This window comes from Myotis nattereri (assembly GCF_964212035.1).
Source record: "Myotis nattereri genome assembly, chromosome: 16".
Classification (NCBI taxonomy): Eukaryota; Metazoa; Chordata; class Mammalia; order Chiroptera; family Vespertilionidae; genus Myotis; species Myotis nattereri.
In genome coordinates, this window is record NC_138091.1 from 38463575 (window position 1) to 38719845 (window position 256271).

The following is a 256271-nucleotide window of genomic DNA, read 5'->3' on the forward strand; positions in this document are numbered from 1 at the left end:
AAAGAGAGTAGATTTGGCAGAAAAGTAAGGAAGGAAGGTAATAGAGTCTAAGGAAATAACACTGTCAAAAACTTGGAGACAGCCTGGCCGGTGTGGCTCAGTGGTTGAGCATCAGCCTGTGAATCAGGAGGTCACAGTTCAATTCCCGGCAGGGCACATGCCTGGGTTGCAGGCTTGATCCCCAGGGTGGGTTGTGCAGGAGGCAGTCAATCAATGATTCTCTGTCATCACTGATTTTTCTCTCCCTCTCCCTTCCTCTCTGAAATCAATAAAAATATATTTTAATTAAAAAAAAAACAACCTTGGAGACATGAGAGAATGTGAAAAGAATAAGAAAAGGTGAGTTCAGAGTGGTGTAACATAGGAGTATGATGGGAACACAGATATAATGAGAAACAATGTTAGAATCAAATTATAAAGTTTTTAGATTAAGGTATTTAATAGACCTGGTTTCTGTAATAAATAAATTCAAAGAAAATTCAAAGAAAAAAGGGGGGAGGCTATAGTTTAAAAGAGATTTGAGACATACCAACCAAACAGACCTTTTCTGTATTCTGATTGGAACAAACCAATTATTCAAATATGGGAAGGGGGAGAGGAGGAAACGAATTTAAAATGCATCTCTTCATGAGATGGATAAGGCTTTCTTATTTTCCATTAGTTCATGTATCTATGAGTAAATATTGTTTATTGTAAATACTCTATTCCTATTCTACTCCTATTTTTCATTATTATAAATATAACTGCTAAGAAAACTAATTCACATAAATAAGCAGGAGAGTTTTATTATAGCAATGTCAAATTTTTTTAATTCTTTAATTTATATGCCAATAATGTATCATGATTTTTTTAACTTTCTGGAAAGTAATAGCATTTACTTGACTTCTCTTTTATTAAAATACTAGAGGCCTGGTGCACGGGATTAATGCACTGGTGGAGGGCATCACTTGCGGAGATCAGCCCACTGTGGAAGCGCCACTCATCCTGGTCAGCCAAGAAGCTATGGACCTGCCCTCTGAGAAGCTGCTCCCTGGTCCGGCATCTTCTGTGGAGCCAGAGCACTCGCCTCTCCAGGGGACCCAGTCAGAGTCTGGCCCAAGGACAATAGCACTGAGAGGCAGCAGAGTAGGCCTCAGTCCTGCGGCAGCCATGAACCCGCCTCCCAGCCTCCAGGGTCAGCTCTACAAGCCTGGCCGCCAGGCTGAACAGCCTGTGGGTATCTGGAGGAGATGGCAGGGAGCAAGGCGGAGGAGCCTAGGGCGAGGAGGCCATGATCGCCCGTCGGCCAGGGGCTTGCAGTGGGAGCAGCTGCTCATCGCGGTCAGCGGAGCAGCACTCCCACTGTGGTAGCACACTGACCATCGGGGGCAGCTCCTACATTGAACGTCTGCTCCCTGGTGGTCAGTGCACATCATAGCAACTGATCAACCAGTTGTTCTGGTCATTCCACCATTCAGTCGCTGGTCTTTTATTATATAGGCTATCTTTATTGAATTCAGAGAGAAGAGGAGAGGTAGAGAGCAACAGAAACATCAACAATGAGAGAGAACCATTGATCAGCTGTCTCCTGCAAGCCCCTACTGTGAATCAAGCCAGCAACCCGGGCATGTGCCCTGACCGAAAATCAAACCATGACTTCCTGGTTCATAGGTCGATGCTCAACCACTGAACCACTCCAGCTGGGCAAGAAAGTTATATTTAAAGCCTAATGACATAAAAATATAATAAAAACTATATGTAGCATATAGTTTATATAAGAAAGTTTATCCTAAAGTATGAATTTGTATTAGAAGCCAGCATCACCTTTGGTAGTTTCAATTCTCCAACTCCATTTATTTGAAGTGCGTACCCTCATTTAGATAGTCCCAGTTTTACAGGTCTTTACTCACTCTTGACACCTACCTGTACAGAAATAATCCCATCTACTGGGAAGAGGTGAAACTACAGGCTATTTTTTTTTTATTTAAATTCTTTATTGTTTAAATAATTACGTAAGTCTCCTTTTTCCCCCATTGACTTCTCCCCAGCCACTCCCACCCCCCAGCACATGCCCTCACCTCCCACTTACTGTCTGTGTCCATTGGTTATGCTCATATGCATGCATGCATACAAGTCCTTTGGTTGATCTCTTACCTTCCCACCTCCCCCACTTTCACTTTGAGGTCTGTTCGATACTTCTATGACTCTGGCTCTATTTTTGTTCATCAGTTTACTATTTTTGAAAGTGCCAACAAGCTACAGGGAAATGTATTTAAGACTTGGGTCCAAACAGTTCCCCCACCTCCAAAATCCTAAGCCATTCAAACTGTTCTTTCTTTCAAAAAAAAAGAGAGGGGAAAATACAGTTAATTTTCTAAGCATTGTCTATATTATTTAAAGATAAAAATTATCACAATAGCTAATTTAATTATATAAATTCTTTATGATACACTAATACCCCAAAGTGGGTAAGACATTTATACCTCTGTTATAAGACTTGATATCATCTAAATCAATACCTACATCAATGTTGTACTTGCTCCTATAAAACACAGCATATAATTAGTTACGACTAAATTATTTAAAACACAGTCTTTGGTAAAAAATGACAAAACACATTAACATGATACCTTACAGCTTAAACAATATTTTTCATATACATTATATCTTGCCCATTAGAATTCTAAAATAAATATACCATAATTTAAAGAATGCATTTATAACTAAAAGCAGAGGCACCAAGAAAGTAAGTGATTTGCTTGACAGCACAAAACTCATCAGTGGCATAACTAGTATCTGAATCCAAATTTTCTGCCTCCAAGTTCTACATTCTTTCTACAACATCCCAACTGCCTCCCACAAAATTACCACCTATATCTTTCACAGTAAATAAGATCTACATTATGATGTCTGCTTTGACAGTTCCGAGAAATGCGAAGTGGTCAAATAAAAGCCTACTTGGATTTTAATAAAATTAAGTTTCTTCCTTTCTTTTGTCATATAGGAAAACATACATGATCATAATATAAAATACAAATTTGAAAACTAGAATCCAATTCACATTTAATAAAACAATTATATCCTTTCTTTTCTACTGCCACATTTTAGAGATGTTTATTCTTTTATCTCACCTTTTCCAAATATGAATTGAGGAGGATGGATAACAGGTAAATAGGCAAATCCTATTAAGTCATGCTTGTTGCAATTCATTTTTTTTTGAATTAAATCTTTATTGTTCAGATTATTACAGTTGTTCCTTTTTCCCCCCATAGCTCCCCTCCACCCGGTTCCCACACCACCCTCTGCCCTTACCCCACCCCACCGTCCTTGTCCATAGGTGTACGATTTTTGTCCAGTCTCTTCCCGCATCCCCCTACACCCCTTTCCCCCTGAGAACTGTTAGTCTACTCCCTTTCTATGCCCCTGATTCTATTATATTCACCAGTTTATTCTGTTCATCAGATTTTTTATTCACTTGATTTTTAGATTCACTTGTTGATATGTACTTGTTCATAATTTTTATCTTTACCTTTTTCTTCTTCTTCCTCTTCTTAAAGAATACCTTTCAGCATTCATATAATACTGGTTTGGTGGTGATGAACTCCTTTAGCTTTTTCTTATCTGTGAAACTCTTTTATCTGACCTTCATATAGCTTTGCTGGGTAAAGTAAATTTGGTTGTAGGTTCTTTTTCTTTTTTTTTTCTTTTTTTAAAATATATTTTTCTGATTTTTTACAGAGAGGAAGGGAGAGGGATAGGGAGTTAGAAACATCAATGAGAGAGAAACATCGATCAGCTGCCTCCTGCACACACCCCACTGGGGATGTGCCTGCAACCAAGGTACATGCCCTTGACTGGAATCGAACCCAGGACCCTTGAGTCCACAGGCCGACGCTCTATCCACTGAGCCAAACCGGTCAGGGCTGGTTGTAGGTTCTTGCTATTCATCACTTTGAATATTTCTTGCCACTCCCTTCTGGCCTGCATAGTTTCTGTTGAGAAATCAGCTGATAATCGTATGGGTACTCCCTTGTAGGTAACTGTTTTTCTCTTGCTGTTTTTAAGATTCTCTCTTTGTCTTTTGCTCTTGGCATTTTAATTATGATGTGTCTTGGTGTGGTCCTCTTTGGATTCCTTTTGTTTGGGGTTCTCTGCGCTTCCTGGACTTGTAAGTCTATTTCTTTCACCAGGTAGGGGAAGTTTTCTGTCATTATTTCTTCAAATACGTTTTCAATATCTTGCTCTCTCTCTTCTTCTGGAACCCCCATAATTCGGATGTTGGTACACTTGAAGTTGTCCCAGAGGCTCCTTACACTATCTTCATATTTTTGGATTCTTTTTGCTCTTTGCTTTTCCAGTTGGGTGTTTTTTGCTTCTTTGTATTTCAAATCTTTCGCTTGATTCTTGCGGTTCTCTAGTCTGCTTTTGGGTCTCTGTATAATATTCTTTATTTCAGTCAGTGTATGCTTAAGTTCTAGTTGGTCCTTTTTCATATCCTCGAGGGTCTCACTAAATTTTGTCGGCGGTTTCTAGAAAATTCTTGAAAAACCTTATAACCGTGGTTTTGAACTCTATATCCAGTAGTTTGCTTTCCTCCATTTCTGTCATTTGTGACCTGTTTCTTTGTCTCCGCATTTTATCTGCTTCCCTGTGTTGATAAGAGTGGCTTTCTGTGCTAGGTGTCCTATAGGGCCCAGTGACTCAGACTTCCCAATTACCTGAAGTGGACACTCTTGGTGCATCCCTTTGTGGGCTTTGTGCACCGTCTTGTTGTAGTTAAGCCTTGATTGTGTTGGTATCAGTGGGAGGAATTGACCTCCAGGCCAACTGGCTGTGAGATTCAGCTGTGTCTACAGAGGGAGAACGTCTGTGCTGGAGACACCCTTATGGGGCAAGACTTGCTTCAGTGGGGCTTTGGTGCTCTCTGCGTCTGCCCCCGAGTGTGTCCCTTATGGTTCTGAGGAGTTGTAATCTGGATGGTCCCACTCTGACCACTGGGTACACTGGCTCTTGGATCTCTAAGGAGGTGCTAATTTAGCCTCTGCCTGAGGCTATCCAGCAGGAGCTACGGAGAGATCTGCAGATTCCTCTTCTTTGTTTGGGGTTTGGAGGTGCCCAGATGAGGCCCAGCTCTGCACTTCTGCATCTCCTCTGAGTCTCAGTGTGCTTTTCTCTTTCCTTCTAGTTGTAGAATTTCCACTCAGCCAGCCTTCCTGTGGTTCTGGATGATGTCCGTTTTGTCTTTTAGTTGTATTTTTGAAGTGGTTGTGCGAGGCAGCAATTTCAGGTGTTTACCTATGCTGCCATCTTGGTTTCTCCTCCACTGCAATTCATTTTCAGCCAGCAAGAGAAAAAAATTAATAAATTTTTTAAAGATCCTTAATAGAAATTTTGAAAAGAAAAAGAGAATCCAATCTAGGTATATTCTGATTTCTTATATCATGTCTGACACATGTCAAGAAACTGGTACACTTGCTAAGTGAAATAAGCCAGTCAGAGAAAGATAAATACCACATGATCTCACTCATTTGTGGATTATAGAGAACAACATAGACTGATAAACAGGGACAGATCCAAAGGCAGAGAAACAGTGATCAGACTATCACTCCCCAGAGGGAAAGTAGGGGAGGGAGCGGGTAAGTGGAAGAGATCAACCAAAGGACTTGTATGCATGCATATAAGCCAAACCAATGGACACGGACAACAGGGGGATGAGAACATGAGTGGGAGGGTGGGGGGTTAAGGACACATTTGTAATACCTTAACTAATAAAGAATTTTAAAAAAAAGAAACTGGTAAACATTTGTTGGCTGATTAAACAAAATAAAGGCTCTAGAACAGCCGTGGGCAAACTACGGCCCGCGGGCCGGATCCGGCCCATTTGAAATGAATAAAACTAAAAAAAAAAAAGACCGAACCCTTTTATGTAATGATGTTTACTTTGAATTTATATTAGTTCACACAAACACTCCATCCATGCTTTTGTTCCGGCCCTCCAGTCCAGTTTAAGAACCCATTGTGGCCCTCAAGTCAAAAAGTTTGCCCACCCCTGCTCTAGAACATTACAAGATTTTAAATCATTATAAGATTCTAAATTTAAAAGATGCAATTATGCTATTAATCTAGTCTTATAAAAATGTTTATGAAAAGCTTCTACATCAATGTTCGAAATCAGAAGACTTATGTGAAAGCTACAAAAATAAAGTGTGGATTATAAATGATAAACTTATAAATAGTAGAATTATAGATAAAAGGAACAGAAGAGAGTCCAGAAATAAAACTACATGTATATTATCAATTGATGTTTCAGCCAAAGTGCCAAGATAATTCAATAGAGGAAATAAAAATATTTTTTTAAAAATATATTTTATTGACTTTTTACAGAGAACGGAGAGGGACAGAGAGTTAGAAACATTGATGAGAGAGAAACATCGATCAGCTGCCTCCCGCACACCACCCACTGGGGATGTGCCCGCAACCAAGGTACATGCCCTTGACCGGAATCAAACCTGGGACCCTTCAGTCCGCAGGCCGACACTCCATCCACTGAGCCAAACTGGTTAGGGCGGAAATAAAAATATTTTTAACAAATAGTGCTATATATATAAAGAACTGTGATTCCTACCTCTCACATCATATTAAAAAATTAACTTTAGAAGAGTCATAGATCTAAATATAATAACTAATATTCTAAATAATGCAGAAGAAAATATAAAAGAAAATCTTTAGCACTGAGAATTAGGAAAAAATTTCTTAGCTATGACATAAAAAGCTAAACCATAAAAGAAAAAAATGACAAACAGGGTTTAGTCAAAACCAAAACTTCTGCTCTTCAAGATACTACTGAGGGAGGAAAAGTCACAATATAAAAGAAAATACCTGTAAAACACACATCTGATAAAGGACTTATATCTGGAATACAAAAAGAATTCTCAAATCTCAGTAAGAACACAGCCCAATTTTAAAACTATGAGCAAAAGCCCAGCGGATATGGCTCAGTGGTTAAGCATCAACCTATAAACAAGAGGACATGGGTCCATTCCCCGTCAGGGCACATGCCTGGGTTTTAGGCTTGTTCACCAGTAAGGGGCGTGCAAATGGCAGCCGATCAATGATTCTATCATTGAGGTTTCCATTTCTCTATCCCTCTTCTTCTCTCTGAAATAAATTTTTAAAAAGCACATTAAACTATGAGCAAAAGATTTGAATAGCTATTAACAAGGATAACAAGTCCATGAAAAAGATGCTTAACACTGTAGGTCAATAAGAAAATTACAATTAAGGCTATATTAAAATATCTCTACATACCAATTAGAATAGCTATAATCAAAGACTGACAACAGCAAGTGCTAAGTTTGGGAGCAATAGGAACTCTCATACATTTTTTTAAAAATTCTTTATTGTTTAAAGTATTACATACGCAGCGGTTCTCAACCTGTGGGTCGCGACCCCTTTGGCGGTCGAACAACCCTTTCACAGGGGTCGCCTAAGACTATCCTGCATATCAGATATTTACATTACGATTCATAACAGTAGCAACATTACAGTTATGAAGTATCAACGAAAATAATTTTATGGTTTGGTCACATGATGAACTGTATTTAAAGGGCCAGAAGACTGAGAACCATTGACATATAGCATTATTACATGTCTCCTTTTCCCCCCATTGACCTCTCCCCGACCACTCCCACCCCCCAGCACATGCCCTCACCCCCTTACTGTCTGTGTCCAATGGTTATGCTTATATGCATGCATGTAAGTCCTTTGGTTGATCTCTTACCCCCCCCCCCCCAACCCTCACCCTCCCCTACCTTCCCTCTGAAGTCTGATGGTCTGTTTGATGCTTCTGTCTCTGGATCTATTTTTGTTCATCAGCTTATGTTGTTCATTATATTCCACAGATGAGTGAGATCATGCGATATTTATCTTTCTCCAACTGGCTTATTTCACTTAGCATAACACTCTCCATGTCCATCCATGCTGTTGCGAATGGTGATAAGAGTTCTTTCTTTTTTACAGCAACATAGTATTCCATTGTGTAGATGTATCACAGTTTTTTAATCCACTCATCTGCAGATGGGCCCTTAGGCTGTTCCCAAATCTTAGCTATTGTAAATTGTGCTGTTATGAACATAGGGATGCATATATCCTTTCTGATTGGTGTTTCTGATCTCTTGGGATATATTCCTAGAAGTGGGATTACTGGGTCAAATGGGAGTTCCATTTTTAATTTTTTGAGGAAACTACATACTGTTTTCCACAGTGACTGCACCAGTCTTGCATTCCCACATCCTCGCCAGCACTTGTCATTTGTCGATTTGTTGATGACAGCCATTCTGACAGGTGTGAGATGGTACCTCATTGTCATTTTGATTTGCATCTCTCAGATGATTAGCAACTTTGAGCATGTTTTCATATGTCTCTTGGCCTTCCATATGTCCACTTCCAAAAAGTGTCTATTTGTCCTTTGCCCATTTTTTTATTGGATTGCTTATCTTCCTTTTGTTAATATGTATGAGTTCCCTATAAATTTTGGAGATTAGGCCCTTATCTCATATAACACTGACAAGTATGTTTTCCCATGCTCTCATATACTTCTGATAAAAATGCAAAACTGTACGTCTATGAAAAATAGTTTAGCAATTTTTTTAATATATTTTTATTGATTTTAGAGAGGAAGGGAGAGAGATAGAGAGATAGAAACATCAGTGATGAGAATCATTGATCAGCTGCCTCCTGCATGCCCCCTACTGGGGATCAAGCCGGCAACCCAGGCATATGCCCTTGGCCAGAATCGAACCTGGAACCCTTCAGTCCGCAGGCCAACGCTCTATCCACTGAGCCAAACCGGCTAGGGCTTTAGCAAATTTTCTTAAAGTTAAATACATATTTACCATACAACCCAACAATCCTAATCATTGGAAATAAAAACATTCATAAAGAGAGGTGTACTCAAAAGGTCATAGTGACTTTTCATGTCTAAAGTCCCAAAACAACAAATGTCTGTGAATATATGTGAACGAATAAACAAAATGGGATATATGTATACAATGCAACATTTCTCAGGAATAAATAGGAACAACTGATACACATGAATGGACCTCAAAAGCACTATGCTAAGTGAAAGAAGCCCGATTCCATTTACATAAAATTTTAGAGAAAGCAAAACTCTAGTGACAGAAAGTAAACTAGTGGTTGCCAAGGACTAGAGATGGGAGAAGGAGACTGGCTATGCGAGGGCACAAGGACAGGACACTCTGTGGGAAGAAAGAAATACCCTTTGTGCAATCATCTATGTAGTAATTCCTACTAGAATGAATGCAAGATTTATTTTAAAACTGAAGTTTTATGTCTGCTGTCAATTTTTAGTAAGAAACTAAACTGCCAAACTTGAGATACATGTTGATACTTAAAGCCTTGTTCAATGTAGTTTTTTTTTTTTAAAGCATTCAATACTTTCAGAAGTTCCTCTAAAACAAATTAACATAAAATTCCTCTTTTTATACTAATTATACATTAGTAGGAAAACCTAAAAGAGAAGAAAAATGTTAACATTCAACTGCAAAAACTGCCAGATACTGATACCCAGACAATTGGCATCAAGTGAAAAATTAAGAGGCTTCATGTTCTGCAAAACTCTAATGAAGCAGAAATATGCATGATGGCATTCCCACATATAAACCATAATGAAGACCAGAAAATACAATGAAATGCCACAAATATAAATTAGCTGGAATTACATTAAAACATAGGAAGAGCCCTAGTCAGTTTGGCTCAGTGGCTACAGTGTTGTTGGCCTGTGGACTGAATGGTATCAGGTTCAATTCCAGTCAAGGACACATGCCTGGGTTGAGGGCTTGATCCTCAGTAGGGGGCGTGCAGGAGGCAGCCAGTCAATGATTCTCTCTCATCATTGATGTTTGTCTCTCTCTCTCCCTCTCCCTTCCTCTCTGAAATCAATAAAAATATATTTTAAAAAAACATAGGAAGAAAACTATTAAACTATTCTGAGCAATACAGACAAATGCTTAAGTAAGTATAAAAACATAAAATGCTCCTAGGTGAGAAAACTAAAATCAGCACTTAAATACCTCCTTCTCCCAAAGTAATGCAATTCTAATTACAATCCCAATGAAATTTCTTTATAAATTTAACAAGTTTAATATTCATATAGAAAAGCAAATACATAAAATACCAAAAAATATTGAACTAAATTATAAAACTACTATAATGAAAAAATATGGCACAGAACAAGAGATAATCTGATTCTACCATAACTAATTTAACGTGACTAAAAAGATATCATATCACTGTGGAAAGGAAGAACTGGTTAATAAATAATGATGAGGTGACTAAATAGCAATTTGGGAGGAAAGAGCCTCCTAAACCATTTTTTTAAGACACTAAAATAAAATGTACTTAAATATTTACTAAGCCTCTTGAAGAAAAAGGCCTTCCTAAGTATAGAAATAATAGGAAAAACAAAAGAAAAGTTGGACAGATTTGACTCCTAAAAATAACAAATTTCTGCGTGTCCAAAAATGGTCAAAATTAAAAGACAAATAACAGACTGGGGAACATGTTTGTAGCAAATATGACAACAGACTAATATCTTTATAATTCTCAGGCAAATCAATAAGAAAAAACTAAAACCCTAACAGATAACTAGGACAAAGCCAAACAAGTCAACAAAGAGAAATATAATTAGGAAACAGAAAGGAAAATATTCAACTTCACAAATGTTTAAAACTATATGCTAACTCCTGACCAGGTGGCACAGTTGGTTGGAGCATCATCCATACCAACAACAACAAAGGTTGTGGATTCGATTCCCAATCAAGGCATATACCTAAGTTGAGGGTTCCATCCCCAGTTGGGCACATATGGGAGGCAACTGATCTATGTTTCTTTCTCTTTCTCTTTCTCTCTTTCTCTCTCCTTTCCTTCCTCCCTCCCTCTCTCTAAAAATCAATAAAAAATTGTCCTCAAGTGACAGAAAGGGTGAGGATTTTTTTAATTTTTTAAATAAGAGTTAATGCTTGTAATAGAATAATAAAAAGAGAGATTTACTTATCCACTGCTGCTCTAAAATAGGCACAATTCTTTCAGGAAGCAGACTGAGAAAAATTAATCAAGAACCTTAAAAGCATCCATACCCTTTAACACAATTGCACTCTTTCTATAAAATATCCTAAGAAAATAATCCTTAAAACAAAAAGTTATCTACATCAAGATGTTTACAGCAATTATCTGTAATAACAACATTGGGAAATAAAAGTGAAAAGAAGAAAATCTCATGAAGAATGGTTTTTGTGGCATCCTCTTAACTGGTTATCCTAAAAAATCAGTCTTCACGATTCCCATCCCAGTCCATCCTCCCTATTGCCCCAAGATTAATGTTACTAAACATCAAATATGCCAAAGCTTATAATCCTCACCACCTTAAAAAACAAATCAAACTTCTTGGCAAAATATAACAGGGTCTTAAATGGGTTTGTCCCTATCTGTTGCTTCATGTCTTGCCACTCACATTCAATGCATTAGTCACAAAGAACACATAGAAAATTACATAGAACCACTTCTGTGTCTCCATCATCCTATCTAATAAAAGAGAAACATGGTAATTAGCATACAACCGCTACCCTTCCCATTGGCTAATCAGCGAGATATGCAAATTAACTGCCAGCCAAGAGGGCTGCGGGCAGCCAGGCAGCTTGAAACTAACATGAGGCTTGCTTGCTTCAGTGACGGAGGAAACCAACGTTCCCCGCCTGCCTTGCCGGCCTCTGAGCCTGCAGTTTGAAACATTGTAACAAATATAGAAGCTAAACAAAACCCCAGAAACCTGCTTTCAGCGAGCCAGGATCTCAGAGCTGGAGTTATACACTGTTTCGATTATAGAACCCAAACAAACCAGATACCTGCTTTCAGCAGCAGAGGCCTCAGAGCTGGAGCCAGAGCTAAAGCTGGCCCAGAATAAAAAAAAAAAAGAAAAAAAGGAGCAGTTGGGAGCTTCAGTCACCCGCCAGCCTGAAAACAGCCCTCAGCCCCTCACCCAGACTGGCCAGGCACCCCAGTGGGAACCCCCACCCTGAAGGGTGTGTGACCAGCTGAAAACAGCCACCATCCCCTCACCCAGGCTGGCCAGGCACCCCAGTGGGGACCCCTACCCTGATCCAGGACACCCTTCAGGGCAAACCAGCCAGCCCCACCCATGCACCAGGCCTCTATCCTATATAGTAAAAGGGTAACATGCCTCCCAGCACTGGGATCAGCGGAAGTGCGAGGCCTCCCAGCACCAGGATCAGCAGAGCCGAGAGGCCTCCCGGCACCGGGATCAGTGTGACAGGGGGCAGCACCCAAACTCCCTGATTGTCCTGCGGCTCTGTGTGTGACAGGGGGCGGGGCCACAACCTACCTATCTGCCCTGCTCTGTTCGTGACAGGGGAAGGTGCCCCAACCTCCTGATCAGCCCTGCTCTGTGCCTGATACGGGGGGAGCGCCCCAACCCCCTGATAGCCCTGCAGCTCTGTGTGTGACAGGGTGCGGCGCCCCAAACCTCCCCCCCACACGGGCCCTGCTCTGTGTGTGACGGGGTAGAGCCATAACCTCCCCATCGGCCCTGCCCTGAGTGTGAGAGTGGCGGTGCCCCAACCCCGATCGGCCCTGCTCTGTGGGTGATGGGGTAGAGCCATAACCTCCCCTTCAGCCCTGCCGTGAGTGTGACAGTGGCGGCGCCCCAACCCCTTGATCGGCCCTGCTCTGTGGGTGATAGAGGGCGGCAGCCCAACCCCCTGATCCGCCCTGCTGTGTGTGACAGGGGGCGGTGCCGCAACTCCCCTATCGGCCCTACTCTGTGACAGGGGGGAGCTCCTCAACCCCCTGATCGGCCCTGCTCTGTGCATGACAGCGGGGAGCTCCCCAACCCCCTGATGGGCCCTGCTCTGTGCGTGACAGGGGGTGGCGCCGCAACCTCCCCATCGACCCTGCCTTGAGTGTGACAGGGGGCGGTGGCCCAACCCCCAATCGGCCCTACCCTGAGCGTGACTGAGGGTGGCATCGCAACCTCCCAATCCGCCCTGCTCTGTGCATGACAGGGGGCGGCGCCCCAACTCCCCAATCGGCCCTGCTCTGAGCCCGACCAGGGGCTGCACCTAGGGATTGGGCCTGCCCTCTGCCACCCGGGAGCAGGCCTAAGCCAGCAGGTCATTATCTCCCGAGGGGTCCCAGATTGCGAGAGGGCACAGGCCAGGCTGAGGGACCCCCTCTTCCCCCCCAAGTGCACAAATTTTTGTGCACCGGGCCTCTAGTCCTATATAATAAAAGCCCAATATGCTAAGTGCCTGGTTGGCCATTCAACCAATCAAAGCATAATATGCTAATGATATGCTAAGGTCACTCAGCCGCTCCATATGATTTGCACTGACCACCGGGGGGGTGGGGCAGGGAGACAGTCGACCAGTCGCTATGACATGCACTGACCACCAGGGGACAGACACTCCGACCGGTAGGTGAGCTTGCTGCTGGGGTCTGGCCAATCGGGACCGAGCAAGATGGACCGAACACGCCCTGGATCCCTCCACAGTCCCTTCCTGGCTGGCCAACCTCCCACGTCCCTCCCTGGCCCCATGCAGGAGCTGCGCACACTGTGGTCAGTGTGCTCCCAGAGAGGGAGCACCACTTAGCAAGATGCCGGGTTCACAGCTGGCCAGCCCAGAGGCAGTGGCGGGACCCTCTCCTGCCTCGGCTGCAGGCGGGCAGTAAGGAGTGGGGGGTCCGGACTTCGAGAGCCCCGGAGTACAAGAGGAATGAATGTCTGACTGCGGACAGGTGGATATCCCCTAAAGCAGTGGTTCTCAACCTTCTGGCCCTTTACATACAGTTTCTCATGTTGTGACCCAACCATAAAATTATTGTCGTTGCTACTTCTGTAATGTTGCTACTGTTATGAATTGTAATGTAAATATCTGATATGCAGGATGGTCTTAGGCAACCCCTGTGAAAGGGTCGTTTGACCGCCAAAGGGGTCGCGACCCACAGGTTGAGAACTGCTGCCCTAAAGAGTCCCAACTGTGAGAGGGTGCAGGCTGGGCTGAGGGGTGTTTCTCCCCTCGCCCCCCTAACCCCCACAGTGAACGATTTTCATGCGTCGGGCCGCTAGTTGGTTCAATAAAATGCCAAAATGCTCTTAATCCATGTTGAAACAGGATTCTGCCTTCATGGATTTTACAGACAGAAACAACAAATGCCCCTCTGTGAGTTACAGAGGAAAGGTCAACTCAGGTCAAGAAAAGTTATAAGGATAAGGGTAATCTTGAACTTGAATCTTAAAAGACTGGCAAGGCCAGAACCGGTTTGGCTCAGTGGATAAAGCTTCGGCCTGCGGACTCAAGGGTCCTGGGTTCGATTCTGGTCAAGGGCATGTACTTGGTTGCGGGCACATCCCCAGTGGGGGGCGTGCAGGAGGCAGCTGATCGATGTTTCTCTCTCATCGATGTTTCTGGCTCTCTATCCCTCTCCCTTCCTCTCTGTAAGAAATCAATAAAATATATTTTAAAAATAAATAAAATAAAAGACTGGCAAGGATGGCAAGTGTAATTCCAAATAAATGGAAAGTATTTGTGTTTCCACACAAAATCTTGTAAGTTTGTAACAGACTTTCTATATAGACAATTCCAAGTTAACCTCTCCAATTTTCTATCTCTTGGAGCTATTGTGAGAATTAAAGCTGATAACAGTATCTGGCACTTAATAAGCATTCAATACATGTCAGTCATATGGAAACATAACAATGCTGATTACAAAAGTATATTTCAAGGGTCCAGCACTCTTAGAACAAAGAAGTAACAGTAAACAAGACCAGGGTAGCCCTGATAAATAATTTATACTCATGAATCATAAATAAAACACTAAGTTCTGATAAGTATGGTCTATTTTAAGGAGTAGGACATATTACATCTTTAAAAGCCTTCAAAATCTTTAAGACATCAAAAATAGCTAAAATAAGCCCTGACCGGTTTGGCTCAGTGGATAGAGCGTGAGCCTGTGGACTCAAGGGTCCCAAGTTCGATTCCAGTCAAGGGCATGTACCTTGGTTGTGGGCACATCCCCAGTAGGGAGTGTGTAGGAGGCAGCTGATCAATGTTTCTCTCTCGTTGATGTTTCTAACTCTCTATCCCTCTCCCTTCCTCTCTGTAAAAAAATTAAATATATATTTTTTAAAAAATAGCAAAAATAAAAATCTTGTTGCCTAAAGTATAGTCCTTCATTTACATTGAAAATTTAGTGATATGAGAAATACACTAAATTATATGCTAAATAAATGACACGTTAGTATGCTGTGATAGTTAAAATTCAACCAAGAGGAAAAAAGTAGAATCCATGATTAAAACACACACACACACACTTCACATGCCAATGAAAACCAAACTACATGTAGCACCTAGGCCTGTCTAAAGGTTAGAGGAGACGAAATAACTTAAAGAGAAAAGGAAGGAGGTAAACTAGATTGGCTTCCTCCTCAGAAACCAAGAAAATAAAATGAATTGGGGATATTCAAATCACTAATACCACTAGAATAATTCATTATGGTATATAGGCATTTTCCTACTCAGAAACCTGTGAGATATAATCAGGATGTCATTTTTAAAGCCTTGAATCAATAAAATATGCAGGAAAACAATACTAAAATACCAGCATATCTAAACTGAGGTTTTTAAAGTTAATTTTTCATTTTTTTTAAACATTTTTATTGATTTCAGAGAGGAAGGGAGAGGGAGAGAGAGATAGAAACATCAATGGAAAGAGAGAACCATTGATTGGCTGCCTCCTGCATGCCCCCCACTGGAGATCAAGCCCGCAACCCAGGCATGCGCCCTGACCAGAATCGAACCTGGGACCCTTCAGTCCACAGGCCGACACTCTATCCACTGAGCCACACCAGCTAGGGCTAAAGTTAATTTTTTATTAGCAAGACAAGGTTAACCTCATTACTGCCAAGGGTTTTATAAATTAATAATATGAGGAGCAGCATACAAAAACATTTAAATTACAAAAAGGTCTGGAAAGGTCATCTATTACTTCTCCATATCTAAGAATTTTAAATATTACAATTATATTAAACTGCTTTTTCCAAATAGCTAGGGTCAAACAGTTCATTGGTTCTCAAAAACAATGAATGGAAAAAAAAAAACAAATATCAAAAAAGTACCCCCAACATTTTACTATAACCAAATACAAAGAATATGTAAGAAAAGCCTGTTATCAGATATTCGTAAGTGTACTGTATATAAATTTTATAATCAATTTGCCCTAGAAGTATTTGTTAAAATTGATATCTTTACCACAGAATTCATTGTAATGAACAAATATTAATTCGTCATAAAGATCATCAGAAGTAGCTTAATGGACTCAATCTGATTTTAACCGCTAATGGACTGAGGAATCTCAAATTTGGGTTTAAATTAGCCCTACCTTCTTAGCATCAACAAGTACCAAACTGTTCACTAGTTGATGTGGTCTTCAGAATAGGTGGAAAAATCTAATATCTGTTGCGGGCAGAGATCTCATACTTCAAATATTTCTTCTCCTTCAGTTTGTGTGTATGTGTACTAGTAAGTGAGTGAGGGTGTGTGTCACCACGTAAGAATTGTTTACACCTTTCAATAAAGGGGCATCTCTACATTAACAATATAATTGAGTAACTACAGTTCATAAAGCACCTTGAAATCAAAGACACTGTACATTTAAAATGCTGGTATTGTATTAACATAAAGCAAAGAACAATAATCTAAAGCATCTAACAGATCCAGTGTATTGTAAAACGTATAAAAACTCACTGTGTGATCTGCCTTTTTTTTTTTTTTTTTTTTTTTAGCGATTTTCCTCTATTATGGAATTCGGATCTAAATGAACGGTTAAACACTTAGTCTAAAGGTATGCCAAACATTTCTTAAGGTCTTAACAAAGAACCAACTTTTTTTTTTTTTTCCAGAAAACAAAATGAGGCCTAGGTTAAATATTTTATTTGGCTTCTCAAGATGGACTGAAAAGTTGGGCACCAGCTCCAGACCAATTCCTGGACGCACATCAAACACAGCCCTGTCATTTATCCAGTCAGTCAAAACAATCTTTTCCATCTAACCCTTTAATGTTTATGTCCTAAAAAGCTGCTAATTGAATCCAGCTCTTGAGATCTATTTGTTAAAATATATACCATCTAATTTGTAAATGAACAAAAAAGAAAAAAATATATGTTAACTTTCCTGGCAAAACAGAAGAAAATCCATCACATGTAACCAAAAGGGAAAGAGCAGTGTTTTTTTAATATTTGAATATTTTTCTCTTAAAATACGACAGAGACAAATTCCCAATGGTTTTATGAAATTCAGAGTACCTTAACTGTTTTTACAATTACTAGTAAGGGGACACAGTATATTTAAAATTCCTCAGAAAAATCTAAAAATACAAAATCATTCTATAAATTTAGTCCAGTGTTCCTGTCCTTCCCTCCTCCCCCCAAAAAATAATAATAAGTAATCTTTTCTCCTAACTTTGTGATGAATTTTTATAATATATCATATGCAGTCAAGAAACCACAGATAAATACTTTGAGATCTAATGAGTCACACAAAAAAACCTCAAACTTATTTTATCTGCAGAAAATCAAAATCCCTGTTTTCTCCCTCTTTTTTTCATCATGTATATAGACTAGAAGGAAGTAAATGGCCAACAGCCTATTTCTGATGCTTTCTGCACACCTGGAATCACAGGTTCTTTTCATAATCACTGACTCAGGACTGACTTGGAGAGGAACAGCAGTAGATAAAAAAGCAACAAAGATCCCTTATAAAGGTTTCCATTGATTCATAAGAAAATAAGGAAACTGAATGGGGGAAACAGGGGAGACAGATAGGCATTCCCCCAGTCCAGGTTTTCCATTAAGAACCACTCAGTTAATGATTCTTTGCAATTTTCCCTAGGGAAAGTAAAACTGTCATTAAAGTAATATATTTTTTAAACTGCAGCCAAGAGAGGCTAACTTCTCAAATACCAAATTCACTGCAAGTTTGTATCTCGAAAGTTCAGCCAGTGGACTGGGATGTGACACACAAGCATACAATTACAAAAATTAGTCCATATAAATCTCAAAGTCTAGTGTAGGCAAACATAATTACAGTTTACTCTTACACACACACACACACACACACACACACACACACACACACACAGATTAAGGAAAAACCATCTTTCTCACCACACATCCGAAAATCAACGTGGGGAATGTATGCATAAGTGAATGGTAAATCGCGGATAACGACGCTGATTTCAGCTACACTTTTCAAACCAAGAATTAATGTTCCCTTAAAACGTGTAACACGGCTGTGTAAGCATGCCAACAGTGGCATGGTGAGCAAAATGGATCTGTGATGTTAAAGATTCAATGGCCCTGGACGCATGGACACTTTGCAAGGGAAGCCTTCCATCTAGCAACCCCTCCGGACATTCTTTTCCATCTAGAGGAGGGAAGGGGGGGAGGTTGAGGAGAGAAAGGAAACTTCGGTTGAAAGTGTGTATGAGCAAATACTTAGACATGCACACAAAAAAGAAAGAAAGAAAGAAAGAAAGAAAGAGTGTTTGTAAAGCCGGCCTGGAGTTCGCAGGGAGACAGTTGTGCGGCCTACAGGAGCGGCCCGAGCACGCCGCCCTGCAATCAAACGCTCCCAAAACACAGAGCGCAGGAGCCGGAGCGGCGGGCGGCGGGCACGCCGGACGGTGCCCCGCGGTGTCCTCCCTCCCCGGGACGTGCGGCCAGGTGTGTGGACGGGCTCCCGGGCTGGCAGCAGCGCGCGGGGTCTGCACGGAGCCACGAGTGGGCGAACAAGCGAGCCGCCGGGGACACACACCCCCTCCCGTTAAGCGCTCCATCTTTAAGGAGTGCTGACGGCGCGCAGCCCGCCGCCGGGTTCAGGAGTCCCCGCGCCGACCCCACCTGGGCCGCCTCCCAGGGCCGCTCCCCGAGGCCCGGGGGAGCGTCGTGTTGCTCGGCCATGGCTCTCCGCCCTCAGATCCGCCTGGAATGCCAACCGGGTCCCCTCCCCTCAACAAAAGACCCCGAGTCACCTTTAGCTTTCTCAGGAATTTCCCAACAAGGGCGAGTGGTGTGGCGCTCACTCTCCCTGAGCTAGGCCTTCCCACGTCCCCGACCCCCCAACTCACCACTGATCGCGACCCCGGCCCTTCCCAAGGCCACAGGCACCCCCCGCCGGCTCGCCCACCCGCGGCTGCCCAGCCGGGCCCGCCCTGCCCCCTCACCTGTCAGGCGCAGCTTGACGGGCCCGTTCCTCCGGCCCCCGGGGTTAGACATGTCCCCGGCGGCGGGGGCGGCGGAGCTGCGGCCGCGGCGCGGGGCCCGGGCCGGCGGGCGGCGGGCGGGGGCGACGGCGAGGCGCGGCGGAGTCACCACAGCGGCCGGGGCTGGGGCCCGAGCAGCCGGCGCCGCGGCCGCCACGGCCGGAGGGTCCCGGATGTGCCGAGCGTCGTCGCCATGAGCCGCGGAGGGAGCGGGACGCCGAGCTCCCCCCTCCTCCCACTTCTCCTTCCTCTGCCCGGGCCGCACAACAAAGCGGCAGCCGCGGCCGGCCGCGCCGCCTCGGCCCGCGCCCGCGCCCCCGCCGCCTCCACGCAGCCGCCTCCGCCTGTCCCTCCTCTCGGCGTGGCGGGGCCCGGAGCCGATGGGGCTGGTCGGCTGCGGCGGGCGGTGCTCGGCGGCGCCGGAGCAGACTCGGGAATCGGCCGCTTCCTCCTCCACCCGCCCTCTTGTCTGAGCGAACCGGGTCCTGCGGCCGCCGCGGCCACTCGTCGGCTGCGGGGGGCAGGGAGCAGACGCGGGGGGGGGGGGGGGAGGAAGGGGAGGGGGCGGGGTCAGGAGTGATGGGCGGGGAGTGGGCGGGGCATGGGCGGGCGCGCGCGGGGGCTCGGGGCGCGAGGCTGGGCTCTGCCGGGGCGGGCGCCCGCGGTCCGCCGGGTCCCAGGCCGAACTTGAGGGGGCCCCGCAGAGAAAGTGGCGGCGCACAGCTCTCCGGCACCAGGAGCGGCGTCGTGCCCGGGCCACGTCAGGGAGCGCTTTTGTCCGCGCGACGCGGACTGCATTCACCAGGCGCCCACTGCGTGCAGCGCGCCGAGAGGTGGGGCGAACAGAGTTAGCAGCGCTGAGCTCTGGGGGCGTAGCGTCGCGGAGGGAAGGGACACAATTTCCATACCGCGGATTCCAGCAAATGCCCCCAGGTGTTTTGCTCCTGGTATCGCAGCTGCCACCTCCATCCAGGACTCACCTGGTGAGAGAGATCAGGATACCTGCCTGCTCGGGCTCTTTCCAGCTGTAGCGCAAGGATAGGAGGATAATGACACTGCCTTCCTTACCGGATTATTAACAAGACAAACCTTGGAGAGAAATGTGTGAAACGCTTGGCATACAGTAGTACTGTGTGTCGTCATCTCAGGAGGGCAACACAAAAATAAGTGTACCTTATCTTTTGTCTCTGACATTGCACTCTTAGAAACTTACTCTTGACGAATAATAATACAGAAGATGTTCTTTGCAGAGTTTGGTTCATAACAAAAGGTGGATTGGAGCAAACAGCCTGGTGATTATATTGCATCATCCGCATGGGGGTTTGTGCAGCCATTCACATGGCAGTTGTAAAGATCATATATTATGGAAGAGTTTACAAATAATCAGAGTTTAAAAGCACAATAAAAAGTTGTGTGTATGCATGCAAAAGTGTCCAGCACAGTGAAAAGTAAGGATTACAGCATGGAGGGGTTTTTTTTTTTTTTTTTTGTATGCTTTGTTTAAGGCTGGTATAACATTAATGCAATGTTAAATGTTTAATAAAGTCTAAGATCTTTTCATCTTAAATTAGTGTCAGTTGTTATTTCGAACTCATCAGTGATGTCACTTCATGATGCAGATGAAGTTACCTCCAAGAGCATCTCATCAGTCTGAGTACAACCTGCAATTAAAGTGATCCAAAAATCATATCAAGCTCTAGAAATACTAGGCAAATACTAAATGCCTACTATGTGCCAAAGAGTGAACAAGACCCTTTTTAAGTGCTTCTTTTACTACAGAAGCTCTGAAAATACACTAATCAATTCGAACAATAGCCGCTATCACAATTTAAGAGACTAGATGGATAACGGAAGTAAAAGTTAGCAAACTGATACACACATACACTTTTGCCTTATTCTTATGGCAAACACTTGGTTCCCAACCGCCCACTAAAGTAATTTGCAGATTTGTATTAGGTAGAAGTTGGGATTTCAGAACGTGATGGGAGAGCTGGGGAGACAGTCTGTTGTGAAATTCAAAGCAGTGCATTCAAGCTATAAGAGACACTGCAGAAAAACGCACACATGCTTCATATGCAGGGAAGACTCTGTTTAGGCTTGCCTATGTGTAAGTGTAAATCTTACTGCTTAAAACAAAAGATTCCAATAAGAATAATACTTTAAAACCATTCATACGTTAAGGAGAGCTAACCTTTCATTGAATTAAGTTTTAGCATTAGATGTGTAGCATTGGCATCATCATAATTTTAGTCATATTTTTGAAGGAAAAAAGGGAAGAATAACAATTCTTAGGAAATTCACCTTTTTCTTTCTTCCTGAAATAGAAACCCACTACCTATACATGTCACTAATGGGTATGGGAATTACAGAAAATATTTCAAAGCCTTTTTATTCCCTTATTCTAATTTGCTCTAGGTTGAATTGTGCCCCTTTATCAAACCATTAGTTTAGGCATCTGTCTCAATTACACAAGCTCCACCTAATTCATACTGATAAAATGTCTTTTTCCATGGATGTCACTACATAGAACCTTCCAGTAAAAATGCTGTAACAACTCATTAAATAGCATTTTTGAGCAAAAGTTTTCAACTTTTTTATTATTGATCGCTTAATGTTGCACTCTTTATGATGTATCCTAAACCAGAGGTAAAAATCGATACCAGGTTATAAGAATATTTAAAACCTTTTGTTTAAAACATGCCTATTTTCCAAGGCTAATGTTAAATTTGATGTAACTTTGCAAACAAATGCTTACCATCTGTAGTTGGTATTTTTCTTCTGCTCCAGCCATTAATATATTTTTTACATAAAAGAGTTGTCTCCAGTAATAAAAAATCTGTCTGAGGTAAGGTTATGTTAATAACGGTACTCCTGTGAAGCTATTTTTATAGTATAAATTTCAAATTTAATGCCATTTATGTGCCATGGAAAAAGCAAACATCAGGCACGCAGCAATTTCTACCCCTGCTGAAAAATTCATCTTTCTTTAATGTTTAAAATGTCATGAATTGAATTTAATATTTAGTTCTAGCTTCCTCCAAATCAGCTTATAACTGATGAAGCAGCCAAGCATAGCCCCCAAGTACTTGCAGTTGTCAATCGGGCCCTTCCTCCCCATTTCCACTGATTTCCTTTGTCTTCCCAGGCCCTCAAAGTTAGGATCACCAAAAACCCTCATGTGCAGTCCCTGTCCCGACATGGTTTAGGATTAGGTCACATTCCAGGCCATTTTCTGTGACCCTTTCCCTGTCCCCTTCCCTGCAGATCTGGTCCCCAGTGATGGAAACTGAGGTCACATCCAAGACCTGTGTCCTCCAGACCTGTGTCTGGGCTCCCCCATGCCACTCTCCTTGGCTCTTGCTTCTCAGCCTCTACCTTGGTGTAACAAGATGGTAGTCCTTACCCACATCCTCTTCTAAAGAGGTCCCCATCTATTGCTCTAACATAGTGTCCTAGGCTCCATCCCTACAGATACTGATTCAACAGGTTGCGGTGGGGCCCATGAATTTGCATTTCTAATGCTGCTGGTGGGGAAACCCTACTTTGAGAACCACTGCCTTACACCGGGGATGAACTCCGACTGCTCTATTTGTAATAGCTCAGCTTGGCCTCAACTAACTGAGCCAAAGGTGGATGGCTCACCAAGAGGCCAATAACATGTTCTCTCCTTGGAACTTGAAATGGGGACGCTGGGACACGGCGTTAGTGGTGGGCAGCTGGGTTGAGAGGTCACAGAGTTAGCAGCTGAGAAAGCCATTTTAAGTTCAAGTAGATAAACCAAAGAGGAAATGAGTGTGTAGAAAATACTAAAAACTAGACAGAGAAAAGTGGAGACAAAAGACTTCATAACCCCAAAGAGGGAGACAAAGAGAGTGATTGTCTGACAGATTTCCTGCCCATACTCCTCGCCCAGGTGTGCCTTCTTACAATTTATTTCCAAGGGATCTCACGGTGCAGAATGACCACCTAACTCCCCCTTCCCCTGACTTTGACAAGCTTCAGTGGATCCCTGTCCCTTGCATTCACTTTGTCTCTAGTTGGAACACTGGGCCTGTTTCACCTTCAGGCCTGTTCTAAGCTCTTCCCCAAAAACCCTCAATCACTTGCCTTGCTTCTGCTTGTGTTCTTCCCCAGAGCTGAGCCTTACCTGCAACCCAGCTGGTGACTTGGATCCTCCCACCGAGGGGCCGCACTTCTAGAACCTAGAGCAGTCTAATACATATGGCTCTCGTGCTCTTGAAATATGCCTAGTGATGTGCTGCAAGTATAAAATGCATATTGGATTTTGAAGATTTAGTATGGGGAAAAAGAAAGCAAAATATTTTAATTTTTTTATACTGATGACATTGAAATGATAATATATGGGATATATTGGGTTAGATAAAATATAATATTAAAGTTAATTTCCCCATTTCTTTTTACTTTTTCAAATATGACTCCTGGAAATTTTGAAACTACAACTGTGACTCACTTAGACTTCAATCGTACAGTGGTGATCTAGAGGATGATGACCATCCCACCCATCTACCTCCTTAATGTTTGCCACCAGCTGGATTCCCCCATCAGTGGGCTCTGTGCTCTGCCCAGCACCAGACTTTCCCTGCATCACTCTTTAGACCTTATGTTCCCCACCCAGCCCTCCAACCAATTTCTATAGCTAGGTCAGTTCAACAGCAACTATCTCACCCCAGTGAGAATGGGAAGATATTCTTCAAAGGTTAAGTTTAAATTCTAAACTGCATCCTCTGTAACAGTAAATGTGGCCTTACTTAAAAAATAAGTCTTTGAAAATGTAACCAAGTTAAGATCAGGCCAGTAGGGTGGGTCCTAATTCAATGTGACTGGTATCTCTATAATAAGAGGAAAACACCATGTGAAGACAGAGACACACAGGAAGAATGTCATGTGACAACAGGGACAGAGATTGGAGTGTGTAGCTGCAAGCCAAGGAACGCCAAGGGTTGCTGGCAACCACCAGAAGCTGGGAAGACGCAAGGAAGGAATCTACCCAGTGTCAGAGAAAGCATGGTCTTGCCAACACCCTAATTTTGAAATTTAGACCTTCAGAACTATGAGTAAAAACTTCTGTTGTTTTCAGCCATCCTGTTTGTTATACTTTGTCACAGGAGCCCTCGGCAACTAATACAACTTCTAAGTCCCTTCCACGCTGTATTATATTATACACAATACAAGTGAAAAAGCACACAGCATCGTTGATTTTCATTATTTGCTGCATTTACAATACTGTGCTTCTTAAAAAAATAGAAAACCCTGTAAACCTGGGCCATTTTTATGCACCCATTTTCAAATGTCTTAAGTATGCCAACTGCCCTGTTACATTGTGAATTCTGAGTTAAAAGAGAATATAATTTGAAGAGCTTGCATATTTTCCAAAGCCAATTTGGTGATTTAAGCATGGAAGTATTACAATTAAATGTTTGAAAAGTTATCTGTGCATGGTTTGCTGTAAGCTGATATCATGAAACAACACATCTTTTCAGGATGAGGTAGCAGCCCCAGCCCCCGGGGGAAAGGGAGCGGGCGCATCACTCAACTGCAACTACTTTGGACAACTGAGCAACATGAGCAGGCACAAAAAAATAGTCATATCCAATCATCTTCAAAGTAAAAACTGTAGTAGCTACAACACGATTCTCTAAGGGCAGGATGGGAGGAGATGTGGAAATACTTGTATGATGCAGTCTTCATGGGTAATGCAGAGAATATGGGCCAAAATGAGATCAACATGGCTCATAAGCCAATGGGTCAATGTCAACCATTGCTTAAAAACTTTCAATGGCTGCTCATTGCCTTTAGCAGCCAATCCAAACAGCTTTAATGACATAAAGGAATGTTCATGATTTAAATATATAAACTTTCAAAAAGCAGAAAACAAAAATATATGTGAAGAATGATCCCAACTTTTAAATAAATATACTTATGCATTCATTCAAAATGATGTTTACTAAGCATATGTTAGCTGTTGAGCACAGCTAACTAGTGGAGGAAGACAACCAACAAGAAAACAATACATAAAATACAAAGGGTAAAACAGTATTATCTGTTGCTTTCTAGAGTGCATTTTCAATGTTTAAGTCAAATCAATCCCAGTGATTCTCCAAAGTTTAACTGAAATGTTAAGAAAGATTTTACCTCGCCCAGCTGGTTTGGCTCAGTGAATAGAGCAAATTGAACCCTGCGGACTGAAGGGTCCTGGGTTCAATTCTGGGTTGCAGGCTCGATCCCCAGTAGGGGGCATACAGGAGGCAGCCAATCAATGATTCTCTCATCATTGATGTTTCTATCTCTCTTTCCCTCTCCCTTCCTCTCTGAAATCAATTAAAAAATATTTTTTTAGGAAAGATTTTACTTCTTCACATTAGACACGAGCTAGAAAGGACAGAAATTGCTATGCCATATTGTGGCCCTCCATGGCAGATAATGTCTAAGATTGAAATCAATACAGAAGAAGAGGGGCCAAGAGATGGAGAATGCAATTTGATTCTGATGATCCCATCTAAGTCCCTGTATCCAGCCATTCCTAAAGCTACCATGTAGTTGGGTCAAATTTTCAGTCACTTGCCCACAAAGAGTTCTAACTAACACATCCAATGAAGCAGAATCTTGGGTGGAAGCTGCAATCTGCATTGTTAGCTAGGTCCCCGTGTGAATAATCATTGAGGAGGTGAAGACTTGGCTGGAGAACACAGGCTGGCAAACTTTTTCTATAAGGGACCAGAGTAAATATTTTAGGCTTTACCAGCCCCTCAACTACTCAACTGTTGTAATGCAAAAGCATCCATATATGAATGTGCATAGTTTTATAAGCTTTATTTGTAAAAGCCAGCAGTGGGCTAGTTTTGGACAGCTGGCCATCATGCCAACCCCTGCTCTAGATCTAGAGCCATAAGTAAAAAGACCAGTACCATTCCTGGAAGAAAGGGCCAGTAGAATTCAGTGTTTTTCCAAGATCTGTGAACTCTGAAACCATTTAATAATTTAGGAAAAGAAGCCAATACAATTATAAAAAGAACTAATATTTATTGAGGGCTCACTGTGTGCTAGATGCTGTGCTAATGAACGTATCATTTAGAATGCTTTGGTTAGCAAGGGACAGAAAAGCTGGCTCAGATAAACTTAAATAATAGAGAAGACTTGTTATTTCATATAACAAGTAGTTCTGAGATAGATTGATTCCATCATTGGAGTTTCAGTGGTTTAGTGATATGTTCAGGACCCAGGTTCTTTCCATCTCATGCCTCTGCCTTCCTCTGGGCTTGGCTTTGCCTTCAGGTAACTCCCTCCATGACCACTGGCTACTGCAGTCCCAGACCTCTCATCCCAACAAAACAATATTCAGCAGAAACAGACCATCTCTTCCTCTCTCTGCTTCTTACAAGTGAAGACATCTTTTTCAGAAGCCCCTTCCACATCAGCATCTTTCCCTCTCACCTCTCATTGGTCAGCATTTGATCATATGCCCACTCTCAAACTAATCACTGGAAAGAGCAATGGACTTTCCAACATTAGCTGAGACGAATGAGGAATCCCCTCCTGACCTAGGTTATTTATGTAGAGTACAGAGGAGGATGTGGATGATATATGAATGCCTGAGTGAAATCAGGGTTCTGTTAAAAACCAGGAATGGATATTGCATAAGCAACCACAACTGATATTACTTAGTGATATTCTTTTTCATTATTATAGATGAGAAAATAAAGTTCAGAGAGAGGAAAGTGACTTGCCCAAGGTCATACAACTAATAAGTAAAAAGGGCTGGATTCAGTTCCAGGTCTGAGACTACAGTGTGCACTTCCTCCACCAGCACACTAAAGGGCTATTGTAGAGCTGAAGATGTTAGGGAAGAGCATGATAGCTCCAAAGGTTGCCTCATAATCAAGTAAAATTGAGCCAGTTATTAAACCTGTGATGTGACCAGACCTCCCTAACAGGTCTGAGCCTTTGCTGTACAACAAACAACCTCGTAAGACAGTGTGTAAAACCACAGTAATTTACTCAGTTCACAATTATATGGGTCATCAATGTGAACTGGGCTATGGGCTCAGATGGATTCACCCACACATCTTTGGTTAGTTGCCAGTTACCTAGCAGATCAACTGGGGACTGGCTGGTCTAAGAAGGCCTCAGGTAGGTGGCTTCCCTTAGCTCCACGTGGTCTCTCATCCTCCAGCAGAGTGCCAAGAAGGAGAGTGAAAATATGTAACAACTCCTGAGAACTAGCTCAGATCTAGGAAGAGTAACTTTTTGACTAGGGACTGAGGTGAAAAAGGATTTTCTTTCCTCATTCCACAAAAAGATTGATGCTGTAACACTTGGACATTATGCCCCATTCCCATATTTGTAGTTTAAATAGGTTGGCCTATTTTATGACCAACACATTATCTAGACTCCCAGATGACAAAAACTCTTAACTAGATGTGGCAGATAACATCAAAAGGTGGGACATGGATTTAGTATAGAGTGTTAGAAAAGCAGCACTGTGGTCAATGGATTGAGGCTGGGATAAGAAAACATGAGGAGAGCATCTGCAAACCAAATATTTAAACCCAAAGACAAAATTGCACCATCAATTTGTGTCACCCTCCCCCAAAAAACATTCCATATGATAATAAAGAGACCAGAGCCATATTTTCTACTATCCTGGTAAATATAAGCTATACATTCATCCACAAATATTTTTTGTACCAAACTCTGTCAAATGTGAAATGAATAAATTCTTACTTATCAAGTTACTGTCTTTAAAAATATCCTTCAGAAGGACTTGTGTTATCTTTTTAGGAACCAAGAAAGTTTTCCCTAATATCAGAATTTCTTTATGTGCAAAATTATTAAAACATGTGGTCTAATCTATCTGAAAATATTGATATCTTTTTTCTGAATTCATTCACTGCTATCATTAGCAGTTTAAATCTATGGTTGTATGTAGGCATTTAAAACATTTCCTTAATTTCTAAGGAAAGGCAGTGCACACAAGCAAGTTGAATTTCATCTTATGAACCCATTCAGAAATTTACAGTATAGGTATGAACTTACACAGCATGAAGCTTGGCCCACAGCATTTCTGAAAGTGGAATTTGGCTCATGCGAATTCTCATAACAAAAGAGGAATTGCCAAAACAAGCAACTTTCTCTACATACAGGTGAAATAATATTCTTACAGAGTAAATCCTCACAATGTGAAAACATACAAAGTTCACTAAATGGTCTCTAAAATAGTTTTCCGTAGAACCGAAGCCATGAAAAGTGATTGAGTCACTACTATAGAGGGAATTCCTCTCCTGCTTCATTATGAGGGAGATTCATGAAAGAACTCAAGCAAACCAAGGTCAAATCACCTAGCCCTCAGGTAGAGGAGCCTGAAAGGAGAGGTTCTATTGGCTTGAATTATCTCTACTTCTGCAGTTTGAGAAGAGGCACAGATATAGAAAATGTTCATGAATATGAATATAGAAAATATATAGAATATAGAAAATAAAAACAAGACATTTACTGTATTATTTAATGTTCATTGTGAACTTTCTTGTTGAAAAGAGCAATTTCTAATGTGCCATTCATGCTTACGTTACAGCTAAGCAATTTATGATATATTCAACTAATAGATGGCCATATGGGCCATTAAAAGATGGCCATATGGGCCATTAAACTACATTAATACACTGAAATGTATATTTGTAATAAAGTTATAAAAATGTTTAAGAACATTGAGTTAGGCATCATTGAGTTAGGTTTTACACACTGACTTATGAGGTTGTTTGTAACTTCTTTGTTAATAGTAAGTATTAACAAAGAAGTTAAAAACATATGACCTAGTGGAGTGATTCTGTTGAGAATAAAAAGGTTGTATTCCAGCAAGAAAGTTTAAACTATCTGAATATCTAATCATATAGGATCAGTTAAATAAATTATGGCACATTCATATTATAGAATACCCACACCCATTAAAATATTATAAAAATATATTTTAAGTATAAGATACATAGCATATATAATATATAATATATAAATACATTAGTCATATGTCTATTTCTTCACTTGATTGTAGCCAAAAGACTGAGAAGTGATTATATGTCTACTTCTTGACATGGGAAAATACTTTAAGCATGCTGTCAAATGAAAAAAGCTTTATAATATTACTGTATAAATTCATTTCTTAAAAGAAAAACAAAATAAATGCATATTTAAACATTTTAAAAGAAACACATCAAAATGTAACTAGAGGTTTTTTCTAGATAATGGGGATTTCTATTTCTTCTTCTTTCATATATTTGTGTTTTCCACTTTCTATAATAAGCCTCTATTACATGTAATAACACAGTAAAAATATTGGGTTTTAGCAAGCTAAAATTATACAAATAAAAAAAAATGAAAAAAAAATGAACCAAATGTCAACAATGGTTGCCACTAGATGATGGCATCATATGGGATTTTAATTTTCCTCTTTAACTTTGATGTTTTCTTAATTTTCCACAAAGGGCATATGTTAAAATCATACTATATATTACTGATGTATATAATCTCATCACATATTGAATGAATGGGCAGGAGAAAAAAAATGGTTACATAGTGAGGAGAAGTTCCTTTCAATAAACTAAAAATAAAAACTTCTGCATTATCATCAATTGCTATAGATTCTTTCTTCAGAAATGTCTGATTTTCAGTAGCAGGATTCCTAAATAAGCCAATAAAGGTATAATTTGCAAATACCAGTGACACCTTTATATTGGTCCAAATGGTGGTGGGATTCTCTGACTCAACACTGCCCCCTTCCTGTAGTCATAGCATCTTTCTCTGAGACAAGAACAGCCCATGTCAAATTCAATAGAGTAACTGGAGCTTAAGAGGGGTTTCTTGGGTAACTTGGGTCCAAAGAATCAATTGCTCAAGTACAACTTGAGGGAGATGTGAATCAACAGCAGCTCCTGTGGAAATAACTTCAGGATCTTAATTGACAATGGGCTCAGCATGAGTCATTCCTGAGACATGGAGTTTTAGCTGAATTCAGAGCAGCATTCTACTGGGAATGAGGGCCATTATAGTCCCCGCTACTTGTAGCCCACCAGTCTACACGATAGCAATACTTTGGGTGCTGTATGAGACAACGGAGAAGGGGCAATGGGATAAAAAATGCTCAGGGGGGCCTGGCTGGTTTTCTAAGTGGTTGGAGCATGAGCCCTCAGACCAAAGGGTCTTGGTTTCAATTCCCAGTCAAGGGCACATGCCTCAGTTGCGGGCATACGGGGGGCAACCAGTCAATGTATCTCTCTCACATCGATGTTTCTCTCTGTCTCTCTCCTTCCTCCTTTCCCTCCACTCTCTCAAAAAAAAAAAAAAAAATCAATGCAGAAATCAGGTGAGGATAAAAAAATTAAAATGCTAAGGAGCTTCAAGTCATGTCCCATGCAGAATGCTTGGAAAAGCTGAGAAAGAAACCCAGAGGAACACATCAGCTGCCTTAAGATAATACATTCAGGAGAATTAAACGTGTCCATGCGGTTTTACAGGACGAACTATGACCAGTGTGCTGAAACTAGGATTGGAATTCTATTAAGAACAGACCTTGAGATAAAAGGAAGGCTTTTTTAGTAGTTTGAATGAGCAGAAGATATACTGGCGCTGAACCTGCTCCTCAAAGTGTGGGCCATGGAACCACAGCATGGAGTAATTGGGAAACCCATTAGAAAAGTGCTGGATCTCAGGACCAGTCTAGACCTACTAAACCAAAATGTGCAGTTTAAAAAGATGGCCAGGCAACTCAAATGCATATTATTACATAGACACGATTGATTTTTTTTAAATGTATTTTTATTGATTTTAGAGAGGGAGAGACAGAAACATCAATGATGAGAAAGAATCATTAATCGGCTGCCTCCTGCATGCCCCACACTAGGGAATGAGCCTGCAAACCGGGTATGTGACCTCCTGGTTGGGAATCAAACTGTGACCTCCTGGTTCATAGGTCAATGCTCATCAGCCAAGTCAGACATGATTGATTAAATAATTGACCAATGGTAATTGAACTCAATCTCCAGCCCCTTTTCTCTCCTGGAAGGTCTGGAGGTCAAACTATACCAGGTAAATTCTAATCTCAAATCATATGATTGAGTCTCCTATACCAACTAGGCCTCACCCTTAGGTATAGGGCAAAAGTAATCTTATTAACATATCAAAAGACACATTTTGCTATCATCACTTAGGGAATTCTAAGGGATTTTTAGCAGCCCTGTATCACAAACAGGGAAAAGACCCAATATATTTTCTATGTTATAAATCACCATATCACAAAAGCATCATTGCTCATGATAAATTAATGAATTAAATGCTCAATTAAAGGGTATATATACTTTAAATTGGGGTAGACATCACCAATTTGCTCTCCACAGAAGTTTAATAACTCACCTAGCCTGGAGGTAGCGAACCTTGAATTCAAACTCAGGTCCTCCACGCCACAAGCCAGGCTTCTAACCACTAGGTGAAATGGCCTAGCTGGCCTTTGCCATTCTGAGAAATAATACTAATATGTCTGCATAGTTTTCATGTGAATTTCCCTTAGTGAAAGAAAGTGAACACTTTTTTTATATATTTAAAATGATTTGTGTTTCCTTTTCTGTGAATTGCCTGTACATAGTCTTTGCCCATTTTTCCACTGTTATTGGTTTGTTTCCTTACCAGCTTGTAGGAACTCTTTTTTTAAAAAAGATTTTTTTCCCTTTTAAATATATTTTTATTGATTTCAGAGAGAGAGAGAGAGAGAGAAACATCAATGATGAGAGAAAGTCATTGATCAGCTGCCTTCTGCAGGCCCCCTACTGGGGATTAAGCCCGCAAGGCAGGCATATGCCCTTGACTGGAATTGAACCTGGAACCCTTTAGTCCACAGGCTGACATTCTATCCACTGAGCCAAACCAGCTAGGGCAGGAATGCTTTGTATATTAGAGAAATTAGTCCTTTCTGTGTTTGGAATTAAAAATTTTTTTCCAGTTTGTCATTTGTCTTTTGATTGCGTGTATAGTAATTTCTGCCATGAAGAAATTAGACTTTTATGTAATCACTAGAGGCCGGGTACATGGGTGGGGTCTGGCCAGCCCACCCCATTGGGTGGAGGGCAGTGTCTGGCCAGCCCCACCCCCTGGTCAAACTCCTGGTTGAGGGGACAATTTGCATATTAGCCTTTTATTAGGTAAGATATTTTTTAATATATATTTTTATTGATTTCAGAGAGGAAGAAAGAGGGAGAAAGATAGAAACATTGATCGGCTGCCTTCTGCATGCCCCATAGTGGGGAACGAGCCTGCAACCCCCATGCATGTACCCTGACTTGGAATTGAACCATGACCTCCTGGTTCATAGGTTGACACTCAACCACTGAGCCACCCCAGTAGGGCTATGTAATCATACTTATCCATTTTTATTTTATGGATTCTGAACTTAGTATCATACTTGGACAACATTTCCACTTATAAAATAAAACAATATTCTTCAATGGATTTTCAAGTACTTTTATAGTCCTTTTCTGTGGGTGTTTTTGTTTTGTTTTATTTTGTGGTGTTTTGTTTTGGTTTGGTTTTGGACATCTAAATATTTGGTGCATTTGAAATTTACCCCAGTAAAAGATATGGTTTTAAGTATTTTCCCCCAGATGGCTATTTAGTTGTCCTCAACACTATTTTTTTAAAATTATCTATATTTTCCCATTAATTTATACACCATTATCCTATATTAAATTTCACTGGCAACATTAAAATGATAGTTTCTTTACTTGAGTGTTAAAAAATACTGGGTGTAGGCACTTCATTTCATCCCCCTTCTCCATTACATTGTTAAATCAATATCAGGAACACCTTAAAGATTATGTCAAAACACAGGGGAAATGCTTCTGATGCAAATGACAAGTGGAAACGGAAAGAGAAAAACTTTATGCAAACTGAGAATGACCACACTGAGAAAGCATGTGCAGCAAAGAGTCACATGAGCAATACACCAGAAGGATAATAATGGTTTTGTTGGGATGAGAGACAAGAGATTCCCCCCATATTTTTCTTCTGAATTTTCTGTAAAGTGGTGGTATCAGCATAATTTTTAAATATATTTTTTAATAATGGCAGATTGTCCACATGGTTTTTTTCCCCTCTGAAGAACTCACTAATATGATAGTAAAGAAATAAAAATATTATAAACCTACAGAGAGAGAGAGAGAGAGAGAGAGAGAGAGAGCGAGAGAGAGAAGAGAAAGATCTCATGGTTGAAAAATTCCAACACGTTTTGGGAGAGGGCAAGCTCATGGAGGAGTGGTCACAGACACCACAGAACTGTGAAGGAACCAGAAGACGCTGGGTGGGGTGGTGATTAAAATAAAACATGTCACTTGTGGACAGGACTCCAGACTCCCCTCCTGGGAGACATCTCTGACTCACTGTGTGTGCCCTTGAGCCAAGACACTTAGGAGTGCTCTTGCCTCTTCTCCCAACTGAACAAGGAACACTTGTATTTAACATCTCTAGCTTCCACTTGGGGCTGCGGGGAGGTTAATTACTGTTTGAGAATGTATGTGAGCTGGTGGAATAAAAGATCCAATAGGCAGGCGGAGGGTTACTACCAGTCAAGTAACCCTTTAAATCCTGTGATCCTCTCATGCACCCAGAAGGTCAGCACTCGGGTTTCTAGCTGGGTAGCTGCAGGTGCAGCCTAAAGCAGGCTTGGTCAAATGCTTGCATCTCTGTAAGAACAGGGCAGGTGTGGTCAACTGTGCAGATATGAATGGGTGTAAGACTCCTAGCCGGGACACCAGCCCAGGCACATCCTTGGGCAGCTACTCGCTATAGAGCCAGTCACATGTTTTCCTTGGTCTCCCACTCAGTACCCTTATTCATCCCCAGATCTGGAGCCCTGTCTTAAACTCTCATCTAGAACCCCTCACTGCCCTGCCTTGCTCCTACTTATCAAAACAAGTTCAGACCTAGCCGGTTTGGCTCAGTGGAAGGAGCGTTGGCCTGTGGACCAAGGGGTCCCGGATTCGATTCTGGTCAAGGGCACATACTTTATTTTTTTTATTTTTTTTAAATATATATTTTATTGAGTTTTTACAGAGAGGAAGGGAGAGGGATAGAGAGTTAGAAACATCGATGAGAGAGAAACATCGATCAGCTGCCTCCTGCACACCCCCCACTAGGGATGAGCCCGCAACCCAGGTACATGCCCTTGACCGGAATCGAACCCGGGACCCTTCAGTCTGCAGGCCGATGCTCTATCTACCGAGCCAAACCGGTTAGGGCAAGGGCACATACTTTAGTTGCAGGCTCCTCCCCAGCCCAGGCCTTGGTTGGGGCACGTGCAGGAGGCAACCAATCAATCTGTGTCTCTCGCATCGATGTTTCCCTCTGTCTTTCCCTCATCCACTCTCCCTAAAAAACAATGGAAAAATATCCTCGGGTGAGGATTAACAACAACAACAAAAAAGACAAGTCCAGTCTCCATGTATTGGGAGCTCTGATGCCCTAGAGTTGCTGCTCAGAATGCAATGGTCTTTTCAAGATATAGAAATGTGGTACAATTTCATTATCTCCAATAAATTGATGATGTTGGCAGTTGCATCTACTCAGGAGTGCAACATGCATGCATACACACACACACACACACACACACACACACACACACACACCTGATTTCAAGAAACTGCTGGTGGGCCGAAACCGGTTTGGCTCAGTGGATGGAGCATCTGCCTGCGGACTGAAAGGTCCCAGGTTCGATTCCGGTCAGGGGCATGTACCTGGATTGCGGGCACATCCCCAGTGGGGAGTGTGCAGGAGGCAGCTGATGGATGTTTCTCTCTCATCGATGTTTCTAATTCTCTATCTCTCCCTCTTCCTCTCTGTAAAAAATCAATAAAATATATTAAAAAAAAAAAAGAAACTGCTGGTGGGTTTAGATCCAGTCTCTTTTCTATGGCTTGAGAACCAAATAGAGCTAAAACCATTCATTCATTCATTCATTCTATCAGTTGTCTTTATTCTTTCTTTGAAAGAATAAATTTCTTAGCCCAGAAACATAGCTTTAAAGACCACAATAATCATTCACTGAAATTCCATTCTATGGGTCAGTCCCTGTCCTAGACCCTATGGGAAAAAAAACAAAGAAAGAAAAAAGAAATACAACTCCCATCTCAGAGTCAGCTAGACTATTCATAGATCTTTTAAAGATCTAAGCATTCTTTTCTTGAGAAAAGCAGGAACCACGTCTGTCTTATTTGCTGCTGCATATTATGTTCATTCATCAAGTAAATATTTACTGAGCACCTGTGTGTGCCAGATCCTAATTCAAGCACTGGAGATTCAACAATGAACAAAGTATCTATCTTCATAGAGCTCAGACTCTAGTAAGAGAAACAGGCAATAAATAAATGAACAAATAAACCCATAATATGTGAAACAGTGAAAAATGCTTAAGAGGAATAAAGAGTGCCCTGGCTGGTTTGGCTCAGTGGATAGAGCGTCGGCCTGCGAACTGAAGGGTCCCAGGTTCGATTCCGGTCAAGGGCATGTACCTGGGTTGCGGGCACATCCCCAGTGAGAGGTGTGCAGGAGCCGGCTGATCGATGTTTCTCTCTCATCGATGTTTCTAACTCTCTATCCCTCTCCTTTCCTCTCTGTAAAAAATCAATAAAATATATTTTTTTTAAAAAAGAAGAATAAAGAGGGTAAGGGACAAGAGTGGCAGGGGATGTTATTTCACATAGGTTCATCAGGAGAAATAGCTCTGATAAAGAGAAGTTCAGGCAGAGACTTGAATTAGGCGAGAGAGTGGGCTACAGGGATATCTGGGAATAGATGGAGCTGTCAGTGCAAAATCCTCAAGGAACAACCAACATTGATATGTTGGAGAACAGCAATGAGAAAATTGTCATAAGAGTGGAGTGAGCCCAGCGGGAGTTGCTCGGTGGGTTGAGTGTCCTACTGTGAACCAAAAGGTTGCCGGTTCCCCCGGTCAGGGCACATACCTAGGTTGTGGGTTTGATCCCGAGTCAGGGCATATAGAGAAGACAATCAATCTCTTCCCTTCCCTTCCCTTCCCTTCCCTTCCCTTCCCTCCCCTTCCCTTCCCTTCCCTTCCCTTCCCTTCCCTCCTCTCTCTCTCTCTCAGCATGTTCTTGGATGAGGATTAAAAAAAAAAGAATGGAGTGAGCAAAGTTGGGGTTCAGCTGGAAATGGCGTTGGGGAGAGGGAGTGGCATTATCATGCGGGACAAGGACTTTGTGTAAGCTTCTAAAGGAAATATAACACATGTAGAGAAAAGCACACACATCATAAATGTACAACTCAATGAATTTTCACCCACTGGACCACCTACTTAAATATCCATCCCAACTGAGCCATAGAACAATGCCAGCGGCCCTGAAGCCTCTCTCCTGCCTCCTCTGTCATTATCCCCCAAGGATAACTGTTATTTTAATGCTTATTACCACAAATTAATCTTACCTGTTTTTGAACTTCATGTAAATGAAATCGTACAATATTACCCTTTGGTGTTTGGCTTTATTTGCTTAATGTTTTGTTTGTGAGATTACTTTATGTCTTCGGGTATAGTCATTGCTCTTTTTTTTTCTTCATTATAGTGTAGTATTGCACCGTATAAAAAACCACAATTTATCTCTCCATTCTACCACTGATCAACATTTGGATTGCTTTCAATTCAGGGGCTATTTCTTTTTGTTTGTTTGTTTTTATATTTTTATTGATTTCAGAGAGGAAGGAAGAGGGAAAGGAATATAGAAACATCAATGATGAGAATCATTGATCAGCTGCCTCCTGCATGCCCCACACTGGGGATGGAGCACGCAACCCGGGTATATGCCCTTGACTGGAATCGAACCTAGAACCCTTCAGTCTGCAGGCTGACGCTCTATCCACTGAGCCAAACTGGCTAAGACTCAGGGGCTATTTCTTCTTGTTGTTGTTTGTTTATTTGTTTTTATTTATTTATTTTCTTTTTAAAATTGTTTTATTGCTTAAAGTATTACAAAGAGTATTACATATGTCTCCTTTTTTTTCGCCCTTGACAATCCCCGGGCCTCCCCTAGCCCCCATGTGTCTTGTGTCTATTTGTTATGCTTATATGCCTGCATACAAGTCTTTCGGTTGATCTCTTACCCCCACCCCCCCGCCCCCCATCAGGGGCTATTTCAAATAATATTGCTATGAGTATTCTTATCTGTGTCTTTGGAGCACCTGAGTGTGCGTCTCAGTTGAGTAGATATTCAGGGTGGTATCACTGGGCTTCAGAAGATGCTGCTAAACTATCTTGGGACATTGCATTTTATTTTATTTATTTATTTGTTTGTTTGTTTATTATATCTTCACCTGAGGACATTTTTCCATTGATTTTTAGAGAGTGGAAGAAAGAGGGGAAGGGACAAGAGTGGTAGGGGATGTTATTTGATGTGAGAGAAACACATCGATTGGTTGCCTCCTGCATGTGCCCTGACCAGGGCCCAGGACGGGGAGGAGCCTGCAATCGAGATACATGCCCTTGACCGGAATCAAACCCAAGGCCCTTCCGTCCATAGGCCGACCCTCCTCGGTTTTAGTCTGAGGAGAAAGGGAAGTCGTTTGAAGGTTTAAAGTAGAGAAATCACATAACTTAGCCTACCTCTTTACAGGAGGATCACCTTAGACCTTTGTTAAGATTACATTTTTTAAAATGCTCATATGAAATGAAACCCAAGCTCGTCAGTGCCAGCATGAAAAGCATGACTCCAAACTGGTATCTGTAGCCAGGACCACTACTCTGAACCACAGATTCATGACTCCAGAGCCCACCTGACAACTCCATGAGGATGTCTAATAGGCACCTCAAACTCTCTATGACCAAAGCCAAGTCCTCCGACAGGGTTCCCATCTTAACTGATGGCAGCACTGTCCTTCCATTTACTTGGGCTGAAAACGTTGGTGCAATTGGTGTTATCTTTATTTCCTTGTATTTTTTCACACCTCATATCCTATCTATCAGCAGACCCTGTGAGCTCTACCTTCAGAATATTCTAGAATCACTGCTCATCACACCCCTGCCACTACCTTTCTGGGCCACCATTATCTGGCTTTCACAGCCTGCCTCCACCTCTTCAGGCTACTATCTGTGCAGTTTGTCAAGAGATCCTGTTGAAACATAAATTAGATCCTGACCCTTCTCTATTTAAAATCTCCTGTGGCTTTCCATAACGCTGGGTGAACATACTACCCTCAGAGCATGATATGGCTCCTTCACTCTTCTGCCTGCCCCTCTCTTCTTTAGCCACACTGGCCTGTCTCCTGTTCACCAGACAGTCCCACCTCAGGGCCTTTGCACTTGCTGTTCCCTCTGCCTAGAATGTCCCTGCTCCCACTGCTTGCTCCCTTGCTTCCTTCAGATCTTTACTCAAAATATCCTATCCTGCCCGGCCATCATGGCTCAGTGGTTAAGCGCCGACCTATTAACCAGGAGGTCACAGTTTGATTCCTGGTCAGGGCAGATGCCCGGATTGTGGGCTTAATCCCTGGTGGGAGGGCATGCAGGAGGCAGCTGATCAATGATCCTCTCTCATCATTGATGTTTCTCTCTCCTTCTCTCTCTCCCTCTCCCTTCCTCTCTGAAATCAATAAAAATATATTTAAAGCAAATATATCCTTTCCCAGCAAGGATGTCTCCAGCCACCTTGTTTAGCGTTCCATGCTTCCTCCCATCCTCAACATTTTGTATTTGTTTCCCCAGCTTTGTTTTCTCAGCTTAGCATTTATCACTATCTTACATGCCATAATGTTTTATATTTTTTATCTTACTTATCAGCTGTCCTTCCCAGTGAACGTAATGGCGATGAGGGCATTGATTTTTATGTTTTGTTGTTTACCTCCATAGCCCAGCATTTAGAATAGGGTTTGGCACGTAGTAGGTACAATAAATATTTATTGTATGAATGAATGAACGGATGGATGGATCCTTGCCCTAGATCTTTGACTCATTACCTGTGCCCGAGAAGCAGTGGTTTCTCAGCACCTCCAGTGAGTTCAAGTTGCCAATAGAAACATGCTCCTTTTATACTCTCCCTTCCTGGCGTGCAGGGACTTGGGAAAAGCGGAGATGCTGATTGGTATCTCTGACTGGGGAGGAAGATGGGATTAGGAACTAGAAATGAGAGGAAGGATGTCTCCGCCCGCCCGTCTGCTCCCAGCAGCAGAGGCTGCGATCTGCCTGGCAAGTCGCCTGCTCCCAGAAACAGGATGTGTCCAGAGAGGAAGTGACTGCAGACACGGTTCGGGGTGGGGGAAAATACGCTGTGCCTGAGACAGAACACTTGAGGCCAGTCATTCTGGAGCCTTCCAAGGGTCCATTCCTGGGGGATGAGTAAATTCCGCTGCACGGTCCCGGGGTGACTCAGTCTGTATCTCGGGGAATTCGCAGCCCATCCCTAAGACAGAGTGGACAGGTGTTTCCTCCTTTGGGGTTCCCAGCTTGGGTGACTGGAAGCTGACAGGGAGAGGATGCCCATGCCAAGCCCACAGCCAGCTCAGGTGGGCTGAGAGAATAACCTGCTTCTGTGCCAGCATCTTCCCGGGGTGATGTGGATGAGAAAATGAGCACTTGACATGGTAGCAGGTCTTTTTTCTTTTTCTTTTTCTTGATTTCAGAGAGGAAGGGAGAGAAACATCAATGATGAGAGAGAATCATTGATTGGCTGCCTCCTGCACGCCCCACAGTGGGGACTGAGCTTGCAACCCAGGCATGTACCCTGACTGGGAATCAAACTGTGACCCCTTGGTTCATAGGTCGATGCTCAACCACTGAGCCACACTGGCTGGGCAAGGCAGCAGGTCTTAATGCCGTGCCTACTGCTGCAGAGAGGAATACTCAGGGCCAGGGAGAGGAAAGAGCGCCTGTGTTTAAGGCTCTGCAGGAACTGTCAGAGGGAGTGGCTTTCTGGCAGGTTCTCTGACCAGTCTTGTCTTCCTTGATTTGAGGTCAGAGGTTAGATGGTTTAGAAAGCTATTGCCTGGGGTTCTCTAGCTTTCAGTACCTTCCCCAGGAGTGGGCAAAGAAGCGAGCTTGGCCTGCCCATCCCTGGGCCCTCACGCTCAGGCACCCCGGCAGTGGGCTCTCCCAGCTTCATGGAGGTTCTCCAGCCTCAGCACCACAGAGGCCATGGCCTGACGTCCTTTTTCGCAGCAGAAGCGAGAGAAACAGCGCCTACAGACTCTCCACAGCAGCTCTGCCCTGGTGGGCGCTCAGATGTGGACTCTGCGTTCTGGCCAATAGGCATTAATGTCATAAAACCCATAGCAGGAAACTTGATGAAAAACAACGTGGCTGTTTAAGAAAAAAACCACAAACCCAGGGCTCAGCATGGAAATGGCAGATGCATCAATTTAAGTTCCCAGAAGAACAGAAAAAGAAAAAAAAACCTCCCCACACGCCGTGTGACCACAGAAATCTCCAGATGAGCTCTGGGCCTTCTGTTTATGGTGAAATGCAGTGAGCAGCTCAAAGCTGGGAAGGTGACTTATGAGCACTACAATTACTGTCATAAAAGCTGCAGCATTTTTGTTCTTCCTCTCTGAAAACCAAAACAAGCATCTTTAAGCTTGTTTATGATAAGAGATTAGAGCTAGCAGGAGCTGTCATCCTGCAGGCTGCTTTTTTATTTACAGAAAAGTGTTCAGATAGCACAAACCATCCTGCAACCTGGTTTTTTTGCTTAAGCAATGCCTGGTGAGCTCATATATATATTGGTGGTATATGTGTTGTATATACATCTACACCCTTCTATGTGCTTCCTATAAACTAAGAAACTAGTCATCTTGGGGTGGCCTGAAGGGGGCCCCCAAGCAGACATCCACTCTGCTAAATGACCTGTTCACATCCCCATACAAGGGGCTCACCACCCCAGCACTTTCTCATATGAAGCAGAAACTGGCCCATCTTTGTCTGAACCCCCTCTTTCATGTGACAGTCAAAAAGGTGGGGAGGGCTGAAACCGGTTTGGCTCAGTGGATAGAGCGTCAGCCTGCGGACTGAAGGGTCCCAGGTTCGATACCGGTCAAGGGCATGTACCTGGGTTGCGGGCACATCCCCAGTGGGAGATGTGCAGGAGGTAGCTGATCGATGTTTCTCTCTCATCGATGTTTCTAACTCTCTATCTCTCTCCCTTCCTCTCTGTAAAAAATCAATAAAATATATTAAAAAAAAAAAAAGGTGGGGAGGGTGCCCCTCTCAGCTGTCTATTGCTCCCCCTCTCGCAACTTCCCCTCACCTTGCTCCCACCTCACTTGTTCCTTTTAGAAACTGGAGATGGAAGGCAAAGCAATCATCTCCCTGGCAGAGGGAACCACCCTCCTGGTTGGCCTGAAAGTGAGAGGGTTTTCCTGGGACACGTGATTGGGTTTTAAAACCAGGACAGTCTCAGTGAAACCAGGAAGGTTGGTCCCCTATTCCCAGAATTATGGGGTTGGGAGGGTTTGGTCAATCCTGACTAAGCTGCTGGAGATCCCCTTTTCACAGATCCACCAAGGTCAGGCTGGAAGTTTCTGGAAGGCACGCTCAGAGATTCTCATTGACTAAGCCTGCTTAAACCCACCCCGGAAACAACCGCCAGGACCAGGACGGGAGATGGATGCCTGGGAGGCTGAGAGCCATCCACCAGGAAGGGGGTCAGCTCAGGTCGCTCTGCAAAGCCTGCACGTGTCTGAGCCAGTCACAGCTTCTCCCCAGATTCTCCAATGTGTCACCAAATGAAGTGGCTCCCAGACCCTCCCCTAACCCAGTCTGTGGGATCAGGAAAACGATCCGCCTGGGAGAAGACCTGCAGCTTTTCCTCCCACCTGAGTGTTGGTATCCTCCAAGGGGAACCAGACAGACCCCAGGAGAGGAGGAGCCACGGACAGGGAGGACGGACTCCACTCCTTCCCCGTGGAGACACGCTCAGGGCCTGCACAGTCAGAGACCAGGATAAACGTACGTTTAAGGAGTATAATCAGGGACACTTTCAAATAACATGCTCCACATGTTTGAATAACTCTATGTTTAAACCAATGGGGAAATACATAATACACAAATTTCCCTGTGTTTTCAGACTTTCTGGATATTCTGTGGTACACATATTGTACTTTTTTTGGCTTAACGATTAAACCCAATAATTTCAATTTAAAGGTACTTTTGCCCAGCTAGTGTGGCTCACAGTTTTATTCCCGATCAGGGCACATGCCCGGGTTGCGGGCTCGATCCCCAGTAGGGGATGTGCAGGAGGCAGCCGATCAATGATTCTCTCTCATCATTGATGTTTCTATCTCTCTCTCCCTCTACCTTCTTCTCTCAAATCAATTTTTAAAAAATTGCAGACACTTTAAAAAATAAATTATTGCATAAATAAATGAATGGAAAACAAAAGATAAACTTCCCATACAGAGGAATTCCAAATAATTGATGTAGTTACTCCACACCCAGGCAGAGGAGCGGAACTCCCCGGTTCCTGACTGTGCATCGTGACTTCCTTACAAAGGGCACAGTCTGGAAAGGGCGTAAAAAGTAACTTTACATGGAGAAACCTGACAACACGACCTCAGCCAGGTGATTCCAGAAGAAAGAGCATGTCTTGTGTTCCTGATTTCGCTGGACACCACAAACCTGAGGGGAGGCGGTCTGCTGAGGCCCAACAACCTTGAATCTGAGTTCCAGTCCTCCCTCTGTGTGTCCTGGGGGCAGTCACCTCACCTAATTGAGCCCTAGTTCCTCATCTGTAAGTGGGAAGAGGAATGGAATGTGGTGACATATGTCTGCTCTGAGGTGCCAGAGAGGAGTGCAGGGGCTGGCTCGGCAGAGGGGCATGCTGTCCCCACCCCCTAGCCCAGGCAATTTCCCTGGCCTCTTGATCCATGCGGCTGCTCACTCATTCTCCCCCAATGTCAGCAAGGTCAAGGGCCTTTCAGACCCTCTTAGTCAGTTTGGTTAGGGCAAGGGGGGGTGCGGGGCGGGCGTTGCACAAAGCTGTGCTTGTTAACTTGAAGGACCCAGAGGGCACGCTTTATAGAACACAATGTTCATGCCAGCATCTCAGACCACAAACCCCAGGAGTCTGCATGCTGAGACACTCAGGAAGTCGAGAGGGTTCTCTCATCTTCAGAGGCCCAGCCCAACTCACGGGAATGGCATGCATCAAAGGCAGGAAGTCCCTGCAAGTCTGTCCCGTCAAGCCACCAGACACTGGTTACCTTTATGTGGCTGCACAAGAGGTTGCATTCTCAGGGAGGGGTGAGGTGATCTGGGACCTTCAGAGCTGGGGAGGAACTCGCGTCTGAGAAGGGAGGCCACCACAGGAAGCCGGGCTCCCCGCTGCCGAAAGAGGGACTCAGAGTTGGGGGCCTCAGCTCCCTTCCAGGAGAAGGGCCATTTGGCTCCTGTGTCCTCCCCTCTCTGTTTTTCTTTTATTCCCTCATGCATTCTCCAAGAAAGTCTTAACCATGGACTGCAACCCCCAGGAACAAGCTCCCCAGAGTAACACGAAGAGTGGGTGGCCTTCCGTCAAGATTTGATGTACCAAAAGCCAGGGACAGCCCTGGCTGTCACTCTCCCCTGCTGGCTGTGCCTCACCACTGGCTCACCAGGGCACCAGCTCCCTGTCCTGGGCTGCCCGGGGGAAAGAGAGAAAGAGAAGGCAGATGGCCACACTGAAGGGACGGCCTGACGGGTCACGACGTCGGACTTAGTCACAACTGTCTGTGGGAATTTCTCTGCAGTCAGTGGCCCCATGATGAGAGAATCTCTTAAAGAAGCATTTTTGTAGGAGGGAGAAGCATTTTTGGCCAGGGACCCCAGTCTGCCTCCTGAAGGCAGCCTTAGGGAAAACTCACCAGTGGTCACTTGAGTCCTGCTTAAGACAGGAGCAACCCAGAAAGTGAAAGGAAAGGAGGAGGAACAGCACAGCAAGAACAGGAGGAGGAGGAAAGGCAGGCAGAGAGGGAGACGGAGAGCAGCATGCAGCCTCTGTGTGCCAAAGCCCTCCTCTGGGCCACGGAACGCCCTAGATCTAATTATCATTGCTCCTTGCATCCTCACCATTTACAGATAAGAAAACTGAGACCAGTGAAGTTCAAGTCTTCACCCTGGGGCCACAGGATCGTGAATCTGATTTGAACCCAAGACTGTGTGACTCCAACAACCTCTAGGCTCATCAGTAATTGCCTTGGAGCTGCAGGCTGCCTGCTTGGGGTCACACGTGACCCATGGGTGCCTTTCATTGCTTGTAATTTTTTTTTAAATATATTTTATTGATTTTTTACAGAGAGGAAGGGAGAGGGATAGAGAGTTAGAAACATCGATGAAAGAGAACATCGATCAGCTGCCTCCTGCACACCTCCCACTGGGGATGTGCCCGCAACCCAGGTACATGCCCTTGACCGGAATCAAACCCAGGACCTTTCAGTCCGCAGGCCGATGCTCTATCCACTGAGCTAAACCAGCCACGGCTGCTTGTAATTTTCAAAATAATCATGTAAAAGAAAGGGGACAGCCGGGGAGTTTGAGCACATTATTTCTCCTCACGTTGTATAGACAAGTCAAAAGAGCCACATCTAGGGGTAAACGAATGACAGGTGAGCCAAAAAGGTGACCCCCCTCTGTTCTTTGCGCAGCCAGGGGAGGCCTGGCCTGGTGGGTGTCTCCCACCATAAGCAGCCTGGTTTATTAACCCAGCATCCCACCTGGCCTCTACCCTCCTGGAATTTGGTTATTCTCATTGAGATCAAGGACTCTGATTTCTTCATAGCATTTCTGACCTCATCTCCAGCCCACAGTGGCATCACAGCACTCCCAAAGGATGTAAAGGAAATATGCTCAGGCCTTGGGGTGGGGGAAGGGAGGTATGGTCAGGGATGGCTGAGAGGTCGCATAGAATTAATGCACTTAGACATTCCTATTTCTTTGAGCTTTCAGACTCCTTCCTCTGCACACAGCATGCCAGGGAATTTTCAGCATGTCAACCTCATTAACTTTAGGTCACTACTGAATCTAGTCTGAATTAGAATTAGTGTTCTTCATTGCAGGAGATTATTTATGCCAAACTCCAATGCCCAAACCTGGATGAGTATATCCATGTCAGCGAATTCAGCCCAATCAAGCCTTGAATTTACCTTCCTCGAGCTATAATGCATGGAGTTCGTTCCCAGACATGTTCTCAAGACTCTGGATTTAAATTGGCTAGGTCCTGCAACTCGTTCCACATATAAGGTGTCCCAAAAAATGTATACACACTTTAATAGCTGGCAGCTCAATTTGAAAATGAAATGTATTTTAATAAACACTGCCTGTATAATTATTCCAAGTGTGTGTGTACCTTTTTGGAGGCACCCTAAATATAGTCCATCTCTTCTTGGAGCAGGGCTTGTACTTCCCCATCTGGGCTACGTTGGAATCAAACTCTCCTTTTGGGCTTGGAGGTTTGAGGAGGAGGTTTGACATCCCTTTTGTGAAGCAACTGTGCTGAATGCAGTCATGGAAGGCTCTTAGGCAGGACCAGTTGGTTCCCTGGATGATAAGGGACGTTCAGGGGGATTTGAGACTTCAAACCTCTCAGCCTTGTCTGTGACTTTCTAGGTGCTCCCATTGTAAGTCTTGGGGTCCCACTACTTCCCTGCTGGGTCCTCCCCTGAGCATTTAATTTCCGCTACATGTACAGTGAAGCCATGGGCCCAGTCTTCAGCCATATACACTCTGTAAGGGCAAAGGATTGGGTTCCTTCACAGCTGCCACCAAGCCTCTCTCACTGTCCACTGCATTCTCAGTTCAAAATCCACCACTATCAGTTTTTCCTTTTCCCTACGTATTCTCTCTCGTTATGTCAGTAGACACAAGAGGCTCCACAAGCTGTATAATGGCCATTATTGACGTAGTATCTAAGTGCCTGAGTCACTCCAAGTCCTAGAGCCTTATCTTCCACCTTCCCTTCATCCCATGCCACTCCTGATAAGTTGAATGACTATAATGCCACCAAATCCCATTGATGACACCTGACCCATTCCATGCCCACTGCTTCCTTCAAGGAGGCTTGGCTTAGTGGATGGAGAGCCGGCCCGTGGACTGAAGGGTCTTGGGTTTGATTCTGGTCAAAGGCACGTACCTCAGTTGCAGGCTTGATCTCCACCCTGGTCAGGATGCATGTGGGAGGCAACCAATTGATGTGTTGCTCTCACATCAATGTTTCTCTCTCTCTCTCTGTCTCTCCCCCTTCCTTCCTTCCTTCCTCTCTCTCTAAAAATCAATGGGAAAATATCCTCTGGTGATGATTAACAACAACAACAACAACAAAAAAAAGAAAGTGGAAAGAAGTGACAGCAGCAGGAATCCAGGTGACAAAGGAGCAGGGTGGGTGTGAAAGGACAACCCACAGAATGGGAGAAAATATTTGCAAATCCTATATTTGATAAGGGCCTAGTATCCAAAATATATAAATAACTATTACAACTCAACAATACAATGACAAATAATCCATTTAGAAAATGGACAAAGAATCTGAATAGACATTTCTCCAAAGAAGATATACCAGTGGCCAATAAGCACTTGGAAAACACTAACAACATCAATAGTCATTAGGGAAATGCAAATCAAAAACATGAGATACAAAAAAAAAAAAAAAACATGAGATACACCTCACACCCATTAGATGGCTATACTCAGCTAGATGGATAATAAGATGTATTGGTGAGGATGTGGAAAAAGCGGAACCCTCATACATTGCTAGTGGGAATGTAAGTAGTGCAGCTACTTTGGAAAGCATTTGACAGTTCCTCAAAATCTTAAGCATAGAGTTGCCCTGCAACTCAACAATTCCACTTCTAGTTATATACCCAAGAAAACTGAAAACATATGTTCACATAAACACATGTACACAAATATTCATAGCAGCATTATTCATAATAGCCAAAAAGTGGAAATAATCCAAATGTCCATCGACTGATAAATGGATAAACAAAATGTGATATAGCCATTCTATATAATAAAAGGGTAATATTCAAATTGACCCTAACAGCAGAACAACCAGGAACAACCAGTCGCTATGACGCGCACTGACCACCAGAGGACAGACGCTCAATGCAGGAGCTTCCCCGTGGTGGTCAGTGCTCTCCCACAGGGGGAGCGCCACTCAGCCACAAGCCAGGCTGATGGCTGCAAGTGCAGCACCTCCTCAGCAGCACTAAGGATGTCCGATTGCAGCTTAGGCCTGCCTAAGCCACAGTTGGACATCTCCCGAGGGCTTCCGGGCTGCCAGAGGGATTCTGACTTCCAGCTTAGGCCCGATCCCCGGGAAGTGGGCCTAAGCTGGCAGGTGGACATCCCTCGAGGAGTCCCGGACTGCAAGCGGGTAAGGCCGGGCTGAGGGACCCACCAAGTGCATGAATTTTTGTGCACCGGGCTTCTAGTCTATATATATATATATAGCTAACATGCAAAGTGTCCCCTCGGGAGTTCGACTGGGAGACCGGGAGTTCAATCACTTGCTATGATGTGCACTAAGCACCAGAGGGCAGCGTGGAGAAAAGGAAGGCCCCTGTGGGCAGCCAGAAGGCCCAAATCGGCCCTGATCTCCAGCCAGGCCTAGCACCCTACCTGTGCACAAATTTCATGCATGAATTTCATGCACCAGGCCTCTAGTACAATAGAATATTATTTGGCAATAAAGATAAATGAAGAATTGCCCTAGCTCAGTGGATAGAGTATCAGCCTGTGGACTGAAGGGTCCCGGGATCGATTCTGGTCAAGGGAACATATCTCGGTTGAAGGTTCGATCCCAAGCTCTAGTTGGGGCCATGTGGGAGGTAACCAATTGATGTCTCTCTCTCACATTAATGTTTCTCTCTCTCTCCCCCCATCCTTTCCACTTTCTCTAAAAGTCAATGGAAAAACAGCCTCAGGTGAGGATTAACAAAAAAATAAAAATAAAAATAAATAAATGAAGAACAGACAAATGCTACAACATGGATGAACCTAGAAAGAATTATGCTAAGTGAAAGAAGCCAACACAAAATTCCACACACTGTCTGATCCCATTTGTATGAAATGTGCAGAATAGGCAGATCCATAGACATGGCTGGAGGGGAGGGTAAGTGGGGAGTGACTGCTAATTGGGCACTGAGTTTCTTTTTGGAGTGACGAAATGTTCCAAAATTAGATAGTGGTGATAGCTGCATAAATGTAAATATACAAAAAGTACTGAATCATACATTTTAAAAGGGTCAATTTTATGGTACATGAATATACTTCAATTTAAGAAAACACATTAAAGATCCTGCGTTGGAGTCTGTGGCCTGCTCTGCTCCTCCCCGTCTCCCTGGAGGGGGTCAGGACAGCATATGGGCGCATGACTTGGCGGTTGCTCAGAGGCTTGTCCTCCCACAAAGACCATGAGGAAATGAAGTTGGAACCCTGTGTCAGAATCCAGTTTTACAGGCTACAGTGTGGCATCAAGAGTGTTTGCCTCTTTATCCTATAGCCAAGCAAAACACGTGCTGATTACAGGAAACAAATGATCTCTGGAGGGAATGTGATGATTTAAAAAGTCTCTGCATATTTTTGACCTGTGTAATTGCCCTGAATCCTCCTATATAATAAAACCCTAATATGCAAATCAACCGACCAGCAGAACAACAAGCGAAATGACCAGTTACAATGATGCACACTGACCACCAGGGGCAGACACTCAACACAGGAGATGCCTCCAACTGGGGGAACTTAATACAAAGGAGAACTTATGGCTTCCCTCCCTGGAAACTTTTCAGGGAGTGTTTGAGTGTTTGCCCCCTGAGAGGGAGGCTACTGGCGGCAGTGATCAGGGGAGGCAGTGCCAGGCCACCAGCCAAGGTGGGTGCCAGCGGGGGGCCCCCTGATAGCCCCGCCTGCCAGTCACCCCACAGATGGCCCTGATTGTTAGCAGGCCTAGGGACCCTACCCTATATATTGGGAACATTCTCTTAGATTTAAAAATTAAAACCTGGCAAGACTACTCTAACACTGAAAAAACAGGATGATGCGGCAATGACATGCATGGACTCTGGCTTGCACATTTTGTGGTCAGCCCTGATTCTGATACTTATAATTGTGTGACAAAACCAATTACTTAACTTCTCTCTGCTTCAGTTTTTCCACCCATAAAATGGGGGAAATGGTACTACTACTTCAGAAGGATCATGTTATGTACTATTTTTTATAATCAGGGCAAAAAAAGTAGCTGCCCATACAACAGTAAGATGCCTTTCACCTGTACGAAAAGTATGGTCACTGGTACATGCAGCGTCCCAGATTGCGAGAGGGATGTCCGACTGCCTGTTTAGACCTAACACCCCTGAGGGGTCCTGGATTGCAAGAAGACGCAGGCCAGGTTGAGGGACCTTCTCCCCACCCCACCCCCACTGCCCCGTGCATGAATTTCATGCACCGGGCCTCTAGCTTACTTATAAAACTGCTATAGTCATGTCACAACGATCAGTGATAGTCTGTTGATATGCAATCATTTTCACTTGTTTTGCAAGCAGATATGAGTACAGTACAGTTTTATTTCAAATATCTAAAACACTTGTAAGTAAAAATGTGCATATTACACATGTGTGCATTCATTCATTTATCCATCCCTCTAACAAATAGATGCACCTAACAAATGAGTACGTACTATGTGCCAGGCACTGTTCTGGGCACTGGGAGGGCAAGATGAACAACACAGAAACAAACCCTACTTTGATCAGGGAGACTGAAAATGAACATATATCACATGAGGCAGGTGATCATAAATGCTATACTGGCAAAAAGAGCAGGGTGAGGGAATCAAATATCAGATAGCAGATGGGACATTCAGGGTCCACTTCTCTGAGAGGATGACACTGAGCAGAGAACCAATGACAGGAGTGGGAGCTATAATAATCTCTGCAGCCATCAACAAGCACAAACATCCAGAGGTGGGAACAAGCTTGGTGCATTTGAACCATAGCAAGGAGGTTAATGTGGCTGAAACAGAGTGAAGGGGGGAGATGCAGTTGGGAAAGATGACTGTTGCCACTCATGGAAGTTTCCAGGCAGGTGCTAGGAGCCAGCCATGGTAGGTGCTGGATGCTAAGTGCTAGGTGCTAGGTGCTAGATGCTAGGGGCTAGGTGCCAGTCATGAAAGTTTCCAGGGAAGGAAGCCATAAGTTCCCCTTTGTATTAAGAGGCCGACCGTGACTTTGTGCACAGGATACAGTGTAAGGGGACAGGAATGGAGGCAGGGAGAGTGACACAGCCTTCTATGGGGAAGCCCAGATAAAGCTCAGATGGAAACAGAGCCAACACTCAGTGAAGTGACCACCAAGTAACGCTTACCTTTTTATAATTCTATACAGTTTAGACCTGTTATAATGGGGATGCATTAATTTGGAACTTAGAATAAAGATGCTTTGAAAGATAATCACTCATTTGGAAGCCTCATGCCTTCCTGGTGGGAATACAAAATGATGCAGTCACTGTGGAAAACAGTAATGATGGTCCCCCAAAAATAAAGCACAGAATTACCATATGATCCAGCAATTGCACTGCTAGTTATAAACCCCAAAGAACTGAAAACAGGGACTCAAACAGACACTTGCACACTGATGTGCATGGCATCAGCATCTAATCTAATAAAAGAGAAACATGCAAATTGACCATACCTCTGCTGCACCCACAAGCCAATCAGGAGCGAATATGCAAATTAACCCAACTAAGATGACGGCAGCCATGGAGCTGGAGTGAGCAGGAGGCTTGGGTTGCCCCCAGCAATGGAGGAAGCCAAGCTTCCCGCCTGCCATGCTGGCCCTGAGCTCCGATCAAGGCTACAAAGTTTCAATTATAGAAGATAAATAAATCCCAGATACCTGCTTCCAGCCCGCGGCCATTGCCAGCCTGAAAACGGCCATCGGCCCCTCACCCAGGCTGGCCAGGCACCCAGCAGGAACCTCCACCCTGAAAAAGGTGTGGCCAGCCTGAAACCTGCCCTCAGCCCCTCGCCCAGGCTTGCCACACCCCCATGGGGTGAGGGTCCCTGCTGGGGGGCTTGGCCAGCCTGAAAACAGCCATCAGCCCCTCACACAGGCTGGACTGGCACCCTAGCGGAACCCCCACCCTGATCCAGGACACCCTTCAGGGCAAACAAGCCGGCCCCCACCCATGCACCAGGCCTCTATCCTATATAATAAATGGGTAATATGCAAATTGACCCTAACAGCAGAACCACTGGGAATGACTAGTCACTATGACACACACTGACCACCAGGGGGCAGATGCTCAATGCAGGAACTGTCCCCTGGTGGTCAGTGCGCTACCACAGGGGGAGCTCTGTTCAGCCACAAGCCAGGCTGCCAGCTGCCAGCACAGCGGTGGTGGCAGGAGCCTCTCCCGCCTCCTCAGCAGCACTAAGGACGTCCGACTGCCAGCCTAGGCTTGATCCCCTGGGGAGCAGGCCTAAGTCAGCAAGTAGACATCCCCTGATGGGTCCCAGACTACGAGAGGCCACAGGCCAGGCTGAGGGACACACACACCCCCCTGCCGAGTGCACAATTTTTGTGCACCGGGTGTCTAGTATGTAATAAAAGGGTGATATGCAAATTGTCTCCTTGACTGGGAGTTTGACCAGAGTTCAGGGGCACCCCCCCTCACCAGCCCCACCCTCTATTGGCTCCCCACACCCCAATCAGGGCCAGGGCCAGCCCCCCAACCACCCAGGGCCCCTCCCCCTGGCCGGCCCAGCCTGATCAGCCCCAATCAGGGTGGGCCGGCCAGACCCCACCTATGCATGAATTCGTGCACTGGGCCTCTAGTTATTCATAATAGCCCAAAGATGGAAACAACTCAAATGTCCATCAACAGATGAATGGATAAATAAATGTGGTTCATGTGTGTGTATATGTATATATAATAGAATATTATTCAGCCTTTAAAAGGAATGAAATTCTAATACATGCTACAACATAGATAAAACTAAAAAGCATTATGCTAAGTAAAACAAGCCAGATACAAAAGTACAATTATTATATGATTTCACTTACATGAAGTAACTAGAATAGGCAAATTAATAGAGACAGAAAACATAATGGAGATTGACAGGTGCTGGGAAAAGAGGAGTGGGCAGTTACTGTTTAATGAGTAAAGAGTTTCCATTTGGGATGATGAAAAGTTCTGGGAATGGACAGGTTGATGGTTGCATAGTATTAAGAATGTACTTAATGCACATAAAAATGCTTAAAATAAATTATACAATAAAAAACTTTTAAAAAAAAAAGAAGGTAACCACTCAGAACAGCCAGGAAACAAGTTCCCATCCCCCACATTTATCAGAGAGGGTGACATTTAAAGATGGTGGGGAGCCCTAACCGGTTTGGCTCAGTGGATAGAGCGTAGGCCTGCGGACTGAAGGGTCCCAGGTTCAATTCTGGTCAAGGGCATGTACCTTGGTTGTTGGCATATCCCCAGTAGAGGGCATGCAGGAGGCAGCTGATGGATGTTTCTCTCTCATCGATGTTTCTAACTCGCTATCCCTCTCCCTTCCTCTCTGTAAAAAATCAGTAAAGTATATAAAAAAATAAATAAATAAAGATGGTGGGGAGAAATCTGCACAAATGCCATCCGAGAGCAGACACTGGGGATGAACATGCTTTTACAAGATAATGAGATCATATGTCTAAAACGCTCCTCTATGAAAAAGACTGCCTGTGATGTGGTCTAAAGCAGCACTGTCCAATTGAAATACAACATGGGACATGTATAATTTTACATTTCTAGTTGTCACATTAAAAAAAAAAACAGGTGGTATTCATTCTTGCAAGATATTTTTTTAACCCAACATATCTAAAACATCATATCAGCTTGTAAACAGTATTAAAAAGTCATTAATGAGAGTCTACATTCATTATTTTTTTCATACAAAGCCTTCAAAAGCCAATGTGAGTTTTGCACTAACAGCATAGCTCAATTAGGACTCACCACATTAAAAGGCTCAATGGCGGCCCTGGCTGGTGTGGCTCAGTTGGTTGGGTGTGGTCAGCACGGAACCGGTTCAATTACCAATCAGGGCATACATGCAGGTTGCAGGCTCCCTCCCAGTAGGCGGCATGCAGCAAGAGCTGATTGATATTTCACTCTCACAGCAATGTTTCTTTCTCCCTTCCTCTCTCTCTAAAAAGTCAATTAAAAAAAAAAAAAAAAGGCTTAAGGACCACACGCAATCCGTGGCTTCCATACTGGACAGCTTCAGGTTAGGAGGAGGAGGAGTGAGGCTCTGAACCAGCATTGGTCCCCTGGCTTCCGGCCCCAGCTCCCCCACTTAAAACCATAGAACCTGTGGAAAGTGCCTTAATAGTTGTAAATCTTGATCCTCATCCTGGGAAATTCCTAATAAAATGGAGTTAGCAGTTCACCTGCACATATTAGTTATTGGGAGACTCCAGCGAGATGACATCAAACTAGAAAGGTTCACACAGTTGTGATTTCTGATGGAATCTATGAATCAACCTCCCAATGCAATGTGCTAAAATTCTAGTGTTAGGCAATAATAGATATAGGCAAGACAAATACTTCTGTCCATGTGAAGTTGGGGGAGGCATGCAGAAAGGGTAGAAGGGAGAAGGCCACGCATTAACAGCAAATAACGCCACAGCAGGCTTATCCAAGAAAAGAGGCCCCAGAGCTACTTGTCACTGACTTATGGGTATGTTGAGTCCAAGGAACACACGGTCATAATTGCTTTGTAAGTCAATTTTCTTTAAGGTTTTAAGATGCTATTTCTTAAAGGAAGGAGCTCAGAGGTTCCTTGTTTGTAAATTTATTTTTCGGGGGTGGGGTGATTTAAAGAGCCCGGGCCATTTCCTGACGGTGCACAGCGAGCTGGCCTGCAAGCCTCAGGCCCCAACAGGGCTGACCACGAGCCAGACCCAGAGTAAGCTTCATCCCACGCTTCCTGTCGGGTCCGGCAGCCTGAGTTTCCTGGTGACCCTTCCGTGCACCCAGCTGATTCAAAGGCCTGGCAAGACCTGGTGCCAGCCAAGAAAATCTGAGGCAGCCAGGTTTGTTATTTCAAGTCTTTAACCCTGCAGACCTCTGTGTTTGGCTAATAAATATGAAAGTTAAAACAAGGATGCATGTGATAGCCATGATTATAGAACACGTGAGCAAAAATGCCTGTATGACCAGCCTTCTAAATGCCAGCCCATTTCAAAGTTAACTAATTTAACTACTATAGGAAAATAATAAAAGCAATGGGGAATGTAAAATGGTACAGCCATTCTAGAAAGTAGTTTGTCAGTTTCTTATAAAGTTAAACATACATTTACTATAAGATCCAGAAATTATACTCCTGGGTATTTATCCCAGAAAAATGAAAATTGATATTCATACAAAATCCTACACATCAATGTTTATAGCACCTTTACTTATAACAGTCATGTGTAAATATGTAAAGAGATTTATAATAAAGAATTGGCTCACGTGAATATAGAGGCTGACAAGTCCCAAGATCTGCAGTCGATAAACTGAAGAGAGCCAATGTGTAGTTCCAGTCTGAGTCCAAAGACCTGAAACCCAGAAAGAGCTGATGTTTCAGTTGCAGTTTGAAGGCAGGAAAAACAAACAAACAAAAAAACAGTGTCCCAGCTCAAGATAGTTAGGACGAATTTTCTTATTTGGAAGAAGGTCAGCCGTTTTGTTCTAGTCAAGCCTTCAACTGATTAGATGAGGCCCATCTACATTAGGGAGAGCAATCTGCTTTACTTAGCTATTGATTTAAAGGTTAAATTCATCCAGAAACACCCTCACAGAATAAGATTTGCCCAAATATCTAGTCACCTCCTATGGCCCAGTCAAGATGACACATGATAGTAATCATCACAAGTCAAAAACTGGAAACAAGTCAAATGTCCTTCAACAGGTGAATGGACAAACAGTGTACATCCACCCAATGGAATATTACTCAGCATTAAAAAAGAAAGAGCCATTGATACATGAAACAACTTAAGAGGATTTCAGGGCTTTATGCTGAGTGAAAAAAAAACAATCTCAAAAGGTTACATACTGAAGATGCTAGCTATGTAAACTAGCTTGATTGCAGTAATTACTTTGCAATGCATACATATCAAATCATTACATACACCTTAAATATATACAATTTTTATTTTTTAATCATACTTCAACAAAACTAGAAAAAAAAAGAAAGAATAAATTAACCCTAGCCGGTTTGGCTCAATGGATAGAGCATTGGCCTGTGGACTAAAGGGTCCCGAGTTCAATTCCGGTCAAGGGCACATGCCCAGGTTGCGGGCTCGATCCCCAATAGGGGTGTGCAGGAGGCAGCCAATAAATGATTCTCTCTCATCATTGATGTTACTACCTCTCCCTCTCTGAAATATATATATATATATATATATATATATATATATATATATATATACACACTAGGGGCCCGGTGCACGAAATTCGTGCACTGGGTGTGTGGGGGGGGAGTGTCCCTCAGCCCAGCCTGCCCCCTCTCACATACTGGGAGCCCTCAGGCGTTGACCCCCATCACCCTCCAATCGCAGGATCGGCTCCTTGCCCAGGCCTGACGCCTCTGACAGAGGTGTCAGGCCTGGGCAGGGGACCCTCATTTCCCCCCATCACTGCTTCTGCCCCCAGCCCAGGCCTGATGCCTCTGGCCCAGGCATCAGGCCTGGGCAGGGGACCCCCAGACCCCTCCGATTGCTGGCTCTGCCCCTTGCCCAGGCCTGATGCCTCGGCCAGAGGCGTAGACCCCCATCACCCTCTGATCACCTGATCGGCCCCTTGCCCAGGCCTGACGCCTCCGCCAGAGGTGTCAGGCTTGGACAGGGGACCCCCATGTCCCCCCGATCACTGGCTCTGGCCCCCGCCCAGGCCTGAGGCCTCTGGCCCAGGAATCATGCCTGGGCAGGGGACCCCCATCTCCCTCTGATCGCTTGCTCCACCCCCCGCCCAAGCCTGACGCCTCTGACCCAGGCTTCAGGCCTGGGCAAGGGGACCATCATATCCCCCCAATCCCCGGCTCAGCCCCCCGCCCAGGCCTGATGCCTCGGCCAGAGGAGTTGACCCTCATCACCCTCCGATCACCAATCACCGGATCGGCCCCTTGACCAGGCCTGAGGCCTCCGGCAGAAGTGTCAGGCCTGGGCAGGGGACCCCCAGCTCCCCGCGGTTGCAGGCTCCGCCCCTGCCCAGGCCTAACGCCTCTGGCCTAGGCATCCGGCCCAGGCAGCGGGGACCCGCAGCTGCAGCGGCCCCGCGATCGTGGGCTCCACTTTAGGCCCAGGCAAGGGACCCCTAGCTCCCAGGACTGCCAGCTTCGACCGTGTCCAGCTCCCATCGCTGGCTCCATCCCTACTTCCTGCTATCACTGGCCAGAGCGGCAAAGGTGCCTGATTCTCCAATCATGGCTGGGGGGCAGGGCAAAGGCGCCCCTGCCCCCCAGCTCTTACCTCCCCCCTGGGTTTCCGATCACTGTCAGTGGCAGGGGGCTTCTTCCTGCTTTCCCTTTCGCCTCCCTGCATTGTGCCTACATATGCAAATTAACCGCCATCTTGTTGGCAGTTAACTGCCAATCTTAGTTGGCAGTTAACTGCCAATCTTAGTTGGCAGTTAACTGCCAATCATAGTTGGTAGTTAATTTGCATATAGCCCTGATTAGCCAATGAAAAGGGTATTGTCGTACGCCAATTACCATTTTTCTCTTTTATTAGTGTAGATATATATGCAAATAGACCAAAAGGCAGAACAACCGAACAACCGGTCGCTATGACATGTGCTGACCACCAGGGGGCATGCGCAGAACATGGTGGGCGGCAGCCGTGGCGGGATGGTGGAGCAGGTGAGCAGGGGTGCCAGACCAAGGCGGGGTACCGGTCACTGTCATCGGGGCGAGCCTCTGGTGGTGACTGAAAATTCTTTGCTCCCTGCATGCTGCGGTCCCGCCTGGCACTCAGCCCGGTGCTCACACCTGCTGCCGTAGCCGCCACTCGCACCCACTGCCGGTGCCCAGCGCCAGCCCCAATCGCTCAGCACCATCAGCAGGTGCGAATGGCGGCTGCCAGCCCCAATTGCCCTTGAGAGCTTCTCCACCTCCCCTCCCCCTACTCCTGAAGGGCGATCAGGGCAGCAGCTGTCACTTGCACCCACTGACGCTGCTGGCCCCACTTGACCTGCTGCTGGCGCTGGCCCAATTGCTCCGCACCTTCAGTGGGTGTGAGCAGCAGCAGTGGGAGCAGGGCTGCCGGCAGACAGGGGACCAGCGGCCACGGCGGGAGGGACCGGGAGGGGGGGGGCATGGAGGATGGGCCGAGACCCACCCCTGTGTCCACTGCAGCCTTGCAGCCCACAGTTCCTTTCAAGGTGCATGAATTCGTGCACTGGGCCTAGTGTGTATGTGTGAGTATATATATTTTTTTATTATTATTATTAAACCCTGACCTTAAGCTATTTTGCTCCTTTTTGCCTGGTATAGATACTCATGTTTTAATTTTAATAAAACTAATATATGTTCATTGCAAAAAAAAAATACATATTGTTTGATTTTTTAAGTGACAAAATTATAGTGATAGAGACTAGATCAGTGGTTGCCAGGGGTTAGGGTTAGAGGGAGAATGCAACTATGAAGGGGTAACTAACACAGGTTTTCTTAGTAGTGATGGACCAGTTCTGTATCCAGATTGTGGGGATAGTTACTTGAGTCTGCACATGTGATAAAATTTCATAGAACTACACACCAAAAAAATTATAATAATAAAAGGAGCATGCCCCAGCCGGGTAGATCAGTTGCTTAGAGTGTCCTTCCAATATGCCAAGGTTGCAGGTTCAACCCTGGGTCAGGGCACATACAAGAATAAACCAATGAATGCATAAATAAGTGAAACAAGAAATGTCTCTCTCTTTCCCTTCCTCTCTCTAAAATCAATACATTTTTTTTAAAAGGAGTACATGTTATTTTTAAATGATGATAAATGTCTATTTGGTGGTGAGTACCACATTCCCCACACTACTCTTGGAACTTTACATACATTACACGATACTGACAGTAACCTTGTGATTAAACACTATTGTTCCCATTTTAAAGAGGCGGAAACAGACACCCAGTGAATGTCAATAACCCTACATGATCACATAGCAGGTAAGTGGCAAAACCAGGACTTCAACCAAACCTGTCTGACTCCAAGTCTTCTGCCTTATGGAGCCTCCATCACTCACATAATAGGTCATTCCAGCCCTGATGTCAACTCGTGCCACAGCTAAGCAACCTGCACTTATCCTTCTCACATTCCCTGGAACCTCAGGTCCTGAGATAAACACAGGACAGGGGTTCCCAAAGTATAGGGAGCAGCTTTCCCCTCTAAACCTCACTTGAATTTAGAAGGTGAACAACTTTTCAAGGTCCCTCTTCAATGCTCACACATCAATAGACTTATCAGAGACTTACCATGCAGTTCTAGAATCCCCAGTGTATGTGCCATTGATCTTGGAGCCCAGCAGAAAACTTGATTTGAGTGGGGGGCTCTGTGTTTGTTGAGTGAATGAACTGCAAAAATCTAACACGGGGGTTGTGGACTTAAATGCCATCAGAGGCCAGCCAGACAGTACAAATGAAGGAGGTTGAGGGTGGAAACAGTAGGGAGCAGTGAGGACGAGAGTGAAATGGGTCACGTGTGCCACACCTCAAGGGGCAGACACTGCTCAGTTCTGGCCATGCGCTGCCATGTGGGAATGTGGACCATCTATTCCCACATCTGATTTTTCAAGAGAAGCCAAAATGCAGACTTTTATGATGAGCTCCTGATTTGTTCACGTTGTAAACAAATTTTTAATTTTATTAAGTGAGGGCCAAACGAAACACATATGCTAGGTGACCACTGCTCAGAGGACATGTTTGGAACATCTACTCTGAAACTCCCAGATGTTTCTGATGTAGCGACAGTGAGTTTGCTGAGAACTGCTGGGCAAAGGGGTCAACAGCAGGCAAAGGAAAGCTAGTGTCACCAACACCCTTAAGCCAGGCCCATGTGGATGGATGGCTTCTTCCTCAGGCATGCCACTGAGAGAAACCCAAAGAGCAGGCAGGAGCTCTGAGGCTGGGGTGGGGGTACCGGATGGCCTGAAGACTGCTATGGGATTCCCCTATAACTCCACGCTCCTGAAAAATACATCTCTTCTGAATTACCTGATTATTTTCATCCTGGCACCACAGGCACAAAGACCAGGCAATCTCATCTAATGGACAAAAGACGGTCTTGCCAGGTCTACTTGAAGAGGAGTTACTTGCTGCAGACAAAGGGAATTTAAGACAAGACTGGACAGGGCACTGGGAAGAGGCCACAGAGGTGAATCAGCTCTGGCTGAAGGACCGAATATGGATGTAAAGTCTCCCACCTCCCACCTCCTACCCTCCACGTCAATACCAGGGGCCTTGAGTCATCTCCATCAGACAGCTCTTCCTCTCAAACTAAGGAAATGGCACAAAGCTCAGAATGGCTCAGTTTCAAATCCTCCTTCTACCATTTGCTTGCTGTGGGACTCTAGGCAGGTGACAGCTTTGGAATCCCAATGTATACCCCTTTATTTATTTTATTAATTTATATTTTAGAGAGAGAAGGGGGAACGAAAGAAGAGAGAGAGAGAGAGAGATATCAATTTGTTCTTCCACTTATTTATGCATATCATTGGTTTGATTCTTGTATGTGCCCTGACCAGGGGATCAAACCCGCAACCTTGGCATATCAGGACAACCCTCTAAGCAACTGAACTACCCGCCAGGGCCCCAGTGTCTACACCTTTAAGATGTAACCAATACACATTGATATCACACATCCCGTTACATGATAGAATAAAGCTTCATCTCTTTGGTATTCTTTCCAAAAATGTACATCCCCAGTCTAATTGTGAGAAAACATCAATGAGCTCAAATTAGGGAACATTATGCAAAATATCTGTGTTGTACTCTTTTTTTTTTTTTTTTTCTAGGAAATCACAGGATTTATTTTAGTCAGTTGCATATATTTATCTAGCACAATTTTCATCATTAACAGAAGTGTCCGCACACCAGTCAAGTCCTGATAATACAAAAATGGCAGCACAATGGCATGCCATTTGTATCAGAACCTAAGACTAACATGCAGGTATATTTATCTCACATGCCAATGACTCAAGCACCTTTGACTGTACAACCAAAAAGTTGCTGGATGTTTCTTGACTGGAACTACAAGCTGTGTTGTACTCTTTAAAAGTGTCAAGATAAAGAAAAACAAGGAGGGCTGGGAAAATGTCCCATAGTGAAGGAGATGAAGATACAACTCGATGCAACATGGTATCCTGGATTGGGTCTTGGGATGAATGAGGCCATTGGTAGAACAACTGGTGAGATATGCGTCAATTCTGTAAGTTTCATTTAAAGATCATGAGACTAATAGCTCTTCTTCATATCCCTTTCCCCTTCCTGAAGAAGACAGCCCTAAAATGTAGGTGGGACAAAGCAAGGTAGGCAACCAAGGTAGGAGGTAGGGAGCTGTGGCAATCCAGGGTGGGTGCCCACACAGGGAGGAAGTGAGGCAGAGCCCAACAAGATGAGAAGAGTGTCCACATAGGACATGGCCATGGAGGGTAAAGCATCGCTGTCAGAGAAGGGAGTTACAAATACATAAAGGAAGAGGCTGGAATGAGCCCTGTGGTGTTGGATAGATACTGGACATAGCAGTGTGAACTCAGGCTTTCGTATATACAGATAGATTTAAAAACAAACCTAGAGATGAATGCTTAATAGGTATTGAGTTTCCGCTTTACAAGATGAAAAACATTCTGGAGATGAATGGTGGCGATGATTGTACAAAAACATAAACGTATTTAATGCCACCAAACTGTACACTTAAGAATGGTTAAGATGGTAAATTTCATGTTTTGTGTATTTTACCTCAATTTTTAAAAATAACAAACAGCCATATCTGGTTTGGCTCAGTGAATAGAGCGTTGACCTGCAGACTGAAGGGTCCTGGGTTTGATTCCAGTCAAGGGTACCTAACTGAATCCTCAGTAAGGGGCATGCAGGAGTCAGCCAATGATTCTCTCATCATTGATGTTTCTCTCTCTCTCTCTCTCTCAATCTCTCTCTCTCCCTCTTCCTTCCTCTCTGAAATCAATAAAAATATTTTTAAAAATCATAATAATAAACAGCCCAGCTGGTGTGGCTCGTGGTTGAGTGTAGAACCATGAACCAGGAGGTCACAGTTTGATTCCCGGTCAGGGCACATGCCCGGGTTTTGGGTACAATACCACGCAGGGGGCATGCAGGAGGTAGCCAATCAATGATTCTCTCTCATCATTGATGTTTCTGTCTCTCTCTCCCTCTCCCTTCCTGTCTATTTTAAATCAATAAAAACCTATTTTTTTTAAATAGCATTAAACATAGATGTAAATGATTGTGTGTCAAGTGTGTCATTTTGTGTGTGCTTGTGTACACATAGCCACATTCCCATGCCCTGCCCACTGAGAGGGACTGGGAGGCCTCCCTCTAATAGCAGTGAGCACACCAGCATCCAGATCTTGACTTCTAAATACCATTTTAACTAAAACCAAACCAGGTTCCTTGGAGAAACGACTTATTCCAGGGCTGGGCCAGGAAAAATACAAGATGAGCCTAGAACAGCTTGTGCTAGAAAGCTCAAAGAATGACGGATTATAGCCAAAGGACACTGCAACCAGCCAAATGGAAATAATTTCATTAACAAAATAAGTAATGAGGGTAATGGATGGTAACCGATTGACTCCAGGAGTCCATGCAGACATAAAAATATTATTTGCCCAACATCACAAGGGGGTAAGAACACTCACTCTTTTTTCTTTTTTCTTTTTTTTAATGCCGTGAGTGGAAAGGATATGACACATAGAACAAACTGGAAGCCAAAAAAATTCCTAGAGAGACTGTCCAGGACATATGGACTTTTGAGATCTGTCCAGTGTCATTTCCTGTTGGTGGGAAGGGAAGATGCAAGGTGCCCATGAGGAATGGGATATGGAGGTGAGGGTAGCAGGGGAGGGGGGGCTGGGCCCCAGGCACTGAGGAGCTGGGAGGTGGTGAGAGGCGTCCTGGAGTGGCCTCTGTCCTGCAGAATGAGGTGCCCACATCTGGTTCATATCGCTGGGTAAAGGCCAACGGGTTTCTTAGTTGGAAGAAGCCCAGCATCACCTCTTCCGAGGGTCACCAGGCCTGGCCAGCTCCCATGGGCCCATAGAGGGGATGCCTTTGGAATGAGGCCATCTTCTCTGCTTAGAACCACGTTCTCTGGGCCCAGCTCTGCCTAATATATAAAACAGCCTCATCGTGTGTCTAGAGGGGCTGGCTCTGTGACTTGCAGATGACTAATTTCAGGTCTGGAATGACGCTAGAGCTGCACACACACCACATGTAACCATCTCCACCCATAGGGCTTGTCTGTGCTTCTCTGGATGCCTCCCTTGGCTGGGAAGGGACAACTGTTTGCTCTGGAAACTTGAGCAACTTTCTTAGCTTTTCTGAGCCCCGGTTTCTCCATCTGTAAAATGGGAACAATTCTTTCCTCACAGAACCATGGTTAGCCTATTAGAGCTACTAAACATGAGGCAGTTACAGTTCCAGAAAGCTCTCAATTAATGTCCACCATTCCTACTGGTTATTTGGATATCAGTCTTACCCTTCAAGAGGATGATAAAATCTTGGGGGGAACAGAATTTTTTCTTCCAGGCTTGTAGCCCAACAATTAGTACCATCTGTGGCAGCCTGAGGCAAGAACAGATAGCCAACAGTTCACTCTCCACTGTTACTCTTTGGTGGCTGTGTGACTCTAGGAAGCTTCCTTAATCTGAGTCTCCATTGCTTTCTCTGTAGAAGCGGAATTCTTGCCCCTGCGTCCCAGGTGTTTGTGAGAATTGAGGGAGGTAATGCATGTCAGGGGACGGTTTGTGTTGTAAACAATTTTCTTCCCAGACTCATTTTCAAAGCCCAGAGAACTCGAAGCTGTTGGGTTAAAGGGATGCACATCAGGGAAGCTTCTCTTAAAACCATCAGCTTTGGCCCTGTCTCTGCCCAGCATTAATTCTTTCCTCTTCAAAAACTGGCAGCAGCCAGAAGAGAGCTGATTCATCCTGGGGAGAGCTCTGAGGCCCAGCATCCTGGCCAGTGCCTCTTGGAAGCTTCAGCTTCCTTCCCTGCTCTTGCCTGTTGCTGTGTCCTCAAACTTATAAAAGGACGTTGCCCCTTTGCCAGATGCAACCAGCTTGCTCTTCCCCAGTGCCCTCTTGGGTGGTCTCAGGGAGCCAAGCAGCTTCAGTAGGGGTTCTTGTCCATTGCAAAGAGCCCTGGCCAGGAGCCAGGTCTGCAGAGCAGAGCCTAGGTTCCAAACACCACCTCCTTTTGTCCTTTGGAGAAGATGAAACCAGAGAAGCTAGCTACACTGTGGCAAATCATTTGACCTCATTATGCCTCTGTTTTCTCATCTGTACAAAGGGCTTATAGACACTATCCACCTTATAGAGTGTGATGAGGCTTTCCTGAGAGGTTCCAGTAAGGGGTGTACTTAGTACAGTGCCTGGGACATAAGTGCTCAGCAAAGGGTCACTCTTATGATTATTGCCTCTCATTTGGAATCTCTCTGGCTCTAAATAATTCCTGCTGAGCAGCTCAGAAGTTGCCAGGGTTCAAGCTCAATTCTAACATAGCAGAGCTACTGGAGGAGAGAAACAATCTCTTACTTCTATTCACTAGTGAAGAATCTGATATTCCATCAACATCTAATTCACTCCTATAAAACCAGCCAGACAAGCTAATCTGCAGATGGATCCATAACACAATCTGGTGATGAAAACTAAATTCCTCCCTTGCCCTGGCTAGTGTGGCTCAGTTGGTTAGGCGTCATCCCATGCACAAAGAGGTTGCTGTCCATTGCAAGTCAGGACACATGCCCAGTTGTGGGCTAGGCCCCCAGTAGGGGGTGTGCAGGAGGCAGTTGATCTGTTTCTTTCTCATATCAATGTTTCTCCCTCTCTCCTTTCCTCTCTCTAAAAATCAAATCTTAAAAATCTTTAAAAAAACAAAACTAAACTCCTCTCATCTGATGACCTAGATCTCAACACACCCAATTAACCCCTCTCCTCTCCAAAACTTTTTATCACCCATTGAAATACCAGCCATAATATAACTACCCACCCCAAACTTGAACACTGTTCAGTGTAATCAACACCCAAATTGAAAGCTTTTGCTTAAAGTTCTGTCTTTGAAACCTTGAATAAGAAAAAGAGAAAAAAAAAAAAAAAAAGCAGCCTTCCCCACCTCTATGGAATCCTAACTGAAAAGCCCAGAATAAAAAAAGATAAATTAAATACAAAATTATAATATATAACATTACATGATTATATTACATGTTAATAAAATACCTACATAACAGATCATTTCCATGTGTGTTTGTATACACGCTACCAAAGGCTAAAAGAAAGCTTGTCACCCTTAAGAGTGAAATGGAATGAATTACGCATTTTTTTGCATGACAAGGAAAAGCTAGAAGAGTAACATTGCGGAGGCCACTGTTTCTCTGAAGCAGCTGTTGGAATCTGCTTCATGACCAAGACTGCAATGTGAAGACTGGGGATAGGCTCACTGAGTAACTGTTTAGAGAGGTTGTTCTCAAAAAAGTTCTATCTAGCTATCATCTAGCTATCAGAAATGTGTTGCCCTCAACAAAATAGAAACAGACTGATAGAGAGAACAGACTGACTGCTGTCAGAGAAAGGAGGGTTAGGTGGCCAAGTGAAAAAGTTGAAAGAATTAAGAAAAAGTTCTCATAGACACAGACAACCACATGGTGATTACCAGAGACAAAGCAGGGTGGGAGAGGAAGAAGGGGTGAAAGGGGGATAAATGGTGATGGAAGGAGACTTGACTTGGAGTGGTGAGCACACAATACAATATACAGATGATGTATTATAGAATTGTACACCTGAACCCTATATAATTTTATTAACCAATGTCACCTCAATAAATTCAATAAAAACAAATAAAAAAAATCCACCTTACAACTTATATTTTACATTCCACCGCTCAGCTTGAGACTAAGTCCCATTACAGCACAGTAACAAAATGTAATCAATTTGTCTAAAAATAAATACATAAATAAGTTAATTAAATTTAATTTTTAAAAATTTGTTGCCATCCTGGCTAGGTGGCTCAGTTGGTTGGAGCATTGTCCATACACCAAAAGGTTGCAGTTCAATCCCCAGTCAAGGTGCATATAAGAGGCAGCTGATTGATGTTTCTCTTTCACATTGATGTTTCTTCCTCTCTCTCTTTTCCTCTCTAAGAAATCAATATAAACATACCTCAGGTGAGAATTTAAAAAAAAATTGTTGCCCTCACCCTAAACTTCTACTTTTCAAAAATGGAGGTATAATTGTCATACAACATTATATTAGTTTTGGTTGTACAAGGTAATTTTTGTTACCTCCACAGTAAGTCTAGCTGATACACAGTCATCACGATACACAGTTACCAAAATGCTTTTCTTCTGATGTAAACACTTTTCAGACCTACCATCTTTACATCTTCCAAATATGCAATACAGTATCCTGCTTTTTAAACTACCACCAATTGAGAACTTACTCACGGAGCTAATCTCGTTCACCCTGAAAATATCCCTGAGTTGGATACCACTTTTATCCCCCTTTTTGCTGTATTGGAATGAGAGCCGTTAAGTAACTTTCTGGAGGTCACACAGCTTTTCAGTGCCAGATTCCATTCAAACTCAAATCTGATTCTGGAGCCCATGCTGTTAACCACTGGGCTCTACTGCCTCCCTGTGGCAGATTTTCCCGTTGGGAGGAAGCTACTATTTTCACAAATCTGGACCCTCCTCCCACCACTTAAGACAAAGAGCTCAGTATCCCCCAGGGCGCTTTTCATAGCAAATCCACACCCTGTCTTCACAGTTTCAACATGCATTAAGTATTAACCCACTGTGAGAAAAAAAAGAATGCATTGGTTTGGTTTTCTTTTCACCAATAACTTCTACTCTCTCTCTCAACCATTCTAAGGAAAGCATTGTTTTTCACCTTCAGCGTAAATCCAAAAGAATGAACTCACTGTGGGCTCACAGCACATTGTGGAAGCCATTTGGGAATCTGCTGCTGCCTGGCCTCCGTTCCAGAGAATTCACCCAAATTTGTAAACTCAGAGATAGGTTGTGTCTCCCAAGTTTTAGAAGCATCTTCGTTCTTCGTATCAGTGTTTCAGACTCCTCAGGTGGCAGGAAGGCAGGTTTATTTTTCTCCTGTTAACACTCAATGTTCAAAGCAAAAGCTTTTGTCCTGGAAGGTTAGTTTCATTGTGTGGTGGGTGGTGTAGGTTTGATTTAATTGATGGAATTGGAAGCAAATGTAGTCCCATTAACTAGATTAGAGCAGAGCTGATGGGATCTGGGTGGGATGGATTGAATTAAGGTTTGATTGGGCATTTAGTTCCTTACTCTTTACCCAGTAATGTGGAGGCAACAAAAAACAGCCAAGGAAAGGGCAAAGGAGTGAGTAGGAGGGGATGACCCACTGGTGGGATTCTGAGGCCCAGAGTTAAGTGTTAGGTGAGCTTGCAAATAGGTAAAATAAAATCATTAAACAGACGAAAATACTGTTTCCTTTATCTTTCTCAGCTCTGTCTCTGAATCAAAGCTTTCTGTGTGAGTTTGCTGAGAACTTGTGGAGGTTGTGGAAGGCAAAGACTATGCCACCCTGCCAACAGCTGTTACTGAGCGCTTGCTGTGTGCCCCACACTGCCCTAACCATTTCATCTGCACGAAGCCATTTAACCTTCACAACAACCCCATAAAATGGACAGAGGCCTCCCTGATGGCTGGGCCTTGAGAAATGCAGAAATAAGTAGCTTCTCACTGAATAGCCCATCAGAGAAATGAAAATACCTCACCCTACCCACTGCAGGACAACAGGACCTCGAAGCTCTGGGGCAACTGGGAGCTATGCAAAAAGTGGTTCCCTTTCCAGAAAAACCACTCACAAGATGCACAATGCATGTGACTCCCAGGGAACATATGGTGCAAAGAGAGGTAGGAGTGTCTCCCATATCCCACAGCTTAGGGGAATGTCGTCACCTGCAGATGCATCCAGGGCATGGCAGGGCGGGGCCAGGAACCCAGGATGGCTCCAGGAGCTTAGAGTCTAGATCTGAATGGGCTCAAATGTCATCAACATAAGATCTGCGGCTGAGAGAGAGGACACAAGCCAACACTGAATCTTTGAACCTTTAGACAACAGGCTTTGTCTGCCTTGGCACTATTGAAATTTCGGACCAGATAACTGTTATTGTGGAGGGCTGTTCATGCATTACAGGATATTTAGCATCCCTGACCTCTGCCCACTTAGAAGCCAGTAGCATCCCTCTTCCCAAGATTTGACAACCAAGAATGTCTCTAGACCAGGGGTGGGCAAACTTTTTGACTCGAGGACCACAATGGGTTCTTAAACTGGACCAGAGGGCTGAAACAAAAGCATGGATGGAGTGTTTGTGTGAACTAATATAAATTCAAAGTAAACATCATTACATAAAAGGGTACGGTCTTTTTTTTCAATAGTTTTATTCATTTCAAACTGGCCGGATCGGGCCCGCGGGCCGTAGTTTGCCCACGGCTGCTCTAGACGCTCAGATTTTTCCTTTGGAGGTTAAAATTGCCCTCAATTGAGAACCACTGTTTTAGATGAAAATTAATCTTAAATGGTTCTTTTTTTAAAAATTATCTGACATCTTGCTCAAAAGCCTAAATGACCCAATTTAAACACCAGTATCTGAGCTCCGCAGAATGTAGCAAAAAGCCAAAGAGGCAATTAATTACATGGTGCCTCACTTGCTGCTTCTTTGCAGTTTCAATAGCATGAGGCAGTTGGTTTCCTTTCCACTGTTTGAATTGTTGCTGAGGGTAAAGAAGGCAGCTGGTTCACCTCAGAGCTGGCACATTTCAATAGCAGCTAGGAGGACTCCCATGGGGCTTTCCAAGCTTAATTAGTTTTTATTTGTAAAGTTCCTTAAGAAGCTCAGGCCAGGATGCTATGGGAAGTCCAAGTTACTAGGATTCTTGCCACACTCTAAAAAGAACATTTCTGCAAGAAAAGGCTGGGAGAGTCAGAAAAGAGCTCCTAGGAGTGTGTGTGTGAATAGTGGAGTCCTTGTGAAGCACATTTGAGAGCAAAAGGAGAAATACTTTCCAACTTTCTGGCTCTCCTCCTATTCTCTAGAGCAGGGAATTATTTCAAGTATTTCCTGAACAGCTGAAGTATGTTAGAAACCTGCTAGCATTCTCTACAGGAAATAGACGCTGAAGAATTTCTTCCCAACAAGAAACTGAGCTCTACTGCTATTGCCACCTGAACATGTATGTGTGTACTGTCACTCTGGAAACTGGAGACTACAATCATCTTAGATTATTTTGATGTCATACTCAGTGTCCCAAAGAACATACCCTGGAGAACTCTTCTAGCATTGTGTGTGTGTGTGTGTGTGTGTGTGTGTGTACATGTATATATGTATGGAGGGAGGGAGGGAAAACTCTTCTAGCATTGTGTGTGTGTGTGTGTGTGTGTGTGTACATGTATATATGTATGGAGGGAGGGAGGGAAAACTCTTCTAGCATTGTGTGTGTGTGTGTGTGTACACATGTATATATGTATGGAGAGAGAGAGAGAGAGGAGAGGGAGGAAGGAAGGGAGGGAGGGATTTTCTTCATCAGGTAATTTAGCAATGTAATGGTTTGCTAGTTATCAAGTTATCCTCAGTCTTTGGTGGAGGGTAAGAATGAGGTCAATTTCTTCTGTTTTAGGCCAAACTCCAAAATGTTCAGCAAAAAGAAACTGATGGAGAGAACCAAGATGGCGGCATAGGTAAACACCGGAGATTGCTGCCTCGAACAACCACTTCAAAAATACAACTAAAAGACGGAACGGACATCACCCAGAACCACAGGAAGGCTGGCTGAGGGGAAATTCTTCAACTAGAAGGAAAGAGAACAGCATACCGAGACTCAGAGGAGGCGCAGTGTGGAAAATACAAAGGTGCGGAGGTGCACGCGGAGCGGGCTGGCGGCGGAGGGCGCGGTTGTCTGTTTCAATCGGGAGGGAGTCTCAGGCTCTGGGCTCCAGTTCTGGGCGAGTCCCTAGGGACCCAGACTCAAACGGGAGAAGCAGGACTTTCTGGCATCGGTCGGAGGTCGGAACTCGAGGGCAGCTTTCTCTCCAAGGTTTGCAGCGGTTGCTGGGACTCTGAGAGGCAGAGCCTCTGGGGACGGGACTGAGAGCAGCCATAAGTGCTCGCTCCACCCACCCTGTTGATCCTATGGGACCCGCCCCGCCCAAGCCCTGCACAAAGGCATTTGCCAGATAGCCTCAGGCAAAGGCTAGATTAGCACCTGCAGACACAGCTGATTCTCACAGCCAGTTGGTCTGGAGGTCAAATCCCCTCAAGTATTACCTACAACAATCAAGGCTTAACTACAACAAGACTGCACACAAAGACCACTAGGGGGTGCACCAAGAAAGCATAAAAAAATGCGGAGACAAAGAAACAGGACAAAATTGTCAATGGAGGATATAGAGTTCAGAACCACACTTTTAAGGTCTTTCAATAATTTTCTGGAAACTGCCAATAAACTTAATGAGATCTACAAGAAATCTAATGAGACCCTCGATGTTGTGATAAAGAACCAACTAGAAATTAAGCATACACTGACTGAAATAAAGAATATTATACAGACTGCCAACAGCAGACCAGAGGAGCGCAAGAATAAAGTCAAAGATTTGAAATGCGAAGAAGCAAAAAACACCCAACCGGAAAAGCAAAATGAAAAAAGAATCCGAAAATACAAAGATAGTGTAAGGAGCCTCTGGGACAGCTTCAAGCGTACCAACATCAGAATTATAGGGGTGCCAGAAGATAAGAGAGAGCAAGATATTGAAAACCTATTTGAAGAAATAATGACAGAAAACTTCCCCCACCTGGTGAAAGAAATGGACTTACAGATCCAGGAAGCGCAGAGAACCCCAAACAAAAGGAATCCAAAGAGGACCACACCAAGACACATCATAATTAAAATGCCAAGAGCAAAAGACAAAGAGAGAATCTTAAAAGCAGCAAGAGAAAGAAACTCAGTTACCTACAAGGGAATACCCATACGACTGTCAGCTGATTTCTCAACAGAAACTTTGCAGGCCAGAAGAGAGTGGCAAGAAATATTCAAAGTGATGAATACCAAGAACCTACAACCAAGCTTACTTTAGCCAGCAAAGCTATCATTCAGAATTGAAGGTCAGATAAAGAGCTTCACAAATAAGGAAAAGCTAAAGGAGTTCATCACCACGAAACCAGTATTATATGAAATGCTGAAAGGTATCCTTTAAGAGGAAGAAGAAAAAGGTAAAGATACAAATTATGAACAACAAATATGCATCTATCAACAAGTGAATCTAAGAATCAAGTGAATAAATAATCTGATGAACAGAATGAACTGGTGATTATAATAGAATCAGGGACATAGAAAGGGAATGGACTGACTATTCTTGGGGGGGAAAGGGGTCAGGGGGATTCGGGAAGAGACTGGACAAAAATCGTGCACCTATGGATGAGGACAGTGGGTGGGGAGTGAGGGCAGAGGGTGGGGTGGGAACTGGGAGGAGGGGAGTTATGGGGGGGGGGAAAAGAGGAACAAATGTAATAATCTGAACAATAAAGATTTAATAAAAAAATAAAAAAAAGAAAGAAGAAAAAAAAAGAAACTGATTATATCCATCCCACCTCTAGAGAGTTTAACCCTTCCAAGCAAATCAATGTTGGGATGCTGGGGTTGGGGAGGAGGAACATGGGACTGACAGCCATCTGTGAGCCAGCTGACTGGCCAGCAAATTCCTCAGTTCTATGAAAAAGGCAAGCATGCTCAGCACAGCAGAAATACCAGAGGAAAATGGCAGTCATTACCTCCAAAGCAAAGGACAAGGCCCAGAAAGAAAGCCAGTTCATGAAGACAATGACAGATCTGATTATGCTGAAGGCCAGGGGAGTTCCCTGCTGTCTAACAGTTAGTAGCCATTCATTCCCCCAGATCAGCAGGGATTGAGATCCAACACTGGGAAGTGTGTGATTGGCCTCTCAGAGACTTGGCTGTCAGCAGGAGGATGAGGAGTCAAACATGTCCTGTAGGAAAGCCCAACTGAGGCCAAGAGAAGAACCACAAGCCCCTGCCATCTTCTGTGGACAAATACACCATTCTTATGGAATGAATGTCAACCAAATGCTAACATTTAGGGACAGCAGTTACGACTCCTGTTCAACTAGAGTTCTTTAGTCAAATTACAGCTATATTCATTGGTCTGATTTCTTAAACTAGTGTCTCAAAGCAAGCTCAGAGGGTGAATTTTTAAAAAGCACACTACACATGCGAAGAAAATAAATTGGAAAGATCTACACCTAAAGTTTGTAATATTCTCAAGGTGGCTCCACCTTTGAGAACCTAATTTTCATCAGGCCATGAGCCCATCTCAGAAAAGCTCACATGCATGTATTTCACAGTAAACTTTGCATCGTTTCAGGGGTTCATGGGCCCCCTGAAGGCCTGTCCTGAAATCTCAGGTTACTCAGATTCAGAATTCCTACCTATGGCCCTAACCGGTTTGGCTCAGTGGATAGAGCATCAATCAGCCTGCGGACTCAAGGGTCCCAGGTTCAATTCCGGTGAAGGGCATGTACCTTGGTTGTGGGCACAACCCCAGTAGGGAGTGTGCAGGAGGCAGCTGATCGACGTTTCTAACTCGCTATCTCTCTCCCTTCCTCTCTGTAAAAAAATCAATAAAATTCATTAAAAAAAAATAATTCCTACCTATGAAAAAATGTACAATTCAATGGAGAAATTTTAGACTACTTTTAAATGTTTTTAATTTTAGAGGGTGAGAGGGAGAAACATTGATGGGTTGCCTCCTGCATACCCCCTACTGTGGATTGTGCCCCAGTAGCCTGCAACCTGTGCTCTGACGGGGAATCAAACATGGGGATCGAATGTGACCTACTGGTTCATGGGACAATGTTCACCCAACTGAACCACACTGGCCAGGGTAGCTATTATTTTAACCGTTGTGGCATTCTGTGTTTTAAAAATTTTCTAAAATAAGTACTACTTCTGTAACTAGGAAGTTACTTCCCAAAGTTACCAAAAAAACACAAACATTGGCTGAGATAGTTATCTGCCACCTAAAATTTTGGTGTAAGTCAGAATTATGAAAAGTCTTATTTTATGTTTTCCCAAGTATTTTTCCTGTAATCCAAGTTTTGCTAAAAATGTAATTTTTGTAGCTACATTCAGAAACTGCCATCTGTTTATCATACCTTGACTTTTCATTCCTTTTGAATTTTCTTATCCAATTTTTCCTCATCCTCCCTTGTTTTTATGAAGGAGCTTCCAATATTTCTGCCTGAACCTGTTCAAGCTCTAAACAGCAAACCTTTTCCAGAGTAAAAAATACAGCTTTGCTTTGCTATTTCAGTCAAGCTTCGTATCACTACTGAGCAAAGGCCTATCTGTTGTTTATACTGACAAGCTTCCAAGAAAACCATCAACACATTGGAGTTGGGTGACTCAGGTGGCTGTTCTCAGGGCCAGTGAAGAGTTGGATGAGGAGGTGCTCCAAAAATTTTGTCCAGTAGAATTAAGAGAAAGGTTAATAGTGGACACAAAAAACTCAGAGTTCTCACCGGATAGGTGCAAAGGCTAAAAGCTGGTGGGCCTTGGGCCAGTTCTGCTGTTCAACAATCTATGTCAAGCCTGTAAAGAGCTGATGGCTAACAAAACATCCAACTTTTGGATAGAATCCTATCCTGAATAAAGAAACAAACCATGTGGTGAGCTCATGTTGATTTATATCTGTGATTAATAAGAAAAAAAAAAGTAATAATAAATAGCCTAGAAGGTAAAATATATAAAAATAGAAATATGTAGAATAAAAGAGAACTTTTGCTGTTAAATGCTTGGGAAAAGCTGTTCTATATAATATTTACCTGGGATATTAACATAATAATGAATATCTAAAGAGTACTTATTTTACACGAGGGATTGTGCTATCTTTTAACAGCCCAATTGTCACCAACTTGGGCAGATATGGCTCCTAACATGAGTCCATTCCACTACACCCCATCCCAGGAACAGGATGGGAAAGACATTTGTGATTGTGAAAAGCCTGGGAGGAATGCATAAACTAATCAATTTAAAAGGGTTTGGTGGATACAACTCCTACATAGTGTTATGAAACTGTCGCAATTATTTAGGAGGAACTGGGTGTTTATATAGACACCAGAATTATGCTTTCAAACTATGCCAACAACATGCCATTTAACATACAAATGTTCAAAATTAAATTGTTCTGCCTTCAAAAAAAGCCCTACTTGATAGCTTGAGTGTTTCTTATCTTTATTAGCTGGGGCTATGACACATACATCAGTGATGTCGCTAAAACATTTTCACTTACACTTTCCTTTGGGGAATGGAGACACTGCATGATTTTAGGCAAGTTTTGTTAATCATAAATGAGGTCAACAGCCCAATCGCAAAAGAAAGCACCATTAGTGATATTTTCATGGCTTTCCAAAATCAGCCAGCTGAGTTTTGGCAAGCTTCAACAGGGTGGAGGGAGGAAAGGAGTAGCCAGCTACACTTCCACTAATGGCCTTCTGAACTTGGGATCCTGTGTCTCACAAGTTTTCCAACTGCCCATACAAACAAAACAAGATTTTGCTTTTACCACTATTGATAGGATGGAAAGGAACATATCACTTTGGTGAACACAATTTTGGTTCTGGGAAAAATAGGCGGGGGGGGGGGGGGGGGCAATTTAAGAAGCCAAATGCTGAAGTAAAATCCTATTTAACAATGAGGATTTACTGTTACAAGAAATTATCCAGAGTTTGACGCAGCCACGGAAAGATTTGAAATTGGAGGGGGGGGTGGGGGTGGGGGAATCAAACCACCTTAGGAATGTTTACTTCCTACTTTAAAAATAGTCAGTAGCTTGCTTAGATTTAAAGCCAAGATACAATGTAGCAACTTAAAGAATTAATATTTATGCCCAGTCGGTGTGGCTCAGTGGTTGAGCACTGATCCATGATCCAGCAGGTCACTGGTCAGGGCACATGCCTGAGTTGCAGGCTCAATCCCCAGTATGGGAGGTGCAGAAGGCACTGATTGATGATTCTTTCCCATCATTGATGCTTTCCTCTCTCTCCCTCTCCCTTCCTCGCTCTGAAATCAATAAAAAACTTTAATATTTTGTGAAATGTTTATCCCTCTCCCTTCCTCGCTCTGAAATCAATTAAAAATTTTAATATTTTGTGAAATGTTTAATACTAAAAGTCATTCTTTTAATGATACTTTAAAGATTTTTTAAATCTTTAACAAGCAGAATATGCATCAGCAATTTTTGCTTGGTATTTGCCTCATTAAAATTTGTGTTATCTTCCCATCCTTACTTTCTTACCTACAATACAAAAATGAAAGTTATAGGCAAAGATTTATCATTTATTAAAGTCTTAAATGGGATTTAAAACTGCTAGGAGCTAAAAAAAATTTAGTGCATCAACAAAAGCAATTAGATATTAACACATGAAAGAAGAAAAATTTGGCAACTATATAGTATTCTTTTCAGATTTTTAAACATCAAGCTGAATATGAAAACTCATTCTCAAAGTCAAAAATTTTATCCAGTTAAGTTCAATGAAAACAAATGCCTCTAAGAATTTCAACTCCAAGGAAACCCTAACAATTTTATCTAAAATGTGAAAATGTATTTTTGGAAATCAGCTGTCTCCTGTCATTACTTCATATTGAATCACGCTTTTACTTTAACAAACCCAGACCTTATATACTGTTTACACTAGTCCCTCCGAAGCCATTGAAGCTCCACTTATCTTTAGGGCAAAAGTCTAGAGCAGCGGTTCTCAACCTGTGGGTCGCGACCCCTTTGGGGGTCGAACGACCCTTTCACATGGGTCGCCTAAGACCATCAGAAAACACATATATAATTACATATTGTTTTTGTGATTAATCACTATGCTTTAATTATGCTCAATTTGTAACAATGAAAATACATTCTTTATATCAGATATTTACATTACGATTCATAACAGTAGCAAAATTACAGTTATGAAGTAGCAACGAAAATAATTTTATGGTTGGGGGTCACCACAACATGAAGAACTGTATTAAAGAGTCGTGGCATTAGAAAGGTTGAGAACCACTGGTCTAGAGAGTCCAGATTTATTTTCACATTACTTTTTCTCAAGTTAAAAGACTTTTGGATCCAGCATCCAAGAAGGGACTTACATTTTAGAAAGAGTAGAAATAAAAAGGAGGGAGCAAGAAGTAGCTGGGAGAGCGCGGGCAGTCTACAGAGCTGCAGTTTTACTTCTTTTTCCTCCCCCCCACTTCCTGGGAAAGCCTTTGAACAGAGAAAGCAAGAAAAGGACTACAAAATGTCCTAAACTTAGGGGAAACTACATGTAACATGGTTAGTGTTCCAGGTTAGAAACTTGCGTTCTTTTTCTGCACCCAAACAGGATAAGCACTACATTCTATTTCATGTAGGAAACTTTAAAATCCCATTACCTGCCCTGGCTGGTGTGGCTTGGTTGGTTGAGCATCATTCCATGCATTGAAAGGTCACCAGTTCAATTCCTGATGAATGTTTTCTCTCTCTCTCCCTTCCTCTCCAAAATCAATAAAAACGTATTTAAAAATAATAAAAGCCCATTACCTGCAAAAGGTAAAATGTATTTGTGACATAGTTGACATTTCTCAGTGGTTCCCAGGACATGCCTTCAGTGGCATCTGTCTTTGAATTTTGCAAATTATACTGTAATAACTTTTCAAAATGAAAAGTAGCAAATTAAAGTGATTTTATTGTTTCCTAAAAAAAAAATAAAGTATTTACACGTATGTTGAATTGGGGGAATACCCTTACTGCTCAGAGGAGGTAAACAGAAATTTGTTACATTACTGCTAACTTGAAAGACTACCTTGCCCTAGCCAGTTTTCTCAGTGGTTAGAGCATCAGCTTGCAGACTGAAGGGTCTCAGGTTCACTTCTGGTCTAGGGCACATGCCTTGACTGCAGGCTCGATCCAGCCCCGTGTGGGGGGAACCAGTTGATGTGTCTCTCACATCGATGTTTCTCTCTGAGTACAGTGCCCTTAAAGGTCATAAATCACTTGTGATTTTTTTTGCAGTTTTATAATTTTACTCAGCATTCAGCAGTTAATTCTCATCTACATTAACTGTAGATTTTTGAAAGTGGTGACACTTATGTCGATGACCAATGCATAGACCTTGTTTGGTCAATCTTCACCCTCGTTACATTTTCTGAACAATGGCACCCAGATACGGTATGGCACATTCCTTATTCCTTTGGCCCAGTTTATCTGGAGTTCTCATCTCCTTCTTGGCAAATTTCCAGATCTGAGTGCCTGAGGGGCACAATTCTTGAAACCCACCCCATGCACATGCTTGTGAATGTTGACAGCATATTCTCTGGTCACTACCCACAGTGACAGAACGACCCTTCTCCCACCCTTCTGTGCGGGAGCCATTTTGCCATGCCCACAATGGAAAGTATAAATCACTTTTAACTTGAGTCTCAACCCAAATCCCCACTTCTACCATCATGGCTTTTATTTTCTATGGGGGAAACGGCAGGCAAGGCTGTCAGAGGTCAGCACTGGAGGCTTAACTCATCACTTTTCTAACTCATCCAAAAAGCACAAACAAGACTACTTTTTAAATCATTTCATTTTCCTCAGACTTATGGATACTGTAGTTAACACTCCCACCACAACCACAACCACCTCAATCCATTTCCTATCCTGCTAACAGTGTAACTATTTCTTAAGAGTAGTGGCTTTCAACCCAGACTATATGGAAGAAGCACCTGGGGATTAAATTTTAAAGAGATTAATAGTTGGACCAACCCCTTACCAAATAAACATAAATGTGGGTAAACTTTGCAAGGTGTCAGGTGCAGCCTTGAAACTACTTTCAGCCTTGAAAGTTGGAAGAAATGAATGTCGCTTGAAACTCCCAGAGACTCATGATTAAATTTAAGTTTTTCCCTCTCCCTGGCCACTGAGGCTAGAGGAGACTGGCTGAGGGCTCATTCCTTTGTGAAAACTCTTGAAAAATATCTTTCTGGCTGGTGCCATTATTACTTACCAAGAGGAGAAGCAGCCTAGAGCAAAGCCAGAACTCAGAAGCAGGCAGGAAAAGCTATCACCCATGTATCCTTACATCAAATGATGTCTGTAAACAGAACTACACCTCTAATTAGTCACATCATTTTGGTTCATTGGCAATGTAAGAGCTCCAAATTGGAAAATAATACATAGGCATGGTAAAGTAAATGGTGGAATTTAATCTTTATTTACAGGAGACTGCAAGATATGAAATTCCACATAGAAGAAACTCACTGAGAGTAGAAGCTTCATACAGTATGTACAGTTTGGAACTGTTCAAGTATAGATTCGTTGTAAAAAGTGCTACAATAACAAACCACATTTAAAAAGAGTTCTTAGTAGAGAAACAGTAAGACGTACTTATACCAAACATAGTACACAACAAACAACTTTATGCCTCAGTTGTACAATCTAAAAGTTAAAGGTCCCAGGAGTGCCATCCTGAACTTGGAATGTATAACCTTCAGAGGTAGTTTCTGGCACAACATTTTGATCTTCCTCTTCCTGGAAACATTAAAATAAATAATTCCCATAAATACAGCATAATAAATAAGTAAATATTCCCATAAATATGGCATTTCTCTAAGTAGTAGCCTGCCTAGAAGTTTGTATTTACTCTTAAGGTCTTCATCTGCATATTTCACCTTTAACCATATACACATTTGAAATAATGGAGGGAGGGTGGGTTGCTGAAACTTGCCAGTTTATTAGTATCTGGGAGGGGAAGGTTCTGAATAGGTTCAGAAATGCTGCTGTGATAACAGAAAAAGAGAGATTTCTTCTCTACCTATCACTTTAATAGGCAAGGGAAAAACTGCTTATTATGCCCAGAGTATAGCTATGGGGTTGGTTGACTTCTCTACTGACTCCTACACAAGCTTACTCTCAAGATAGTTCTAAGACTCCCAAGGCCATTCATTTGAAAGTAAATTGGTGATTTTTTTAAAATCTCAAGTTAAAAAGATATCATGATAGGCCCGGCCAGTGTGGCTCAGTGGTTGTGCATCAACCCATAAACCAAGAGGTCACTGGTTCACTTCCTGGTCAGGGTACATGGTGCGTTGGGGGCTCAATCCCCAGTAAGAGGTGTGCAGGAGGCAGATCATAAATGTTCCTATCTCTCTATCCCTCCCCCTTCTTCTCTATAATCAATAAAAATAATTTTTTTAAAAAACATAGCATCATGCCAAACATTTGAAGAGCAAATATATACATTATGTCCCACTTACACTGATATTTTGTTATATTTAATAAGGATACAGGGTTTATTGAAAAAGTATGACAAAAAAAAAGTCCATGGGCTTGACCTTAAATGTCCCTTTTCCAAGTTCTTAATGGTAACAGGTTACTCACCTCTACAGAAAAATATTTCTCAATCAAGTTTAGTGACGCTTTGTACACCGACTCATTTTCATGGTTTTGTAGAGCTTCAATTTTGTCCAAACCTCCACATTCTTCAATCATTATACTTAGTTTCTCAGTTTCACCTAGTTTCTCAGCAGCCTAAAAAAATTCCAATCTATGTTTGAGTACTAATATATTATCAGACAGAAATAAACACTTGACACTTCCTTCAACAACCCTACAAGACAAACACTATCTCCATTGTACATTTTTTAAAAATTTAAGGTGATCAGATCTGTACTTGCTCTCAGCAACTACTTCTATAGCGTTGAGCTACAAAGAGTTTTGAATAATTCTCAACCTTTTCTGTTCATCACCACCTGGGCAACTTTAAAAATGACACTACATCCAGGTTCAACTGGTCTATAATGGAAACAGGAAATTTCTGTTTTGTAAGAGCACCCCAGATAATCCCATAATGCAGTCGAAGTGGAGAACCAGCCCGGCCCGTGTAGCTCAGTGGTTGAGCACTGACCCATAAACCAGAAAGTCATGGTTCCCTTCCTGGTCAGGGAACATTCACAGGTTGCAGGCTTGATCCCCAGTGGGGTGGGGGGTGGGGGGTGGGAGGCGTGCAGGAGGCAACAAATGAATGAGTCTCTCTCCTCATTGATGTTTTTCTCTCCTCCCTTCTTCTCTCTAAAATCAATAAAAATATCATTTACATAAATAGCCCTAGCTGGTTTGGCTCAGTGGATGGAGCATCGGCCTGCAGATTGAGGGGTCTTGGACTCAATTCTAGTCAAGGGCATGTACCACAGTTGCAGGCTTGATCCCTGGCCTGGTCTGGGTGTGTGTGAGAGGCAACCTAGTCAATGTGCCTCTTTCACATCAATGTTTCTCTGTCTCTCCCCCTCCCTTCCACTCTCTAAAAATCATGGAAAAATATCCTCAGGTGAAGATTAACAAAAAAATTAAAATAAACAGTAAGCCAATTATCATCAAACCCAAACACAAATGGTTTCTTGATAAGACTTACCTGAAATATATTTGAAATGGCATCCAGAATAACCAGAATAATTTTGGTATCTTTCGCAGTTAAGAGGTTCATCAGTGGTTCTATTATGCCACAATGAACGAGGTATACAATTTGTTCAACTGTTCCACCACTTGTATAGTTGGTCACAGCCCATACAGCTTCCTTTTGTGTCTTAAAGTCTGCCTAATAAACATAAGGAAACAAGTTTATTTCAGAATGGTTGTAAAAAGAAGATTCTAAAAGTACTGTTTTAGAAAAAGTGACTATTGAACCTTAAATGAAAGAGATTACTGGCCATTTTAGCAAAGGACTGTAAGTAGAAGCTAACATTAGTACATTAAGAATCCTATCAAGCACAGCTTTTCCAACTGCCTGTCCATAAACACTAATAATCCTTTGATTAAGGCCTAAGACTCCATTACCTTAGAAAGAACAACAATGAGGAATGGGACTAATCCATGATTCACAACTTGCTGTATCTGGTCCTGGCGGCCAGCTGTGATGTTTGACATTGTCCATGTAGCTTCCTTCTGAATATTAGTTTTGGAGTTCATTAGTAGGCTGGGAAAGATGGCAAGTGCTCCTGCATCTATTACAACCTGTGTCTGTTCATCTGTCCCAGTGACAATATTTCCTATGGCTCTTAGCGCAGGAGTCTAAAATGGGGGGGGAAAAGTTATGCTGACAGTTATCTTTTATTTTTTCCAATATTGCTCAAAAACACTATACCCCAAAAGTTTTTTAATTTTTTAAAATATATTTTATTAATTTTTTACAGACAGGAAGGGAAAGGAATAGAGTTAGAAACATCGATGAGAGAGAAACATCGATCAGCTGCCTCCTGCACACAGTAGGGACTGGGGATGTGCCCACAACCAAGGTACATGCCCTTGACCGGAATCGAACCTGGGACCCTTCAGTCCACAGGCTGACGCTCTATCCACTGAGCCAAACCAGTCAGGGCTACCCCAAGTTTTGACAATAGGCTTATCATGGCCTAAAAAGGCAATGTCAACATTAGTATCAACTGATTATGTTCCTTATATTTTATGTTCTCATCTGAAAGTTAGTAACTTACCACAATTGGCAATTCAGTAGCTCCTAGGAGCTTCACAAGTTGGGGCACAACTCCTGTTTTCACAACCATTTCAATCCGTTCATTTGGACCATCAGTAAGGTAGGAAATGGCCCAGCAGCTATCTGCTAATACTTCTGGATCATCATGATGCAGGAGACGAACTAAAGTAGGAAGAATCTGCTCAACAGCATCTAATGGGGGTACAGGATTCTTGTTGCGACAAAGGTTTGAAAGTGTCCAGGTCAGATTACGTAAGTAACCACACTGCAGGAAAAGAAAAATGCAATGAAAAGTCCTGTTTTCTGAGGTGGTGGGAAAATTAGAATCAACAAGTGAGTAACTTACTGCTAAAGATGACATATCAGGAACTGCAAGAAGAGTCAACAGTGGGTCAACTGCACCATACTTGATAACCAAGTCTCGGAAAGCTGAACCATCACCTGAAAAAAGGGCAAAGTTAATCCTATCTACTTTTCTAGTACCATCAATGGTCAGTGAGTGACTCTGCACCAATGTCTTAACATAAAGACAATACTCTCAGAAATTCCCTAACTTACTTAGATGCCACTTTCACACCTAATAACTACTGAAAGAAAGCAAGTTCAAAACACAAAGGTCACTTACTTATACCAAGCACTTACCCCAACCTCAGCATGATTAGAGACATTCTGTCAAAAGAACTTAAAATGCCAAGTACCTGCAATATTTCCTAGAGCCCATACGGCTTGTTCACTGATGTGAGCGTGGGGAGATGCCAACAGAGAAATGAATGCCGGAATAGCACCTCCATCTACTACAGCCTTGGTCTGTTCCGAAGTCCCGGAAGCAATGTTAGTGAGGGCCCAAGCAGATTCAAACTGGATGGGACTACAATCAGTTCTGCCCAAGAAGGACACAAATTTTGGGATCAAACCAGCCCGGATTATGTTGTCTATGGGTGGCTGTTTTTCCCTAGAAAGCAGTTTCCTAAGGGTGAACAAAAAGATAAACAAAAGTTGAAGGTGATTAACAAATGACTTTTGTGTAAAAAGCGATTAAAAATGCAATTCAAGGATTTAGAACTTTAGACAGCCTTTTACAGTGAAGCACTAAATGCTCAGATATCCTGGATTGTAAAAGGAGCTAAACAGATTGGCTGCATGGTACTGCCACATGTGGTGTCTTTACTACCTTTTTTCCAAAATAAAAATATTACCAGTAGTGTAGGTTACCCTCCTCTACATCCCTGCAGAAATCTACTTTAGATCTTGTCAGTTTTTTTTAATCTCTCATTGTTCTTTTAATTTGTATTTCTCTGACCAAGTAAGGTTAAACATCTTTTCCATGCTTGTCATTTAGATTTCTGCAGTCAAGCTCCAGAAATTAATCCTTTCTGTGATGGATGTCACAAATGTCTGTGTATGAGAGATAAGTCTAAGTATACGAATTTTCTAAATGGATGTGCCAATCAAAAACTTTGTAATTTTCTTTAAAAGTACACCAAAAGTTGCCCTAGCTGGTTTGGCTCAGTGGATAGTGTGTCAGCTTCCCTGCAGACTGAAGGGTCCCAGGTTCGATTCCGGTCAAGGGCATATGCCCGGGTTTCGGGCTCCATCCCCAGTTGGGGGCATGCAGGAGACAGCCAATCAATGATTCTCTCTCATCATAGATGTTTCTATCTCTCTCTCTCTCTCTCTCTCTCTCTCTCTCTCTCTCTCTCTCCCTTCCTCTTTTAAATCAATAAAAAATACATATTTTTTAATTTAAATTCTTTATTGTTTAAAGTATTATGTCTCCTTTTCCCCCCAGTGACCTCTCCCCAGCCACTCCCACCCCCCAGCACATGCCCTCAACCCCCTACTGTCTGTCCATTGGTAATGCTTATATGCATGCTTAACCATTCATCACCCACACCATCTATCTGTCTTTTTCCCACCAAAAACAAACAAAAATCTAAAAAAGCTAATTTCTAGGGTTACCCATGCTACAACAGACAACACTTACCTTGCAGCCTGAGTAGCTTGGAGCTGGCTTTCCAAATTGTTGCTATTTATGCCTTTGACAATGTCCTCAACAGACCAATTTACAGTGCCCTACAAAAGCAGTGGAATTTTGCAAATTATCATTTTTCAGATTAAATAAAAATAAAATCCCTTATTTGCCATTTTTTGGTTTATAATCAGTTACTAAGTGTTCATTAGCCCTACATTTGTTTGCCTGTTAATTAAATATCAATTATATAGAAGAGTCTCAAACAAGTACAAAAAATAGAGACTAAAAAAAAAAAAAAAGGTAGGAATAGGCCAGAAAGTGGCCCTGGACACACTTTCAGTTGGTACTGGAATGAGCCAAGTTATGTTACTGAGCTGGCAGCTGTAAATGCAGGGAAACTTACTAGTAAAAGAGATGGGAGCTAAAGACCTTGCAATCAACTTGAGTAGATTATGGAGAGTGGGTAGGAAAGAACGAATTTAGAGCAGGGGGGAAAAAAAATCTTCAGATTTTATAGTTAAAACCGTAACACTAGCAATGTTTTTAAAGACTGAAGTTCCATATTGGCTTTCTGGCTTTACCATAATTCATAAGCTAAAATATATTTTTACCTGGTTGTTGCGGTTTTCCTGCAGTGGAGACGTAGCATCATCGGGAAAGGAGCTCACATTTCTCCTTTTCAGCATCTGGTCATCCTTCTTAGCTTTCCTCAGCTCCACATTAACTTCTATTCGGCGCCGCCTCATTTCCTTGGAAAAAGAGAACATGTCATTTCACCCACCATTTCGGGTTTTGTTGCAAAATGAGGGCTTTCTTATTATTTCCAAATTCCCTCAGAGTTTTGATCCCTTCCCAATCATCTTCCCATTTTAAAAATACCATGTGATGGGGGGGATGAGGAGACAATGGGGGGGAAAAAGACACATTTGTAATGCCTCAATAAAAATTTTTTTAAAAAATACCACGTGAAGGCAACAGAAGGTACTCACTGTACTGTCTTTCCCCTTGTTCTTGAATCTGTTAAGGCGGGCAGCTGGCGAATTAGCATTCTCGTTGGTGGACATGGTTATGAGACAAAGGGAGAAGCTCTAAGACGGGGGGAGAGAAAAAGAATTTCCCTTTTTTTATCATCTTGCTTTGTCAGGAAGAAGAGTGTTGATGGCTATTTCACATTCTTTTTTTCATACCAATTCTTCGAAATCTTGCGTGTCCCGTAAGCTTACAGCACAGCTCAAGGCTCGGACTTGCCACAGGCATTTGGTAACTACCCCACGGGACAGTGCAGCTCTACACTCTGCCACATGCAGTCCCCAGATAGATAACTGAAGACAAAAAACGGCGCCTACAGTTAAAATCTATGTCCGAGGCGCAATATCCAGAACCCCTGGTCTCTTAATGGCCAAAATAGGCACATTCTTCACTTTGAGAAATGAAAGAGAAAGTTGGTTCATTTTTTGCATTGTCTCCCATAACTCCTGTCAACCCTGAAATTCCGCGGGCAGTTCTGCATCTTCAACATCCCGCTAACATTTCCCTCTCTAGGAATTTCGAGGGAATGCCCTCCATTAGGCTCCTATTAGCTGACATCATTCAGACGCGGATACTTACGAGCGCTCTCCACACGATGACAAAATTTACTTCAGTCTTTCCGACGTATTTTTATTCCATTACGTTAGTTCACAAAACTGACACAGCCAACCCAAAGCCTACGTTTTGAGAGAGAGTTCCAATGGCCACCTCCACCTCCAGTCCCTTCCCCTGCCCCCCCCCCAACAGCCCCACACCCCCCCAACACACACACCCCGGAATATGCGGCGGTCCCCGGCTCCCTCCGGGACTTTGGCCCGTAGGCCTCGCTCTGATTCTGCGAGTCGCGAACCGCAAAGGCTCCCGATGAGGTTGTCCGGGCCCAAAGCCCGCGGACTCGCCTCGCACTAACAGCCTCCTCGTCAACGAACGACGCCTAGGAGGCCTGGTCATCGAAGGAGGCCGAAGCCAGGCCAGGCGTGTCCCCGGGGCCTCCCCTCCCGCCACCCGTCAGCAGAGCGCGGCCCGCGGTCCCGCCGGTACCGTTCCGGCGGGGCTGGGGCCTGAGTTCTTACCCACACGGCCGCTCAGGCTTTCACAGGAGACCGTGAGCGGAGGACCGGCTGCGGTTCGGTTGCTCCGAGAACGTCGACAGCGGCTCAGCTCTCAGACGGTGTGGCTCGCGCAGCCGGCCGGCGCGATTTAAATTTCCCGGCGGCTCCGCATTTTGATTGGCTGGTTCGAGCCGATGATGAGCGTCTATTGGTGGATTTGAAAAACACGTTGGGGGCGGGGAGTTATCGGGCCTAGCCGCAGAGAGCACAGCATCGCGAGATGAGGGGGTGGACGGGCGATCCCAGAATACCTCGCAGCTCGGAGGGTAGAGACTCCAACGCCGGGCAAGGAGCGCCGGGAGGGCAGGTTCTAAGCCCGGTCTGCGCCTGGACCCCGGCCTTTGGCAAAGGAATTGCGGGTTCTTGTGAAGTCGATGGTCCTTCCCCCCCAAGGCTGCCTTAAGTAATACAAATGATTCCCAAAAGTCATTCTCTTTAAACTTATTGATATAGAAATATATTGCTGCCCCAACCGGTTTGGCTCAGCGGATAGAGCATTGGCCTGCGGACTGAAGGGTCCCAGGTTCCATTCCGGTCAGGGGCATGTACCTTGGCTTGTGGGCACGGCCCCGGTGGGGGGTGTGCAGGAGGCAGCTGATCGATGTGATGTTTCTCGCTCATTGATGTTTCTGGCTCTCTATCCTTCTCCCTTCCTCTCTGTAAAAAATTAATAAAATATATTTTAAAAAAAATATATATATATATAGCTATGCACAATTCACCAGAGGAACTCGGCAGGCGTTTCTGGCCATTCTGGAGTGGAGGGACAAGGCAGATAGGTGCGGCAGGTTTCCTTTTAACTTGCATCATACTGTTACAGGCACCTTTCACCGACACCAAATCGGATCCAGTAATATAGTCAAAAGATCATACACCATGACTAAGTGGGATTTATTCCAGGGTGTGGATGTGTTCCCCCACGTCCTGTGTGGCTCAGGGTTCAGGATCTGGAAGAGGACCCGCACACAAACGAAAGAGAAGAGACAATAGATAATTTGGAAATATTGGGGGGCCAGGCAGGCAAGTCCAACTCAAAGGTAAGGACTTCCACCGGTGCCCAGGCCTTGCCAGCCTTTTATGCAACTTTGGTTACACATAAAGCCCTTAGGCAGGCAATTGTGGTAGCAGACAGACTATCTTAAAGGTCAGTAAATATTAGGATTTACTCAGACTATTTGATCAGGAAATAGCTTGAGCCCCCATTGTCAGGACTAGACAATTGGTGCATAACTCAGGCCCTTGCCATGGGTTCAATGTTCACCAGCGTTCCAGGATCCTTGTTTGCACTTCTCTGCTGGTGAAGACAATGGGCAGCCTCCTGCACAGGGATGCAAGGCTGGTACAATATTCGCAAATCAATAAACGTGATACATCACATAAACAAACTGAAAGACAAAAATCACATGATCATATCCAGAGACCCAGAAAAAGCATTTGACAGAATCCAGCACCCCTTTTTGATAAGAAAGTCTCAACAAAGTGGGAATAGAGGGATCATACCTCAACATAATCAGGACTATATATGACAAATCTACAGCCAACATCATACTGAATGGGCAAAAACTAAAACCATTTCCCGCAAGAACAAAAAAAAGATAGGGACATCTGCTTTCACCACTCTTACTCAACATAGTACTGGAAGTCCTAGCCACAGTGATCAGACAAGAAGCAATGAGAGGTATCCAAATTGGAAAGGAAGAAGTAAAACTCTCATTATTCACAGATGACATAATATTGTACATAGAAACCCCTAAAGACTCCATCAAAAACTACTAGATTTAGTAAATGAATTTGGCAATATAGCAGGATACAAAACCAACACCCCAAAATCTATGGCTTTTTTATACACCAATAATGAATTCTCAGAAAGACAAACTAAACAAACAATTCCATTAATCATTGCAACAAAAAAATTAAGATAGTTAGGAATAAACTTAACCAAGGAGGTAAAAAACTTATACTTGGAAAACTACAGGATGTTGCAAAAAGAAATAGAAGAAGATATAAACAAATGGAAGAATATACCGTGTTCATGGGACTGGTAGAATTAACATCATTAAAATGTCCATACTTACCCAAGGCAATCTACAGATTCAATGCAATCCCTACTAAAATACCAACAGCATATTTCACAGATCTAGAACAAATACTCCAAAAATTTATACAGAATCAAAAAAGACCCCGAACTGCTGCAGCAATCTTGAGAAAGAAGAATAAAGTTGGAGGAATCACAATACCAAATATCAAGTTATGCTACAAAGCCACCATAACCAGCCTGGTACTGGCACAACAGGCATATAGATCAATGAAACAAAACTGAGACCTCAGAAATTGAACCAAGCCTTGATGCTCAGTTAATATTTGGCAAAGGAGGCAAGAACATACAATGGAGTCAAGACAGTCTCTTCAATAAATGGTTTTAGGAAAATTGAACAGATACATGCAAAAAAATGAAGCTACACCACCATACACAAGAATAAAAATCAACATGGATGAAAGACTTAAATATATGTCATGAAACCATAAAGCTACTAGAAGAAACCACAGGCAGCAAAATCTCAGACATCTCTTGTAGCAATATGTTTACAGATACATCTAGGGCAAAGGAAACGAAGGAGAAAATAAATAGGACTACATCAAAATAAAAAGCTTCTGCACAGCAAAAGAAACCATCAACAAAACAAAAAGGGAAGCCCACTGTATGGGAGAACATATTTGGCAATGATACATCTAATAAAGGGTTAATATCCAAAATATATAAGGAACTCATACAACTTAACAAAAGGAAGACAAATCCAATTAAAAATGGGCAAAGGACCTAAATAGACACTTCTCCAAAGTGGACATACAGATGGCCAAGAAATTTATGAAAAAATGCTCAAAGTCACTGATCATCAGAGAGATGCAAATTAAAATGACAATGAGGTAACACCTCACACCTGTCAAAATGGCTACTATCAACAAATCAACAGACAAGTGCTGGCCAGGATGTGGAGAAAAGGGAACCCTAGTACACTGCTGGTGGGAATGCAGACTGGTGCAGCCATATGGAAAACAGTATGGAGTTTCCTCAAAAAATTAAATATGGAACTGCCATTTCACCCAGTGACCCCACTTCTAGGAATATATCCTAAGAAACAGGAAACACCAATCAGAAAGAATGTATGTACCACTATGTTCATAGCAGCACAATTTACAATAGCTAAGATCTGAAAACAGCTCAAGTGCCCCTCAGGAGATGAGTGGATAAAAAAGCTGTGGTACATTTACACCACGGAATATTATGCAGCAGTAAAAAAGAAGTATCTCTTACCCTTTGAGACAGCATGGAAGGACCTGGAGAGTATTATGCTAAGCGAAATAAACGAGTTAGAGAAAAAGTATCACATGATCTCACATATATGGAATCTAATGAACAAAATAAACTGTTGAACAAAATAAATCCAGAGACAGAAGCATGGAACAGACTGTCGAATCTCAGTGGGAAGGGGAGGATGAGTGGGTGGGCGGGAAGAAATCAACCAAAGAATCTGTATGCATATATGCAGAACCCAGGGACACTGACAATAGGGTGGTGGAGGCCTGAGGTGGGGGCAGGGGTGGGCTATAAGGGGGTCAATGAGAGAAAAAAAGGGGACATTTGTAATACTTTGAACAGTAAAGATTCACAAAAAATAAAAATAAAAACGTGTACTCAAGGGTGGAGATTTAATTCAATTAATAAATTCTTAAAGCATTATCAAGGACATTCTTAAGTGAAGCTGACTCCCCCCAAACACACACTTCCAGTGCATGAAAGTGAAAATACCATTTGGTGCCACTGTCTTAATTCATAAGGTGACAGTTTTACCCACCATCACTTCTGCACCATCAGTGCTGGATGATTCGTTCATTATTATTCACTAATAGCGTCTTAATTTCCATGAAAAGCATTTCCTGGATGGCTCATGACCCACAGATCAAACAGTGACACACCGACAAGATTTGAACTCACCAAAACTTTAAATAGTGCTGAACTCTGAATGGTAGGATTAGAGTCATTTTCCTTTTTTTTTTTTCTTTCGTTTGGCTTATCCATTTTTTATAGTTTTACAATGTTTTATGTGTCCAAGAAGAAAATGAAGTTGTGTTGTTCTGTAGTTTGGTAGTAATTTTGATGTGGCTGTGGGAGGATGCGAGCACATTTACCTACCCTGCCGTCTGGACTAGAAGCCTCTCCCTTTTCCCTTTAATCCGGAAGGAAAGAGGAGAAAAATAAATGTAGATAAGTGGGGTACAAGGGCAGATTTAAAGGAAAGCCTGCTTGCCCTGGAATCCCCCAACAAGTCCACAGCACAAAGTAGTTTATTAAGTTAATGTTCCTTGAATAAACGCAGGAAAGGAGAAAGAAGGGCCTGCGAGGGATGGGAAGGTTGCGGTGGGGTGCGCGTTCTTCACACCAAGTGGCAGAGAAAGGTCCAGGGGAACTTTGTAAAATGCAGGCGCCAGGTCCTGCCCAAGTAAACAGAATTAAAGTTGGGGGAGGGAGGCGAGGCACAGCCGGTGGAATTTTGCTTAAAGTTCCCCAAGTGCGAGTAATGTGCAACCAGGGAAAAGAACCTCCCCAAAACCAGCAGACAGGGAGGGGCCCGGGCGTGGAGAGCCACGCGCAGGCGCTCCAGGATTGGCCCCAAGTCTAGGCCAAGGGCGCAGAAGGGCGCAGGCGCGCGCGCTGCCGCTGTTGGGGCGGCTTCTAACACTCAGTCCGCCCGACGCAAGGCCGCGGAGCGCAGGGGCGGGGCGTGATGATGGCATCGCGTAAGAGGGCGTTGTGAGAGAGCTGTTCGTGTGGTGACCCAGTGGCCTAATGGATAAGGCATCAGCCTCCGGAGCTGGGGATTGTGGGTTCGAGTCCCATCTGGGTCGTACGGAACTTTATTTTGGCGGAAGAAAAAAGGCGGTGCTGTACTGAAATCTGTAAAAATAGAGTCTGAAATGTGGTTACCAGTATTTCGGTCTCTGCAGCGATCTCTGGGAGGATTGTCTTGACAAATCAGGAAACGCATCTCCGTGTTTTAAAGACATTGCAATTGAGGGTTTGTAAGTGAAAGCCAAGGAGTGATCCAAAAGTGGGGTTTTTCATCTTGCTTAACTTTTTTAAAAGAAAAAAGCCGTCTGGACAGGTGGCTCCACTCCTTTTTCTGTCTGCCTTTTCAAGGTGAGCTTCACCATGAACAGCCACACATGCAAAACTTTCTCCTCATCCTTGTCCCAAGGGGTATGTGAGCAGATCCAACTGTGCTGGCTCCAAACATTTATTTCAAGTGCTAAGTTGAGTTCATAGAAAAGCAATTGTGCTGTTACACACACAAATATCATAGGCGTAATTTATGGTTTCTGTCTCTAAACTATTATGAACAATAAATTGTAGTTAAAACGTGTGAGTTTGGGATTGAGGGATGTCTCTGTGTCTATGTTTTATTTGCAAATTTGTGTGATGAAAGAAAATCAGAATTTAAGCTTTTCAGGCCGGGTCAGTTGACTAGCTTGAAAACGTTTAAACTCTTCTTGCAGAACTTGTACAGGAAGACTATCACTGAGTTAACTCCTACTCTTGAAAAACTACTAAACACTAAATGCAATGTAGTATCCGGAATTTGAGCCTGAAACAGAAAAAGGACATTAATGGAAAAACCAGTGGAATCAGAACACAGTCTGGAGTTTGGTTACCAGTAATGTACTAGAGTTGATGTCTTAGTTGTGACAGATGTGCCTGGTACATTTCAGCCGTTTGCTGTTTTATTTCAGTTGTACTTCCTTCCTTTGTAATGTTGACTGGAGTAAAGGTGACCACCATGCCAAGTGAGAACACCAGTCTCCACTTGGCCACAGGGACAGTAGCAACACCACCAATTTTGCAGACAGACATCCTGGAGGGGCAGACCCAAGGTCTTATCCAGTTGGATGAGTTGCTGGCAGGATGCAATCAGAGCTTCAAGCAACGTGGTTCTGCTGGCATTGACATCTTTACAGGTGACTTTCCATGCCTGGAACCAAGGCATGTTAGCACTTGACTCCAGCATGTGGTCACCATCCCAACCAGAAACTGGCGTAAATGTCATTGTGTCAGGGGAGCCAGTTTTCTTTATGTGGGTGCTGGCTTCCTTAACACTTTTCTTATATCTCTTCTGGCTGTAGGGCAGCTCAGTGGAATCCATTTTGTTGACACCAATGAGAAGAGTAGGTCCAAGATGCTTTCAAACATAATTCTGGGGATGCTCAAGGTAAGCAGGGATCCTTGCTGAGTTTAGGGCCCAATCCTGAAAGCCCAACATCACCAAGGGAGCAGGCTGGCACATGAGGAGACAAACGATGGCAGGGCCCCAAAACGTTGGAGTTCACGCTATACTATATAGGCTAGTGTTTGTCCCCAGTAGCAATATATGACTACAGCCCCAATTATTTGGAGAAACTCATTTTCCCCACAGAAAGATATATTATGCCTATAATCAAAGATAGAATCCTTGATAAGTGAAAGAATATGGCAAAATTCAGATATTTGAAGTTTTTGCATAAATTTCTCCTTCCCATTTTGACTGACCCAGATAAATATCATGTGTTTACTAGAATCGTGCTTTGTTTTTAATTATAGGCTATTCTACTTTTCGGTTAAAAAATGACTATCAACGTGTAATATACATGCAAAAAAGTCACATTTCATGTGTGCAGTTCAGTTATGTTCACAAACTCAGCACACTTGGAGAGCCAGCACCCAGGTCAAGAAATGGGGCATTAATCACTGCAGAATCCCCCCTTGAGTTCCCTCCAATCACTACCTCCTCCCAGGGTCACCAGGAGCCTTATTTCTATTGTTTAATTTTGCTGGTTTTTATACTGGATCACTTTGGAATGTTTAAATCTTGGATACATACAAATATTTATTAGTAGTTACTTAGTTCAAATTTTCAAAACTCATTTTAGAATTTCAGAAAATACACCAGAATTAATATTAAAATGCAATCTATTGTGTTAACATTCAGAATTGTCATACTTCACATTTTACCGGGTTGCAGTATTAAACATACAGTAAAGTTGCCATTTTTCTCCATTCTTCTTGGAAATCCCATAAAAGCAACAAGGGGGATGAGAAGCAGAACCACAAGCACCATCCATGAAACCAGGAGATACCTGAAACTTCTTAAATAAAAGGGGAAGGCTACTGAAAGCAATGAGGAAGAATGGAGGAAGAAGATGCTCTAGCCTCGGATCTTAGGAAAGGCCAGCAGAGGGCGCTTCTCCAAAGCAAAGGTCAGACTCCTAGAGGTAACAATAATCCCTTGTCTGCAAGGACAAGACTGCGTGTGTGGACAGCGCCTCCGCCTCACAGGGGCAGACCCGTGTTCTGGCTATGGATTTGCTTTCCTTGCTTGCAGGGCTTCTGCTAGCATCACCACTCCTGGATTGAGCCATTGCCAGATTGCACGTCGAGCCTGGCCCCTCCCACTATGTCCTTAATGATTCACTGGGAGAATGTTTTACTTTCCTTACCAGTGATCCGGGACTCAGTCGTTCCAGAGGTCCTAGAGCCCAAGGGAGAAATATTTAAACTAGGACACACTATCATGGTTCCATTCATGGGAAGCTGAGGCTGCCCGTTGACCATGGTACTCTTCATGGTGCTGAATCAATAGACAGAGAAGGGGTCATGGTTTATATCACCCCAAAATCTATATGTTGAAGCCCCAACCCAAATTTTTTAAAATGTATTTTTATTGATTTCAGAGAGCAAGGGAGAAGGAGAGATTGAAACATCAATGATGAGAGAGAATCATTGATTGGCTGACCCCTGCACACACACCCTAGCTACCCCCCCCCCCTGCATGTGCCCTTGACTGGAATTGAACCCGAGACCCTTCCGTCTGAGGCTCTATCCACTGAGCCAAACCAGCTAGGGCCTCAACCCAAATCTTATAGTGTTAGGAGGTGAGCCTTTGGGACTAATTGGGTTTAGATGGGGTCATGATGATAGAGGCCCCAATTTGGGATCACTGTTCTTATATTTCTTACTAGAGGCCCAGTGCACGAATTCGTACACTGGTGAGGTCCCTCAGCCTGGCCTGTACCCTCTCGCAATCCAGACCCCTCAGGGGATGTTGGATAGCTGGTTTCAGTCCACTCCCCATGGGCCCAATCCAGACGGGAGGGAGCCCATTCCCCACAGGTCCAATCCAGACAGGAGGGAGCACAATCCTGTGCATTGTGTCTGTCCCCTGGTGGTCAGTGCCTGTCATAGTGACTGGTTGACTGGTGGTCGCTTAGGCTTTTATATATAAAGATATTAAGGGGAAGAGTCCCATTTTCTCTTCCTCCCTTCCCCTCTCTGCCATGTGAGGACAGAGCAAGGAGGCAGCCATCTGTGAGCCAGGAAGGGCATACTGGCACCCTGGCACCCTGATCTCAGACGTCCAGGCTGGGGAATAAAGATCTGTTGTTTAAGCCACCCAGCCTATGGTACGTTGTTACAGGAGCCCCAGCCCCAGCCCCAGCCAAGATGGCGTGGTCAATGTGATTACCAAGGGGAAAATGGCTCTGCTACTCAATGGAGGAAGGAGGCAAAGTCTGGAACCCAAGGATTCATGGGGGTCACATCTTAATGTGCCCTAGTCCCAAAGACCTGATTAATAGGAATCCAGCACAGCAACCCAACAAAGACAAAAACACCAGGAACGCAGGTCCTGCAGGAGTAAACGTGTGGGTCTTCCTACCAGGCAGAGAGCACTGGATCACAGCTGTGTAACCTCGGGCAAGTTACTTAACCTTTCTGTGCCTCAGTTACTCATCTGTAAAATAATATATTGAGCTATGAGTACATACTGCATTTATATTGAATGTTTACAAATTTGGAATTAGAATTTTCTTTAAAACCCTCAAAATTAATTCATAATATTACTTTCCAATAGTAGTTGGTTTAGTCACAATAGGAAAAAACATCCAAGAGAATGGTAGAAACCTCAAGTTGAGCATAATGATAACCTCTGGGAAGAATAGGAAAATGCATTAGGAAGGGGCATAAGGGGCCTTCAACTGTGTATTAGTTACTTATTGCTGCAAACAACAAATTACACTAAAATTTAGCAGCTTAAAACAATAAACATTTAATAATCACACTTTCTGTGTGGCCCAGGAATCTGAGAGTAGCTAAGCTGGGTGGTTCTGCTCAGGTCTCTTCGGAAGTTTCAGTCAAGCTGTGGGCGAGGGCTGCAGTCTTATTTGAAAGCTCAACTGGAAAGGATCTGCTTTCAAGCTCACTTACTGGTTGTTGGAGGTCTCAATTTTTTAAAAAAGTTAAAGTTTGGCAAAAACTGGGTCATACTTAAACAAGTATTCATTATATTATTCTCAATAATTTTCTGAATGTATGTAATCTTTTGTAATAAAAATATCTTCCCTGATTGCCAGATGGGAGGGGCGTTGGGAGGCTTAGTGAAAAAGGTGAAGGAATTAACAAGTACACATTGGCAGTTACAAAATAGTCATAGGGATGTAAAATACAGCATAGGGAATATAGTCAATAATATTGTGGTAATTTTGTATGGAGCCAGGTGGGTACTAGACTTATTGGGGTGATCACTTCATGTTATATAAATGCCTAACACTGTTGTACACCTGAAACTAATATAATATTGAATGTCAACTGTAATTGAAAAATAACAAATGTTAAAAATAAAAATACCTTCCCCTTAAAAATGCTTGGAGGAAGAGTTTACCTCAAATTACGATGACAAAGAATTGTGAAGACAGTATCAAGAAACAGTTAGGCATTCTCACAAAAGTACAAAAGAAAGGTCCTGTGAATCAGGAAACTTCAGAAGTGAGTAGACTCAGATGAAAGAACAATAGGAAGAATCAAAATAGGAGTTAACTAATAAAAATTCCTTAGCGTTAAGTCCTTATTGGAAGGAACCCAGGCAGAGTTGATACTACTGCGAATGAAATCAGTGACATAATGTACAAATTCAAGAACCTCTCCTAGAATGAAAAGGAAAAAGAGATAAAAATGATTAGAGAAAAGATACAATATATAAAAGACACAATCTGATAATCAATATTAAGAAAGTCACAGAATAGAAATATTTCTCAGATTCCTAAGGTAAAAATGATGTGGGTGTACAGATAAATATAGCTCAATGTACTTGAAGCAAATCAAGTCTTCAGTCACTTTGAAAATGGAACATTTGAGGTGTTTTCTACTAATGAGGAATACCACTAAAACAAAGATGATGACTAGGACATTATTCAACAAAGTTTGGAAAGTTCTCATCGATGCAATAAAAAGTTAAATAAATATTTCAGAGGAAGAGGCAAAATATCATTATTTATAGAGCATATGGTTTTTTACTGGGAAAACCCAAGGGAATCAATTGAAAATAGCTTGGACTATTTTTGGATATTCACAAATTGGGGTATAAACAGTAAGTACAGATATACACACAAATCCATCCTTTTTCTATATACCTAGAAAAACCAGTTAGAAAATATAAAGGAAAAAAAAAGATCTTCCTAAATTGCATTAAAAATATAGAATACCCAGGAAATACATTTAACAAGACAAGTGTAGAGCTTAGATGAAGAAAATGATAATATTCTGACAGAGGGAAAAGAAGACTCGAAGAAATGTAGATATTCTATCTTCATGGACAGAAAGACAATACAGAAAAGCTGTCAAATCCTTTACAAGTTAATCCATACATGTAATGCAAATTCAATAAAACCAACAGGATTCTTACATTTTTTAAAAAAATATATTTTTGCCGAAACCGGTTTGGCTCAGTGGATAGAGCGTCGGCCTGCGGACTGGAAGGTCCCAGGTTTGATTCCGGTCAAGGGCATGTACCTGGGTTGCGGGCACATCCCCAGTAGGAGATGTGCAGGAGGCAGCTGATCGATGTTTCTCTCTCATCGATTTTATTGATTTTTTACAGAGAGGAAGGGAGAGAGATAGAGAGTTAGAAACATCGATCAGCTTTCTCCTGCACACTCCCTACTGGGGATGTGCCGGTAACCAAGGTACGTGCCCTTGACTGGAATCGAATCTTAGACCCTTCAGTCCGCAGGCTGATGCTCTATCCCAGTGGTTCTCAACCTTCCTAATGCTGAGACCCTTTAATACAGTTCCTCATGTTGTGGTGACCCCCAATTTCATTGTTACAAATTGAACATAATTAAAGCATAGTGATTAATCACAAAAACAATATGTAATTATATATGTGTTTTCCGATGGTCTTAGGCGACCCCTGTGAAAGGGTCGTTTGACCCCCAAAAGGGTTGCGACCCACAGGTTGAGAACCGCTGCTCTATCCACTGAGCCAAACCGGTTAGGGCCAGGATTCTTAAATTTAGCAGAATAATTCTAAAGTTAACTTGAAAGAAAAGCAAACACTATCATATAGAAAACAAATTTTTCAAAGAAATATCTATAATAATAAAAGCATAATATGCTAATGAGGCCAGTTAGCCAGACGACCTTCCAGATGACCTTCTGGACGAAGCTGGGGCTTAGAGGGCCAAGGCAAGCCTCCGCAGCTGCTAGGGCCGAGCCCCTTGCATGAATTTTGTGCACTGGGCCTGTAGTATGTTATAACAACATGATAACTATAACCATGCCCCACTGTGGACATATATGTCAGTGACTTTCAATCTATTTCATCTCATGGCACACATAAACTAATTACTAACATTCTGCGGCACATCAAAAAATATGTTTTTTGCCGATCTGACAAAAAAAAGGTATAATTTTGATTCATTCACATTGGACGGCTATTGTTGTGTTGGCTGTTGTCATTTTTTTATTTGACAATCTGAGGGAAGACAGGCCAACGCCTGTAATTAAGTAGTCAGGTATGCATGTTTTAAAAATTCTTGTGGCACGCTGGTTGAAAATCGCTGCTTTAAGTTAAGGGTGACATCTCAATGTTGGGAAAGGATGAATTTATTTGGCAATTGGATTAGACAACTTCCTAGTTATTTGAGAAAAAATTAAAATTAGATTCTTACCTCATACTACATACCAAAATAAATTCCAGATGGAATCGTGATTTTACCACAAGCACTAGAAAAATATAGGTTTATATATATTTTGAGATGGAGAAAGACTTTCTAAGCATGACAAAGACACCAGGGACATTGTTAAACAAGAGATTGATGGATTTTACTATGTGAAATGTAAACATTCTCCGGACAAAAAAATTGCTAAGAAGTTACAAGTCAAATGAAATTCTGTGAGGAAATATTTGCAATATACACAGGGTGGGGCAAAAGTAGGTCTTGTGAGTTCTTGATAGAGTTTATTCTTGTGTTATTATTTAGTAATTAATGTATTATTTTCTGTATAAACAACTGTAAACCTACTTTTGCCCCATGCTGTATAATGGACAAAGAGTTAAAAATCTTAGGCTATAAATAGTTCTTAAGCTCATAAAGGACAATATGAACATCCTAATAAATAGACAAGGAATATGAACAGGAAATTAAAAGAAATCTAAATGGCCAATAAATCTATAAAAAAAAAGTGTACAATATCACCCGCAATAAAAAAAGGGGGAGGGGGGTGCGGGGAATTAAAGAGAAACCTTTTAAAAAAACCTCTTCAGGGTGAAAAAGGTGGAAGGAGTAAGAAGCACAAATTGGCCGTTACAAAATAGTCACGGGGCTGTAGAGTACAGCACAGGGAATACAGTCAATAACATCGTAATAATGACATATGGTGCCAGGTGGGGACTGGACTTATCCCGGGGAATCACTGTGCCAATTATGGAAATGTCTAACCACTATGCTATACACCTGAAACCAATATAACACAATATTGAGTGGCAACTGTAATTGAAAAAATATTTTTAAAAAGAATTTACATGGAAATTAAAAAAAAACACCTCTTCAGAACAGCAAGGATCTCAAACACCGCTGTTCCCACCCCGACGTGGAGAGAGGCCTCGGCGCTGCCTGTGCCGAATGCCGCTCCGTGTGCACTGACACAGCACGTCTGGGGACCGCTCAGCAGCACGCAGCAAAAACACTGAAGTATCCTATCCTTTGACTCAGCAATTCAACGTTGAGGAATTGAGTTCATAAAAATGATTATGGAATCCTGTGTTTATTGAAATGGAAAGATGCTGACAAATCATTAAAATTAAAAACAAACAAACAAAAAAACCCAAACATGTTGCCCTGGCCAGTTAGAACATTGGCCTGCACACCAAAGGGTCAAGAGTTTGATTTCCAGTCACGGGCATGTAACTGCAGGTTCTATCCCCAGCCCAGGCCAGGCGGGGGCAGGAGGCAACCGACCACCGTGTCTCTTACACATCAATGTTTCTTGCTGTCTCTGTCTTTGTGTCTCTCTCTCTTTCAGTCTCTCCCTTTCTCTCTCTCAAATCAATAATAAATATGTGTACACCACGATCCCACTTTTACAGAAAGAAATTATGTAACATATTTACATGTACATATATGTGTAGAAAAAGTCTGAAAATGGGCACACCAGAATATTTATAATAGTTTTTTTTCTAGACAATAGAATTACATTTAATTTTTTATTTTTTCTTATCTGTAATATCTAATTCTGGAATGAATATGTATTACTTGTATAAATTTAAGCTTTTATAAAGGGATGAAAGATGTCATAAACTTTATGACATCTTTTTAAAAAAATATATTTCTTTATTGGTTTCAGAGAGGAAGGGAGAAGGAGAGAGAGATAGAAACATCAATGATGAGAGAGAATCATTGATCGGCTGCCTCCTCCAAGCCCCCCACTGGGGATTGAGCCCGCAACCCAGGCATGTGCCCTTGGCCGGAATCGAACCTGGGACCCTTCAGTCTGCAGGCTGACGCTCTATCCACTGAGCCAAGCCGGCTAGGGCAACATCTTTTCTTTTCTTTTTTCTTTTTTTAATATATATTTATTGGTTTCAGAGAGGAAGGGAGAGGAAGGGAGAGGGAGAGAGAGAGAAACATCAATGATGAGAGAGAACCACTGATTGGCTGTCTCCTGCACGCCCTCTACTGAAGATCGAATCCTGCAAGGTGGGCATATGCCCTTGACTGGACCCTTCAGCCCACAGGCCAATGCTCTATCCACTGAGCCAAATCGACTAGGGCATATATGACATCTTTGACTATATAAACTAATTTTACATCTTATTTAACATCAAAAATTAGTAAGTCAAACTCTAGAAAACTTCAGCACCAGAGACTCCCCTCCTCCAGTATTCTTTCGAGTCAAGACCCACTCCCAAGAATAACCATTATCCTGACTTGTAACTCCATAGATTAGTTTTGCCTATTTGTGAACCCTATACAAAGGAAATTGGACTTTTTGTTACTTGACTTCATCTTTATGAGATTCATCTCTATTTTGCTTTTGTAATTGTGGCTCATTTATTTTCACTGCTGTATTAGCAATGAATATGGTTGGTGATTTTGCCCCCAGGAGACATTTGGAGACAGTGTGGGTTGTCACAGCTGGAGGCAGGGTGCTATTGGTATGCGGTGGATAAGGCCGGGCATGCTGGTCAAAGTCCTACAACACACAACAAAGAACTATCTGCCCCAAATGTCAATAGTACCTGCTCTACAGTATTCCACTACGTCACGCGACAGCCGGCCATTTCTCTGTTGATGGAGACACAGGAAGTTTTACAATGGCAAAAACTGAAACATTCCAAATTATGGTTTGTCTGAAAGAGAACGTGTTATGCAGTTATGAGATTTCTTGTTCACAAAGAGTTTGTAATAATACTTTAACAATTTTAATTAAATAAAAACTGGCAACAAACCTGGGGGTTCTCACGACCCCCCCTCAGATATGATGGTTCTCTACCATGGCTCACGGGATTCAGGAAGATGCTATACTTAACCGACCAGTTTTATTGTAAAGGGTACAGATCTGGGGCAGCCAAATGAAGAGACAGATATGGCGAGATCTGGGAGGGCCCAATTGCAACGCTGCCTTGTTCTCTCTCCATGGATCAGGGTGCAGCACCTTCCCAACACATTAATGTGTTCACCCAGCGCCACTGACTTTTCACTGGGGTTTGCTGGTAGGCAGGATGGGTTAAATCACTGCCCACCCGAGTGAACCCAATCTCCAGCCTCTCTCCCCTCCTTGGAGGTCCCGTTGGCTCAAAGTCTTGACCATCTAATTGCATGGTTGTTCTTTCTGGTCCCAGCTCCCATCCTGAAGCTATCAAAGGGATCTCTCCAAGAGTCCCCTCATTAGCATAAACTCCGGTGTGATCCAGGAAGCTCATGAATAACAAAGACCCTTCTATCACTTGGGAAATTCCAAGGGTTTTAGGAGCTCCATGCCAGGAAGCTGGCACAAATTCTTTCGTATACAACACATAGTAGACACTCAACAAATATTTGCTAAGCACAAAGATGCACTGGAAACACGAGGAAGGCTCTTGGATTCTGCCACCGGACACACATACACACACACACACACACACACACACACACACCTATTATGGAGATGGACACATTAGGCTATGAGAAACCAATACCGTTAAACATTCCAATCATATGACAAACTCCTCGTGCTCTGGTTTATATTACCAAGCATCGTGATGATAATTTGGCTTCCCACGTGGCTTGCGTATAGGAAGAGAATGTCAGCCAGGCTGACATGAGCATGCACACTTGCCTGGGCTGATCTCTTGTCAATTAGTAAGTGGCATTCTGGCTTACATAGATCCGTCTCTGAGCTCTTTGTGCCTCCCACCGTTTGTGTGGTTCGGAAGTTGCAAGACAGCTGCTGCTCAGCCCGGGACCCTGCAAGTTCTCCCAGGCTGGTGCCACCTGGGAGCCCGGAGGCGAGGAGGGCGCCGTGCAGCTGGTCTCTGCCTGACATTGCAGGGTGTGGGCTTTGGGGCATTCACAACATTCCTGCAACAGAAGAGTTTCTGGAGCACCAACACCCCAAATTGGATCTGCGTGGTTTGAATATAATCTCCAGCAGGTATGTCTGAGAGGTGGTTGTAACTGAGAAAGCTGAAGCCTAATTAATTCTATTTGACTTGACTTAAAGAAAGAACATGTGAAAGAAGGGGAGCTCAGGACATCGATAAACTGGGCCCCCAAAAGCACGAATTTCACCGAGTTTATGTGGTCCTGCCGGAGGTTGGAGACACTGACCGGTGTACTCAAGCCTTGCAGTGACTGGGGAGGTGTAGTCCTCCTCTCAAACCTGAATGAGAAAGATTAGCCTACCTTCAGCTGTAATTCAATTTAGTGCTCAAAACACAACCTTCTGATTAATCATTAGACCTCGGAATCACCTTTACTATAGCCCCTCCATTGCCTATTAATAAATAACATTCTGGTTTATACATCTGCTTTTGACGAGTTTGGTTAACATGAGTCAATCCCATGAATCTGATCCATTGACATCCTCTGGGTTACAAGCTGAGGAAAGTTGAGAACCAGACTACGGAACATAGGGGCCCCCGCCAATATACTGCCAGCCTGTGGCTAGACAAACAGCTCCTCTCCAGGGGACACTGACCTCACTGTATCCCTCAAACCACAGTGCACCTCATGCAGGACACTCTCTACAGCATCCCGGAACGATGCTCTCTCTGAGCGCCCCCAACGGCCAGGAGCTCATTGTCACCACCCTCCCGTCTGCTCTCTTGGAGATCTCGGTCGTTACAATATTTTCATCGATGGAAGTTAAACTTGTCCCTTAATCACTTTAACCTATGGGTTCTTTCACAAAACACAACAAATGTTCTTGTGCATCTAGGCTGCCAATCCGGCGTTCCTCCAAAAGAACGTAAACACGATGGAGTCCAGCCCTCTCACCACGCCATTGTTCTCCTTCTAGCTGTCCAGTGTCTTTCTGGAAAACTCGACCCCCCCGCCCCCCAATCTGGTCAGTCCACGCGCACTATTATTTCTGAGACGTGAGATGTTAGTGCAGCAGAAGTTGGCTGTTTCTTCCAGCCGCTGCATCTCACAGGCTTCTGAGAAAACGCCTTCATCTCAATGCACGCCCCCTTCCTTTTGGGTTTGAAGCCATTGAAAGGAGATGCACACGGGGCCGGCTGTGGGTTTACGAGGCTGAGCCTGCTTCTGCCCTCGGTGAATATTGTTTCGGTGCAATCTGAGGAGGAGGTTCCTTAGCCCAGGACGGTTTCAGAATTCAGCGCTCAGCAGCGACTCACCTTTCTGCAGGAGATGAGCCATCACTAGAGACCTGGGAAGGTGTTTGTTCACCTTTGTACCCGAGCACCTGGCGGGGGGGGGGGGGGGGGGGGGAAAGGCTTGATGAATCCTGCCAACTACATACCAGTTTCAACGGGGGTACGGAAAGGAAGAGGAAAAGCTATTTTGCGGACGGCTTTTGTTCCTTCTGGTTCTAGAATATGAAAGTTGTATACATAGTAAAATCGTTTAACCAAACCTAGGTCGTGGTGACTTGTTTCTCTTGGAATCCCTGACACATTCTGCGAGGAACTTTGTCATCTGAGATCTCCCTGCCACCAGCCCAAGCTGTCTGAAGCGCTAGTGAGCTTATTTGTTGCAGACTTCATCGAGAACAAACTCCCTCTCACTGGTTCTCCCCCGCCCTGTCCCTCACCCCTGAACACCCTATTCTCTCCACTTGCCAACCCACCCTCTCCTCCCCCCAGCCCAGCCCGCCAACCCCCCGGGGTTTAAAGTTTAGGATTTGATGTTATCGCTGCTCAGAGGCCGCAGGACACACATTCGCAGGGACGACTTTGGGAGGCCACGTGCTGTCCCCCTCAGGACGGGGGAGAAATCCCTGCGGCTCCCTGTTGTTCCGATGGTCTGTCCAGTGAGTGATTCCCGTTTCCCCAAAGGCTGCCTGCCTCTCATTAGCATGAAGGGGGGTGGGGGTGTGGAGAAGGGGTGGGGGGAGAGAAACAGCAGAAAGCCCTGGCTCGGTGTTAGAGCCTGGGAACCGTGTCTGCAAAAATGACAGCTAGAGCTTTCTGGCTCCTCTGCTTGGTCATTGGATCATCTCCCGAAGCCCCAGGGGCGGAGGGAAAAGGTAAGAGCGATCAACTGCTGAGCCCTGGGAGAGGGACTGGGATGGGGGGGGGGGGGGAGGGGGCTGGGGAGGGGGTCTGATGAAGGGAGAGACGAGAAAGGGGTCAGAGTTTGCAAGAGACGAGACTCCGGGTCCGTGTAGCGTGTTCGTAGGGAGCAAAATGGGTCCCGAAGATGTTGTGTGTCTCGGCAGCCTTTTCGGAAAGAAGCCAGTTCAGCTACTGAAATGATCACGAGCGAGCCGGGCGGGCTGCAGGAAACTTTGCATGTTAAGTAGCTGCTCCTTCACGGAGCAGGGGACGTGCCAGGAGGGGTCGCGGCGCGCCCGCCCGTGGGGAACCTCGCCGCCCCGCTTGCAGGACGCGGCGGCAGCAGGCGCCCCGGAGAGCGCGGGGTCTGACCTGCGCCCGAGCCCCGCGGGCGGTCATCGCGGCGCTGGGTGAGCCCCCCGGGGGCCGAGGGCGCAGAGAGCAAAAGCCCGACCTTCCTCCCCTCTCCCTGTGGCCCCAACGAACGGCCCTGTCACACCTGAGTCTTTAAGACACACAATTCCGTGCACGGCATGACAATGAGTGACGGAGGGAATGCAGAAATGAGGATTTTCTGTGTCGAGGTGTTTTTGTTTTGCTTGGGGGCGGGGTGTGTGTGTGTGTGTGTGTGTGTGTGTGTTTTGTTCGATTCACTATCTCTGGGAAAAGAGCTTCCGCACCTCACACGGCAATTTACTCTGGGCTATTTTTCCACATTGAATGACTTCAGTGGCATTTAACCCAAATATCAGACCATCTTTCCCATGACAACAGATGGTGATATCAATGGGGAAGCAGTTGGGAGGGCAACAGTTGACAGTCAGGAATTGGACAGCCACCAGGACTTTACTCAGCTGTGTGTGGGACAACGCTGGCCACGATGAGTCAGAATCAACCTCTTTGCAAAAACATGAACCATAACCAGCTATTATTGCTGGGTGAAAGCTGATGTTAAAGGAGATAATCGATTTGGCAAGATAAGTCACTTTAAATGAAGTGTTGCAAGAGCTGCAAACCAAGGGCAGACCAAGCTCCTCCATGCAAGAGGAGAGAAATGCTGAAAACCAGCCGGTTAGGACGACAGAGAAAAAGAGAGACGGGTCCTCGAGCCTGTCTGGAGGGCACTGGGACCCAGGCAAACGGGGAGCTGATCTTGTGTAACTGGGCATGGAAAGCTGCCCAGCTTCCAAGTTGGCTGAAGTTTGCTCACCAATCTGTCTGGAGCCCTGGGGAATATCATTAATAATTTTTTTAAAAAATTTGTTTACATGCCATACCATGTAGGAGTTTTTTTCTCCACCACCAGAGGAGGGGAAATTAATTGCAAGCCATGTGCGTGCTTTTATCCTTCACCAGGGGCCTCTGCCTCCCAGCCGGGCTTCAGAAATCTCTCCTAGCTGTAGTTCGCCAGTAAGTGGTGTCCAAGAAGCCAGATAAAAATCCACTCCCAAACGCTCGATTCTGGAGACCAAGAGGACAGTGTAAACACGGATGGGAAAACCAAACAGTTCTGTTGTCAGGGGCGCTTAAACAATTGGGAGAACCTGTAATATGAGACCTCGCCCCCTGGGGTTTGCTCTCGGCACTTTCTCTGCAAGCCGCACACAGCAAAAAGGCGGATGTTTATAGATACCTTACAGAAGGGGCAGCAAGAGCTTGTTCCTCGGCCAGAATTGTCCATCATGTTTAGTCCTAGGACAAATAGGGGGTTGTCATTTTAAAAGCTATCGACTTGGAAAGGTTCCTTAAAAACAATGAAATGTTCCCACGTGGTGAGAAAGTCTTCTTAGCTGGCCTCATTCTTAAAGGGCAAGACCCTCATCTCCGCCTTCCTCTGGGGCCCAGGAAACGGACCAGAAGCGGAGGCTTCCCTCCCCCCCCCCCCCCCCCGACCACCGGGGCGCCTTCCTCTCGCCCTCCCTTCTCTGTTCTTCACTCCCAGGTCTCCTGGCCTCCCCAGCCTCCTCCCGCAGGTGCCTGCTAAGTTTGCATTGACCCCCACCTCCTCTCCCCTCCCAGGGCCCTGTCCTCTTTCTCCCCATCGGTCTCTCCTCCCCCCCGCGGCCTCACCTCCTCTGCCAGCCTCCCTCCCTCAGCCTCCCGGCCTCTCCTCTGTTCTCCCCACAGCCTCGCCGCCCCACGACAGGAACCCCGATCCCGGCGGCGGCCCGAGCGCGGAGGAGCCGCCGGGGCCGCGGGAACAGCCAGTCCCCGAGGCCGCTCCTCCCGCCTGGTCGGACCCGCGACGCCGGAAGCCTCCGCCGCCCGCCGAGAACCGGACAGGCTTCCGGGAGGCCGCGCGCGCGCCCGCCGGCCCGCCGAGCCCGCGCCTCCCGCAGGCGGAGAACCGCGCGTCGCCGCGCCGCGCCCCCGCGCGGGAGGATTCCCCGCCCCGTGCGCGCGCCCTAGCCCTGCGCTTCCCCGCCGCGCGCCCGCCTGCGCGCGCCCCCGACGGCCTCGCTCACCCCAACCGGCCGCGCGCCGCCGCGCCGCCCGCGCCTCCGCCGCCGCCGCCGCCGCCGCGCCTGGATCGGCCGCGGGGGGACGCGGAGCCCGGCGCCGAGTCCTGCGCGAACGCCTGTCGGGTGGATCTGGACGAGCGCGAGTCCTACTGCGCCAGCGAGTTCGGTGAGCCCCGCCCCGCAGCTCCGCCCGGGCCCGGGCTGCGTCGCCCCGGCCGCCCGGCGAGCCCTTCCGAGCCGAGAGCGCTCGGCGGTGCGCGCGGACACCCCACCGAGCCCTAGAGAAACCCACCGAGTCGGTCCTGCAGGCCCCAGACCCGTGTGCGCTATGTCTTGCTTTGTCATAAACGCACTGACTGGGGAAAGAAAGGGGAAGCGAGCGTTATGCACGTGCCCAAACTCTCTGTTTTTTGAAGCAGCAGTGAACGGAATCGTGCATGATGTGGACGTGGTCGGCCCAGGGATCCAGCTGGTGACTCTGCTGGTGGCCCGGGACGGGCTGTACAAGATGAACCGCCTGTACCTCACTCCGGACGGCTTTTTCTTCCGAGTCCACATCCTAGCCCTAGACTCCTCCAGCTGCAATAAGACATGTCCAGAGTTGAAGCCTGGTATTGAAGCTCATCTGACCACTTTTTATGTCCTTTATTTACATCACCATTTGTAACGTGGGTGCCACAGCTCGGTCGCCCCAGCACCTTTGGGGGGGAAGGGGTGTTCCCAGACGAATAGAATTTGGACGAGTGGTACTGTTTTTGTCCACTGTTAAGCTCCAACACCCCCCCCCCCCCCCCCCCCGCTTAAAGGTGGGAACAGCACGGATTGGCACAAAGCAGGCATTCAGTAAATATTCGTTGACCAATTGAGTGCATGATTGGAAACACCCTTGCCAGAAGGGGTCCATAAGGGGCTCTGTTTAAACGGCGTTTAGAAAAATCCTTGAGGGTTGGGATGCCGATACCCTCTCTCCCGTCTCTCTCTCGAGATGTGCTCTGGCAAAATCCTGTTGGCACATTGTGATTAGGACCCTCGTTCTCTAATGTGGAGTGTTTACAGGTGCATTATCTGGTTATCTTCTAAAGGTCATTATTACACTGTTTCCACCAGTTGTCTGAGGTTCAAAATAAATAGAGCAAGATAATAGATTCAAGCTTAGTCGTTTCTTAAAGATCTTACATTTTCTTATTGTTTCATGGCATTTAAAAGACACTATGAATTTATACCTTTTTTCCCCCCCAGGCAGCAGGTATATTGTGATGGGCCACATCTACCATAAGAGACGGCAGCTCCCTACAGCTCTGCTCCAGGTCCTAAGAGGGCGCCTCCGACCAGGAGATGGACTGCTCCGGAGCAGCAGCAGCTACGTGAAAAGGTTTAACCGAAAAAGGGATGTGCAGGTTCAAGGTGCGGTTCACACCCAATGCACTTGAATTTACCATCCCAGCATTTCTGGATCATAAGAGACTTGGAATTGATCAACACAGGAAAGGTCTATCTTCATGGAATGGGACCTTCCTTTATAATAGGGCACATGGCTCCTTTATATGAACTAGTTGCATAGTTCCAACTCAAATCGTGAAGTTGTCACCTTATTTACAAGATGCTTCCTAAATGTATGCTTCTGAGCTCGGTGGCAAAGTTATTCTTAGTGCTAGTAATGCACATAGCTACTGACCTGTCCCATTAACAGATCACTTCTTCATGCTGTTTATTTTTAATTATTTTAATTTAAATACATTCTCAGTAGAAATAGTTCACAAAAAACATTTCCTTGATTTTATATACAACTTTGAATAGTTTATATCACGTATCAAACCAAATGTTATACCGACAGCATCACATTTTAAGTTCTGTACATAACAGTAAGTGCACTAGTCAAAGACATGTATGATGTCATATAGATCAAACAGATGGGTCAGAGCCCAAGACACGATATGAAGTTTTACACTTAAAGAATATTGAAGGGCTTAATTCAAGCAAAATATTGCTCAAACAAGTGTTTCTGATTTACCAAAGTGTAAGATAGTTTATTTTCATGCCTCCCTGCTCCTAAAAGCCTATCTTTTGTGCGGAACTGCCAGCTATCCCAATGCTAAACATATTCAGGGTGTATCTGATGTCATTTTTCTATTAAGACCAAGTATCATGTTTGTGTTTGTCAAGCAGTAAACCTTGCCTTGAAATCAGATCTTTGGATGCACTTTTTTCCCCCCACCTCACTGAGCCCCCCAAATTAGGGAGGAAGCATTTCTCAAACTTACTCCACAAACCCTGGAACGAATATTCAATGATAGCTGGCAAGCATGTACATTTTAAACGTTTTCCAATTGGGTTAAAAAAAAGTGTAACCGTTAGCTGAATTTAATACTGATTTTTACTTGAATCCACAAAAATATTAACAATTTTCCCCCCCAGAAGACCAAGCTGTACTTCAGTTCATTTAAAATGCTGTATTTCAGTTCCTTTGAAACACTGACTAGACCGGCCGTGGGCAAACTACGGCCTGCGGGCCAGATCCGGCCCGTTTGAAATAAAACTATTGAAAAAAAAGACCGTACCCTTTTATGTAATGATGTTTACTTTGAATTTTTATTAGTTCACACAAACACTCCATCCATGCTTTTGTTCCGGCCCTCCGGTCCAGTTTAAGAACCCACTGTGGCCCTTGAGTCAGAAAGTTTGCCCACCCCTGGCCTAGACACTGGTAACCCATGGTAAGATTTCTGCCTCAAGAAAGATCAAAAGGAGCTGCACTAGAGAGGAGACAGCCTATTTGGTGTGAAAGGACATGCACTCAGGGAGCTCAAGAAGCGTCTGGCTGTCGTGGCACACAGGCTCCGTGGCGAGACAGCACTGCAGGACACCAGGACAGGACACCTGAGGGGAGCAAGTAGCAATAGCCTGAGACATAACATCTGAGTGCGATGGGAGATATGGCTACCATATTTGTCCCAAGCATGGGCAGAGAGGTAAAATAAAGGCTGAGAGGTTCCGTTATTCTGTGGTTAAAGCATTACTGAAAAAAAAAAAAAATTTAGAGAATTTTCCCAAAAGTGAGTCTTGCCCAAACATCTTAAAAATCATACTAGAGCCCTAACTGGTTTGGCTCAGTGGAAGCGCGTCAGCCTGCAGACTAAAAGGTCCCCGGTTCGATTCCGGTCAAGGGCATGTACCTTGGTTGTGGGCACATCCCTAGTGGGAGGTGTGCAGGAGGCAGCTGATCGATGTTTCTCTCTCATCGATGTTTCTAACTATCCCTCTCCCTTCCTCTCTGTAAAAAATTAAAATATTTTTAAAAAATCATACTAGAAAGGCTTGAGAATCAACTGCGTTCTGACATGACCTATTAGCAGTAGAGTATGCAGTGAATGAGGAGCTTCTGGGTTAGTTATAGGATAAAAATGAACCCAGACGTAAGTAGCAGCAGTCGCAAAAAACAAAGCTGAATTTTTAAATGTCAAGGCTAAGTGGGGAAAAACAATGGCCAGATAGGGAAATGATTGGTTGGATGGTCAGATGTTAGAGCATAAAGTTATGATTATGATCTGGTTTAAAAGAGAAAAAAAAATACCACTTTTAGAGAGCCTGAAGGTTAGTGTTTGCATAGCCTGATTTGATAGTACTACTCTGAGTTTTGGAAACACAAAATGTCCCAGCACTGTGATCTGCGTGATGCTAGAAGGCCATACAGTTAGTATGTACACTGCGGCAAACACAAGCAGGCCAGATTCTTAGGAACTTCCTCTTAAAATTAAGGCCATCATTTAAGGTTTGCAATGACAGTAATGAGGCTCAAAGGAGTTAGAGCAGTGGTGGGCATGGGGATGGGCACAGGAGACAGTGAGTTGAAGGAGAAAAAAAGACTTGTTTTTCTTTTGGTAACAGATACACTTTTTTTGGTACTAGCTTTTTACCTTTGTTTACCTAAAAACTGACCCTTAATACACCAATTCAATTTCAGGAACAGGACTTTATAATTTAAAAAACAGCCTATTTCTTCAGCTGAATTTGGTCCCAACTGGATCAACTGGGAAGTGATTTAAAAGCCTTTTTTGGTATTTTATTCTAAGTAAATAGAAGGATCTCAGAATATTTCAAATTATTACAGCCCTGGCTAGGTGGCTGTTGGTTGGAGTGTCACTCCTACACCAAAAAGTTGCAGGTTCGATTCCCAGTCAGGGCACATTATCTAGGTTGTGGGTTCAAATCCCCCTTGGGTGCATATGGGAGGTAACCAATTGATGTTTCTCTCTTTCTCCCTCTCTCTCTAAAATCAAAACATATCCTTGGGTGAGGATTACAAAAATTATTTAAAAGACTTCTCAGCTGGCTCTAAGTACGTGTAAGATATTACTTTGCCCATGAGATACCATTCTCACTTTAAGGGCTCCAAATCTGAGGCTTACAGGGACGGCCTCAATCACAAGAGTGAGTTCTGCAGTAACCACAGTGTTGTGTAGCTCAGTCAGTAAGTGCATATTTGAAAGGTCACCAGGTTGGCTCTTTAATAATATCAGAAACACACAAAGATGCAGGGAGTCTGCATAATAGAAGTGAACAGGGACAGGGAAAGAACTTTTATTTGCAGATTCTGGGAAGGTAAATTACAAACCACAGCAACTGTCAGTGTCTCTAAAAAACACTCTAGGCCACTTGACATATAAAATGGTAACTGTTTCACTTTAGAAAATATCTCTAAAAGTTCACAACTTTAAAAACCTACCTATTGCAGGACATTAACTAAAATCAAATCCTGCAGAATTTGGATAGGAGCAAAAAAAGCGTTACCAATATTATGAAAATACATTTCCTGAACTAGTTTCAAGGATTGTGAATTTGGCAGATGAAACATAACAAGCATTGAAAATACCCTTAGCCAAGGAAATCTATTGATGTAAAATAAATATATTTACAAGTTCAAAGACTGGGTAGAAAAATCCTAACCACCACAAATGAGCATTTTACTACTTGGATTATTGAGAAGAAAAAAAAATAGCTGTAATACCAAATAGCAGAAGCTTGTCAATACTCATAAAAAAGCTTTTGAACTCCTCATGTGTTATAAGAATGTATGCTTTTCAAAAATTACCTTTGGAAGGCTAAACTCTGTAGTTGATAAAAACCATAAAATGTCTATGTATTTATATGGTGATAGAAATTGCAAAAGGCTTTATAATATTAAATACACATATGAAATTAACGTCTCCCTGGTCAGAGGATTCCCATAAAATTTGCCTTTTTTGCACAATTTGGCAATGCCAACAGCTACAGAAAATATATCAACCAACCAACCAACCACTGTTTCATTAGAAACTGCACCAAATCCAATGTGAAAAACATTACTTTATTTTTCTAGGATGAAATGTCCTATTACGTACAAAAAGAATTGCTGTTTAGAATTTACCACAATCTGTTAAAAACATAGCAATCTATTGCCTACAGGTAGGAAAGTTCTTGCCGCAACAAGTTTTAAATGGTTAAGCCCATATATATCTATATCTCTCTCTATATGAATAAATAGTACAGAAATACTGTGATGTGATGAGATGCAGAATAATTTTATAATTCATTAAAATGTAGGATTCTTGCATCAACATAGTGCATACAATATGTAACATTTTTCAAAAGTAAAAGGACAAAATAACCTATATTTGATTACTTCCATGTTAATATTTTAACAAAAACGACTTCCATGTTTCATATTGAGCATTAGTCTCTTTAGTTTTAAGCATAGGTTTAAGTGACATTTTTATGTACAAAAAGCAATGGGCTTCATTAGACAAAATGAACCCAGAATAACCTGTACACCTGAGCCGGGAATAAGAAAGAGCTGGGAACTGTAGCAACATCTTTCAAGAAACAAAGGTCTGGGAAAGGTTTTGCATAGCAGGGCGATATTAAACAGTAAACTTTTAAAAAACATTAATTCCAGAACGTGGTGGGACAAAGCTAATATGAGTTAGTGCAAAATCTAGTAAAATGTTTGCAAAGCTGCATAAGCCAACCATGGCAGGTCGTCTAGAAGCTGTTATTCCAATGCCGTGGTACAGCTGTACAGTTAGAACACAGGAAGGAGAAACATGCAAATGTGCCTCCTCCACGGCTTCCATTCCCCACCCTACTGCTTACCCTACTTTTTCTTATGTGGAAAGAAAGAAAAAATCCAAACAACTCAACCAAGCAACCAAAAAAAAGTACAAAAACAGAGGATGTCATCTAAAAAAATGCCCTTCATCAACTAAGTAGCTGTCTGTGACTAATAATTTGCCTCGTATCAAAATGTACAGATGAAGGCAATGTGTGTTTGTCACATTACCTTTTTTATTAGTACAATCAACTGATGCAACAGGACTAGCACACCCCTGAAGATTTTTCTCTGATGTGATGACAATGGGCTGGGAACTATAAAAGGAAGGGCTATTACTATCCTGGACAAACCCAGGTACGATGGGATGGTTCTGCCTTTTATTTACCTTGCAGCCCACCCTTTCCCCTTAAAGGCTTACAGATAATCATTAGCGCACATTCAAAGACACCATCTGTGGGAGAAAAATGATCTCCATTTATTTTGTTTCATATACATCCATAGTTGAATTTTAATACAAAAAGAAAAAAATTAGAATCTGACAAATGTTTACAAACAAGATACCTTCAAATAGAGTTTACTCATTTTAGCCTGGTGCAGAGTAAATGACAAATTGTACTGTTATATTCAAGGCAACAGAGTCTGTAGTCCAGGACCACTTAGCTCAACCTTTATGCAAGCTTAATTTTTATCTACCATGAACAATAAACTCATTGTTGATTCCCAGTTGTGTGTGTGTGCACATGTGTACATAGCAGCTCCTTTCATAGAAAGAAAAGACATCTAGAGGTCGTCTTGTACTTTTACCTATAGGAATCATGATAAGATACAGAATGGATTACATGTAACCAGGGCTGGATTTTATAAGAAAAAATAATTAGCTGACAAATGAGGGCAGCAATAAAAAAGCGTCTTTTTTTTTTGCAACAATAAATAAATACAGTCAAAAGTTTTCTGTGAGACTCTAAACCAGCTTCTTCACTGAAGAGCAGACGTGGCATTTCCATGGAGTTACACTTGACCCCATATTATCATTTTTTCTTGCTTTCCTTTTTCTTTTTTTTTTCAATAAACAAAGTTTTCCCGCTTCTGCCACAATAGTAAAACCATTTGATCTTGACAAGATAATGGTGTCGTTGACTTCGCTTTTCCCTTGTCCGTTGGACAAAATTGGTCAAGAATAAAATTGGACTGTTATGACCAATAAAAACGAAGTTTAGGTCAAGTCTTGTCAGGATAACCTGACTAAAAACATCTGGCTCCTTAATTTAAAATAGTTCAGACAACCAGATTCTTGCTGTTTTATGTTTAGGTTAACACGCTGAACTTTAAGAAGCTGTAGACTGCAGCTTGTTGTTATGAGACCTACAGAATACAGAAAAAAGGGAACAATTAAGCACCCTTCATTTTTGAAAACAATGATGCTTCATGTGGATGCCAAGGTCAATCTGTCTAGGGAAGCAGCCATGCTCTTTCATTTACCCTTGGTGAGCAAATGTATTGAGAACAAGTAAGAAACGTTTAGGCTTAAAATTAAAAAATTTCACTGTACACAAAATATGAAAATTCACAGAAAAAAGCCAATATTAAAATATATATATATATATTTGCCTAATAAAAATTACATTTTTAGCCAAAGGAACAAATAGGGACATTTACAGAAGAATTACCCTTGTGGTAAACGACGTGTATGCGTTTGTGCGTCTGTGCGTGTGCACGTGTATGCATGCGTGTGCTTATTTACACTGATTTGGGGAATGTGAAGGGAAAAAATTATGTTAAAAGAGAAGTAAAAATATTAAAATCACATTTTTCTATTAAATTCCAGAAAGTCTTCTTTCTAGTTTCACAGTTTTATTCACAACTTTTGTTAGTAAACCAAATTACTGTACAGTTACTAGGACTAAGTCAAAGTATGTCCTACTGCAATAGAGTATATAAATACAGCAATTCAGGAGTTTACAATCTTAAATACATTGTTCAACATGGCTGCTAGAATAAATCGTTTATTACTATACATCTTTATTTAACATTAAAAATTAAATTAACTAATCTGAACTTTGGGGTGGCAACTTTGAGTTAGGTAATCACGTGGTTTAGTAAAAGTGTGACCCCCACATCCAGTTCTGATTCCAGTTAAAAATTCAGACTAAAGATATCACAATCTGTAAGAAAAGAAAGAACATGGATGGTATAAATGATGAATGGTAACAAAGTACAGTAATGAAAATAATTTGCAAACAATGCTGGTGATCATCCTATATAATAAAACCCTAATATGCTAAGTGTCTGGTCATCCAGTTGTCCATTCAACCAATCAAAGTGTAATATGCTAATGATACACTAACACCGCTCAACCACTGGCTATGACGTGCACTGACCAGCAGGGAACAGACAGTTGAGGGGTCGACCAGTCACTATGATGTGCATTGACCACCAGGGGGCCAGATGCTCTGACTGGTAGGTTAGCTCACTGCTGGGGTCTGCCAATTGCGACTGAGTGAGATGGGCCAACACACCCTTGAGCCCTCCTGCAGTCCCTCCTGGGCTGGCCAACCTTCTGCATCCCTCCCCGGCCCTGATCATGCACTGGTGGGGTCCCATGGCCTGGCTTGCACCTTCTCACAATCCAGGACCCTTTGGGGGATGTCAGAGAACCAGTTTCAGCCTGATTCCACAGGCCAGGCCAAGGGACCCCACTGGTGCAAAAATTTGTGCACCGGGCCTCTAGTAAATTAAAAATGGGGGAAATATGGCAAAGGAAAAACTGGGAACCATAAATAAATCAAATTTCAGTGATTGGCTATATATGTGTTTCATTCTGCCTTAAATCGGCAAATAAAAAATTCCCTAACATCTCTTCAATTATATTTTGTTTATTTAAGCAGAATTGAGCAAGCTCCTCAATGGGCTGCCATGTTCTTATTAAAACTATATAAACTCAAATATAATAAAAAGCTACATAAGATAACCTGGTGGCAAGCTCTCCCAAGTGGTCATTCTTGTGCTGATTCAGCCCCCCTCCTCCCCCCATTCCTTTGTTTCCACAGGCCTAGCAGCAGTAGCTGCTACCTCTCCCACTCAGGGTTCTGCCTGCAGACTCCCAGCTTCCCCCTCACAGTTCCCACCAAAGGCTATATATATAGCCTTTTCAATTAAAAAAAATGTTTTTAGGAATTTATTCAGAGGATAATTGTTGGCGGTATAACCCAAAAAGTATGGAGAGGCCTGTGAATAAGCTGCAGCCCCCCCGTCCTGCCTTTTTTTTTTTTTTAATATATATTTCTTTATTGGTTTCAGAGAGGAAGGGAGAAGGAGAGATAGAAACATCAATGATGAGAGAGAATCATTGATGGGCTGCCTCCTGCACGCACCCCACTGGAGACTGAGCCTGCAACCCATGCATGTGCCCTTGGCCGGAATCGAACCTGGGACCCTTCAGTCTGCAGGCTGATGCTCTATCCATTGAGCCAAGCCAGCTAGGGCTCCCCCATCCTGTCTTTACTGAATGGGAACCTGGGCTCCCTAGGATCAATCACTTTGGACTTTCAGTTCTCAGATAGTTAGATTTGTTATACTGCTATTCTCCATTTTATCAATTTTATATTGTTTAAAATCCTGTTATGGCAAACAGAAGTGAGCTCATGTAACCATTTTCCCCTCCCTTCTTGAGTCCAAGTTTTACTTCCCTATAAACACAATCTTTCTATGCTGTCTAGAGGCCGATTCTCAAAGCTGAAAATCAATGTGGCACTTACATTACTATGACTATGTAAATCTTTTTCTCTGCAGCATCTACGCCTGTGCTAAGAGGGCATTCTCACTATTCCTATGCATTTCGTTTTTCAAGGAGTTTCTAATTTTTTCCCTTCCTTCCTTCCTTCCAATATATTTTTATTGATTTCAGAGAGGAAGGGAGAAGAGATAGAAACATCAATGATGAGAGAGAATCATTGATCAGCTGCTTCCTGCATGTCCCCTACTGGGGATGGAGCCTGTAACCCCAGGCATGTGCCCTTGACAGGGATTGAACCCAGGACCTTTTAGTCCGCAGGCCAATGCTCTATCCACTAAGCCAAACCGGCTAGGGCTCTAATTGCCTTTCATTTTCTCCCAGACACCTCCCTCATGGGAGTGCTCCACTCTCCAGCTCCAGTTTGGGCTGCTAGCTGTGTAGGCCTGCCATACAAATGTCACCCTGGGACACAGTAATTCCCATTGATTTCTTGAACCTCTTGTTTCCTGGATTCAAGGTCTTGTTTGCTTGATTTGCTTATTTAGCTACTGAACATCTTAAAATAACTTGCTGAGAAAGATGTATGGGAAGGAGCCCTTTATGACTAACATGTATTCTTTCTCTTGGATTGTTTGGCTGGACAAAGACTTCTAGGCTGAAAATCATTTTTCCTCAAACTTTTTGATTTCTCCTTAATACTCTAGCATTCTAGTTGCTAGAGAAAAGTCTGATACCAGTCTAATTCTTGTTGATTTGTAGATTGTCTGTTTTAAAGAGTTTCTTTTAATCTGGCATCTGGAATTTTACATGATGTGTGGGGTGGAGCTTTTTCCATGTGTACAGCGGGCTCATTATGTTTATCAATGTCCTCAGCATTCCACACCACCCGCCCTGTTTTCCTACCACACAAACAAGCAAGCTCCAAGGGAGCAAGAGCTTTACTTATTCATTGCTGTATCCAATCTCCAGCATAAGCAAGGTCTCAACAATATGTTGAATGAATGAATGTATTTGCTTGGATTTGAAGTCTTGTGCCTCTCATTAGCTCAGGAAACTTTTCTTATATTAGTCTTTTGATCATTTCCTCTCTTTCTGTATTTTCTTTCTGGAATTTTGGGTACTCTAAAACATCTTTTTTCTTTCACATTTTTCATCTCCTTGTCTTTCTGTTCTTTATACTTGGAGAGTGTCTTGATCTTAACTTTCACTGCTTGAAATTAATTAAAAATTTTTCCAATCACTCACTCCTTTTCCTCAGATTGTTCTTTATTCCTAATATCCTGTTCACCATTTACATTATCTTCTAAAATTTCTCTCAGGCCATGATTTAGGAGTGGTTCTCAACCTTCCTAATGCCGTGACCCTTTAATACAGTTCCTCATGTTGTGGTGACCCCCAACCATAAAATTATTTTCGTTGCTACTTAATAACTGTAATTTTGCTACTGTTATGAATCGTCATGTAAATATCTGATATGCAGGATGTACTTTCATTGTTACAAATTGAGCATAATTAAAGCATAGTGATTAATCACAAAAACAATATGTAATTATATATGTGTTTCCCGGTGGTCTTAGGAGACCCCTGTGAAAGGGTCGATCGACCGCCAAAGGGATCGCGACCCACAGGTTGAGAACCGCTGATTCAGAGGTTTTTTTTTTTTATTTTATTATTTATTTATTTATTAAAACAAAATTTTTTTGAGGCTCTTTTTAAAGTTCTCTCTTGGATATATTTTACGGCTACACCATGACCTTCCTCTTTCAGACTGCAGGCTTTCCTTACGTAGCTGGCTGCCCCTGGCTGTAGGTTCACAGATTTAAAAAAAGCTAATGGAGTAGACAGGTACCTGGAGAGCCCTGTGTATGTGTGTAGGGCTGGCTGGCAGGATTTTTTGCTTTAGATCATGGTTTCTCAATCTCACTACTGACATTTTGGAGCTGGATAATTCTGTTTGTGAGGGTGTCTTGTGCATTGTAGGATGTTTAGCAGCATCCCTGGCCTCTACTTATAGATGCCAATACCACTTCCCTCCTCTAAGTGTAACAACAACAAAAATGTCTCCAGGAATTGCTAACTATCCCCTGGGAGCTGGGGATTGGACAAATTATCCCTGTTGAGAGCCAGAACTTTAGAATGAGGGTCTGGGGACCAGGCCTTTCAGAGGCCAGGGTACTTTACTCTGGGTCCCATTCTCTTCTGTCTACTCTAATCCCCTGAAGTTTAGTCCATTTCTTTAAAGAAGAAGCCTGTGCTCTTCCAGCTTCTTGGGCTTCTCCTACACATAGGGGTTAGGGAAGGTAACTAGCTCACATACAGATGGTCCTGGCTTACGATGATTGGACTCAATGATGTTTTGACTTTACAAAGGTGCACAAGGGTTGTACGTTCAGTAGAAACAGGTGAAGCTAAGCTATGATGTTCAGTAGGTTAGGTGTATTAATAAATGCATTTCGACTTAGGATACTTTGGATTTATGACAGATTTACTGGGACGAAACCCCATTGTTAAATTGTGGAGCATCTGTGTGAATCTTCAGTTATTCCCTCCCTTTCCCTTCTCTCTTGCCTTCCATGTGATTTCAGAACCTCCGTGTTGGAGGCCCTCTGGGGTTCTACTGAGCAGTAAGCTGTCATCTCTGCTGAAGAGCCCTCCCGGAGGGGTCTGGGCAGAGGCTTGCCTGGCTTCAATCGATCCTCTTCCATCTGCAGCCTGTCTTCCAGAATCTGTTGAAATCTCATTAGCTAACTAACGACTACCATATTCTTTTCACTATTCTGAGTCTATCCCTTTTTATTCCTTTATTGTTAGTTTCCTGGGGATTCTGTCATCCTATCTAATAAAAGAGAAACATGGTAATTGACGTATGACTGCTACCCTTCCCATTGGCTAATCAGCGACATATGCAAATTAACTGCCAGCCAAGATGGCGGCCGGCAGCCAGGCAGCTTGAAACTAACATGAGGCTTGCTTGCTTCAGTGACGGAGGAAACCAACGTTCCCCGCCTGCCGCTGCAGGCCTCTGAGCCTGTAGTTTGAAACATTGTAACAAATATATAGAAGCTAAACAAAACCCCAGAAATACAATGTTTCGATTATAGAACCCAAACAAACCAGATACCTGCTTTCAGCAGCAGAGGCCTCAGAGCTGGAGCCAGAGCTAAAGCTGGCCCAGAATAAAAATTAAAATAAAAAAAGGAGCAGTTGGGAGCTTCAGCCCTCAGCCCCTCACCCAGACTGGCCAGGCACCCCAGTGGGGACCCCCACCCTGAAGGGTGTGTGACCAGCTGAAAACAGCCATCATCCCCTCACCCAGGCTGGCCAGGCACCCCAGTGGGGACCCCCACCCTGATCCAGGACACCCTTCAGGGCAAACCAGCCAGCCTCACCCATGCACCAGGCCTCTATCCTATATGGTAAAAGGGTAATATGCCTCCCAGCACCAGGATCAGTGTGACAGGGGGCAGCGCCCAAACCCCCTGATCGCCCTGCGGCTCTGTGTGTGACAGGGGGCGGGGCCACAACCTCCTGATCAGCCCTGCTCTGTTCGTGACAGGGGAAGGCGCCCCAACCTCCTGATCAGCCCTGCTCTGTGCCTGATACGGGGGAGCTCCCCAACCCCTGATCGCCCTGCGGTTCTGTGTGTGACAGGGTGCGGCGCCCCCCCCCCTTCACCCCCCCCCCCCCACGGGCCCTGCTCTGTGTGTGACACGGTAGAGCCATAACCTCCCCATCGGCCCTGCCCTGAGTGTGACAGTGGCGGCGCCCCAACCCCCTGATTTGCCCTGCTCTGTGTGTGACAGGGGGTGGTGCCCCAACTCCCCTATCGGCCCTACTCTGTGAGTGACAGAGGGGAGCTCCCCAACCCCCTGATCGACCCTGCTCTGTGCGTGACAGGGTAAGGAGCCTCAACCCCCCTGATGGGCCCTGCTCTGTGCATTACAGGGGGCAGCGCCCCAACCCCTGGATTGGCCCTGCTCTGTGCATGACAGGGCGTGGCGCCGCAACCTCCCCATCGACCCTGCCTTGAGTGTGACAGGGGGCGGTGCCCCAACCCCTCAATCGGCCCTACCCTGAGCGTGACTGAGGGTGGCATCGCAACCTCCTGATCCGCCCTGCTCTGTGCATGACAGGGGGCGGCACCCCAACTCCCCAATCAGCCCTGCTGTGAGCCCGACCAGGGGCTGCACCTAGGGATTGGGCCTGCCCTCTGCCACTCGGGAGCAGGCCTAAGCCAGCAGGGTGTTATCTCCCGAGGGGTCCCAGACTGCGAGAGGGCACAGGCCAGGCTGAGGGACTCCCCCTTCCCCCCGAGTGCACAAATTTTTGTGCACCGGGCCTCTAGTATATATAATAAAAACCTAGGAGACCTTTATGGCATAACTACCGGTCGCTATGATGCACACTGACCACCAGGGGGCAGACGTTCAATGCAGGAACTGACCCCTGGTGGTCAGTGCACTCCCACAGGGGGAGCGCCTCAAAGCCAGAAGCCAGAAGCCAGGCTCACGACTGGTGAGCACAGTGGTGGTGGCGGGAACCTCTCCCACCTCCGCAATAGCACTAAGGAGCAGCGAGCAGGTGGGTGGTAAGGAGCGAGGGGTCCTGGACTGTGAGAGGGCAAAGGCTTGGCTGAGGGACCCCCACCAGTGCAGAAATTTCATGCACCGTGCCTCTAGTATTGAATAAATCCTCTTCCATTTTAAGTTTTACCGCAAATGGGTTAACATACAGGGGATGATAAAAGGGCAAGTTTTAGAGATTTTGTCAAGTCTCTTGGTTTCTTGTCTACAGCCTGGCTGCTTACATACCTGCTTTCCTCCCTTCCTTGCCTACAGTTTTTGATTCCTTTGCTGAGAAGATAACTGGAGACTTCAGCTGGGCTGTCCATTTATTTTATGTAAACTGACTCTAAAATGCAGTTCTTGATATAACTTGCTACAGGAAAAGGAGAGATTCAAAAAGCACCCTACAGATTTTCCTCCAGGGAAAATTACTAAGTAGAGTGCTGATTCTTACCCTCTGGTATGAGGAGCCCCTTGGGAGTCCATTAGATAATACAGGTGCTCAGGCCCCTACCCAGCCAAGATCCAGTCAAGTGAATATCTAGGGACAACGAGGATAGTGGGGTGGTGCATGGGAGAGAGTGAATAATGAAATCTCGGGCTGGAAAGTGGTGGCAGCTACCATGAGAATGAAAGCTGGGCTTCCGTTGGAAGGAAGGACGTCATGGGCTCCAGAGGAGGGCTGAGGTTTAGAAACAGGTAACGAAAGTCACAGCACATGAACATGATGAAAAGTTGCTCAATGCTTTTATGTTACTAGAGGTTCAAAGAAAAGGTCTGTGGATTTAAAAGTCTAGTTTTGTCCATAGAAAAAATACCCAGAAAAAGAAACATTTTATGCTTTCAAAGATATAGCAAATGTCAATTAAGGAGAAAATACTTACATTCCCCTTTCATTGTCTCCCCTCCTGCACCCTACAGAAGTCACTTTTATACTCTGTGAGATGGACCAAGAGCTCTGACTTTCTACTACTATTTTTGTACATGTAGTGCATTTAAGAGAACATCTTGCTTTCTGGAAGCATTTGATAAATGCTTTTTTAATTTTAAAAAATGACATTAATTCTAAGTAGATCACAAACTCATCAATCTCTCATTATGAGTCTGTTCTCTTGTCCTTGGCAGTATATCATAATGCTAGTCTTACTTTTTTATTTATTTATTTTTTTAAGGATTCTTAATGTTAAGGTTAAAATTTACCATAAACTTCATTGGCTGATTCCTTTGACAGAATAGTATAAAGAGTTTGAGGAGCTGAATTAATTCAGAACAATGAACACATCTGCTTACCTGCTAGCCTTGAATCCTTTCAATTTCTGTACAAAGAATGATTCAAGAACTTCTGCACACTGGTAAAAAGGGGAGTCACTTGGATTGTAGTAACGACAGTTATCAAAAATTTTGGTCATATCTGCCACAAATTCTGTCAGCTTTTCATAATATCGTCTTTGTATTCTTTCTTCCATGGTGGCAAGGTCTTAAAAACACAAAATGTAAAACATTTCAAAGCTTTAAGGTTATTCCAATGTGAATACTGCTCACAGTTCTGACTCACAAGGATATATATTTCATACCCAAACTGACTCACCATTAAGGCTTTGAGCAGTTCTTGAAGAAAATAGGAGCACTTTTTGTGTTTGCCTGGGGGCCTGATATAAAAGTCTTGGCTGCTGCTAAGAAGGCTCTCTTATTTTCAGTTAAGTACAGAGAACAGCTCTTTATTCAATTAGTTTTAAATAACATGATCAATACATATTTAAGTATGCATTTTTCACAGGCACACAAGTAAGTATAACTATCATATGTACAAAGAGAAGGGGGAAATCCAGAATTAAGAACAAAATCTCTGTAGTTTTGTAATGCTGGTATGAGTAAAAGGCCAATGATTAAAATTAATCTAGAATTGACTGAAAGAGACAATTCTAAACTAAATCTCAATGATTATTTTTGAATTTGAAAAACAAAAGCAATGAAAAAATTTAATCTATCAGACATTAAAAAATATTATAAAGCTGTAATAATGAAAAGTGTGGCACGTTGCAGGATGACACAAACATTAACAGAAGTGAATTCAAAATAGGAACAGACTTAACTGTATTAAGCATAAGAATTTCATGTATGTTGAGGATGTCATTTCAAATAAGTAGAAGGAAGAATTCATTAAAAAATTGGGTTGGGGCAACTGACTACATATGTGAAGAGAAAAATCCCACCTCACATTATAAGCCAAAATAATTCTAGGTGGGTCAAAATTTTAGGGCAAAAATTGAAACCATAAAAATTACTAAAAGACAACATTGCAAATGTAATCAATCACTAAATTGTGTATATAAAAATAGTTAAAATGGAAAATTTTATGTTACATGTTTTAACACACACACATATAAGTCTTTGATTGTTTCCATTTATATCGGCAGGGAAAATGTGCAAACAAGGACAACTGCAAAGGTGCACCTAATAGCCCGACGAAACTCCAAGCACGATCTGGGCACATCTATTCTGTGCAGGTTATGAAAAGTAAAATACTTCACACATCATGCCAGGATATTATCATTTTTTAAGTTCTGGGTACTTAACAGCCTGCCTAGCTTTTTTTTTTTTTTTTTAACTTTATGATTGGTTTTGAGACAAAAGATATACACTGATTTCTTTTTTAAATATATTTTATTGATCTTTTACAGAGAGGAAGGGAGAGGGATAGAGAGTTAGAAACATCGATGGGAGAGAAACATCGATCAGCTGCCTCCTGCACACCTCCTACTGGGGATGTGCCCGCAACCAAGGTACATGCCCTTGACCGGATCCGAACCTGGGACCCTTCAGTCCATAGGCCCACGCTCTATCCGCTGAACCAAACCGGTCAGGGCTACACTGATTTCTTGAATCTCTTTATTTATGCATTCCTGGTTGTTTTTTGTATGTGGCCTGACTGGGAATTGAACCTGCAACCTTGGTACATTGGGATGATGCTCTAACCAACTGATTTCAGGGAGAGGAAGGGAGAGGAATAGAGAGATAGAAACATCAATGGGAGAGAAACATCATCAATCAGATGCTTCTGCATGTACCCTACTGGGGATCGAAGCACAACCCGGGCATGTGCCCTGATTGGGAATTGAGCCTGTGACCTCTTGGTTGATGCTCAACCACTGAGCCATGACGGCCAGGTTATACTTCTGCCACCTGCCCTAGGTATTTCTAAAGACATTTATGTACCCTTAGAATACATATAATTGTTTACTGCATAAAACCTAGGTATTGTTCTTTTTTTTTTAATTGTAGACACTATTACAAATGTCCCTATACCCAACCCCCTTTGCACCCCTCGATACAGTATTGTTTTGTAACTTCCATTTTACTTTCAACAGTATGTCTTGGAGATGTATATTGTCTCTATGTACTTACTTACATAAGATGAGGTTTATCTGGGCGGTAATAATAAAGAAAAAAGATAGCAAAATAGTCTAACTCTTCAAGAAAATAATTTTGGTTAAGTAACTTAAGGTATATTCAACTTACAGACTATATAAAGCCATTAAAAATTATGTTGTTGAAGATTAATGACATAGGAAGATGTGTACCAGACAGATCATTATATAATCTCAATTTTAACACACACAAACACACACAAACACACACACGCAAACACACGCAAACACACACCAAAATGTAGTGGAATTCAGTGAGGAAAAGATGAAAGGTGTACTTAATCTTTTCTTATTTTTTCTTTATTTTCTAAATTTTCTACAATTAACCCGTGTTAATTTTAAAAGTAGAATTATTTACCTACCTACCTATCTAAAGAAGATTATACAAATCTGAAACACATACAAGAATTCAAGGATTAACTTCTACCTTCAACTTCAGGGGAAGTGAGGTAACAATTATTTATGTTGTTTTCTTAAAAAATACTTTTAACTAAGCCCTCACTTATTTCTCCCTCACTTATTTCTCCTCTTTAAAAAGTTGTCATCAGCCCGGCTGGTGGCTCATGGTTAAGTGTCAACCCATGAACCAAGGAGGTCACTGGTTCGATTTCCAGTGGGGGGCAACTGATGTTTCTCTCTCTCTTTCCCTTCCTCTCCCTCTAAAATCAATAAAAATATATTTAAAAAGAAAGAGTTGTCACCAAACACAAATCCTTCTAATTAAAAAAGTATTTTTTTAAGCTAAGATATAGTTGACATATAACACTGTATTAGTTTTAAGTGTACAGCATAATGATTTGGTATACGTATATACTGCACAATGATCACCGCAATCAGTTTAGTTAACATCCACCATCACACAGCTACAGATTTCTTTTTTTCTGTGATGACAGCTTTTAAGATGTATAAAATGCTTAGCTGGCTTTGGAATACTTTTTTCATCAGCTGGATGAAGCTACTAATCCTTTGGCAGTTTTGTAAGCTTTTATGAATTTTTAATTTTTATAATATTTCTGTAGATACTCTATCTATATATATAAAAGCCCAAGAGACCATTACGACCGAACTACCGGTCAACCAGTCACTATGACGTGCACTGACCACAGGGGGCAGATGCTCAACGCAGGAGCTATACCCCCTGGTGGTCAGTGTGCTCCCACAGCCAACCTCCCATGGCCCCTCCCCCGCACAAATTTGTGCACCAGACCCCCTGGCAATGGGCAAGGAGACACCTGATTGGTGGTGTTGCTCTTATATCAATCAGGGGCAAAGCAGATGTACAGTCCTTAGTTCATCCTAGCTTGATGCCTGTGTTGGGGGCCAGAGTTGTTTCATGCCTGAGGCACATAAAATGATAATTGCTAGGTCTTGGAGGGGAAAAGATCAGAAACACTGGTCTCATATTAAGTAAATTATTAATATTAACTGAGGCTTAGGAGGGGTGTTTTAAAGTTTGTGGAGCTGTGATTGCTCTAGTAACTTCTAGATAACAGTAAGCAGGTAGTTCTAACACAACTCCATTAAGAGTGAACATGCCACCTTGTGGCATGGACATATGTTATTCTGCACATAAAACTGGGTGCTATGAGAATAATAAGTGGGTCACTATTTGCTTTCAGAAAATTGGGTGGGGGTCTAGTATGGTAATATTGGAATTATTTCAGAGGGCAGTTACTGTGAATCATGTATTCTCAGGAGCCAGAATGTTCAATCCTGAGTCTCTGCCATTTAACTGTCAGTGATCTTAGATGCATTTAACCTGCCTGTTTCTCGCCTGAAAAGTGAGTTTTAATAATAGTGTATATAAGTTGGAAAAAAATAAAACATGAGAAGCACTTAAAATGGAGCCTGGCACAGTTGTAGCTAATAATAATATATGAGCATCTGTCTTTTTCTGGGTTCAGAATTTAAAAAAAAATTGTGCACCAGGCCTCTAGTTTTTAATATAATCACTGGAGCTTTCCATCTTAATATAATCACTTGTAGCTGTAACTTATTAACCCCTCCCACCAGAAATAAGGCTGTTTTCTCTTTGATCTCCACTGTGCGTTCATCAAATGGTTCTCCTTCAGGAAAAGATAAGGAAGAGGAGACAGGATGAGAGGCTCAGATAGACCCAACCCATTCATTCTTTTCTATAGCTGAATAATACTCATATGTTATTTGATTTGGCTACTCCTCTCCTAAGGGCTATTTACCTCATTTCCAGTATTTTTGCAATTATAAACACTGTGTGATAAACATCATACTTGTACACATGCAAATCCTAAGAAATCAAACTGCTGGCTCCAAAGGTATGCACACTTAAACATTAATACACACCACTAACTTACCCTCCAAGTTGCCACACCAATTTATACTCTCATTAAGCTATGATATATTAATTTTATGGGTAACAAATGAAATATCTACTGAGACTTGAAAAAAAATCCATATTCCACTCAAGTACTTACCCATAGGCTCCTTAATGACACCATAATAATCTGGTGCATCATTAGGATCCACTGGTTCCAGGAAGGGCCAGGCCATCTTATGGGCCTACAAGGAAATAAAAGGGCCATTCTTATTGTCAGGTGGAAATACTACTCCATTTAAATTTCCCATTGGAATTACTGCATCAATCAACGCTTAAACTCCAAGAGTCTTAAACTGGATAGATAATATTGTTTACTAGAGGCCCGATGCATGAAATTCGTGCAAGGGGCTCGGCCCTCGCAGCCCCGGCTTCGTCAGGAAGGTTGTCCAGACGGTTGTTTTGCTGTTTGGTTTAATTAGCATATTAGCTCTTTATTATATATAGGATAATACTGCTCTAGTCACCAATTATCTCAGATGGGCATACTCTATTACAATGGCTTTCAAAGAGTGGTCTGAGGACCTTGGCATGAGGGGGCAGGGTTTGAAGCACTAGTTTAGGAGGAAAGAAAGTTGGCATGATGACCTGCCAACTGAATGATGCCGGCACTGTAATCACACCCATAAAACGGGATGGGGTGGGTTCAATGTGTGGAATGGAAGCCTTGGCTGGGTAGCTCAGTTGGTTAGAGCGTTGACCTGATACACCGTGGTTGAGGGTGCAATCCCAGGAAGGGCACATGCAATTATCAACCAATGGCCTGGCTAGTGTTGCATGAACCAAGAGGTTGATGGTTTGATTCCCAGCCAGGGCACAAGCCTGGGGTTTGCGGGCTCGATCCCCAGTGGGGGGCATGCAGGAGGCAGCTGATCAATGATGTTTCTCTCATTGATGTTTCTATCCTTCTCCATCCTCTCTCTCTAAAAATCAATAAAAATATATTTAAAAGAACCAACCAATGAATTATCAATAAGTGGAACAACAAATCTGTCTCTCCCTTTCTCTTCTTTCCCTGCTCTAAAACCAATTCATTTAATTTCTAAAAAGGCAAAGTGTGGAATGGTCAGCACTGCTGGCTAATGTGGCGGCAGAAATGTGATGGTAAATAACACCTGAGCCTGTGCTGAGACTGTTGTTCTCCTTTCAGTTCTTCCCATTCTCCAGCCCGTGGTTACAACAGAGAGAGTGTCAGTCTAACACTGATGTCTTGAATACATCTCTAGCATTTGCTAACCTTGTAAGCCTTCCCCACCTCCTTTGATTTTTAATAAGGGGAGGGAAGGCTTTGGCTCAAAGCCTTACATAAGCATTTGTATCTCCCTAGGATTTACTCAGACTGTTTTTCAATCTATGATGGTGGGATAAAATTTTCTTTAAAAATAAAATTTAGGTTAAAAAGTGAGTCATCTTAGCCCTAGCCAGTTTTACTCAGTGGATAGAGTGTCAGCCTGCGGACTGAAGGGTCCTGGGTTCGATACCTCGGTTGCAGGCTCGTGCAGGAGGCAACCAAATGATGCATTTTTCTCAAATCAATATTTCTCTCTGTCTTTCCCTCACTCTCTAAAAAAGCAATGGGAAAATATCCTCGGGTGAGGATTAAAAATAAAAATAAAAGTATTTCATTAAAAAAAAAAGTGACTCATTTTAAATACAAGTGTTAGGTTAAGAGCAGCTGAGCTATTGTGTGGCTATGGAAACCTCATGACATTGGCATGTGAAGGACTGAAGTCTGTGGACCACTTGACTAGATTGGCTGCGAGTCAGTAAATAGGTAGTCTAAGATTGGAAAGTTCAAACTCTAGGAGTGTTTCCAAAGGCACACTGGTAGATTTCATCTTCAAATGTAGCACACAGAGTGGTTTCTCACCTGTAAAGAACGCAGCACCCTCTTCAAACCCTCATAATCCTTCTCTGTTAGTGGCGTGAGCACTGTCATGGCATCCTCTGTCGACTGGCACTGTGGACAGACATACTCGTCAATGAGCTCTGCCTCACTCTGCAAGATGCCAACACAGCGCCCATGGTACCAATTCTGACACCGATCACAGCCAATATAAAATCTGCAAGATCCGAAATGGAAATGTGAGTTCAAAACAGATGGGATCATATTACTTAAAATTTATTTTAAAAAGTAATAATGCATGCATCTGAAAATACTCTAACCCTTGGATATAAAACAGATTTAGTATTATAATTGTCTTAATAATTTTGAAGATTGACATTCCTATGTGTTAATTTAGTATCTGATGTTAAAAACAAGCATTAAAAATTTATTAAGAACAATGTATAATATTAGAGAACCAATATGAAGAAAAATGTAAAACATTTTAATTGTCTTTAAAGTTCAAAACAAAGCCAAAAATCTTTCAACAAATACCATATCAAATGGGAAGCTGATATTGGCCACCCAACTGGGAGTTCAAAATCCTGGAAGCTAAAAACAGAGTCTCAGAGCTTGTATCCAAATTAGTATTTTTCTAACCCACAAAAAAGCGCCATTTCAAACACTGATGAAGTCCAAACAAGGCAGGCTATTTTAATCTCATTAATTTCGATGTTACATATTGAAAAATCAAGTCTACCATTAAGCCATATTTTTCCCAATGAATCTCAAACATTCACTAAGAAGCAACATAAATTTTGAAGGGGAGGTAAAGAGGGAAGAAGAGAAAAAAAAATGGAAAGGAATTTGTAATGTAAGTGTATAATATATGCAGAAAATACCTTGCTTTTCATTTTAAAATAAATAACCAGACAGAGCAATTTGGCTTCCTAAATTATTAAATATGATGCTCTTATCAGAACTCACTGTGACTCATCATAAGGTGTTCTGCAGATACAGTACAATTCCTCACTGCTGCCCTCTTGTGCCCGTTTACAATCATTACAGATGTACACATCCATTTTCTTAGCCTCCTTTTCTGTGATGCCAACACATTCTCCATGATACCAGTTAGTACAAAGATCACAGCCAATATAGAACCTAAAAGTATTCACAATGAAAATGACAATGTGATTGTCATTTTGAGCTGCATGGTACTTAAATCTGTCTTCCCTGCCTTGAATCACTTTCTTACAGGATAACTTTCTGCAATGAGTCAGCTAAACATCCTGAATCCGACCATTCTAGCCCTGGCAAACTACAGCATCTGACTGTATCAAGTGTGAAAACATAAAGTCACTCACATCAATTTCAACAAATACACTGTTTAGTGAAATGAGTCTTTAAAAACATACTGGAATTTGAAAAAATAAAGAACACACTGATGGTAATGTCTGCCTCTTAATGAATGTGTGTAAAACTGTAACAGGCACAAAAACCAAAGCCAAAGAATCAAAGACTTACATCTGTCAAACCTATGCCACAGAAGCCATTTCAAAATCAGGGCTATTTCTTAGATAGGTTTGAAAATGTATCTCACAATTTAAATTTGAAAACAAAGCAAAGCGCAAACACCAAATAGAAGTTACACTACAAGGAACATGCAGGTCAGCCAGGTGTAGAAGATAAATGGTCAAAATATGATATGAAGAAGAAAAGTAAGAAAGGTACATGTAGTAATTCAATTTCTACCAAATAAATGTTGAAATTTAATCTAATTGTGACAGATTATGACACGGGCCAGTTTTTCAGTCAATATAATGTGTAATGTGGCGTGGCCAGGTTAATTAACTGTAAGAAATTGCTTCAATTAAAATCCTGGTACACGGTGCAGAGTGTACGGACAGTTATCCAAAACAGCGAGAGATTCTACAGTATTTGGCAAGGTGGGGCTGTATGGGTGTATAACGGCTGTGTGAGGGCTAATCACTACAGGGTTATCAAGGCTTTTGAAAATAAGATCCCTAATGACAATGAAAAGTGTCTCTAGGACAAACACGTGTAAATATACAAGTGTTGACAGGCACTGGGTAGGAAACATCATATCAAAGTCATAGGAAGAATTAGTATGGATCACAAGGAACCAGACTGCCTTGCTGATACCATTGGTTCTAGCAAGGGATTTCTTGGTCGATTCACCTAGAGAAATAGTAGATGTACTCAAGCTTCAAACTTTATGAAAGTTAAGGAATAATACATGGTTGTGTGGTTTATCCTATTACCACTAACTTTCTTCTTTTGGAATTATGACTTTCGCAGGATTTTCACAGCCACAGGAGGGGGCCACCAAGGTGTTTTTGTGTTGTCTTCACCAGATGGTGGGCTGTATGTTCTGGAAATAAGTTCAGGACTTGTATTTCAGGTTTTAGTCACTCTCACTAGATTTCCAAACCAAGCTAGTTTGGTACGAAAGATTACAAAATACTCCTTAAAAAACACTAACTCATCCAAACTCAAACAGGGAGTGAATGAACCTGGTATACTGAAATGTTAATAATGACAAACTGAAAAATATGAAATATACACAAAATAATGAGGCAATCTCAATACAATGAGCACATGTACACGTGTGCCTCATTTTATGCAACTTAGATATTACATAAAATACATTTCTGTGATCTTAATATTTTAAGTAGGCCAAAGAAGACTGTTATTTAAAGAAATTCCATAAGCAGATCTTTTTGTAAATCATATTGTTTTATTCTACAAATCATTCAGTATATTTTGCTTAAAGGGAGGCACACTTGTATTAGACTAAGGGAAAAATCAGTTAATAGGGCTCCACTTTTTACATTATGTATAATTTCCAATAAAGTAAGACAATGAAAAGTGAAGATGCCTAAACTGATCTGTGTTTAATTCAACACACAGCTAAGTTTACCAACATAAACTTTTGATCTAGCACTTGCAGATTATAATTTAAATAGCACCACCAAAGCAGCTTCAAGGTTGCAATTTAAACATCATTAAAGAGAGAACTTTATTTAGAAATTAGGCATCCACTTAAAGTAGACATTAAGCATTCCTAATTCTAAATGATCATATTTTTTAGCACAATCAAACTTTTCAGTACTATAAAATAATACTGTGGTTAATTTTGGCTTTTAAAAGCTGGCCTACATTTAAATGTTCAAAATGGAAGCTAAATACTTAGTTAAAAGACAATGATAAAAAAATAAAATTACATTAATAGATCAGCATCTCTAAAATCTTGTATATATTACCAAATATAAGTCACAACTGTCAAAAACAGCTTCCAGCTGCCATTCTTATTAAATTTTTGAGTGTCTTAATTGAGGAATGGGTAAAAGGAACACTTTTTTTTTTTTATTTCTCAGATTTTTCCCCCAATAAGAAAGTGGGAACTTTGACAAAAATAATATTGTTATACCATTCCAATATAAAAAAACAGATAACTGCTTAAAATTAAACAACAAAAAAACCAAAGGCACTCAAACTTGAAACCCCCTGCACCATTCAGATTCACAGTCTCTAGAATTTGACGTATAGGATTGTGAACAGATTCCAGAAAGCATACTCTGAACTCTGGCGGCAATAATCATACCCCTCCTCCTCCAGACAGCACTACTGACTGACTTGGAGTTAATCCAGAGAGAAGAGGAGAAAGCCAAGGAGCAACAGAAAGCTTGTTTTTGACAGAAAAGAATATGAAGGACAAACACGAATCATGAACACGGGAAATAAACTTTTATTTGCTAGTGTCAAAGTTAAGAATATCAGATGCAAGATCAGAGATGAAACTATTACCCTTGCTTTTAACTATTTTCCTTTATGTTGCTACCAGTATATTCATTTCCTTCAAAACTGGAAGATTAATGGCTAACCTTTAAGAAAATAAACTAGAGCTCAAAAGGATCTACTCACTTAGATTCATCGTAAGGCGTTTTACAGATACAATAAAGCTTTGTGTCCTTCTTAGTTTCCTTTGAGGTAGTAGAAATCATTTTCTTCTTCTTGGACTTTGAGCTTGAGTCTCTTTCCTCTTCTCGCTTCCTCTTCTGAGAAGCTGCAGACAGCATGGCCGTGGCTGTGGCTGTGGCTGTGGCCTGGGGCCCCGAGTGCTGCAGGGGAGGTGGAGGTGGAGGTGGAGGCGAAGGCGGAGGGGCTGGCGGCGCAGGAGGTGCTGCAGGGGGAGTGGTAGCTGCTGCAGTGGCCTGCACCATTTCTTTTTCTTTCTTAATTTTCAGGTCTCTCTTGAGCTCTTCCTATTGTCAATTAAAGACAATACAAGACTATCATTTGACTTATGTAAATGCACAAACTGGCCAGAGGATGTTACATTACCCCCCTTGCCGAAATAGCTCCACAGTTCAGCCTAACGTGAGGGAGTTGCAATAATTCCAAACACCCATGTTCTTACTATACCTTAAACCCAATTAAAACAACTAGAAATGGAAGATGAAGTAACTAGAGAGCTGCTAGTTATCCTCCAAGGCGCTCTGACAGAACGATGCCGTGTCTGACAAGAACACCCTCTCCCCTGGCCCACATGCCCTGGTTATTTTAGTCATGTGTGATTTCCAGTGTCCTCACCCACTGGCTGCTTTCGTCTGGCCACTCTCCTTCTGTGTCCTTAGAGTGAGAATGAACATGGATTGATATTCAAATTCAAAAAGGATGAGAGACGGATTTGCCTTGTTTCTCATGCAGCTATGTCTAGAATTTAAGGCTGCAGAGAGAGCATTTTCTTATTACAGATTTTCCCATAAATTAAAATCCTTTTTTTTTTTCATGTGAAATACTTTACAGGCACACCTCTGCTACCCAGTGTAACAACCTACTCTTAGAAAAACCACTGGAACTGGTATCAATGAACAAACTTGGTGTAAATAAAACATAGTTATGACTGAGCTTTTAAGCATCACCAATATTCTAACAAATAAACCTGAATGGTCTTCATTTAATACATCTATTTTCTCCATGTATCTAGATAGTCTTGTAAATGAGAAGATAAGCTCTGTGGCTATTCAACAGCCCTTCTCTATTTAAAAAGAAAGTCTGAACTTTTCCCTAGGGATGAAAGTAAGTCTTGAGTTTCAATTTAATAACATGGTTTATGAAATGTAACGAGATGACTGCAGGAAAATCAAGATCGTTAAGACGGTGTAGTGGGTACACACCTTGATTCCTCTGTCAAGAACATACCAATGAGCCCTGGCCAGTTTGGCTTAGTGGATAGAGCATCGGCCTGCATTCTGAGGGGTCATGGGTTCAATTCTGGTCAAGGGCACAGGCCCAGGTTGCAGGCTCAATCCCCGGTGGGAGGCATGCAGGAGGTAGCATATCAGTGATTCTCTCTTATCATTGATGTTTCTCTCTCTCCCCCCCCTTCTCCCTTCCTCTCTGAAACCAATAAAATATATTTTTTAAAAAAGAACATACCAATGGTAGTAAAGTATAAAAAAGAGAAAACTGAAAAGACATAGCTATCCTTGAATACAATATAAATGTCTCCATGGAACGGAAACACAAAACTATGAACAGGGAGGGCTAGAACTGCAGGCCTATTGAGCTCCAGATTTGGAAGTAGGAAGTGGTAACCCACAACAGGAACAGGAAGAAGGGGACTCGAGCTTCGTGTGAGGTGGGTAATGGGCAGGCTCCCTGTTTGATATTAAGTGTTGGCTCGGCTACAATGGACTTCAAGAGAGGAAACCAAACCAAACCCTTATCACTTAAAATACCAAATGCCAAACCAAATGAAAACATGTAATGTGAAAGAAGACTACCAACAAAATCAATAACCAAATCTGCATTCACTCCCTATGAAATTAATTTTATAGGACAATTTGACAAAAAGTTTATAATACATGTGTTTGAGAATTGCAGAGGCAAATGAAGATATAAAGTTCTATTCCAAAATTAGTAAATTACTTTACCAAAAAGACAAGCAGATGGGGATGAAGGAGGGATGAAAAGGTGGAACACAGGACATTTTTAAGGCAGAGAAACTATTCTGTACGATGCTGTAACGAGATGCTTCTATATTTTGTAAGATGTCCTTCAAAGCAAATTATCTTAGCAATAAATTCTACTTAAAATAATGCTGATTTTTCTTAAAGTATAATTTTTCTTCCTCATTAGATAATACACTGTCAAAAAGAACACCATTAATTGTACAAAAGAATATTTACAACAGTAATAACATTTTTAAATGGCTGCATAGTATAGTGAATGTAGAAAAATGTTCAACATATGTTGTGTCCAGTGTGACTGTTTTATATATAATGTGTTTATATGAATACAAATATTATAAACAAGGTATATTCTAATATTACTTTAAAATGGCAATCTTTGGCCCTAGCCGGTTTGGCTCAGTGGGTAGAGCATCGGCCTGCGGACTGAAGGGTTCCAGGTTCAGTTCTGGTCAAGGGCACATGCCTGGGTTGTCTGCTCCATCCCCAGTTGGGGGCGTGCAGGAGGTAGTTGGTCAATGATTCTTTCTCATCAATGATGTCCCCCACCCCCCCTGAAATCAATAAAAATATATTTAAAATTCATTAAAATAAGTAAATAAACAATAAAAATGGTAATCTTTGCTTAGTCGGTGTTACTCAGTGGTCCTATGAACCAGGAGGTCACAGTTTGATTCCGGTCAAGGCACCTGCCAGGGTTGTGGGCTCGATCCCCAGTAGGAGGCGTGCAGGAGGCATCGATCAATGATTCTTATCATTAATGTTTCTCTGCCTCTCTCCCTCTCCCTTCCTCTGAAATCAATAAAAACACATTAAAAGCCAAAACCGGTTTGGCTCAGTGGATAGAGCGTCGGCCTGCGGACTGAAAGGTCCCGGGTTCGATTCCGGTCAAGGGCATGTGCCTGGGTTGCGGGCATATCCCCAGTGGGAGATGTGCAGGAGGCAGCTGATTGATGTTTCTCTCTCATCGATGTTTCTAACTCTCTATCTCTCTCCCTTCCTCTCTGTAAAAAATCAATAAAATATATTTTAAAAAAAACACATTAAAAATAAATAAATAAAATGGTAATCTTTGGACAGTATGGACTTACATATAATTTTTACTTGTTGGATAAAGGTAATTGCTTTGAAAGACATTTAGATGTATGTATGTTCGTTCATTAATTCATTTATAAAGGATATATATATTTTAAGTTTTTCCTTACATTCCATCATTTATAAAGGACACAGATTATAAATATTTCCCTACCTTGTGCAGAATAGGGAGCAGGAGCAGTATGTGAAACACCCAAATGTTAAATATTTGTTGAATGAACTGAATGGACACATCACACTATAAATACTATTCTGCAACCTACATTTTCATTCAAATATTTATGAGGATTTCCCCAAAGAATTAAAAAACCAAAAAGCACTGATCCTACACTGACCATTGTGAGGACACTCCGAAACACATTTGATCCAGTGGTTCTCAACTGAAGGTGGTAAGGGTACCCTGGAGGTGTTTGAGTATGTATGGAGAGGGGACAAGGTCACTCTTTTGCTGGTTACAATGAAGGGAAAGCTACTAGCATTTGGAACCCAGTGCTAAAGATCCTACAGAGTGTAAAAAACTGGCCTGTTGCCGAAACCGGTTTGGTTCAGTGGATAGAGCATCGGCCTGTGGACTGAAAGGTCCCAGGTTCGATTCCGGTCAAGGGCATGTACCTGTGTTGCAGGCACATCCCCGGTGGGGGATGTGCAGGAGGCGGCTGATCGATGTTTCTCTCTCATCGATGTTTCTGACTTTCTATCTCTCTCCCTTCCTCTCTGTAAAAAAATCAATAAAATATATTAAGAAAAAAAAAGAAAGAACACTAAAGAAGTTAAAAAACAAACAAACAAAAAAACTGGCCTGTTGAAAGGGCCCAAAGTGCTCCTGTTGAGAAACACTGATAACCAATCTCTTCTTTGTGGACTCTGGGCTGATTCCAGATTGTTGTTATGGTTAATATTCATTATGTCCTTGCTCGTGTATCCTGCCTAGTTGTTTCTCAGATGGTTCTACAAGTAAAATTATGGATCAAAGAGTATTCACATTTTAGTCTTTTTATACATACCAATGAAATGTTCTCTAGAAATACATGGTATTTTCTCTAGAAAAATAGTATTTTTATTATTAGGTTGAATATAATTTTGTTTATTGATATCTGACATTGTTAGATTTGAAAACTGCTTATTTATGTGTCTTAAAAATCTTCTACTAGAGTGTTTTTAAATTTCAGCTTTATTAAGGTATAACTTACAAAATTATAAAACATTTAAAGTGTACATTGTAGTATTTCGATTTATATGCATATTGTGAAAGAATTCCCCTCATACAGTTAATTAGTGTTATATTTTTCTTATTGACTTAAGAGCTCTTTAAATTTTAGGAATACTAATTCTGGCATAAATGTCACAAATTTCTATCCTGTTATCTGTTTTACAATGCTGTTTATGTTATTTCCCTGCCCAAATAAAATTTTTCTATGTCATCAAATCTATCTTTCTCCTTTGTGGTATTTGAAATCTGAAATGTTTAGGAGTGATTTTTCCTACACTGAGATTACAAAAAATGACAATCATGTTTTATTCAGTTACTTTTGTGATTTCCATTTTTACACTAAAAATTAGATCTATAAAATAGATCTTAAAGTGGGAGGTAGTATATTATATATTCTGTTGCTTCTGTGAGTTGGCTCTTTTGCTTATTACATCTCAACAATGGTTGTAATCTTGATATTTATTGAGTACCTTACTGAATTCTCTCATAAATTTTAATTCTTTTTCTTTTGGGGGGTTTTGAGATAATAGTCATACAAAATAACTTTATCTTTTTTCTTTTCTTGGTTTAACATCTTAACTAGAATTTCCAGAAATGCTAAAATAATAATGTTGATTTTTGGCACTGTCATCTGGTTTCTGACATTAGTGGGAAGAGCTCTAATGTCTCAGAGTTATGTTGATTTTTTGGCTGATCAATATTTTAATATTTCTCACCTTAAAATATAAAGGCACTTTTGATGCTTTATATAGCCTACTTTTCTTTTAAAAAGCTGCTTAGATATGTATGAATATATGTTTTCTTTCATTTTTCAATAAATTCCCCAAGTAAGCAGAGAATTTGCAATGCCTGCTGGATCGGTTTACAAATCAAGGAAGAAATATGGTCTTATTTAATGGGCACACTTTATTTTTCATTCTTTCAACATTATTTCACAGTTTTTCTGTTTACCTCTCTCATGAAACTTGGCTCCTGATAACTTCTGGCAAGACAATGTCATAGAGAATAAAAACTATTCCCAAGAGACTTCTCAAATGTTTTAGTCAACAGACTAACCTCTTAGAGCGCCTAGTTTAGAGATTACAATATACATGTAGATATAAAAATCTCTAAGACATGCTTCACAGCTTTTTATTAAATATACAAAACTGTAAATTCTAGAAAACAAGGTAAAATTTTAAGCTTAACCAAAATTTGAAGAAAGAATAAAAGTAGATGCTAAAAACTGGACAGAGGAGGAAAGGAAATACCTTCTTACCTGCACTTCAATTTGTAGGTCTTTGTCCAAGAGAGCTCTCTTTTTCAGTATTTCTGCTTTGAGCTGCTCTTTGTGTTTGAAGAGCAGTGCAGAGAGCTTGGTAGCATTCTGCTTGCTACGTTTCTGTTCCACACTCTCTTCACGCTTCCGTTTTTTCGCTGCTTGTTTTTCTTCTTTATCTATCTTATCCAAAATATACTTCATCACCTGGTTACAGACAATCATTCTAGAGAGAAATACACAACCTATGTAATGCTGGGCATTTTATTCTGAAAGGATTAAGACAAGATTTTTGATGTCTCTACAGGTGATACACAAACTGAGTAAATGGAAAGCTCCAAAGAGTGATTCAAACTAGCACTGAGAACCTATTAGTGCCAGGGCTTCTTTTTCAGTAGTTCAGTAAACTCCAGTCAAGATTAAAAACTATAAACTCAGCCCTAGCCATTTTGGCTCAGTGGATAGAGCATCGGCCTGAGAATTAAAGGGTTGTCGGTTCAATTCCAGTCAAGGGCACATGCCTTGGTTGCAGCCTTGATCCCCAGCCCTGGTGGGGGCGAGTGCGGGAGGCAACCAATCGATGTGTCTCTCTCACACTGATGCTTCTTTCTCTCTGTCTCTGCCCCTCCCTTCCACTCTCTCTAAAATATTTTCAGGTGAAGATTAACAAAAACACATACAAAACAAACAAACAAAAAACCTGTAAATTCAGAACCTGTGTGTCCAGATACAAAAGGGAAGAAACTGACATACAATGAGACCCTGTTACCATCTCTCCCTACCTTTGATTCTCCTCTCTTTCAGCTGGAGTCATGGTCTTTTTCTGTTTTAAATGTTCTATTACAGCATTATGCTTCATCACCACCTTCAGAACAGAAAAAAAATCCAAAAGTGCATATTTTATAATGACTACAAGTTGGTTCATAAATAGTAGAAATCTGAGCGCAACTATGTGTTTCCCAAAGAAACTAAGAACTTTCTATCATAATACTACAAATAAAATCAGAGCTATATGGTCTGGATGCTTACCACGTATCAGGCCCTGTGCTAAGGTAGGCACTTGACATTGCCTCATTTATTCCTCATAACATGGAAAGGTAGGAATAATTTTACAAAGAGATCCTGAGACAAAATAAGGAATATGGCTGTAATTCTAGCCCAGCAATCATTTTCCAAAGGCCATGTTTTCAACATTATGCTCTTTCCAGGCATTAATTGTAAAGAATCCTCCCACCCCCATCCCACAGATGGGCTAAAGAGATTAAGGTAAAGGCAGATATTGTGATACATAATTCTCAATTTATAAACTATACAGTACTAAGAGCTGGGTGATAATGCATTTAAACATATTACATATGATGTCAATTTTATAATTCTATTACCATAGATCTTTAAAATCTGTTGTTTAGAAAGTGCTTCTCTTTTAATAATATCATATTATAATCATCAAAGTTGCTAAGAGACTAGATATTAATTATTCCAACCACTAAAACAAAGCAATTACGTGACATGATAGAGGTGCTTATGTTACAACAGCAATATTACAATATGTAAATGTTATCAAATCAATAGGTTATACACCTTAAACTTGCACAATGCTATATGTCAAATATATTTCAATGAAAAAATAAAAGTGCTTCTACATACATGACCTCAGTTAACCATTACAACGACCTTGGGTGGCTGGAAAGAGGGAATTTTAGTAAGGATATAGCTCAGAGGAGGTAAGTGAGTTTCAGGGGCTGTGAATGGGAGACCCAGGAACAGAATGTAAGTCTCATGACATGGAAACACTTGAAATCCACACTAGTACCAGGCAGCGCATGCTGTAGATGTAAAGAAACATTTCCCGGTAATGCTACAAGATGTTACAATGTGATTTCATTTTAAGTAGAATAATTCTTACTCATCTAAGTTGCCTTAGTTCACTAAGATGCTACTGCATAATGCCACTTTATATGTAAGCTATGGAATAATAGTAGTTAAAATTTACAAAGGTGTGGCTAGAAATGCAAATGAGTGAATCAGTCTATAATTTGCTTGGTCTACATGAACATGCAAACTAAGGGATGACAACTGTAAACAACTTCAAACAATTGCTATGATGCCTAAAGTGGTTTTAAAATTTCAGTCACATCTTCCAGTTCTGTATTAATGATACTTCAACTCCTAACTCCATTCTTCCCATCTTAGTTCTCCCAAAATGCTGGTCGTTTTTCTAATAAGCACTGACTACTGCCAACAAAAAAGTTCCAAACCATAGTAGTAATTCAAGATTTTGGTCACACCAGTATTGCTTCTAAATTGAAACAGTGCATTTGTCTCATTTAGGAAACCTAACACAACCAAACACTAAGTCTAATGCACAGCACAATAATTCAAACTACTGAACATGCTGCTTTTACTTAATAACTTTACCTGTTTCTGAATGATTTCACTTTGATTAGATGCTTGGAGGGTGTGTTCCCGCTTAATCTCTATCTGTTGCTGTTTCTTCTTTTGCTGCTGATCCCTGAGTTGCTGAACCCTTTGCAACTGCTCTTGCACACTGGCTGCCTGCACTGTAACCACATTCTGAATCTGGTGAGTCTGCACAGGGCTGCTTTGCTGAATTTGAATAGGTAACTGGAGTTTGATTTGCTGGGGCACAACACCTTGCTGAGCCTGTATCTGAGCCACAACCTGCGACTGGATCTGAGAAAGAACCTGGACTTGTTGTTGCAGCTGAGGCACAGCAATGACTTGGGGCTGTGGCTGCTGTATTTGTAGCTGAGGACAGGATGGGGATGAAACAGTAACTTGACTTAACGTTTGTCCCGATGAAAGAGTTTGAGGTGAAGACTGTACCTGGGGTTGTGATTGTGGCTGGCCCTGGGAAGGTATCTGAAGAGATGTATGTGGCTGAATTGGAATCGGTTGTGAAGTTGTAGTCTGAACCTGGGATTGCTGTCCAGGAGACACCTGGGATGGAGTTGATGGACGTATTCGAGTCTGTGGTGGACTTTGGACGCGAGCAGGCGGCTGTCCTTGGACAATACTTTGAGGCTGACACTGTACTGCAACTTGGGGTTTGGATGACTGAGCTTGGGTGGGTTGTGCTTCCAAAGGGACATGGGATGCAATAGTTGTTTGGGTCTGAACTTCAGGCTGAGTCTGAACTTCAGGCTGAGCTGGGGACTGGGGCTGAGTTTGGGGCTGAGGCTGAGCTGAAGGCTGAGCTGTCTGTGGCTGGGACTCTGGAGGACTCACACTTGATGACTGAGCTGGTGGCAGGGATTTGGCTTGTTGCACCTGTGTTGAGGGTGACAACTTACTCTGTCTTTGTTCACCTGTACCTGTGAATAAGAAAGACCAAATAATTATATTACTCTAGAACAGTGGTCGCCAACCTTTCAGACCTCGCAGACCACCAGCTGGCGACAGCTGCTCTAGAATATAAGAGCAAGGTAAAGAAGAATTTGAAGGATTTTCTAAAGGTGAGAATTCTGAATTTCAGTATAGAAGAACAATGCCTTAGAAAGGCTCATTGAGACACACTTGGGTTAGAGCTCTTTTAAAATGGGGAGCATGGGCCCTATCTGATGGCCACCCTCTGCAAATTTTGCTGACTCCCCACGAAGCTCACTTCCAAAGTGAGGTGCAGTCTTTGGAAACCAGCCAGGTCTTTTGGCCCAGGCGAATGCTAACCCTCATTTTCCTCCTAAGCGTGGTGGCAGTTAATGACGGCTACTTGCAGAAGACAAAGGGGCTTTGGACCTGCAGCTCTCACTTGTAGGTTATGAGCTGGATATATCCACCTGCTCTGAGATTAACTCCATTATTAATCAGTGCCCTTAAGGATGGGAAAGGAATGTGGGCATAGTTAACATGCTATCCAGACCCTCACCTCCCTTTCTATATATTTTGAGGGGTGAAGGTGACAGGAGTCTGTAATAAGAGATCTTGTTGAGATCTTGTGAGGCTGACCAGTCAACTGTTACGCTACTGGCTTGTGTTTTATTCTCCCAAAGATAAGCGCTGGTCTCTTGCCCCGTTTGTTAGCCCAGCAACTTGTGGTAATAACACACAGTACGTCTGATAACCCCCAAGTTCTACCTGCTGCTGTGGTGGAAACAGTGGTGGTGGTGGTGGTGCTGGCTGCTGTGGCTGTTGTTGCCAATGGGGTAAAGAGGAACCGCTGAACAGTACCATTCGGCATTGCAGCTTGCATCAGCTGCTGTCCTGGACCTGGAAGTATAGTCACCCCTTGAGGTATCAACTGCAACTGCCCAGTAGTTTGACCTTGTCCTTGAATTACTACTGTCAAACCTTGATTGCCACCCTATGGAAAAAACACACAATATGCAAATAGTATTTAAAGCATCAATCTGTAAGTTTTCCATTTTAATGTTAAAAAGATACTATCCTATAATGAAAATATGTCTTTGAATGTCTACTGAATGGCAGCAGAAGGAATTCAGATAAGCTAAAATAAAAATATTTATTTAAAAAGACAGATGCTGCCCGGACAGAGTGGCTCACTTGGTTAAGTAGTTCCTGTGCAACGAAAGATTCAATTCCCAGTCAGGCAACATGCCTGGGATGTGGTTCGATCCCTGGTTGGGGCACATACAGAAGGCAACCAATCGCTATTTCTTTCTCTCTCTCTCTCTCTCTCTCTCTCTCTCTCTCTCTCTCTGCCTCCCTCCCTCCCTCCCTCCCTCCAAGCAGACCAATCAGACAAAAACACTGATGCTGTTTATTGGAAAAACCATGAATTAACAATCTGAGTTTCCAATGGATAGCCAGAAGATTCTGGTCAAGGGCATGCATCTCAGTTGAAGGCTCGATCCCCAACCCCAGTCGGGGCGCGTGCCAGAGGCAACCAATCAATGTGTCTCTCTCACATCGATGTTTCTCATTCTCCTTCTCTCTCTTTCCCTCCTTCCTCCCTCCTACTCTCTTTAATAAACAATGGAAAAAACATCCTTGGGTGAGGATTAACCACAACAAAAATGGCAAGCTACTATTTCTTAAAATAAGTACATTTTTTAGTTACTGAAAGAAAGTACATTCTTTTAAACTTACAGGGATAAATATGATCATCTCTAAAGTTAAAATGAAGTCGCGTTACTTACGTGGCCCTGTGTTAACTGAGTGAGCTGAGCCATGGTAAGCTTCACCTGTCCTTGTTGAGGGCGAGGGGATGGTGAGGTTGAAGACTGCAGATTTGCACTGGATGTTCCTGAAGTTAACGCTTTCTGCCCAGGTGTTGAGGAAACTGCATTAGGGGCAGAGATTGCAGTGGAAACAGGCTGCCCTCTGATGATCTGAGTCACCACTTGTTGAGGAGTACCTAGGCAAATAGCAAAACATCACGAATACTTATATGTCCTTACCAGCACTTTTAATTGAAATAGTTCAACACTTCAGATGAATGTATTCTTTTCAGTTTCCCAAAAAGACTTATGGGATGCTGACAGCTCAAGCATGCATTCAGACATATACCCAAGTCCAAAGGATACAACTTGTCAGTGAGCATGTTTTCAATCACATCACTGACAACCATTCTTCAGTTTCTGCTATCTATAGTGAAAAAAACAATGAATATTCTTCCTGCATATCCAAAGCCAAAATGATAATAGGGAGGACAGAGAAAAATACGTAAAATATGCCATTTATAAGACTGTCTTTCCTTAGGAATATAACATTAAAATAATTGAATATAAAAATAATTCATATGAATTTTAAACAAAAACATACAGAATCTAGAACATTATGGGTCAATTATTAATAAGCTTTTCTTACAGTTATGTGCCAGGTAAGAAAAGCAGGAGGGGAAGGATCACTATATCCTTACTAACCCATACCTTGTTTTTTTAAAAAATATATTTTATTGATTTTTTACAGAGATGAAAGGAGAAGGATAGAGAGTTAGAAACAACGATGAGAGAGAGAAACATCGATCAGCTGCCTCCTGCACACTCTGGGTATGTGCCCGCAACCAAGGTACATACCCTTGGCCGGAATTGAATCTGGGACCCTTCAGTCCGCAGGCCGACGCTCTATCCACTGAGCCAAACCGGTCAGGGCCCATACCTTGTTTTATTGGGCTTCGCTTTAATGCACTTTACAGATGCTACCTTTTTTAAAAAAAGCAAACAGAAGGCAAGACCCTCCACCAGCAAAAAGATTACAACTTGCTTTATTGCAGTATTTGTTTTATTGTGATGTCCTGGGACCAAACCCATAGTATCTCTGAGGTATGTAGTCAGACAAAGTACTCAGAAAATGCTACCATAGTTATTGTTCAGTAAAAAAATCTAAGCATGAATAAAGTTCAATTGGAATGGCTCTTCCAATCTTCTAACAACGTCCATTTCTTATTTAACTTGCTAAAACTGGAAGAAAAGGCAGGTGGGATTTTTCGACACAGTGGAATAGTTGCTGAAAGTAATTATTTGGGAGCTAATTTTACATTTAGTGAATAATATCACGTTTTTGAAGTTTTATATTCACTTCCTTTCTTCCTTCTGAGAATGCATTATTTCTGTGTATTTTTCTTTTAAAGGCTAAATAAATCCATGGTGAAATTCTTGCTTATCAATTTTAATGTGCTTCTAATTATTGCCTTAGAATAAACTCCCCCCCCCAAAAAAAAAAATTACTAGGTTCATAATAAGGACATAGTGGTAAATTAAATTTTAGAAAGGTTATATCAATCATACTCTCACCACAACTGAGTGCCCATTTTATTGAACAATGAAACTCCAGGATACCTGTATATAATTCTCTTTTAACTTTAAGTCTTGTTTTAATAATATTTGCATTTTCTGCTTTCTAATTATATTAGTACTTTTATTTTACTTCCTCCACCCTGTTTTCATTTAAGATTTGTTTTAAGTACTTTTCTAAGATTTAAGAATATGGGGGTTTTTTTGTCTGTTTTGTTCACCAATATAATTCAATTACCTAGAGCAGTGGTTGGCAAATTGCGGCTTGAGAGCCACATGCGGCTCTTTGGCCCCTTGAAGTGTGGCTCTTTCACAAAATACCACGCGCGGGCGCGCACGCCCAGTGTGATTGAAACTTCGTGGCCCATGCGCAGAAGTCGGTTTTCGGACTGGGCAAGTCTATTTTGAAGTGTGGATGGGAGAGTTGGAAGGGGTCGACCTCATCAAACGTACTTCAATCAGATTGAGGACATTTTTAGCAAAGGCCAGCTTAAGAGTACCCTAATTAAGTTAATAACAATGTACCTACCTATATAGTTTAAGTTTAAAAAAATTTGGCTCTCAAAAGAAATTTCAATCATTGTACTGTTGATATTTGGCTCTGTTGACTAATGAGTTTACCGACCAATGACGTAGAGTAAGTGCTCAAGCATTTGTTAAAGAATAAATTTGCCTCTGATTTCAGCTTTGGCAGCATAGCTTAGTTGATACTTGATAGTCTGTTTGAAATTACAAATCTGATGTTTCTTTAACTTAAAAGTTACTTACGAGAACACATATTTTTACATTTACAAGCAAGTAAAGGTTATAATACTTAAATAGTAATTTTGAGTTTTATTACAAACAATGTGGCCTATAAACATTCTACTTTTTAGAATTCATCAAGGTTTGACCCATGACACATTATATGGCCATTTTTATAGAAATTGTCCATAAATATTTAAAACCAATGTGTATTCCTGAAAGTACAAAAGTTGATACACAATCTGTTTCTGGTCTCCTATGCTTCTGCTAATCCCTCCTTGATTTAAAAAAAATTTTTTTAAAACATTTCAGTGATAATCTTATTTAGTTCATAAAGATCCAAGATTACACCTTCATTGCAACCTTTATACTTAAGCCAATAGGAAATGACCGTCTTTTCCCTATGTAGAGTCTTTTAAAAAACAGTGAATTCTACTCTGTCCAATATTAGTTAGACTACCCTTGTCTTCCTCACTGGTCCTCTATTTCTTTGTCCATCTTTAACATTTTGTGTGTAACTTAATATTACTCATGTTTCTCAAAAATGTAGTTGGATTTTTTTTCACTCAGTCTTTATTTTTTTAAATATATTTTTATTGGTTTTAGAGAGAAAGGGAGAGGGAGAGAGAGAGAGAGAAACATGAATGATGAGAGAGAATCATTGATTGGCTACCTCTTGTGTGTCCCACACTGGGGATCGAGCTTGCAACCTGGGCATGTGCCCTGACCAAGAATCAAACCATGACCTCCTGGTTCATAGGTCGACGCTCAACCACTGAGCCATGCCAGTCAGGCGTCACTCAGTCTTTAAATTCTTCAAATTTTAATATGGGAGCTTAAGCCTGTTCACATTAATGACGTGCTGGCACTACCTTTATAATCTTGCTTTACGCTTTCCATTTAAATGCTTCTTAGCTATTTTATTTTTCTTTTGTTTGTTAATCTTCACTCACCTGAGGATATTTTTCCATTGATTTTTAGGGAGAGTGGAAGAGAGGGAAAGACAGAGAAAAACATCGATGTGGGAGAGTCAGGGCCCAGGCCGGGGAGAAGCCTGCAAGCAAGGTATGTGTTCTTGACCGGAATCAAACCTGGGACCCTTTGGTCCGCAGACCAATGATATATCCCAGGGGTGCTCAAACTACGGCCTGTGGGCCACATGCAAATACAAATATTGTATTTGTTCCCGTTTTGTTGTTTTACTTCAAAATAAGATATGTGCAGTGTGCATAGGAATTTGTTCATAGTTTTTTTTAAACTATAGTCCGGCCCTCCAACGGTCTGAGGGACAGTGAACTGGCCCCCTGTTTAAAAAGTTTGAGGACCCATGATATATCCACTGAGCCAAACTGGCTAGGGCTGTGGTTGGCAAAATGCGGCTTGAGAGCCACATGCGGCTTTTTGGCCCCTTGAGTGTAGGCTCTTCCTAAGCCTTTGCCCTGCCCCCCAGCCATTATCGGAGAATCAGGCACCTTTGCCACCCTGGCCAGTGATAGCAGGAAGTAGGGGTGGAGCCAGCGATGGGAGCTGGGCAAGGTCGAAGCTGGCAGTCCCAGGAGCTAGGGGTCCCTTGCCTGGGCCTAAAGCGAAGCCCACGATTGCGGCGCCCCCTGCTGCCACTGCAGGTCCCCGGTGCCTGGGCCGGGCGCCTAGGCCAGAGGCGTTAGGCCTGGGCAGGGGCGGAGCCTGCAACCGCGGGGAGCTGGGGGTCCCCTGCCCAGGCCTAACACCTCTGCCAGAGGCCTCAGGCCTGGTCAAGGGGCCGATCCGGTGATTGGTGATCGGAGGGTGATGAGGGTCAACTCCTCTGGCCAAGGCATCAGGCCTGGGCGGGGGACGGAGCCAGGGATTGGGGGGATATGATGGTCCCCTTGCCCAGGCCTGAAGCCTAGGTCAGAGGCGTCAGGCTTGGGCGGGGGGTGGAGCAAGTGATCAGAGGGAGATGGGGGTCCCCTGCCCAGGCATGATTCCTGGGCCAGAGGCCTCAGGCCTGGGCGGGGGCCAGAGCCAGTGATCGGGGGAAGACGGGGGTCTCCTGTCCAAGCCTGACACCTCTGGCGGAGGCGTCAGGCCTGGGCAAGGGGCCGATCAGGCGATCGGAGGGTGATGGGGGTCAACGCCTGAGGGCTCCCAGTATGTGAGAGGGGGAAGGCTGGGCTGAGGGACACTCCCCCCCCCCTCCACACACACCCAGTGCACGAATTTCGTGCACCGGGCCCCTAGTTAAGTTAATAACAATGTACCTACCTATATAGTTTAAGTTTAAAAAATTTAGCTCTCAAAAGAAATTTCAATCGTTGTGCTGTTGATATTTGGCTCTGTTGACTACTGAGTTTGCCGACCACTGGGCTAGGGCATTAGCTGTTTTCTTGATTTTATCTCCATCTTTTGACATACAGACAGTGTTTTCTGTGCTCATTCTCTGCTCCAATATTTTAATGTATATAAGATGTCCCCCAAAATGTATACACACACTTTGAGTAATTATAAAGGCAGTGTTTATTAAAATACATTTCATTTTCAAAATTGAGTTAGCAATTGCTAAAGTGTGTATACATTTTTTGGGATACCCTATATATTCTATTTATTAGAAATTTAAAAATATTTTTAATAAGCATATTTGGGTCTATTTTGCAATGCCAAAAATGAAATAATATCTATAAATGCATACTAGGATATATTAGAAATTTAGTATGCTTTGAAGTCTTAATTCAAATTTGTATTTTCTAATATAAAGAGTACCAAATACAGATTATTAGAGATTTAATGGACTGGTTGTTTAGAAGTAAAATGGTAATACTGCAAGGATGAGTACCTGGCTGTACCACAACAGGTGTTCGAATAATTGTCTTTCCTAGTGTTGACTGTTGGAGTGGTGTTCTAATCACCGTCATACCAGGGCGGATCTGAGGCCCTGTGATTACCTATAAATGACACAAAAGACAATAAGTTAAAATGTCCTTAAAGACAAAAGCATGATGGACTTAGAACACAGATCTTTAAATACTGTCTATTAATAAACAAATCTATAGAAATGACAGAGGCTCTTGGATACCACATTTTAAATTATACTAAGCATCAGAATAAAGATGGAATTTTGAGGGCAGAAAACTGAATTCAAATGAGATCAGATGAAATTCCTTGTCATTAATATCAAGAACAGGCCAATGGCTTAAAGGACGGAACAAGAAGACCCAGGGAAGTTCTAATCTATAACCACCATAGTTGCTCACAGAAAAAATTTGCATTCTATTTTCCCTGAGCTCCAATCCCTATCTGTAATCTAGGGAATATAAGAGTAAAATCACAAACCAAATGTTCTTTTATAGTTTTAAAGGAGAGAGCACAGAGCATGTTATTTTCAGTTTTATAGCTAGAATCAGAACATTTTCAAGTCCGCAAAAATTCAAACCTTTTCCATGTTACTAGTGCCAAAGAAATGATGTCTCTAACACGTGTGCATAACAGCTGATTACAAACTAGTTAGTGTGCTGTAGACTGTATTTTTCATTCTGTTTCCTAGCTGCATAGCAAGTTTCCTTTGGTCTGGCCCACTACTGACGAATATTTTATATATGGTCTAGGACAGCCGTGGGCAAACTACGGCCCACGGGCCAGATCCGGCCCGTTTGAAATGAATAAAACTATTGAAAAAAAAGACCGTACCCTTTTATGTAATGATGTTTATTTTGAATTTATATTAGTTCACACAAACACTCCATCCATGCTTTTGTTCCGGCCCTCCGGTCCAGTTTAAGAACCCATTGTGGCCCTCGAGTCAAAAAGTTTGCCCACCCCTGGTCTAGTATTTCTTTATAAAATCCTAGAAAGCAATTCTTATGATTCATAAACAATTCTAACATACTATTAGGTATATGTTAAATATAAAGCTTGTCATGTATCATTTTTACTTAGAAAGATAACCAATTTTTTTAAAATCAGTATTTTGTCACAGGTTAAATAAAAGGTAGAGAAAAATTAGAAGCTGGATTAATTGTGGAAAAGTCCATTCTAAAAACCTGATGTCAGTAATATTTCAAAGCAAGATAGAGAATTCTTACTTGTGAAGTGCTTGTGGTTCCTCCAGAGGCTGTGGTATTGGGCCTAATTGTGACTGTTGCTGTCCTGGGCTGGAATGAAGTAAAGGTTTGCTGACTTGTACCTGTACTTGATGGAATGATACCCAGGACTTTTTGCTGTACTTGAACAACGCCTTAAAAAAAGATAAAGTAATTAAAAAGTGCCCCTTTAACAAAAAGCATCAGCTGTTGCTCAGTTTCTGGGGAGAAACTATGTGTGGTAGGATTTTACAGTGGGCTACACAGAATGTGAGATCCGAGGACTGAAATCAGTGAAAAGGAAATGAAAAATGATGGCAACGGTATGATCTGGCAAATGTGAATTAAAACTCTTCACATTTCCCTTACCTCCTTGTGTTGCTGGCACATTTACAGCGACAATCTTGCTGTTTGCAGGAAGTGGCAGTTTGGTAATTACTTTTCCTGCCATAGTGACTGGATTGCCTGTAATTTGGAACGTCTGACCTGTGCTGGCAATGGTTGTAGCAGATGTGGCAGCTGTACTGGTGGCTAATAGGGTATAAGACATTTAATAAGCTTTACATTTAAAATAACCAGCAACGTAGTGACTTCTAGGAAGGGCACCAATGCATGAACTGTGGTTCATTTTGTATTTAAAAAAAAAAAAAAATATTCCTCTCCACTCAGAGTGAACTATGTAAATGTTGAAAGTGAAATAATGTAAGAGAGGAGTTTTGCTAATGTAATATTATGGATATTATCTGTATCAAACTAACGGCTACAGCTTGTTTGCTCAATCTGCTGCAGAAGAAAAATAATTTCTAAAGAAATGTTTTATTTCAGTAGGTAATTGATTGCAATTCTTTTTCTTGAATGAAAGCAATCTTTTATTTAATCGCAGTTGTGTACCTGAATTTGACTGGCCTTGCTTAACCCATGTAGCAAAGGTCTGATGGAAGTTCTTGTTCTGCTGGAATGTTACTGTAGCTGGAGATCCAACTTTAGTGGTTAGTACCATTTTAGTTCCAGATGTAACTGAACCACTTAAGGGGGCCACCATTACTTTCTGTGCTGGAGAGATGGTACTAGTCGTATTGTTTGTTGGGGAAGTTGTGGAAGCTGAAATTACTGTAGGCTTCTGCTGTTCCAACCGTTTCTAGAAAAGTCAGGGAGAGAAAACATGAACCAAAATAGTTCTAAGTAAAAACAATACTATTCTGCAAGAGTCCACCTATAATTTCTCCCAATCTAAGAAACTGTACCATATTTCAAAAATATTTTAGTTTTGAAAATATGCCCATATAAATTTACCTGGAATTTAATTCCTTGATGAAAATATTTTTATGACTCTAAGTCACAAATATTTTATTAAAAGTAGTTTTTCATAACAAAAAATTAAACACTATCAAGTTTTTTCAGCTTATACAAATATCCAAGCTTTCAGAGTGAAGATAATAGAGACATGAGTAATTTTACCAGACATAGAAATGCTGCTCAGCAGTGCTTATTTAGAGAGGATAACAAATAATACTAAGTGTAAAAGGTTTCTGGTTTACCATAATGTTAATTTATCCAATCATAAAAAAACATGTCAATGTTCAAACATCACTATTCACAAGGACAAACCTGCAATTAAGTAAGCTAAAAATTATAAAACAATTTGTCTAGATTATTTTTTAATTCAAATACTTTTACAGAAAAATACTTTAGACTATTCTATATAGAGTGGTATAATCTGATCTTTCAGATATTAGTCATTAAAGACAATTTGTGTACATTTTATCACAGATTGATGACATTTCCTGACAGCTTACAAACTTGATGGTGGTAAGCTTACACATATAAAATAACTAGCCCTAATTGGTTTGACTCAGTGGATAGAGCGTTGGCCTGCGGACTGAAAGGTCCCAGGTTCGATTCCAGCTAATGGCATGTACCTTGGTTGCGGGCACATCCCCAGTAGGAGGTGTGCAGGAGGCAGCTGATTGATGTTTCTCTCTCATCAATGTTTCTAACTCTCTATCCCTCTGCCTTCCTCTCTGTGAAAAATCAGTAAAATATATATTAAAAATAAAACAAACAAACAAAAACACCAGTGGCCCGGTGCACGGATTCATGCACTGGTGGGGTCCCTTGGCCTGGCCTACAGGGATCGGGTTGAAACTGGCTCTCCCACATCCCCCAAGGGGTCCCGGATTGCGAGAGTGCGCAGGCCAGGCTGAGGGAACTCACCGATACATGATCGGGGTGGGGAGGGACTGCAGGAGGGCTCCAAGGCATGTCCGGCCTATCTCGCCCAGACCTAATCGGCTGGACCCCAGCAGCAAGCTAACCTACTGGTCAGAGCATCTGCCTCCTGATGGTCAGTGTGCATCATAGTGACTGGTCGAATGAACAGCCAGACACTTAGCATATTAGGCTTTTATTATATAGAATAGGTGCATGGATTACAAACCTGGCGGCGGATACTTTACCTTCATTAAATGCTCAGATCAACTCAATAACGTTGCTGGTATTGTGATTTAAAGATGAGGAAACTGAGGCTCAGAGAGGTTGTGAAACTGGCTCAAGGCCAGAGCTAGTTAATGGTAGTGCTGAGATCCAATTCTCAACTATCTCCTGCCATTGGAAACCACTCACCAATGACATCACACGCACTCTCCTTAGGACTACATCCTCTATGCCTGAATATAATGTATTTCACATAATTTCATCAGAAGAAAAGGAGTTTTAGTTTTGGATATTTAGACATATCATCTGATTGAATCAATAAAAAAAGGAGGCAAAAAAGACTAAACACATATCTAGAAATTACTTCCTGAGGCTAAATCTTCAAAATTAACTAAGTTCACTATCTTTATAAATAAGGATGTTAAAGAAATTTTAAGCCGAAACCGGTTTGGCTCAGTGGATAGAGCGTCGGCCTGTGGACTGAAGGGTCCTGGGTTCGATTCCGGTCAAGGGCATGTACCTGGGTTGTGGGCATATCCCCAGTGGGGGATGTGCAGGAGGCAGCTGATCGATGTTTCTCTCTATCTTTCTCCCTTCCTCTCTGTAAAAAAATCAATAAAATATATTTAAAAAAAAAAAAAGAAATTTTAAGAATAAATCATTAAGGTTACATTGTGGAGATGACAAGACATACATAAAATGAAAAAAAACACACAAAAAAACGCACAAACAAAACAAAACAACCAGCCAATTTTTCTATGAATGAACAGACTCCAAAAGTGCTGTTATCTCAAACTTTGATGTAAGTGAAGATAATGACCTACACTAAACTGATATAAAAGATACCGAAGAATTTGAAAAAATGTTTTATAAAATGTGAGAGGGAAAAGGTAGTTTGGAATAAAGAGCTAGTTTATATAAAATATAATTATTTTAAGTTATATGTAACTTAAGTTAATGATATTATAAATAGATATGTATCTATTTCATTTGCATCTTTAAAGCTTATATATTCAAGTTTACTAAAAACAAACAAACAAACAAAAACACTAGTGGCCCGGTGCACGGATTCATGCACTGGTGGGGTCCCTTGGTTTTATAGTATCTCCTTAATAGAAAAAAGAGGCAATGATTTTTATTTTGGTCCCTAATATTCAGACAATGGTTTCTTACCATTTCCATAGTTTTATGGTCATCAATTACAACAAACTCAGAATTTTAGTACAATTTGTTTTTCATAGAATAAAGAGATGTTATGGATTGGAATTCTGTTGGAAAAAAATTCCTTTAGAAATTATCCACTAAATTATAAAGATAATAAATAAATCTTATTTCAAACATTGTACTCCAAATATGTATACTTTTTGCAAAACTACTGCTTGATGTAGCCACAGAGCTACTTTAAAGTAATGAAATTAAGATACATTTGAGATATCCTTAAAAAAATAAAGCTATATAAATATATCATTACTGTGCTTTCAGTATGCATGAAATTGGCTAAAAATGTCAATTCATTGCCAGGTGGGACTGGTACCAACTCCCCCACCTGCTGGGCAGCCAATCGCTGCTGTTTGAGGTGAGCCTCCATTTGGGCCTTGAAGTCCTGTGCCTTCTTCTGTTCACTAACCTTAGCTTGTTGCTCAACTGCTTGTGCCTTTTCTTTCTCCACTCTGCAGGAAAAAAGAGAACTTATCAGGAGCTACCTCATTAGGCACCTGGCATCTAACAGTAAGTGAAATCTGGTTGCCTTTTACATCATAAAGAGGTATCAAATTATTTTGATTTAAAAATAACACACTTAAATTAAGATAATTGGAAACTCACAAGTAAATAAAATTAAAACCAGGACCTTAATAAATTATATACTGCTAGTACTTGAAATCAAAAGGTAGAGTAACATCAGGACACATTGAATAAACTATTAAGGGGGTAATTCTTTAATCCTGAAGTGATAAAATCTTCAAATATCTGATACCATATTAGCCGTTTCCTTACCTCTCAGCAAACGCCCTGATCTCCCATAATTCCAGCTCTTCCTCTGCTACCCAAGTTTCAATAATAACAGGGCCAGTTTGCTTGGGCGTTTCTGGTCTCTTCGGCCGTAATGCACTTGATCGAAGGCCTTTCCTCTGGGGTGTAGGTGTTTCTTTGGAAAAGAAATCAGAGTATTTTAAGCAATATAGCTCCTAAAATTATAGTACTTCTGGCATCTCCTCTTATACATCATGAAAAGCAGGGATTGGCAAACTTTTTCTTAAAAAGCCAGATGGTAAGTACTATGTGGACCAGATGGTCTCTGCTACAACTTCTTAACTCTGCCTTTGTATCACAAAAGGAGCCAAAGATAATACGTAAGTAAGTAAGTATGGCTGTGTTCCAATCAAACCTTATTAACAGCAGCAGGTGTTAAGGCTCACGGGCTATGGTTTGCTGGCCCCAGATACAAAGGCGTATGAACCTTTCCACAGCTTGTTCCCTCTGCCTGGAACACTATTCTAGGCAGAGGGAACCCACCCCACCCTGGACCAATGCATATTTATCCTTCAGAACCCAACATGGATACAACTTCCTTCAAGAAGCACAGCTCATTCTTCCCACAGTTGGGCTGGGTGTCCTTACCATGTACAACTCTGGTAATCTGTATTTCCCTATTCAGGCACTGAAAAGGGGGACTTGAGAGTTATCAACATAACAAAGAGATCTGAAAACAATTAAGAATAAGCCAAATATCCTAATAAAATTTTTAAAATAAAAAGTAGGGAGAGATAAGCATTGAACCTTCCCATGTTTAGGAAATAAGAAGCAGTAGAATCAAAGGAAAGGAGCATAAGGAAACTGAAACAGCAGTAGGGCCTGGGCTGTACTAAGTGATATAAGCCAAAGAAAAGTGAGTTAAGGAGATTGCAGTGGTTTGCATCGAAGGCTGTGGGGTAAAGACTAAAGACTGGTCAGGAATACCTTCTTCTATCTGTGTCTCTGCCTATCATTTGCACTGTCCCAGGACAACATTTTTAATTATACTAATATTTCATATCTAGTAGGACAGGGACCCCCTCATCAGTGTTGTTTTCAAAAGGCTCATTTTTTTCAGTCATTTATTCTCCAGGATGAACTTCTGAGTTAATTCAATTAATATTAAAAAATTAAATTTATACATTTGGGGAAAACTAACTTATAAAACAGTATGTTTCTAAGAACAGCATTTTCCTTTTATTAATATTTTAGTAAGTTTTTTCAAATATTTTATGCACATATAAGATAAAATTATTGATTTTTGTCTATATATTTTGAATCTGGACACTTTACTGAGCTCTTTTTAGTGTTCATAGTATTGGTCCTCAAGTATATTATGACACTAATATAACTTTTCTTTGCTTCCTTGAGAATAGGAGCTGGATCTCATTCTTCTATGTATTTACCATCCAGTGCCTATCATGTGGGCTCTCTATAAATGTTCCCTGAGTACTCCTTAGCCTCTCAGATGATTTCTATCCTGAACAAGGAAGTATTTTATAGTATCTTTAATCCTTGAGTCAACAAATCTTCAATGACCACTTACAGGTCAGTTGCTGCAGCAGGTACTGGGACTACCGCAAACCAGGTAGACTTGGTGGTTACCCTCTTGGAGCATGTAATCCGGTGTCAATCACTGTTCCACATTTTAATTATAAGAGGTATTATTATAGCTCTTTGTACTCTTCCTAATCTTGGCACATTACCTATGGGCATCAACATGTGCCTAGTGGAATTTTACTGTGTTTACTACTTAAAACCAATTTTTAAAATTTAATAGTTTATAATAAAAAATAGTATCTTTCAAAAGTTGAATAAAGAGTTAAAGAAACAATTATAATGATACTTCAATTCATAAAAAATGTGGCTAACAGGTCAATAATGAAAGAACAGAATTATTTCTATTCCTTACCTTTTGGTGCTTCCGGAACTCCGATGGGACAAATAATTTTCCTGATACAGTATTCAGACCGAATGCCGTAAGGACCAACATCTCGTCTCTTAATTATTTCTGTTGTTGTGATTTCAGTTTCGGATGTTTCTACGGTGATTTAATTCACAAGTATTAATAAGCAACTAAAATATTCAGGTACAGCATCTGCTGCTTTAAAAGAAACACACGAAACAAACTTTTGGAAGCATTTTATTAACGATCAAAAGAAATATTTGAAAATTTCTAAACTGAGCAAAATGCTGTTTGGGGCAGCTTAGTTCCTGGTGGCCAAACTCATCCAAAATAATAATAACACTAGGAGAGAAGCAGCAAGCATAGAGTTTGAGCTGTCCCAGTTTAAATGATTTCTACTCTATAACAGCAATTTTTAATTTCTTTTATCTCATGGTACATAAACTTGTTACTAAAATTCTGCAGCACACCAAAAAAATATATTACGTTTTTTTTTACCAATCTAACAACAAACATAGGTATAATTTGATTCATTCACACTGATGGCTTTTGCTGTGTTTTCTGTTCATTGTTTAATTTGACAATCTAAGGGAAAGGAGTCGGTCCCCCTGACTACATAGTCAGGTACTGCATGTTTTAAAAATTCCTGTGGCTCACCAGTATGCCTCAGCACACTGGCTGAAAACCACTGGCTTATAATAATAAATCTCTTTTAAAAATTCAGACTGGTTCATATATAAGTGGCTCACCTTATAATTTGAAACCTCCTTCCCTGCCCCCAGGATTTTCTAGCATGTGCTGACAAACTTTAGCAAAGCTATATTTTTAAAACATAAGCATTGTATTTTAATAAGTATCAGATATACTTAAAATTAAGCAAACTGTCAAGTGATTTTCTCTTTAAGCTTAATCTAGAAAATCAAAAAACCTTACCTGTGCGTGTGGTCCCTCCTCCTGGAGGAGCCTTGGCTGCCATGTCATCCCATCTCAGACTTGCCCACAGTAAGCGTAACATGAGGCTCACTCCAGCTAAGGACTTTACAGTCTGGAGTCTATACCTGAAAGAGAAACCCAAGAAGTACCATATATATGTTCACACACACACTCTCTATTAAACTGAAGGACTATTTCTTGTTCTCATTCAATATTTATAATATGGCTTTTTAAGCACTTTGGCCATTATATATCCCTTAATAAGAAACGTTTTTGTTCCTCGGTATAACATGCATCTAACGACTTAAAAAGGGTTGGCAGTCACTTCAAATGACATAAATCTGTGCAAAAAGCATGCTTCACTGTATGATAGATACAGCAACAATTTATGAATATCTTATCAATTTAGTCTAATCTCAAAATAAGTTTTAGAAAATTATGAAGGAGAGCAAATACAGAGAATTAAATTTTGAACTCACAAAATTTTCCAAATAAGACAGAAAATTTTGTGTTCAAGTGGTGGCTCTGCAAAACATGAACTCCTGGATGATGAATACTGTTAACACTAATAACACTTTAACATTAGTAGTTTGGAATCTTAATATAATGAAGAATAAAAAAGGACAATATTGTATTAGTTACTAATCAGGAGATAATTTGTTGTTTTTTTCCTTTAAAAAACAAAACAAAAAAGACCACACATTTCAAAACAAATTTACAATTGTAATGAATATCATATTTTAAAATGGAATTAACCATAAAACATTTTAAAGCAGGCCTAGGCTGTCAATTCTCTATTAGTAATCTTTGAGTAATTAAATACTTTGTTGACATTTCTACACACTAAATGAATACACTGGTTGATTGCAGTGTAGAGAAAACTTACACAATTTAAATAACTTCCTCCTCTTACAGAGGTAGACAGTAAATCTTAGACAGTTCGGAAGGCAATGCTTTCTATTCATAATGTTAAATTGGAAAAGTGAACGATGTGAGAAAGGGAAAGCTCGAGCCAAAAAGTTGCTACAACTTAATTTCCTATCTCCACCTGTGACACCATTATTTTATTCGTTGTGTTATCACCCTGTGAATCCTCTGACCTGCACAAAAGAATTATTTAATTAGTGAGCAAATGTTAACTAGCGCAGAGATATCCTAGGAGGGAGGAAGTGTGTGTCACTTTTAGAACACATCCTATAGGAACTCTGGACTCACTATTTGAAAAGAGAAGTGTTTTCTCATGCTCTTTCTCCTGCCTCTAATCCAGTAGTTCTCAACCTTCTGGCCCTTTAAATACAGTTCCTCATGTTGTGACCCAACCATAAAATTATTTTCGTTGCTACTTCATAACTGTAATGTTGCTACTGTTATGAGTCATAATGTAAATATCTGATATGCAGGATGGTCTTAGGCAACCCCTGTGAAAGGGTCGTTCGACCTCCAAAGGGGTCGCAACCCACAGGTTAAGAACCGCTGCTCTAATCACTCTCTACAAACAACTTTAAAGCATCTCTATTTTACAATGGAAATGACATCAGGTGGGGAAAATATCTCATGCATTATCAGCCTGTTCATTCATTTATTCATTCAAAAAAATAAATCTGAGTGCCTTCTATGTGTAAGTGAAAGGAGCTGGGGACACATTAATGAATTATAATCTGTTGATGTGTCCCCAGGAGCTGTAACAAAGCAAAGCACAGGTGGTGGAGGGGGCGCGGGGAGCATCCGATTTGGCTCAGGGTTGTGGATCAGAGCTTTGTTTGTGACTCTGAAATGAAAAGGATATGGCAGGCAAGGGGCACACATATGCATGGGGGGAAATGTAAAAAAGCACACACTTCTTCCCCAAAACCATATCTGGTGTGCTATGGCTGGCAGGAAGAGGTGCAGATGTGCATCACGAGATGACGCCGGCATGAGACAGAAAGGCAGAGCCAGAATGTGCTGCACCAAGTGGAAAGATTAAGGCAGAGACTCAAAGGCAATCTGTATTAAGGCCTCTGAAATTTATCCAGTATTGGGTGGGTTGCAAAGGAAAGTACTTCTCATAGATGAGATGGACAGGGGACAAATACTTTCTCCTCTCAGCCCTGTAGCAGTTAACCAGTCCCCTATATATGTTTGCTAAGTTCAATCAGAATATTCACAGGATAGACCTGCATTTTAGAGGGTCCATCTGGCAGCACTGTGGAGACAACTACTGGTTCAAAGTGATAATAAAACCTGGAATCAGGGCCTGGGGAAAATAGAGGAAGGAATGGACAGTGGAGGGAAAAAGAAGCCCTAATGAGTAGATGAGACAAATTTCACTTATTCAATATGGCTCAGCCTTAACATTAATCAAGATTGAACATGCACCTTTGGCATTCTCATCTCCTACTCTAAACATCAGAAATATTTTATTCAAGTGTGAGTATAAAAATGCATTTCACATGCATGTTTTTTATAGCTATATGTTTTCAAAAAAAACCCCTGCATTCTAAAGTAATAAATAATTTACATATTCACCCATGCCTGTTAGACAGAAGGGATTATGTTTCTTTCAACTTTAGCAAATTAAGATGTTAGCATATATTTTGAAGGCAGTATCTGTTTAAAATGTACAGGAAGGTATTTCCTTCCATTTAAAAATGAGGAATTAACTAAACAGATACAAACTGTGCCCAGAGTGCATATTAAAACATAACAATACAACGCTCCTGAAACCCAGCCGTGCAAAAAAGGGCCCTGGGCAATAACACTCGAGCAGAACTGGTCCAAAGAAAATGCTTCCCAGTTGAGCCTACCTTCCATTTCATAATAGAAAAAGGCAGAAAGATCAGCCTCCACCACTGCCAGGTCATTGTAATTAAAGTATTTGTACACAGTAACTTTTCCAGTGGGAAAGAAGTTACCTGCAGGACAGTCAAGGATACACTTTGGGACCGCTCTCAATGAAGAAAGCAGAAAAGTGCAGAGTAATCCTACAAATCCATGAACTGTAATGAAGAGTTCCTTGATTCCCTGCAGGATTCTGCAAATCCTTCATTGCAGGCCCTGCAGAGAAATTGTACTTTTCAGCTGTCTCTATTGAATGTGTAATGGAGTGATATTTTAATTCAAATCAAAAGATGAGTTATAAAAACTTGGTCAAACCAACTATGTCTGATCATATTAATAAGTTAATTCCTTTATAGAGGGTATTCATTTACACTCTTTTTTTTTTGGTCTTTTATAGCTACTGTCATATAGAGGAAACTAAAAAAAAACACATGATTTTTAACTTTAAGAAACTGGGACCTATTAAAGATACACAGAAATGAAGCCTGCTCAGTAACTTGCAGAAGTAATCAATTTCAGGATCCTAACAAAAGGTAACTGCAAATCTGAGATCCTTCCTAATTTCTGAGTATGTCCCATAGAACTCTTTTTGTTTATGTTCCATCCTTTTCCACTGTAAGGGTATACAGGAAAAAAGACAAGGACATGAAAAAGGACAAAGCAAGGATAAATATGTGAAATGCGATATAGCAGATAAAGTACTGGGCTAGGACTTAGGAAAATGAGGCACTATTTCTAATTTGGTCCCTCTGTGGGCAGAGGCAAATTATGATCTATAATAATAAAAGTGTAATATGCTAATTAGCTGGGACGAAACCTCGGCTGCAAGGGAGGGATCCAGGCAGCCTCCGGCAGCTGCGAGGGAGGATCGAGGCAGCTACAGCTGCGAAGGCCTCCTCTTGCACGAATTTCGTGCATCGGGCCTCTAGTACACACATAAAAGTAAGATCCTTTTCGAAAATAAAACTTTATGATCTCACACTACATACTTATGACTCATCCCCAAAGCTTATTTCTGGGCTTAAAAAAAAATCCCTAAGCAATCTCAGAGACTACCTTTATTTACATAAATAAGAGTACTCCAGCACAAATGTTTATTATACAAATAAATTACATTAGGAAGATTTCCACATAATGAACCTTAATGTAATTTATAGGCAAGTTTCCTAGGTCTTATGTTTTTATGAATTATCTAACAAAAATAAAATACATTTTTATCTACAATTAGGAATCTGTGTAAGCGGAGGGCTGACTTAAGTTATACACAGACTTTTGACCACAAGAGTGTTCAGTACCCCAACCCCCAACTGTTCAAGGGTCAACTATACGAACATTCCAGAAAGTGGGTGATTATCCAATTCTGTGATTATCTCATTCCCAGAGCACACACCTGGCAATAATTTGGAAAGTTAGACCACAAAAACAACTGTTTCTTTTGTTTTGTGGAAAGTAATATCAAATTTCATTTTAAAGGATTCCCTTAAATTTTCAGTCTTTAAGTATATGCTTCCCTGTCTTTTCTCTATTATCTCTTTTTTTAAAAAAAAAAAAAAAAAAAAGGATATTAGGTAATTCTTTTAAACTTCCTCCCTTCCCCAAATACATTTTAAAGTACATACCTCCAGGTGATACCGAAGGTTGGTCTAGGAGAAGGATACGGCCATATATCCAAGGCAGGTTTAGCATTATAATTAAAATAAGGGACTTCTCGGATTCCTCCTTTCCTGGCCAACTTTTTTAAGTCATCATTAGGCAAAACAAATATGCTCTTCTTGCTGCTCTTGGTGAGAAACTTTCTATAGGATGGTAGAGCTGTACCTGAACGAGTCTTCTTGGGTCTTGAAAATTTCATGAGTTTCACTTTGTCTCTTGTGGAATATTCTTTGCTCACAGTCATAGATGTTACCAGAGTGCCTCCTGCGGTGGTTAGTGAGTCAGTCACTGTTGTGGTGACCACCGTTTTGCTCTGCTCCTTCACAGAGATGATGTCCACACTGCTGCCTGGGGAAGGTGTGGAAAGCTTTGTTACTGTTGTAGTCGTGGTTGTGACAGTAGATTTGGCACAATTTTCTGTGGAAGAGACCAAAGTTTGCTTATCACCTTTTGCGACTTTGATTACAGTTTTTGACTCTGTGGCCACTGTGGATGTCATGGTGGTGACTTCTGTGATGACTGTTTTTCTTTTCAAGTCTCCATTGACATTGTCATCTTTGTTGGTGGGCAGACCATTTTCATCAATAAAATCATTACTGAGATTAGATTCCTCTCCAGAAGTAATAGGTGATGGACAAACTTTCTTAACTTCTGAGGTTTCAATTTCCATATCTTCCACCTGATTCACTGCACAGCTTTCTGGGGGTGGTGTGGTAGTTTGTGCTCTCTCACTCTCTCTGGTTAAGGGCAGGGTCTCTAGGCCGTCTTGGTAGTCACGTTCAGAATCTGAAGATCTCAGTGAACATGATTTTGTCTCCAAGTTGTTTTTTTCATTAAAATCTTCCATGATGACATCACCATTCATGAATGGTTTTACAGATTCTTTAACCGTCAGAGATTTAATATCATTTTCAGGAATTACTTTATTTATATTATTAACCTTTGGTTCGACGTCACCACTAACTACTTTACTCTCAGAGATTTCTTTCAAGCATTCACCTTTCAAATATACTTTAGGTTTATTATCTTTTCCATTTATTTGAAAGGTACTTGCTTTCTGTCCTTTCTTTTCAGACTCTTGATTTTCATTGTTCTTTTTGTCAGAGCTACTTTTTAGATTTATTTGATCAATACATTTATTAACTGGTCTCTCCTCTAATTTTTGTTCTTGACTTGTTTTTTTACCATTTGTTTCCATTATCTTACCCTGAAGCCTGTCATCACATTTTCCAGTGGACTTATCTGAAACAAACTCACATTTCAATGGTTCCGTGCCTTCAATACCTTGTTCTTGAGTTATAAACTGCTCAGAAACACTGTCATTGCTATTCTGAACAATCATATCTTCTTCACTGTCTTGAATAGATATAGTATCAGAACTATTTTCCAAAGTGCTGTTATATTCAAAGTGACATCCCAATTTTCCTTCAAAGTCCATTGCTTTTGACAGAGATGAGATATCTCTGTCAGTACTTTTAGATACTGATGGAAATAAAGGGCTCTGGGAAGGAGAAACAATGGTGTTATTATTCTGCTGTGTGAGTGGTTTTTTGTTTTTAGAAGTCAAAGTACCAATTTCATCTGTACTGGCTAATTTAAAGTCATCAATGAGAAAATCACTTCCTTTTGTTTTAATCTTACTGGGTTCCAAACCTTTACTGCTTGGTTCCGAGAGCCTCTCATCTATGTCATTTCCAACAGAATTTTGTTTCTGACAGTCTGTCTCTGGGCTCTGAATGGAGATGTCCTCTAATATTTGATCTTTTGGATAAAGTTTACTTGTGGTATGATCAGGATCACTGATTCCCAGAACTGAGGAATCACTTTCTGAGCATTCCTGAATAAAGTCTTCAGATTTATCATTACTTGCATTAGAATTTTGTTCTTGTCTAAGCACGCCTCTTTGACACCCTTCTTTTGCTTTTGTTATTACTGGTGACTCAGACAAACTTTTCAAAGAACTTGTAGAGGTCTTTCCTGCACCCTTAATTCCACCCTCCAACTTCATTTTTTCAAGTCGCTGTTTTTCTTCCAGTGTAAACTGTTTAATTCTCCTTTCAAGAAGTCCATCTAGTTTGGATGACTTAATTTTCTTTTTATAACTAGTCCTTAGATGAAAACCCTCACTGACATTGACCACATCTACTTGAGAACTTTCCTGACAGTTTATAGGTGACTCTGTTTTCACATCATCATCTATTTCCATTGGCTCCTCCTTAAAGGATCTATCATTGTCAGAATCTAAGTCTTCTTTTATATCTGTAAAACAAAGACAAGTATACAAGTGATATTTTTACTCTTAAAAGCACAATTCACGATAGTATTTTTATTTTCTAATATATGATTAAAATAGGTTAACAGACAGGCCTAAATGTTATAAAAGGTTAAAAGATCAATATATTCCAAATATTTAAACATTCTAATTCTTAGTATCTAAAAATGGTGGACTACTACAATGTAAAATTACTTGCTATATGATAGCTACTGCATACACAGTACCTTCATTTAAGATCCTATGTAGAATATCTTATAGTTAAAAAAATCTTGTTCGGCCAGTGTGGCTCAATGGTTGAACATCCACCTATGAACCAGGTCAGGGCACATGCCTGGGTTGCAGGCTCGATCCCAAGTGTGGGGATGTAGGAGGCACCCGATCAATGATTTTCTCTCACCACTGATGTTTCTCTTTTTTTTTTTAAATATATTTTATTGATTTTTCACAGAGAGGAAGGGAGAGAGATAGAAAGTTAGAAACATCGATGAGAGAGAAACATTGATCAGCTGCCTCCTGCACATCTCCCACTGGGGATGTGCCCGCAACCCAGGTACATGCCCTTGACCGGAATCGAACCCAGGACCTTTCAGTCCGCAGGCCGATGCTCTATCCACTGAGCCAAACCGGTTTCGGCACCACTGATGTTTCTATCTCTCTCCCTCTCCCTTCCTTCTGAAATCAGTAAAAATATATTTTTAAAAAATGTATCTTAAGGCTCATGCATTATCTCGCTTATCTTTTAAAAAACAACTTTTCACAAAACACAATATAAGCTCCTCAAAACATTTAATGTAGAATTATCTCATGATCCAGCAATAACACATAAGTCCATATAAGAACTTATACACAAATGTTCATATCAGCATTATTCATAATAGCCCCAAAGTAAAAAGGACACAAATGTCCATCAACTGATGAATGAATAAACAAAATGTGGCCTATCCATATAAAAGAGTATTATTCAAAAATGTTTTCAAATGAAGAACTATTGATACATGCTACACCATGGATGAACCTTGAAAACATTATGTTAAGTGAAAGAGGCCAGTAACAAATACCACATATTACATGATTCCATTTATATGGAATGTAAAGATAGGCAAATCCATAGAGACAAAAAGTAAATTACTGGGCTGGGGAGGGGGACAAAGGGAGAATTGGGAATGCTAATGGATATGGGTTTCTTTTTGGGGTCAAGAATATGTTCTAAAATTGATTGTGGTGATAGCCGAACAACTCTGTGAAATACTAAAAACCACTAAATTGTACACTTTAAATCAGTGAATTACAAGGCATAGGATTGTTTCAATTATGCTATTATCAAAAAGAGACAATGCAGTACCTTTCCTGCTGTGCGAATTAGATACAGTGCATTTTTATCACCCCTAGGCTGACCTTCACAATGGACTCTCCTTACCTTGGTCCTTCTCAGTAATCTTTGAAATGTCCATTTCACTTTGGTCTGCTCCTCTTGCTGCACCTGAATCTTTTACCTCGTCTTTCTCAGAATCAGGCTCTGTTTTTATTTTTTTTGGACTTCGTGGGCTTTTTCTTCTATCTGATTCATCCATATTTTCATCCATATTAGTTTTGGCTGAAAAGAACCAAGTATATATTAACTACAAATATTTTGATTATTAGCAATTTAATATATCTGAGTGGAAATTATCAAGTACTTTCCAGCAATATACTCCATTATTTTTAATTAAAAAAAAAAGTTGACCCAGACAAGAAAAAAAGCTAAAGGAGCTTATCACCACCAAATAAGAAATGTTAAGGGGTTTTCTCTAAGGGGAAAAAAAGGTAAGAAATATGCACAATAAAATGGCAATAAATACATATCTATCAACAACTTGAATCTAAAAATCAAACTAAGCAAACAAGCAGAACAGAAACAGACTCAGAAATATAGAGAACATTCTGATTGTTGCCAGATGCGGGGGGGTAGGAGGGTAGGGGGTAGGGTGGTTGGGAGAATGGGTGAAAAAGGTGAAAGGATTAAGAAATACAAATAGGTTGTTACAGAATAGTTATGGGGATGTAAAGTACAGCATAGGGAATATAGTCAATACTATTGTAATAGCTATGTATGGTATCAGATGTGTGCAAGATTTATTGGGATAATCACTTAGTGAGTTATGTAAAGTTTAATCACTGGGGTGTATACCTCAAATTATATAATAATGTATGTCATATGTAATTTAAAAATGATTTAAAAATTGAAAAAAATGATTTTAAAATAGGGAAAAAAACAACAAAAACTGACCAAATTAACTAAGTTGTTAGATAATCCCAGGAGGAGTTTAGGGAAGAGAGTAGGAGAGTCTGGGGTGCTGTCATGGTCAGTGTCTCAGAGAATGTGCAGTCCATGAAAACCAACCCAGATGTATGTCTATGAGTCGTTTTCTCTATGTTTATTATTCTTCAATAAAGTGTGTTTGTTTTTTTAAGTTGAAGATCCTATATATACTTTCATATATATTCCAGTGACCTAAAGCATAAAAGGAATGACTTCATTTTATATGTGCTTTAGAAGCCTTCACAAATGAGACTATTTCAGCCTGTTCATTGACTCCAGAAAGTTTGCATAGTGGTTTTCCACAGACAATGTGTTACAGAACCATATTAAAATTGGATAAATTTTCTGATCCCCTAGAACAGTGGTCAGCAAACTGCAGCTCGAGAGCCACATGTGCCTCTTTGGTCCCTTGAGTGTGGCTATTCCACAAAATACCATGTGTGGGCGCGCAGTGCAATTGAAACTTCGTGGCCCATGCGCAGAAGTCAGTATTTTGTGGAAGAGCCACACTCAAGGGGCCAAAGAACTGCATATGGCTCACGAGCCGCAGTTTGCCGACCACTGCCCTGGGGGGGAAAAAAGTACATACACAAACTTTTGTAATTAATTTCAATGGATTCTTGGATAAACTTGAAGTTTATCCACTGACTCCAAGTGAAGAATACTTAATTCTGTATCACAGAATTAAGAGAAATATCCAAATGCAATGTGTGGCCTTGTTTGGACCCGATTTACTGCCAAGAGTAAAAAGGCATCTTTCAGACAATTGGGGCAATGGCAGTATGAGCTGAGAATCCATTGTTAATTTGCTGAATGTGATAATGGCATGTAGCCATGAAAAAAATCCATTTTCGTTAGAGATACATACTGAACAAATTTGGTGAGTAACATAATTTTGGGAATTTGCAGGAAAAAAGTGGGCAATGACAACTGGAGAGTGTTAGAATTTGATAATTATTGAAGTTGAAGGATGGTTACTTGGGAGTTCATTATTCTATTCTCTTTTCTTCTGTGTAGTTTCAAATTTTCCATAAGAAATAAAAAAGAAACCCACAAAACAGAACTATTGTCTGGGTGAATATTCTTAAATCTTAGAGAGGCATTTTCTACCTTTTATTTTCTTTTTCACTTGAACTAAAATATCTCAAGGACGTGGCAAGATGTACCTATTTTTTATTTAAATAAATGAATCCTTCCAGAAAGGTTTGAACGAGGATAGGAAAAAGAATGCAAAAAACACAGCCAGTACCTGTTAAAATAGCAGCATAGAGGTAAAAGAAGAAAAGCATCATACAACAGGATGACGGGATGTGTCTGGACCCCACAGGTAACAAAAGAATAAAAAAAAACCTAAACTGATACCCTTCATTTTCAATGCTTCTTCAGTTATTGCAGAATTGCTGGGAAACATTTTTTCAATGGTTTCAAGTTGCTCAAAAAGAGTTTTATATGACAATGGTAATCCTGATATTTAAAACAAATAACTATAAAATACTTGGGGTTTTCCCCTATTAAAATCTTCTTGACATAAACATTAATATACACCCATTACTAAAGCTGATAAATTAATGTGCAAAGCAAATGCACACAATCTGAGTTAGAATACAGTAACATTAGAGTTAAGAAACACACAGCAGCCAAACAACACATCTGTGCCTCTATCACATGATCAAATTAGATTAGCCATTATAGGGAGCAACAGTTCTGAGATTATAAACAGTATAATCTATATTGATTTATATAAATAGTACAAACATATATTATTGCCTTCTCTGTGGTTCCTAGTCTGTAGTTAAGCTAAGCTAACAATATGTACTGCTGCTTTTCCCCCTGCTAACGCCGGGAAGGAAAGGCTCAAATGATGCTAGAAGACTAACTTGGTACCTGACTGTTAAGGCTCAGCATTTGGACAATGGAAAATCCTATGTTAAGAAAGTGGATATAAAAAAAATTCACAAAAGCCTAAATATTTTGCATATTGATAATCAGAACTTTATTTCAAAGTTAAACCAGGTCAGACAAAGTAAGAAAAAAGCTCTCTAGAATTTTGAGTGTTATATGGGTAACTAGTGCAACAAGATGGTGCTAAAAAAATGTAATGGGCATTATCATGGACATTTAGCCTGAATATAATCTATATCTACATTAATAAAATACAAAGATGCTAATTGACTGTACCTTCACTATACCCACCAGCCAATCAGAGCAACTATATGCAAATTAACACAACCAAGGTGGCGGTTAATTTGCATATACCGGCTGGGAGCGAAGACTAAAAACAATGTGGAAGCGAAGCACTGCAGAAGGGAGCTAAGTAGAGGCAGCGGAGACAGGAACGGAGTCAAGGCTGCAGAGGCGGGAGGCGGGAGGGAAACCAGCCAGGTGGCAGGGCGGGAACAAAGCCCACGGGTTTCGCTCACTTCTCTGCTTCGCTCCAGCCGCAGGAAGCCCTATTCCTGCAACGGGCCTCTAGTATATATATATAAAAGCCTAAGCGACCGTTAAGACCGGACAACTAGACTAGCAGGTAGCTATGACGCACACTGACCACCAGGGGGCAGATGCTCAATGCAGGAGCTGCCCCCTGGTGGTCAATGTGCTCCCATAGCCAACCTCCCACAGCCAGCCAACCTCCCGAGGTTCCTCCCCCTGGCCAGCTAGATTGGCCCTGATAGCAGGCTAGGCCGAGGGACCCCACCCATGCACGAATTCGTGCACCGGGCCTCTAGTCAGGTAATAATAGACTGGTAATAAAATAGAAAATTTCATTGAGAATGTGCAAGACTCTTCTAGTTTCCATAAAATAAATTCCAGTGGGCCTTATAAAATACATTAGTTTTCTATTAAAAGATAATCTCATAACTTCCCTAAATTTCAAAAATCTACCAGTCCAGTTTTCAATACAACCATTCACAAAAAAAAGCCAAATCAATTAGCTAGATATGTGCATAGTACCTGACACTTATACCATAGACTTCACAGGAAAGAACACATCACACCATAAATCAGCAAATTATACTGCACAGTGAAGAGAACTGCTTTTGAAAATCACTTAATTAACAGAGAGAGACTGCATGGTAGAGTGCAAAAAGGGCAAAGGAAGCCAAGAGATATTGATTCCAGCCATATCACTCTTGATCTAGTATGAACATCAGTATTTCACTTAACATCTTCATGAAATAATCTTGTGTAATATGAATTTCAATATATAAGTTTATATTTTTAGAAAAATATATTTTTATTGATTTCAGAGAGGAAGGGAGAGGAAGAGAGAGATAAGAAACATCAATGATGAGAGAGAATCATTGATCGACTGCTTCCTGCATGCAACTTGGGATTGAGCATGAAATCTGGGAATGTGCCCTGACTGGAATCAAACCATGACCTCTTACTTCATAGGTCGGTGCTCAACCACTGAGCCACACCGGCTGGGCTCAATATATAAGGTTTCTTAAAAGGACGTTTCACCTCTATAGTTCTATGATTCTAAAGTCATTACCCAGTAGCATAAATTGAGTTAATCCCTCATTTAAGTGACAGTGTTATGGAAATCTCTATCACTTCCTTTCTAGTTTTGTCACGTGCTGTAATGCTGAGGTTACCAGATGTATGATTCCTCAAGGAGTCAAGTAGTACTGAATTTAAGATTTGAGAAAAAACAATTAGGTGGCTGAGGCCTTTTGTAATTTCTTTTTTTAAAAATAATACAAATTCTATTCCATCATCTCTCATTAACTGAAATCCTAGGTATCAAAATCTTTTGAATAAAGGTAATCTTAAAACTTATCAAGTTTTTAATAAGCTACATTAGTAATTTTGAACATTCTATTAAAAATTTCAGAAAAAGTATTATCTATATATATAAAAGCCAAGCGACTGGAATGCCGGAACAACTGGTCACTATGACGCACACCGCGGTGGCCAACCAGCCCAATCGGGGTCCTGATCAGCACCCCCAACCTCCCACCTTCCTTTTCCCGCTACTGGCCCAGCCTGATTGGTCCCCAACCACAGGGGCAGTGCCGCTCAGCCAGAAGCCAGGCTCACGGCTAGCAAGCGCAGTGGTCGTGGTGGGAGCCTCTTACACCTTCATGGCAGCGCTAAGGAGCAGCAAGCTGAGCAGTAAGGAGCGAGGGGTCCTGGAATGTGAGAAGGCACAGGCCAGGCTGAGGAGACTGCCCCCATCCCTCCCCCCAACCCCAGTGTATGAATTTCATGCACTGAGCCTCTAAAGAAAGTACTATAAATCTATAAGAAATAAATATGAAGGAAAAATACTTCAATTACTTACTTCCTTCAAATGACTTTCTGTAATTCACATTAGTATTGCCTGGCAATTTAGGAACAAACCTATAGACGTGAGTTTTACTAATCCAGCTCCAACCACCATATCCTGTTACTCTGTATTCCTCTCCTTTTTGTTTCCAAACCTGTTGTAAATAAAAAACATTCCGGTTAAACAAGAAAGAGAATGCTTATAAAGTACATGTGTGGCTCTATACATTTTTACCAAACAAAATCAACAGGCAGACAAATTAATTAAATTTATCAATCAATTTTATTTACAGCAAAAATCAAAGATTTATGAAAAAACCCTAATTTTTCTTTCTGATATAAAAAATGTAACACAATTTTACAATGTGATGACTATTTCAAAAAATTGGCCTAATAACTCACCTATATTCTACTAAGATAAATCTATGCTTATAAAATTGCCAGAAAGATTACTTCATTCCAACTTTATGAAAAGATTATCAAAAGTAAAACAAACTATCAAGTACTCAAAGTTGTAGAATAAAGGTCTCAGAAATGGCGAACACTGTTTTAAAATTTGTTAAGAAAAATTACCTGATGTTTAACTGGAAATGTATATTTCACCCACGTAGCTTGTTGCATCGTTTCTTCCTCTTCTTGTTTCTTCTCCTTTTTTTTGACTTTCTCTTTTTCTTCTCTTTCAATTGATGTCATCCTGTGTAACCTAAGAATATAAGAATACAAAGATAGGATTACATATAACTTAGAAAAACAATGTAAAAATTAAGTGCTGAAATATTAGGAAGACAAAAACAAATAATGGTTAGATGTAATCCACAACCCAGACAACCCCAACACAGAAAAATAAGCAGATGCACAATTCCATAATAGGAAAAATCAAATAGTAAAGAGGCAAAAACAGGACATGCCCTGTTCCCCTTAAGTAATACTCATTTATAATTGATTCCTAAAATATTTCATGCATACACCAATAGTTACACAAAAGAGGTATTATATTACAAACACAACTACCTGGTTTATTAATCAATAAATAACTGCACTAGGAGATTTTTCCATACCGGAAGATACAGATCTTTTAAAGAATATACCACTGCATGAATATACTATAATTTATTAATCCAGTTGCCTATTAAAAAGAATACTTTATTTCTTTCTCCCCAAATAAGACCAACAAATCCAAAAACTTTTATTTTCAAACAATATTTCTGATTCCATCTAGCACTGTACATTTTAAAGCCTTCACATGGTCCACTAACATAGAATTCAGGCTTTCTACATCCACAGATAAAGGGGCCCACATGTCTCCTGCTTCTGGGCCAGGGAAGGGCACGAGTTAGGCATCATTAGGTATAGGACATAAGCCACACTTTTTTTTCAGGCCGGACAACAGGTATCACTGCATTCAGCAGGAAGGGGATGGGCAAGCCTGTGGTGAAACTCTACATTAAGGTGTTTTAGATGAGTAGTCGCCAACCGGAGGTCCGCAGACCACTGGTGGTCCGTGAGGTCCGAAAGGTTGGCGATTGCTGTTTTAGACTATATGTGCATAAATGGAACTATTTCCTACAAGCAGGAACATTAACCAAGAGCTGCAGAGAGAAGTTCCTGTCTTTCTGAGAGCTCCAGTGGTAGAACTGTTTGCATCACCCTCTACCCAGCTGTAGCCTATTTCCCATGCACAGCCATGTGGCATGAACAGAGATCTTTTGTCAGCGTGCAGGGAGGGAGGTGCTAATAAGCTGTGAAAGAAGATTTAATTATTTTTATCTCCATTCCTAAACCAAAAACTCCCTACCTATCTTTAGGACCCCAGAATCTAGCCTCCCTGAGACTGACAGAACTTATGCTAATAAACTGCACACAACTAGTAAAGCAAACATCCTTCTTCTCTCACAGCTGATGGGAGGAGAGGAAAGGGAATGGATTCTCATTGGGACTAACTCACTGAGTCAAATACCATTAATTTGCTATCAACCACTCTTGGAACCAGGGAGTGGGGCAAGCTCTGTAAGGCAGAGAGCACGGTGGGTAACCCCGACAGCCTCAGCCCACCAGAGTAAAGAGGGAGTGACTGAGGACCATGTAGTATCTCTCAACAGTTTCTGTGGGCTCAGCTTTAAACGCCTCTGCAAAGTCAGGTCCAGCACTGTAACTGTCCGTCTTCACTTTCACTGACAGTGGCCAGGGATGGCGCACTGTGTGAGGAGAGTAGCAGTGCAGTGACACTCTAGGGCAGTGGTTCTCAACCTGTGGGTCACGACCCCTTTGGGGTCAAACGACTGTTTCACAGGAGTCGCCTAAGACCATTGGAAAACACATATATAATTACATATTGTTTTGTGATTAATCACTATGCTTTAATTATGTTCAATTTGTAACAATGAAATTGGGGGTCACCACAACATGAGGAACTGTATTAAAGGGTTGCTGCATTAGGAAGGTTGAGAACCTCTACTCTAGGGGCTCATGGCCGAGCTGGACTTTCGGCTTGTACTCTAGTGTTCCCAGGAAACAGATCCATCTTCATCAAAGGCTTAACTTTGGCAGGGAAGGCAGGCCTATGAGGTGATATTGGAGCTCATCTGTGAAGTTAGCTAAGCCAGAGTAAATTCTAGGGTTCTTACTGCCACCAAAACAACCCTTAGGAGAAAAAGCAGCAACAAAGGAGCTCCAAAGGAGTTCAATTCCTCTTGGTTGGGCAGAAAGCTTGGCTACTGCTGCCCGCCTGGAGGCCCCAGGAAGGAAGCGCTATCAGGCCGGACTGCACAACTCCACCTGCTGCTCTACATTAGTGGGTGCACTGGTAGTAGATGTTCCTTCTACATGACCCAGTTCAACTGAAAGCTGGACCAGGAATATGGACTGAGCTTCAACTCCACTCCCAATCTCCATGTGGTGCCCAGGGTTTTGTCCAGTGAGTGTTTGCTATGACAATCAAAGCTTTCTTATTGAAATGCTTTCTGGCGGTTTTGGCTAACTTGGGGAGTATCCTCCACTGTCCCCCAGTGCTGGGATGACTAAGTCCAAAGGTTCATGCACTTAAAATGCTGACAGTGCCAAACTGCTCTTCAGAACTGTACACTTTACAGTGCCATCAATTATAAAGCCACTCTGCTTCCCATACCTTCACTCAAGTTAGTACCAAACTTCTAAATTAGCCCAACTGAGATAAGAAATACTATCCCATTGTTTTTATTTACATTTCTTTAATTATAAGAGAAGTAACCTTTTTTTATACATTTCTACTGGCCTTTCGTATTTATTTTCTGCATAATGCCTGTTCAAATCCTTTGTCTTGTCTGCACTGGACTATTAGTCCTTTTCATTTATAAAAATGTCTTTGTCAATTAAGGAAATTTTCCATTTGTAGTGCAAATATTTTTCCTCAGTTTGTCATGTCTTTTGAGTTTGATTACATTATTATTTTCCACTCAGAATTTTAAATACATATATCCACTCTTTTCCTCTATGGCATCTGGGTTTTAAATCTGTTTAAAAAGAAAGTATCACAACAAAAACATAAATTAATTCGTGGTTTCTTATTGAAGTTTTGTTTTTATTGTTATTCAGTTTTGGTGTTTTTTTTTTAATCTTCATTTATCTGAAAGTGTTTGCTGAGGCAGAGATTGAGCTGATATTTTGTGCAAACATGCCCTGCCCTCTTTCTTTCTCTGGCATTCGATGTTATCATAGCCAGATTCCCACGTGTGCTTAGGTCTATTTCTGGATTCTCTGTTCGATTCCACTGCACTGCTTCCTCTGCAATACAAATTATTTTGATCATTGAAGCTTCAAAATATGTTAATAATAATACCAATCCCTTTTTTTATAATACCTACTTCCCTTTTCCTACACATTAATTTTTCTAGATGAAATATTATCATTTTGGTGAAACTTCCCTGCACATGGAGAAAAATCCTATTTAATAACAATGCAAATAAATATTAATTTTTATAAATTACTACATAGCATCTTTAGAAAATATACACATCCAGGCATATATCTTTTTATTTACTCAAAGTATCCTTTTATATCTTTAATAAAATGATTTCTTCGCATGATCCTGAAGATAATCTTGTTAAATTTATTCCTAGTTGAGGTTTCTTTTTTGTTCAGATCTTTTCTTTCATTATGATTTTTTTAAATATGTAAAATGTAACCAGGTTAAGAAACAGAACTTTATCAATAACCAATACATCTGAAGCTAGTGTGTCCCACCCCAGGTAGTCATTATCCTGGGTCTCTTTCACGGATTTACCACCTATGTATGTATCCCAAATAGTATCAAGTTAGCTTCTAAAAACTCCCTACCAGAATAAAACCTGCTACATGAGTGAAAGAGCAATACTGTCACTGAGAAAAAAATAACTTTTCTCTGGATCATAGTTTGCAAGAGCCTCTTCTGGTAAAATCCAAGGGCAAGTTCATGAGCAAGACCTGGAAGGCACTGGGCTCACCACACTCAGAGGCTCTAGCAGACTGTGTAAATAGGTACTGCAGGCAGGATCTGAAGAAGACTGCTCTACATTTCCTGTTTCTGGGCCTTCTGAGGATTCTGTGGTGAGAGCTGTAACAATTCTCAGTTCTCTCCCTTCTTGGGTACTTACCATTTGTACAGCTGCACTATTGCTTCCAGTTTTATTGGTGCTGCATTCTCTCTTGTTCCCCTTGTCCCTGTGGGTTTATGCTTTTAAAAAAATCCCTCTGCCATAGTTTTGGTGGAGCTCAGCAGGGGGCAAACTTAAGTACTTATTCAATTTGTTATTTTTAACTCAGAACTTCTACTGTATTTTCCACATGGTTACTGCTTATATACATAAAATCTATTGTCAATATGGTGGCCATCTTACTTGATTTTCATATTGTTTCTGTTAGTTCTTTTAAGTATATAATTAGATCAACTGCATAATTGTGATAAACTGCCTTGGCTAATACTTTTTTTTTTTTTTTAAGAGAAAACCCCAGTAGAGGTTTTTTTTGTCTTTTTTTCTTTTTTTGAAATATATTTTATTGATTTTTTTACAGAGAGGAGGGGAGAGGGATAGTGAGTTAGAAACATCGATGAGAGAGAAACATCGATCAACTGCCTCCTGCACGCCCCCTACTGGGGATATGCCCGCAACCAAGGTACATGCCCTTGACTGGAATAGAACCTGGGACCCTTCAGTCCGCAGGCTGACGCTTTATCCACTGAGCAAAACCGGTTAGAGCTTGGCTAATACTTTTTAAGAAACGTTAAAAGACAGTCGTAATAGCTGGCATATTTGTTTTGTGTCAGAGTATTAATGGGAATGCCTTAAAGAGTTTCACCAAAAACCATGATGGTTTGATTGAAATACATATTTATCAAAAAAAAAAAAAAAAAAAGACTATTCATCTCTTCCCATTCCCCAAGTATTTTTAAAAAAAGAATAATGAACTTGTTAATAAACAAATACATTTTTGGCATCTAATGAGATGATCTAAGTTTTCTTTCTTTGATGTATTAAAATAGCATGGTATTAATAATATCCTAAGAATGGACAAGTTTTCCATGCTAGGGGTAGTCGATTTAGCTATGGTTTAATTCTTTAAATTTACTCCTAAATGTATTTCCTAGTCTTAAGATTTCTTGAATGCACACGGTGTGCCATTAATTATTTATCAATGGTAAATATTACTAAAGATAGGACTACAATTTTCTATTTATCTATTCATCAGTTTCTGTTTATCAAGTTTCATACTAACAGAAATGATAATCTACAAGATTTCCTTCTTTTTCTATTTTGTGAAAGAGTTTAAATAGAATTATCTGTTTATTGAAACTTGAATAACTTCCCTATGAAATCATCTGGTCCTGCCCTTCTCCTGAGATAGTCTTTAAACTGAACCAGAAATCCTCTTCTTGACTCAGAAGAGTATATAGCCTATGGCCTACTCAGTCCAATGACTGAGGTCCAAGGGGCTCCCCACCCGCCAACTCTTCTACCGAAAAGTAGGAGCCCTTTTCTCTGTGGACGCAGGAAGCCCGAGTACTGCAATAGTGAGCCCTGTGAAGGGTTAAGTCCCTAGTACCAGTGAGAGAATATGGGTTGGTTGGTATGTCCCATTTTCTATTCTTGATATGGGTTCTTTAATTTTCACCCCTCTCACTCCTTTTCTGATAATCTTATCAGGGATTTATAAATTGTAATTGTATCTAAGGCATATTTGTTTTCTATTTCATGAAATATATACTATTTGATATCCTTAATATTTTTTTCTTTGGGTTGACGTCTTGAGACTTATACCTCGCTAATTAATTTTAGTTTTTCTTTTCCAATATAAATGTTGAAGGCTACCAATTTGCCCTGGGTACTCTTTTTTTTTTTAATCCTCACCCAAGGATATGTTTACTGATTTGAAAGAGATGGGAAAGGAAGGGGAGGATGGCATGACAGAGGAAAAGGGATGGGGAGGAAAGGAGGGATACAGTGGTCAGTTGCCTCCCATACGCTACCTGGATGGAACCCAAAACCTTTTTAGTATAAGGGACGGTGCTCCAACCAACTAAGCCAGTGATGGCGAACCTGTGACACACGAACTCATTTTTTTGGTTGATTTTTTCTTTGTTAAATGGCATTTAAATATATAAAATAAATATCAAAAATATAAGTCTTTGTTTTACTATGGTTGCAAATATCAAAAAATTTCTATATGTGACACAGCACCAGAGTTAAGTTAGGGTTATTCAAAATGCTGATAGACCGAGCTCAAAAGGTTCGCCATCACTGAGCTAAGCCATCCAGCCGGGGCTTCCCTGGGCACTCTTTAGTTATAGCCCCCAAATGTCAATACATGTAGTATTCTCATAAACTTTCCATTCAAAATGTTTTCTAGTTTTCATTATGATTTTTCTTTGACCACCTGGTATTCACTTAGAGATACCTTTCTTCAGTTTCGAGCATAAACTCTTACATTGCTTTAACCTTTTACCACAAGTGTTCATATCTATAAACAACACTGTACCACTGTATTAGCATACATGTTTTTAAATTTTACATAAATGGAATCATACTCCAAGTATTTTTTAGGAAAAGAGTTGTTTTCACTCTGTTGTACATTTATGAGATTCAATCTCACTGACACTTGTTCTACTTTGTTTTTCACTGCTATCTAGTAGACCATTACAGAACTGCACCACAATTTCAACATGCCTGATCCTGAGCATTTAAGGGTTATCAGCACATTTGCACCACTACGAAGTGTTATAAAAAATTACCTTTCTACATGTATTTTCATATACACATGTAAGGTTTGACTAAGGTATTTAGTTACGCGTAGAAGTTTTCAGCTTTGTTTTTACCAAATTTTTCTCAAAAATGCTTGTAGCAACCATTCTATGAGTTGCTCTTTTCTCAGCAATGTTGTAGAATTCTCCTTCTATTATGTCACATTTTTGCCAATACTCTTTCAATTTTTGACAATCTGAAGAATGTATAATAGGCCCTAGTTTTCTTTTGAAATCTTACTGTTGAAAGTAATGTTACATATGTCCTTTTTTTTTGCCCCACTGACCCCTTCTAGTACACCCCCACCTCCCACCTTAGGCCTTCACCACACTATTATCTGCATCCAAGGGTTATGCATGTATGCATACAATTTCTTTGGTTGATCTCTTCCCACCCACCCCAGCCTTCCCTCTGAGATTCAACGGTCTGTTCCATGCTTCTATGTCCCTGGATCTATTCCTAGTTATTTTTATTATTTTATTTTATTTTATTTTATTACCTTTGCCAGGGCAACAATTACTTTTTTTTTTTCTTTTTTAATATATTTTATTGATTTTTTTTACAGAGAAGAAGGGAGAAGGATAGAGAGCCAGAAACATCGATGAGAGAGAAACATCGATCAGCTGCCTTCCGCACACCCTCTACTGAGGATGTGCCCACAACCAAGGTACATGCCCTTGACCGGAATCGAACCTGGGACCCTTGAGTCCACAGGCTGACGCTCTATCCACTGAGCCAAACCGGTTAGGGCCCTAGTTATTTTTAATTTTATTTTTAATTTTAGAGAGAGAAAAAGAAAGAGGGAGAGAGAAACATCCATCAACTGCCTCCCACACAACCGGGTATATGTCCTGACCGAGAATCAAACTAATTTCCTCACCTTTTATTGAATAGTTCACTCTTTCTAATGCTATTTCTATCATAAATGTATTTCTATATGGGGGTTGGACTCCTTCTGGACTGTTTACTCTGTACCACGGGTCTACTTGTTTATCTTTGCATCTATAACACAGTATTATAGCTACCAAATAAGTTTTGTTACCTGGTAGGGCAAGTCCTACCTTATCGTACATACCTTTTCTATTACTGCCCCTTTCCATATAAATTTTCTGATCATCTTGTCAAATCCTACAGAAAGCTCAACAATAATTATCAATGTTATTGAAATTAATTTATATATTAACACAAGGTAAACTGTCATTTTCAAGACACCGAGTCTTCCTATACATGAACATGAAATATATTTCCATTTATTTAGGTATTCCTTATTTTCCTTTCATTTATTGATTTTTTTTTAGAGAGACAGAGGAAGGGAGGGAAGAAAAGAGAGAGGGAAGGGTGGAAGGGGAGAGAAAGAGAGACAGAGAGAGAAAGAGAGAGAGAATTGGTTTGTTGTTCTACTTCAGTGATGGCGAACCTATGACACGCATGTCAGAGGTGACATGCGAACTCATTTTTTTGTTGATTTTTCTTTGTTAAATGGCATTTAAATATATAAAATAAATATCAAAAATATAAGTCTTTGTTTTACTATGGTTGCAAATATCAAAAAATTTCTACATGTGACACGGCACCCGAGTTAAGTTAGGGTTTTTCAAAATGCTGACATGCCGAGCTCAAAAGGTTTGCCATCACTGTTCTACTTATTGGTTGATTCCTGTCTGTGCCTTGACCAGGGATCAATCCTGTAACCTTGGCACATCAGGATGAGGCTCGAACCAACCCAGCCAGGGCTATTTAGGTATTCTGTACTATTTTTCAATAAAGACTACAAATTTCTCTTAGATTTAGATTGTTCTTAAAGCTTTGTTATTGAATATCACAATAAACATTTTCTAAATAAAATATTTAAATTCACAGATATTTTCTTAGAAGTCACCTAGAAGTAGCTGACCACTTCTAGTTTTGCCAGAAATGGAAGTCCTATTATTAACTTCTAATTTTCCTGAATCATGGTCTCTAATATTTTTAAAAATTCAGTGTCCTATTTTTATCTCACCTTGTCATATTAAAAAAGTTCATGCTACCAAGTTGTCACTAAGTAACCTGTTTAGAAGACTAGTTATAATGACAAACAATAAGAAAAAAATACCTCAATTTTTTTTTACAAATCGAAATCCATCTTCATTAGAATGTGTAATAATCAGAAACAAATTTATAAAAGGCATGATTTAATAATTCCAAAGAGTTATGTTTGAGTATTGGGAGTTTTATTTAGCAACATTTGGATTAGCTTTAGTTCTCAAAGAAGTGTTCTCTGCCATCAGAGAGGTGGCTGCCTGGTCCATTAAAACAAGTTTCAGGACAATCACTGAATTGGAGAACGTTGGACAGAATGGTTTGGCGCAAGTCTAGAGTTAAATGCAAGAAGGAACAACAGAAATAGAGTATTGCCTCTGACTCTTTCCTGGCTTTACCCTGATAAAAGAAAGCCATAGGAGTAGAATAAAGGCGTGCCACCCATTTAGCCTCCTCTCCAGGGGTGCAGGCTGTAGCACCTTAGCTTCACCTGTTTTTGTTGTCCTAGGAAGAATTAAGTCCATTCTATTTGTGGAAGCCTCTACTGGTAGCAGCAGTTATAGCCAAAATAGGAGGAAGAAAAGAGAAAGTATCCATAAGATTTATATGGGAAAACTGACAGCAACCCTTAGCCAATGAAAAATGTTTAGTAGGTATAAATGAACTTTTCTTAAAAAAACTTTTCATTATAAAATAAAACAGATGTTGAAAGCAACACAAACCTATATTCATATTTTAAAAATGGCAGTGTTATACCTTTGGAGTGGGTCCTGTAGGTAGAACGATTTTTATTTTTCACACGGAATAATAATGTACATTTTTACCATAAGCTTGTATTAGTTTTATTGTAATAACTTGTGTGTGTGTGTGTGTGTGTGTGTGTGTGTGTTCGCGCGCGCGCGCGCGGGAATGCAGTCCCCCACTCCCACAAATTATGCAGTCCAGTTTCCCACATTTGGGGAAATTACAGGGGTCGGCACATCCGGAGTGCAATGGATAAGCCTTGCCCTGGGAAAAGCGCCTTCGTGATCATGGTATCTCCCCTGCCACGTATGTGTAATAACTTCTTAAAGACTAACTAAAGTTAAAATAAATAAATAAAAAATCCCTAGGGTGAAAAAGTAGATTCAAGGCACTAAATGTATCATTTTTTTTTTTAACCATCTGAAGAAGTTACAGAGCTCTTGATCTACTTAGGAACTAACATGATCTTTGGCCAGACATTCAACTCTAAATAAATTAGATGCCTCGTACAGTACCTGAAACATTCTAGAATATTCAAAAAATCTGACTGCTCTTTCTATTCAATAAAGATGCTTTTTATAATAGAAAATATTTACTTCATATACTTGATGTGCTTTAATCTTCATTACAATTCTATATCATAAATTAGAACTAATGTTTACTCATGTTTATGTTATTATACAGGAGAAAAATGAGGCCAAGAAGAATTAAGTCTTTAATATGCTCTTTTAAATACATTCACTTTCATCCTCAATAGACTAATCTTCCAAAAAGGAGTCTAACACACCATTCACAGGGCTCAGAATTCACTTACCTGGTGTGTCCTAAAGATTCCCGCCATATTGGTAGCATCACAACTGGTTTAACTGCACACTCCAAAATAGCTAAAGCCAGAGCAAATTCTCTGGGTTTGCTACACATCTGAACTGCCTTGATCCAATTTGCCCTATATTTCAGAAGGAAAAACAAACATTTCACTTCGTTGATCCTAAGTTATAAGCACAAGGGTTGTAATTTACAATACCTCCATCTTACAGGACATGTTTCTAGGCTAAGCAGGTATAAACTATACTGCTACGGAATTTTCTATCTCATAGAATTATAAATTTTGACCACTGGAATGAATCCCAAAGGTCAATTAGTCCTCCAACTTCTTAAACTGTCTACAGTGTTCTGTTCTCCTTTGATCTCTACTTAATTCCAGGGATAAAGAGTCTGTTTTCCAGAAATCTCCCAAATCTCTACTGTTGGCTCAGTAATGTAGAAGTACACTCACATCCCTAAGGTCCTCAATGTTTAGCTAACTAAACTGATTTCATTCAATTCACTGGTAATGACCATTTTAAGTACACACCTGCAATGATCATTTTGTAGTCACTATATTCACAGCAATAAATGAACCTTAGTTTCCTTTACCTGTGTGAAGCCCAATTGGGATGAAGAAAAGATGAAGGGATATTGTTTTCCAGTTGGGTGATGGTCAGTCTCAGAGTAGATATTGTAAGAACTTTGGACCCATGGACAGAACCATTCCATTTGAACTCTCCTGCTGGAGTCAGACAGAATTTGTGTGCAAGATGTCTTCTCTTATCATGGTCTTCTCTGTGCTGGTGCTTATTCAACGCAAATGAATTGGTGGAGTATTGATTGTGGTAGACACGATATTTCCCTTCTTGACCCAACTTAAAGTAATTGTTGATATTTCCTTTCATGACCACTTCCTTTTTGGTGCTCAAACGTGAAATTTCTCCTTGAGAGTTAACTACCAGTACCTGACAAAGAAAATAAAAAGACTCCATTGTTTATATCAAATATGCAAATTATCTTTCAATAATTTGTAATTTAATCATTCCAAATACATCTTATGACTGAACTTCTGAGGTTTAAAAGTAAACTAACCTCTATTAAATGCCTATTATATGTCAGACATAATTATTTTCATGCATCTCAAATATACACACAAAACTACATGTGTAAATCATTCACCAAATCATTATTTCAAACCTACAATATATAGGTTAAGGAAAAAGGAGGGCATTACATGTACTATTCCCCAAAAAATATATTCCTAAAAATACCTTTTCTTCTGCTCCTTTTATCAATTTCAGCTTTAGTAGAAGAGCCTGAGGATAATCTAAAATAATGTTTTCAAAGAGTTGATGCCAGTCCTCTTGTGAATTATGAAATCAATAGTGGGCCTTATTCAGCTTTTTTAAAAAATGAAATGTAATACAACAGAAGAAAAAATAACAGAGTGCTTCCCACATAGTACTGCAAAATGCTATTTCAGGACACTTTTGAGTATACTGGGGGGCTATGAAAAATGTCTTACTGAGGGTCAGAGTAGAAAAAAAGTTTAAAAGCCAGTGTTTTAAATCAATTCCTATGTTACAAACAATGCATATCTACCCTGCAAATGATTCTCAACTGGGAGATACCACTGTAGTCATTACTCTGTCACCATGGCTAGCTGAGGGGCAGAAATACTGAGTCCTGGCTTCAATCTTTTCATTCACAATGAGAGCTGGGATGTTGTGCTGTTCTATGCACTGTACTCTACAATCAAGGAATAAGTCCTATCTTTTTGCTGCAGGTTCACCTAAAATGATTCTAGCTGGAGCTGAGCATTAAATCATCTACAAACAGCCTACTCATTACTCTATGTGGAAAAAAGCATGGATCTCTTTAGAATTACATACAATAAAATAATCATAAACAAAATACACCACACATTTACAGCATTTCTTTGCATGGACTGAAATCCAGGGGCACAACTATACTTCTAAATGTAATACTTTAGTTCTGTTAGCCAAGACACTCTTGGAAGTGGAGAAAATAGAAGTCAAAAGAGGTTCTATAAACTTACTTCCTCTATTTCTAAGGTACAGTAAATAAAATTATTTTTACATTCCAAAAATGTTTGTTTTAAACAGAAAGAACACACCTCTTTGCCCTCCTTAAATAACTTATTTGCTTCATGGGCTGCAGCTGCCACCTGTTGGCTCTTCAGCTGACTAAGCTTGCTGTCTGGATTCCGTAATCTCGTGATAATTCGAGTTGAACCGGATGCTCCTCGTCCACCTCCAGGAGACTCACTTATTTCCCCATTAGACTTTTCTGATTTGAAATCACCTGTTAACAAATGAAAAGTCAGAAGTAATTGCTAACAGTAAGTAAATTATATATACTACTTTATCTAAAACTCATACCTGGTGCACATCTAAGATCCAAAAAGTAAACAGAAAAAGTCCTTGATGAGTCAAAGCAAATGTATTAATTCTTACAGGTTTTATTTAAAAGAAAGTTATGTCAGAACTTAACTGTGAGTCATTTATTATTTTACAGAAAATTCAAACATGCCAGGTTATCTGTTTCAAAGCTCATCTACTAGAAAACAGTATGGGCTGCTAGAAATTTATAAGTAACAAATGTAACAACTCAAAATGCACAGTAATAAGATGTTGCCTTATATAATAAATGTGGATTTCTATATAAAAAGTAAAGGATACAATTAATTTTAGAAAGATTTCCAATGAAATTCTGCTTAAATACCTAATGGTTGAAAGCTTATAAATATAAAATGCCAAGTGAATTTTCTCCTAAAAAATCCATATAATTATCTGTATTTGCAAATAATTATACATGTGAACATTAACTAAATTAGTTTTTCTTAATATAATAAAGGCCTCTCACATTTTCATTGTGACTTAATTTTTACGACAGGAATAATTTCTGCTTTCCCATGAATCTCACTTAGGCTGAAAATTCCTATACTGTCTGAAATGATTGTATCAGTATCCAATTTCCATTGGTCAGATAGTTGAACAAGATCTCTCTTTTTTTTTTAATTTAAAGCTTTATAAAATTAAGACAGTATGGCATTGGCAAATGGAAAACTGAACAGAAAACTTACTATACTGTATAATATAAAGATGACATTCTAAGTAGAGAAAAAAAATTGGATTGGGAAAAGTGGCTTATCTATTTTGAAAAATACTAAAGTTAAAACAATTCAGTAAACATTTATTAATCTTATGTATTCAACACCCCTTTCTTTTGGGGATATGCTTTTCCCCCCACCCACTACAATCATGAATCTGCCAGGACTGCAAATAAGTATCTTGCCCTATGTATGGAGTGAGCTAACTCATCCAGCATAGCCAGAGAGAGCCTATCAATGGTTGGCCACAGTGATCGCCCCAGAATTGGTTATGTGGTCCAAGTCATTCAGCAAATTATTCCAATTTTGAAAATCTGAAGAATGAGAAATAGTATTGCTTTAGAAAAGTTGGAGATGGAGAAAGGACATTAATGAGCATAAAGGTTATAAATTAAAGGTTGGCCACTTTTACCTCATGACATGGATAAAACATCCAATAAAAAGTAAGAGATAATAAGCCCATCATGAGGTGGGAAAGTTGAACATGAGGAGAAGAACAGTGATAACCTCACTGAGTTATTACTGGTCCAATAATGCCCCTGGTGCTGTTGTTACTTCTGTACCTCCCAATAAAATTCTCTTTTTGTTTTAAGTAAGTCTGGCGAATTTCTGTCACCAGATATATAATCAATATAATCAATAAATTCTAAACAATCCAGCAGAGTATTTTAAGATTTTGATCCCAAAATATGGCACTAAATCAAGATGTGATAGAGGTACTGGACATTTTGCCATCCCAGGCTGGAAAACTAGAAACTTCCAATGTATGGCAGCAAAGCAGCTGGTCAGACCACCAACAGTGTCCCTTGGGCCCCAAACCAGAAGCCCACCCATGCTGAAGGTTTATGCCAAGATGTTGAACCACGATGGCTATGTCTTGGGACCATCTACAAAGTCCCACAATAAAGACTTTTTAGACATTGTCTGGTCTAGGCTGGACTTCCGAAAAAAGCAGAAAGGGAATGGCACAGAGCTTTTAAAAAGAAGCCCTTCAAGCAAAATTTACTGCAAATAAGGGAAAGGAGGCAGAAAATTCATCCCTAGGGGTAAGACTTGAAAGGAAACCAGGCTGCGAGTGGAGGTCCTTATCTTATACCCCTTGCCCAAAGGCCACACTATAAAGGGGGTGAATCACTTAGATGCAGCCTGGAGGCAGAGTACAGAGCTGCTTCCTCCCAGCCTCTGGAGCTGAGTGTTTAATAATGTGAGGAGGCAGGAGCTTAGACAGACTATTCGCCTGAGGGCAAGTAGAAGAGGTTTACCTTCAGGAACCACATTCATGGCCATTAGGTACTAGATGGGTACCCAAGCAATCTATAAGGGAGTACCACTGCCAGAGAAAATGCCAAATCTGTCAAGCTAAATTGTATGATTAGTCAAACCTATAGCAATTCTCAGCAGCCCACCCCTGACAACAGCCAGCCAGAACTAGGCTGCTAAAACAGAAAAGCCTCTAGAAGGGTGATGTTCCCATAGGCTCCCCACTTCTCATCCACAGCCACCCTCCCAGAAAACCAATGGCAGCAAGATTTATAAGAACGGCTGGTGGATTGAGATCAAGATAAGCCACATCTAGACCTAATAAATAAATATATAATAAATTTTATATATATATATAAATAATATACGTCTAAGCGACTGGCCAACCTTCTGACTGGTAGCTATGATACGCACTGACCACCAGGGGGCAGCTCAACGCAGGAGCTGCCAAGCTGCTGTGACTTGGCAGCTGTGGTTCTCGGGTGACACAGAGAGAAAGAACCTGATTCTGGGGTGTGTCAACCAAGAACCACCCTCTCGCAATCCGGGACCCCTCAGGGGATGTCGGAGAGCTGGTTTTGGACCAATCCCCACAGGGCAGGCCGAGGGACCTCACCAGTGCACAAATCCGTGCACCTAGGCCTCTAGTAAAAAATAATAGACAAACACAGAAGATACCCAAGACACAATTGTAATTACCAAATATAATTTTGGAAAATAATTTTTTGAAAAAGTTTCAGTTGTGGGTAAGATCTTGGCATTATGTTAGGCAGAAGCATTTTTTAATTTGAATACACAAGTTTGTGCTAAGCTACCAAAGGGTAGAATTGTGGTTATTTACTGTTTCTATCTTTATAGCATCTCTCTTTCTTGGAGACCACTCCCACTTGAATCATATACTTTTGCTGGAGCCATCAATCATAATACCTTGCCTGCCCTGGCCATAGGGGTGGGAACAATATGTCCAAGTTAGGCCACTCAAATTCCTTCCTCAAGGGCTTTGGATTTGGAGTAGGAGTAGTGGCCTTGCCTTTGGGTCACAGGCCTTGGGAAGATATGAATACAAACTGCTGATGCCACTTGGGAAAAGCCTGTCTGTATTAGGAGAGAATGAAGTTAACATACAAACATATGCAGATGCAAAAGGTGAGAGTGAAAGAGGAAGACAGAAAGAGTTTTGATACCTGAGGGTCCAGTTATCCCTGATGATGGCCTGGACTTTCCCATTATACAAGCAATTAAATTGCCTTTTCACTTAAACTAATTTAAGCTGATTTGGTCACTTGCAATTCAAAAAGTCCTAATTAAAACAGGTCCCCACCTCATACAATACATAAAATTATACTCCAGAAGGATAAAAAACAGTTATATAGAAGTATTATGCAAAGTAACTATAAAATATACATATATATTCTTGGAATAGGGATGGTCTTCCTTAGTAATTAATAAAATCCAGAGAAACCCTACAGAAAAAGACTGATAAAGTTAACTAGATAAAAATGTAAAAATTGCTGTACAACATAACAGAGTTAAAAACAAGCAATGACTATATATGTATACATGTAAAATCAAAGATTAATAGCCATAATACTTTATAAAGCATTCTTAAAACTCATTAAGGAAAAATATCAAAACTCAATAGGAAAAAATGAGCAAATGACGTGAAAAAAGCAATTCACAAAGTTGAGCAAACACACAAAAAGAAATTCAACCACGTTAGTAAGCAGGGATCTGCAAATCTTAAAATGAAAACTTTACCATCGGCAAAACTCTAAGAGACTGATGATGCTGAATTTAGGTCAGTGTATGAAGAAATACATATGTATATAAATTATCGGCATAAATCACTTTTCATGTACAATGAAGCAGTAGCCATGACTACTTTAACATGTACCTAACCATTAGAACCAGATACTCCACTCACTGTTTCTATTCTGCCAAACATACTTGATAAGTACACAAGATGTATGTTGAGAATGTTAAAAGGCACCACTATTTGTAATAATAAAAAAAACCTGCCGAAACCGGTTTGGCTCAGTGGATAGAGCGTTGGCCTGCGGACTGAAAGGTCCCAGGTTCGATTCCGGTCAAGGGCATGTACCTGGGTTGCAGGCATATCCCCAGTGGGAGATGTGCAGGAGGCAGCTGATCGATGTTTCTCTCTCATCGATGTTTCTAACTCTCTATCTCTCTCCCTTCCTCTCTGTAAAAAATCAATAAAATATATTTAAAAAAAAAAAAAAACCTGTTAACAGTCTAAATGTCTATTATTAAATAAACAGTAAATGAATTGTGGGTCATCCATACTGTGAAGTACCATGCAGCAGTTAAAAAGAATGAATTCCATTTATAACACAAAAATATCCATTACATGTATTACTGAGTGATAAAAACAAGATGCAGAACAATACATGCAAAATGATCCTGTTTAAAATAAAAAAAAACTTTGTATAAACATACATTAATGAAATTGCATGGAGAAAGATAAAAACGTTACACACCAAACTGTTGATGGGGGTTACCTTTGGGGAGGAGGGTGTGAAAAAGATCTACTTTCCTGTGTGCTTTTTGTATTTTTTAAAACAAAAACAATGGGTGCAAGTGTTACTTGTGTTAAAAAAAAAAAAAATGGGGAAAAAAAATGAAAAGAAAATCTAAATCTTCCCACCCCCATCAAACTTTCATTTTAAAAATTAAAAATGGAAAAAAAAAAAAAGGCTTGCTGTAATGTATGACATGTATTCTTACCTATCTCTTCTTGCATAGAGACAGGTGTGGGAGACTCTCTTTCTCCATTGTCAGGATCATCAGCTGCCTTAGCAGATTCACTCTGGGAAGAACTTAATTCACTGCTGCTGTTACTGTTTTCCAGATTAGGCTGAATGGAGGTAGTGGTAGCACTAGTGTTACTGCTGTCACATGTCTTGTTAGGTTCTTCTAGAAAAATAGAATACCTGATTTTTACATTGGAAATCACATCAAAATTAACTTATTGTCAGAAAAGGCATTTTATTGTTTTAGGACTACATTACAAAGCTAGATTGTAAAAAGAAAAGCTACTCATGTATGAATAATGCAATACATGAAAAGAAATTTATAAGCAACACCCTCTGAGTTATTTTTTTAAGTTTCCCAGTTTAATAACTCAGACTTTTATCATCTTAGCCTATAGTACAAAGCAGACAATTTTTTAGATACCCCAGAACTAAAGAATAATGCAACTATCTCACAAAACTTAGTGTAGCAGATATTGCAGAAGTGATTTTGTTGAGATAATCCCCAAAATCTGAACTTTATAGTCTTACTTTTCAAAAAGTATTCAAACTTTAGCCAGTTTGGGTCAGTGGATAGGGCCAGCCTGCAGACCAAAGGGTCCCGGGTTCTATTCCGGTCAAGGGCATGTACCTTGGTTGCAGGCTCCTTCCTGACCCAGGGCTTGTGGGGGAGGCAACCAATTGATGTGTTTCTCTCTGTCTTTCCCTCTCTTCTAATCTCCCTAAAAAGCAACAGAAAAATATATTCAGGTGAGGATTAACCAAAAAAAAAAAAAATATATATATATATATATATATTCAAACAGTATTAGAAACAGATTTTTTTAAAAAATATATTTTATTGATTTTTTACAGAGAGGAAGGGAGAGAGATAGAGAGTCAGAAACATCGATGAGAGAGAAACATCGATCAGCTGCCTCCTGCACATCCCCCACTGGGGATATGCCCGCAACCCAGGCACATGCCCTTGACCAGAATCGAACCCGGGACCCTTCAGTCCGCAGGCCGACGCTCTATCCACTGAGCCAAACCGGTTTCGGCTGAAACAGATTTAAACAGGATTCTTTACCTCTAAAGTTCTCTGCCTTAATTCTATATGCCTCCAACTTAACTAGAGGTAATACCTAAGTGACTGTTAATTTTAAGAAAAATTTAATAAATTTAAAGCCTCCCTATGCATTTCACTTTCACTAGCAAGATGCTCTTTAAATCAATCACCTAAATTAAAATGTGATTGACAGACCCTAGCCAGTTTGGCTCAGTGGGTAGAGGTCAGCCCATGGATTGAAGGGTCCCAGATTTGATTCCCGATCAAGGGCACATATCTCAGGTGCAGGCTCAATTCCGGCCCTGGTTTTACATTGATGTTTCTCTGTCTCCCCACCTCTCTTTCATCATTCTCTCTAAAATTAATGGAAAAATATTCTCGGGTGAGGATTGACAATAACAACAAAAAAGTTAAGGGCAATAAATATAAGGCAAAAGAAAAAGTGATTGGCAGTAAATTACAAAGGCTATCTCTAACATAATGAGCTCCTAAATTCTTTTTTTTAGGAAAAACTCAACAACTTGATAGAAAAATGGGAAATTATATGAACAGTCACAAGAGATGAAAATGACCTTTATACATATGGAACTATGCTCACAATTCAAACTAAAAGAAATACAAAATAAAATAAATGAAGAAACTACTTCTCAGCTATCAGATTTGCAAAAATCCAAGTCTCTCAATACACTCAGATAGAGAGGCAGTGGGTTAACAACACTCCCAACATTGCTGTGGGAATGCAAAATGGTCCCCAATGTATAAAAGGAATCTGATAATATCTAGAAAAATTATACATACATTTTTCTCTTTAGCAATCCCATGTCCAGAAACCTATCCCAAAATACCCAGGCAAAAATACTAAATTACTTATTTATAGAGCTATTCATTGTAGCATTATTTATAATGGCAAAAAAAACCCAGAAGCAAACAAAGTGCCCATCAATAGGGTTGAATAAAAGATGATATACACAATGAAATATCATGCACCATAACAAGGATTGCAGAAATCACTATATCCATATAACCATACTTATAGTATGCTAACTTCTGTGCAACAAGGGGAAATATGAATTTATGAACACATTTTGCTTTTATTTAAAAAAACGAACAAACAGCCCTAGCTGGTTTGGCTCAGTGGGTAGAGCATCGGCCTGAGGACTGAAGGGTCCCAGGTTCGATTCCCAGTATGGTCCGTGCAAGAGATAGCTGATCAATGACTCTCTCTCATCACCGATGTTTCTCTCTCTCTCTCTCTCTCTCTCTCTCTCTCTCTCCCCCTTTCCTCTCTGAAATAAATAAAAATATGTCAAAAAATATTTTTTTTAAAAATGGGAATAACCAGAATGGCACTGTAAGTGAAGGAAAGAATCTGGATAGTAGAGAGAAAATGGATGAAAGTAAAAGTTCTCTGCACATAGTTACATAGTTTGACTTTGGAATCGTGCCAATGTTTTACTTTAAAAAAAAATTAAAATTAAAACAATCTAAACCAAATAAACCCTAACTGTATATCAAGTTATTGGCATCCACAATTATTTCAAGTGACTTTGGGACACAGTATTTTGACTGTACATCTCTATTGGAAATATGGTATAAGGATAAGTAAAGAACTGCAAAAAAAAGTCTGTCAGTCAGTAGTCTTATTATTACCAATTATATCAGTATTATGAAATTACTAGAATCTATAAAATCATTTCTTTTCATTACTATTTCAATGTCAAGATATAATATGTCATCATTAATGGACACCTGCACCAAGATAAAGCAAATATATAATTAAGTAACTGCTGTAAGGCACTAAGGTTCTCAACCTTCCTAATGCCGCGACCCTTTAATACAGTTCCTCATGTTGTGGTGACCCCCAACCATAAAATTATTTTCGTTGCTACTTCATAACTGTAATGTTGCTACTGTTATGAATTGTCATGTAAATATCTGATATGCAGGATATATTTTCATTGTTACAAATTGAACATAATTAAAGCATAGTGATTAATCACACAAAAAATATGTAATTAAATATGTGTTTTCCGATGGTCTTAGGCGACCCCTGTGAAAGGGTCATTCGACCCCCAAAGGGGTCACAACCCACAGGTTGAGAACCACTGCACTAAGGCTTTCAGTATAAGAGAAAAGAAATACAATTACAAAAACAAAGAAACTAAGTATGCAATCCTCAATCTGAATTTGAAATGTCAATATGAACTGATGGTCTTTTTAAAAAAAAAAGTATTTTCTAACTCTACCCACCAAAAAACCTAGAGGCAGTGACAGCCCAAAAGTAATAAGTACCCCACGGCCCAGATTATGTTCTTTAAATATCATTCCCCACCAAAAGAAACCAGAGCTTCTTGGAGAAAGGACTAATTCCAAGTCTGGGGTAGGAAATGTGTTCTGAGGTAGAAAATGTGTATGATAAACTTCAAACATCTTATACGGCCAAAAAGCAAGGAAGCTATCTAAGACTACTGGGTCACTGCAAAAGAACTCAAAAGCCGGGGTGAAGGGGGTCTGCTGGTTCACATACTTAAAGTGAATTATGACTATAACTGAAACAAATTGAATATATAATGACCAGGAGTTCAAATGGATACTTAAAATGAGAAAGCCATGCCCCTCCCCCAAAAGTCCTTAACACATGAATCCTCACTGAAGGGTAACTAGATAGCAGCTCCCGGCTCTGAAAATATTCTTGCCAAAAATAGTTGAAAATGAATTTAATCAAGCCTTCAGAAACAAATTAAACAACACCAAGAGGACGGAAACAGACAAAACCTGGATGTGGGACATTCCATAGAATACACTAGGATTCTTCACCAAGTCAACAACATGTGAAAGAAAAGAGTCAGGGAAAGGGGGGGAGTGCTTTACATTAAGAGTCTCAGGAGATATAAAACCAAGTATCATGTCACATAGGGAACTTATATGAAGTTATTTCAACACAAATGTAAAACAAAACAAAAACATTTTTAAGTAAGGAAATTTAAACTGGATACTAAGGAAATGTCAATTTTATTAAAATGATAATGGTAATGTAATTATGTAAGACAATGTCCATAATCTTTAGAAATGTACGTAGGGTTGGTATAATATGTTTGAGATTTGCTTTAAAATATTGCAACCCAAATTCACATCCACAGGAAAGAGAATAAACAAACGGTATAGTTATACGGAGGACTAGTATAATGCATTTAATATGAAAGAATTCCAGCAACATACAACATTATACTAGTAATATAATATAAAGTGAAAAAATTAAGTTCCAAAACTTAACACAATACACTTGCTATAAAGTTTAAAACAACAAAAACAGAAATATATAGTTTTTAGCAAAACATATAGATCAATTAAATGAGGCAAGAGTATGTGGCTTATAGATCACTTTGACATCAGGTATCAACAGTCCTAACTCTATCCGGTTTCCCTTGTAAGAAGGAAAGAAGATAGTGAACACTTCAGGTAGTGGAGAGGGAGGCAGAAGATGGAATTGGGGAGATGTTTAGTTAGATGCAGGTTAGTTTCAAAGCAGGACTTTTGCTTTTTTGTTTGGGGTGATAGGTTCCTGTCTCATTATTAAAGATAATTTAAAATCTGAATAAATCAAGAAGAACCATGCAATGATTAGTGATAAAGGCAATTAACTAAGGATTATGATTTACTTAATACTGTAACCCTGGGATCAAAAGGGAAAATTTTTTTTAATTTGAGCCAAAAAACAACAACAGAGTTGTTTTTTTAAAAAAGCAAGGGTGAAGCAAGTATGACTAAATCTTAATAATTTTTTTTAATATATTTTATTGATTTTTCACAGAGAGGAAGGGAGAGAGATAGAGTTAGAAACATCGATGAGAGAGAAACATCGATCAGCTGCCTCCTGCACATGCAACCCAGGCACATGCCCTTCACCGGAACCGAACCCGGGACCTCTCAGTCCGCAGGCCGACGCTCCATCCACTGAGCCAAACCGGTTTCGGCAATCTTAATAATTTTTAACTCTAAGTGTTAGATAAGTTGGGGGCATCCATTGAACTTTTGTGTATGTTTAAAATTTTTCATAATGAAAAAATTTTATATTAAAGACAGAAAGGGCAAACTTAAAATTTGAGAGCTACAAACCACTAATACAATAAACTAACTCACGTTGGAAAAATACATATAGCTGGAAGAAAAGAAGTAAACCACATCAGTTTCCTCACTAATCATTCCTTTTACAGATCTAGATTTGTAAAGTGTAGCATACCTAATGCATAATTGTCTAAACATAATTTTCTCAAATAATAAAGTAATATATAAGATATACCCTTATGAGTTCAGGGTACATTTTTCCATAGAAATATGTAAGAAAAAGGTTCTGGATCAGCCCACAAAAACCTTTTTTAGCACATAATATACCCAAGTATGTTTTTAACCAAGAAAATAATTCTGAGATTGGAACTTAAGAGATTCTAATTATACATGTCTTAAATACTTTATTAGAAAGTGCTCTCTGCTATTAGGGAGATAATGGCACTTCATAAAATAATAGGCAATCACCCTGGCCAGTGTGGCTCAGTTGGTTGGAGCAACGTCCTATACAAGGAAAGGTCATAGGTTCAATTATGGGTCAGGGCACATACCTAGGTTGTGAGTTCAATCCCCAATCAGGGTGCATACAGGAGGCAACTAATCAATGTTTCTCTCACATCCATGCTTCTCTCACTCTCTCCCCACCTAAAATTAATGAAAATAATAATAATAATCTATTTATATATAAAAGCCTAAGCAACTGTTACGATGGAATGACCAGTCGCTATGATGGGCACTGGCCACCAGGGGGCAGACGCTCAACAGAGGAGCTGCCCCCAACCTGCAGGCCACAATTGCCAATGGGGCCTACCAGCCAACCTACCGGTCCCTCCCCAGGCCAGGCCCTAGGCTGGGATGGGGAATTGGGGGTGGGTGGCAGCAGACACTGGTGGGAAGGGAAAGAGGAGGGGGGAGGCAGGGAACCTGATAGGCCCTGATCACCGGCCAGGTCTAGGGACCCCACTGGATGGCCAAATTTCATGCACCAGGCCTCTAGTAATAATAATAAAAAAATATAATAATAATGTAATAAGCAATCAATCCCCTACCCAAGTATTTTCATCTAAAAATACCATTAACCATCCAGGCTGGTTTGGCTCCGTGGAAAGAGCATCTGCCTGTGGACTGAAGAATCCCGGGTTCAATTCCTATCAAGGACACATGCCCAGGTTGCAGGCTCTATCTCCAGTGGGGGGCATGCAGGAGGCAACCAATCAATGGTTCTCATCATTGATGATTCTACCTCTCTCCCTCTCCCTTCCTCTCTCAAATCAATAAAAAAAATGTATTTGAAGACCTTGATCTTCAAGTTCTGAACATTCTAAGCAAAAAAACTGCAAGGGAAAAAATAACTTTTCCACGTGATAGTAAAAGGGAAACTTTTTAAAAGAAAAAAAAAACGGGTAAAATAACCAGAATGTATATGATTAGAAACTAAAACAAAACACATTAGAAATAATAATAAACAAGAGTATTTAACTGAAGAACCTACAAAAGCCATTACTGATCAAATCAATGAGGTAAAATATATGGATAATACATTAGTTGAGCATTCAGTATTAACAGCTTCTTATCCATTGAATTTATCTTACAATATAATTAAAAATTAAAGCCAAGGCCCAGCCAGCATGACTCAGTGTTTGAGTGTCCATCTATGAACCAGGAGATCATGGTTCGATTCCTGGTCAGGGCACATGTCCCAGTTGCCAGCTGGATCCCCGTTGTGGGACATGTAGGAGGCAGCCAATCAATGATTTTCTCTCATTGTTGATGTCTCTCTCTCTCCCTCTCCCTTTCTCTCAGAAGTCAATTAAAAACAACAACAAAATTAAAGCCAAGTACTGTATTCCAAGATGTCATTATCCCTAAAAAATTAAGAAATAGGTTAAAGCCCTAGCTGGTTTGGCTCAATGGATGGAGTGTCGGCCTGCAGACTGAAGGGTCTCAGGTTCAATTCCGACCAAGGGTATATGCCTGGTTTGCGGGCTCAATCTCCAGTGGGGGGCATGCAGGAGGCAGCCAATCAATGATTCTCTCTCTCATCACTGATGTTTCTATCTCTCTCCCTTCCTCTCTAAAATCAATAAAATATATTTTAAAAAAAGAAATAGGTTAAAATCAATAAGCTCTTGTAGTTCAATTTTGTAGATGCTAGTTTCATTATGTTCACGGAAACATTTTTAAAGCAATTATAAATAGTTATGGAAATAAAGTTTTATCTACTACTACTATTTTCCTAATCTCAGGCATTAAATCTAGAGGCATAACTTAAATGAAACAAATGCTGTCTGCATTATACGTTTAAATACAAATTCTCAATAATAGATTTGAGTTTAAGGTGTTAGAAAGACATGTATCACTCTTGTCCCTAATAAATTTAAAACATAATCTGGTGCAAAAAGTTTCCCATCTAAACTCCAGGACAAAAGTGTAAATCTGAATATTGAGCCTTTTGTTAACTACAAAGAAGTTATACTGAATACAAAATGGAATACCTGCTACATGGGGTCGTTTTGGGCAATATAACCATGTTCATGAACCAAAGTGAAATGTCTATAATGAAGCCCTAGCTGGTTTGGCTCAGTGGATAGAGCACTGGCCTGTGGACTAAAGGGTCCTGGGTCTGATTCTCATCGAGGGCACATACCTTGCTTGCAGGCTCCCCCCTGGCCCAGGCCCTGGTTTGGGCACATACAAGAGGCAACCAATAGATGTATGTGCTTCTCTCACATCAATGTTTCCCTCTCTCTTTCACTCTCTCTAAAACAGTGATTCTCAACCTTCCTAATGCCGCAACCCTTTAATAAAGTTCTTCATGTTGTGGTGATCCCCAATTTCATTGTTACAAATTGAACATAATTAAAGCATAGTGATTAATCACAAAAACAATATGTAATTATATATGTGTTTTCCGATGGTCTTAGGCGACCCCTGTGAAAGGGTCGTTCGACCCCTAAAGGGGTCGTGACTCACAGGTTGAGAACCGCTGCTCTAAAAGATCAATGGAAAAATATCCTCAGGTGAAGATTAATAACAACAAAACAGGTCTGTAATGCAGATGCAGAAAAAAAGTATCTGGGGCAATGGAAAAAATAGCCTCAGGTGAGGATTAACAGAAAAAGAAGAGAGAACAGATAACCAATTTTTGGACTGAAAGAAGTATCACTACAGATCCTGTAAACAATAAAGATGGGATGTTTTATGCCAATAAAATTTAAATGAAATGGATAGATTCCTAGAAAAATGTAACTTATTAAATGAAAACTCCTGGACCAGATGGCTTCAACAAACATTTAAAGAATAAATAACACAACCCACAAAATTTTTGCAGACAAGGGAAAATGGGAACTTGTTCCCACTCATTTTATGAAGCCAGTATAATCCTGACACCAAAGCCTGGCACAGACATTATCAGAGAAGGAAAACTAAGCCTATCTCACTCATGAAAGTAGATACAAAAATCCTAAACAAAATATTAATAAATAGGGTGCAACACTGAATAAGAATGAAAATACATCACAACCACATAGTATTTACTTTAGGAGTATGAGATTGGGTTAACACAAAAAAATTCAATGTAGCAACTTCTGATTCCAGTCAAGGTGGAACAAAGGGACTGGATTTACCCTCATCTATGAAACCACAAACAAAAAAGAGACCACCTAACAGATAATGAACAAAGGAGCTCTGGCCGGTGTGGCTCAGTTGGTTGGGTACCATTTCATGCACTCCCATGCACTGAATAGCTGCCAGTTTGAATCCCAGTCAGGGCACATGCTCCCATGCCAGGGGTGTGCAAGCGGCAGCCAATTAACGTTTCTCTCTCTTTCCTTCTCCTCTTAAAAAAATAATAAAAAAATCTAAAAAATGAAAATGAACAAAGGAACCTACCAGCACTTCACAAAAGATAACCAAATGAGCTATATGTCCTTATACATATGTACATACATATATATACATACACAAAAGTGCTCAACATCCTCAAACCAGAAGATATCCCTACATTCCTACCAGAATAACTAAAATAAAGGGGGGGATTATGTGAAATTTTTATTAAAAATCTTTCAGAATTTCCATCAACATTAATTATAATCCTTGATTTTTAGCGGAATTAGCAGTGTTTACTTTCTTGTTTATCTAAATTTCCTAATTTGTATTTAAAAAACACATATACTAGTATAGCTCTTATAATAAAAATTCTTTTTCACTTTTAAAAAATGCGAAAAGAAAGGCATAACAACATTCTTGGTGTAATATAACTTATATTCAGTATAACTTAAATTATAAAAAGTTTAAAATAGGAACTATTTATTAACTTACATTTTTATGTCAAATATATCTTGCAAAAATGTTTTATGACAATGTTTTTCTACTATGATTTTATAGTTTGAAATGTTAAAAAAAAAACTATACGAGCACATGCAAACATGAAATTAATCAGTTAGCACATACAGAACTGAAATGGTCAAATATTCAACACTGAGCCATTAGTACGTAAGTACTTAAAACCAAAATATCTGCCACTATGGTCTGGTGATAAAACATACAAATAAGTCTATTAGACAAAAACATCTAAATGAACTTTAAAAAGCATGACGATTATGATGAGTTTCAAGCACTAACTGCAAGAACATTTGTCAAACTCCAAATGTTAGATGACAATTTAGCAATCAGGGATGGCACTTATGTAATGTAAGCAAGCAGCATGAATGAACGAACATATAAAGTTTTAGGTGACATTCAGGTTTAAAGGGAAGGATTCCCCCCATTACAGAGGCATTGATACACTGCCCTCTGTACCTGGCACATCCTGGGGGAGCTCAGATGCCACCTTCTTCTCTGCCATGTTGCTGCTATCATGGGTTTCTGAGAGACACCCCACGGGACTCTTCCCTTCAGAGGGACTAGTCTCTTCTGAAGAAGCATTTGTTGTGTTGTCGCCAAGATTTGCTGACTCAGAGTTACCTTTATCCCCAACTTCTGTTGGCTCTATAGTAAAATGCACAACAAAACTTTAAAGATATCCTTTAAAATTGCTTTAGGACATATGGCCGCATTCAATCAACTTTTATTTGATGGCCATTTTGAAGCAATCAGATTCTGGGCTATTTTTGCAGTAGATACTCCAAAAAGTATTTAATACTTAACATGCTAAGTAATTAATATGAAAATGAAGTACAGATTTTATCACATACAAAAGTGCATATTCTGATATTAAAATAATGATTTTTCACCAACAAATCTCAAAGGGACATGGTACCTTAGTAGGAAGTAGAAATAGAGATATGAGCATAACATTATAGCAAATAAACCAATATATAAAACTCAGTACAATGATTATATATGTTACAAGAGGGAAGGGTATCCTAATCTCTTTAGAAACACAAAATTAAATAGTTGCTTATATAAAAGTAATTTGTTTTCATTTTGCAAGTAAAACTGGAGATTTCATAAATAACACTCATCAAATATATTTTTTAACAAGTAATTTTTTTTACCCTCAGATTTTCCTTGCTCAGGATCATCATCTGGTGTCTTGCTGTCATTGTCTTTCTCAAGAGACTGGTCTTCAAACTCCTCTCTACTTTTCTCAGTATCTTTGGAGTTATTCTCGGTCTCACTGTTGTCCTTTTCTACTTCTTCTGGGTTTTTAACAATATCAATCTCTCCCTTTTTTGCTCTTATGGATTCCAAAATTTCTTCTAGAATAAAAACAAAAAGCTTTGTTTCCATATATACCAAATATAAAAGTACTACAAATGTCACTTAAGAGTTTCAATTCAAGTTATTAAAGTTAAATCTTTTAAAAGCATTACAACTATGAAATAAGAATCAAGAGCATCAATAAAATTTTGATGTTTAAAGAACTCAACCAATTTGGTTATCTTCACTTTTAGAAAATACATGTTAATATAGGTTCTAGTTTTTATTTTATTTTTATTTTAAGAAACTGAAACTTGATTACAGATTACCGTCATATTCTCTGTCATGAGAAAAATTATTAGCTGACATAGACACACGGTTTGGGCAACATGGTACAGTGATCAAAAACCTAGAGGTCCCATGACCTAGCGCAGATCTGACTTGAATTAGCTGTGTGACCTGGGCAAGCTACTTAACCTTCAGTCCTCCACTATAATATGAGCAAACAGAGGCCCCTGTAGAAACCACATTTCTCCCTGAAGTCCCCTAACTATTCTGGAAAAAATAAAACTCATTAAACCCCTAAGGGCTCTAATCTTCTTTTTACCTGGGCAGTAGTTGAATAATTTGGGGAATATTAGTAATGACCAGGGCAAGATTCAAAACTTCAAAAAATGCATAGCATCTATAATTTATGTCGGGATGAACAAGGTTCTCTTGGGAAAATGAAATACAGAGAATTCAGGTAAAATATACACATTTGGCCCTGCCCCCATGGCTCAGTGGTTGAGCATCGACCTATGAACCAGAAGGTCACGGTTCAATTCCTCGTCAGGGCACATGCCTGGGTTGCAGGCTCGATCCCCAGTGTGGGGCACATAGGAGGCAGCCGATCAATGATTCTCTCTCATCACTGATGTTTCTCTCTCTCTCCCTTCCTCTCTGAAATCAACAAAAATATATTTTAAAAAATATATAAATACACATTTGAAATTTTTAATACATTTTTCAAATTTTGTAGTGATTTCATTCCAAGAATTTATCATAGATTTAACAAAAAGTAAAATGAGAAAATTTCTCTCTCACCATTAGCTGCCGCCAGAAAGGATTTATTACTACCCCTAGCCTTATTGGTCAAGTCTTCAGTTATGTCCATGTGCCGGTGAATTTCTTCACGCATTTCTTCCAGAATTTTGCAGAGTTCTGCTTCCCAGTAATCTTTGTCTAGACAGTCAATTAATTCTGCAAGCTGGACCTTTGTACTGTAGTACCAAATTTTCTTTTCATTTTCATTTTCTGTATCTTCTTCTCTGTTTAAAAAAAGGTACAAAAACACTTCCTATGTTAGACATACTGGCACTTATCTGACAGCTTCACCTATTCAATGAAAACTAAAATATGTTCCCTAGCTGGTTTGTCTCAGTGAATAGAATATTGGCCTGCGGATTGAAGGGGCCCAGGTTCGATTCAAGGGTACATGTCTGGGTTGCGGGCTCAATCCCCAGTGGGGGGTCAATTGGCGATTTTCTCTCATCATTGATATTTCCATCTCTCACTCCCTCTCCCTTCTTCTCTGAAATCAACAAAAATATAATTAAAAAAATAAAATTAAAATATGTGACATAAAGTTTGTGTACTAAAGCTCAATAGATTTGCTCACAAGAGATCCCTTGAAGTCTCAATCAAACTCAAGTTTTTCTTATTTTATTTCAGCAAACTCTATTTTTATTTCCAGCCCACAGCAGCTTAGGACAAAAGAATTTATGAGTAGTAGAGGGGAGAGGTATTAGTACAACAGCACAGTAGGATATATCTCAAAGCATGACAGAGAAACAGGATCTCAAAATTCAAAACCTGTGAATACTTGGTGGAGGACAGTCTTGGTTATACTTCAATAGACTTTAAGATTAACACTATAACAATATGACGAGCAGAATTTTAACCAGAAATATTTAAACTCTGCACATGGCAGGTACAAAGCAGATCCACTTTACAATATAATTTAGAAGCATTTCCATCAAAATGATGAAATGGTCTGCTAAATTTTGGTCTTTGAAGGAATCATCCCAATAGAGCAATAATGTCTGATCACTCTTTTCTTAAGGTAAAGCTCAAACTGGAGAGAAGAGGAGCAGCTAGCTACCTTTCCTGTTTAAATCTCTCTCAAGGTCCCATTCACTTATAACAGAGACAGAAACTTCAACAGGGATAGTCACTAACTAAAAACAGGCAAATTAATGTTAGGACCAGACTTAGAAAAACATATATGATGGTATTTCTTCTCTCATTCAAAAGAAATTCAGGAGTGCATGTGAGGTACTTGATGAGAAGGAGTCCAACTTTGCTCTGTACTCAAAGGCAAATTTGTGAAGTTGAAAGAACTGGGCTTTGAGAGATCTGGCTTTAAATGCCTTAGGAAATATGTAAACATGGATAAGAACAACTTCTCTGAGCCTCTGAGGCATTTTTTTTTACTATACAGTACCTGTTTCAAGGCTACTGTAACAATAAAAAATATGATAATAAGGCTTCCATCGTAGTGCCTGGACACATTATTAGTGATCAATAAATATAAACTATTATTACTATTAAGGTAATAAATAAAAAAATTTAGCAGAATTTCAGGACTGAATCATTAAGGCATTCTGAAGAAAGGAAGGATATAGTAAATCATGGATAAATAGAAGGCTACCAAAATTATAAAAACAAAAATTAATTTTAAATGAGAAATTTTAAAAAGATTAATAAATGGTTCCTTTACGTATCTAGCTTTGATTTTTCAAATCAGCATCTGCTGGCATATGAGGTTAGTATATTTATGTTGGAAACTTTTTACAATTCCTGAAGATCATTTTTTAAATTGGCTCTAAATTTCACTCTATAATGGGAATTTCTACTATTTATGACTGAGCAATGACAATGGTCTTATTCCAATTTACAATGTTAAAGATGTCAGAGTTCTCTAATCAAAAATATTAACAAACAGCTTTCAAACAGCAATACCAAATCAAAAATCCAATAAAGTGATAATATCAAATCAGAAAGTACTTAGTGAGCTTTGAGCATAAGTGATATCACTGCCTGATTCTTTATTTTCTAAAATATCAATCTTAAGGATTTGCCCTGTGATAAAGATGGTAAATTCTTTCCATAATTTTTGCTTTTCTCTCTTTATTCAGAAATATCAACACATTTCAGCAGAACCAAAAAAAATTTTATACAAAAATGTTTTGGGGCCCAGTTGGTGAGGCTCAGTGGTTGAGCGTTGATCTTTATACCCGAGGTCTCCTGTCAGGGTACATGCCTGTGTTGCAGGCTCAATCACCAGCAGGGGAGCATGCAGGAGGTAGCCAATCAACTTTGATGTCTCTCTCTCATCGATGTTTCTATCTCTCTCCCTCTTCCTAAAAAATCAATAAAAACATATAAATATGTTTTGGGGGTAGAAAATATAATTTGCTAGCATAAGATATCAATATTGAAATGAAATAGTATGGAGCCCTGACCAGATAGCACAGTTGGTTAGAACATCATCCCCAATATGCCAAGGTTTCAGGTTCCATTCCTAGTCAGGGCATATATAAGAATCAACCAATAAATGCATAAATAAGTGTAACAACAAGTCAATGTTTCTCTCTCTCTCTCCCTTCCTCTCTCTAAACATCAAACAATAAATTTTAAAAACTTTTAAATGAAACGCTATGAAAATAAGTTTAATTAAATGGAGATTCTGTTCATTTTTTTTTCAAGCAACTCAGAGACTATTGAAAGGGTCCCTAACTGCTGACTGGCTTAGTCCATGCTGGCATCTCCAGAATTTCCATTTGAACAAAGAACACTTACTTGTAATTTTAATCTTCATCTTAGCATCGAACTCACTACTTCATATGGTAGTCTGTTTTAAACTGGAATTGCTCTTTTAGAAAGGTTCTCTTTATAATGAGTTGATGAAAACCTAATGTATCCAATTAGTCCTGGTTTCTGCCTGCTAGAAATTAAGTGAAATAAACCTAATACGTCCTCCACACACATAGTCTTTCAACTCTTTTACAACATCTATAATTTTACCTTTTTTTTTTCTTTTCAGGCCAAATATGCTTCAATATTTAAATCATTCCTCAAATACCATGTTTTCCAGTCTTCATTACCCTAATATTCTTCCCCTAAATGTAGTTTGTCAATATCCCTCTAAAAATGTGGCACACAAGAACTATTTTTTTATTCTGCTCATCAAGGGTGACACTTAACATTGACAATTTTTTCCTTTTTTAAAAAATATATTTTTATTGATTTCAGAGAGGAAGGGAGAGGGAGAGAGAGAAACATCAATGATGAGAGAGAATCACTGATTGGCTGCCTCTTGCACAGCCCCTACTGAGGATTGAACCTGCTACCTGGGCATGTGCCCTCAGAACAAGAAAACTTGTTTTAATACTTATGTACAGTATGTAAATGTGACTAGGTACATAAATATTAAAACAAGTTTTCTTTGAAAGCATTAGCAGTTATTGTTTTGCTGCTTTATGCATTTAAAGAATTTGTCCCTCTACATGTAGCTTCAAGAAGAAAAAATATTGTCAGTGTTAAGTATCATCTTTGATGAGCAGAATATAAACAATAGTTCTTGTGTGCCACATTAAGTGACAACAGCAGCTTTTCTATATAAATATACATTGTTTTGTACGTATATTTGATTATGTGGTTTCTACAGTTCTGCCCCTACAATGTTCTTTGTATAAGCCCAACTGACCTGGCTTCCCTACAGACACCAATCAGCACAAAGAACTCACTGGATGGCAGGAAAGGATGGCTGGGATGAAAACCTTTGCCAAAAAATTATATTTATAAGCAAACATACATATGTCTACATTATAAAGTTTATTTGGTTTTTTTTTTTACTCTGGCAAGATTAGAGGTTAATGACTAACATTAAGTTTTAGTTTCCTTTCTAAACAAACCCACAGAAACTAAGAAATTCACGTCCACTTGAAACCTTAGAATGTGACCTTATTTGGAAATAGGGTCTTGAAAGACATAATTAGCTAAGGATCTCTGGACTTAATGTAAGCCCTAAATCCAATGCCTGGTATCCTTATAAGCAAAGCTGTGTAGGTTAAAAAGTATAATTTAGTTTATTTGGCAAATTAAAAAATACAGAGTTTTTAAATGCTGTGTTCAAGGTAATTTTCATAATGGAGAATGACAGGAAAGGGTCATTTCCCTAATTTTGCAATTACTATTTTACTGAAAGTCCCAATTTCAGAGCAAATGATTGACAGGATGAAAGCAATAATTAAGAAAACTGGCTCTCCCAATCTCTACATTGTTTACCCAACATCTTGGTTCCTCAGGTAGACTAAAAAGAACCTTTCTTTTATTTTATGCTTCACTAACTTATACCAATAAAAAACTTATTTTTAAATGAATATTAAACAATTAAAAGCAATAATGGAAAACTATTTTTACAAACTACTAGCAATATAATTAAAACTTGTTCACTGCCCCAGACTTTGTTTTAGACATGCCCCTCCCCCCCCCCCATTAGACATGATTCATCATCATTTTCAACTTCTGGGCTTCCTGGGAGTAGATACACCAAATCTCCACATACTGTGATCTGAGCAGTATACTAGTACATATACGGCTTTAAAACTTTCACCAGGAGTACGCATACAATCTACCACAAGAGGGCACTTAAACTGAAATTGTTTTAATTGTTTTAATTTAACTTTAAAAAGTTAAATGCCTTTGTCTCAAAATTTTAAAGATCTCAGAAATACCCAGCCCATGTATTAGCAAAAACTGTTATACTATCTCCTCCCCGCCCCTGGCCACCCCCAGTTATAAGCATTGATTTTAATAGCTAAATCAATGTGAGTTGCAGACTTCTCAAGACGATGGCTTGGAAACTATGCTACAGTATAAAATTTGTTATTGAAAATATTTTTATAAACAATTTCTGAAAAATAATTCCAGCCCTGGCAAGGTAACTCAGTTAGAAAAGCATCGTTCTGCTACACCAAGGTTTCAGGTTCAATACCCAGTCAGGGCACATACTAGCAACAACAAACCAATCTTTCTCTTTCTCTCTCTCCCTAAAATCAATTTTTAACTATACAACTGATTATTCAATCACAAAGGTTTAGAATACATCAGCAGCACAGTTCTGCCACATCATGAAGGCTTAATTTTAAATACATACAAAAATCAAGACCAGACAATAGGGCAGGGAAGACATGGGGAGGGGGCAGGAGTGGGGTGAAGGGGGTCAACGGGGGGTAAAGAAAAGGAGACATCTGTAATACTTTCAATAATAAAGATAATTTCCTTTTTTATTTTTTTTATTATTTTTTTAAAATATATTTTATTGATTTTTTACAGAGAAGAAGGGAGAGAGATAGAGAGTTAGAAACATCGATGAGAGAGAAACATCGATCAGCTGCCTCCTGCACATCCCCTACTGGGGATGTGCCCGCAACCCAGGTACATGCCCTTGACTGGAATCGAACCTGGGACCTTTCAGTCCGCAGGCCGACGCTCTATCCACTGAGCCAAACCGGTTTCGGCGATAATTTCCTTTTTTAAATGAAAGGATCAAATATTATTAAAAGAAGTTATTATCATTACTAACCTGAAAAAAGAAAATCAAGGCCAGATTTACTTACATTATGAGTCTTCGGTTTAAGAACCAGTATTTCCTCCGACTTCTGTCATATCCAATAGGTTCATGTCGAATATATGGTTTGTTTTTTTGGATTTCAGCAACACAGTCAGTCACTCCAGGCACCTTATGTGCTACACAGACTTCACACTGCCATTCATCCTCTGGCACCTCCTCAAGAGGTGGTTTCACACATTCCAAATGGTATACTGCTGAACATGTCTCACAGCAAAGCAAATCCCCAAGTTTGTGACAAACCCTACAATGGTCATCATACTGAATCACCCCTTCAGACATCAATTCCTCACGAGCAATATTTGTGGTAAGAAACTGATCAACTAAGAACTGCAGAACTTTGATTTTGTTCTCTACTGGTCCATAAGGATAGTCCTCTGCTTCTTGGTAAGGAAGCACATGATGGTACTCCTTATCGCTCTCACAGTACACCCGCAGCACCTCCGGCCACGTCATTCCATCTATGAAATAGAGCGTGGAATTAACGCTATCTTTCAGATCAGCAGGTCCAAAGGTAGTATTGGAAGTGTCTTCTTCACGCAAAACTGCTTTCAAAAGCACAACGTGCATCTCCGCCATAAGTGTACACTGCTCTTGACTCACTAAAGCTGCGCAGAAGTCCTCAAAGCGAAAAGGAGATAACCTTAATACAGTGCCAAAGTTCCGCAGTACCTCATAAATGGCAATAACGTTCATTATATGCTCATTAGGCACCATTAAATCCTCAGAGGACTTGGGGAACTCAAGGGGTGGGATGTCTTTTTCTTCCAATATTGGAGAACGAGGCCGATGTACTCGTGGTTTTCGCCTACCTGTAAATAAAGAAAAGGTATTAATTACAAATCAATATACCATTTCTACAAACTAAGGGTTTTCCAATTTTTCCTGTTTGGATATATACCTCAAAAATTATATAAGTACACTTTTATTTTTCTAATAACTATCAAGTTAAAATAACACCCAGAAGCAATGATTTAGGTCTAATTTTTAAATCTATAGAAAATCTAAATTCTGAAACTAGATCATTTTTTTATACCATATCCAAGCATAAACTAAAATGGATTAAAGACCTAAATGTAAGAACTGGAACCATAAAACTGAATAAAAATATAGACAATAAACTCTCTGACTTTGGTCTTACTAATATTTTTTCTGCTATAGCTACCTAGGAAAGGGAAATAAAAGGAAAAATAAACAAATGGGACTACATCAAATTAAAAAAGTTTCACATAGCAAAGGAAACCATCAACAAAATGAAAACACAACCTACCAATTGGGAGAACATATTTGTCAATGATACATCTGATAAGGGGTCAATATCTAAAATTCATAAAGAACTCATACAACTTTACACCAAAAACCAATCTAGTTAAAAAATGGGCGGATGGGCCCTTGTCATGTAGAGTGTGTTCCCTGATTGGGGAACAAACCTGCAACTTTGGCATATAAGGGAACACACAAGAACCAATGAATGCATAAACAAGTGGAACAATCAACCCTTGTTTCTTTCTCTCTCCCTTCTTTTCTCACTAAAATCAATTTAAAATGAAAAAAAAATTTTTAATGGACAGAGGACATTAATAGACACTTCTCCAAAGAGTACACACAAATGCCCAATAGACATATAAAAAGGTGCTCGACATCATTATTCATTGGAGAAATGAAAATTAAAACTACCATGAGAGCCTGGCTTGTATAGCTCAGTAGTTGAGTGTTGACCTATGAACCAGGAGATCATGGTTCTATTCCTGATCAGGGCACATGCCCGGGTTGTGGGCTTGATTCCCAGTGTGGGGCATGCAGGAGGCAGCCTATCAATGATTATCTCTTATCATTGATGTTTCTCTCTCTCTCTCCCTCTCCCTTGCTCTCTGAAAATCAATAAAAATATATTTTAGAAAAGGAAAACCACCATGAGATATCATCTCACACCTGTCAATAAAAAAGTGTTGGCGAAGATATGGAAAAAGGGAACCCTTGTTCATTGTTAGTGGGAACGCAAATTGGTGCAGCCACATTGGAAAACAATATGAACATTCCTAAAAAAAATTAAAAATAGAACTATCCTCCTGATCAGGGTGCTCAGTTGCTTGGATCATCATCCCATACACTAAAAGGTTGCAAGTCTGATCTCTGGTCAGGGCACATACAAGAATCAACCAATGAATGCACAAACAAGTGAAACAACAAATAGATGTCTCTCTCTCCCTCTCTCAAAGTCAATACATAAAAATTTAAAAAGAAAAAAAGAGCAAATTAGAAACAAAAAAGAAAAAGGGGCAATGATAAAGTATACATATCTAAGAGGTCATATAAGAATCTTTTTAAAGTAGTTGCTTCTGGGGAGGAGAAATGGACAGAAAAAGACAATTTTTTTTTTTACCTTTTTATGTTTTTTAACATCACATACATGCATTTTTATTATAATATTTAAAAAAATACTGGTCGCCCTGGGTTCAGTTAGTTAGAGCATTGTCCTGTACCAGAAAGGTTGTAGGTTCTATCCCTGGTGCAGGTTCGATCTCTCTCTCTCTCTCTCTCTCTTCCTTCTTTTCTCTCTAAAAATGGGTGAAGATTAATATATATACATATAAAAGGTTAATATCTAAATCAATAAACTAATGCTTACTAACAGTTACTGATAGTCATGTAGGAATACAAAGATAAGGTCATTATACCAAATTCAAAGGTTCAGGTTTATAGAATTGAGCACAGATTATCCTAAATAATAAAAGAATAATGTGCAAATCAACCGAACGGCAGAATGACCGGTCACTATGACACACCAGGCTGAGGGACATCCCCCCCACACCAGTGCACGAATTTTGTGCATCAGGCCTCTTGTATATAAAGAGAAAATTCAAAAATAAACAACGTAAGCCCCTCAACTGTCAATCATTAGTATTAGCAAGTCAAGTCATTTCAACCATTCATGAAAATGTATTTATGCCACTGAGGATTTTGCCATTTTCAATACTGATCAAATTTAGGGTTAGAGTTAGGTTAGCATTAATATCTAGTAGATTAAAAAAAAAATCTAGTTGATAAAGTACATTAATTTTTCTGTATTTTATAAAAAGGATTAACATCAATATCACTAATTATCAGGAAAAGACAAAGTAAAACCACACTGAGATACTGTTTCATACTCATACTAGTAGATAGACAAAAATTTAAAAGTTCAACCAAACAATCTTGGGGGAAATGTAGAACAACAGAAATACCAGTGGGACTGTAAACTAGTACCACCACTTCATAGAGCAATTCAGTAATAGGTTATGGTTGTGTATATATATATAATCCTGAGAGAGCAGTCTGCAAACATTTTACCCATGATCCAAAGTAAATACATTTTACATCTCAATCCAGTACACACATATCCCAAAACAGAAATTGTACATATATGTCATACTATCTTCTATTCTAATACCGTCTCATATTCTCTTTCTGCTTTAAAAATGTGCAGCCCATAATTTGAATAACATTTCTCTAGAGAAGCTTTCATCATATATGCAGAACATTCGATATTGTTTATAAAAGCAGTCACCATGGCCAGTGTGGCTCAGTTGGTTGGAGTGTCCCCCCGTGCACCAAAAGATGACAGGTTCAATTCCTGGTCTGGGCACATAACCAAGTTTCCATTTCCCAGGTCAGGGCATGAGGAAGGCAACCGATCAATGCTTCTCTCTCTCTCTCTCTCTCTCTCTCTCACATTGATATTCTCTATTTCTCTTTCCTTTCCTCTCTCTGAATTCAATATAAAATACAAAATTATAAATAAATAAATTCATTAATTAAAAGCAAACAGTCAATCAAGCTGAAAATAATCAAATGTACAACGGGGCAATGGTTAAATTGTGGAACATTCATTTGACAGAATTCTAAAAAGCAATCTTGACTAATTAAGGCTACATATGTCAGCATGGATCAATCTTAAAAACACCATGAAACACTGCCCTAGCTGGTTTTGCTTAGTGGATAGAGCATCGGCCTGCAGACTGAAGGATCCCAGGTTCGATTCCGGTCAAGGGCAATGCCTGGGTTGCTGGCTCGATCCCCAGTGGGGGGCATGCACAAGGCAGCTAATCAATGATTCTCTCCCATCACTGATGTTTCTATCTCTCTCTCCCTCTCCCTTCCTCTCTGAAATCAGTAAAAATATTTTTTTTAAAAAACCACCATGAAACAAACAAAAAAATTTCTACACAACTATCAACAATTCAAAGCCATGCAAAATAGGTTTATCTGTTGCTTATGGATGAATGGACTAGTAGTTAACACCACCACTAGAATATACAGTGGGGCCTTGACTTACGAGTGTCCCGACTAATGAGTTTTTCGAGATACGAGCCGTCTCTCTCGGCCGATTTTTTGCTTTGAGTTGCGAGCTAAAATTCGGGTTACGAGCCAGCTTCAGACACCCCACCACTAGTTGGCGCAGCGAACATCACAGTGAACGCCACAACATCAGCCCAGCATCACGTGTCTCACTCGTTCACTTTTTGATTTGACATTCGAGTAATTTGAGCTACGAGCTCCATCATGGAACGAATTAAACTCGTAAGTCAAGGCCCCACTGTAATCTCCTTAAAGGCAGGTAGTTTTGTCTATGTTGTTTTTTGCTGTGAATAAATGGCTGGTACATAGTAAGATATATTTATTCAAAGAAATAGTTTTGAAGTGCTAGCCCATGCAATTTGCACAAGAAAATGATGTATTTTATTTGAAGACTAGTGGCCTGGTGCACGGATTCATGCACATTGAAAGGAAGCAGGGCTGCGCTTCCTCCTCTCTGGTCCTGGGGTGCATCACCCGAGAATCGCCACTGCTAAGTCACCGCAGCTCAGCAGTAAACCAGATTTGGGGTAACAGTGCCCTAGCAACAGCATAACCTAAGGCCAAAGGTGGAACTGCGTGGCCCTGCGAGGAATCAGACTCCCTCCTCTCTGGTTCTGGGGTGCGTCACCCAAGAACCACTACTGTCAAATCACTGCAGCGCAGCAGCTCCTGTGTTGATCATCTGCCCCCTGGTGGTCAGTGTGCATCATATGTACAGGCCGGTCAGCCAGTCACTTAGCCATTTTTATATATATATATATATATATTCTAAATGTGTTTTTACTTCTCACTATATAAGCAGACAGACAACTATAGTGAAAACTCCTAGGACAGTGGTCCTCAAGTGTTGTACATCAGAATCATCTTGAGTGGATTGTGATTAAAATAGCTTCTGACTCAATAGGTCTAGGACAGAATCTCAGAATTTGCAATTCTAACAGCTCCTAGGTTATGCTAATTTTGCTGGCTGAGGCCCACACTTTGAGAACCACTGCTCTAGAGATTAGAAAGGTTATCTCTCTAAAATCCAGATGAATAAAAATTCATATACATCAGAAGACATTCACTAATTCCAGTCCAGCTGGTGTGGCTCAGTGGTTGAACATCAACCTATGAACCACGAGGTCATGGTTCAATTCCCAGTCAGGGCACATGCCCAGGTTGCAGGCTTGATCCCCAGTGGGGAGCATGCAGGAGGCAGCCAATCAATGATTCTCTCTCATCACTGACGTTTCTATCTCTCTCTCCCTCTCCCTTCCTCTCTGAAATCACTCTCTCTATATATATAAAAGCCTAAGTGACCGGTCGACCATCGACTGGTCACTATGACACACACTGACCACCACGGGGCAGACACTCAATGCAGGAGCTGCCTCCTGATGGTCAGTGCGCTCCCACAGTGGGAGCGCCGCTCAGCGAGCTTACTGAGCGGCAGTGGCAGCAGGCGCAGTATGGCTAGGATGCGCGGGAGCTGAGCGGTGCCCAGCTCAGGCTCAGGATCCTCCCCAGCCGCCTGCCGCTTAATGCACTACTATATCCCTCAGGGGAGGTCGGGACTGCCGGTTTTGGCCTGATCCCCGTAGGCCACCCCGGTCAAAACTGGCAATCCAACATCCCCCAAGGGGTCCCGGATTGCAAGAGGGCGCAGGCCAAGCTAAGGGATCACACTGGTGCACAAATCCATGCACTGCACCTCGAGAGAGAGAGAGAGAGAGAGAGAGAGAGAGAGAGAGAGAGAGAGAGAGAATATATATGTGTGTGTGTGTGTATATATAAAAGAAGACATTCACTAATTCCAGAAGTTACCTTCAAACCTTACTATTTAACATGTGACTGGCATTACCTAGTATGCATGAGAGAAATTCAGAATCTTTGGTCCTACCCCAGACCTACTAAATTAGGATCCACAGTTTCTCAAAATTTTCATTTGATTCATATGCTCATTAAAGTTTGAGAAGCTGCCTTAAATAATACATCCTAAAACTAGAGGTGCAGCAAAACCACATGGTAAGCTGTTAAAAAGTGTCAAATTTACAGAGTCCTACGTGAAGCTCAGTACAGTATTTTTATCTTTCTTCTTAGATAATTCTCCTATGCAGCCAAGTTTGAAAACTAGTACTTCACAGAAATTGGATATCCTACTACCAAGCAGAAAGTAAGACTTTTGTGGAAACTCAAGCAACAGAACTAAGGTTGCCTCGTGAGGCATGATCAGAACAGAACTGATATGAAAGGAAGGTGTAAAATTTAATCCAAACACAATAACTAAAAGAGGCTGTCAGAAGACTGGATTAAAAACATAACAACAAGGGGAACCACCACTGCCTCTAGGGATGGATGCCAGTTAGCCTGGAGGTCAAATCACCCCCGGTATTGCCGACAACAATCAAGGCTTAACTACAACAAGACTGCGCACAAAGACCACTAGGGGGTGCACCAAGAAAGCATAAAAAATGCAGAGACAAAGAAACAGGACAAAACTGTCAATGGAGGATATTGAGTTCAGAACCACAATTTTAAGGTCTCTTAAGAACTGTCTAGAAGCCGTCGATAAATGTAGTGAGATCCTCAAGAAATCATTAATGAGACCCTCGATGTTATGATAAAGAACCAACTAGAAATTAAGCATACACGGACTGAAATAACGAATACTATATGGACTCCCAACAGCAGACCAGAGGAGCACAAGAATCAAGGCAAAGATTTGAAATGCGAAGAAGCAAAAAACACCCAACCAGCCGAAACCGGTTTGGCTCAGTGGATAGAGCGTCGGCCTGCGGACTGAGAGGTCCCAGGTTCGATTCCGGTCAAGGGCATGTACCTGGGTTGCGGGCATATCCCCAGTAGGAGATGTGCAGGAGGCAGCTGATCGATGATTCTCTCTCATCGATGTTTCTAACTCTCTCTCTCCCTTCCTCTCTGTAAAAAATCAATAAAATATATTTTAAAAAAAACAAAAAACAAAAAACAAACAAACAAAAAACACCCAACCAGAAAAGCAAAATGAAAAAAGAATCCGAAAATACGAAGATAGTGTAAGGAGCCTCTGGGACAGCTTCAAGCGTACCAACATCAGAATTATAGGGGTGCCAGAAGATGAAAGAGAGCAAGATATTGAAAACCTATTTGAAGAAATAATGACAGAAAACTTCCCCCACCTAGTGAAAGAAACAGACTTACAGGTCCAGGAAGCGCAGAGAACCCCAAACAAAAGGAATCCAAAGAGGACCACACCAAGACACATCATAATTAAAGTGCCAAGAGCAAAAGACAAAGAGAGAATCTTAAAAGCAGCAAGAGAAAGAAACTCAGTTACCTACAAGGGAATACCCATACGACTATCAGCTGATTTCTCAACAGAAACTTTGCAGGCCAGAAGGGAATGGCAAGAAATATTCAAAGTGATGAATACCAAGAACCTACAACCAAGATTACTTTATCCAGCAAAGCTATCATTCAGAACTGAAGGTCAGATAAAGTGCTTCACAGATAAGGAAAAGCTAAAGGAGTTCATCACCACCAAACCAGGATTATATGAAATGCTGAAAGGTATCCTTTAGGAAGAGGAGAAGAAGAAAACGGTAAAGATACAAATTATGAACAACAAACATCCATCTATCAACAAGTGAATCTAAGAATCAAGTGAATAAATAATCTGGTGATCATAATAGAATCAGGGACATAGAAAGGGAATGGACTGACTATTCTTGGGGGGGAAAGGGGTATGGGAGATGCGGGAAGAGACTGGACAAAAATAGTGCACCTATGGATGAGGACAGTGGGTGGGGAGTGAGGGCAGAGGGTGGGGCAGGAACTGGGAGGAGGGGAGTTATGGGGGGGGAAAAAGAGGAACAAATGTAATAATCTGAACAATAAAGATTTAATTAAAAAAAAATAACAACAAGGAACCACCTGAAAATATGACATAAATGAAAAGTAAAAAGGTGGGAAAAGTTATACCAAACTAATAGTATTCCCCAAAAAAGCTGAATTAGCTACATTAATATTAATAGATTTTTAAAAGCAAAGAATATTACCAGGGGTAAAGAAGATCATTTCATAATGATACAGGGGCCAAATATCCAAGACAAAACCATAAACAAACAACCATAATGTTTATGCACCTAGTAACAAAGCCACAAAGTACATGAAGCATAACCATACAGAACTTCCAGGAGATTGACAACAACACTCCTCTCTTAGTAATCAATAGAACAAGTAGACAGAAAATCAGCAAGGTTATAGAAGATCTTAACAACACTATCAACAAATTTGATCTAACTGACACTATGGAACACTGCCCAACAGCAGCAGAATACACCTTTCTCCCAAATACACATGGACAATGTTTTGGGCCATAAAACAATCTCAAATGATTTTTTTAAAAATTAGTCATACCTGTTATGTTATCTGACCATAATGGAATTAAATTAAAAACCAGTAACAGAAAAATATCTGGGAAATGCCCCAAATGTTTGAAAATTAAACAGTTTACTTTGAAACAATCCATGGATCAAAGATTAAGTCACAATAGGAATTGGAAAATATTGTGAATTTAATGAAAATACAACAAATCAAAAATTGTGGGATGCAGCTTATAAAGTGCATAGAGGGACACTTATAGCACTAAATGCCTACATTAGAAAAGGAAAGTCTTGCCCAGCCGGCATGGCTCAGTGGTTGAGCGTCGACCTATGAACCTGGAAGTCATGGTTCGATTCCCAGTCAGGGGCACATGCCTGGGTTGTGGGCTCGATTCCCAGTGTAGGAGGCAGCCAATCTGATTCTCTCTCATCACTGATGTTTCTATCTCTCCCTTCCTCCATCCCTCCCTCCCTCCCTCCCTCCCTCCCCTTCCTCTCAGAAATCAATAAAAATATATTTCTTTTTTTTAAAAAAAAAGTCTCAAGTAAATGATTGTAAGGTAAGTTTCTACTTTCAGGAACCAAAATAAGAGCAAATTAAACCTGAAACAAGCAGGAGGGAAACAATCAAGAGTAGAACAAACGTTTACAAGTGGTTATTATACTTTGGTGTTCCTGTGTTCATTGCCACACATCCACCTATTTAAAAGAGTAGAACAAAAGTCAATGAAATACAAAAGTATACACAAAAATCAATACTAGTACACCCAAAGGCTGCTTCTCTTAATAGATCAATTAAATGGATTAACACTGGAAGACAAATTTCAATATCAGGAATGAGACAGATAACATTACTATAGACTTCACAGATATTAAAAGGATAAGAAAATATTATGAACACTTTTATATTGATAAATTGAGCTCACATGAAAGAAACTAATTTCTTGAAAGACATGAATAATCAAAGTCCATTCAAACTGTACAGCCTCAGAAACAGACTCATAGATACAGAGAACAGACTGAGAGCTGTCAGAGAGGAGAGGAGTTGGGGGGCTAGGTGAAAGGATTAAGCAAAAATATTTAAAAACTCACAGACATGGACAATAGTATAGTGATTACCAAAGAGAAAAGAGGGTGGGGGGAGATAGAAGGGGATAAATGGGAATAAATGGTGATGGAAAGAGACTTGACCTAGGGTGGTAAACACACAATGCAATATACTGATGACGTGTTATAGAAATGTACAACTGAAACTTATGTAATTTTATTAACCAATGTCACCACAATAAATGTTTAAGAAAGAATGAAAAAAGTATAGCCTTCTATGTATTAAAGAAATTAACTTCCTCGTTAAAAATCTTCCAACAAAAAGAACTCCAAGCCCAGATGACATCATTGGAATATTCTACTAAACTTTTAAAGAAACAATTACAATTCTATACAATTTCTTGCAGAAAAAAAGAGGCAATACTTTCTGACTCATTTTGAGGCTGGCATTACTCAGATAAGACATTTCAAGAAAACTACAAACAAAACTCCCCAAAAACACAGACATAAAAATCCTCAAAAACACCATGCATGAGAATTCAGCAAGATATAAAAAGTATAACACATCACAACCAAGTAGAGTTTAACTCTGGAATTACTCTGGAGTTTAACTCTGGAATTCAAAAAATTACTCAATAGCCCGGCCAGTGTGGCACAGTGGTTGAGCGTCCACCCAGGAACCATGAGGTAGCCGGTTCTATTCCTGGTCAGGGCACATGCCTGGGTTGTGGCCTCAATCCCCAGTGTGGGGCATGCAGGAGGCAGCCAATCAACGATGTTCCTGTTTTATTGATGTTCCTATCTCTCTCTAACACTTCTGAAAGTCTAGTAAGAACTTTACATTTTAAAAAACATACATTTTTATTGATTTTAGAGAGGAAGGGAGAGGAAGAGAAAGAAACATCAATGATGAGAGAAAATCATTGATTGGCTGCCTCCTGCACACCCCCTCCTGGAGCTCTAGGCTGCAACCCAGGCATGTGCCCTGAAGGGTATGGATCAGTGATCTCCTGGTTCATAGGTCCCCGCTCAACCACTGAGCCACGCAGGTTGGGCCAGAAATGTTATTTTAAAAATGCAAAGCCCAAAAGGAAAATAAATAAATATGCAAAGTTTTTTGCCCTAGCCGGTTTGGCTCAGTGGATAGAGCGTCGGCCTACAGACTGAAGGGTCCGAGGTTGGATTCTGGCCAAGGGCACATGCCTGGGTTGCAGGCTTGATCCCCAGTAGGGGGGCGTGCAGGAGGCAGTCAATTGATGATTCTCTCTCATCACTGATGTTTCTATCTCTCTCTCCCTCTCCCTTCCTCTCTAAAATCAATAAAAAATATATTAAAAAAATAAGTAAATAAATAAGATAAAAATGCAAAGCTTTTACCCTAACCTAATTATCCAAGCCACAGATTAATGAATGTCAAGAGCTCAGAAGGGGATTGGCAAACTATGGCCAGCCACTGCCTATTTTTGTAAATAAAGTTTTATTTGAACACAACCATGCTCATTTGTTTATTCTCTACAGCTGCTTTCTTGCTACAATAGCAGAATTGAGTAGCTGCAGCAAAGACAGTCTGGCCCCAAAGCCTAAGATATTTACTATATGGCACTTTAAGAGAAAGTTTGTCAATCTCCTATCCATTAGATTATCTAGTTCAGCCTACATTTTACAGATAGGTAAACTGAGGCCCACAAAGGAATGACTTCTGTAAGGTCAAACTCAAGCTAAGAAACAATGATGAAATCCATTCTTACCTAGCCAGAAACTTCTCAAAACACACATCTACCCCCGCCCAGTTTGAGAGTGAACCTCAGACTCATACCACAAGTGAGTACATTTACCAATAAACTGATGAGGAAAGAACTTTGGGCCTAATTCACATCCAAGAATACCTGCTAAAGGTCTGAGATAACCTTCGGTAGATTCTAGAAAAAGTTAATTTGAAAGCCACATAAACTCAGATTAGGGAAGATTTTAAAACAAGTAAATGATGGTTTAGCCTAAAATAACTGCCAATTCATTTAACTGCCTATTAAATGTAACCCAATAATCCCACTCCTAGAATCTACCCTATGGAAACACCAGTCTGGGCGACCTAAGATAGATCTATCACATTTACAATAGCACCATTTGTAAAAGCAAAGAGGAACTAAAGTTTCAATAGGGCTACTTTTCAAGGCAAATCTGAAATTCTTAAAAAGAGCCACATCAAGGGATATGATATCACTGTAAAACTTCAGAATATTGGAGACCATGAAAAGCTTAAACGCTTTTAGAAAGGAAAAACAAAACAGGTTAGACATGATGGAAATACTGGTAATCAGAATGGCCCTAGACTTCTCAACAGCAACACTAGATGCTAGAACACAATAAAGCAAATATTCCAAGTAAAACTGATTTTTTTTATTTAGGATCCTATACCCAGTAAAACGATTAATCTAGTATTAGGGTTTAAAAGGGCATTTTCAGACACGTAATAAAAAATAAGGGGTAGGGATATTTCTCATGCATCCATCTTAGGAAGCAATTAGAGCTTGTACTGAAAAAAGGAAGTAAACCAAGAAAGATGTAGGACCTAACAAACAGAACCAACATGGGAAAGCAGCAAAAACCTACAGAGCAACAAGCAACAGTTCAGGTGAAAGCAGAAATGCTGAAGGCTGCAGAAGAGAGATCAATAAGGAAAATATGGAATTGCTACATTGGAGAGTTTGGAAAATAGGAAATGGCAAGATATTTTATCTATCTATTTATTTATTTATTTTAGTCCTCACCCGAGGATATGTTATTATTGCTTTTTAGAGAGAGAGGAAGGGAGAGAGAAAGAAACATCAATCAATTGCCTCATACACACCCCCAATGGGGGGGGGGGGGGGGAGAGATCCACCTACAACCTAGGTATGTGCCCTAACCAAGAATCAAATTGGCAAACCTTTGGTGCACCAAAAGATGCTGCAACCAGGACAGGAAATGATAAGATATTTTGAAGTAAGGAATAGTACCCTAGGCTAAGTACATAGAACACTAAGCAGTTAAAAAAAAAAAAGGTGGCGGGGGGGGGGGGGGGGGGGGAGCAATAATTCCAGGAAAACAATTACAAGGAAAGTAATAACCATAGTGCATTATTTGATTCAAGTGTAAATAACATTTAATAGCCACAACAGTGTAATCAATCCCTCATAACTTATCCTGACCAAGAATCATGCTATATAACTATAATGAGAGCATAGAAGAAAGTAAGGGTAATTTACCAGGGCTAAATGCTCATTTACTATATAAAAGTCAAGAGAGAAATGTCTAAAATTGATAAATCAAATATAAGCATATCATTTTAAAATAGTGATAATTATCAGAAAAATAAAAACCAGCTACAAGAACTGAAAACCACTGCCTCAAAAAAAAAAAAAAAGGCAAAAAAAAAAAGAGAGAGATAAAAAGAAAAAAAAAAAGAAAAGAAAACCATTGCCTCTGGAAAGGTAGGAAGAGGTACATCGAAGAACCACTTCTGTTCACTGTGAGTCTTTAATACTATTTTATCAATGTTTATGTACTACTTTGATAGAGATATAATGATATGGGAAAACCCTGCTTTATAACAAATAAAAGAAATCAGTTTAATATGATCCTAGTTACCTTTATTTCTTTTTTCTCTTTTTTTAAATATGTAGATAAAAACATGACATAAAAATGGAATTTTAAAAATACATAAAAACATGTACTGTGGTTATCTTTGGTTGGTAGGATTACACATGATTTTCATTTTCATCTGTTATCATGTGTATTTTCCCAAAAGAGTAAACCCACACTATTTTTATGATTTTTCATTGTAATTTTAAATAACAACTTGAGAATAGATGAGAACTCAGGGGAATGAGGGAGACAGAGGGCCATGGGCTGGTTTGAAAACCTGGAAAACTGGTGTTTAAGGAACAGGCAGAAAAAGATGACATGGAGGAAAAACAAAAGAGCTAGAAGTATCAGGAGTGCTTTCTCCAACCATTGTAAATAATTGAAGTAAATGTATTATTTATTATAGTTCTGGAATAAATCAGATGTTTGATAAACTAAATTTTTTAAATGGAGAAGTTAAACATTTAATATTTCTTAAGTTGTTTTAATGTACATTTTTACTTAAATATTTTTTTACCTTATCAGTTGACAGCTTTCAATAGAATAAAATAATACCTTCAACAGACTATAAGTAAGGTCTCTATATCATCAAAGAATCTCCATCTTCAACTCAGGAAGAAATCAACAGGTAACAATAGCTAATATTTACTGAACCAGGCATTTCATATGCATTAACCCATTTAACCATCACAACATCTTGAATAAGTACTCTATCTCCATTTTATAAATAAGGAAAGTGAGGCACAAAGATTGGGCAAATTGCCCATCATCACAGAGCCCAGATTCAAACCTATGAAACCTGGATTCAGATTCTTCACTCTTTAAATCTCCATGCTACCTGCTTTGGTCTCTAAAATTTTTTTTTACATTCATAAAATACATGTCTAGAATCCTCAGCTTCTCATCCATCATGATAATCTAAAATTTTGTGTTTGGCTTACATATGTCGGTGCCTCTAATGCCTGGCACAAGTCCTCACACTGACAATGTGAAAATCAACTCCACTCACACTGGTCCTTCTCTGACAGAACCTTCTGGAATTAATTCTTCAAGCTGACCTAAGGCAATCCAGCTCTTTCATTTTAAGAGAACTTTGTTTCTTTGTTGTTTTTAAATCCTCACCTGAGGACATTTTCCCACTGATTTTTAGAGAGTGAAGGGGAAGGAGGAGGAGGGGGGAGAGAGAGAGAAATACGGATATGAGAGAGATATATCGACCGGTTGCCTCCTGCAACGAAGGTACGTGCCTTCGATAGGGAATGGAACCCACGACCACTGGGCAAAACCGGCCAGGGCAAGAACTTTGTTTTAAGACTAGAGTACCAAAGAGCCTTTCCAAAGAACCGACAAGATGGCGGAAGTGGAGCAGAAAAGAAAGCGAACCTCGGACTGCGCCCATCTTGAACAGCTGCTGGACGAGCTATGAGTATCGGGATGCAACTGCACAGCGCCCCACAGCGGGTGGCGGCTGACCCGGGCTTACAAAGGAAGCAGCACTTTGCTGCGGAAGTCAAGCGCCTGCGCAAGGAGGAGGTGCTGCCCAACGAGAAGCCCAAGGTGATGAAGCCACACATTCGGGACATGATCATCCTGACTGAGATGGGTGGTGGCACTGTGGGCATCTACAACGGCAAGACTTTCAACCAGGTGGAAAGCAACCGAGATGACTGATGGGCCACTACCTGGGCAATTCTCCATCACCTACAAGCAAGTGAAGCACTGCCAGCCAGCACCAGGGCCACCCACTCCTCTATTGTCATCCCCCTCACGTAGCCAAGAAGGGCACAGACATATCTTATATTAAAAAAAAGAAAGAAAGAAAAAACTATTGTAACAAACAAAATGAGTCTGCTTAAGATGATTCTATTAAAACTGCATTTGTAATGGTCCAGCTGTTCCATTCCTAGGATATATCCAAAATAAAAACATATTGTACAGGCAAAAATCTATACACGAATTATTTGCAGCAGCATTATTCATAATAGACAAAAAGTCAAAACATGAACTGGTGAATATAGGACTGGTATATGCTATAAAATGTACGGACCTTGAAAACAATATGATAAATGAAAGAAGCCACATATTATATGTCTCCATTTATATAAAATGTCCAGAAGAGACATATCAGCAGAGAATGAAAGTAGTGGTTGCCAAGGGATGGAGAGGGAGAAGGATAGGGTAGGGAGTGACTGCTATGGTATGGAATCCCACCGGGGGGGCGGGGGGGGGGGGGGGCAGGAGGCAGCCCATCAATGATTCTCATCATTAATGTTTCTATCTTTCTCTCCCTCTCCTTTCCTCTGAAATTAATAAAGATATACTAAAATCATTGATCAGCTGCCTCCTGCATGCCCCACACTGGGGACTGAGCCCACATGTGCCCTGACCGGGAATCAAACCTTGATCTCTTGGCTCATGTCGACACTCAACCACTGCACAACACCGGCCGTGCCATTTTCTTCTTTTAATTCTCATGTTTAACTTCTTCAGGTACTTATACCTGAAAACAAATCTCATTACTTTCCCCTTTTTTTAAATTTCAGAGAAGAAGGGCAATGGAGAGAAACATCAATGATGAGAATCACTGATTGGCTGCCTCCTGCACGCCCCTTACTGGGAATCAAGCATACATGTGCCCTTGACTGGAATTGAACCCAGGACCCCCTTCAGTCCTCAGGCTCTATCCACTGCGCCAAACCAGTCAGGGCTCATTAATTTCCCTTATAAAGTTGAATTCCTACGGCTACTTACTGAAAGCAGTACCATTCTTATAGAGGCATATTTGATGCATTCCTCTCTGTCTACACTTGTGATGTTGTTGAGGCATGGAGAACTCTGAAGCACTTCCTCAATTGATCTTCCACCCAGGGCTACAAAACCCATCCAGATCCCCATCAGCTATATCTCATTCTCTTCCAACCTATCTTGCAGAACAGAATCCATGCTAAACTTTCTAACATCCCACGAAAATCATTTCCCACTTGTTTTTAGGTCTTCTGCTTGATCCCCAATACCTGCAAATAAAATAGATTTGAAATAGATCGGTGGGGAGGTGCTCCAGAAACTATCTCCTCCAGTTTCATACTTCTGCACGGTACTGATGGAGATATAACATATCCCCTGAGTGTTCCAGGAGTGAAAAATGACTGAGGACTACTGATCTAACCCAATCCTTAGCCTACAGATAAGGAAGGAAAAATACAAATGCTCCAGTATGGTTGTGTAGGTCCTGCCCAACACAGAGCTTTACAGCTTATTTACTATTCACACATACAAGTTCTTACTAAACCAGGTTACTTAAGACTGCCCACATTTTAAAATCAGTGGCTTAGTTAATGCTGCTCCTTCCCTCCACCTGTCCATCCTCACTGTCCACATACTCATCCAGGAAGCATACATCCCACAACTCCACCAGTAGGGTATGATCTCAACCTCCTTTAAACTTCCACTACCCTTTGTACCTCACTTGTAGCAATCAGAAATTACAAATACACTGAAAAGATATTTGGTTGACAGTGATGGATATAAATACTGCCAAACTAGTAACAAACTCTGCTTTTCAGATATAAGTCTATAGTTCATTCATGGCATCTATACCACTCATTTCCACTGTCATAACCCTTAGAGGACATAAATCCCAGAATAACACCAGAGCTTTTGCTTTCTGTAATATGAAGTTCCTAATTTCATATTCCAGCTAAGAATCTTCAGAAGTCCCATACAAGTTAAATGCAAGAACTAGTCTAGTTCAACTATGACTTAAATTTTTTAAATTAGCAAATGCTAGATTTGAAGGTTCTGTCAGAACTTTTCCAAATGCCTATTCAAAATAGGTTTTCTATACAATCCTTCAAGGTATTGGCAGAGTATGTCATAGAACCTATAGGCTAGCTCTGGCCAGTGTGGCTCAGTTGGCTGAATGTTGTACTGTGCACCCAAAGGTTGACTGTTCAATTCCCAGTTAGGGCACATGTCCAGGTTTCAGGTTCAGTCCTGGTCAGTGCTTATGGGAGGCAACCAATCGATGTTCCTCTCTCACATTGATGTTTCTCTCTCTCTCTCTCTCCCCCCCTTTCTCTCTGAAATCAATAAAAATATACTTTTTAAAAATTAAAAAAATAAGCCTTATTTAGCCAAATACCTCTAAGTTAAGCAAAACTAGATGATTTCAATTTTGTATTACCAAATTTTCATGTGAGTACCTTACATACCCATTTAATTGTTTTCTTCATAAAAGGAAAACATTTAATATTCAGTTAATAAACCCTTTTAAATCTATGATTTTAGAAAATTAAGCTAGTAACGTCAACCAGTGTCTTTGCAACATCCAGTTATACTACCTACAATGTACTTAATAGATGAATAAGTTATTTTTTTAAATATATTTTATTGATTTTTTACAGAGAGGAAGGGAGAGGGATAGAGAGTTAGAAACATCAATGAGAGAGAAACATCGATCAGCCGCCTACAGCACACTCCCCACTGGGGATGTGCCTGCAACCAAGGTACATGCCCTTGACCAGAATCGAACCTGGGACCCTTGAGTCTGCAGGCCGACGCTCTATCCATTGAGCCAAACCGGTTAGGGCATAAGTTATTTCTTATACTAGAAATTTATTACTTAAGTCAACATTCTAGTTTATAAAATTAATCTAAATTACCAATAAAGTATATACCTCTTTTAGCCTTGACAGTACAGCAGGATTCAAATAATATTTCTTTAGGTGCTTCTGAAATATTTTAAACCAACACTAGAATATTTTTACTTCCAAAGCATATACTCATATACATATTTATCTAACAAACATCTTTCCAGCCTTTATCGTCTGTAAGTACAGACAAAAGTAAAAAACACTCTATCTACAAAGAAAAATTAGGAATTACTTTATTATAAAATGCTCCTAGAAGTCTTAATTGTGTTTATTTTTTAAAAACAACTGTAATGTTAGACTTGTGTGCATGTAAATAATTAAGGAACATCATAATTGTAGTTTAAAAATTGTACATGGCCGAAACCGGTTTGGCTCAGTGGATAGAGCATCGGCCTGTGGACTGAAGGGTCCCAGGTTCAATTCCGGTCAAGGGCATGTACCTGGGTTGCGGGCACATCCCCAGTGGGAGATGTGCAGGAGGCGGCTGATCAATGTTTCTCTCTCATCGATGTTTCTGACTCTCTCTCTCTCTCTCTCTCTCTATCCCTTCCTTTCTGTAAAAAAATCAATAAAATATATTTTTAAAAAAATAAAAGTTGTACATGATAAGACATATTTTGTTTTTACTGTATGTTTTTACTGAATTATCTATTCCCCATCCTAAGGCAAGCGTGAATAAAATTAGGTTAAATGTAAAAAAAAAAAACCACACACACACACAAAACTAATAAAACAAGTGCTTACCCCAAACAACTCACTGTCATGCACTGTTACTTTCTAGACAAGGGCCATAGTCTAAAAGTTTAGAACACAATATATATTATTCCTTTTACCATAATCTTGAGAAATAATGTGTTTCAAAAGTAAAACATCCAGCAAGTTAACACCCATCCAATAAAGAAAGGAAAATGCCTGGCAAGCAAAACACACTAACTCTACTACTAAAAACATTCATTGGTCACTTGCGTATTAACATCTAATTAGACCAGTTTTTAGTTTTCCAAATCTAAAATATTTAAGAGTTATGGCACTCAATGAAGAATTATCAAAACTTCATCTATTACAAGTTCTCACCAATCTTTGATGAGCACCTGCTACTGCTATATTCAAGACACTTTGCTAGGAAATGCAAAGGATGTAAGATTAATATAAGGATATATAATCCTTAAATTCATATAAAGATAGGACAAGTATACACAATGTAGACTGTCATATAAGTACATAAATATACAAGTTTTAGTCACATCAGTATTGTAATCACTTTTTTTTCCCCAAGCCCCTGGCTCAGGGCCCGGCATAATAAATGCTCAATAAATGTTATAAGGGGGGAAGAAGGAAACACCCAACCACAGATTATAATTTAACTCGGCATACACACAGCTATCAATCCTAAATATTATTTGCTAGGCCTTCTAAGAGAAGCTAAGGATAGCTGAACTGCCCTGCCAAAACGCCTTGGGATAATATAACTCAGTCTCCAACTGTCTTTCAAATGTGGGCTCTTTGTTAAAGTAAAAACTATAACTATAGAAGTTGTATTAAAATCAAATTGGCATGAAATGAAAACTGGCATAGTCCCCTCTACATGCAATAAATACTTGGCACTTGATTCATTCCCTTCATTCTCCATCCAGCAAGCCTCCCCGCCAACCACCCCCCCCCCCCAATTAAATACAGGCAGATACGTTCTTTCTGTGAGGCAAAAGAAGTTACCTTTTTCATTTGCTGTTAGGACAATCTAAATGGGATTACATCTGGCTTAATATTCACACTCCTCCAATAAGTATTAAAGCATGTATAAAAAATGGAAACATTTAAACTTATTTAACCACTTCTACTACCCTAGTCTCTTTTTAAAAAGCAAGTGATACAACTCACTTTCTTAAGATCCAATTTCCTCATAAACTTTACTTTGTAAAAGCTCTTAAAACTGGACTCTAGTTCATACAGATTAACAAACATAAAGGACAAATCTTGTAGGTTGTTGCTACAAGTGATGCTTTTTTCACAATCTAGTAAGATGAAACTCCATATTTAATACAAAGCAGCAATTGTGTGCTTTAAAAAAAAAAAAATGTATCTAAGCACCAACCTAGAGAAACTTTCTGTGAGAAATCTGGAGTCACCATGAAGAAATGCATTACAGATCCAGCAGGACTTTCGTCCTTCGAAATGGGATAAAAAGAAAAAGCCATTTTCTAATAAACCCCCCTATACTTTTGCTGTGTGACTTAGAAGTTGGTCCAAAGGTTCATCTTCAGCAATGACGCCTGCTACCCGTTCTCCGGCAACAGGTGACACGAAACGGCATTTCTCGGGCAAAGCACCAGGCTCAAACCGGCAAGACGCCTGTACCTGCGATGTCTTACTACTTTTATTTTGGATCTTACCAAAATGGCTTTGGATCGGATGAGTTACCACGTTTGTTTTTGGTTCTGTGCGGTTTTTCTGCTTTTGCTTTTTCATCAGCCTTTCACGAGCAACTGGGGCACGAGCCCATTCGCACCCAAGAATAAAAACAAACCCAGGACCCGAGAAGGCTTCCCTGCAACCCCGGACTGATCCGTTTCCTCGACACGATTTTAACACCGGACCGAGGCTCCGGGTGGGAAGAGGAGCCTGGGGCGAGCGCCACAACCTGCCTCCAGCCTCGATTCCCTTTTAAGGAACAGCTATACGATAAGTCAACACCTAAAAGAAGCCCCACTCGGAATGCGGAGGGGTCTGCAAAAACAAGAGCCCCCTTCCACTCCAAAGCAGCCAAACCCGCACCCGGGGAGGAAAATAAGTGCAGCGGCCGCGCGTGAGCCAAAGTTTCGCTCCCGCCCCACCGAGACGCTGCCCCGGCACCAACGGGGAAGAGGAAAGCCAGGGGGTGGGGGGCCGAGAAAGAGAGCGAGCGAGCGAGCGAGCGTGTGGCCTGCAAACTGCAACAATGCAATCTCCATTTTGAACAATGAGCCTCTTTCCTCCGGTAAATGTAGTTGTGTTGTGTGTGGTGGTGGTGTTTTTTTGTCCCTGGATGCAGCGGCGCAGTTCCCCTCCGCCGGGGCGAGGCGGGGGTGGGGGAGCCCCGAGGGGAGCGAGCGCGGGGGCGGGCGCGGGCGCAGGGGAGGGAGCCCGCACCGGGGCCGGGCGGTACCTGGAGTGCTGCTGTAGGTGCTGTGGCTCCTGAAGCTGCTCTCCGTGCAGTAGCTGGCGTCGTCGTCATCGTCTTCCATCTCCTCCGGGTAATCGGAGTCATCGTCGTCCTCTTCCATCTCGTCTTCCTCGTCGCCCTCCGAGTCCTGGGTCTCCTCGGCGTCGCCGTCCTCCTCCTCGGAGACCATGTCCTCCTCCTCCTCGCTCTCGTGGTCATCGTACACCACTTTGTTGACGGCCCTCCGGGCCGGGGTGGTCCGGGCCAGGTGGCCGCCGCCGCCCCCGCCCCCCGTCCTGCCGCCCCCGCCTCCTCGCCCCCCCCGGCCCGGGGCGCTGGTGCTCGGGGGGGCCGGCGGCGGCGGCGGCGGCTTCCTCCGGCTACTGCTGCCCCCCCTGGGCGAGCTCAGCCGCGTCTTGGGCGCCACCTCAGCCTGGGCGGCGGCCCACCTGCCCCGGCTGCTGCCGCGGTGCCGCGAGCGGAGCCCCCCGATGGGTCCGGACGTGGGCGGCGGCGGCGGCGGCGGTGGCGGCGGCGGCGGGGCCGGGGCGCAGCGCTCCGCTGCGGGAGCCGCAGGCTGCTTGGGCGGCCTGCCCCGCCGGCCCCTCATGTCGGAGCTCAGGCGGGGGGAGAAGGGAAAGCGGGGGGGGAGGGGAGCGGGGGGGCGCCGGGGCCGGGTGGGGAGGCCCGCGGGGCCGGGCGGGAGGGGCCCGGCCGGCGGAAGCGGGTGGAGGGAGAAGGCTCAATCCGAATTGCTGGGGCCCCACTCCGGATCGCCTTCAGCCGCCATCTTGTTTCTTCCCTCTCGCTCGGTGACTGGGGGAACCGACAGCGGCCGCAGGCCCGGAGCGCGGTCACGTGAGCTGCGCCGCCGCCGAGCCTGGGACGGAGCGAGGCCGCCGGCGGCCGCTAGGGGGAGCGCGGGAGCGCCGGGCCGGGGGCGGGGAGCCCGGGGCGCCTCCGCGCGGCGCGGCCGGACCTCAGACCCGGGCGGCGCGGACCCGCGGGGCCTCGCTGCCCCTGGCGAAGTGCCCTGCGCCGGAGTCTGGGGAGACGACTACCCCCGCGGAGCCCTCTCCGCCGGGCCTGCTCCCGGTGTCGCCCCTCCCCTGGCTCGGAGGGGAGGGGAAGGGAGGGCAGGGGAGCCCCCAAATGTGTCCCTCTCCCGCCTCTTTGGGGACGCTGATGCTAAAAGAGCCGGGGGGTTCGCGGAGGGGGCGACTCGAGCTGCCGCGGGGACCAGGCTTCGCCAGCGACGGAGGGAAAAGAACTGGGGGGCGGGGAGAGGAGCCCCCGGGAATGTGCAACTCCCGGGGCTCGGTCCTCGGGAGTCCTGCAGGGGGTCCCAGTGGCAGGTGCTTGGGGGCTGTGCCCGGAGCCGCGCCCCGGGTCGCCGGCCCCTCGGCGGGGCGCCGGGACTCCAACCGCTAGAGACCCCACCCGGAAGCCTCGCATAAACCCCAGGACGAGCTACATTCGTCTCCGTCCTCTTCCCGGGACCCCTCTGGAAACACCTCCGGGAGAAAGAGCGCCTTCCTGCCCACAACCTGCTTCAGAACGTCTGTCTGTGTTGCCAGGAAGTAACGTGCATCTTCTCACCTCCCTCGTCAGCGGGTCCCTGCGCAGCCCAGGGGAGGAATCGAGGTGATGAAATGATAGGCACCCCCAGACCAAACCAGGGAGACTCGGAATCCACCCACGAGTGCGCAAGCAAGGGAAACAACGAAGTCGATGTTTCTCCCTTCTTCCTCTCTCTCAAATCTAAAAAAAAAAAGATAGAGTTAACAGGATTCTGTCCACTGAGTGGCTCACTACAATCTAGTTACAAGGATAGAAAGCAAATGTGAAATGCAAATGAATCTCAGAGGGTAGGAGGGTGGGTGGGTGGGTGGGAAGAGATTAACCAAAGAACTTGTATGCACAACCCATAGACACAGACAATAGGGTGGTGAAGGCCTGGGGCCGGGTGTGGGTGAGGGCTGGAAGGGGCCATGGAGGGGAAAGAGGGCACTTGGAATAGTTTAAACAATAAAGATGAAGAAAGGAAATTCCTGGCCAAGTTTAGCTCAGTGGTGGAGGGTGGACCTATAAGCCAGGAGGTTGGGATTTGATCCCAGGTCAGAGCACATGCGGGGGTTACAGTCTGCATCCCCAGTAGGGGGCGTGCAGGAGGCGGCCAAGCAATGATTCTCTCATCATTGATGTTCCTGGTTCTCTCTCCCTCTGAAATCAATACAAACATTTAAAAAAAAAAAAAAAAAAGAATGTAAAACACAAGCATTAATTCAAAATTTAATTTATTCAGTAAAACTCAGTTAAGCACCAAGGGTGACAAACATGCCGTCAGAGTCCGGTTAAGTAATGAAAGTAAATAAAGTGGGCAAGGTGAGGACTGTCAAATGGAGGTGCCTGTGTTTTGTTTTAAGAAGAAAGCTGTGGGCCCTGGGACATGTGGCTTAGTCGGTAGGAGCGTAGCCATACACCAAAAGGTTGCAGGTTCAATTCCCAGACACATCAAAGTTTCTCTTTCTCTAAAATCAATGAGAATGTCCTCGGGTGAGGATTAAGAAAAGGGGGAAGCTGTGGGAATATGGGTTTAAAATGGCTAGATCTTCCAGGTTTCAAGAGAAGGTGCAAATGGGCATTGCATCTGAAATCTCATGATTTTTAAAATGTTGGCAACTGAGTCAATTTTTTAAAAGCACTTCAGATAGAGCAAAATACATGCAGTTCAAATATAGCCCAGAATCTACAAGTTTGCAACCCGTCTCCTGCACTGTGTAAAGTACAGTCCCATGTACTAAAGGAAAAAATATTAGAAATGGTGACAGCCTTCAGAGTTCATAAGCTATTTGTGGAGGAGGCCGATTTACCAAAAAAAAAAAAAATTACTAGAGATGACACAACAAGAGGTATTTTTATATTCTTGGTGTTTTTAATTGCAAGCAACAGAAACACTGGCTCATTTGAGAAGGATATTGACACCTCCAGAGTCGCTAGTTGTAAGTATAAATGGAATCCAAGCTCTCAAGCTGTTTGTCTTCCAGCTGGTCTCTGGAGCTGTGTATTCCATGGGACATTCTACTATTTCATAAAGCCAGCCACTTGTGGTTATTGGGGTCCACAACAGGGACCCCAATCCGACAACCAGTTTCCTCTTTCTCTAAAGTTAGTCCCTTGGTCAGATGCTGTTATGGACTGTGTCTCCCCCACCCCCCAAATTCACATGTGGAACCCCTGCCCACCCAATGTGATGGTGTTAGGACGTGGAGCCTTTGGGAAATAATTAGGATTAGATGAGATCATGAAGGTGGAGCCCACATGAATGGGATTAATTCCCTTATAAGAGCATGAGAGAGGTTGCTTTCCTGCTGCTCTCTGCTTTGTGAGGACACAGTGAGAAGTTGGCAGTCTGCAACCAGAACCCAACCATGCTGGCACCCTGATCTAAGACTTCCAGCCTTCAGAACTGTGAGAAATAAATTTCTGTTGTTTATCAGCCACCCAGGCTATGGTAATTTGTTATAGTAGCCTGAACTGAGACAGATGCCATGATGTGTAAGATAACCATGATGGCAAATAAGGTATTCAGTAGACCCATGTAGGAGAATGATGGTAAAAGCAAGGCTGGTGGGAAAAGCAAATCCAAATTCAGTATAAACCTCTTTCCAATGTGGTTGACTCACTGTACCCACCGTGATCCGAACAATCCTATATAATAAAAGCCTAATATGCAAATTGTACCCTCCACCTGGAGTTTGACCAGGGGGCAGGGCCAGCTGACCAACTGCCTGTGGCCCCTCCTCGCAGCTGGCCTCAGTGGCAGGCAGCTGGGGGAAGGAAAGCCCCAGACGGCAGCCGGCAGCCTCTAGGGACCCTACCCATGCACGAATTTTGTGCGCTGGGCCTCTAGTCCATTATAATGATTCACTCTAAAACAGACACTGGGGCCAAAACCGGTTTGGCTCAGTGGATAGAGCGTTGGCCTGCGGACTGAAAGGTCCCAGGTTCGATTCCGGTCGGGGGCATGTGCCTGGGTTGCGGGCACATCCCCAGTGGGAGATGTGCGGGAGGCAGCTGATCGATGTTTCTCTCTCATCGATGTTTCTGACTCTCTGTCTCTCTCCCTTCCTCTCTGTAAAAAATCAATAAAATATATTTAAAAAAAATAAAAATAAAACAGACACTGGGTAGTGTCACTGGCGAGGTCAGCCTTGCCCAGGAGAAGCCCATGATGCACTCATGACCCCAATAAGTAGTCACTGGCTTGACTAGGGAAGGAACTTGCCCTTCATCTACAGGGTGAGCCGTTTTTTTATTTTTTATTTTAGAGTGGGTCTTCTCGTCCACTCTTTAGCAGGGGAGACATTGATAAGTATTCACACAGAACACAAACACTCCCTAGCTCTGTTCTGAGACCCTCATCTATGTCCTCTCTCCTGAACCTCCTTCTCATCAAAGTCCTTGACCACCTGGCTCATGAAATGGTACAGAGTCTTTCTCGAGGCAAAGAGAACCACAAGAGTACACCCCAAAGCTCGGCCTGCTGGGAAGATTTCCTTTAACCATTGTCCTTCAAGACCACTTGCCTAACCTGGCCGGCGGCATAACTCAGTGAGCATTGATCTATGAACCAGGAGGTCACGGTTCCATTTCCAGTCAGGGCACATGCCTGGGTTTTGGGCTCAATCCCCAGTGTGGGGTGTGCAGGAGGCAACCGATCAATGATTCTGTCTCATCATTGATGTTTTTATCTACCTCTCCCTTCCTCTCTGAAATCAACAAAAATGTATTAAAAAAAAAAAAAAGACACTTGCCTAGTGCAGCTCTAACACCTAGCAGTAAACCGAGCTCAGATGTTATCCTCCTTAGTCACCTGGTCATGGGAGATTTCCATACGATTATGGATTGAGGGAGGGTGGCAGTAAAACGGGAGTAAACACCCTGGGTGTTGCATGTCTGCGCCTTCTTCAGGGCCTGCTCAGACCTGCTCTTATATTCCATGTCCTCTTGAGGAAAGGAGAGCTACTGGGCACTTTGTGGTTAAGTGGACATACACTTAGTTCATGATAAGCCACATAGATTACCTGGTCAGCCGGTGCTCCACAGCCAGGCTTTCACTCTTTGGAAGGGCCCAGGAGCAATTTAAAAACAAGTTTCCAGCCCTAACCGGTTTGGCTCAGTGGATAGAACATCGGCTTGCGGACTGAAGGGTCCCAGGTTCGATTCCGGTCAGGGGCATGTACCTTGGTTGCGGGCGCAACCCCAGGAGGGGGTGTGCAGGAGGCAGCTGATCGATGTTTCTCTCTCATCGATGTTTCAAACTCTCTATCCCTCTCCCTTCCTCTCTGTGAAAAATCAATAAAATATATATATAAATTAAAAAAATAAAAACAAGTTTCCAGTCCTGGCCAGTGTTACTAAGTGGTGAGAGTGTTGGCACCCAAGGATCACAGTTTGATTCCCAGTCAAGGGTTGTGGGTTCTCCCGAACCCTGTAGGGGCATATGGGGGAGGCAACCGATAGATGTGTCTCTTTCACATCAAAGAGTGTCTGTCTCTCTCTTCTCTCTCTCTCTCTCTCTCTCTCTCTCTCTCTCTCTCTCTCTCTCTCCCCCCCCCCTCCCTCCACCTCCCTCCCTCCCTTTCATGCTCTCTAAAACTAAATGGGGAATAAATATCCTTGGTGAAGATTAACAAAAAAATAATATATATATATATATATATAATAAAACCAGTTTCCAAAAAAAAAAAAAGAATAGTTATTAGCCAAAGAGAGCAAGGCTTTGCTCTAAAACCTGAAACACAACCACAGTGATGCTCTTTTGAGGACTGGATGTGGGCTCTGTGCAGCATCCCAGCATGCGGCCGCACACAGAGCACCATTGGAGCCACTGGGATCTGAGGACCAACTAGCGGAGCTCCTTGCTCTGCAGCCTGGACCTGCTGAAGGACTTATGCTCTGCGCCGAGGCTCAGCGCTAGCAGGCTTTCAGGGCACTTGGAAACGGGTTCTATGCGGTATGTGTAGTCTCCTAAATCCAAAGAGAGCTGCCATGCATCGAGCATGTCGGGAGAAACCCACCCTCCCACCCCCTAGTCCTTGAAGTCCTCACATCCATAATAGTTCTATGGCCACAGCCAATCACTCCTTAAAGACTGTCTTTCATTCCAAGTGGCATGGGTATTTTGCTGAATTGTTTTGCCGCAAGCTGATATGGGGTATTTAAGTCTCAGACCTCAATATGAGATACATTTTCTCTACCTTCAGCCTCAAAAGTCTAGACAGACAGGCAGACACAGACCACCCCACCCCTTTCCCTGAGAGCCTATGGCCTATAACCACCTCGGTTCCCATTTCTTCATCAATTTGGTTCTTCCAGGTTTGGAGATTTGCAACCAGGAATTGTCCGAAATCAGGCTACAAACCTAGTGAGGACAGCATGCTGTCGCTCCCTGGCACACGGCCCAGCTTGTCCTGGTAATATCACCCACGCTGGGCACTGGGCACTGCTCCACAGCACTGCTAGCTTCCAGTTCACAGGCTGAGGGGGAAGTGCGGAGTACGCATCTAACTGCGGGAGAGGCCAGGATGGGGAGTGCCTGGCCATCCAGCTCCCATAACCCGGAGGATTCCTTCAGCCTGGGAAGGGTGATAGATCAGCTGGGATATGACACGCACACACAGAGATGTTAATGGGAGTAGACTTAGACTTGGGTAACTTGGAGTGTGATGTATCACAGAGCTGCAGTTAAGACTCAGAAAGTCGCCCTAGCTGGTTTGGCTCAGTGGATAGAGCATCAGCCGGGGGACTGAAGGGTCCTGGGGTCGATTCCAGTCAAGGGCACATTCCCAGGTTGTGGGCTTGATCCCCAGTAGGGGGTGTGCAGGAGACAACCAATCAATGATTCTCTCTCATTGGTGTTTCTATTTCTCTCTTCCTCTCTGAAATCAATAAAAATAAAAATAAAAAAAGACTCAGAAAGTCAGCAGGACAGCCGGTTTAGGAAGGAAGTGATGAGCTCTGTGACCTTAGACAGGTCATCCAACCCTGACTGGGCCCCAGTTCCTCACAAATAAGTTAAGGGGGTGGGGTTAGAGCTGTACTTTCCAACCTGTTCACATCGTAGCAACCAATGAAAACTAAGAAATAATTAGAGGGGCATATTAGATGTGGTAACAGTAAAATGTTTTCTTTATAGAATGTAATTACAATAAAAATTAAAATGAAATATACAGTGTTAGACAAAATAGTAAATTGTGAATTTGTAACACATTCCAAACATCCCTTTTTTATTAAATGAGAAACTTGAACTTGAATCCTGGTCCCTAACTTTATATTCCCAGGTTTGTGTTTTAAATAGCTCATGCAGCCCTAGCCTGTTTGGCTCAGTGGATAGAGCGTCAGCCTGCAGGCTGAAGAATCCCTGGTTCGATTCCAGCCAAGGGCACATGCCTCAGTTGTAGGCTCGATCCCCAGTAGGGGGCCTCTAGGAGGCAGCTGATCAATGATTCTCTCGCATCATTGATGTTTCTATCTCTCTCCCCCCCTCCCTTCCTCTCTGAAATCAATAAAAAATATATTTTAAAAAAAACCATTAAACAGCTCATGCAATTCCTAATCAAGACTCTAACAATGATCTCTTTAAATGACAAGGAATTGTCTGCAGCAGTAGATAAAAAATAAATTTTAACCATCTTTCATAAAAATTTATATATTTATAACAGTACAAATTATATTTGTTATATTTAAAGCTCTTCCCTTCCATTGACAAATGAACTTATAAAAATTCCTTGTGGATTTTAGATCCAAACTTTTCCTGGATTTTCAAAATAACAATTAAGTTCTAATTTATAGAACATGCAGGCATTTTTATTTTTATTTTTGAAATATATTTTTAGTGATTTCAGCCGAAACCGGTTTGGCTCAGTGGATAGAGCGTCGGCTTGCGGACTGAAAGGTCCCAGGTTCGATTCCGGTCAAGGGCATGTACCTGGGTTGCGGGCACATCCCCGGTAGGAGATGTGCAGGAGGCAGCTGATCGATGTTTCTCTCTCATTGATGTTTCTAACTCTCTATCTCTCTCCCTTCCTCTCTGTAAAAAATCAATAAAATATATTTTAAAAAAAAAGAAAGAAAAAAGAAATATATTTTTAGTGATTTCAGAGAGGAAGGGAAAGGGAGAGAGAGATAGAAACATCAATGATGAGAGAATCATTGCTTGGCTGCCTCCTGCGCACCCCCTACTGGGGATCGAGCCCACAATCCAGGCATGCGCCCTTGACTGGAATGGAACCTGACCCTTCAGTCCGCAGGCCAACACTCTATCCACTGAGCCAAACCGACTAGGGCATACAGGCATATTTAGGTCACCTCCCAGGTTGGACATCATTTGTGGCACATTGGCCACCAACAGACAAAATTATCTAATATAAAACATATGTAAATGTAAGGGTTTCTAAGCTGCCTGCCTCAGAACCCCCACACTCACTCACATCTCTCTCCCCACTAGATTGCTCCTCATACTCCTTCAGTCCTTGGGACACAAATCCCCCCGCATCTCCATGCAGGGAATGATGCGCATCTGGCTGCCAATGGTGGCCTCTTGCCTGCTATCTTAGGGCAGCCATATGAGGGTGAGGCCACGTGAACAGAGGTGACTGGTCCAGAGACCCCAGCCACTCTGAAGGCTGGGGGGGATAGCCCTATCCACCCCCCACATCTCATGCCTTGAGCACCAATGTGTGCCATTGCTAGCTGGGCAGGCCTGGATTAGATAATCATCACTACGGGTCTTTCCAATGCTACCATCTATGACTCTGATCCGGCTGTTTCACTCTTAAGTAGGCTGAATTTGGCTGATGGATGGGAAAATGAGGTGGGAATGTCCTGGAGCCACTTTAAATTGTGGGCTGAAGCCTTGGAGAGATTGCAACTGAGGTTTAATTTGGGAAGCAGCCTCGCTGACATGAACATGGTGGCTGTACGGGTAAATGAAAGTATTATGGACGAGAGTACAGAGAGAGAGCAGATGTCACACAGGTCTTGGGGAGTCACATCTCAGGAGCTGGAAGGTGAAGAGAAATCTATGCATTGATACAGAGAATGATAAGTCGGTATCAACTGGCTTTTCGATAAGGCATAGGCAAAGGGAAACCAAGGACAGATTGAGGAAACTGTGCCCCCAAACCTGCTGATCTCAAATCTTAGTTTTCTTCCTATCTTCTTGGCCATTCCCCCCTCTTCCCCCCATTTCTCTTGTTTCCATTTATTTATTGGCTCAAATGTCTTTATTCTCAGGCTCTGTCCTCATTACACATCTCCTGGACCCTCTAGCCCACTCCCATGACTTCCATTGCCACCCAATGAGCTCATGTTTCCCAAACCAGCATCTCTTGTCCAGACCTGTGCCCTGATCGTTCGTTTTTCAAGCAAGCTTTCGATTAGTTTTCTTACTTCCCTGGTACCAGGGATACAAGGGTGAATTCAAACAGAGATTCTGCTCACCCAGTCCTCTGTGCAATCCATCTTCCTTATTTTGGGAGGACACAGCCTGGCTCCAGCTGAGAAACCCCACTTGGAGACCTAAAATTGTGCTGCCCTGGAAGCACCCTGCGCAGTGAGAGAGGGTGACCATCTTATCCCAGTTTGCCAAGGACTCCTCCAGTTTTAGCACAAAAGGTCCTGCATCCCAGGAACCCATCCCAGGTCCAGGCAAACCAGGTGGTGGGTTGCCCCACAGGGGGTGTCCTTTGTGGAGTATCTGCAAGGGCAAAGGCCTGGAAAAAGAGTGGCTGTGTTGCCCAGTTGGCGTGGCTCAGTGGTTGAGCATCAACCTATGAACTAGGAGGTCACTGTTCCATTCCTGGTCAGGGAAACATGCCCGGGTTTCAGGCTCGATCCCCAGTGTGGGGCATGCAGGTGGCAGCTGATCAATGATTTTCTCTCATCATTGATGTTTCTATCTCTCTCTCCCTCTCCCTTCCTCTCTGAAATCAATAAAAATCTATTTTTTAAAAAGGCTGTGTCTATCAAGCCCAGACATTTTATGAAAACTGGGGCAGTGGGGGAGGAGCAGATGTACTCCAGCAACTCCCTAGGGCCCCTGGGGCCTTTGCAGTGGTCTGCAGGAGCAGGTGGGGGCAATGAGACAGAGAAATTTGGGTACAAGGTGAATGTGGTCTCATTTAAACCCACAGGCTGGAGAGGCCCAGGGACTCTAGCGATGTATTTACATATAGGCAAGATGACGCCACTTCCACACTTTTGTCCAGTGCTCTCTCATCTATGATTCTACAATACATTCTCACAATGTAATGGCTGCATAGTATTCCATCAAAAGGATTCTGAGTTTGTTTCCAAAATTTTTCCTATTATAAATAACAGTTCATGAACATCTTTGTGTTAGAAGTTTTCTTCAGTATTAAATTTTTTTCAACAGTAACTTAAAATGTTAATGATTAAGCATATTGATTTTGAGACATTATCCCACCTAACCCTCACAGCACCACTTTGGGGTATGCATTGTTTTCTGGAAACTAGAGACCAGAGGTTACATAATTTGTCCAATTATGTTGTGGGCTTGGTCCCCAGTGTAAGGCATGCAGGAGGCAGCCAATCAATGATTCTCTTTCATCACTGATGTTTCTATATCTCTCTCCCTCTCTGAAATCAATAAACATAAATATTAAAAATTAATAAAAAATTAAGAAGTGGCACAAGGAATGGGGGGAATTATAGATATGCTTTAAAAGTTCTTTCATCGGTGCCCCTCATCCATCAGCAACAAAGTTACTCTCAACTATACTATTACTAGCAATTAGTGGAGTGAAATTTTTAGTCCCTTTTCTAATATATATATATATATATATATATATATATATATATATATATATATAAAAATTTCCACAGCAAATATGCAAGGTGATTTGTTGACTTGTTTTTGTTTGTGATTTTGATATTTAAAAATTTTTTTTCTTTTACTGTATCTCTTGTTCCACAGCTTCCTCCCCCTGCTTCTATGGACTTGCTTTCTGCCTCATTTGGACTCTGCTTCAATTGACCTAGTTTTCTCTTTAATCAAATCTCCAGGAACCAATTCATTACCATTGAAAATTATCTTATAAGCTTTATTTGGATCATTGTTAAAAATTCTTTTTTCTTTTCCTTTGGGATGACACAATCACAAAGTAAAAGAATGTTACCATTGCCCAGCCTGTGTGGCTCAACGGTTGAGCATCGGCCCAGGAACCAGGAGCTCACGGGTTCAATTCCTCATCAGGAGGCACATGCCTGGGTTGGGGGCTTGATCCCCAGTCAGGGGCTTGCAGGAGGCAGCCAATCAATGATTCTCTCTCATCATTGATGTTTCTATTTTTCTCTTCCTCTCCATTCCTCTCTGAAATTAATAAAAATATATTTGAAAGCCCTAACCGGTTTGGCTCAGTGGATAGAGCATCAGCCTGCAGACTTAAGGGTCCCAGGTTCGATTCCGGTCAAGGGCATGTACCTTGGTTGTGGGCACATCCCCAGTGGGGAGTGTGCAGGAGGCAGCTGATCGATGTTTCTCTCTCATTGATGTTTCTAACTCTCTATCCCTCTCCCTTCCTCTCTGTAAAAAAAAATCAATAAAATATATTAAAATATCTACACTAATAAAAGAGAAAAATGGTAATTGGCGTAGGGCGATACCGTTTTCATTGGCTAATCAGGGCTATATGCAAATTAACTGCCAACTAAGATTGGCAGTTAACTGCCAACAAGATGGCGGCTAATTTGCATATGTAGGCACAATGCAGGGAGGCGAAAGGGAAAGCAGGAAGAAGCCCCCTGCCACTGACAGTGATCGGAAACCCAGGGGGGAGCTAAGAGCTGGGGGGCAGGGCAAAGGCGGCCCTGGGGTCACCTTTGCCCTGCCCCCCAGCCATGATCGGAGAATCAGGCGCCTTTGCCGCCCTGGCCAGTGATAGCAGGAAGTAGGGGTGGAGCCAGCGATGGGAGCTGGGCATGGTCGAAGGTGGCAGTCCCAGGAGGGACTAAAGCCTTGCCTGGGCCTAAAGCGAAGCCCATGATCGCGGCGCCCCCCGCTGCCACTGCAGGTCCCCGCTGCCCAGGCCAGACACCTAGGCTAGAGGCGTTAGGCCTGGGCAGGGGCGGAGCCTGCAACCGCAGGGAGCTGGGGGTCCCCTGCCCAGGCCTAACACCTCTGCCGGAGGCCTCAGGCCTGGGCAAGGGGCCGATCCGGTGATTGGTGATCGGAGGGTGATGAGGGTCAACTCCTCTGGCCGAGGCATCAGGCCTGGGTGGGGGGCGGAGCCGGGGATTGGGGGGATATGATGGTCCCCTTGCCCAGGCCTGAAGCCTGGGTCAGAGGCGTCAGGCTTGGGCGGGGGGTGGAGCAAGCGATCAGAGGGAGATGGGGGTCCCCTGCCCAGGCATGATTCCTGGGCCAGAGGCCTCAGGCCTGGGCGGGGGCCAGAGCCAGTGATTGGGGGGAAATGCGGGTCCCCTGTCCAAGCCTGACACCTCTGGCGGAGGCGTCAGGCCTGGGCAAGGGGCCGATCAGGCGATCGGAGGGTGATGGGGGTCAACGCCTGAGGGCTCCCAGTATGTGAGAGGGGGCAGGCTGGGCTGAGGGACACTCTCCCCCCCCCCCCACACACACACCCAGTGCATGAATTTCATGCACTGGGCCCCTAGTATATATATATTTGAAAAAAGAATGTTATGATTCACTTGACCAGTAAAAGACAACACTTATGAATAAAATTTGAAAACCATACACCAGCAGACCTACCTGATGATAAGAACGATTGTAGCTAGCCTGGCTGGTGTGGCGCAGTGGTTGAGTGTCCACCTATGAACCAGGAGGTCAAGGTTCCATTCCCATTTAGGGCACATGCCAGGGTTGCAGGCTTGATTCCCAGTGGGGTGTGTGTGTGTGTAGGAGACAGATCAATGATTTTTTTCTGTCATCATTGATGTTCCTATCTCTCTCCCTCTTTGAAATCAATAAAAATACATAAAATAAAAACTAGATTTTAAAAAAAAGAAAAGAATGATTCCAGCTGAAAGCTGTGTCTGCCAATCATTTTAGATTTGTTGTGCACCCTGAAAACCTGAAAAATGTATTGCCCGGCATCCTGATAAGGAAATCAATTACTTACCTCTGAGTAAAGAGAATGAAAGGACAAAACAAACAAACAAACAAAAACAAAAACAGTAAGAATAAAACAAATTGTGAGGAGACATGCATTTTAAGCTAGTGTTGCTTTGCTTGAAAATGAAGTCTTTATGCCTTCAAATATTCATGGCAGTTTTTATTCCTTCCTTCCTGCTTCCTCTGAAGCCACTGAGCACACCCATTCGAGGGGCAGTCAGCTGCCAGCCTTCAGCCACTCCCCATGTCATTTTTCTCAGCTTGTCAGGACAGTTACCCAAACAAAGTGGCCTCTGATCATTCCACCACAGGCATCCCATTCAAGAATCGCAGCCCCTGCTGGCCTGCGAGGAGACAACAAATTTCGTTTCCAGAGGGAAGTTACACATAATCTTTCTGAACTGGCTTTCCATCTGCATGGGTTACTTCCTTGGGCCTCACAGCTCCCTGAGCAGCCCAGCAAATAGGAAGGGAAGTGAGAACAGGGTTTTCAGAGCCCCACTGAATCTTCCTAACTGGTCATTCTCACTGAGCAATGCAGGGACGGATCACTTTGTCTCCTGATGGACTAACGCTACCCCAAGTACTTCCAGCCATTTCATTATCCTCTCACCCGCACAGACGCCGCTTTCGCTTTCTCCGCCTGGAAGCTATAAAGCCAACGTCTCAGGAGAGTCCAAATTTTATTAGAAATGTGTTTGCTTTACTCAACAGTGAGTGTATGTTAGCTTGATGATAGAGTGAATGACCTTTTTTTTAGTGGAAGGGGAGGTGGGAAATGAAACACGGGACTCATTTGCCAGCTGATACTGAAGGCATAAACTAAACAAGAGGCTGGGGGAGGGTGGGAGCTTCCCACACCTTGGCTGGGATAGTGGATCCAGGGGTTTGCCTGGAAAAGGATCTGCTTTGCCCTGCACTGGGAACGAACACACACACACACACACACACACTTACTCACTCACACAATGGACTGCCCTCAAGGGCAGCCATGGCTAGGCTGGACCTAATTTCATAGGCTCTGCCCTCATCCAGGGCTACTGTCGTCTTAAACCAGGACTGTGTCTTGCTTTGCTGATTCTCCGCCTTCTGTTATGTTCTGCAAACTAGACCTGGATCACAGAGGCAAGGAGCAGCAGGCAGCAAGCATGCCTCGGCCTGCTTGCACAGATAGAATCCCTTGGCCAGAGCAGTGGCCCAGAAATGAGTGAATCCCGGATCCTGCAAGGGACCTCTGACCACCTGCCGCTCTACCTCCCTCTTGATCTCTCCACTCGGGGACCCTGACTCCACAGAACGCAGAGGGGCCTGGCCAGGCTGCAGGACACAGGGTGGCAAAAGTATTATGGACTCCTCAGCCTAACCCTGCTTGCAATCCTTTAAAAAATATTTAAATCTTTGCCCTATAAACACTCAAGAATGCATTTTGATCAGAAGAATTGTTAAGCTGTGTCGTGGAAGGATTCGTAGGAAGGCTAGATTTACTAAGAGATTAGGCTGTGGTATTTAAAACCCAGATCTCTGGATCTGCGGGAATGGGAGTTAAAAACAGATTTCAAGGTAAGTCTTGAACAATTGGAATGCATGACAGTGCTCCTAGGCACGGACAATGTCCCTGCTCTCTTGGGGGCGGGGGGGGGGGGGGGATGGGGGTGTCCAACCCAGCCTTCTGGGCATCCTCTCTCACTTGGTGACCTCAGCCACTTGCCAGACCCACCTGAGCCTGGTCCAGCGGTTCCAGACCAACAGCATGGGCGCCACCTCCAGGCCACTCCCAAGAAGTGTAGTTTTGTGAGTAGGACTGATATCCCCAGACGTGTTCATTCTGGGCAATGTGTATCCATCCTCAAGGTTCAGGGCAAAGGGTCTGGGCTCCTGGGTTGGGGACACCCTCCCCCAGGCAATTCTGGAATCTAGGGTTTCTGCGGCTCAAGAGACTGATTGGCCCACCCCCTACCACCTTGTTTGCCCCCAGTGACCTCAGAAAAGAGATGGGATTCCTCCTGTCCCAGCCTCGCTGTGTTTGGTCTCAGGGATCGCTCTTTATTTCTAACTAGTCCTGACCTCCCACAAATCAGTCTGGCCTGACATCTGTCGGAGAACTCTGCAGCCTAAGTCACTTCCTTCTCTGCGACACCATATGAGGAAACCAGGGATGGCTAATGTCCATGACCTTGTGGAAAAGACAGAATGTCTAGTGAGCTAGGCAGCCTTCAAGGAAGGGAGTCCACCATCACCTGATGGCCAGCAGTGCCCGGAGCACACTTGGCTACAGCAGTATGCACGGTGGCCAAGACATGGAGACATGTCCTTCAATAGAGGAGTGGATAAAGAAGATAAGGTACATATGTGCAATGGAATACTACTCAGCCATAAGAAAGGATGAAATAGCGCCATTTGCGACAACATGGATGGGACTTGAGAATATTATGCTAAGCAAAATAAGTCAGTAAAAAAAAAAAAAAGCTAAGAACCATATGATTTTACTCATATGTGGGATATAAAACTGAAACTCTTAGACACTGACAACAGTAGGGTGGTTACCAGAGGGAAGGGGGTATGGGGTGGGTAAAGTGGTCCAAGTACATTGTGATGTAAAATGGTCAGATCATGTATCGTAGAAATGTACACTTGAAATCTATATGATTCCATTAACCAATCTCAACCCAATAACTTTACTTTTTTTTAAAAAAGAAAATAACTTAGAAAAAGATTATCCTTGATAATCTGGCTGAGCCTTAATCAATCAGTTGAAAGGCCTTATGAACAAACAGGTTTTCCTGAGGAAGTTTGTGAATTAAAGCATTCACTCTCGCCCAACAGTTTCCAGCCTGGCATGCCCTACAGATTTCAGACTTGCAAGCCCCCACAATCACATGACCAGTTCCTTGCAATAAATCTCTTTATATCTACACTAATAAAAGAGAAAAATGGTAATTGGCGTACAGCGCTACCCTTTTCATTGGCTAATCAGGGCTATATGCAAATTAACTGCCAACTGAGATGGCAGTTAACTGCCAACAAAGATGGCGGCTAATTTGCATATGTAGGCACAATGCAGGGAGGCGAAAGGGAAAGCAGGAAGAAGCCCCCTGCCACTGACAGTGATCGGAAACCCCCAGGGCTGCCTTTGCCCTGCCCCTCAGCCATGATCGGAGAATCAGGCGCCTTTGCCGCCCTGGCCAGTGATAGCAGGTAGTAGGGGTGGAGCCAGCGATGGGAGCTGAGCATGGTCGAAGCTGGCAGTCCCGGGAGCTAGGGGTCCCTTGCCTGGGCCTAAAGTGGAGCCCACGATCGCGGGCCACTGCAGCTGCAGGTCCCCGCTGCTCGAGCCAGACGCCTCAGCCAGAGGCGTCCTGCAGGGGCAGGGGTGGAGCCCGCGCGATCGCGGCGCCCCCCACTGCCACTGTGGGTCCCCACTGCCCGGGCCGGACACCTAGGCCAGAGGCGTTAGGCCTGGGCAGGGGCAGAGCCTGCAACCGCAGGGAGCTGGGGGTCCCCTGCCCAGGCCTAATGCTTCGGCCAAAGGTGTTAGGCCTGGGCAGGGGCACAGCGGGAGATCGCGGGGAGCTGGGAGTCCCCTGCCCAGGCCTAATGCCTCGGTCAGAGGCGTTAGGCCTGGGCAGGGGCAGAGCCTGCAACCGCGGGGAGCTGGGGATCCCCTGACCAGGCCTGACACCTCTGCCGGAGGCCTCAGGCCTGGGCAAGGGGCCGATCCGGTGATTGGTGATCGGAGGGTGATGAGGGTCAACTACTCTGGCCGAGGCATCAGGCCTGGGTGGGGGGCGGAGCCGGGGATTGGAGGGATATGATGGTCCCCTTGCCCAGGCCTGAAGCCTGGGTCAGAGGCGTCAGGCTTGGGCGGGGGGTGGAGCAAGCGATCAGAGGGAGATGGGGGTCCCCTGCCCAGGCATGATTCCTGGGCCAGAGGCCTCATGCCTGGGCAGGGGTCAGAGCCAGTGATCGGGGGGAGATAGGGGTCCCCCTGGCGGAGGCGTCAGGCCTGGGCAAGGGGCCGATCAGGCGATCGGAGGGTGATGGGGGTCTACGCCTCTGGCCGAGGCATCAGGCCTGGGCAAGGGGCAGAGCCAGCAATCGGAGGGGTCTGGGAGTCCCCTGCCCAGGCCTGACGCCTGGGCCAGAGGCATCAAGCCTGGGCTGGGGGCAGAACCAGTGATGGGGGGAAATGAGGGTCCCCTGCCCAGGATCGGCAAGGGGCCGATCCTGCGATTGGAGGGTGATGGGGGTCAACGCCTGAGGCCTCCCAGTATGTGAGAGGGGGCAGGCTGGGCTGAGGGACACTCCCCCCCCACACACCCAGTGCACGAATTTCGTGCACCGGGCCCCTAGTCTATTATAATCATCTATCTATCTATCTATCTATCTATCTATCTATCCATCCTACTGGTTCTGTTTCTCTGGTAGAACCCTGACCGAAAACACCATGGAAGTGGCAGTGCCCAACGGTTGCAGTGGTGAAGAGTTTTGTGGAAATGGCAGTGCTTGTGTGACTTTGTCCTGACTGAGTATCAGACAGAATGGCAGGAGGAGGCCCCACCCTTTCTTCACCAGCGATGGGTATCACTGAAAGCAGCCAGTGGGGAAACAACAGCAGACGCCTCCAGGGAAGAAGTCAGAGCTTGCTGGTGCATGTGTGTGCACACCCCCTGGGGCCACTCAGCAATATCCCAGTGAAACTTTGAAGTGATTAAGGTCCTTCCTCATCAGCAGGTGTAAGTGGAACCCAAACAATAGAGTTAATATTCATGTGACCAGGTGTAACTCCAGAATTGCATGGTGCAAAAAGACAGCGCTCGACGCCCAACAGGGAAACAGAAGGCACTCAAATGAGGACCATGCCAGAAGGATTTGACAAACGGATGATTTACTCAAAGGTGGGCATGGCATAGGGACGCCGCAAGGGATGGGCCAGTACTCCTGGGGCTGGGAACAGCCTAACTGTGACTTCCCAGGCGGAAGGAACAAGAGGGAAAGATTCCAGAACATGGAAGCAGAATTGTATACAGAAGCTTGCCTGTTAGGACCCTTTGGTAGAGAGACGGCCAGAGCAAGGTGACCTCTTAGGGAGGGAACCAAAGGACTGATCTTTCTTTTTCTTTCCTTGATCTCTTATCTGGGCTCCTTCCAACCAGAAGTCAGGGACACGGGAGTCCCTTTATGTGTGGTCCATACAGTCAGCCTCTAGGCGGAAAGCCAGCTAAAGCACCATGGAGAATCACCTGGAAGGCACAGGAATGCTGCCTGGCCCACACAGGTTACACTGGAATGGCAAACCTAAGTAGATCTTTCCTCCCTCTGGACGGGATTTAGTCAATGTTATGCCATATTTATAGTTTCTCTTTGTTCTGGGGATTCTCAGGCAGGGACAGCAGTGTTCCCTAGAGGGCAATGGAAATGCATGTGGGCAGTTTCTCTTTCCTTTGGTTGTCTCAGTGACTTGGAGGCACAGTTGGCATTCTGTGGGCCAGAAGCCAGGAATGCTAAATGTTTTCCAACACTAAGGACAAGTTCTAAAGAATGAAAAACTTGCCGAAACCGGTTTGGCTCAGTGGATAGAGCGTCAGCCTGCGGACTGAAGGGTCCCAGGTTCGATTCCGGTCAAGGGCATGTACCTGGGTTGCGGGCACATCCCCAGTGGGGAGTGTGCAGGAGGCAGCTGGTCGATGTTTCTCTCTCATCGATGTTTCTAACTCTCTATCTCTCTCCTTTCCTCTCTGTAAAAACTCAATAAAATATATTTAAAAAAAAAAAATGAAAAACTTGTTGAAAGCCCTGGGGGGCAGGAGGGGCTTCATCAGGTGAAGGCAGCAGAGACACTGTGGCTAAAACTGGGGCATCTGGGAGAAAGCTGGTAATGCCTAAGGGTATGATCCTTGGGTTGCCAGCGTCCATGGGAGAGGCTGGTCTAACTGTCTGAATAATGAGGCCAGGACCCTGGGCTAGGCCCCCACGAGCTCTGCTCTGCAGAAAGATGACAGCTCCAGGCTCTTGTTCCGACGCTGTGTCCACTGTGTCACAGCAGCTTCTGCCTGGACACAGGCTGTCAGAGAGGAAGAGGAGGCCCACACCGGCCTCTCCTGAAGTCTGTGCTTCCACAAGGGCGAGCGCATGGCCAAGCATGTTCATCTAAACCCCAGCCTTTCCCCTCCCATATTATTTTGAAGTAAATACTAGAAATCATATTATTTCTTATATAAATGTTTTAATATGTATCTCTAAAAGACAGGCACTTCCTTTTTGAAAACATAAAAAAACATCAAAACAAATTAAGAATCATTCCTTTTGCCCTGGCCGGTGTGGCTCAGTTGGTTGGAGCATCATCCCATACACGGAAAGGTCGCTGTTTTGATTCCCAGTCAGGGCACATGCCCAGGTTGCTGTTAGGCCCATAGGGCAATACAACCCTTAAAGGGCTATTGGTAAGCTTCCTGCCACAGGAGAACAAAAGACCAGGAGAAACTCCCTAGACACCAGGAGTCAGACCATACAAAGCATGGAAACTATCTTGAAGGCACCTGATCGTGCACCTGCATTCCATCCACATCCCAATCCCACATTCCAATCCCACCTTCACCCCCAGACCACTGACAACAACTTTCCTCCCGTCACTGTCTACAAGGATGGAACTCCAGCTCCTGGGTGCTGCCTTCATCGACCCGTGTCCCCTTGGCAGAGTGCTGTGCAGCCCTTCCTTGGGAAGTCCCATCTCCCACCCCTCCCCTTAAATTCAATTAAACTGTCCTCTGAGATGGCTAGTTGGCCTATCCTCGGGCACTATTCACCATGTTCACCTTCCAGTTGTGGGTTTAGAGTCCCTGATTGGGGTGCATAAGGGAGGCACCTGATTGATGCTTCTTTCTCTCCCTCTCCCTTCCTCTCTAAAGCCAATAAAAACATATTTAAAAAAAGAATAATTCTTTTTATCATCAAATATCTAATCAGAAATCAACCTTCTCTTTGTTTCATATTTGCCATACATTTTTCTTATGTTTGTTTAACAGGGATCGAATGAGGTTTCATATAACTGATTAAATAGGTTTTTAAAGTCTCTTTAAATTTATAGGTTACCCTTCCCACTTACTATTACATCCTTGCAATTTATTTTGTCGTAGGGAAGCTAAATTATATTTAAAAACTAAATTTAAATGATCTGAGATCACAGGTTGGTCTTAGAGCAATCAGCTGGGAGAGGGCAATCATCCATACTTCCCACCGTTTTGTAGTCAAACACCGATTCACTCACAAGGCAGTAATCAATAAAAAGATGGCATTGCATTTGTAATATTAAGGGGCACAGATATTTGTTTGAAATAGTATTTCCATTTTATAAACTAGTTTTGAAGCAGTCTACAGTTATTCCTTTCACTGCTGGTTTCTAAAAGGAAAAATAAAGTCACGGAGCTCATTTTATGTGAACGCGCAGGGTACACAGTTACTGCAGGGTACACCTAGGCATGGGGCAGGGGTTTCTTCACAGACAGGAGCATGAAAGTGCATGGAGATGGTCACGAAGGGGCTCAAGGCTTCGAGAAACATGAAAGTTTAAAGACATCTGGTTGCTATGGCTGCATAGAGCAAGGAACAGACAATCCTCCTTTACCTACAGTGTAAAGGATTTGAGGGATGGCTCTTATCTCCATCACATTTAATTGAATGTAATTTCCCATTATCCACTGCGGGGTGGGGTGAGCAGAGGTTCTGCCCCTAAAGAGCTCTGAGGATTAGCCTACGGCGGGGACGGGGGAGGGACGAGGGAGAGGGGCCTGCAGGCCGGGAAGGGCCCTCTCACCCTCTGCCCTTTGAGTCTTGCCAGCGTTCACCCTGCCTGAGAGAGGGTGGTTCTGGGACAGCAGCAGAGCAGCTGGGCTGGGCAGTCGGTCACAGGTCTTGACAACACCAGGGACGCCTGGCCTGGGAATGGGGCCAGGCTGGGTTATTTTCCTGACTATTATGGGCCTCAATGTACATTCCTTTCTCCCTTCCAAGCTGGAAATTCCATTGCACTGAGCATCTGAATGTAAGCACGTGTGTGGTATGAGGAGCACGTAGGGAGAAGCTGGAAGGACCCTTATCTGTGCCTTTTCCTGCCCCGAAATCCCAGCCCTCAGCTCCAGTGCCGGGGTCTCTGGCCTGGAAACTTGGACGCAGAGGAGAGAGAAGGGGCCTCCAGTCCCCTTCTGGCCTATCTCAGGCCACCTTGGAAGGGCCAAGGGAACAGCCTGAACAAAGGAGTGGAGGTGGGCCTGGCAAGGTTCCTTAGAGCAGGCCTGTAGGGTGAAACTTGGAGGATAAGGGCTTCAGGGACTATAGTGAAGAGTCTGATGCTGAAGACTGCAATGAGAAGCCATTGACACGTAAAAGCAACAAAAAAACCTGGTAAAATTCACATAACATAAAACTCACCATTGTAACGTGTACTCCAATTCCTCCCTCCACTCGCCCCATTCTAGGCAAACATTAATTTGCTGTCTCTATGGATTTGCCTATTCTACACATTTCATATAAATGAAATCATACACTACATGGCCTTTCGTGACTGTCTTCTTTTGCTTAGTGTAATGTTTTCTAGGTTCACCATGCTGTAGCATTTACCAGTACACCACCACAAGCTTTATAAAAGGGCACGTGTGAAGCAATCTGATTTACATTTTAGCATCTCCATTTACTGCTATGGAGAGAATGTACAGGAGAAAAGCCAGAGTGTAAGGGGGCAGAGTTAGGGGCTGTCTCGATGGGGAGGCTGGGAGATGACGGAGTTGTGGAAAGATGGCTTGCAGTGGTAATGGAATGAGGGGGCATGTTTGAATTATTTTTTAGGTACTGTTGACAGGACTTGCTGATGGATGGGTGGTGAGGGAAGTGTGGCGTCAGGTCCCCAGGAAGTCCAGGGCAGGGGGAAACAGGTGCGGGGGAAGATCAAGAATTCTATTTTGGGCCGAAACCGGTTTGGCTCAGTGGATAGAGCGTCGGCCTGCGGACTGAAAGGTCCCAGGTTCGATTCTGGTCAGGGGCATGTGCCTGGGTTGTGGGCACTTCCCCAGTGGGAAATGTGCAGGAGGCAGCTGATCGATGTTTCTGACTCTCTATCCCTCTCCCTTCCTCTCTGTAAAAAATCAATAAAAATATATTTAAAAAAAAAAAAAGAATTCTATTTTGGGTATGTTAAGGTTGGAGATGTTAATTAGGTAGTGGAAATTCGAATCGGAATTAGTGGGAAGTCAGCGCTGGAGATAAAAACCTGAGGATCGTCAACCAGAAGATTGAGTCTAAATCCAAGGGCATATGTATTAAACTACATGCATTATAATAAATCGATTTGCACCCCCAAGGGTGACCAAGAGTAGGAGGTGGTAAATCTAATACCTCCCAGCTACTAGCTACAATCAGAATATTCTGCATTTGAGTGAGTACTCAGCAGCATCCTCAAGGTCCGTATTCACAGTCACCAACCTCACTTAACAGACCTCTTTGCATTTCTATTGCCACTCCAGTCGGTTAGTCCTGGGCCCCAACAACCTGTAACTCTCATTGTGGGTGTTAACTTCCTCTTAATAAAAAACCAACCAAGTTGGTCTGGGCCTTGGCTCCAGTTAAAAATAAATGCTTTGTTCAAGGAGATCATTCACATAGAAGAAACCAAACTTATAAATATTCATAAAGTGTTCCTACATTGTTATGCTTTCAAGTGATTTAACCCCTCCCAGGGGCAATCCATACTCCTTCCTATGTGGGCGGTTATCCTAATTGCTAACAAATGGTCTCTGGGAGAAGTCTTGTCACCAAAGCAAATGCCTGACCAAGCTGGTCCACTACTGTTCAAATACCAACTGGGCCTGGTCCCCATTTTGGGTGGCAGCAGTCGAGAGGGAAGATGTACACGTCCCACAATTGTCCATTGTGGCCTAATGCCTGTTTATGTCAGTCACTGTAAAACATAGGTGCAGGAACTCAGGCCAATGAGATGAGAGGCTCAGGAGGAAGGAAATGTACTTGAACCCTCACATCATGAACGGTTCTCGCTTTGCTAAACCGACCCGGTTCTCCCTTTGCTAAACCGACCCGTTAGCCAGGAAGGGGCACCCACGGGCAAGAGCGCTAATAAATCATTGGCACTGGAGTTCCCTGATGGTTCGCTGCCGGCAATTTCAGGGCAGAGGGCTTTGTTTCTTCATCTCCTGGCCCTGGCTGCTCCCCTCACTAATTCATCAGATGAATGCCTGCCATGAGCCTGCCCGACCTAGTGCTTGGGTTCAAGAGAGAACAAGACAGGAATTCTGCCCTCATGGAGCCTAAATGGACAGACAAAAACAGATTGATAAGTAAAATATAGGGTATGCCATTTAGTGAATAGTTCCTGGGAGGGGGGGATGTATGAGGGAAAAGCGCCATCGTGGTGTAGGGTGTGTGTATGTGTTGTAATTTCCTGGAGGGAGCTCAGGGAAGGCTTCCTGAGGTGACATTTGAGCACAAACCCCTAAGAAGATGCAGGAAGAAGGCACCTGGGAAGAAGGAAGAATGTACACAATGGCAGGAGCCAGACTGAGCACGAGAGGAGAGGAGGTCAGGGAGTGGCCCGTAGGTCTGAAGAGAAGACTGACAGGTTTGAAGAGAAGACTGACAACATTCCTCTTGCTTTTTAAATAAGATCACTACACCTGCAATGTTGAGAGTGGACTGTAGGAGGCAAGGATGGGAGCCAGAAGACTGAGGCTTTGGTGGTGAGCTGACGGAGAGAATTATGACTTAGGCCAGAACGGTATTGGTGGAGATGCCACCAGGAGTTAAAACTAAAAAAGCCACGCTTCCAAATCAAAACCACAAGGAGATACCACCTCACATCCACAGGCCCCCAGCCATGGATTAAAACCAGTATAATATTTATTGAAAAAAAATCCATGTACACCATCTAACTTCCGGGTATGACACAGAAGGCAGACAGGAGCAGAAGAGGAGCCCAGGTACAGAAAGCCCTGGGTACCTCCTAACGGACAATTGTAAGGTGGAGCCGTACCCCCAGGATGGCCTTCCCTCCCCTAGCATATCGCTGCAAATGCAGTTTAGACCCCCTTAGAGGAGGAACAAGGGGGCTGGAGGGTCAGGTGGAGGATCTCTTGTTTTAGGTAAAGTTCCTTCTCTTTTTCCCTCCTAACTTCTGCTTCTAGCCAATCCTTTGGTTCCCTACTTAGCTTCTTGTTTGTGGGAATTTTTCTTCCATCTTGTAGTTATTTCTCACCCAAGCTGTCTTCTTCAATCATTCAGTAATTATTTCATGGGCATGTCCTCTGTGTCATCTTCATATTTCATCTGCTAACAGTTCTGAACAGAAGTGGATCCCTTGCCAATTAACTGGACCATAATCCCATTTGCCCTGACACCAAGGTCTAAGCCAGCCGTGGGCAAACTATGGCCCGCGGGCCTGTTTGAAATGAATAAAACTAAAAAAAAAAAAAGACCATACCCTTTTATGTAATGATGTTTACTTTGAATTTATATTAGTTCACACAAACACACCATCCATGCTTTTGTTCCGGCCCTCTGGTCCAGTTTAAGAACCCATTGTGGCCCTGGAGTCAAAAAGTTTGCCCACCCCTGGTCTAAGCCCTTTAGCCACACACCTATGGTGCTAATTAATATTTTCCTCAGAGTTTTAGTACATTTGCACAACATTTAAAATATTACTTATTTTTTCTTAAAAACTTGGCTTGGAGCCCAAACATTGCCACAAAGTAGCAAGCAATCTTGAGTTAATCACTGTTTTTCTATGTAGAAAGTGAGGACTGAACTTGACCAGCTAAAACACTTCCAGCATCATATGCAAATTTCATTTCAACCTAGCTATAATGAGACAGGTTGCCTTTATGTTACAAAGTCTCTCCCATTAAAAATATCTCTTTGACAAGAGACAAAGCACAGATCTACAGAATTCCCTGTGGCCTTCTGTCACATGATAACAAGGTTGTTTTTTTTTTAAACAAGAGCAGCCCTGGCCTGTTTCTTTCAGTGGCTTGAGCGGTGGCCCGCAGACTGAAGGGTTCTGGGTTCGATTCCAGTGCATTCGGGAGGCAACCAATTGATGCATCTCCCTCACATCGATGTTTCTCTCTGTCTCTCCCTCTCCCCTCTACTCTCTCTAAAAATCAATGGAATAACATCCTTGGGTGAGGATTAACAAAAAACAAGACACAACGACAAAAAATAACAAGAGCAGAGATTTGAAGCCCTTGACTGGAATTGAACCCAGGATCCTTCAGTCTGCGGTCCAATGCTCTATCCACTGAGTCAAACCGGCTAGGGCACCCATACTGTTTTTAAACCGTGGTTGGGGGCCTACAGATGTGGAAGGTTGAGCATCATCCTGTGCACCGAAAGGCTGCTGGTTAGATTCCCAGTCAGGGCATGTACTGTGGGCAATGGATCAATATTTCTCTCTCACATGGATGTCCCCACCCCCACCCCAAACATGTCTTGGGGTGAGGAAGATATATATTCTGGGGTTGTATTCTCTTTTTTTTTTGGTTTTGTAACAAGTTATCCATGAACACTACATTGTTCTGCATAGACACTACTACATTATTTCCCCCTCTCTTATTCAAATAATCCTTTCAACCTTAAAATTAGACTAATTTACTTTTATCTTTTCCAGACTTAAACTATCTCAAATCTTGATTCCATGCCCTGGGCCACTACCCAAGGTATCCTGTTTTGATAAGACAATTTGCTAGGTATTAAAGTAATAATGCTTTCTACAAATCTATATACTCATGGCATACTTAGAATCTATCATCTAATCTTTTAAGCATTACATAGGTGGTATCCATTTATTATCTCAAAGTGTTCCTGTAGGACTACTTTGAAGCAGTTGTTTTTTTTACATAAAATTAAACAATAATTAAACAAAAACATTCCTAAAATCGAACACCAAATTATAAATATGACCAGCCACATACTTACTAGAGGCCCGATTGGCCCTCGCAGCCTCGGCCAGCCCTTGCAGCCTTGGCTTTGTCTGGAAGGTCATCCGGATGGTCATTCAGATGGTTGTTCTGCTGTTTGGTCTAATTAGCATATTAGCTCTTTATTATATAGGATGTACTACAATTTATAGGAAAATTTAAAAATATATATTGTAACCCTTCAAGTAAATGTTTCAAAAGTATTTACTCAACAGAGACTTTCATGGCTTAGAAAAGTTTCAAGTTACTTTTGGGAAACTAAATTCATCACCTGAAAGTGATTTCATTTTTAACAAAAATAAACTTGAGTTTATTTTTAAGAAACAAAAGTCTCTATTTCTTCCACATAAAACCATTCATTTGGCCTAAATCGAAAGAGTTAAAATGAGAAATTCTATGTCAATCAACCTTTTAAACTATTTGTTTTTTACTATCTAGTAATGCTTTTATAACCTAAATTATCAACTAATCATGGAGGTAATCTGAGAGATAATGTGTAGAAAGAGGTATTGTTCAATGCCTGGGTAGGAAGAAAAGGTGAGTGGAAGTACATAAAGAATAGGAAAAAATTGCCCTAGCCTGTTTTCTCAGTGGTTGGAGCACTGGCCCTCAAACTGAAAGGTCCTGAATTTGATTCTGATCATTTGCATGTACCTCGGTTGCAGGTTCAATCCCCAGGGCCACTCGTGCCACTCGTGGGAGGCAACAAATCGATGTGTCTCTCTCATATTGATGTTTCTCTCTGTTAAAAATCAATGGAAAAAATATCCTTGGGTGAGGATTAACAAAAACAAAAACAGTAAAAAATGGCAGAAGAAAAGCCCCTGCCTCTGCAAGCATGGTTCCCCACCCTGCGTGTGGAACTGACTGCTGCTGTCGGCTATGAGCACAGAGGAGCCGGGACAGCTCTGACACTGACAACATTACATTCTTCCTAGAATCAGTGTTTCAATGGTGATTTTTTAAATAAAAGAACTATTTAAAACATATGGTAAGAAATTAGACTTTTATAAGTATCACAAATAAGTTTACTTAAAATTAGCTCAGTTACATATTTTTTTAAAAGTTTCAGAACTTTCCCCTCCAATGTCCATAAACCAGGATAGGTTCGCATGAGCCCTCCAGTCCACCCCAGGAGCATCAATAAGTGATGGTCTAGGTGCTCTCACACATTTCTCTTGTCATTGAAAGACAGTCACAAACAAAACACATCTCTTGCCTGGATGAGTAGGAAGAATTCACTTTTAAAAGAGTTTCATAAAATGTCTATGAAAGAGAACTGGTAATATCAGAAGAGTTCCAGCACTTCAATTGAATATAATTCTCTATTATTCTTTTCTTGATTCAATTTCTGTAGCTCACGAAAACTTACTTCAATCTTGTTGAGCTCGGAACAAATGCATATCTAGAGAAAAAAGTTTCAAAATAACTTTTACTATCACTCTACATATGAACAAGCCCTCAATTATTACTTATAACTATTTCAAGAAAAAAGTTTAAGAATAAATTTTAATTCAGGTGATACTTGGGTACAAAATGAATTCAGTATAGATCAAATTATCACACACCTGAGATTTCACAAACTTGTAAAGACTTAACAGTAGACTTTTGGCTTCCGGTATCATTACCACAACAGTAAAATTAGCATCTAGAAGTAGGCATATCCAATCCATAATCTGAAAGTAAACAGGAAAATAAAAATTAAGATTTTAAATTTAATTTTAGGTTAATTTCCTAATATCCATGATTATATCAAACAGTTATAACTCTTCCTTACAAATACCTGATAATTTTAGTTTAGAGATAAAAGAATTTCTAAACAATATAAAAAGGCTCTTTTATGCCTTTTTTTTTTTTTTTAATTTCACCTGAGAATATTTTTCCCATTGATTTTCAGAGAGTGGAAGTGAGAGAGGGAGAGAAAGAAACATACATGTGAAAGAGACATATTGATTGGCTGCCTCCTGCAGTACCCAACCAGGGCTGGAGGGAATCAAACCTGCAATCCAAGTTCACGCCCTTGACTGAGAATCAAACTCATGACCTTTCAGTGTCTGGGCTGGGACTCTAACCACTGAGAAAACTGGCCAGGGCACTTTTCTGCTTTTATACTTGCTATTTTAAAAGCATAATGGTTGCCGAAACCGGTTTGGCTCAGTGGATAGAGCGTCAGCCTGCGGACTGAGAGGTCCTGGGTTCGATTCCGGTCAAGGGCATGTACCTGGGTTGCGGGCACATCCCCAGTGGGGGATGTGCAAGAGGCAGCTGATCGATGTTTCTCTCTCATCAATGTTTCTAACTCTATCTCTCTCCCTTCCTCTCTGTGAAAAATCAACAAAAGATGGTCCAACACTCTTATTATCAAAGAAATGCAAATTAAAGTAAAGCATCATTTGTTATCTATTTGATTGGCAAAGAGTAAGGTCTCAGACTTTTGAGATAGTAGTACTGATTGTCACAAACCTTCAGAAAGGTAATCGACCATTTTAAAAACAAAAAATGTGTGCATCTTTTATTCATTAATTTTGCTTATGGACATTTACCCAACAGGCATTCTCTCATAAATATACAAGAATATCTTGATAAAGATTCCCAACAAAGGTTTGTTCACAATAGCAAAAAACTGTAAACAACTCAACTGCTGCTATTTAGGGGACTGACAAATTAAGATTTTCCATAAACTGAAATATAGTCATTAAAAAGGATGAGGGAATCAACAGACGTATGTATACTGGTCCAGAAAATGTCTAAAACATAGTATTGAGTGAAAAAACCAAATTGCAGAATAGTGTGCATACTATGGTATTGTTAGATCTTTCAACTATAAAAACCCACTACTTAAAAATTTTTAACTTATATTTTAAAATCAAAATAAAATTAAGTGTTTGAAATACTTAATTAGAATAACACAATCTTAAACCACAATGATTTTTTTAAAATTCTCACTCAAGGATGTTTTTATTTATTTGAGAGAGAGAGAGAGAGAGAGAGAGAGAGAGAGAGAGAGAGAGAGAGAGGGAATGAATTAGAGAGAAAAAAAACAATGATTTTTTTATTTACTTATTGATGCATTCATTGGTTGATTCTCGTGTGTGCCCTGATGGGGGAATGAACCTGGAACCTTGGCCAACGAGAATGAAACTCTAAACAACCGTGCTACCAAGCTAAGGTATCATTCTTAAGAGGTTATTACAAGGATACTTGTCACCCTCTCCCAATGAGGCTAAGGAAATTCTTGAAAAGGGTCACAAAAAAGAATCATGAATTTAAGGTAAATTTATGTTATTTCATGTAGAATTATAACTTTTTTTAAAAAAAATATTTTATTGATTTTGTACAGAGAGGAAGGGAGAGGGATAGAGAGTTAGAAACATCAATGAGAGAGAAACATCGATCAGCTGCCTCTTGCACACCCCTACTGGGGACATGCCCGCAACCAAGGTACATGCCCTTGACTGGAATCGAACCTGGGACCCTTCAGTCCGCAGGATGACGCTCTATCTATCCACTGAGCCAAATTGGCTAGGGCTAGAATTATAACTTTAAAACTCAATCTACCAAATTGAAAGATGCTCCCGACCTCCCACTCCAGTGGTTTGTATACAGGTTGAGGAAAAAAGTTCATATGGACTAAGAGACAAGGAGAAATCAGTTACTGAATTCCAGGTTCTGACACTATATATAAACAAAATAAACAGACTTTCCCCAACACCTAATAAAAATTCAAAAATGATCTCACCTGATTTAGGGTTGGAGGGTGTATTCCAGGAAGAGTCATAGTTGCATTTTCACTACACTTCAAGTAAAGAAAATACAAATACTGGAGAAATAGCTGGGTGGGGGGGGAAAAGGACAATTTATCACTTGGATAGAAATATGTTCTCTATATGGAAAGCTAACGGAGACTGGAAGGAATTTTAAGAGGCTACTGAATTTTACTATCTAATGACACAAAAATAAATAAAATTACAGTCCCTGCCATCAATGAGGAGATCATTTGGTTTGGGAGGGGTGGGTAGGGAGTTTATTTACAAATAATAAGTAGAGAAGAGAGAATCCTTCTTTGGGCAATTTTTTAAATAGTGTGTAA

The 256271-nt window shown here is 41.6% G+C and overlaps 4 protein-coding genes across 10 annotated transcripts in view; 1 reads left to right on the top strand and 3 right to left on the bottom strand.

Annotated features, from left to right (window-relative positions):
* Nucleotides 1–77832: 77832 nt before the first annotated feature.
* KPNA2 (karyopherin subunit alpha 2) lies at nucleotides 77833–85384 on the bottom strand. The gene is made up of 11 exons (XM_081109487.1): nucleotides 85209–85384; nucleotides 84096–84194; nucleotides 83718–83855; nucleotides 83119–83207; nucleotides 81833–82101; nucleotides 81481–81575; nucleotides 81136–81399; nucleotides 80480–80713; nucleotides 80058–80240; nucleotides 79028–79177; nucleotides 77833–78178 (listed from the first exon to the last, which is right to left on the bottom strand). The coding sequence occupies exons 2-11, from the start codon at nucleotides 84168–84170 to the stop codon at nucleotides 78086–78088; spliced, it is 1590 nt and encodes a 529-aa protein (XP_080965613.1). The 5' UTR covers nucleotides 84171–84194; nucleotides 85209–85384; the 3' UTR covers nucleotides 77833–78085.
* Nucleotides 85385–103226: 17842 nt separating this feature from the next.
* Nucleotides 103227–109337, top strand: LOC308531953 (UPF0450 protein C17orf58; the record flags this gene model as incomplete). Of its 2 annotated transcripts, none has more annotated exons than XM_081109081.1 (4): nucleotides 103227–103302; nucleotides 105458–105958; nucleotides 106209–106403; nucleotides 107032–109337. In XM_081109081.1, the coding sequence occupies 4 exons, from the start codon at nucleotides 103227–103229 to the stop codon at nucleotides 107220–107222; spliced, it is 963 nt and encodes a 320-aa protein (XP_080965207.1). In that variant the 3' UTR covers nucleotides 107223–109337. The 2 variants fall into 2 exon arrangements, with proteins under 2 accessions (XP_080965207.1, XP_080965206.1); XM_081109080.1 differs by having other exon boundaries at nucleotides 106212–106403.
* A 1780-nt stretch (nucleotides 109338–111117) lies between these two features.
* BPTF (bromodomain PHD finger transcription factor) lies at nucleotides 111118–227799 on the bottom strand. 5 transcript variants are annotated; one of them, XM_081109054.1, is made up of 32 exons: nucleotides 226052–227799; nucleotides 204874–205696; nucleotides 199295–199518; nucleotides 198064–198267; nucleotides 197366–197554; nucleotides 187427–187615; nucleotides 182423–182610; nucleotides 180895–181250; nucleotides 180293–180424; nucleotides 170039–170168; nucleotides 169482–169620; nucleotides 164309–164485; nucleotides 160583–162875; nucleotides 156144–156268; nucleotides 155217–155345; nucleotides 153287–153437; nucleotides 152919–152961; nucleotides 149750–149996; nucleotides 149228–149389; nucleotides 148862–149013; nucleotides 147616–147724; nucleotides 142461–142678; nucleotides 141439–141664; nucleotides 139762–140678; nucleotides 138126–138208; nucleotides 137344–137569; nucleotides 131730–132070; nucleotides 128772–128945; nucleotides 127830–128022; nucleotides 126060–126144; nucleotides 121469–121655; nucleotides 111118–113242 (listed from the first exon to the last, which is right to left on the bottom strand). In XM_081109054.1, exons 1-32 carry the CDS (start codon nucleotides 226656–226658, stop codon nucleotides 113206–113208), a joined length of 9456 nt encoding a protein of 3151 aa, XP_080965180.1. In that variant the 5' UTR covers nucleotides 226659–227799; the 3' UTR covers nucleotides 111118–113205. The 5 variants fall into 5 exon arrangements, with proteins under 5 accessions (XP_080965180.1, XP_080965181.1, XP_080965183.1 ...); XM_081109055.1 differs by lacking the exon at nucleotides 149228–149389; XM_081109057.1 differs by lacking the exons at nucleotides 128772–128945; nucleotides 149228–149389 and having other exon boundaries at nucleotides 140191–140678.
* Nucleotides 227800–253169: 25370 nt separating this feature from the next.
* NOL11 (nucleolar protein 11) overlaps nucleotides 253170–256271 on the bottom strand; it is a 19054-nt gene continuing 15952 nt past the window's right edge. Inside the window, exons 16-18 of one of the 2 annotated variants that reach the window (XM_081109174.1) lie at nucleotides 255921–255977; nucleotides 253750–253857; nucleotides 253170–253586 (exon numbers count right to left, since the gene is read on the bottom strand). In XM_081109174.1, coding sequence (XP_080965300.1) covers nucleotides 253470–253586; nucleotides 253750–253857; nucleotides 255921–255977 — 282 coding nt within the window. In that variant the 3' untranslated portion in view covers nucleotides 253170–253469. Of the gene's footprint in view, nucleotides 253587–253749; nucleotides 253858–255920; nucleotides 256014–256271 lie in introns of both variants that reach the window. The other variant, XM_081109173.1, reaches the window with a different exon arrangement.

Coding starts and splice junctions, on each gene's coding strand:
- KPNA2 (XM_081109487.1), bottom strand. CDS start 84,170: ATGTCCACCAACGAGAATGCTAATTCGCCAGCTGCCCGCCTTAACAGA. Junction 83,208..83,717: donor AGGAAAACCGCAACAACCAG/GTAAAAATATAT, acceptor CTGCTTTTGTAG/GGCACTGTAAATTGGTCTGT. Junction 78,179..79,027: donor AGAAATATTTTTCTGTAGAG/GTGAGTAACCTG, acceptor TAATGTTTCCAG/GAAGAGGAAGATCAAAATGT.
- BPTF (XM_081109054.1), bottom strand. CDS start 226,658: ATGAGGGGCCGGCGGGGCAGGCCGCCCAAGCAGCCTGCGGCTCCCGCA. Junction 197,555..198,063: donor TGAGCAAGGAAAATCTGAGG/GTAAAAAAAATT, acceptor ATTTTACTATAG/AGCCAACAGAAGTTGGGGAT. Junction 137,570..138,125: donor GAAAGAGAGGAGAATCAAAG/GTAGGGAGAGAT, acceptor ATTTCTCTCTAG/AATGATTGTCTGTAACCAGG.